Genomic DNA, 286622 nt, shown 5'->3' on the forward strand with positions numbered 1-286622 from the left:
ATGCACAATTGTCTCAGGGTTTAAAGTCCCAATGGCAGTTTATCTGCTGTACTGGCATTTCCCAAGTCTAATTTACTCCCCTTGAACCTCCCATTTTCCATTTCATTTTACTGCCCTCCTGAAACCTCTGAGCTGGTGTTTTACAGCACAGCCCCAGTTTAAAGCAGGAGCCACTGCCAACCTTCAGAGCACTGTGTGATAAATACCAGTCAGTGCCATCTAAGTGCACCCATCTTGCACCTGCAGCCAAGGGATGAGTGCAGCAGAGGGTTGGTTTGGGGTGGGCACACACAGAGCAGGCACTCACAGCAGCTTTCCAGGCTGCTCTCTCCTGCCACAGCCAGGCCTTTCATGGCCTCACTCTTCTGGTCTTGTGGCAGTTCAGCAAGAGATTCTGTTGGGAAGAACTTTGTAGGACATATTTCAGGACTCCAAACAGACTGGGTCAGCTGGATCTTCCATGTGCACTTCCTCAATAACAGCTCACAGGTTTTTGCCAACTCTCCCTTTCTTTTGTACTCATCTCCCTGCCCATTAGTTCTACCTATTGGCCAATATGGACACCAGACTTAATAAATTCTGCTTCTTAGACACCTTTAGAATCTCACAGATTGAGTGACAATAACCACTATTAATCATCTTCTCTCACTTTTTCAACAAAAAGTAACATGGACTCAGTAGCTCAGCTCTCCCACTCCTAATCCCTTTTCATATTTAGGGATTAATACCATTGTATCACCATAATGTAGCCAGATGAATTTATATTTATATTTATATTGCAAGGAACTTAATAGTCAGAAAAGAGTGAGACCTTGGTTTCACCTGAGTCAATAAGATCTGATAAAGAGCATAAATAACAAGGCAATAAAGGAATGATTCATCTCTGGTACATTCTCTGTGTGTATTGATTGTGCAGCAATTCCTGAGTGGAAATGCATTCAGACCATGATTTTATAGCCACAGGTGAATTTGCCTTTTATGAATTTGCCTAAGGACTCAGACTTTTTAATTTTTTACTGACGTATTGATCATTCAAAAAAAAAATAAATCTGATTTTATACCTTAGAATAGAGCTCCAATGAGACCTCTACAAAGAAATACATAAATAAGAGTCACTATAGAAAAATGTAAGGTAATAACCCTGAAAGGGAAATAATTTTCAGTGTTTATATTCAGTAAAAGCAGATATATTGCAAGATGAAAGTCTACAATAGTGGCAGATAGCAAATTTAGCATCTGTTTGCCATGTAATATGTCTCAAAACAAGCAAAAAGATTATTTCCAACTGCCTCTCACAAATCAAAGAGCACTCTCTTAAATAACTCTAGAAGACATTTCAATTACTTTTGGCAGTGTACAATAAGAAAGACATGGAAAAACTAGAGGGAGTTTGAAGGAAAGAGAAAATGAAGTAAGCTGGAAAATAAAGAACAACTTTTTTTTGAAAGGATTAAAGGAGGGTTAAAAAATAAAAATAGAAACCACCACAAGCTACTTGTTTGGGTAAGTGATGACTAAGAATGAATAATATATCAGGCATAACATATCTTTAGGCTATTAACTTCCAAGTGGGAATGGATTACTTAGTGTGGTGCCCAATGCAGAACCAGAAGCAGCAGCATTAGATGATGTCAAAGAAAAGGCAGGTTATTTATAGAGCAAAACTCACTGATAGGAAAATATGTTACTTCCCAAGAGAAGCAAAAGGAACTCAATATCAAGAAACTGCAAGACTAGTGCATCAAAAATCACATCACGTAAGGGACTGACCCGTGGACAAACACTGAAATCCCACTGACTCTGGCCAAAGTCCAAACAGCTCCCACAGAAAGGGATCCTGTTCCCAGTTCTGCTGGTTCAGGTGCCTGCAGAGGAGCACCCTGAGGGTTGGCACTTTACAGGCAGGAGGTTTCCCCAGCACACACAGTGGTTTGTTACTGCCCTGGGATCATAATTAATAACCTCAGCTCCCAAAATTCCAGCCAGGCAGCAAAGCTGGGCTGATGTCCCATGTGGGCTCAGCACCAGCCCCCAAAGGGAGGTTTGGAATTTATTTGTTTTGTTGTAGCAATTGTTCTGTCCATTATTTGAAAGAAGTGTTATATCTTTTTATCTGGCAAGAAAAAAATGACTGCCAGCTAACCATCACATTAATTTAATTAGTAGGAAATTCACTTAAGAAAAGGAAGAAAAAATATCAACTGAGTCTCAGAAAAATCATCCTACTGTCTTCAAAGCACATAAAATCACCTAACAACACCATTTTTGAAATTACATCAACATTGCAGATACTTAGGACTTCTTATGAGATACAGTTTAACTGGTTTTGAGAAGTCTCCATATTCACTCTCAGTGTATCTTGTCAGTATTTACTGATTACCCTTTACCAACCAACCAAGGAAAAGGCAGATAATTCATCCAGTGGAATGACTAACTGGTTTCTGCCTTGAGTTTTCCAGAGGTGCCACTGTAACCCAAGACAATCCCATTGCCTTTTACTCCCCTTCCCAAACTCGCTTTTCTCCACACCCACAGGAGACACTGAAAGTATTTAAAATGCCAAACTTCAGCACAGGTTTTGAATGACAGCCTCATTTCCAGACCTCCACAGATCAACTGGTGAGACCCTTTACCCTGCCCTGAGTCTCAATAACCTCCCATTCCAGCAGACACTCATCCCATAAAACTTGGTCTGGGTTCACAGCTCTGGATGCCCACAAGGCTCTGCTTTGGTACTAAGTGCTATTATAAAACACACCTGTGTGTGTAGATATATATAAATATAAACTCACTTTGAACAATGCTATGATGAATAGAGGTTAGAAAAGGTCTGGTGCAATAGAATAGAAATGGACTGGTTGTCATGGTGAATAAAGTGGTGTAGAATCAGCCAAACATGTTTCATTTTATTTCAGCTGCTATTCAGATACCCATGAAAGCGTTTTCTTGTTTAGAAGAAAAACACCAGTGGCCTCCAAAGAATTGATTTCATTGGCATGAATACATGTGATACAATGAAAATATCTTTTAAAGTAAAATATTTATCATTTTAATATGCAAACAAACTCATGTAGAAAACCAGCAAGAAAACTGCTGGATCAGTAATTTACCTAAAGGTAAATCCAGCATGCAGGGGTCTCCCACAGCCCAGGGATGGGGTTACAGGGAAGAGTTTTAAAGGTTAATTCTTAACATTTGGTTCAGGGGAGCCAAATTTGACCTCTAATATTCAGCTTGCTTCTGGTTTACTGAAATAACACAAATACCTGGGTTTGTTTTTTATTTTTGTTTTTTTAAATATCCTGAGAAAATAAAACAGTCCAAAGGGACTACTATCTGCACATGCCTGTACTATAGCTCCCATTTAAACACATTCATAATATAAACTGTACTTTAGAAGTTTGCAAATAATAAGCAGTCTTTAAGCTAATAAGCTACAAGTGAGGAAAGAGTTATATTCTCCAAATATAAGACAACAACAGCATTTCTGGACTACTACTCTGGACTCTAAGTTCATACAAAGCCAAAAAAACCCATCAAAGAGTCTACAAACCAAATCAAGCCTAATTCCCACAGATCAAATATCCATTAAAGAAAATATTTATGTTCTGCATGTGTCACAAAATATCACATACATGTAAAAAAATATGAAAAGCAGGACAAGTCAGCACAGCCACTGCTCGTACAGATACAGTGTTATTACATTTGTTGAGAACTTCTGAAAGGTAAATTCTGGGCTCTGCAATCTATAAGCAGTACAACTGAATTATAACCATAGTCCTATCTTTTCATGCTTTTTTTTCTGAACACAGTGAGCAAAATGCTCAGTTTGTTGTACATTAAAAGTGCAGGTAAGAGTTGCAAGTGCACAGACTCAGAAACCCACCACCACTCAACCTCCACCACTAACTTGCAGCTTGAGCCAAACACTTCAGGTAACCTCTAAATTATTTTCCTATCCAAAAATCAAGAGATCCTCCCTAGAACACAACCATTCCAACAACTTCAGCCCTACATTTCCAGCTGACACCAACCTACAGCTCGGGGTAACGGAGCTGCTCTGAACTCTGCTTCCAAACAGAAACCAGCAAAGTCATTCTGAACAGTCTGGACCACAATTCCCCAAAAAACTGTTAGAGCAGCCTTACCTGTCCAGCAGATGAAGCATCTTCCAGGAAGACAAACATTAGACCACACACAGCTCCTGTTAATCAATTCTTCCACCCTGTGATATTAATATTTCTTGCAGTGCCTTACTGACATATTTTTTTCTCTTTAATGCAAAAAAAAAAAACCACCTTCGCTTTTTTTTTTTTTGGTTTCCCTCTCTGTTCCTCCTGAACTTTCCAAACTCAGTGGAAGCTTTTCACTTGGTTTGCTTGCTTTTTAAGGAGCCCACCACCCTCCCACTCCTTACTCAGGTGGCCTTAATGGTTCATTGGAACCACCTGTTTGAATTCTCCCTTTCTGATTTCCCCTGTTACAATTCAGGTGTGTGAAACTCGATGCAAAAGACTTTCAAACTGCAATAGCCACTGTTATTCCAATAGTAAATATCCTTTTTTTTTTTTTTTAATAAAATAAGTGACTCATAAGGTAGGAAAAAAAGAAAGTTTTTTCCATTTTCTGAATGAACCAAAAGATCAAGGAAAGACTTGCATTTGAGTCCTGTCCTTCCCAGGTGTTCTCTATATCCTGCCCAACAACCTTCCTGAATGACCCCTTCAGATATGACAATGAAAGGTTAAAGCCAAGTACATCTTTCTTTCATGATAAATAAAGATACACATTTTCACTTCCTCAGCAGAAACAGCCAGTCAATTGTGTATATGCCCAATAAATATCAAGTTACAAAATTCCCTTGAACTGTGAATATTATTTGGCCCCAACCTTTTTAATCATCAAGAATATCAAAGAAAAGAAAGAGCCCAGAATAATTTCTATATACTTTTTGCCTAATCAAGCAATCAGAATTCATTTTCGTTTTTTCTTTACAAAGACTTGCACAATCTGGCAAAACTCAGGCTGAGATCAGTGAAAAATTCTGCCCTTATTTACAGCCAAATAAGTAACTAAGAGCAGTGTACTCTGCCCTGTCCCCTGAGCCAGGCAGCTCCTCAGCTCAAGGCAGCCCATGTTTTGGGAGTTCTGTGGCTCACACTCCCCAAAATGCTTGGCATGGAACACTGGAAGCAAATTTTCCCTGGAAGTGAACATGCTGTGGGTAGAGTTGTAAAGCTGCTCCTACACGCTGCCCAGCTGGGAGATGCTGGATCTCAATTAATGTTCCATGTTTGATATCTGCATGGAAACTTAGCTGGGATGCTGAGATGCTGAAAACAAAATGCAGAGTTGTCTGGAAAATCTGGTCTAACTTTTTCCTTTTGAGGAACTTTCACTTCTTTTGTGTGTTTTAAATAAAAGACACCAAGTAACATTTTCAGCATTTGCTTGTGGGAGAAAAACAGCAATTTTTACAAGGATGAGTTTCCTGCAGTGAAAACCCCAGTGTTCATGTAAGAGCTACATTGGTTTAAGTTCTTTCTTAAGAAAGACATTGGTATTTTGGCTGTTGACAACAACCCCAAAAGGTCCTGAGAGATTTACTGTCCTCGGTAAATCACCTGAGACTGCAAGAACCTGAGACATTCTTGTCCCCACCCTTGATGATAAAACAGGAATTAAAGCAGCAGAAGGCAGAGCAGGCACTGGTTTGACATGCTCTTACCAGCATCACATCAGTCACTGTGCCTGCAAAACAACCTCCTCCAGACTGGATTCTGACACTGGATCTCAGGTCCTCAGACCCCTCATCTACCCCAGATTCCACATCACAGACCTCCTGAGTTCTCACTCCCAAATACTCTTGACCTTTCTCTAAGCCTCATTCTAATTTAAGAATGAGCTCTTAGTTCATTAAGCAAATGTGCTGAGAAGATGCTGAGAGCACAATAAAAAATAAATCAGTGGCTTTTCATAAGCACCAAGATTTCAAAACCAGTTGATGCAGTTGAAGCCAGTACATGTATGTACCTACAAGGACCTACAGTACTATGAGTGCCTGCACCTACAGGTACTACAAGTACCTACAAGTACCTGGAGTAACAGTTTTTTGTGTTGGATAGACCTAGAATCTGATGGAGTATCTGTGCAGGTGCTCATATGCCACAGGGCTCCAAGGATCAGGAACAGTAATGTTGGATTTCCACCTTACCCTGGGAAGGCCCCCCAGCATCAGCCCTGCACAGAGCCTGCTGCCCTGACCTGGGGCTGGAACCTGGGGCTGGTCAGAACTGTCCAAGGAATTCAGACTCCTGCAGCTCCTGGGTCTGATCAGAACTGTCCAAGGAATTCAGACTCCTGCAGCTCCTGGGTCTGATCAGAACTGTCCAAGGGATGCAGACTCCTGCAGTCCCTGTGAACCTCTTGGGGACTCAGTGCTGGCTCCAGGGCTGGGCCGTGCAGGGACACCTGGGACAGGAACATCCACTGTCCCAAAGGTTTGGAGTCCCTGCCAGCCCAGCTCTGACCTGTGCTGTGCCCAGCTCTGCAGACAGGCAGTTCCTGGGCAGCCTTCAGGAAACACCATTTATTAAATACCAAATCCTGGAGGTGTCAGTCAGCAGGACTGCCAAACCCATCAGGAACACCAGTTTAGGAGATAAGAATTTACCCCAAATGCAGAGGGTGATGAATCAGATCTAATGATATTGTCCAGCTAAGATGACAATTTGTCACATTATCAGTGAAATTTTCAGTTTAGAAGGTAAGAACATCTGTTTAAATTACAATAATTTCAGAAGGGAAGGTTTTTTGCTTGGTCAGTCTATATGCCATTAATCTAAAACTTATAAACATCAAGTATCATATAAAAAAAATAAATTCAATAAAATAATGAGTATGGGCATCTGTTCTAATTGGGTTTTCCATTTTAAATAGACACTACTTCAGTCATATCTTTCAATCTACATAAATGTATTAATAATGGTTTTATTAATGCATTGATATTTCATATCAGAAATTATGTATTTTTTCCATTCCTCAAACACCATTTTTAAACCATAATCTATAATAGAAGATCCAACAGAAACGAAGCACAAATTTTTCCAACACTAAGAATAATAACTTAATTAACTCAGCAGGGTTTAATGGTATGTTGAAGCTACAGATGAGTTAGTTCTTAAGTAATAATGTTATTAATAATAATTATGCCTGTATTAAAATTATTTATTTTTATCATTAGCTTGACTTTCAGAGACATTGAGCAGCACAGCAGTTTAATACTGAAGCTGAAGTAACCAGGGAGTTCTAGAATGAGATTGTTGAAGTCCCAACCACAGCTGAGGAGCATCCTCTGCCACCTCTGACAGGGGAATGGCTACAGCCCTGGGCAAGGTCCAGATTCATTTCAGTAACCAGTCTCTGTAAAAGTCATCTGATTTTGACACTTCTTGTGGAAACATGTTTTTTTAATAGGAAGATTTTTTAAAAGAAATCAGCAGCCCAAAATTTACCTCATTCTACCTCTGCACAGTTATTACTAAAAACTTCAATATTTCATTTAAACTCGTTATCCAGGGAAAGCAGAATCACAGATTTTAGGCAAATCATTGCAGCAGAAGCTGGCTCTTTGTAGGCATTAACACACTTAAAACAGAACCTGCAATACTACAAAAGCTTTGTATTGATTCAGAATAGCAAGTTAATATTTGATCCTTTCCTCTCAATATCTGACTCTTAAAGAACTCCCAAAAAGTCAAGCACTAACAATGTGAATGGGAGCCTGTTTGGATTTTTTCCTGAGCTGTCCTCACATGAGTTGGTTACTGGCAAAATCTCCAGTGTCTGGCAGTCCTAGAACAAATTATCAGGGGGAATCATGCAGAACATCCACCAAAGTAATTGAGGACAGAGGCAGTGGCTGGAAATTCCATCTTTGGTGTTTGCTCAGTCTTAATCTCTGGAAATGAAAACTTGGAGAGAAGACCAGTGAGGGAACTGTTCAGCCCATTATTAATCTATTCATAACCTTATTTCAAAGACACAATGAAATCTTAAATTAAGGATCTACTGGAAGAGATACAAATAAAAATATGCCACACACTGCCTTCCATTCAGCCATTCAGAATCTGGTCTATTTGCTTTTTTTGACAGATGGAAAATTTCAGTGCAGTTTGGACTCATGAAGCCGATTCAGCTCCAGTGAGGGAAATGGGATTTTGTTGCCCAGTCCCCAAACATGTTGTCTGTTATACAAGGCAGTTTTATTCAACTTAGAAAAAACAGCTGGCAGGAATCAGATAATCAGATATTCTGTGAGGTTTGTCCTCCAGTAAAATAAAAAATAGGATGAATCCATTTGAATTTCAAATAATGAATATACCAATTTTTATCTGATGCAATGCTGCAGGAAAGGGTTTTGGTATAAATTTAGAGCTCCTTGCAGTACTGCACTTAGTGGGGACAGTGTTTGCCCCATTGCAGCTCTGAATGCCTGTTTCCCAAACCAGTGTTCATGTATCATTTGCAAACACAGCACAGCTCCATCCATGGCACATTCAAAAACAGCCTCCAGAATATATGTTATACTTGATATTCTAGTGGTCTTTAAATCTTTGTCCAAAGGCTTCTGTCTATTCTTTTTATTTTGCAATTTAATTTAGTCATGGAGGGTTAATTAGGCCTTAGATTTATAATTAGAGTAGTGAGTCAGCTCTTCCCATCCTGTGGTATGGCCAGTTTTATACCAGTCTCCAAAGAAGAGAATATAATTCGTTATTTTATGCAAATATCCCATCAGCTCTAAATGAAATAGAGATGGAAATCTTTCCAACCCCTGTCTGTGCAGGAATCCTATGCCAAAGATTTCATTAGAAGCACTAGAAAGAATACAAAGGAGGAAGAAGGTCTTATATCTCATATATGGGGAACTCTTTACATTGTGGGCACTTCATTCCTGAAGACATGGGGAGGCTGCAGGTTCTCTCACCAAACTGCTATGCACTGTTTTTAGACAGACCCTAAGTGTTTCATAAAAACACAATAAATTCATCAGCTTTTAACAGAGGATTATGTCAGAGCTTTCCTTCAACTTAAATATTTTGTATGCAACTGTTTCAATAAGCTTATTTTGAAGGAAGTCTTTCTGTAATTTAAGCATGAAGGAAATTCTGGAATTGAAATCCAATATCCAACCAGATCTTGACACGTATCTATTAAATCTAAAAGAGCAAAATCCTCAGTTACACTTCTATCTACTGTTTACTTCAGGTCACATTAAGAGGGAAATAAGAAATCCTCTGCTTCTTAAACTTGAAAAGAATGAGGCCCTGAAGCGAAGAATTTGCTAAAAAGTAGAAGTTGTCTGATAACAAGAAACTGCCAGCTGGCTTTCACACATCCTGTAACATTTCTTCAGATAACTCCATAAGAAATGTCAAAAAATCATTAAAGGAAAGTTTTCAGAACGGAAGTACACTGATAAAATTTTTTCTGAGCCTACTTGAGTAAATGTAGCCGAGAGGAAAGGCATCATGGCCTCAGTGCACAAGAAGTACCTGTTTATGTGTCTGCTTTCCTGCACAGTTTTGAAAGAAAGGAGTGACCATCTCCACCTGCTGAACAAGCACAGAGATCTCTTTCAGAAGTGTTACTACAGAGGAAGTAGAAAGTGGATGGAGGATCTAATGATCTAACAGAATTATCCTGAAAGTTTTGCAGAACCACTCTGCAGATAAGGGCTCTGAAAATGGAGCAGAACCGTGGCTCCTGAGGGCCCTGCAGGCCCTGCTGCTGCCCGGGGTGCCCGCTGTGCCCTCAGACTGCAGCAGAGCAGGGAAAATGCCCTTTGTGTTCCACACTCAGTGGAGCAGTGACAGGAACACTGGACCTTCCAACAACCCTCTCAGTGCTCACTGACAGCACTGTGCTTCCAGACACCAAAGTTTGGAGTTCCCAAACTCCAGCCAGGCGTTTTCTCTCCATGGGATGCTGAGCTGCAGCACCTGAGGAACACAAGGGAAGCTCTGGACACTCAGAACCAAAATGAACCAGTCTGGTCACCCAGCTCACCTTAGCTATGGTGACACCAACTATCTCAGCCTCTAATGTCAGCACTGAAGCGGGAGACAGAAACTGGGCAAGGAAAACTCTGCGTTCCTGAGGAGCAATGTATAAAATCAGTGGCACAGAGAGAAAGAAGGGGGAACACCAGACCTTGCTGTGGATGAACTCCTAACTCTAGAGGAACTCCAAAACTACCCGGATTTTAGACCAAGAGTTTAAAGGCAGTATTCCTACACATCCTAACTCTGAACCTGGCAAGTGCTAAAGACTGTGAATATTGGCTAATGAGTATAAAATATATTAGGAGTCCAAAGAAGTTCCTCATCCTGCCACAGTATCGGTCATGCTTCCAGCCTGGTTTTTCTGTACATAAACCTGAGATTGCCACAGTAATTTCCATGCTAGCTGGATTTCACCCCAAATTTACTGGAGAAAAAGTGTGTAATTGTGTGGCACTGTGGCTGCCTTACATCAGCCTGGCTAACAGCACTTGAAAAGCAGCCTCAGGTAGGATGGGCTGTGTGCTCTGCCCGGTGCAGGAGCAGGAACAGACATCACTCACAGCAGCCTTGCAGGCTCAGCCTTGTGGGAATGGCTGCTGGGAACAAGGCAAATCTCTAGGATATCAATCAATCTGGACCATTCTTTCTATTTCCCTTTCATTCAGCTTAATTTATTCCAGTCTCATACTCTGCAGACTTATGTGACTAGAATCACATCTTGGAATCTTTTATAACTTAAAAAGCATTACATTTACTTTTTGAATCATTTAGAAATTTCCACATAAGAATCTTTGATGTAAGTTACAGTCCAATAAAGCTGGCTTTTCTTAGGTTTCTAGAATATTCCAAGATGAGATCTGGAATGCAGCTGGAATTTTGGGGCCTGAATCTGACCCAACACAGTCCCACTGACTTTAACTGATTTCATTTCACTACTATAGCATTGTTTATACTTGGCACACACTGTAATTATCAGCTGATATTTCTCATATACTACTCTACATCTAGCAAGAAATCCAATTTTTTCTTTCAGCCCTCCTGTGCATTTCAAACAGTGTTCTCATGGAAATATAACGGTCAGTTTTAGAGGCTCTGGCAATAGGATTTCTACAACATCATTTCAGGTTTTATATCCATGTCATTAACCCTTGTACAGTCTTCAGGCTTTTCTTCTTCATGGACTATTCAAAATTCAGCAGTTGTCATCTGTCTCCAGCCTCCTAACAACTGCATTTTCCCCTAATGCTCCTCACTTACTTTAACACCCTCTTACTGGCATTTTCTGTCCATCTGTCTCTGATACTCTAACTGCTCTCCTTTGGAACACTTTCTCCATCAGACATCAAAACTGTCAGTGTCTTCTTTGCTTAATCCCTGAGTAATTCAAAAGCACGTCTCGAGCCTCTTCTCCCCTGACCAAATAACTCCTGATTCTCTCTCAGTCCTCTGGAATTGAGTTGAGTGGCAGGTTCAGGTTGTTGAACAGTTTGCTCGTGCTGTCACCACTGTGTGACTGCAGCAGAGAGTTCACTGCTCTCTTTCCAACAGGAGGATTTGAGACAAGGGGATCCAGTTGTAAGTTTGAAGGGCTCTGGTTTATCCAGCCCACCGTGCTGCTCCCCTTGCCCAGAGCCATCAGTGTCCAAAGACCTGGCTGTGGCTGTACATATCCCAGGGCATCCCTGGGGCCCAGCTAAACAGAATTATTTTTGTATTCTTTTATTTGGTTCAACTGGCTAAACTTTTGAGGGTTCCACATTGTAGCCTGTAAAGGTATTTGTTTAGGGTGGCTCTTTGGGGCAGGAGAACTCGGGGCAGGGGGAGCCCAAGTGCCACGAGCAGTGTGTTCAGCCTTGCTGGGACAACCCTGGAGCCTTGGGGACAACTGTGTCCTGCCCCCCATGGACAGATTTGGGGTTCAGGAGGACACCCAGGGGCAAATTAGGCTCTATAACAGTAGGTGGGTAGATCTTAGGAGAAAGCAAAGAGCCAGGCTGACAGTGCAGGTGTCCCCTGAGGAATCACATTCCAGTTTCACACTGACCACACCTTAATGGCACCAACTGGGACACACATTGGACTCTTTGGGACATGAGCCAAGAGCCTAAACCAGCACGATAGAGACTCCAGCCAGGCTTTACAGGGAGTCAGGATAGAACACACTTCATCCAGGACCTGAAATGTTATTGGGAACTTTTGTCAGTCCATTCATTTTCAGCTCCAGGAAAATTATTCACTTAATGTATAAAAAAACCCCAAAACTACATGAAGTTCCCGTACAAAACTTTTCAACTTTTCAACTAGAATAGGGCTGGAACACATTTCATATTCATATGGTGTTAAGGTGAGTTTGCTATCACTGCAGCTTATACTGCAATGAAGGGATGAAATAATTGCTTTGTGTACCCAGTACCCTGAAATTTAAAGCAAATCTTCCTTATTATTCATGAAGTTCTGCCATGTTTGTAGATATGCCATGGGTAGAAACTTGTTGCAAGGATAAAATGCCTCTATCTCTAGTTTAATGCAGTGCAATTCCTTTTTTAAGTAAGGATACTAGTTGATGTAATTCAAGGAGCCAAACTGACATTTCATGGTTTTGACTCTGTCAAGAGCAATGTTTTAAAATAGGAATTCTTTTTATGTCTGTTTCAATTTTCAATTAATCTCTTACCAAATCAGCCACATAGTCCAAATGAGAGTATTGTCAGAGTTTTAAAAGCATTGTCTTTGTGTATTTGATATATACAGGAGCAACTGGCTGCTCATGCAGAATGTAAAAGCCCAGTTAGTTATTATGTGAGAATACTCAGTACTCCAACAGGAATTAGATATATAATTCCAGAGACTCTTCAGCACATCATTAAATTTAAACCATTATCTCGCTTAGAAAAACTCAGCCAAGTCCCACTGACTGATGCTGAAAAATGACCACTTCAAGGAAATGCTTGAATTATCTGCTATTGAAAGCACATCTCCCCTTCAGAAGGCAGAGAACAGCAGATCATCACAGGGTGCTGTAATCTGCATATAAGGTGGAATGAAATATCTTTGCAAAGGTGGTCATTGCTATTGTTACTTAGTGACATTTGCTCCCATGGTTTTTGAAATCTAAATTACTGATATTAATTGATAGTAATGTGGTTTAAACATTAGATATCATTTGAATTTCATAGTACAGAAGCATTATTTAAAGTTTTTAATAAATGGCATGTTATTTGCTATAAATACTCTCCAACAAGCAACGAGCCTGTATTAACTTCAAATCTTTTTAGATTAATATCACTCCGATTTATTGCACAACACAATAGACAATAAATCCTCCCAGTGGAAACACTTTTATTTGCAGATTAATAGCCTACCTCATAAATCATGTAAACAACCCTTTTATTATTGTTTAACCTCTAGCATTCATTGGATTTGACATATGAATAAGTTTTAAGTAGTTTTTATAATTCTGTTGTTTGTTCAGAGTTATCAAAATGATAGATAACAATTTCCTAACTAATTCAAATGTAGTACTTGGGCAACCCCCTCATGCACATCAACAGATACTCATGAATACCCAGTAAAATGCATCCTAAATACAGCTCAGCAGTAAAACCAGTCCAGGAAACAGAAAATCTCTACGAGGGTGAATATTCTAATGTGCTGTGCTTTTAGTCACATGAGCCACCCAGCCTGTGACTAAGACAGATCTGCCCTCTGCCTCTCTAAGAACTGACAAATGGAGCATCCTTCTCTAATCAGTTTATGGCACTGCCAACATCAATAGAGCTCCTGCTTTCATCTCTGGGTAAACAAGAGCTAAACTTGTCCACTTTTTTTCTGCACTGCTGTAAAAAGGACTTAAACAACACCACTGATACGAGCCCTGATCTTCAGAAATGGCTGAGTTCAAAAATCCCAGGAGTCAAACCCCCTGAGCACCCTTGGCCTGCTCCAGCCTGAACAGCCCTTGGAAGCTGTGCCTTGGTACCACACTTGGGGGCTTTGCTTTGCCCTTCCTACAGAATGGCCTGGGACAGAGAAAACTCTCCCTCCTCCATCCCTGCAGATTCCACAGACATGAGCACAGGTTCAGGTCTTCACTTACAAGGACAGCACTCTGAGGTTCTCATTGACTCCTTTCAGCTGCCAAAAGGAAGTCTCAAAGCTTCAGTTTGGAGATTTTGGAGTCTGGTGACCTCAGCCTCCAGTCCAGGTCAGTAATAACTCTCTAAACCAACAGGACAGGCCACAGCTGTAACTCTCAGTGACCCAACACAACAAAATGTGCATTCCCTTCCAGCATCACCTGTTCTTGTGCCTTCTAGGACACAGCAGCTGGTTTTTACTCTGTACAGTCATGGGCAAAATTAGCTCAGAGCCTACAAACAGCTAACATGTGGTTGTACAACCAAACAGTGCCTTTTGCATTGCACAGGATGTTCAATGGCTTCATTAAGATTCAAACTCTTTTTAATTGGTGTAAAGGCCATGAACCTCTTCCTTCACAGCTAAGTTGATTGAGCACACATTCTGTAACTGCTATCTTGAATTTAATCTTCTCTCATTTTATTCTCTTTCTTCCACTAAGACAAGCATTTGCAACATCTCTAGTTTAATTTGGAAAAAAATCATAGCCTCTCCTTCACCTTAAACTTTCCTTTGTATGATCTTATGTATGATGCCATTTTCAAAACATGAGTTTATATTGTAAGAAAAAAGACAGAATTTAAATCAAAAGACAGCAGCCTTGCATTTCAGGGGGCACAGTTCTCCTGCAGCACAAGGCCTGTTCCTTTCTGTAACCTACAGGGGAAGTTCCTTTCCCCATATTCACATCAAGGCTTTCTCCACCTCTCTATTTAGCAGCAGGGATCAGGAAAGATAGATGGATGTTTGATCAAAATCTTAATTAGAACACAAAGCCAAACTGATTTGCAGTTCTCATCTTCTCTGCACTTCCTTCTCTGCAAATGATAATTGCTGAAGTGGCATTTCATAAGAGGATCCTACCTGTGACATTCAGACATAGTGGCATTTGAAAGAGGACTAAAGAGACACAAAGGCAACACAGAATCTCCCTGCTACAGCACAAGCTGCTCATTTCATTATTTACCCTTCAGCAGAAGCAGTGGAATAAAAATAACCCTAATCTGAGGGGAAAAAATTGTTTATGAAAATCTGATTGTCTCCTCTTGAACTCCCCCTTCCTGCCAAGCACTCAGTGCATCCCAACGATCCCATTAATCACAGGGTTTTAATTCTGGGTGCCACACAACAGAGCTGCTGGGACAGAACAGGGAGGGGAAAGTGGGGGACACAGTGCAACAGGCCACGGCACCTTCAGGAGCCTAAATGTGCCATTATACCCCAAGTTTGAAGAAAGGTGACTGGACAAGCTCCTCAGGAATGTGGTGACTGGGGGAACAGCAGCACAGATGCTTGAACCAAAGACCCTTCACTTTCTAAAGCTCCTTAGGATCTTATTTTCCAATCAATGCACACAGAGTATGATGAATTAGTGCTCCAATATCCCAGGAAGCCCAGGGCTTTCAGTTTAAAATACTGAGTACAAAAAGTGTGCATTGCAATGGTGTGGTGGCAGTAAGTGTAGCTCCATAAAACAGCTCCTCATTAAGCTCAGGAAGGTGAAAACCAACAAACAAAAAAGCAAGGCAGTTTTACTTAACACATCTATCTCCACTTGAGTTCAGAAATAAAGAAAGACAGACAGCAGTTCATTTGCATTTGTGCTTTATCCTAATCTTCCATAACAATAAGTGAATTTAATCATATCTGACCATAACAAAATGAGATCATTTGAGGCTGTGGGATTCAAAAAAACCAAAGCATCAAAAAAGCCTTCACAGTACATCCTACAAAGATCTGCAGGAGCTTTTAAATTCTGCTCAAGTGCACCATTCTCAGCAAGGCCAGGTTTCAGAATCCCGTGCTGTCATTTTAAAAAGGAATAAAATATATTCTTAGTCCCCACTATGAATCATCAGACTGCATTAAAAAAAAAAAAAGAGAGGGAAAAAAAAGGCAAAAAAAGCAGAGAGTTTAAAGCATAGAGAGAAAGGGGGACATGGGGACAGGGAGAGGTTGCTTGAAACATCTAAAAGAATCTTTGATTCTTATTGTGAATTGATCCTGTGATTTTTGAATTGCATATGAACATTAAAGTATCTTCTTTATTCAATTCAATGTGCTTGGATCAGACCCTTAAAGCCTTGTCAGAGAATTAAAGCTTTGCAATGCACCCAGCAAAACTTTTGAGCAATATTACTATTCTGACTTTTGTTCCTCTTTCTTGGCTGAAACAAAAGCAGATCACTGTCTATATTGTTAAATCTTATAAATACAAACAGAAAGACATATATTTATGGTAGGGCTTCCTTTTTAAAGCAACCTTTGTTCTCCAGCCAAATTTCTGTGGCTTGGCACTCAGCACATTCTGCACAAAGTTAGATCCTCCCCCAGTGAAAAGGTTCCAGGCAACATTGATTGCCTGTCATTTTTAGCATCCTGCTTCTCAATACTGGAAATATGCACAGTCTGCTGGGTAACTTGTCTCTGAAAATTAGGTGAAATTCAGGCTGATAAAACTATTTTCTCTTTAACATGGAAATGATTAGAAAGAGGTACTTACAAATTAGAAAAACTCTTTTCTTCATTGTACATTCCTAAAAGCAACTTAATTGTAAAGAAGCAAGAGGCTTACTACAGGCTTTTAGTGAAAATTTAAACTAAGCAGCTCATTTGAAACATTGGTGTTGTATCATGATAAAAAGAAATGGAAAGTGTACACTTCCAACTCCCCACAGTTTCTATATTTCTAACTGTTGCATGCTCAGCTAACTTTGTTACAGCTCTCTAGATAATACTGCAGTTCTGTTCCTTGGCTCTTTTCTTCTGAATGATCAGAAGAGTCAAATTTTAATACTTTTTAAAAATTAACACTTCCTATGCCTTCATTCATTGTGCCCAATTTTAGCAGCATTCTGTATGTTACTGTACATTAATACCAGGACACATTTCCTGGCTGCAGAGGTGGATTCTGCACCAGTTCAGGGCTGAACACAACATCCACAAGGGGAAAAGGAAAAGGCAAAACATATGGAAAGGATTCTTGCAGAGTTCTGCAAACTTCCACCAAAGCCTCAAAGATTTGATGAGAAGGAAGAATCTGTTTTGAACCAGGAGAGGATTGGAATATGGAAAATAATGAAATCTGAAGATGCAGGGAAAGAGTAGTGAGTGTTACAGATTTCTAAAAGTTAAATTTTTCATTATTTTTAAAAGTCTGAAATATTAAAAATTTACTAAAACATCTGAAGAATCTAAGAAGTAGATCCCAAATGACTGTGGGAATACTGAAGCTGAGAAAGATCCACAGGCAAGTTCAGAGCTTCAGCCAAAGGGAAGAAGCAAACAAACACTGGGAGAGTTTGATGAAGAATGAAAATCACTGAGAAATTGGTGCAGGACAGAAAAATACTTCAACAGGCTTTGACAAAAATATTCATTACATAAGTAGATATAGTCCTCTATTCTATGAGTCAAAAATACTCCTTTTTTTAATTCTTTACCCATATGCTCACAGACATGAGGGCACACAGCTGGTGAATGGTGTCCTGCAGAGTGTACCTGACATGGACAGGTGGACTATATCTGCTATTTCTGTATGCAAATCTAACATGGATTTAAGTGGATTTAAATCTAATATATATAAATTTAAAAAAAAAGAGAGAGTAGAGCATATCTATATAAAGTAATACTATTAGAACTGTAACTCTGTAACATTTTTTTTGTGATTAATAATGGAGTGAAGAGCGATAGAACTGGAAGTTAATAATAGTGGTATGTTTATCATGAGTTTATTAGTAAATAATTGGTTTATTAGTAATATAATGACTAGATAGTAAACTTAAAAGCTTCTTCTATTAGTTACATCTCTGCATTCAAACAGGAGAGAGCCAGAACTGGGGGCAGCACCTTCTTCAGTTAATTACTCTTATCAATATTGTGCAGAAATAATGAAAATCAGTGGAAGTGTCTCCATATAGAGCAGAGTAGCAAAATCCAAATTTTATGGAAAACACCTAGTGGCCCAGTCTCAGTTCTATGTTATCTGAATTCAGGGATCTCTGAATGAATGATTGAAGCCATGTGGCACAAGCAAAATGGGAAATGATGTAACTGTGTCTGTCCCTCACTGTGTCAGAATGTACAAAGGTGTTCGATGGGGTCTAAGGAAATATGAGATTACAGAATCAAGAGTAACTTTTAAGTCAAAAAACAAATCAAATAGCCCCTGCAAATCCAGGTCAGTTGTAGGTGATGTGCAGGAACGCTGAAGTATAACACAACAGCTCTTTATCCACCAAAATGGCCCAAGGAAGAAAAGTAACATTAAATATCTTGGGTTCCAGCATTCCCAGAACTTGGGACCCCGGCCTAAGTTTTCATCCAGGTGGGATCTTGAACCTGTTTTTCAAGATGATAACAAAAAATTGTCCTAATTTTAAAAACATCAGCTCCAGCAGCTCTGGGGTTGTTAAAAAACAACCCATTTGCACTGAGGAGACAAAATAGCAATGCATTTACAGCCTCCCAATCACTGGAATTGAAGGCATCTCCAGCTGCTCTGGACAATTTTAGCTCAATACTTGCCCAAATATATCAGGGTTATGCTTCTATCCCTTCAAGGAGATAATGTTCTGTAATATTATGGCAGTGGTGGCTGTCGTCTCCTCTGTCAGGAGAGCTGATGAGACTGGCACTGCCCAGCCTGGGAGCTGATAAAACTGGCACTGCCCAGCCTGGGAGCTGCTGCCAGGGACAGTCTCCACATCTCGTGCTTTTGCCTCTTTTCTTGGGCCTGCCCTGACAAAATACTTCAGTTGAGGTTCTGTGTGTGTTTAAAGTGCTGGGTTTGACCTTGGCTTGGGAAAAATGCAGCAATTCACGAGTCAGTCGTGTTTGTTCTCACTGCTGGTTTCCAGAACTCTCTGATGGAGCTGTGCAGGCACCTGCAGACCTGAGCTGGCTCCTGGGTGTGCCACTGCATACACAGACACCAGTGTGCACATACCTGTACACAGACACCAGTGTGCACATACCTGTACACAGACACCAGGGTGCACATACCTGTACACAGACACCAGGGTGCACATACCTGTACACAGACACCAGTGTGCACACACCTGTACACAGACACCAGGGTGTGCACACCTGTACACAGACACCAGTGTGCACATACCTGTACACAGACACCAGTGTGCACACACCTGTACACAGACACCAGGGTGTGCACACACCTGTACACAGACACCAGGGTGTGCACACCTGTACACAGACACCAGTGTGCACATACCTGTACACAGACACCAGGGTGCACATACCTGTACACAGACACCAGTGTGCACATACCTGTACACAGACACCAGGGTGCACATACCTGTACACAGACACCAGGGTGCACATACCTGTACACAGACACCAGTGTGCACATACCTGTACACAGACACCAGGGTGTGCACACCTGTACACAGACACCAGTGTGCACACACCTGTACACAGACACCAGGGTGTGCACACACCTGTACACAGACACCAGGGTGTGCACACCTGTACACAGACACCAGTGTGCACATACCTGTACACAGACACCAGTGTGCACATACCTGTACACAGACACCAGGGTGTGCACACACCTGTACACAGACACCAGCCCAGCTCCTGGGAACTGAGCTCAGGTGAGACACAGGCATCAGGGTCACCTCTAAGTTACTTGTTTTAACTTAAATTTCAGAAACCTGGCTCGAATGATTCATGAATGTCTTGTGATTCTGAACATTTTCATATCATTGCCATGGCAACCTGATGTGATAGAGGCAGGGGATAGAAAAGTCACAGAGATCTGACTAAAAAGATGTTGAGGCAGTTTTTAAGAGAAGTAAAAAAGGTGAAAACACAATCTAAAATACATTAAATGCAAAACATACCCCTGCAATGTCATATACATTCTGAAATGCAACAAACTGAGCCTGTGAAAGCACTAAGGGCAGATTCCTCTGCTACTGAAAACAGATGGAGATTTGAGTTCTCAGCATTAACACTGATGCCAGTCCAGCAATAACTGGCTGAAGCCAACAAAGAAAAGCATCTTTGCAAAGCAGGATGGCTGCTGGCTTCTGATCACCTTTACCATAGAAGTCTTCACCCATCCTTCACCCCGAGTTATAACCATTTTTCTTACTACTCAGCCCATTTTAGGATGTCTTGCTTGCTTAAGGATTAATATTTGATTTAACCTCTCAATTTCCTCAAGATGACTCTTTCTTTAAGCTTCAGTATTTATAAAAAAATTGCTTTAGCTTTTTTTTCTTCTTCTTCCCCTTTCTTTTGCATCATTACTCATTTTGGAAGCAGATGCTGCAGTAAGACGTGAGATTGAGCACACTTCAGAATATTAATGGTGGAACATTTCCTTTTAATGTCTTAATCACTGTCTTCTGAGGCTCTGGCTGCTTCATTTTGGATTTAAGAACTGAATTCCAGTTAGCCAGTTTGTGCAAGAGGTACCAAAAGTACTACTGAGTTTCAATTTTTCTAATCCATTATTTTATTTTAATTTGAAATACAAAAAATAGGCAGAGTTTATTTCCAAATGTACCTTTTGACCTTGGCCTGATCAGTCTAATTATTTCATAGCTCCGTGCCCTTCCATTCTCACCAACGCTGAAGTGCTTTTGTGTCTGGGCACTTAAATTCAGTTTTGTGTCTGGGCACTCAACTTCAGTTGTAGAACAGCTTTGAGTTGGGTCAGAAGGTGAAGTCAGTCCAGGCAGGGAGGGAAGACCTTCCACTGCCCTGGACTTCATGTCCCATTTGTCTGTGAGAGGAGTGGTGGTCAAAGATGGGAAGGAAAGGCACAGGACTGGTGTTGTTTGGCCTCCCAGATCTTCAGTTCTGCCCCCAGGGACAGAGGGACAGAAGCTGGTCCTGCTCCTGCACTGCTGACATGGCAGGAGGTGGAGCTGAGTTCCCTTTCAGTGCTCAGTCCCTCAGAAATCAGCAGTGCCCAAAGGTGCTCAATGGTGGGATCACACGGGGCTGACAAGCCTCTTATCCACCAGCCACTGATCCTGGGCAGGATGGAATTCCCTCAGGAGATAACTCCCCCCTCACCCCTTTCCCAGATGGCTCCATCCCCTCTCTGCTGTGCCTTGGGGCTGCAGTGAATTAAACACCAACATGTTATGCATGAATTTGCTCAAGGAATTCTTTGTCTGTTCATCAGTGATGGTTAATTGACCAAGAAATTTCATCTCTATATCAAAAAAGCTCAAATTAAAAATATTTTTTCTGGAAAAGTTTTATATTATAAAATACTAATTCCAGGATAACTTTTTATTTTGACTTATAAGGTTAGTTCACTTTTGCTGTGGAACAATCCCAACTGCTTTAAAAATAAAATCTGAGTTTGCAAAAATTCTTCAATAATGTCATGAAAAGCACTCAGGCTGTACAGACTGTTTTCTAAGAGATGTTTTTGGTAACAATCTATTTTTAATGAGCACAATATTATCATATTATTACATAAACTGACGTGAATCTTTTGCTTTGGCAGGAGAAGGATGTGATGAATCCCACTGAGCTTCCGGAAGCTTTCAGGATCACTCAGAGGAAGCAAGAAGCTCCTTGAAGATCTGCCTACTGCTTTTGTGCTTTTGGAGGGCATTATGTTATTTCACATATTTCCTTTACTGACTTCAGAGCAGAGGTACATCCATACTGCTGCATTTCCTGTTCCCACCTTTCCTGACACACAAGACACAAAAACACTCTTTCTGGCCTTCTGTGTCCCAAACCCAACCTGATTAACTGGAATTCCCATTTTAGGAGCCCTTCAGGATTATGCTGAAGAAATGGACAGGAATACTCCATTCACCAGCTCTACTACAGGAGCAAACAAATCCCCAGATGCCCACACAAATCTCTCCTGCAGCTAAGAAAAGCACCAACAAATCCAGAACACTTCCTACATAACATAGGCTTGGAATTATTACAAAGGTTTCAATTCTGCCTTAATTTAACAACAGTTTATCTCGTTAACCATAACCCCATGTCTAGAGCATTCTCTTTTCTAATATGTCAGAGCAGGCATCTTTTCTGTGGCTCCAAATGGGAACAGGGAGGAAAGCAGCTCTCAGTGGAAGGGTACAAAGCCAAGTGTGCCCAGTCAGGAGCAGCATTTTCACCCTGACCTGCCCCTGGTCAGGAAACATTTCCAGAAGTTACCACAGTACTGCAACCAGCACATTTCACAGACCAATTCCTACTCCATCTTCATGGCAGAAAGAAAAGAAGGAGAGGTTTTCTATACACAACATATAAAAACCTAAGTGTTTAAGAACATTGTAAAATGATACTAAATTTAGAACATTCTGTGCCATCCACACAGAGAGTTAGGAGAGAAGGTTAAATGTAATCCATGAGCACCAAGAATCAAAGTGATAAACAGGTAGATGTTGGAACTCTTGACTGGAGCACACAATCAAGAACACCTTGGAGTCTGACTGGTCTTTCCCTTCCTGAAGTAGCTGTAATGCCCTTGAAACAGGTCCCCAGAAATGAGAGGACAAGCTGCAAGAACCCTGAGGAATATCACACTGAAAACCTGTGATCACTAGATTACAGGGGAATTAAACAGTTCAGGATAGGATGAGGAATAAATCCCTGTTGGAATGTTTAGATGGCCACTGCACAGATCTGTGCCATGGATCACAACATTAAAGGAAACTAGAAATCAATCTCTAAAGCAGCACATCTATTAGAAATTCCCACCACAGACCATGTCATGCACTAAGTCTTTTAGTCTTTAAAAATTAACCTTAATTTTTGCCCCAGTGCAGCAACTTTTCAGGGCTTTTCTGACTATTTGTATCATGACCTGTCTCCTCTTCCAGTTCAACATTGCATTGAAAAAACAAGCAAGGTATTTTCCATTGGAGCTAGGGATTATCTTTAATTTTACTGCATGAATCTTCCATTATTTGCTTTTATTTTACCAGGTTTAATTGTTTTAATTTTGCCAGAGTACTTTCTTTTGGCCAGTTCTTACCTTTTTCCATAAGCTTTCTGACTCCTGATTCGGATTTGTTTGCTGATCAATCTGTCTCTCCGCTCCCTACAGGCTCTCTGTAACGTGCTTGGCTTGAGCAGTCATCCACCCAGTAGGTTTAAAAGCATTTCCTGGAAGGAATTCAGAAGTTTGTAAAGACAACTCTGGGAAGGTCTGCAGTTTTGATTAACCACAGCAACCTCAAAACCATCAAGCCTCGTTGACACCCAAGGGTTGGAGCTCTTCAGCACAGTTGAATTCTCTGACAAGCTCCCTTAATTTCTCAAAGCTTGCCCTTTTGAAATAATTAAAAAAAGGTAATTAGTAACCCATTTGGTTTCTTTTTCTATTAATTTTAAACTGAATTAAATCAGGGTCACTCAATCCAGAGTTATTTCCCAGGCTCAGCTCTCCTCAGTAAGTCATCTCCTGCCATCCAGGCTGCACATTCTCCAGCCTGCTCTTGGTTCAGTGGTCAGTGACAAGTGTGTCACCTGTCAGAAATCCCTGGGCCTACCCAAGGCTGGCAGCATCCTGTCTCCAAGCTGTAGGGAGGCAAATGAAGTTTTTCTTAGTGAAACAGCTGCACGAGTGAAATGGTCATAATTATTCCTCATCACAAATCACACCAAGTAAAATGTACCTGCAGCATTTCTTTTATTCTTATTGATGCTCTGGCTCATTTATAGTTAAATTGATAAAACACATTCTGATGTTGTGGTCTGGTGTGTACCAGTTGTGACTCCCGAATCATAAAATGGAGGTAAAATCTGCAGCAATAATTAGAAATAGACTCTCACCAGAGCAAAAACGTGGAATCTCCCATTCACATCAATATCTTTTCACTCTCACAAGTCCCTTAACCTTAGCACAAATTTGTGAGCACAGAGCAGGAAAATCATTGCAAAAACTACGTCTCAGAACTAATTTCACTCTATTTCATACAGGAAATGAACCAAATTACTCTCCTGGTGGATCAGACACATTTTCCCTTTCACATTCAGAGAAAACATTCAGACAGACTAACACACAATAGCAAATTGTATTTGATTCCTCTGCACCAAAATGGTCTCTTGATACTCAGAAAATCTCCCAAAGCTTTGGTAGCAACCAAGTGCCATCACTGACAGCCACTCCCAGCACTGCTGAGAATGGACACAAAATTGGGCTGGAAACCCTGAGGTGCCCCTAAAGAACTGCTTAAGATAACACTTCTCCATGTGACTGAATTGCTAATGCAAGGCTTTCATATGATTAATTTAATGAATATTAAAACTGTGCTTTATTTTCATCTAGTTCTCATTACTTTCATAATGAGAAATTTGCATGTGTATGCATTTGTGTGTAGGATAATGTGCTGGTATCGTGACTCAGGACAGATACAAAGGCAGAATGTGTATTCAGACTGCACTTGCCCAGGATCAGGTCAAAAATGATGGTCTGGATGTATAAGCAGGTCCAACATGCAGTGAAAAACAAACCCAGAATTGCTTAAGAAAAAATGAACTAAAGGAAATGTTCAAACCCACCAGAATCGGTGAAAACGTCAAAAAAAAAAAAGACCTGTGGCAACAGGAACAGTTATCTGTTCATATGGCCAGGAGGAGAGTTGATTGAGACAGAAAACTATTTAGCATCTATTATTTTGAAGGAGATTTAAAGTTACTTATTAATCACCACTTCACTCCCTATAAACCAACACAAACCAGCCTGTTGTGTAGCTTGTCACCTCTGCCTTGTTTTGGAGTTAAGCTGCCTTTTTATACATATTGTTTTTATTGGATTGTCAGTATTATTCAGCTTTGCATACCTAAGCAGGTTCTTTTAAACCTATTTGCATTTAATTGTAAGAACACAAGTAAGTAAAGCTTAACTTTTTTCTTAATTAAACTCCAAACAACAAATCATCATTAGCACGAAGCCCTGCAGGGACAGAGATTAGAGATACATGGCCAACCCTGAAAATCTGGTTTTGTGCCTGCAATGCAATATTTACAAAACTATCAGGACAGTTTGTTTGTTAAAGAGGCAAGAATATGTTAACAAATTATGTCAGAGTAAATGCTTTATGCAGTTCCATGTTCTCTTCCCCAGGGAAAAACCTGCCTGTCAGGAAGCAGCAGAAAGAAGCAGCAGTTCCATTGCCAGCGTTCCTAATGAGAGCTGACCTTGAGCTCATCCTTCCCTGACTCACAGCTCAGCACAGTCTGCTCCGTGCTGGGGATCCTCCTCAGCCTGCCCCATCCATGCCCACATTCCAGGAACACACAGAACATACTTTGCCAGCTCCAGGCACGTTGTCCTGTCTTGCTGATAGGCAGGTTTGGCCATCTGTGACTACAAACAAATTCAGGGCAGGAACAAAAGGCTTTCAGATTTATTTTTGCACTGTCTTTGCTTGGAATGGTTCAAAGGGATGTATTCTACTTTTCAGTATCAGAGAGGATAAATGTGACCCATGATCCGAACGTTTCAGACCATGTTTCAACGTAATGAAGAGAGAAGAACAGAATTTCATGGCTCCTGGTGGTGAGGACACTGCCAGGCTGGGCCACAGCATCAGGGACTTCACTAGACCTCATCTCTTTGGCCATGGGCTTGAGAGTGCCCAGCATGAGGTGCCCTGCTCCATGATTAGTTTCTGGGAATTAAAATAAAATAAATACTAATGAATTGGCATAGCAGTATCACCAATGTTCACACTGAATAACCATGAGTCACACCCTAAGGATTTCTGAGTATTTATTAAAGACTACAGTTCCTTTGTTTGTAATTGTCTTTTAAACCTGAGTCACAGAGCTATGGGTCACGTTTTCTAAGGTTCATTAGCAACTGTGATGTCTATGACCTTAATTATTTTTCATTTGTATTTATTTTTTTGAAAGTTGATATTTTTAAACAGCTAACAGTACCCATACTTGAGCTTCAAGGCAAAAAAGACATGTTATGAGTCATAACTCAGAATTCACAGAATTATAATCAATCACATTCTCTAAAGTAAAGGACTTGGCCTGCAAATAAAATCTCTGCCTACTTTTGTTAGAGGGAGGAAGGGAAGGGGAGAGAGACAGACAGATGGACAGAGATAGACCCTGTCTTGAGCCCACTGCAGAAAGTCAGGGAGCTCAGAAAAGCATCTCAGGATTTCCCTGTGAGTGTTACAGTTGTGAACTGTCAGCTAATTGAGTCTGCTCCCCAAATTAGCCTCAACGTTGAACTGAGATTAACAGTTCATGAAACAGCAATCTCTGCTGGTGACAATCACACATTCACTTTAAAGCAGACTTTTTCTTTCACTTTTCTGATACTCTAGAAATGCTTCTGGGTATGTAATTAAATGCTAATTAAAGAATATGAAGACCATGCCTGTCCCAGTGGATCAGCTTTTCCTTTGAGAGATTTTTGCCATTATTGTTAAGTTGATTGAGCTGAGCTATCAAGGTTTTCTCTTACTTTTTTTCCCCCTGAATCCCACCTCCTGCATTCTGGAGTTGAGAAGTTTCATCTCTTTAGTGCTGCATTATTCAGTGCTGGTAGCTGTAATCTTAGTTTTCACTATGACCTCCTTTGCTTTATTGCTGCAGCTGACTCGTACAATTCATCATATTCTGTGTTTGCTGTTTCCTCCACTCTAATATTTTCATTTTGCTGCCTTCAGCTCCCTTCCCAGCTGCCCTGCACAGTGACCTGCAGGTACCCACTGCAGTTGTGCTCCAGTGTTTGATTGCCTGCAGCCTGTGAGCAGCACCATTTGAATTAAAAGTGTATTCTGGATTACCCAGAACAAGAAGAGTTTCGGTCTGGGGAGATCAGACATTAGGTGACACATTGCCCATCTGATTTTACTTGTACTTCAGTCAAGCCAGGAAACCATTTATCATCTCTCCATTCTGTATTGATTTATGGCACTGGTAGCCATAACTCTTTTTCAGGCCTTGTGACTGATGCCTTTACATCAAATAAAACTTCTGAAGTCTTTGGCATTTGCCAATTTTTCCATGGAAAATTACAGAAATTATATTACAAAGATGAATGTGTTAATAAGATTTTCTTTTTATGTCACCCATTAACTAAACAAAAGGAATGATTAATTCATTCACAATCAATTAAGAAGGGTTTTTAGAATTTTTTTAATTAATTTGAAAAATAAGAGAAAGTTAAACATTTTTGTTAGCAAGCAGATTCCATGTTAATAATAGATTAACATACTGATATTATGGTTCACTGATGAAAGAACTCCTGTAAACTGAACATGTGGCAGGAAAACTGTCACTGTCCCAGGGTTTGCTCCTCAGGATAAAGGTGCTGGAGATGATCAGGCCCTGACTGAACTGCTGCAGCCCTGACTGCTCTCCCCCTTGAATAGTGCCTGGGATGATGCACAAACCTGTTCAGTCAATCTTGTGATTGCTGGAGTACCACCAATGCTCTGCTGCTTTGGGTCTGTCTGCTCTGACTCTTACAAACACGTCAGTGGTGAACTCACCAAGTATGTAAAGGAATGTATCATTCATCAAAAAGCTGTTATTGTCATTCTATCATCAGCCCTTATGAATCTTATCCTACAGATACCTAATCATGCAAGAACTGTTATTAAATTCCATTAATGATTTTAATTTCTGTTGCACTCAAGCATTTGTAAAATTGGACTTACTTGCAAAGATGGGGTGACTTCGAGCCAGAGTTGTTTTCCTCACCCCATGAAGGTGTGATGAGAACGCACATATTTATAAAGTTTCCAAACAACACCACTCTTTAAAGTCTGAAAAACATATCAGAAGGCAAGATTATAAGAAGTTATTGGAAGGAATCCCATAAATGCAAGTTCTCTGTCAATAGGCAACTTCTTCAAAACAGGTGTTCGATCACTACTAAAGGAAAGTCAGGAATATTGCACTTCTGACAGAAAAGCAAATGTTGTGGGATGTAGGAAAACCAGAGTAATCAATTCCCTGCATGTGGTGCTTGTAAGATCTCAGCTGCAGACTGTGTCCAACTTAAGCAATAGGTGGAATGACTGGAGAAAAATCCAAGGAACACAAGAGCAATAAACAACCTGCAAACATAAGATATAAGTCTGGTTTGAAGGAACTGAATTTGTTTATTTTAGGGAGAAAAAGTGTAGCATAAAACTTCATGTACACAGCACGTGCATAGTGCCTGAAAAGAAGAAAATAAGCTGTTCTTCCTGTCAACATGGGATAAGATTAAAAAACCCAAAAGGCCTCTGGCTGGACAGGGCACACAGCAGGCCTCGTAAGTACTGAGACAGATGGCCCACATAGGCCAGGAAATCATCCCCCAAATAACCTGCTTGGGTTTTAAAGGAGAACTCCTGAACTAAAGGACAGCTCTGCCTCATGTCAAGCAAAGCAGAACTAACCCTCTGACTGACCTGGGTGGTGTGTTCTGGCAGGGGAACACGATGCCAGGGGTGTGGGGGTGCTGGGAATGTGGGGCAGCAGCTTCCCCAGGTGCCCACTGGGACTCCAGAGCTTTGGAGTCTCCACCCAGTCATTCTGAAAAGATCACATACATCTGGGACCAGAAAACAACATCCAGCTGTTTTGATGTTGGTGTTTATTGGGAATGGATAAATATGAACAGTGACTGCTTTGCTGTGTCCTCCAGGCCCCTCAGCCCTGCTCAGCTCAGTCCCTCAGCCCTCCCCGGCCAGAGGACAAGCCAAGCCTTTTAAGAAAACACATTAAGAACTTGATTTAGTAGGAACTGTTATTCCTGCAAAAAAGCCCCAAATGTTTTCCAGCTCCTAGCTAATTCTCAGCAACAAACACCTTGTTCTGACCTGTGTCATACAGGGAGTTGGGCAAAGCCTTATTTGTTCAGTGTCACTGCTGGGGTGGGATTTGTCACTCCTGATCTCCCTCCAGAATAGGTCAAGCCAGTAGAGAATACCCTGGCACTTTGCTTTGGGCTTCTTGTGAGCCTTTATTACTTTGAACTGAAAAAGGAGACAACAACCTTTTTTCCTCTGTTATCTGGATAAAATGAGCCCAGTAAGAGAAACAAAAATTAAGTTCACCTTAAAAAATGCTTTTGGGGAATGGAAACCTTGATTTGATGTGACAATCCTAATAATATTTTCCTATTTTATTTGGAGTTTTCTTCAGGCTGTGGGAAAACAAATTAAAAAAGAAAATAAAATTATTTAGGCGGAGAGAAGATAGAGAAACTGATAAAAAAAAGGGCACAAACCAGAGATTGAAATCAAACAAAAATATGAAATTAAGTATACTTTAGGTATATTTAGTATTGAATAACAGTAATTAAACCTGGTAAACTTTTCATGATGTATGTTTTTAAGCAGTTACAAAGCAGGTTATAGTTGTTGCTAACTGCTTTTATAAGACCAGCATTTTCAGAGACAAGGATCAGAGCAGATTTTAAAGTTTGCCCTTACAGTACCAAATAACGCTTTTATTTCAATGGTATATTATCCAATATTTATATAATGCACATCAGAAGAACAGAGTCAGAGGATTAAACACGTTCTGAAAACTGTGTTTCATCCTTCTTTAGGAATTTGAATGTTCCCTTTCCTGTAGCACAGCTCAGACAGGGCCACCACCTTTCCTTGGACAGGCACCTGCTCTGGAGCCATCCAGTCACACACTGGCTGGGTTGTGGCTCAGGAAATCACTGGGAACAAAAGGATTTTTGTCATGAGATCTGAGGCCACTCTGCTCTGACATCCTTCCACAATTCCAGGTGAGTGCTGAAGGTCCAAAGGCAGGCAGGCACATCCCTCAATGGACAGATGGATTTTCACAGGGAGACACGATGTTTGCAGCTTTGTGTGTCCAGCAGAAGGAAGAAATGAGCCCTCAAGGAGCAGGAAATTCAAGGCTCCATTAGTCCAAGTCCTTCCTTTTTAGCTTCTGTATGTTTATTAGTTTCAAACCTGATTGAAATGACGTGCTATCCAATCCCCATATTTTATTATTTGGCCTTACATATCTTTCACTCAGGTGACTGACCCTAGTTCCCTGCAGTCATTCTAATAATAAAAGAAGTCTGTTAATATGATTTCTTCCATAGATCATTTAGTATTCATCACACCTGGATAACATAAATGATTTATGTTGTGAAAGTGGAAGAAGCCTACAGCTCTGTTCAGAACTGCAATTTTCAGGCACCTTTAACAGTGCCTTATTATATCTTTATTATGCCAACTGACCCATTTTCACTCCAGATCATCTGATGGAAAATGAGGTTTTGGTGAAACTACAGAGTAGGAATTCAATAATATGTTATAATATTGGCTGGTCATAAGGCCCTTTCTTTATGTAGGTCTGATTTCATGATAGTAACTTGATTAATATATGAATGGGAAAGAAATAGGGTTCAATAGGGTTGAAACAGCAGAATTAAATCCTGCTTCCATGGAATTTAATGAGGTGAGGATTTCATCTCTGTCCTTACACTTTCAAAATCAAACTCCTAAAAATATTTAAAATATTTAGTCCTGATGGAATGTTGGTTCAGTTATAAGGACATAAAAGCTTCCTTAATACCTTGGAAAGATGCAGCTATGTTAAATTCAGGCTATGAACACATTTTATAGGAAAGAAAACATTTACTGATGGGAAAAGTTCTGTACTTAATATTCTACTTAGATTTAACAACATACAGCAAGATAATAAAACTTATGAAAGTAAAAGAGACAACAGTGCAGTGAAAAAAAATCTAAAAAGGACAATTTTATCAGCTCCTAAGGAAGAATAGGAATAATCCTGGCAGGTCTTGCTTATGAGCTGCACTTCAAGTGTAATTTTCATTTCATGTTAACCAGGAATGAAGGTAGCACCACGTGTTCTTATCTTTCACTGAATGTTGGGAATATTTGAAAGATTTTCAGGCCGTTAGGGAGGATGAAAAAGAAGATTAACAATCTCACTTTTTGTTCAGTACCATGTTCAGTATTTTCACTGGATGCAACAACAGACTTCTCCACGAGAAGAGCTCTAGCTATCTCACAGCTGCAGAAATACTCCCTTTGCCCAAGTGGATCCTTTCTTTTGCCGTGGTTGCTGAACCAGCCTGAGCTCAGGTCATGGTTGGAGTTTGCTGGCAGCAAATTCCCTTTTCCCTGTCACACCACAGCTCTCCAAGGCTCTGTCCCAGCTCACCACATTTGTGCTCTACAGAAACTACCTAGAGATGGTGGAAAGCACTGAGAGGAAGTCAATGGCAACACCTTATAATGAACTTTTGCTTATACCTTACTTTTCCTAACTTGTAAAATACCATAAGCACCAGCAGTACAGTATTCTTCTCAATATTTGAGAGCTCTAAGAAATTAGGTTATAACACATGGCTTTGTGAGCAGTAGCAGATTTAGCCTCAGGTCCAAGTTATGTGCACATAAACTGGGAGGACAGCAGAGTGAAAAAACCTCAAACACACAGCCTTGGATGTATTTTCAGGTGCCAGCACTTCAGCTGCTACTCAGCACCTGAGTGTCCAGGATCACACACAGGCAGACCCTGCACTTGAGGGAGAAGAAAACTCTGCAGAAACAAGTCAAGGAATTAAATTATTCCTTGCACTAATTCAGTCTATTTTTGGGGAAGTCATATGGGGTGTAATGTAGTCATCACTAACCCTGAATAACCAAGCACCACAACAGCAGGACCTGCATTCTGTCACTTCTGACTTGCCAGGACACCATATTCCTTAATTTCAGTGTTCACTGGGGAGATCTGTGCTCACCTGGATTATGAGTCAGTTGTACAGGTGTATTTTGTCATTTATTATTTGGAAGGATACACCTCAAACAGAAATAACAATTTCTGTGCAGTCTCACAGTTCACTTTATTAATCTTTGGCTCTCACTATACTATTTTTCTGCACCCTGCATTGCATCCTTTATACTGGAATGTTTACAGCTTCCTTCCAATTAGGGCCAGCAAGATTTCTTTTCTCTTTTATTAAGAGGATCTAGTTGCTTTTTCACTTTGCTAGGATAGCTGCTTTAAGGGCCTCATCTTTGAACTGCTGAGACATGTCTAGGTTAGATCCTGTAGCTGCAGCAGAGACAGATCACAAACTCATGATTACTGACACCCCCAGCAAATTCTGAGTCTGGTGACCTTCAAGTGTGTTGGAAGCCCATCTGTTTGGACAGGCTTTGCCTGCCAGGGGGCCTTTTTGTCTAATTTCAGTGTTATCCCTTTTGTCTTAACTAAAGGAAAATTAACTAAAGTTAATGGAACTGAAGGAAAGTTAACTAAAGGAAGTTCCATGTGCAGGCACACAGTGCTGTTCAGTGGGTAACAGTTTTCCTCGAGTCCTTGCCCCAGAAACCTCCTGCAACACTGAATGCAGTGTGTGACTGCCTCTGCTGCTGACTTGAGACCCGTGTAGCTAAAACTGTCTTCCTAAATTCAAGCCAAGGGAGAAATTTTGACAATTCCACCATCATTTCATTCTTTTAATAGCTTTACTATTGGCTGTCCCAATGCATTAATTTAGAATGAAGCTACACTGAATTAGTCATATCTATAAAAGCTCTTCACGGTTGTACTTGTTATACTAAACTGAAGCATTTCCAGCTGGTATGGCAGCTTGGGAGGCTTTTTTGGTAGAAATGTCATGTAATTTACCAATGGGTACAAAATAAGAGTTACTTCCAATTTGTTTTACAGGTCTTACTACATCAATGGTGTGTGCACTTCCTCAGGGAGGCTGGGAAAGCTGCTGTTAATCCCATTCCCACAGAACATGTCCAGCACCTTGCTGGACCCACTGGATGGGAAAGTGGAATGTTCCTCAGGCAATCTTTCATGGAATGGGGTCCAGTAACTGTTCAGGCAAAGAAAACTTTGAATTTGGAGAAATAAATAGGAGAACTGATGCTAAACAGAATAAATGTTTATAACTTCCGTTTATAACTTCCAGTCACCCAAACTACAAAGTTATGTAGACAAAATAACAGTGCAAAGACCAGGCTGACAAGGAGCTGTACAAGAGACCACACAGCTGAACAGGAAAGGAGCTGGAAACTCCTGTGCTTGGGAAAGAATCTGGATAAAAACAATAGCAATAAATTGACTCAGTTCCACCATCAGATGCACCATATGGTCATACCAGCCCTCGTCCAAAACAAGTGAGAAGGCACAGGGAACAGGGATTAAATGAATGGGAGGATCTTGGGATCCCACCTCTCAGGGACAATGCTGCCTTTAAATGTCTGCAGAACAGCAGAGTAACCAGACATTTCACCTCAGGAAAAAAGCAACCAAGGAGGGAGATAAAGGTGGCAAAAAAAAAATTTCCTAACTGAGCTCCTTCACAAGATTTTGTAAAAATCATGAACTGAAGGTAACAAACTTACGCTTCACTTTATTCTTCAGAAAGGGGTGTGGACCAGTTTACAATCACCTGACAATCCCTGGACAACTCAGGGAATTCTTCAGACATTGTCTTCTATTAATTCAAACGTATCAATTTCTGCTACCAAATACAGAAAGTTTTTATATATTCAGTCACAAAACTACTTCAAAGGAGTTGACTTTTTTTGTTAATTTGATCACCTCTGTGACTGAGAAAGAAAAAATGGTTTCAGTTTTTCTCTATAAAATTTGCTACCTTTGGTGAATATTTGCATCTTTTGATCCACATCTTGCACTTTCAATACTTTTCTCTCTTGTAAGATTATAGTGAATGAAATAACAAACTGGAATGGATAACCTGAAATGTGTAACAGATACTATCTGCTAAATTCTTTCAAGTTCAAATATCGTCAACTTTCTTTTATCCTTCCTCTGCAGAGAGGTAGTTTACATTTAGAGTTCCATCCATAACAAACTCCACAGAATACACAGAGGTGTTTTAAGCCTGAACATATTTCTGATGTCTATTAAAATCTGAAGCTTACTTGTTCCTTCTTTCATTTGTTACAGTGCTTTGTTTAGTTACAGATGGTATTAGCAGCAGTTTTTAATATCATCCTCATCCTAGAACAGGGCAAAGATAACGGTTCAGTTTTCCCAAGATCATTATGTCTCCAAAAGCTCAAAAGAGTCACGTCTTCAAAGCAGAAACATAAGTTAGAGAGAATTCATGATGAGCAATGATTAAAAAACACTGATTCTCACAGAAGTCAACAATTAATGACAATTCTAAATCTAGAACTGAGTTTTGAAACCCATTTTCCTTGTAGTGTTCCAGGGACATTTTTCTTCTTGGGGGAAAATAAACTCTCAGCCCATTTACAAGCCAGCACATAATCCTGTGGCTCTCAAAGAATATAAAATAAACAGCACTAAATCTCCTTCAGTTTTTTATCTTTCCCACTTAATTAAAAAATTTACTTCAAGCAAAAGATGTTAATAACTGAGGTTCTTCGGCCTGTGAGAAGTTACATAACTCAGGGAAACCCAGATGGAGAAAATTTGAGTTGAACCACGGTTAAATTTGAATCACCAGAGATATCTTCAAATAAAACTAGTGAGAGGAAGATTAAGCACTGCAAAGGGCTATTTCTGCTTGGTATGATTCACTCTGGAAAACGAGCCATTTTGAGATGAAATGAGGCCCAAAGGCAGCTGAACAGGCACCACCTGCTGAAGGAAGGGCTTGGGGCACCTGGGAACTGCTCTGAAAGGAAAAGGTGACTCTGTGCCACTGCATGGCACAGCCACAACACACCCATTGCACTGAAAGGCTCCATCAGCAGGAAGGATTTTTCCTGTAATTGCAGAGTGGCTCAGTGCAAACAATTTTTTCTTTTAGATTTGCCTGACAAGCCTTTAAAGCCTCCTTTACTCAGAGATCCAGGGGCAAGTGTTGCCTAACAGAGAAAAATGCTACACCCAGCATCCAGGAGATCCAGCTGCAGAATAGGCTGTGCAAAACTATAACAAAGGAATTGGCTGACAGCAGGAATGGAATTGTTTATCGACGAGTAAGAAGATTTAAACCCCATCTTATCTCGGTGTATCAGCTCAGTCCTGGGTAGAACATCCCAAAGCACTGGTACAGAAATGCTGGAGTGGTTTACATGGAGCAGACACACCTACCTGGAGAGTTCCAGAGGGAAGAGGAAGCATGATCCAGAATTTACTCCCTTAGGGCAGGATCACACCTTTACCTGAGTTAGAGTCAGTCTCCTGCTCTGTGGATCTTAGTCCTAAACAAGCTGCAGACCTGAGCTGAATAAATAAATGCAAGAAAAGCAAAATGTTATAGAGTAACACTTTGTTTCTTATGAAATCCCCAACATCACATTCCAAGCTTCAATGTGTGTACAGTGAAAACAACTAACTAAAATAAATCAAAGTGTATTTTCTTTCCAGAGAAAACTGGACCCATTCCAGGGTCACTTACAAAAAGTGAAAACAGAAAAGAAGAGAAAGAAAAAAAAGGAAGAAAAAAAAGAAAAAATAAGAAAGAAGAGAGGAGGACTGTTCCAGAGAATTGAGAAACAGGATCATGTTCTCTTGCCATTCTATGTGAACAATTTTCAGCCTCTGCAAGCTTTTATAAATGAACAATTTTTACTCTCCCTTGACCCGTTTAGGGAGTTCATTTCACTCTCTGTTGAAAGGATAATTTGTATTAAAACATACAAACATTTCGTGCAAGACTAAGGCCTCCCCAGCTCTTAGTTGAGGTTTCACACACCTGCTCCCACTGTCCCTCTCCACTGTCCTCTTTGGAACGAACACCCAGATCCTGAAACCTCTCTCACCAATGTGTGCAAGAACATTCCTTGGCAACATGACTCACTCCCGTGTCTTGGCCTCATTAGTAAGCCAGGCAGATGCCCAGATATCAGTGCTGTCTGTAGCACAGACATTTTTATGTAACAGCTCATTATTTATATATAAATGGATAATGCCTTGCCTTGGGAATACAGCATCAATTTTCAGTAGAACATTAGTAAGATTCACTCATACTTGGAAGTGTCTTGTTTACTTTAGTCCACTTCATGGTTTTCTTCTTTAAATTCTGCCATGAATTATGCTTACTTAGAAGAAAATAACCCCCCTGTGGGATATTTTCCCCTGAATGCATTGAATATTCTAAAATGTCAGTGGCAGAATCTCTTAGGGTGTAGCAGTTGACAGTCTGCATACTTTAATCAAGCCAAAAAGTTTTAATTATACTGCTAGAGGCACCTCATTTACATTTATTTTCTTTAATAAAGACACTATGAGAAATTAGGGAGGAAAAAAAAGAGAAAAGGTAGAGGCTGCAGTTCTCTGGAAAGAAAGAGGAGGGCACTCCTCTGTTTCTTAAACACAGCCAAGTGTGAACAACACCATGAAACAGTCACAGTCTTTCAGCTTGGCAAAGATGAAGCCCAACCTGTAACCCAGCACTGGCAGCTCCACATGAACCATGTCCCTCAGCACCACATCCTCACATCTTCTGAACACCTCCAGGGATGGGAGTCAACAACTTCCCTGGGTATCCTCTTCCAGGGCTTGACAAGCCTTTTGGTGAAGACATTTTTCTTAATATCCCAGAATCATAGAATATCTTGAGTTGTAAAGGACCCACAAGATCAAGTCCAGCTCCTGGCCTTGCACAGGCCCATCCCCAAGAGTCACCCCCTGTGCCCCAGAGGATCATCCAAACCCTCCTGGAGCTCTGGCAGCCTTGGGGCTGTGCCCACTGACCTGGGGAGCCTGGGCAGTGCCCAAACAGCCTCTGGGGGAAGAACCCTTATTATCCCATTATTATTATCCCACCTCTGGCAGAGTAAGGCCATTTCCTCTTATTTTCTTGTGCTATCACTTGTTACTCATGAGAAGAGACCCACCCCACATCAATACAAGCTCCTTCCAGAGCTTGTACTGAGAGAGTGAGAAGGTCACCAGAGTTCAGGGGGACAATCCCTGCCCTGGTCCTGCTGGTGCAGTGGTGTGACAGTGGTGTGACAGATGCCATTGGCCCTGTTGGCCACAGGGGCACAGAGCCAGCTCAGGTTCAGCCCAGCACTCCCAGGGGCTTTCCCTGCAGGAGCTTTCCAGCCCCAGACACTGCAGAGGTTATCCTGACCCAGTGCAGGACCCGGCACTCGGCCCTGCTGACCCTCACACCATGGTGTCTGTCAGCCCCTGGCTCCAGCCTGCCCAGCCCCTCTGCAGAGCCTCCTGCCCTCAGCACACAGCACTCCTGCCCAGCCTGGTGTCCTCTGCAAAGTGCCTGTGGGTGCTCTCAGATCCTCCCCCAGAAGGGTGTCAAACAGTTCTGGCCTCAGCACCGAGCCCTGGGGGCACCACAGTGACCAACCAGCCCCTGGATGAACCCACTGCCCGGGCCATCCAGCCCGTGTCTGTCCCACCGGACAGTGACCCCATGGAACAGCCAGTGAGATCATTTGTTTTCTTCTACAGCAAGGAAAATGGTATGTTTGATGCTATTAATTATAATGCTTTTGGATACTGTAACTGCTCTAACAATAGCAGGACCTTTAAATAAAATTCTCCTCCCTCCCCTTTTCCCTTTCCCTGTCTCCTGGCAGTCAGCACTGGGAATGGGCAGCCCTGTGCAGTTGGAACTGTGCACCTGAACAAATACAGCTGTAAGAACAGCGTGTGTCCTGCCCTATTTAAGCTCACCTTGAACAATGTCAAGGCAGGGGATTTTAGCTTGGGAAATGGAGCATCAAGCATAAGGCCTTATCAGATGCCTGCTCTGGGAAAGAAAGGCACCATTATAAAATATCTGTTGGCCTTTTAAATTGATTAAAGAGATAAAAAGCAGAAGGACTCTGCTGTCATCTACTGAAACAGTTTTCTCCTCATCTTAGAAGGACAGCATAATTTCTCACCAAAATTTATTTTAGATTTAAATGTTATCCTATCATCATTTGAGTCACTATGTCACCTACTGTTGAATAATATTTTTATATCTATTTTATGAAATATACGGAATTAATGATTTACTTTTGATGGCCTGTACTTTTGGGGCTGAGTTCATAATTTGCCTTATGGTGGGGTTTTTTTTGAGGATGAGCTCATCAGCCACAGGGTTCCTGACTTCATTCCAAATCAGGCAGCTCTTTCTCTACAAATTCTCTTTAATCTTCATTTGGATTCCCTGTATTTCTCCCCCTAGTCTGAAAGCACTATTTATGTAGCATTACTGTTACAAGTTTTCCTCATTCTTTCTACACCATAGGTGGCAGCACTCTGAGTGAGAAAAAAAATCTCTGTGCCATGAGTAATGGCTGGAAGTTACAGATGGAAGCTACAGGATAACAGGAGCATTACTGTACAGCCCAGCAGCAGAACACACATCATGGTTAACATTGACTGAAACACCAGATCAGGTCTCTTTGCAGTTGTCTGGTTTGACTGAGCAAATAAATACAGCACATATAAAATGCTTTAATCACCCCAAAACAGATATACCAGCTTGAGGAGGGATTTAATGTCTAATACATAAATTACATGGGGTTTAAACTCCCAGATGCAAAGACACAACACTGGATTACATGGACTGTAGGTAGCACATAAACTGAAGGGGGAGTTCAGTAAAAAGTTATTCAGATAAAAAATCTCAGCTTCTCTAAATTATGACAAAGGATGAATTCCTGAAAGAGTTACATGTCACATCCCTCACTGCAGGTGACCAACCTAAGCATTTCTCTGCCCACCCTCCTGCAGGTCCTGCAGGTTTCAAAGCACACTGCAAACTCATTTCCTCTTAAAAAATCAACCAACCAACCAAGCAAAGCTCTCCCCACCAAAACAAACAAACAAACAAAACCCAACCCAACCAACCAAACAAAAACAAATCCAGAAACTGGTTTCTTTCTCGAAATGACCAGGAAAAGAGTGAGAGTTTCCTTCCCCTTGCTTTTAGACAAACTCCCCCCATTGGAGCAGCGGCCCAGGCTCCATTTTCTCTCTGTCTTTAAAGTGGTGTTGAAACCTATGGAAGTGCCCCCTAAGAAAAAGGATCAGGGGCAAAGACAGAGGTGCTTCCAGCTTCCTCTGGAGGCTGTGGCACCGTCCATATGAGAATCCAGGCACTGCTTGCTGGGGGGAGAAGAAAGGTCGAGTGCTTCTCCCTGACCCAGGACCAGCAGCAGGCACTGGGGAAGGTGGATTCCTGGCTCACCCACAGAATGAAAGGACAAATGAAATCCAAATCAGGAAGGAAGACAACGAAAGGAAAAGGGATCCCTGAGGAAAAGTTATCCATGCCTCTCCTTTTCCCTTCTGTTCAATGGAGCCCATTGTGCAGAGCAGGGACAGCCCTGACCCTGCAGTGCCTGCCATGGAACAACAGCCTTACAACTGTTCCCACTGGAACACAGGTGTCCCCCTTGGATATTTTTCTGGTCAGACAGACAGCATAATAATTTTTTGGAGATAATCCACAACCATTTTATAAAGAGAATTGTACATCTTCTCTGCCACTAATTATAGTAATCATCTTCCTTAATAACAAGCCAAGGGCTTGTGCCAGAGCAACTAATTTTGCTTTTACTCCCAACTCCAAATTGCTGCTACATTGTCCAACCTTCTATCAATTAAAATTGTCTAAATATTTAGTTAGACTTTAAGGCAAAGGAAGTAATCATATTTTCTTCAAGATGTAGATTGGTTTCTCACTGTAGATTGTTAAACAACACTGGATTAAAGTGTGAAGCAGAAGAATGAACCACATCTTGGGGTCCTTCTCAGGAGAGTGGGTGACAGTTATTTTGTAATGCCATGTTTACAAGAAAATAATTCTTTTGGTTATAAAGTACCTTAAAAACACTGGTTACATCAGTGACAACATTTTTAAAGCAGCCCTTAATATTATTTCAGTTTTGAGATAAGGATTAAACAAGTCAGCTATGCCAGCAGTGTAATCCAGTAAGTGTCAAAAATTGTATGAATCTGTTTGAAATTAATGCTCACTAGTCTGAGAGCCAAAGAAATGAAACAATGGGAGTAAAGTGATGGTGGATATACTTGGTACAAACAGTGAAATAATGGCATTTTAACATCAGTGACATTCAGAATATTCTCACAGAGATGTCATGACCGATCTGAAAATTAGTTATGATATTGAAAACTACAGCATATGTAGGAATATGTCAAAAGTTCAATATATTTAGAGAAATTTAAATAAAGATAATATAAAATATTGCATAAGTATTGTCTCCTGCAAATTCCTCATGTGATTTCCTGTATTCTTAAGAATAAATAATCTGTCCTTCAGGCATCATGTAAGTAATGTTAGTTTAATTCTGTTCCATACTTTACCAATTATAATGGTTTTTTGGGTTTAAAATTATTTATATCTATGCAAACAAGACATTTTCAAGTGGGATTGAATTTATTGCCTCTGCATAGACTATGGCAAAAGGCTGAATTCTCTGTAACTGGCTTGAGCTACATTTCTCTGTTATCTGGGCTGGGAATTTAAGTTTTGCACTCAGAAATTCTTAGCTAGACACACAGTGTGGGACAAGTAAATGCTGGTCATGCCCAATCCCTTTGCCAGCTGGAGGACAGGCACCTGCACACGTTCACAGTCTGACCAGATAAACTGCACACCCACCTCTCTCTCTCCCCACACCCCAACACTTTATAAATAAAAGAATTATTCTTGAACACTAGCCATGTGATTGCCTTGAAATGATTTAGATTTTGCATGTCACCAGTGTCTTGGTTTGTTCCCATGCAAGTCAAGAGGGCAACAAGACCCAGGGGTTCTCCAGGACAGGGCAACATCCCCCCAGCATTTCTGTGCTCTCCACTGCAGGTACCAAATGTCAAAATGTTCAACTTACTGGGTCGTAATGGAACTTCAGTTCTCTGTTTCTTCACAGCCTTACTGTCCTTAAGTGTTCTTGGGAGATTAGGATAACCTTGAGAACAAAAGGAAAAGCAGAAGTAACCTATTGTAAGCAGTACAACCACAGAGGGTATTATGTTGATAAGGGAATAGCCCTGGAACATGACAAATGCAAATAAGGCAGGCAGTAATGCACTGCATGTTTAAGAACTGCTTATATAACAGGGAAGTTCTGGGGAAATGATTTCACATCTAGCATGGCAGCTTCTGATATATTCTGTGAGCTCCAAAATGCTGTTCTTGGAGATGAATCACTGCTTACCAATCCTCTCTCCCTTAACACAGAAATACATTCATACATGCACATTGGGAAAAATTATTAATAAGAACAAGCAGAATCAATTGAAAAAAACCTATATATTTTAAAAACTGTATGCTTATGGGATGAATTTGAAGTCAGACTGCCAGCTCAAAGCATGGCTCAAATCACTGCAGCCAAGGTTTAAACGAGACAAGATATCTATGAGGTCATTAGAAGGGTAATCATTAGAACAATATAATTAGAGGTAAGTAACTTCAAAAACACTCAGAAAACAATGCCCCACAAATTATATGAAGACATAAAATTAAAAGGGGGAAACATGATTGTTAGTAGCTCCGGGTTTTTCTCAGAGAATACAACTTTTTTCACTCCTGCTCCACTGAAAGCATTTCAGATCTTCCAAGATTTTAGCGTGGCATCTCTAGATGTTCATGTAGCTAATGGACAAAGGGGTTCTAGTCCATCCAAAGTGCTGTTAAGCAAGTGGGAATTAACACAGCAAACTGAATTCAATATTGATTTTCCATCTCTTCACCCCGAGGTGTCCCTGTGCCCCCAGCTGACACTGCACTAGGATTTGCTGCTCTCTACCCTGCACAAGGTTTTGAGATGCAAGGAAGCAATTCTCTCTAAACACACTTTGAGCTTCCATTGGTTTCCCTGTTACAAAAATCTGCAGACTGTCAAATAACTCCCCTGGGGTGCCTCCTTCTTTCAAAGCTTGAGATCTAGAAGGTTATTTTTCCCCCTGCTCAGCTGCAGAGGGATGTCACTGCAGAGCACTGACATGGTGAGGTACCACAGTGCTTTGGCACTTCCTCAAGTGAGCTGGCTACCAGAAACAAGAGACATTTAAAAGGAACAAAATGCAGCAAAATGCCTTTCAGTAGGTTATGAACAAAGATTGAGAGTCATTAAAGCCAAACATACAAACTCTATCAGAAGTCAAATGTTTCACTCACTTGATAAAAGTGTCACAGAAGAAACAAGTATTTGAATTTCTGTGTCTGTCAGTGACAGTTTCCACAGTGACACGTGAACATCTCCTCCACATCAGTCAGAAAATCATGACACTCTCCCTGCAAACTCAGGAAGGAATTGAAAGTGAACATTTAATAAACAGAAGCTGAGGAAAACAAAGCAATTACGGATCTGCTCTTCCAATACACTAACGATTAGCTGCTCCAGAATTTTACTTGAACTGGTGAGAGAAGTATTTGTCAAAGCAAGAAACCAGTTTTTCAGCATCTGGTACAGAAGAAGTTATATTTCTGCAGCTGTCCCACATGCTTCTCTTTGGAAGTCAGCCTGGTTTATCCTATATTATCCCTAGAGCTGCTATGCTCAAATCCATGGTTAAGTTACTGGCATTTCTCAGAAAGTAAGAATGAAATCTTTGATCTTATCTTTGCTCTACTGGCCAAAGATTTTATTTCTACTTCCTTAGGAGTAACAACCTTAAAACATTTTCATAACCCTGTCTTTTTTATTCAAATAACGCCAGATTTTCTGAATATTTTTTTAATTAAAATTGCCTTTTGAAACTGAGTTCAGCTTTTCAAAGAGAATAAAATCACATTTTCTTTAGCTTTCCACGTTGTATTTAACAGAGACTTTTTTCTCTTCAGTTACTTTAATTATTTCTCCCTAGTGAAGCTAATGCAGATTTTACAGTATATAAAGATATTGCTCTCTGTTTTACAGACTTTTAGCTCAACTATGAGGATGTTTTCTATCAATACATCAATCAGCAATATAGAGACTTCATGGCCAAAGTGTTGCTACAAGGTGTTAACATACAAAGCATTCCAATGCAGTGGATATTAAATGAGGAAAAATTTGTTGTTTCTCTCTCCTATTCCCAAATATCATCTGGGATGTAAATCTTTTCCATGTGTGAAGAACACAATTCTTTCTTTCTCCTTTTCTTAAAAGAAAAAGTATTTTTATACCCTTTCTGGCCATTTTTGTCTGCAATCCCTTCACGTGGACGTGGTGAGACCCCAGAAAACTTTTATGCTTCTGGCTGAGGAGTGAAGCATTCATTGAGACCAAAGACCATTAAAATTCACCACCCTTCACTTATTCTCTCTTTGCTTCTCCCCTGTGTGATGCTGTTGGGTTTAGCTGTAGCTCTGCTTGTTTTCCAGGGGGGTTGCAGGGAGGATGTGTGTGGGTGCTGGTTTGGAGGCTGGAGGGACTGGCAGAAAGGGACACAGAGCCTGGAAGTGAGCACTGAAAATGCAGGAACCCAACTGAGCTGTTGAATTCCTCTTTGTGCCGAGGTAAAAACACTGGCACTCTTTGCCAATGATTTCTGGGCAGGTGTGCAGCCTATTCAGTATTTTTCTCCGTTCCAGTCAAACACATTTCTGTGCTCTGATCTCTGGGTAAGAAAGCTCCTGTGGAACAAAGTGTGGCCACTGATATTTGTATTCCCCACACAGTCAGAGTACCCCCACCATCCAGCTCATTACTGACACTGCTTTAGAATGCCTTCAGTCTGAAAGGTGTTATTATAGTACCAAATTCTGCTCTAGTCTGCATTCCAAATTCTTGATTAAAACAGCAGTTTGGGCTAACGGGTTCTCTATTAACATCTCACCTATATACTTTACCCTGAATAATTCTAAATGATTTGTTGCAGCTAAGGAAGATTAAGGTTGGTTAGAATAATAGTCTGCTATTACTGCTTCAAATGAGATGTTTATTGCAACAGGGGATTCAATATTATCAAATATTGTATTCTATCAGCTACTGTCTGTGATAGAAGCTCCTAAACTTCTGTGGAGAGTGGGAGCTCTGAGGCTGGGCTTGGCATCATACACTGCTATCACATGTTCTTTGGATATATAAGGGAACAGAAGACTGAGAATTAATTTTGTCATTCATAGCAGAATGAAATTAAGTTTTGCTTAATAAACTAAACATGCAAACATGCACAGACTGTCTTTGAAGTAATTATTTTACATAGCTAAATTTTCAAAATATCCTGGCCCAATCCATACTTTTCTTGGGGGGAGGGCAAGGGGACGAATCAGAATCACAGCCTTAATATATGTAGGTCTATAAAGGCAACCACAAAGATGAAACTAAAGGAAATTAAAACAAGTTCTGCACATAGCAAACCATGGCCTGTTTGTGTTTTGGCTTCCATGGTTCAGCATCACTTGCTGTGGACAGAAGCAGTTTGGTACTGAAGGAAACAGTGTCAGGGACTGTGTTTGTTGTGTTCCCAAAAAGCAAAGTGTAAAAGCACTCAAACAATATCGAGGGGTTGTGGTGAAGGGGCAGAGGCCCAGTTTAACTCCTGAGGCTCTGAAACCATGAGCAGTTCTGTGTCCATCAGGGGATGGCAATCCCTCCAGTGACTCAAACATGCAGTAAACTGATGAATCTAAATGCCTTTCTGACATCCCTACACACAGGAAAAATACTGTTGATTTCCAAATAAAATCAAAGGTTGATTTGTAAAATCAAATATGTGAATTTTAAAGGGGATTCCCTTCCTTCTTAAATAACACAGGTCCCCAGAGGAAAGAATTCCCAAAGCTGCAGGAACATGTGCAGGGATGGCTAGGCCAGGGAACTGCAGCCCCAGGGATGCCCGGGGTGTGAAGGTGGAATTGCATCTGCACAGGTGAATGTCAGAGACCTCGAGGGCAGATCTGGAGAAAGGAAAAATTACACAAGAATCAGTCTCTTGGCTGAAGAGAAATTACCTTCAGAACAGGAAAAGGGATCTTTGCAAAAAGTAAAAAAAGGTGGACCCCAGTAGAATGTTCCAGTTTTTATAAAACTGTTTTTCTTAATGAAGAAATGTATCATCAGAACTCACTTCTAGGAAAAAAATCTTTCATTGTACTTTTGTTTCAGTTGCAAGCTTTGTCACCATAATTATATTACTTGTTTCATAAGATAAAGCTCTTCTAGAAACTAGCACTGTGTTTGCATTTCTACTAATTATTCTGTTTGCACGTTATCTTGAAAACACAGTGCTTGTATTACATTTCCTTTTGTCTACTGTTTATTTTGAAGGCATAAAATTCAGCCTGTACAGCTACCTACAGAACTCTTAATAAGTAATTCAAATGTTTGGTTATTAAATGAAACTCAGATTCTCAATTCAATTTAGGGTTCAGCATTTGCTCATATCTCTGATTCAGTGTTCAGAATCAATTTGCTCTCAGCTGACACTGTTTGTTGTAATGCTCATCCTGAAAAAAGAGGCTTCTGCAACTGTATCTTTCAAATACACAAAATTTTTATAAATGTAACCTATGTTTTAATGTTTGCCTTCCTCTGACCACGAATTCCAAATTCACACTGCTCAGGATCAGACCCAAGCAATCCAGGTCTGATGTGACATCTGACAGCACCCACCTCGAGCTGAGTGAGCAGCAGATGGGAGACCAGGGACGGGGGGGCACAGTTCTGTACAGCTCTGAATGAGTTCTACACAGCTCTGAGCAAGTTCTGTACAGCTCTGAATGAGTTCTACACAGCTCTGAGCAAGTTCTGTACAGCTCTGAATGAGTTCTGTACAGCTCTGAGCAAGTTCTGTACAGCTCTGAATGAGTTCTACACAGCTCTGAGCAAGTTCTGTACAGCTCTGAATGAGTTCTATACAGCTCTGAGCAAGTTCTGTACAGCTCTGAATGAGTTCTACACAGCTCTGAGCAAGTTCTGTACAGCTCTGAATGAGTTCTATACAGCTCTGAGCAAGTTCTGTACAGCTCTGAGCAAGTTCTGTACAGCTCTGAATGAGTTCTACACAGCTCTGAGCAAGTTCTGTACAGCTCTGAGCAAGTTCTGTACAGCTCTGAGCAAGTTCTATACATCTTTGAGCAAGTTCTATACCTCTCTGAACAATTTTCTACACAGAATTCAGCATGACAGAAAGTTGAAGCACATGGGAGGAGAGGAGGGGACATCCCCACTTTAATTTTGGCAAAGTAAATTGATACTTCTTGGCATCATCATTCACTATTTCCTGAGGAAAATAAACAGCTATGTGGTTTTTTCTTTCCAAGTTTACCAAAATTATGAAAATCCCTAAATGGTTATGAAAAAAACCCAATTTACCCTGGTTGAAATATTAGTGAGGTGAGATTGCCCAGACATAACAGCAGAGATAATGTTTTTCAGGTACATTTCTACATTTATCTTTACAAGGTAAGCACAGTTTCAGATTTTCAAACTGCTGTCTGATGGTGATATATGAGGTTTACACTATTTTTCTAGACTTTATTCTTTAGCCATTCAGCCATTTGCAACTTACTCTCCACTTAAACAAAACCTTAATTTTTTTTTGTTGATTTTCAGGCATTGTGGTCTTTCTTGAGAATACTCAGTTATCTGCTAAATACTAAATGTGGCAGAGTTTTTTCTCCACTACACTAATAAAGATTAGAGGGAAATAGAGCTCCTGTGATTAAATTTGCTTGTAAGAGGATAATAGATAATAAATCAGCAGCAATAATGGTCTGTCACAATTAAAATACAAGAATTAAATGACCACTTTATGACAAAACATTTCATAAACCACGAAAAGTAATCTCATTAAGAAGTATAAATTTAAAAAAAATAAAAGAGTACAGCTGCCTATGCCAAAGGTTTCACATGATTTTGAAGTTAATATATCAAAGCAGTTACAAAAATGGAATTTCATGCCAAGTCATACAAACACAAATTTAAAGGGATGGGCTGTCATGTGTTAACATAATTTGTATTAGTTCCTGTTGTCAAATATAAATTAAATGTCAATAATCATTTAAGTCTCATGTTAATATTTGAACTCAAACCCTGTGCCTTAAAAAACTCTTTATAAAAACACCCAAATCATAATGAAGTCACTCTGTCCTAAGTTACAAATAATAAGAAGAGCAGATAAGACATGAGTGAGCGTAAATTGGTGTAATCTGCCTGCAGGATGTGAGATCCCACTGTCACACATCTGAAGATGTGGCCTTTGCTGATTTTTCTTTAGGAACTGTGTGTGATACAACTATTTATTACAAATAGCTCACAGCTCTTGGGTTTTCTGCTAGCCAGAATTCTAGAACTAAGTCAGAGAGAGCTCTCTGTGGGAAAACAAAAAGCAGTGAGCCAATGACAGAGATAAATTCTTCACACTGAAAAATTACCTTTGTGGACAGGCCCGTGCAGCTCCTCCCTGGTCCTGTCACAGCAGCAGGGCTGACAGAGCCTTCTCTTCTTACAGCCAGAACTGCCCAGGAGAGCCAAGCCCTCAGTGTGCAGGGGGGTGTGGGGAGGGTAGCAGGGCTGGGGGGTTCCCGGGGCTGTCAGAGGGTGCTCCTGCTCCCACCCTCTGCACTTCAGGCCGGGCACAGCAGCTCCATTCCTGCAGACAAAAAATCCTGTTTGTGATTTGAAAAGGCTTTCAATGTTTTTGATCATGTCCAGTTATGGGGTCCTCCAAGGGAACATTCAGAATCCCCAAATTCACTTTGTCATGCTCTGTTCAGCTCAGTCTGGATACACAGGACAAGTTCCATGCTGTATTTAAACATAAGGCTACTCAACTTCAGAAAATAAGGTATGTTTATATATTATCTACCAGGATTTATAAATTATCTACCAGGATAATTGCTCTTCCTTGCACCAATGCTATGCTACTGGTGTCATACAATAGCTCAGTGTAAAATAAATCTCTCAATTCAATGTACAATCATAAATAGGGTAACTGTTAATCCCTGTAAATAAACTGCTCCTCTCCAGCTTCCTGGCTTATGGAAAATGAGAGGAAAATCAGCAAACAAAAAGTATTTGCATCTTATGAAACTGTCAGAATGGTGTCCTTCCCAAAAGACTTGCCCAGTCCTTTGGAAGACCAGAATCCTGCACTGGGTAAGGCCCATTCCCTCTGTCAGGTAATAGTGAATCCTGAAAAAAATTACCAGATTTGAGGGTTTATTTGTTGCTGGGGTTTTTCTTCTTTACTTTTTTTTTTTTTTTAATTCCCTTCTTTTTTTAATAAAAGAATCTTCTAGAAGGAAATCAAGCAGATTAAACTATGGGCTAATTATATAAGTAAAGTTGCATTAGATAACTAAAGGAAAAAAGAAAACATGAATTACTTCAAATCAAATCTGTCAGTCTTTCACTGCAGGGGACCACTTGAATGTGTGGCAATTTAGCACCACATTTGAATCTGTATTTATGTTTACATTTTTTGCTTCCAGGAGACAGCAGTTTCCCTATTCTAAGCAAAACAGTACTAAATCAATATTCCTGTAGCATATCACATACAAAAGGTGCCAATCTTTAAGGGGAAGGGAAGACTCTGAAAAAGAAGGGGGGTAAAAATGAATTGTGTCTTTCTGTTTGGGTTTTGTCCTCCAGCCAATGTCCATTTTTTAATACCCAGTTAAAGGCTTCCCACTGCTGCTTATGCCTGGACCACCTGTTCCCATAATGCCCTCAAATCAGCAGGTTTTGGCACTGCTTTATATAGTTCATAAAAATACTAGTTCAACATCAGGCATTTGGGGGGAGCAGTCTCAACCTTGTGATCCAAATGCTTTTTCATTCCCATAAAACCCCAAATGGTTTTAAGTAGGAGGGAAAGAAGGAAAAATATCAAATAAAGTTCAAGTTGGTGAAGTGAAGGAAAAGGGATTGGGAAGAAAAGCCTAAAGTGTATTTGTAGCATGAATGTTCCAGGGAGGGAGAAAGAGACAATGAGGAGGAGGGAATGTAAACCATAATTTGTGGAGTTAAAGGAGTGCAAACGATGAATAAAGAGGCAACTTCTCTACTGATGGATTACAACAGGAAGAACAGGTGATAAATCATCTGACACAAAGAGGTAAATGAGTGAGGTATAAAGGACCAGAGTCAAGGGGAGAGGAGAAGGTGCAGTGATAGATGGCTCACAGATTAAACAGGCTATGTAAATAATTATTGAGTGCCAGTTTTAAAAGCTCTCTGAATTTTAAATTTTAAATTAACCTTCACATCTGGCCTATCACAAAACTTCATTATGCATAGGTGTATATTTACATCTGGAAGAAAATATCCTAAACACAATTACAAGCCTTTTATGTTCAGCTCATAAGAAACTTTTCTGGCTGCAAAGCTGGAGCTTTCCAGTCCCTTTTCTTTAAGTTCTTCTCGTTGCTCCAGACATCAGAGTTTCTGAGCTCTCACCTCAGGCACTGAGATGCCATTGCAGGAGCTGAGGAGGAGGAGGAGCTCCTCCTCTTTCTGGGATGAAGAGCTTTCCAATCCCTCCCATGACAGGAACAGGCTCAAGCCTTGGCACTGTCCTGTCCTTTGCCACCCAGTCCCCAGGGGGTTATCCCAACATCCCACACTGCAGTGAAGCCCAACTTTTTAAGCAAACAATATTAGATCTCAAATATTTTATCCACTAACACTGAAATGATTTTTGCTATACTTTCATGGGTCAGAACTGAATGTAGGACCTGCTCAGGTCTGTGCCCTGCGTGTTCCTGGAGAAGGGAGAGGCTGGCTCAGCTTTCCCTGGGAACAACACCATCCTCAGCTGGGAGGAATGTTAGTTCTGCAACTTGAACAGGGGTTGAGAGACAGGTTAAAAAGGCAGTTCTTTGAATGAAATAGTTCAGGAAGGTAGGAAAAAAATTAATGATGGAAGTGAATATGGGTTTTTCTGAGCCATCTTGTACCTGGCAGAGCTGATACAGACCCAGAGCCAATAAAGTCTAATAATCTTCTTGCTCATTCACTCCAATGTCTCTGCTTGGACACTTACAATTCTGGGTAAATAGTAGGTCCATTAGAGCTGGGTATGCAAAGAGTTGGCTCAGATCCTTTGGCCTCAACACTTTCATAATGTACTTAATGGTTTCTTCATACACTTTAAAAGCTTCTGTATCTCAAATGTTTCACCATCCATAGAGATCTGCAATCCAGAAGATGAGAGAGTAAAAAAAATAGTCTTTTCAGACAGTTAAACCCAATCTTTTTATCCCAGACAAAGCAGAAACCCAATTTTTTTGAAAATATTTGAGGAAATTACCACAACATGAATGCAAACAAGTACTACAGTAATGTAACTCCTGCTCCAAATACACATCTTCCTGTGGGATTCTGCTCATGTAAATACCATCCCTTTTTATTTTTTTAGATTTCACCAAGCATGTGAAGTGAATACTAAGAGACATTGTTGAATTGAAGACAAATTATTGAAATAAATTTAGATTTTCTTAGTTCCTAAAGCTGAATTGAAAAATGAGTGCTCTGTTTCTCTGTCATGCAGGACTGAACCCTAGTTAACATGGCCTTTGCAGTGTCTTCCCACATCAAGACATGGAAGTAGACAGAATTTATTAATATTTTCTGGTGACAAAATATACTAAATTGCACTTCTTGTTAAGATTTTTAGCCTGTTCTTTTCTACTTCCTTCCAGGAGCATTAAGTAAATTTGTCTTCAGAGAGCCACATTTATTGTGTTATTGTAATTTCTTTTTGAGAATAAAAGACCTATAATTCTACCTTCTTTGACTGAGGCCACAGTCATTTTGTTTGCCCCCACAAAGGACTTGGGACTCCTGCCCTGGATTTCCCTCAGTTCCCATCCTCCCACTGACTCTGACCACGTGCATCTTCCTCCCCTTTTGACATCCTCAAGCTGGGAACTGTCAGCTGGGGTTTGCTGGAGCAGCCCCAGGTGCTGCCGTGGCCATCAGAGAAGAACATCAGCCCTGAGACCATCAGAGCAGAGAACATCAGCCCTGAGAACATCAGCCTTGAGACCATCAGAGCAGAGAACATCAGCCCTGAGAACATCAGCCTTGAGACCATCAGAGTAGAGAACATCAGCCCTGAGAACATCAGCCTTGAGACCATCAGAGTAGAGAACATCAGCCCTGAGAACATCAGCCCTGAGAACATCAGCCCTGAGAACATCAGCCCTGAGAACATCAGAGTAGAGAACATCAGCTCTGAGAACATCACCCTGAGAACATCAGCCCTGAGAACATCAGCCTTGCTGGAACAGCTCAGTGCTGCCTCCAGCATCTGCCCACGTGCTGCAGGACTCTCTGGCACATCCACACTGTCTGCTGGCAGGAAAATTAAAAAAAAGAAACAAACCAGCCCTCAACACACGCCCAAACATCCAGCTCCAGCTGAAGTTAACTCTTGCTCTAATGAACACAGAAATCTGACTATATCTGCTTCAAACAGCAAGGCTGACAATGAGAACATCACTTATGCAACCCACACTCAGTCTCCTGCAAAGCTGCAAACATGATACAGCCATAGAGGAAGAAATTCTGTCAAAATTCATGTGGTTACTGTTGCTTGGGAAACCACTTCCTTGGTAACTCCAATGCATTCTCAGCACGTCTCAATATCAATTTCTCAGCAGCTCTCAGACACACAAACCTGCAGTGTGGTGTGAGGAGAGAGCAAGGGAAACAAAAAACCAATAACAACAAAGCCAACCTAAAGAAAAAAGGAGAGAGTGAGCAAAAGATTTGTTATTGCTGTTGTTTCCAATATGTCTAAATGAAAAATAACGTAATCGAAAATATATCTGGAAGTTGTTTTTAACATTGTTTGGAGGAGAAATTGTTGAAATATGTCAGTAAGTGTGTCTTGAATCCTAAGTGTGAGGCTGGAGAGAGGTGCCTGTGAGGCTCTGGAGACCTGGCACTGAGCCTGATACGGGGAGTTGGCTGCCACTGGGATTTTCTCTGTTCCAGTTTATCAGGACATTTGTTGCTGAATCCACACCACACTTCAGAATTCAGCTTCAGCAAATATCTGTTACAAACCACTCATTAGTATTTTAACCATAATTCCTAAAAAGCCATTCCAAGCCCCAAGCCCTTCCAGAGGCTGCTCAGGGGGTGCCCTGGGCAGGGGATGCAGGTGCCAGCAGGGGATGCTGCTGCTGAAGCAGAGCCCGTGTTTGTGCTCCTCCCAAACAAGGAGCTCTCTGCTCACAGGGACTGACTCCAGCTCTTGGCACAGAATGCAAAACTTGGGTTATTCACCTTTTCATACCAAAATCTCTTCTGCTTACCTGATCCTCCAATTTCTCTCTAACAGGTCCATGCAGGCAGCTCAGCACAGGTTTTGTTCAGGGGCGACATAAGGGAAATCTAATTTTTATATCAAACAAATGGAAGAAATATTCTAGTTGTAGCACCAGCCATTGTTTTTTCAGTTTTGCTTTTTCTGGGTCTTCCATCAGAACCATTACTGTATCATTCCAATAGCCCAAATTAAGTAATAGGGAGAAAGAGAGAAGAGGAAGCACTGAGAATTAATGTCCGTTGAGTGTCCTGTGCCCTGTTCTTACAGGGCAGAGCAGACTCCACAGCCTGTGCAGTGCACAAATGGGCACTGGAGGTCTCTTTTTCCACAGCTGGAAGTGATTGGGGTGGCAAATAGGAGGCAGCAGGACCTCTCCCCTGCTTCATTTGTATTAACTGGCTTAGGACAGAATGCCTCTAAAAAAGCATGAAAAATAAAGAAATAAGGATACTACAGAAATGCTTTAAATCAGCTGATTCTCACTGTAATCAACTGCTCTTTGGATGTGTGTCTGTTTAAATATATGGACTTGTGTCTGTACATAGACACACAGACACTCCTGCCTTTTCAAGGACAGTAATATCTTCTTTTTATACTTTTTCGCAGACAAAAAATTAACTGTCTGAAGTTATTTTGTTCTCACAGGAGGAGCATCAGCAAAAAGTATGAATAGCGTCATTTTAACACCTTTAGTTCAAGCCTGCCTTCCTCCCACACTCCAAATGGCAGAGGATGTACGTAAAACACAGCTCTTCCAGGAACTCAGGAACTGCTGGAGTCAATGGAAACACTGGTGCCAAACTGCAGTAACAACCTCATCCCTCTCCTGGTGCTGCTCCCTGCATTAGACACAGGGACAAATGAGGAAATGTGAAAATGGCACACAGAGCTTCTGGTTGTTTCTCTGGGAATCCAGCAGGTTGGATACCTGCAGGGTAAAGTGGGGCTGGGGGAGAGGGCAGGGATGAATTCCTGAATCCTGGGAAAGGGATGAGGGAGGGATGTGACAGGTCTGGGCAGCAGCAATGGAAAGGGCAGGACCTCTTTTGGTCATGAATACCTGGGTCAGAAGTAGTTTCTCATCAAGTATAATGTCTTAATTTATAAAAATAAATGAGAATGCCCAGAGCAGTTGGACTGATGGTGTGTTGTGCTGCTGTTCTCAGGCAGCTGAAATCCTTCTTCAGCATTTGGAGCATGACAAAGGACTGTGGGAATGCCAAGTGTCCCCATGGCTGAGCCAGCACCCCAAGTGTCCTGGCAGAGCTCCTGCCCCTCCCTGCACAGCTCAGTCCCTCCAGCCAAAAGCCCCAAGTAGCCACTGGGATCAACGTTATTTCAATACTGAGGCCATGAAGGCTCTAGATGTGAATGTGAACTTGTCAGTCTCCTGGTGCATAATTATTGTTTCCAAACTATTCTTTGATGAAAAGCAGGAAGTTCTGTAAAGAAAACCAAAACAAAACAACCGAACAAAAACAAAAGCCAAAAACGAACGGGAAAAAAAGACAAAAGGGAATGGGAATGACTCCGGTTTTCTGCTGTGTTTTTTTAAGAAGTTTTTAAGGGTTATATATTCCAGAAATGCACATGTAATAGAGTCTCCATTCCTCTCCTGTCAGCACTACTGTAGTTTGAATTTAAACACTGCAGTGAGACTCTTTCCCTGGCTTGGATGAAAGAAAAATGCTTGAGTATATCAAGTTTATGTGTAAAAGTCTATCACTGTGATCTCACCTATAAATTTGCATCTTGTAGAATAGTTATATATTATTAATACAATAATTCATAAATATATCAATTAAACATGGCATAGGCTTTCATAAGCATAAAACTTGCTTCTGTGTCTAGAGTTTGTTGAGAAAATATTTCACCAGGCCCAAGAAGAACTGAGGCCAATATCAAACACATGTGAAAAGCAGCCTCTGGTGCCAGAGGATGTCAGGCTTCCCCTTGCATGTGGCCTTTTTCAGGAAGCACCATGGAAAACACCACAGTGCCAGGAGACTTTAGGATTTCACTCCATCATTTCCTAACTCACTTAAATATTTGAGGGCTACTAAACACCAGGGCTCCAGGTTTTGCTGAGCCATTGTCCCCCAGGGTGGTTGTGTGAGAAACACTATTACAGCCCATTCTGTGGGTTATGAAATGTAGAGACAACAGATATACATCCTTGTCATCGTGGTGCCCTGTGCTGACTGCACTGAAGTGATTGCATCTGTCAACTTGCAGTGATTCAAAAATCTATGTTTAGAGAGGTATTTCATCATACCTTCTGTGTGTAGTTCCTAATGTCTTTCATTCTGCTACTTGAATGAAAAAATGTTCTCTAGACTGCAAAAATTCATATAAGATGAACCAAATCAAGCCAGTATCTTTGAAGTCTCTATACATTGACATTTAACTTTCTGTCTCCAAACACCAGCTAAATGAGAAACTGCCACTCTCACTTGGACTACATTTTGATTTCCCCCAGCACACCAAGTAACATTTCCCTTCAAGAGGACCCCACCTAGTCAGGGTGGGATGACTTCCAAGAGATGCTTCAGACAAAGAAAACTTTGGGAAAAATAGCAGCTTGATTTTAAAAAATAGTCTTTCACTATCTCATAAATCAGAGGCTCTCTCTGTCACTCTGCCTTTAAATGGATAAATATTCCTGCTTCTTGCATATTGCTGGCTTGATTCAAGGAAAACCATCCTGCTTTTTCAAAGCCAGGGTGTGTATATTTGATTTCTCAGAGGATTCAGTTAAGTCTACAGTCCATGGGACTGAACTGAGATCATTATTCTTGCCTTTCAAGAATTCATTTGCAGGTACATCAGGTTTTCTGTCCATTTTTTAAAGTATGTTTGCCATACATCTGAGGGAGGAGTTCTTTTAACATGGAATGAATAATAAACCACCATTTATCTTTTACCATGGTGCAGATCAAGGTACTAATTTACGTTGCCTCAGTGTGCAAGAGATACTGGATTTTTGGAGATGAAGCACAATGTGATTAAACCTGCTTCCAATGTGGTTTCATTACAGAATTTTGTCAGTGTCTGTGAATTATTCCAAAGCATTCACAGAAAGCTTTATTGCTCTTCAATGTTAGAATACATGGATAAATTTTCAAAAGAAATGCTTTTAATATAAGAGGTTCCTCTGAAGCATTTTTGCACAGACACAGTAATTAAGAAGTGTTACTCAGAGAACAACTGGGCTGGAATGTGGGGACTTGTAGTCAGAGCAGGGATTTACACAGACCAGGGACAAACATCCATGGCTCTTGCACCTTTGGCTGCAGTCCCAATCCCTGGGATATTGGGATTCTGTGCCATTCCCACACTCCTTGAAATATTCCTCACACTAACAAAGGGTGATCTGGAACATTGCCCGTGATGTTTCTGAATCAGGACCAGCAACATCCCAAACTTGGGCTCCCACAGCAGCCCACTGTTGCTCTCTGATGTTTTCACAAACTTAATTTGCACAGTTTTCATTTGTTTCAGTTCAGAATAAAGAACAAATGTCAAAGCCCTGCAATTTTAAAAGAGCTTCCATTTCTCAGGCAGCTTCCCTACCATTTCTACAGAGCTTTCCTGTGGCCCAGAGGAGTCACATTATCATAGACAAAATCCAAACACACTCCCATGGAGTGCAGGTCTCCTCCAAAATAGGATAAACAAGCAATTTGTGTAAACACGAGTTCCACCTTCCCCTGGAGCTGCAGGGAGCTCCAGCACAGTCAGGCCCAGACAAGGCAGGATTTGCAGAGGAGCACCCAAATCAAGACCCTGTATTTCCAACATCCTTCTAAACCCCAGGCAAGGAGCACAGGTGGCACCTTTAGGACACCAGGGCAAGTCCAGAGAACAGCACTGGGCAGTGGGAGCAGCTGTGACAGAGGGAAAGCAGGGATCTCCAAGGAAAGGTTCACAGAGCCTTAATAAGACACTATTTTCAGTCCATGGCCTCACCTCTTCCAACACCTGCCCTTCAGCCCCACACCACAGCTTCTTCTCTCCCATTTCCCCGTGAAATCCATTGTTGGTTTGTACCCACTCTCTCCCTCTGATTTGCTTTGGGTTTTTCCCCACTGACAGTCTCTGTGTTCTGTCCCTCACTGGTAAGTTTAAGGGGGAAATGCAGCTGCTCTCACATTGCCCAGGTGGCTCCAAGCCCCAGGAGATGTGATGGATGTCCCTGAGCTCAGTCAGGTCTGAGGGCAGTGCCCACTCTGGCCCTGCAGGACCAGTCCCTGTGCCCTGGGCTGCCTCTGCTCCCCACCCAGCAAGGTTTGCACTTCAGCTACTCTGTTCCTTGGGTACTAAAGCCCCACCTGGAGACTCCACCTCAGAGGATCCTGGGTTAGGGGAGCCCACAGCAAATGAAGACCCCAATTGTACCGGTGGTTTTTAGGACTGAGTACAGAGCTAAGCCAGTGACTCCCTTTCTCTCTTTCTCCCTGTTCTTCCCCACCCACACCCAGCTCCACCATCTCACTCCACCTTGTCTGTATCTATGGTGACCAGACAGCACAACTCTGTTCTGTTCTTGGATAACATCATTTATCAACACATTTACTGACACATGCATGAAAGTCCTAAGCAAGCCAGGTAAACCACAAATGAGACAACAGGCCACTATTACACAAATAAACCTTTTCCTTCCATCCTAAAATCACAGGGTTTAGAATGAAAATTGGCAAGAGTACAGGTTTTCCTTTACTATCCTTAGAAGGTGACAGCTGTGTGACATTATTGATCACCAGGGGCCCTGAGAGGTTCAGGCAGCAGCTCCTGAGCTGTGGGGCAGCAGCTCCTGACAAAACAAGTCCAATTGATTCTCGCATTCAGCCTCTGCTAAAACAGTGGCAAATCATATGCCAAGGTGGTGCTTGTAGGAAAACAGCTGGCTTGGAATTCCAAACCTAAATCCCAGAACATGCACAGGGCTTAAGAATCTGATTCACACTTTTGCAGACAAGTAGGCTCCAGTGTCATTAATGGAACTAAATGCTTGAACTCAAGCAGATTTTTTCCTTAAATCTAGCTTATTTCTTTGAATAATATTAATTGTTCCAGATACTTCATTTTCTTAACATTGAGTTTATATCCATTTCACATTTCCACAAAATTGAGTAAAGAGAGAGTCTGGTCAAAAATAAAAGTTTTTTCTTTTAGTTACTCCTCTTGTTACACCACAGTAATGTGACACTGTAAATACAAAACATACCCATAATTGTGGGAAGGACTTGTATGAACAATGAACTTGATGTTGCTCATGTTGCACTCGAAGTTATCTCAGTTACACTGAATTTTCTATATTGTTACCAATGAAATGGAAAAGAAAAATGAGGCAAAATGAACAATTTTACTTGGGAGCAATAGTCTATGAAAAGATCACTTCATTTTTTTAAAGAGGACAAGGATCTTAATTAAAGTGATGAACTATTTTCCTATGCAGGAGTAGCCCAAACAAGGAAGAAAACTAGTACTGGATTTCCAGTTGTCTTCCCAGAGCAGTAATTACAGTCTACATTAACCTTTACCATTCAAAAGCTAACCTATGAACACTCTGGTTCTTCACTAAAATCAGCTTTAAAAAAACTTCTTTCATTATTTATGAACCTTCAGGTTATGCATGAACTTCCTGAGGTCCAGAGAAGGTTATTGGCTCCCAGGCTTCACCCAGCCTACAAGGTTCAAATTTTACATCCTCAAAACTTTTTGCCCCAGCCCCTTGACATTCTCCCTAAGCTCATTTGCAATGGTGATGTGTATACTGTGCATTTCTTTGGCCCTCCTTTGGGTACATCTCTCACTCAACACTGAAGTCAAAGAAAGTTGCCAATACCACTGCAGGAACGGGGGTTTTATGCAAACACAAAAAGACAAGTTTAGCAAATTGCCTAAGTAAGGAAAGCAATTGTTATAGACTGTGGTTTAGGATGTATTTGAGTAACCTTTCAGGCCTTCAGATGAACAAACCTTAATTAAACTTACATTTTGAAAAATGTGGTTTTAATTCAACTGAATTAAACTCTTTCTGTGCATTGCTGGTTACAGACATGACTGACTGAAGCCTACTTAGAAAATCAGGGGACAGGACACAGTGTTGGACAAAGTTCAGGAGAACCACTCTGAATCTGGTCCTTTAAACCAAGACATTGAGACATTTGAGATCCTCTGACTATTTTTGATCATTTTATGGTGATTTAGAGAAAAATCAAACCAGAAATCCTTTCAATTTTTCTTGCCTCTCTTCTTCCCCACATTCACTTAGAAATGTCCACTCAGTGGAATATATTATGGGCTATTTAACCCTGTCAAGAAGCCATATCGATTAATAGCATAATAGTCTTACCATATATTTTTCTTATTATACACTAAAGCTTTATGGCAGAATTCCTGTGGATGTACTTCATGTAGATAATGATTTATAGTATATAGTATCCTGAAGGCATTTTAAATCTGTCTGCTCCCTTTCTGCCTTCTTAGAAGGAGAAATTTTAACAGGGAACCAGACTTTTATGCCCTTTTTTTTTTTAAATTTTGTTAAAACCAGGCTGATATTTGAAGGATTCTTACAAAAAAACGGCAAAAAGCTTTTAAAACTCAAAGGGCAAATTTGGGAACTACACAAGTAAACTGCCATTATCTGTATGTTAGGGCAACTTGTGCTTCACAGTCCTTGCTGTCCACTTGCTGTGCAAACTGCTCAGGAGCAGAAGAAACCACGAGCTCCAGGAGCCAATCTGCCACTGCTGTCTGTTTATGCAGCCTGATAGAATTTACATGGGCTGGCAGACAAAATTGCCCTTTGCATGCTTTGTCTCCAGGGGAATTTGGAAGTATGTCCAAGTTTTATAAAATAATGATAATCACACAATACACCAAGCACAAACAGTAGATTTTCCAGGGGCCTTTTCTGAGTAAGTTAAATCTGTGGCCAAACAGAAGATAACAGATAATACTTAAAAGAAAAGGAACAGCAACCCATTTATGCATCAAAGTTAAAGTGGGTCACTCTGCAACATAAAGCACATTTTTAGTGGATATAAATTTAGCAGCTCTCTGCAGCATTATGCATGACAGCAGTCTTGTGATATTTCAAGTACAGAACAGGTCCCTGGAGACACCATGTAATTTATAGTGGACTAATCATAATAAACTGTAGCAGGCAAAAAGGAGCTGAGTCCAATGAAATAAGGAATGTTGGTCTGTTTGTCCTGTAGGAATGTTGTGTTGAAGATCCAACTCACCTGAGATCACACAGGAACAACAGGGAGGTTCGTCTGTTGGGTGAGGAAAAAAAAGCCAAACCAGAAGATCTCTTGGTGTTTCAGAGTGAGAACCTGAGAAAGCAAGCAGAAAGGAGCACAACACACTTCTTGAGCAGAGTAATAATGAACAACCCTCTCCTGCCAGTGCCCAGTGCTGTTTGTGCTGGCAGAGCTTTACAACAGAACCCAGTGGTACCTGCAGGGCCCAGGCTCTGCCTCCCTCAGCTGGGCTGCACCTTCGTCGGGCCCCAGCTGCCTGCAAAGGCATCTTTATTTGTGCCATCCCTGGTCCTTCATTGTTTCCTGCAGCCCTTGCAGGGACACTGAGGGGTCTCTCTGCTCCGTCCAGACCCAGTGACCTGCATGGAGGAGGAGAAGTGAGCAGGTTAAAGGTGCTCTTTGCCAACACAAGGGCATGTCCAGCATGTCCATTCAGGGATCCACACACCTTACAGTTACTAAAGTTTAGGTTAACCCATTGCTTTTGAAGGTCTGTATCGTGTTGTTACACCTGGAGAAAATGTATGGGTTTGGATGTTGGACTTCATTCCATCAGCACCAGGAGCTGTTACCTCCTACTGCTTTCCTGTAAGCAATCTGAAATAGGGAAAACCAGCTGATGGATGGCTGGGCTGCAGTTAAAGGACAGGGAAACATGCCATGCCAGAGGAGCACGGGTGTTTACCTTGAAATCTTACAGCATGAGGGAGAAAACAACCTTTGCTTTTCATCTGCCTGTCCCTTCCATTTTTTTTGTTTCCTCCTTTTGTATATTTTTGTCTGGATCTCATATAAAGGGTTTGTTCCCCTCTCTTTCTCTCATCCTTAACTAGTTTGAATGTCAAACCTGTTCAGTAATCACATTGCTTTGGGTAGTAATGAAGGCAAATAAATAACACTTAATCTTTCTTAGAGAGATCTAGAGACCCTTCCAAAACCCATTAAGGCTTGTATTATTCACTGGAATTAGCCAAGGTCTTCATGTTATATTTCCAAACTTGTGTAAGAAAGAAAATGCTAAAATTAACGGTGAGGGAGGAGGAAGAAAAAATTTGTCCTTCCTACAGTCTTAAACCCTTCTAATTTTAAAGTACGTTGTGAGTGGGAGAAAAAAGAAGAAAATAAATTAGGCAATGCAGTTTGCACTTCTTTGCTGCTTGGGAGGATGGGAGGGAATTAGCTGGATTTCCCCTCACTGAGGTTCTTTTTCTTTTTTCCCCTTTTTCTTTCCAGTGATTTTTTTCTGTCTGTTTGACACATATCTCTCCCTCAGATATCTTTTGAATGATGACTAACAACAACAACAATAAAAAAGCCTCAATCTTTCATAACCTAAAACACTGAAGCACATCAAACCCAATTCAATTTGTCTGCAAATCTTGCAGATAAATCTTGCTGCCCTGACACGGAGGTTTCGATCTGTTTATTATCCACATTCCTTCTCTTGCCAACAGCTTCCCACCTGAGGAAACAATTTCCTTGCATGACATGGAAGTGGAGATCTGACCCTCACCAAAGGGACTGCACCATGACCAAACCAGCTTTTGTGCTGGGGGTTTATCCCTGCACATCTTGCCCTTTGTGCTGCTGTCACAGAGCATCTGACAGGACTTCACTCCCTGTCACCTGCAGGACATTGCCCCCCTGGGCTTGCCTGGCATGTCTCTCCACATACCTTCATCAGCATCAGTGCCAGAAGATTTCAACAAAGGGTTGCAGATTAAAGTCTGACATGATCAGTCAGACTCTTCAGAAAAGATCTTTGGAAATGTTTAACAAGGTCACAGTCCAGTTTCACGTGGGCTTACAAAGCAGCAGAGCACAGATGTACCAACCCAGCTGAGACCTGTGAGCCCCTGTGAGCACACATTCCATGGACACACAGGGATCTCCACTCAAGGACCACTGGGGAACTTTGGAGCACCACAGCTGGAAAGTGCACAGTCTGCAGGACTCAGTTTTTAAAGCATTTGTAAGGGAGCCCAAGCAGCCTCTGTTCCCTTGGCTGCCTCCTTTCCAAAGCAGAGCAGGTTCAGGGCAGTGCTCTCAGCTGGAAGCTGCCCTGAGCCATCCCAGTGCCCAGATCAATGCACTCTGTCAGCTCTGACAACCTGTCACAAAGGGGGAAAATACTTTTGTTCCAAGAATAAGATGTATTCAAAAGTTTTGCCCTGACACTGAAGTAAACACTCCTTCTCCCCCCAAAAACCTGCCTGGGCCAGTCTCAGCCAAGGCAAAGGTGTCTCCTGTATAAGCAATTCTCATCACCTGAATACCCAACCCCCATTTCTCCACAGAACCAGCTTTTTTTTTCTTAAATTTCTCACTTGCCTGGACTCATCTGAACACCATAATAAATCAGTCACTCCAAATATCCCTCAAGAATAACAAGCATTACAAATTAATAATGTCATGCTGGTCATTAATTTTGATAACCAAAGCATGTGGGTTACTGAGCATACTTGCTATGTAGTTGTAATGTTACATTCCCTTAATATGCAGCAGTTACAATGTGCTCCATGCCAGGGCCCATTATTTCACTGATTCACAGCTGTTCAATATTTGACAGATGCATAATTTCATTCTTTAACATGCTGATTTTCCTTTTATTAGTTAAGAACTGAGATGTTAGATAATTTTTGTCATGTTTTGTTAATTTTAGATTATAAAGATACATTCAACAGTACAATTTCCCAATAAGAAGTTGCTATTAAGGTTTCTAATTTGCAATCAAGTAAATTGATTGAGGGAGAGGTCACGTTACACAAGTCATGACGTGTTAAAGCTCAGAATAAAGGAAATAAATTATTCAAATACTCTATAATACTAGTCTTATTTTTGTGCCAGTGAATTTGATATGACACCTGTTAGGATGTGATAACATTAAATGCATTTATAGATACAGACAGATGAAATGGCAGATAGACAATTTTGTTTTGGAAATTATACTCACCAATTAATATAAATATTTTTAGACTCCAAAATCATAAACAGTCTTAAAATTGAAATATTTGCTTCCTACCTCGTAATAATCTCTGAAAATAAGGGTCAACAGTAAATCACAGAGTTGTGACAGAGCAGCTGTGCTGAAATTTGAGTCTTTTTTCAGAACCAGGATCTCCTGTTCAGAAGCTTCAGAAGAAGATGTGGTATCTTAAAGAGGGAAGGCAGGAAGTCAGACTAGAGCTTTCTTTAACAGTCTGGAATATTTTCCATCTCATGTTCCATGTCTCCTGCACCCAGCACTCCTCACTCAGCACAGCTGTGAGACTCAGCTCTGTTCTCTCTCTGCAGAACTGGATCTTCATCCCAGAAAAGTGGGACAGAACTGATCCCCCAGGAGAGCAGAGCTCTTTGGGGCTGCTACAGAGAGCAGCCAGGGGGGGAAATTCAAAAGGAATCACCAACTGCTGCCTGCATTCCCAAACCAAAGCCAGGATTTGGCAGTTTTAGCCCTTGGCAGCCTTTGGTCTGATGGCCATTTGTTCCCTTTGCTGGTCTCCATCTGCTCCCCTGGTTGGATCAACCACAGCATCAACTGTGGGTGTGTAGAGCTAAAGCTGCCAATAACTGCAGTTGTATCACCCAAGGAATGATCCCTGGGGTTTGGGAACACAGGAGGGGTTCCCTTTCATTAGAGCTGGGATGGCAGAGAACAAGAACTGGAGGACATGAACTGCCCTCTCAGCACAGCAAACAGGTGTAAGTCTGAAGTCTGTTTAGGGCTCAAGGTCCACGAGGATAGAAAGCAGCAAGAACAGACCTGTGTCAGTGACCATGTTCCCTTTGGGGAGCACAAGAAGACCCCAGTTTCTGATCCCTGTGAGTGCTGGCACAAAGCTCTGAGCAGAAGGAGCCCAGCAGTGCAGACCCCTCTCATAACCACCCTCAGCTGCTCTGTCCCCTGGTCTGCTCACCTGGAATGGGGTTTTTATGCAACAGAACCACTCCAACAGGAAAATCTGCTCAATCCACCAGCCCCAAAGGAGCAAAAATTTGCTCATCCGGGATCTCTCCTGTTTGATGGTAAGTAAGAAGAGGAAGGAAAGGAACTTGGGACTTCCATATCTGAAGTGCACACAGTCAGATGTTAAGACTTTTTCTGTAGCAGGAAATACCCTCCCAGCAGGAACAGACCCCCCCCATTTCTGGGAGGAGGACACCAGACCTGCCCAGCAGTGACAGGCTCACAGGAGCTCACTCTGACCAGGCCTCACCGAGCACACTGCCAGCCGCTCCCCCTGATCTCGGCCTTGTCTGAGGGAGCAGCCCCAGATCCCCCTGGGTGGAGCAGCCCCAGATCCCCCTGGGTGGAGCAGCCCCAGATCCCCCTGGATCCCAGACACTGCCCTGCCCCGAGGGCAGCCCGGGCCCAGGAGCTCCGTGTTCAGCTGCCCCCTCCCGTGGGATCCCTGCCCTGAGGGGCCTCAGAGCCCCCCTGCCCGACCCCTCCTGCCCCAAACTCACCCACACTCACCTCAGGTGAGATCCCTCAGCTCCTGCAGCTCTGGGAAAGGTCCTGCCCAACAAACACAACCACATACACAGATTTTAGATTTTCTTTATTTATATTTTTTAATTCAAGAATTACACACTAGCCAACATTATTATATATTTACATGCTGAAACTGGCTGCAATAATTTTAAATTCAAGAAAATATCTCTTATGTGCTACTCATTTACAATCATCATTTTACTACCTCATATATCCCAGAGGTTAGCAGTCCTTTTGAGAAAGACATGAAGATCTGATGCAATGATATCCACTAGTATTTTGCATTTTCTAGCCATTGGAAAATGTGCATTATGTGCATATAAGAAAGGCTACAAGGTCATTAGTAAGGCTGATGATTACTACATTATGAAATAAATAGTACTAAGTAAAAAAAGATAAATCAGAACTGTGCAAAGACAGTACTAACAGAACCATTTAAACACCCATGCAAATAAAAACGTGACAGAAGTCAAATCATAAGCAGTTTGTCAGAATTAATCATGTTTCAAATGTTCTTTTTGTCTTCAACTGAAAGTAACAGGACAGACCATGAACAATACAGCCTGGTGAGGATCTGCCAAATGACAGCAACAGTGAAAACATACAAAATGCTATCAAATTGGTATAGATGACCTCATGTCTGAAAAACATTAAAAAAATACAACCCTTAGTATGAAAGTAGAGGTGAGATTTTTCATCATTTAAGTTTCATTTTTTGTCAAAGCACTTACAAAGAAAATAACTTTATACTTATGAAATGTTAGTGTTGCATATTCTTGTAGAGATGATCTATTTCAATTTTATATAATGGATATTTAAATTATTACTATTTTTACAAAGTAGAATAGGGCAGTCTTTTTGATCATCAACATTCCATTTGCTTCTTAAAAATTTAGACAAAGTTCCTAGTGCATTTTATTAAGCTTTACCTTTGGTGTTAAGCAGTGACTTATTAGATTTCCCTTTTAAAGAATTTCTGGAGTGAAGGTTCTTTGGCTTTGGGGGACTATGCTATCTAACGACAGTCAAACCTTTTTTTTTTTTTTAAAGAAAAATAGAAGTCTACTATTAGATACCATAGGAGAGAGAGATTTCAGAGACAGACAGAGCAATATGCAGCTTCTGCAAGGAAATCACCAGCTCAGTTCTCACTTACCCTGATGTTCACCTGTCCATCCCTGCAGCAACACCAAAGTGCCTCATGGCAAGTGAAACCCAGGCCCTTTGTTCCTGCTGCTCCAGCTCTGAGCCCGAGCTATTGGGGTGCCTGAACACTGTAACCACACAGAAGAGTCACTTGTGCCAGCAGGAACGTTGCCACCACGGCCACTCTACACCACAGCACCTTCTGTACTATTTGATATCTGGAGTCCAAATCTGTTTATGCAAAAGGGTGTTTAAATTACTCTGCTAGAGCACTGCAATTCTTGTACTTAGTAAAAAAAAGTCACTAAACAAATACTGTATCTATGGCCTGCTCATTTACAGCTTATTTAATTATTTACATAATTTTAGGACACATTAACCTAAACCATAAGTAGAATTAGCTTTTTGCCTTACCATAAAGTACAAATTAGAAGTTAAAAATGTTTAAGAAATCTGATAATATTTACACACGTTCAGCTTAAGTCATGGTTGCTCACATTGGATGTTCTATGTACACAGAGCAAAATGTTATGATCACTACTGATATAGTATTGTACCCTGGCCAGCCCACCCTAGATTATTTTCTAGAAATAGTTACTATTTTTGCCTTTTTTTTTGTTGGTTCCCTAAGGAATTGGTTGGTTTTGAAAACTTACTAGTGGACAATGCTGTTATAAAAAGAGAGAAGAAATAGGCAAGCAATGTAGGACTGGTGTGGTTCCAGCTGCAGGAGGTACAGGACTGTCACCAACACTCCAGACAGACCCAGCCTTGAGCTGCTCACCCAGGAATGCCCAGTTACCCTGTAGAGGAAGTTGTTTGGTTTGCTGAAATACATTAATCTCCTTTTGTCAAAGATATATTCACACACTGGTTGATGGTAGAAACAAAACTAGTATTGGCTTATTCCTTTAACACACCAAGAGATGAAAGGGTGTGCATATCCACACTGCCCTGGGTATACACACACACACATGTCTATACAGACAGGCAGGGCTGTGTCCAAATGCACATACAGCTGGAGAATGTTTCACATCCCTTCACTTGTGGTTACTACTGTGCTACAGAATTGGAACACAGTCTAATAATTATAGTGAAAATTAACTGAGGTTTCATTTTAATGCATATTTTTCTGAAATAAATAGGATCTTTTCCCCAGGTGTGAGACCACCACTCATCTTCTCTATGCATTGTGCTTTTGTACCTTACAGATTTTATGTCCTTTTTGTCAGGATGTCAGAACTCTCTGAAGAACTCTGTGCCATGCTGTGATCTAACACTGTTTTCCTCCCCTGGGAATGAGAAAAGAAATGGTCAGGATGTCATTGCTTGAGTCTTTCTTCCCAGTCATTGAACTGCGATAGGATAGAAACGTAACATTCCTTATGCAAACACAGAAACATGTTGCATGAATTGTCAGTTCTGAAAATGTGTATCACTTACTAGCAGTCATGTACAGAATGTATTTACAGATTGATCTCAAATATTTCATTAAAACTGTGCCATGTTATAGTCATAATTCATCCATGAATTTCACAAAGATGAAAAACACCTTAATTGCTGGCTATTATGTCTAATAGAACAATAAAATGTGCAACTATAATTATATTACAAGTTTTATCTAAATTATTCACTTTGATATTTTGTTTATTGAAACTAACAACAATCAACACGATTAAAAAGATCTAGAACATTAATTTTCGGTCAATTCTAAAGTAAAAGTGAATTTATTCTAGTTTACCTGGAGGGGAGCACACGTAGCAAACCCCATATCTCATGTATGTTGGCAGAATTCCTCCCTTTCACTCGAGCACCTCAGGAGAGCAGTGAGGGCTCACCTTGGGCTCGAGTTCCTTCTCCCTGGCAGTGCCTCACCAGCCTTCCTCACCCCCACCCCTTTAGATCACAGTGTTAAGCCTCGGTACAAAATGATAGAATCCTTCTCTTTCACTACTTTTATACATCACATTAATAGCCAGAAGGACATAGGAAAAGCAAAAGTGCTCCTTCCCCCCAGATAATTTGTCTTTCCTAGAGACACCTGAGCAGAAACCAAACATTTCTTTCCCTCTCTGAGCAGCAGCATCAGAGAGTGTTATGGCTTGTTCTGGAGCTTCAGTGAGAGAATGTGCAGGTCCAGGGTTCATCTCTGTGGGTTTGGGAACAGCTGGAGCAGGGAACCAGTGCAGAGTCAGCAATTCCCTGTAAGCTCTTGGGTTTGCTGGTCCCAACCCAGGCAGGTGGGAGCTCCCTGCAGTCCCACTCTGCTCTGGGCAGGAAAACAGGAGGCAGCAGCGATTTCGGGAGCAAAAGAAAAGCCTTTGCAGGATACTATGACACTGCTTTTATTTAGGGTAATTAGGACCGCTTTTAAAGAACAGACCTCCAAGAGAAATACTGAATTTTGCTGTGGCTCCATTTCTTAGAACTGGGAAAAGATTCCAGAGTGATTCCCAGCTCCCAGCAGAAATCCCAAGTGCATCTACAAAGGTTATTGCGTCGAGCATGAAATGCAGCAGAGACTGAGCGTGGGAACAAACTGGGAACCTCAGACCTGGAGAGTGAACCCCAGGGTGAAAGTCTGTCCCTAGTGCAGATCTGAACCTGGAGGCAGCACCTGAACGTCCACACAACCTCCTGCCACGGAGGGGGGATGGCAAATCCCAGCTCAGGCTCAGAAACCAGCCCCTCCCATGGGAAGCAGAAATAAGCACATGAGATGCTCAAAACAAAGTCAGAAAATTGGCCTATTAGTTCCCAGAACTATTCTCCTCCTATCACTGTCATTCACTGACAATCAGGGAAAAAAATCCACAGAAACTTGTAAGAAAATTATTCTTTTAAAGAACAAAAAATTAAAAGAAAATATTTTATGAAAAATATTCTCAAGATATATTTCTCTCCTGAAAAAACCCTTCACTATCTAGTTTCTTTCAAAGATTTGTACACAGATAAGAGGTAGTATGGATGCAAAAGATGTGGCTTTTGCTTCTTGAAACATTGTGTGTTGAACAATATTGGGGGATCTGATTTAGTAAAAGCCATCAAGAATTTATACTTTTTCTACAGTTCTCGTGATTGCTTTTTTCATTACAGAAATGTCCCACAGTGGAAAAAATGACAAAATTATTTTTGTCTACATTATTTTTTGTTTATTCTATTTTCTCTGTAAAAGTAAAGCTCTATGGAATGAAAAAAACCCCAACCTTTTATTTCAAAAGGTTTCCTAAAGAAAAACTGAAATTTGCCAGTTTTTCAATAGAAATCACCCTAAATAGGAAACACTCAAGAGTGAATTAAACTCTTAAAGTCATTGCTACCAATTTCTTTCCCTTAAAACAGTGCATTAAGGAAAACCAAAAGTGAAATGGTATTGCCTAATCCAGACTGAGAAAATACCCTGTATGGAAATACATCTGCTGGGATCTCCACTGCTGGAAGAACTACACCACCTTTATCCAAGAGCAGCAGGAATAATGCTGGAAAGAGGCAAACCTGGAAGAAATCACACAACTCCACACGACTGTTTGAGACTGAGGTACAACTGACAACACAGTGTACAGATATTTATGTGTACAGATATTTACGTGTACAGATATATATGTGTGTACAGATATATATGTGTACACACACACACTTCTCCATAGTGCAGCCTTTCCTCTCCTTGCCCCTGGACTCTGTGATTGCTCTCCAGCTCTCCCTGCCCTAGAGGAAGGCAGGGCATCCCTGCTTTCCTTCAGCCATCTACAGAATTACTATTTGGGCAACCAAGTTTGGCACTTTGGACAGATGATTCCCTTTCCCCAACCCAGCCCAGCAGAATATTTACCCCTTCATCACGGATGCATTTTTACTCCGTTGCTACATTCCTCTACTGATCCCAACTGTGGCCACTGTGGCTGTGAGCATTTGTTCTCCCTTTAAAGACAAACAAAACTAGTGCTTCTTGCTTCAGCTTCTGTGCAAACACCCAACCCTAAAATTATCAGTCAAAGGTTTAATTCTTTCAATAAATAAAAGGAAATACCTGAATATGGTTGGGAAACCTCTGACCATCATCATCTTGGAAAGATGATAGGCACTATTTGTTTTCAAGTTTACACATTTGAAAGGTAAAGTGTATGTTTCCTAAGCATGACAACAACTCAGTACACCCTTTGCAGTGTCGGTGCATGCCTCAGATATGCAGTTTCCCTGGGAATGGCATGTACTGCTGTTGAAAGTCAAACTTGTTTCTCAAATGCTGCTCTATAATTTGTAGCACTAAAATCAAATGACCATCAAAAAAAAGGACCAAAAAAATAAAAAGGGAGTGAAGGACGAGACAGAAACTATTTTCAAAATCCAATTTGCCTTCACACTCAAAATGCACTTATATTTTGATAGGGGGATATGTCCATACCGCAACTTAACATATATGTTAGCAGAGACAACCAAAACATTATAAAAACAGACCATAGAGTGGGCCAGCAACTAAGGTGTTTTAAAGTAACTTTTTGTCCTGAATAGAATTTTTCTAAGTCCCACTTTTGGCTGTACAACCGGTTTGAAGAGAAATCCAGTTCTTGCTTCCTGCATGGCTTTGTCTCTTAGTTCACATAGTAAAGCCAATAGACAATATTGAAGAAGGAAAAAACCACGGGGAAGAAGATGCGGGACCACCGATCGATGGCGTTGACGTCAGTCAAGTCCGGGATGGTGATTTTGAGCTGCGAGGCCCTTCTCCGTAGCCGGCTCTTCTTCTGGGCCACGTGTCTCTCGAGCGCGTTGCGGCCGAAGCTGTGCCGGGGCAGCCCGGCCTTGCGGTACTGGATGCTGGAGGTGTCGTAGGCCAGCATGGTGCTGCGGGGGTCTCCCAGCCCCATCACGGCCTCCGAGGCTGCCATCTCGTTCTTGATCTCCAGGGTGCTCAACAAAATGTTCTCGTGGGGGTCCATCTGCAAAACACGGAGAGCGGGGTGAGCGGGGCAGAGGGAACCCCGCGGCTGCCAACCAAGCCATGCTGGGAGGGGGAGACCTAACCCTGCTCCCCGGGGGTGGCAGCCTCTCTGAGGGACCTCAGGCATTCACTGTCATCTCTTGGGAACTCAACAGCAACAGGGCCAGTACAGGACAGGGCAACAAAGGGCATTGCCCCAGACCCACGTTCAGCAAGCACGGGCTGGAAATGAAGTCCACGCTCAGCTCCTGAAGGTGGGATTCTGGGAAGGGTATCTGGGGAAAAAATTGAAATTTCCAGGGGTTTTGAAGGGAAGTCAAATGGAAAAGGGTCTGCTTTACTTCGGTCTTTCTTCCTTCAAATGAAAGCTTCTCTCTGTCTCTCTAAACAAGGCACAGGGCACTGCACAAGTGAATGCACATTTTCTGTCCCTATATTCCAACCAGCACTGGTGTTTACCTGGGAAAAGGCACCAGCTATGTGGAAACTCTAATCCCCAGTGCTAATGAGTTGCATAAATACAGTGCATGCTGTGGAGACCTCAGTGCTGAAGCAGCAGAGATCTCCAATTTCAAGCAAGGAAAAAGAGATGCAGAATGTAATCACATCAAATGTACACTGAACAATTGTTTCAATGGGTAGATTTAGCTACTATGCATTTTTTTAAAGGCAGCTCAGTGAAAAAAATATTAATGCAATGTTGTAAAGAAACCCCTTAGACAATCAGGAGGATTTCAAAGATAAGGAACTAAATTCTGCTCTTAGGCAATCTGGAGTAGATCTGAAGTACGGTAGGAGAAATTAAAAATAATCCATTTATAGAAAACAAATATGAAGTCATTTAGGAAGTTCTAATTCTCCTCAGCCTTCCCTCTAAATATACATTTTGAATTGTGTGATTAAAGAGTATAATTAACTAAAAATACTTTAAAAAGAAATAACAGCTAATGAGAAGCTAATTAATTACACTGCCTTAGTGATGGTAGTGCAGATATACTCCAGGCCAAATAAGAGACAGACTTGTCCCAGAGCTCCTTTAAGAACAGCTCAGCCACATGACTCGTGCACACATTCCTGTGTACAGAATATATTCCATGGTTATCGCTCAAAGTGCACAAACTGCCACTTCTGGGGATTTCTGAACAATAATATGGAATTCTTCCATCTGTAATGTTTAGAACCCAGCCCTCAGCAGCAGGTATCTCCTGCACTACCCAACACACTGTATTTGCCACGATTAATCCTCTCTGGAATACTTGCCATGGCACTGGGAAGTCAGGTGCTCACAGGAGTACTTTGGACCTACTGAAACACTGTCATTTGAGTGATTACATCTGTTCCAGTGATGCACAAAAACTGCCATTGCTGAGATGTCACATTTCCCTCTCTCTCACTTTTTTCCCCACCCAATCAGTGTGAGTTTGCACCCCTCTAGTTTCAGTATATTTGAGTTTTAAATTAGATGTAGTGACTTAATGTGAAGCAGCCAAAATCTTCCATTTTTGTTTGCTTTCCATCAAAGCCAGATGAAATCTTTGAAGTTTCTAGTGTGTTAGGGAAATCCATCTTTTTTTTCAAAAGCACTGGAAAAATGGGAAAGTTGAGCTGAAACTCAAGAAAAATTAATTTAAGCACAATGCTGAGCATGGTGAGGAAACAGTGTGTTCTAGCCAGGAAGGCCATCAAACTGGTTCTCACCTGCATCAGACAAAACTAAGGTAAAAACAGTATTCTGCCATTAAAACAGACAAAAGCATCCATGTGGAAATGGTGTCAAACAGATCTATGAAACTCTGAAAGGAGCTTTCAAACATTTTCTTATAATGTGCAGTTATTTAGAAATTCTTATGTGATTTTTTGGTGTAAGACAAAATGGGCTGTCCTTTTTGTTACAAGATCTCAGACCAATCACAAGACTTTCAGGATCCTAAAAATAAAAGCCATTAATTACAGGCACTTGGCATTCACTGATCCCAAGAATGTCTAAAACCAAAAGAGGTAAGTATCTTACAAGAGGGGTGCAAAGTCATTTGGAAACTACATTTTCCATAGTTTCATGTGACCTTAAGAGAAGGAGTTTCAGTTCCAGTGACATCAGGGGAAGTTTGACACAACATCCACTAACATGGTGATTTTACCCCTTAGCCCAGAGCCTGCTTATTTTCACCTCAATGTTGTGCATTCTAAAATACTATTTTTGGAAAGATTTTAGTGCCAACAAATGTGTTCACATCTTAAATCTTCTTAGGGTGAATCTACTTTAAGCATTTTATCCTTTTGATCTGCAATGATATTAGAAATCTGAGTTCTCTTTACATACTTGCATACATTCTGTGCAACACATGCAAGGAAGTTATTTTAGTTACTAGAGTTAGATACAGACACGTTTTAGTGACATAGCATTCCTTCAGTTAACTTGTTTTCTTAATACAGCAAACTGCTGCAGATATCTGCTAACCCTGAAGCAGTTAGTAAGATTAGTGATGCTGGGCAGAAAAAAAACATTTAGTAATATTCTAAACTGTCTTCTGGGGCAAAGTGTCTTCTCCTACCATGTATCACACTGATATCAGAGCTGAAGGACAGCATTTTTCAATATTCCAAGAATTTTTCAGAAGAAATAATGAAAAATACAGTAAATATTAGTGATGGGCGAACCTTCAAGTGTTACAATAACCAGGCAAACACCACAAAGTTCAGGTGCTTCTTGAGCATTAAGCTGACCCTCCTGCACCTGAAACAGTGAACTGACCATAAGAGCAACCGCATTTTTTCATGGTACTTTGAATTCCCAATGTAAAGGAACTCCCAAAGTTCCAATCCAGAAGTACAAATGAAGAAAGAAAGAAACAAAGAATCCAGAATAAATTAACCCAACTCTCCAACCTTGGACAAAAGGCTCCCTGTTAGCTCAGAGAAAGCTGGGAATGAAATTTCCACCAAGTAGGTTCGCCCAACCCTAAATAAAACATGCTCCTGGAACTAAGTGACCCTGGGCCAGAATGCCAGGGAATCCCAGCTCTTGCCAACAGCAGCCCCCGTTCAAAGGATCCCAAAGCGCTTTAGGAGCATCACAAAGAGGAACCACTTGAGTTCCCAGTGAAGCACCATCACCCCAGAGGTGAAATGTGGTGACTGACAGTGCAGAACAACAACCAGATTTTACTGAGGAATGGAGAATGTTGTAGCCAATTGGAACTATGGGTGGGTGAGGGGTGGTGGGAATGCTGGGCAAGCAGAACAGTCACAGAAATCGAGATCTGGGGCTGAGATGACCACGCCATAAAAAAGTGCCATGGGATCTTTAATGACCAGAAACGGCCAAGACCTGAATTTTAAGTGTCTGAGGATAAAAACATTAGAAAACAATGAAAGATACCTTTGTTGAATACATTTCTGGACAATGATATGTGCCAATTATTCTTCTGTCCTGTAAGTTAATAAAATCAAGACCAGTTTCCTTAGAGATAAGGCAGCTATTATGTTTCATTTAAAATTAAAGCACTCTAGGGTAATAATAGGACAACTAATTAAAATATATAGGGACCTCTAAGCCAACAATTAGGTATATTCAGGTATATTTTGGCTTCAGAGGTGCTATTACTGCCTTGCTCTGCTCCTCAAGGTAACATAACATTGTGATGTAAATGTAATTTTTCCAACTGGTCACTTGACCAAGGAAGGTATGATGATATGAAAACAATTATTAAAATTATTCTGGGGAAAAAGTAAGTGTAAAAGTGGTTTCAAAAGGAGGTGGAAGAAGGTTAAAAAGGTCTCTTGGTGTTGAAGGATTGTTCAGCCATAGAACACAGACTCTTTATGGTGAACAGGAGGGTTCAAACTGAATGGAGAAATTCCCAGGGATGAGAAAGGAAGGGAGGATGAAGATGAAAAAGCAGCAGCAAGTACCGTGGAAATAAAAGGTGAAAGCAGAAGTGGAGCAGAAATGACCAGAGCTCAGCAACCAAGTGAGAGGGTGAGGTTTGGATAACTCAATCTTAAAACTGGATGACAAAATATATGGTGCAAATGATATTCATTTATAGGTCCAGGTCAAGTGGAAGAAAAGCTGACTCTGGAGCCCTGGAAGAGGCCACGACCTTTTTAGTGGTCTCAAACAAAGGGAATACAGAGAAAAGTGCAGAAATGTTACCATTATATATTCTCCCTGATACCTAGAAACTCCAAAATGATGGCTTTCTCGAGGAATTCCTCTCACTTACACATTAGCAAATGTAAAATACAACAAAATTACAACTCCCACACACATACATCAGGAATCCTCCAAGGATGACCAGATCTCTGAAACAACTGACTTTCAGTAAAGCAGCACATTGGTGATTATGCTTTACTGTTCTACCAAACACAGCTTGATAACACTGATGGACTGAAAGGATATAATACTGACATTCCTGCTTTCTCATATACTGTCCATTTTCACCTACAACCTTCAGTTACAGGCAGGCACTGATGGCTCCTTTCGTGGCAGAATGGCTCAGAAGCTGTGCACACAACAGGCAGCAGGGATGAAATTTCCCATGGAAAAACCTTCTGAAACAAAACAGTTGTAAAGTGAAAAGAAATATCCTTTTGTTAAGTAGGGCTGCCATTAGCCAAAGAAAAATCTGGAGAGCTAAACCATGAAGTTTAAAATGGAAGTACCCAGTCTATCCCAAAGATTAACGCCTGAAATGTGGCATTTGGGTCCTGTGAACAGACATTCTGAAGAACTGAAGACAGAAATAAAGTTCCCTTTCTCAGTGAAGACCTACATGACATGCCTAGATATCTAATTTAACTTGTTCTAGATAAAGACCTTGGTGTTATCTATAGCACAGTGTCCCATCTCTGGACATCTGAGCTTTGCTTGGAAAATCAGTAACATCCCATTCCTGGCTCCTGTCAGCACCTCTGGCAGGATCAGGTGGAGTCTGCAGTAAAGTCTGAAGCACTTCTGGTGTCATGGGGATGTTCCCCCTCCCCAGCAGGTCTGAGTGACTGCCTGGCAACCCCTGACCTCTGGGGCTGCCCTGCCCACACCAGGCAATGGGGGCAGGTACATTAGCTCTGCATGAGCTGCTCTCAGGTTCACTCTGGGAGAAAAAAGAATTAATTATTTCTAAATGGCACCTGCCTAAAGCTATACAGACATTTTTGACAAGATAAGCCAGTCTGCTGAGATAAAGCTACAGAAATTTATAGCACACAAACACCTAATATTTCAAAATATTGCCATATTCAACAATGGCTTTAGCAGTGCAACAAACACCTCATTTCCACTGTCTGTACAAAACTGAATGTCCTGCCAGCATTGGAGTTACTGTTTATGAAACTAGGCTAGAATGCACTGGCTCAGGTTGTGTTATACCCCTGAGATTTGGGTCAGGCTGTACAGCACGTGGTTATAGGGCAGTAAAATTGGGATGACTCATAATTTCAGGTTACTTTGCTTGGTGTCAGGTCAGAAAATTCAGAAAAACTCTGAAAATTAAATAAGGAATTTCATTTAGGTTCTTGGACTTTTTAAAGCCTAGAAATCTAAGCAAAAAAATCCCCTAAGAAACCTGCAAGAGTTAAAAACAAAAGAAAGTGAGAAAAAAACTCAAGATCTGAACACGGAGTTTTAACATTGCTCTAGATACTTGTAAATCAACTTCTAGACATCCAGTTTTACCTTCTGATATACATGACTTTGATCATGGTCTTCAGTAACACATCACTAACTTAGCTGCAAGTATTGTGGGATTACAGAGAAATGGTTGAAAACACACTTCCTTCGGCATCCAGGGCTTAAGCACAGGATTTCATAGTTGAGACACTGAAGAACTATTCCCACATAAAATGACAGAGGCTGAAGCATCTTTGGTTTGGTGGCATTTGAATAAAAACCACAAAATATGGACTTGTCCAAACTGCTGCCCAGAATCCAACGTTCTAAACCAAAACCAAGCAGAGAACCAGGCGAGGTCAGGACTGTTGCTGGAAACACGGCCCCGAACAGGAGACCAGTCCCAATCAATGGGACACTGGTGTCCTGTCCCAGCTGAGGCATCAGCACCTTCCCAAATACCACAGAAACAGCCCTGGGGTTCTGGAGCAGAGGGGATAAATCACCTCAGCCAACCAAGAAAGAGAAATAGGGAGTGCTGTGATTCTGGAGAAAAACACCTTCCTCCCCTTCCCTTCGGGCCAGTTCAACCCAAACTGATCTCTGGGAAAGGGGAGGAATGAACTCTGCAAGTGAGGCCTCCATGGTGTCATCTCCAGCCTGGCACCAACACACTGCCCAGAACCAGCCAACAGTGCCTGAGTCAGGAGATGAGTTTGCAGCTTTGCTGAAGTAGAGCCATTAATTTAACAGGACAAACAAATATTGAGGTTAGTCATGTTTTCAGCTGATTTCCTGAGACATTTGCTCTCAATCCAAACTCAGAAACAATGCCCATACACACATGGAGGAGACAATTTACTTCTTTTTCAACCTGCAAGAACATATCACAATGGTGGGCTTAAATATTAGTTAAGAATTCTAACTGGAAAGTTTTCAAATCTGAATAACCTTCATATTGATGTTATGACAGTAAAAATAAGGTCTATCAGCTGCTCCTCTAAAACAGCTTCTGTAAGACACTGAAGATGTTATTTTTCTTGTTTGAAGTCAAATATAAATTGCAAGAACTCTGCAGCACATCCCTGATGTGAGAGTGGGTGGCCTGGATGACAGTCTACCAGTGTTCCATCCACCTGACCACGACACACTCACTTGTCAACAGATTCAGGCTTGTGATTTTGGGGAAGACATAATTCTTGGGCCCAGCCCAAAATAAAACATAGCCAGAGGCATCATGAGGTCCAAGGATAAAACTCTGGAGAGAAACTGCAACTAATTCAACAAAAAAATGAATTAGAAGTCCTGAGATTCTTCTATGGAAAATCACTGAGAAGGTTTTGTTATAGGAAAAAGAAAGATGAATTTCTAAGTTTTACAACAAATCTCCAAATTAAAAAAGATCTAGAAAAGTAGTTCTTATGATCATGTTCAGTGCTGATTTAGAAGCCTGAAACAGAGCCAGCTGCACAACTACAGACACTGCAAGGCTCAGAGAACCAGTCCTGACAATATTAAAATGGAAAGTCTTCTGCTTTCAAATTATGAAAAAAAACCAGTCTGAATTTGTTGACTGAATTAGAACATTCCTGTAGGATTGACTTGTACACTGATAGTCTGCTTTTCTGGAGAGTCTAACATTTTGTCACTCATTTCAAAATGAGTGACAAGAATGAAGGAACTTTGATGCCAAGACGTGGTTAGTCATTTCAAATTTGTTTCTAAGTAAATTTCTGTGTATGCAAAATATATATCAATGTTATGTACCACTGCAAACTTTGTATTACACTTGTTTTTGTGTATGCATTAATTTTAGAGAAAATAAAAATCACATTATAGTTTTCTCCATGACATTGTGGTGGCCTTTTGAGCCTGTAAACTTCAACTAAATTTGAGTTTGATCAGTTAAACATATTACAGTTCTATAGCAATATATATACATACTGATACACCTGCAAAATATAAATTGATGGACAGTCAGAGAATTTCAGAACACATTTAAAATTAGAGAAAAATGACTTGAATTTTTGGCAATAGTGTGCAGTTTGTTCTTCACACACATAATTCTATGGAAATAAGAGAAAAGAACAGTTACCAACATGCAAATACGGCAGGTGTTTGTATAAAACAGGATTATATTCAATGTTACCCAAGTTTCATCAGGTGCATTTCAGGAAGGGTGATCTACTTGGAAAGTGAAAGTTATTGATGAGTTAATATGACCACATATGGGCTTCTCTTTAATTGAAAATGATTATATATTGCATCTGCCTCCTGCTACAAAAAGGAATGACACAAAAGCTGAGGAATCATCCCCCACAGCAGTTCTCTCTCTTCAAACAATCCCTACGTGCAACTGGGTGTTTGACCTTCTCCTCCAGCTTTATTATCATTCACTTCAATAAACAAAAAAACTTCCATGCTACCACTGAAACTTATGTGAAGGTGCTTCTCCCACCCAAAACTGCAGTAGCTTGAAAGGAAACAACCTCAGAATTTCATCAGGTAAAACATGTGCTAAACCCCTGGATTTCTGGAGCCCTTCCTTGGCAGTCACCTGCAGGAACCTTTGAATACTTACAGAACACAGGGACAGCAAATGGTCCAAACAAAATATTACATGAAAATAATCATATTGATTTAGGCTGTGTGACCTTCACTGCTGCATCCTTCAGGCCAGCTCACAAGTGTTAAGTTTCTGAGACCTATATTACCAGAAAGCTGGGTTTGTTTGGAGGACATGAACAAGGACAGGCAAGAAGTGGTTTTTGCACATGGCTTTAACATGCAAGAAGTTTAGGAAGAAGTCTCAACAAGTTTTTGCACGGGGAAGAAAGTTAAATTGAAGTTTCTCATATTCCTAAAAGGAGGAATAGAGACATAAGAATTAAAAAAAGCTTTAGATTTCCATGGTTTATTATAACTTTTTATCATTACAGAGGTATTGTTAAAACTAGTTTCTAAGGAGTAAAAAAGATATATTCATATATAGGCATGACCATTCAATTAAACTTTGACAAACTCTTTGGAGCTGATGTGTTTCAGGAAATCAATTCCCCAAATTCCCCAGCCAGACCCACCTTCTGGCCTGCAGCTACACACATTGCTTCTACTTCACTGGACATCATTTGTCTTTTCTGTGTCTTATTTCTTCACAGTTTGATATAATGACCTGAACTGCACTAAAGGATTCCTTCCTGAGCCAGGAGTGTGTTCAGTGCAGGGTCACAGGCACATCTCAGGCTGCAGATGCAGCACAAAAGCAAAAGGGATAATGTGCTTTAACAAACAGAGTGTGCACACACTGGTCCTACACTGATGAAACGTGGCATTCACAGGAGCACGGCTGCAGAAAAAACCCTCCCACAGCTGACCTGACCTTTATTCAGATGTCATGTGGAATCGTGGGATTCCACTACAGAGCATGGAAACAAATCACCTCCTGACTCTGCTGCTGCTGCAAAGTGCTGGGAGCTAAATCTGCAACTTCTTCCATCTCACTGCAGCCCAGTCTCTGGGTTCATAAAAGCACTGAGAGGCTGCTCCAGCCCCTGTGCACTGCTGGCTGCTCCATGGGCAACTGCTCCTTGGTACTGCAGGAATGCAAACTGAGGAGAAAGACTTAACTTTTATAATCCATGCCTACTTTACCACATGTCCTTCAATAAACTTCTGTGTAAGGAACACCTTCTGACCCTGGGTCAAGAATCAGTCCTTGTGCAGCTTTACCTGCACTGCAAACAAAAGGAAAACTCTGCTCAGAGGAGAGGGAAAAAGGATGAATGCTTTCACTGACAGCTGGACAGAGGCAGCATTAGCTACAGCAATATAGAGCAGTGGGGATTTGAGATTTCAGACTGAAATTTTAAGAGCTTCCTGTTGCCTTAGAGTTTTAATATCCTGTTCAGTTTATCAAGGGAGTCTGTGCATATAGCCAGTTTAAAAATCCTCTTCTTACCAGAAGCTTTTACAGCTTATTGCAAACATGCTTTCTATGCTTATTCATGTTTTACACTACAAGTACCTCCACTCCATAGGGTATGAGGTCTATGTAATAGGCCCTGACTGGTTTTAGGTACCTTTGTGACAGTTTCTCCTCCCTGGAGATGCATTATATGATTTCTTCAGACTGAAATGAACAAATACTGCTGTGAACTGCAAAGACCAGAGACAAGTCAGCAGTGTATCAGAGGGGAAATAAAGGCACTACCCAGGCCTAATTGTTCTGGAGCACTGCTTTGGAGCAAGGCCCATTATCTGCAGCCCTGCTAATGCACCTTCACACCAGGGTGACAGCTGAGCAGAGTGACCCTGGCTGTCTGCAGGGCACTGAAAGCACCACATGTCTGCCTGCAAAGGGCCACAGCTACACAGCAGTGCACCCACTCTGGCTCAGGATAACACACTCCTTCACCCAACTCCAGCCCTCTCTGCCAAAAGAGATATGACAGTGAAAAATCCACCCACGCTCTTGCAGTTATTCCCTGGTACAGTGGCCCAAAGCAGTCTGGTAGCTGTGCTGGGCCATGTCACAGGACAGGCACAGCAGGCCCTGAGCTGAGGGGGCCATGCCAGGAGTGCTGGAATGCAGGGCAGGGCTGGGCAGGACACAGAGTGCCCATGTCCTGCTCCAGCAGTGACTCTGAACACGGGCACCTGGGCAAGGAGGATGCCCTGGGAGCCCCTTCCCTGCTGTACAATGGGCAGACACTGCCCACCCTCAGCCTGCCCAGCTCACACTGAAATAACTGCTGTGATCCCTTGTGGAACAGGTCATTGCATGGCCCTGTTTGCCTCAAAGCTCTGGTAATGCAGGGCAGTCCCCTAAAAATAAGAGATGGGAGGAGAACTATTCAACTTTTCCAGCTAAATTGGTCAGACTCTTTTCCTTGGTCAAAAAGCTGCAGGGAAATAAAATTCAGCAGCTGAGACAACCTGAAGGAGAAGAAAGGTGCCAAGTGAAGAGCAGCTAAGGGCAGGTTAAGCTCCTGTTTGCTATCTCCTTGCCATCTCAAGTCCTTCAGCAACTCTGTGCTAATCCAGATATAACAACAGTTGGCCAGAAGGGCAATGAACTGCAAAGATACCTGTGTTTGTTTAAACATTCTTAGCTCCCTAAGCCCTACATTAATTTTTCAAGTACAATTCTATTGTATTCAAATCTATTAATATGCTGTTTAATCTAATTATCATGTTCTTTACTTGGCTTTCAAATTTTGGATAGGAAAATGTCATTAGTCTGACAAGTTCCCATGTTTGTGACTTGCGCTGTGCAGCAGCAATGCCCTGTCACTGCCTCCTGCCTGAACACCTCACCTAATACAAAGACTACTGAGTAAAGAATTACTCATTGTTTTAAAAATACATTCAGTATATTTTAAAAAAGGGTTTGTGTTCAGAAAAGAAACCTTATCTAAACATGCAGAGGTTAGCAATGTCACTTCACATTTCTTAAAAAAAAGTGACTGAATAAATCTGTATAAACAGTTTTATGAATTGCTGCATAACACATTGACATTTTCCCCCTCTTTTCCAGAGGGAAGTTGCTTTATTACTGCTCACAATAACAGCAGCACGATTGCAAAATTAGAGGTAGTTTTATCTGTAACTTATGTTATCAGGTACTGCAGGTACAGCCCTGTGCACTTGCAGCACTCCCTGTGCTCTGAGCCAGGCTGGAAACATGTAGGATTCAATGGTTACTGCAACTGCATCCAACTCAAATCACATTCCAGAGGTATTTACACATGAAAAACACAATGCTGCTTCTGGGAAGTGCAGTCACCCACAGGAGGACAGTCAGTTGAAGGATATTGGGAAGCCAGAGGCTGGAATTTGGCCCTATATTTTACATATCTGTTAATCATCTTGAAGAAGCACAGACAATCTATTAGATTAGTGTCCTGAGCCTAAAGAAAAGATAGAATGAAATGTGCCTACAAAGGATTAAAAGGTTGCTGATGACCATCAACATTCTTACTTAAAACACAGAAGTCCAGGGAATAAAAAGGGGATAACAATGGCTCAGAATGTATACTCAGAGTACACACACCCTCCTTTATGGCACACTAGGCCTTCAAGCAGAAACACAACCCTCCCAGTTTGCCTACCCTTATTCACTCCTGCAGAACTCTGCCACTCAGAACAGAAGAGATTAAGAAACTTGAAACTATCAAGGCAATAAAGGCATTTGAAGACATAACATAAGATGATAAACTTGAAAAGAGAGGTGAGGAAATGGTGTGAATGGTTTCTCCAGTGAAGGAAGGCTGTCTAGAGAGAGCAGAAAGCCAGTGATTTATCTGTAAACAGCAATACCACTGTTTACAGAGAGAAAAATTAGCCTTGACAAAGGCAAAAGATGGTGAGTTCAGACTAAAGGAACAAACTGCTGGATGCAGCTTGAGCGGTTCCATGGGTGGAATGATGATATTCAAGCCATTTTATTCTGAACTCCCTGCAAAGAAAATTAAGCAAGTCCAATATGATTTAACAAGTCTGTGGTAACATATCTGCTGGTAATTGAGCCTGAATCTTCCTGGAGTTTTATGTTCTTTAAATTTCTCCATGATTTTATTACTCAGGTTTCAGTATCCAAGAAGCAAATGAAGATAGAAGCCCAATTCCTTCTCTTCCTTTTCCTTACCCCAAACAGGTCCAACAATCTTTAAAAATCAGGGAGTACATGAAGTTACAAGCTGCTGTAATGACTCAGACTAGATATAGGAATAATTTTTTTACAATGAGTGATGAAACACTGGCACAGGTTGCCCAGAGAGGTGGTGGATGCCCCATCCCTGGAAAACATTCGAGGTCAGGTTGGACCTCTGAGCAACCTGATCTACCTGAAGATGTCCCTGCTCATTGCAGGGGGTTGGAGTGGGTGACCTTTAAAGGTCCCTTCCAACGTAAACTCGTCTATCATTTAAAAAAAACCCAAAACAGAACAAACCCCAAACTCCAGTATTTGGCATTTGATATGAGTATGATATGAAATCTGAAGAAGGATTTGGCCACAGTTTCCCACTGGACAGCCATGGGGAAGCTCTGCAGCCACCCTGATGGAAAACCAGGACATTCCTCCCGAGTCACCAAATCTCCAAGGGATTCCAATGGATTCAGCAGATACCACAGTCCTGGAAAACCAGCTTCTCTTGTGCTTCTGTTCCATAGTCTCTCCAGCACCTTCTGATACCACCAAGCAAAACCAGAGACACCACCAATACCCTGGAACCTCTCCATGGCAGAGAATCCAACACCACAAAGGGAACATGGATTTACTTCTCCCTTGATTTTGCAAGTTGTTGTGGATGAAAGGACCGAACAGCACTTCTCCTCTCACCACCTTTTGTGGATTGAGAAGTTGTAAGAGGCTGTTACCAAGCAAGGGTGCTGGAATTTGAAGAAATCTCTTACAGATTTTCTGCTCTATAATGAATAAACAAAGATGCTGCACCAGGAGCAGCACTTCCAGTAACTATTTATGCCCCTGTTCTACAATGCCTGTGCTGAATGCAGGGACAGAACCGTGCACAAGTTTTCATCCTCACGTTTTGAAATTTATTACTCATGGCATTAATCTTTTCTCACAGAGTATCTGATTCTAATGAATTTATAATGAATTTATAATATTGCATACAGTGATTCAAGTGGAACCACAAAAGAACACTTATATCTTGCAAAATTAGTCTTTCACTATTGGATCCTAATTACAGATGGAGTGTTCACTTGGTCCCACTTCTAAAAGACTTTGGCTTTTATGGACAACTGCATCTGAACTAAATTCAGCAGTTCAAGCCCATTTCTAATTCTTATACATGAAAATAATTATATAATATTTGGCTCCCCTTAATAGATAAAATATTCAGGTCCATTAGATATGAATCTGATTTCTTGCTGCTGGTCAGACACAGGAGCAGCTGTTGGCTCCTCTCCTCTCCCAGAGCAGCAGCACGTGGCCTCTGATCTCTCCTGCTTTGTTCCCTGTCGCTGCTCAAAGGGCTCCAAACCTGATTCTCAGGTCAGAGGGGATCTGGGTACCAGGGCAGAACTGCCAGACCCTGTGAACCAGGCTGGCCTAGGATATTAAGTAAAAGGTTCAGCACAAAGAAAATCTAAATAAAGTTGTTCCCAGAGTACTTTGTGTCAATCCTGTAGGCAAATTCCCACAACAGTTACTGGAATTAATTCCTCTGCTCACTGCACTGAGTTCCCACACTGGTTAGTGCTTTCATATTCTACTCCATGGTCAGCCATTTGTCACTAGGCTTGGACTATTACAGCAGAAAGATCTATTGTATAAATAAGAATATCAAAAGTGAAAGTGTGGTGGCACTGACAGCCATGGACCTTCACTTTTCACTGATACTGGAGGAAAGACTTCAGCTAAATGCAGATCTAGTCTTATGAAATTACTTACAGGGTAGTTCACAGCACTGATTGTTTAACTGAAATTAAAGGGAAATTGAATTAAAAAAAACCAACACAACTTGACAAATTAAATAAAAACTCACAGCTTTTTCTCTTTTTCATTGCTGAAAAATCACCAATAGAAAGAAAAAGATGAACTTTACAGACGTAAAAGATGATCTATGTTAACATAACATCAAAATTAATCTCATCATTATCCATTTACCTCCATTCATTAAAACATGTTTCTTTTGAATTAAAAATTAAAAAAAACCCTAATGAATGGGTGAGAATCTGAGCCACGGCAACATAACTCTCCATCTTAAAAGGTTACAACTATAACCTACAAAACTGTTTTGTTCTATCGACACGTGATGGGTTTTTGTTATTGCAGCAAACACAGAACAAAACGTTCTGTCTGCAGGCACATGATGTGTGTAGAAGTGTAGAAGTTCTGAACAAACATGAGAAATTCCACCACTAGAGCTGTATGAAACTTATGTTTCCAATTCACAAATAATCCCTTGGGGTTTTTTCTAATTTGGTTTTGTTTTCTAATTCTTTGATTTTTTTCTCCTTGGAGTATCATGCTGAATCACAAATTCAAAAAGCTTCCCTTGACAAAAAACCCCCAACAAAACAAAAAACCAAAAAAACCCCCAAACTAACAAAAACTCCCTCAAAGATAATTTAACTTTATTTAATTTTCCAATTTTGCATGTGTGTGAAAGGTTCTACATTTCACACTGAGTACATTTTTGCATTCAGCCCAGATTTGCCACTGTGTGAAACTCATCCAAAATGGTCAGAGTGACAAATTACAAATGCTTTATGATAAGTGCCCAATTTTCATTAAGCATAATGGATTCTTTTCCCAAAGTGTGTATCTTGGCAAATGTCTTTTCTGCCTCAATTCTCCCTCCCTGGGGGACCATTTTTAGATTCAAAATTAAGTACACAGCACGTTGATGCTTTATTTCTGAGCAGTTCCTCATTTAGTCAATAGTATCCTGGGCCATTATATGTTGAAAAAAAGCAAAGTCGTCAAGCTTTAAACACTTCTGCAGCAAATATTTCTTATCCAGTTCCTCTGAAAGATTTATGAAAGCAGGTTAAATTTACGTTTTAGTTCCAACATTCCATACAGCTCTTACTAGAATATCAGCTACAGCCATCATTTTGGATTTTTTTCCTTTGGAAACAGATTATAGGTATTTAACTCTCCATCCTGACTAAGAAACCACCTCTCAGTAAAGCTTTCAAACCAAGTCCCTCACCCTTCCAGGCCAGAGGGCAGCGGTCACTGCGAGGTGGCTGCACCCACTGCTCTGCAGAGCCAGGACAAGGTCACACAATTGCACTGGTTTTCTACAGAAAGGACACTTTAACCTGCCTGGAGCAGTGGGACCTGCCCTGCTGGGAGATGCTCCCAGCCCTCCCAGCTCAGTTACCTTGTTGACGTCCATCCGCAGCTTCTCGTTGTTGGCACTGGCGGCTTTTTCCGCCGCCTTCTTCTGCCTCTGGGGGCCTCTGCCAAAGAAGATGTAGTTCACCAGGGCATACTCCAGCAGGGCCATGAACACAAACACAAAACAGCCCATGAGGTACATGTCGATGGCTTTCACATAGGGAATTTTGGGAAGAGTCTCTCGGAGATGGGTGTTAATGGTTGTCATTGTGAGCACGGTTGTGATTCCTGGAAAAAAGAAGTGACAAGTCTAGTGAGTGAAATAATTTTAATTTCCTAGCATAGTTCATAATATTCAAACGCTAGAGTTGAAAAATATTACTTTTTTTTTTCCCTGGTGGAAAAAAGACATCTCCAAACTCTGTCCTTATTCACAGAATCCTAGAAAGGTTTGGGTTGGAAGGGACCTTAAAAACCATCTCATTCCAGCCCCCTTGCCATGGGCAGGGAGCCTTCCACTAGATCAGGTTGCTCATAACTCCATCCACCCTGGCTTGAACAGTTCCAGGGATGGGGCAGCCAGAACTCCAGGCAACGTGTTCCAGTGTCTCACCACCCTCACAGGGAAGAAGAGTTTCTTCCTAAGATCTGATCTAACCCTGCCCTCTGTCAGTTTAAAGCCATTCTCCCTTGTCCTGTCACTCCATGCCCTTGAAAAAGTCTCTCTCCAGCTCTCTTGCAGCCCCCTGAGGCACTGGAAGGTGCTCTAAGATCTCCCTGGAACCTTCCCTGCTGCAGGCTGAACAATTCCAACAGGGCTTCACTAAGGGCCAGTTGTGCCTGACAAATCTGGTGGCCTCTGCAACAGGGTTCCAGCAACCTTCTGGAACGAGTCTCAGCTATAAATTACCAGGCTACAGTCACTGTTATCTTGCTTTACTCAGGCATTTTCAGGATATCTGCAGTCTCAAACTCTTAAAGGAAAATGCCACATAGAAAGGCTGGTAAAGCTCAGACTATTCTCTGAGGTTAAAATGTCAGATTCTCTATAGTATGCTTTATGGGGGTTTACTTGTTTTAGCTATACAAGATCTGTACTGGCAGGAATCAGTCTGATTTCTACTGATTTATCTGTATCTATTTGGCAACAGATACAGATATTTATTTTTGCAACATGCTTGGATCCTCTGATGAGGGGCTCAGTACAAACATGGGAGTAGTGATGAGATAAGAGAGTACTCCAGAGATTAATTAGGGGAACAAATTTGGAATGTAAGGTAACAGTAAGGAAAAAAACCCCATAGAATCATTTAGGTTGGAAAAGACCTTTAAGATCATCGAGTCCAACCTTTAGCCCAGCTCTGTTCCCTCCTCTGGACCTGCTCCAGCCCCTCACTGTCCTTCCTGAAGTCAATTCTGAGGGGCCCAGAACTGGACACAGTATTTGAGGTGCAGCTTCATCCCTCAAGGACAAGTGAGCCACAGAAGCCTAGTAAAACCTTATTTAATTCATACCTGAAAGGAAAAGCAATTTATAATCCGTAACACAGAGCTGAATGTGTGTTCTGGCCTGCCATGGGCAAAAGCAAACTCGGTGCAGTCTCTTTGGAGACAAACAAGCAATAAAAGAACAGAAAATGTCCAGACACTCAGGCTAATTCTGGTTACAATGATTACACAGTTAGCTCATTCAGACACTAAATCCCTTTCATTTTTATTTAAATTGTGATGATTTAAATGCTGATTCAAACAATACAAAGTTTAACAAGCTAGACATAAAATATCTAACAGAATTTTTTTTCAGCTCATGCACTATCCACTAAGCCAGAAGCCAGAAAAACACTCAGCTAATGCACACTGCAGGAGAGGTGTAAACAGGCCTACCTAAAGCAACTCTTGCAGCTGAAGCATCATAATTAATCCAGAAGGAAACCCAGGACAGGATAGTGATCAGAATAGAAGGCATGTAGGTCTGCAGAATGAAGTAGCCAATGTTTCTCTTAAGTTTAAAGCTGAGAGACAGCCTTGGGTAGGCACCTAAAAGAGAATATTTGGCACAGCCGTAATTTACTTGTATAAAGCCTGAAATCATTTTTCTATCATTCTGGTTTTATTATTTCATGCAACACAGAGTACACTCAGAGCTGAAAGATCCAGGATAATCAGCTGTAGAATTTCTAGCAAGAACTAGGATTAAAGCATCTTTTATTCTAAGGGTACAAGGATGCTCTGGGTGCATCTCTGCTGTATCATAATGTCCAACAATCAACAGCCAAAACACATGTCAGAGCAAGAGAGCACAGAAATGCCTCTTCCCTGGCAGGCTGTGGTGTGCCCACTTCGGGGGAACCCTCATTCTCTCCCAGAAATTCAACACCTGTCCTTTGTCTCTGGATACCAGAAGTAATTTACTGGATGAAACACTTGTTGAAATTGGTGCCTAGAAATCATTATTCATGTCCCATTTCTGCTTGGTTTGGAAGAATTTGGGATGCACCATCTTTCTACAGTCCCTTCAAAGATGATTTCTACCCATATCTGAGTTTTGAAGATAATTTTTCAAACACACTTACACGTTTCCCAAGTGGGTAGAGAACATCACAAAGTAACAGCCCAACCCAACTCCTGCCTTTCTTGAACAATTTAAGGTCCAATTTGATTTTCTCCTTCTCCTCAGACAGCATCTTTTCAGCCCTCAAAAACTCATACACTTTGCTAGAATAGGCTAAACTGAAAATCCTGTGGAACAAGGACTTTAGAGGTTTTACACTGATGACAAAATAATTATCTCAATACATCCACAGCTTGGTAAAAGGAACATCCAGAAACAGGGAGGAAAAGGTTCCTAATTTCCTGCAGGCTGGGTTGTTACTGGTTGGGTTTATGATCACGCTGATACACTGAGGTGTGTAAGTGGCTTAATCAGATGTCACAGGAAAACAGAAAATACAGCTCATCTGATGAGCCTCAACATGACAGATGACTGTCCCTCTGCAGAGGGGAGTGGACACCAGAGAGCTGTAAAAACCTTCCCCTTCCAAAATTCACAGCTGCTGCTCTCATTTACTCGTGTTTCTAAAATTATTGCTCAGATCCTGCACATTGGGAATTAATCCATTTCTAAAAGTCTTCCCAGCCAATTCCCCTTTTAGCTTCCCCTCCACAAACCTGTAGAGAAAACAACATTCTTGGTGATAAGCTTGTAGTCTACAATGGAGAACTGAGGCAGCTCGATCTTGGTCACTCCTGTGACAGCATTATCACCCCCACGCCAGTAAAACTCAATGTCATCTGTGGTGTAGCCATCTACAAAAACAGGAGCAGGCAATTAACATCCACAGCTCTTCTGACACCACAGAGAACAGTCCAGACAATTCACTCAAAGCATAACTTCAAATATATTTCAAAAATTAAACCATTTATAACACAGTATGTAAAAAACATACAGACACAGGTCATTGTAAATATAATTTCAAAAGGTAATCTTAGTGTATTATAATATTTGTTGGGTTTTTATTTCTTTTTAAGATATATTACATGAATATATCAATAAAACAAACCTTTAAAACCAAATTAAGACTATACATATCCCATCTCTAGATAGCAACTGTACATTCAGTTTAAAGTAACTTCTGATCTCAAGGCTGGATAAAATAGCAGGAGTTTGCTGCAATTTCTGTCCCTGGGCACTGGCAGCAGAATCATTTCCTCCTGGTGCCCTGAAAGAGATGTTTTTCTGCCTGGTGGACCATGGTCAGTACAGGACAGAGGACAGTGACAGTAACACAGGTGATAATTCAACATACAGCTGGCTCTGTGTGCTCTGTGTTTGTAACCAGACTGTGAATGAAGAGGACAAACTCCAGTTCAACCCCATTTAGTTTTTACTTGTAAAAACAGCATAATCCTTTTCCTAAAATGGCCTGAATGCAATAAAAGACATCCACGTTCAGGGAGGCTTGGAAGAGGCCTTGGAAGAAGCAACTGGAGCAGATGCAGCAACATCCATCACTGGTAAAAAAACACCCACAAGAAACCACCAACCAAAAAAATCCCCCCACCCAGAGAACACCCCAGAACACATGTTCACACAGTCACAAACACGTGCATGAAACAGCAATCTGGGTTTGCCACACCAGCTGAGGCAACGTGCACACTCCAGAGCTGGTGGACAGACATCAGAAATAAATCTATTGCAAAACCAGGAAATAAGATATTCATTAATGTTTGTAGCCTTCTAAAGACTTTTGTCATTGAAAACTGCAAATAAAAATAATTCAAACATCAAATAATGACTGTGACTTTTTTGGAAACAGAGATAATAAAATTATATATACATGTATATATATATATAAAATCATGATTTTAAGTTCTCATCCACAAAGGACAAAATTATACACTAAACACCATTTTAGAGTGCTCAAATACCACTTAGTTTCAAGGAATAATGCACTACGCACAGAATCTATAAAACTGTTTCTGCACATCATTCTATTTCCCTCCAACACAAAGACAGCAAAAGGCACACAATAAAAGAGCACCACACTTAAAAAGTTTGTTTCCTTGAAAATGACCTGAAATACCAAGAAAATATTGAACATTTAAAGAAAAGAGGAATACTTGTACCTGCCACTGAAATTAGTGTCGTTTCTGAACTAACAGACTTGAGTTATGAAACACAGCTTGAAAATCTTTGACAAGAAATTCTAATCTTTAATTTAACTTTTTTAGGCCAACTGCTTCTCGTAGTGAAGATTTCTGGAAGTTGTGACTCTGACCCTGTTAAGGTCCCACCCTGGCAACTCCCCCACCCTCCCTGGGCTGCAGGGGTGAGGTCTCCTCCTGCCTGGCCCCCCTGGTTCTCAGGGGACTCCTGGAAAAGCTGCATCCCAGTAAATACACTTTGGTTTTGCACCTGAACCTGTCGATAACAAAAGCTTCTGTCACCTTCCCAAATCCTGCAGGGAAAGAAGGCTCCTGCCCTTCTGGAACAGGAATATTTCCCCTCCTGTGCCCCTTCTCCCAGGGGAGCAGCAGTTGGACAGGAAGGGAAATTCCTGTCAGTACTGGGGCACTGGCTGTCGACAGGCAGTTCCTGCAGGATACTGGATTTTAAGCACTGCAAGATCTGCTTCATTTGCTGTAAAAGGCCCTTTTCCAGGCAGATCCCTGGCACAGGGATGGAGCTCACTAATGACTGTGCTGGTGGCAGCACAGGCCCACTTCACAGGCTGGCTGAGGGGAGAACGTTTGTGCCCTGACTGAAGCACAAAGGCTGCACTCAGTGCAGTCAGTTCTGGGCTCGTTTTTCCAGGTGTTGTGCTGGGAGGGACGTGCAGACTCTGCAGACCTGACATCCCTCAGCTTGTCGTGGCACCTTTCACCTGCCTGCCCACAGGTCTGCCTTCAGAGAACAGGCAGACAGCTCACTCCTGTTTCCTTGTCAATCAATACTTTATATTTGTCAAGTCTCGCTCTGGGCTCTCAGAGAGAAAAATAAAATAAAATCGAAAATAAAGGAGAATGATTAAATTGGTTGATCTTGAGTTGTAAAAGCAACTTACTGCACTGAATGTTATGAAAAGTATAAAAGAAGATCCTTAGAGAGTTTAGGGAGAATAATATTACCTTGTTGTAAGGGTTTGTTCCTTGTGATATGGTCAAGTTTTGCTGATATTCTATCTGAAATCTACCCTGCCCTCCAACAGCAAGTTCCAAATTCTAATACCATTTACTGAACTTGGTGGGATTAATAAAGGTAATTTATTTATTTTTGAGGTAATCTAACTGATAGACTTCCCAACTAATAAATCAATCTTTTTTTTTTTCGTTTCTGAAAAAAAAAAAAGCTAAAATAAATTTCAGAAAGGAAAAAGTCATTTCTCTATGTAAGAGAAAATATGTTTATAAAAAGCCCAAATGGTTCTTTATTTTACTGTATTATTTAGAACATCTGCTCGTAGAACTATTTTGTCCAACTGCCTGGGAAGGTTTGGCCTTGGACTGTCTGATCATCCCAGGGTTCACAGGGAGAACTCCAGGACTGCCAAGGGCTGCAGCACCAACCTCGACCAGGCAGACGTGGTTCAGCTCCTCCCTGCACTCCCACAGCCTGAATACCAAGCACGTGTCCCCAACCACCTCCTGAGCAGAAATGAACTCCCTTGAAACTCCAGCCAAAGATCCCAAACTGCAGCTCTGGGGGCTTTGGGAGGAGCTGTGCAGAATTCCCGTGCAGAATTCCCGTACAGAATTCCCGTGCAGAATTCCCGTGCAGAATTCCCGTGCAGAATTCCCGTACAGAATTCCCGTGCAGAATTCCCGTGCAGAATTCCCGTGCAGAATTCCTGCTGCTCAGGGGCTTCCACGGGGCAAAGGCTGAGCTGAGACCACCCTGAGTGACAGGACTTGGGAGCAGGGATCAATCCAGGAATTTCAGGAAGTCCTTTTAAGCTTTCACTAAAACACTTCTCTCTCTTTCCAAAAAGGATAAATTATCCCATTCATTTCATAAGGTGGAGAAGGAGAGAAAAGAACATTACAGTCATCTACACATGAATGCTATTGTGTACTGTTAAAGTACCCAAAGATAACTGCATATAAATCTAATACCTGCAAAACATCTGCCAAAAGAGAGAATGGGCCTGTTCATGTCTCTAGTAGATGTTTTACAGATATTAAAGTCCAATTACCTGTGGCTATGATGAACTCCTTCTGCAGATATTTGAGACTAAAACCAACTCTATTTACAAGTTAAAATTATTTAAAGACCAATCAATTTAAAATAGTAATAAGCAATCTAGAAAAAGTAATCTGTGGCTTTTTGACAAGAAAAAAGAAGAATTAATGACTGTCAGCTGAATATTTCTAAATTATCAGATCACATGTTGATAAGATACAAAGCAAAGCATACTAAACCCAAAAATTCTCCAAGTCATTTTTGTAAGAATCTGAGTTAAGCACAGGACACTCTTTGATTTAAACTCTGAAACAACTGTTGGTTTCCTATATATTAAATTGAAGGTAGCACTGGTACCAGCAGAGAGAATCTGATTGATTGCTTTTGCCTCAATCAGTTCTCTATCAGCAGCAGCACCATTTACTCCATGTTCACAAAGTTCCATTTCTCTTTCTGTCATGCATCACACACCAGCAGTCAAGCAAATCAATACCCTGTCCTGTGATATGGCACCAGCATTACCAGGAAAGCAAAGCATTCCCCATTCCCATTAACAGGGACAGGGAGTTGATCATCCCCTCTCCCTCCACGAATGACAGACGATGAAGCACTGCAGAGCAGAACCAACAACTAGCAGAACAGAAAATAAAACCCCTTTCTCACAGAAACTACAGAAATGCCAATTTTTCCCAGTCTATTTAAGAGAAGTAAAAAACCAGAAATTCTTTAAATACAATGAAAGCTGGAGTGGCTGAGCATGAAAACATTTAGACACAAGGCAGTTATCAGAAACATCCCACCATGGAAGGAAAGAAGCAGACTTTTCTGAAAAACTCAGGATTTATCAGGAGGATTCACTGTCTCACAAGGCTTTGGTTTGTACAGCTGGGCAAGATTTTACACCTACACATCTCCATGTGCACACTGGGTAGGAATCCAAGTGCTCCACAGCACCAACACTGTGGCAGCACCTGGAGACAATCCAAGACACTGAAACCAGGGGGGTGATACAAAGGTGATCAGGAAAGACAGAATTTATGTGCCACATTTGCCATCAGAGCAATTGCAAAAAGCACATCATACTTGTTTTTCTCTCTCCTTTCTCATCCCCTCCAAATTCTGTCTTTCTGCATAAACCATTAACATTCTTTTTACATTTCACTTCAATGGCTTTTTCCCCTAAGGCTCTGAGGATTTGGATACAAAAGAGGATGCACAACTTTCTGACTGCAGTGAAACTCAATGGATTTTTAGATTATATTGGCAACATTCTCAAAAAACAATCATCTTCAAATTGTACAAATGGTTCCTTATTGGAGAGAGTGGGGAGGGGAGAAGGAAGAGACAGAAATGTGACTCTGTAATTACTGCAGCCACGAAACATAAAAAAGAAAAGGGATTTTGATGGCCAAGTGAAAGACCAAAACTGATTCCAGGACTCAGAGTAGATTTTCATGGTGTTAGCAGAAGCAAGTTCAATTTTCATGTAGGCACTGCAAGCTGATTCTCACTCCCAGTGAGCTGTTAACTCAGAATAGGTGTCCTGGTGCAACCCATGGAACACCTGCCTTTTGTCCTACTGATTTCAATGAAATCATTCATACTTTAGGGAATCTCCTGCTAAATGCTTCCATAAATAAAATGCTTCTGTTACAATTGTTCTAGAAAAAGAAAGAGAGACCAGAAACAGATGGGGAGAACTGTACCCATGCAATGATATCCAAAAACCTTTCAGCTCCCAGAACTCGGTGATTTCTTGCAACCTTTCTGCTTCCACGAGCTCAGTTACTCCCACCAGCAGGAATGATTTCAGAAGTTATTGGATTCAACACTCTGGAGATCCTGCAGGCCCAAGAGCTCCTCACACAGCAGAGTCTGTGGTGCCTGGTGGCAGGAGGGTAACGAGGCCCCGCTGGCACAAAGCTGGTGCCACCTCATCAGAACTCAGTTCTTCCTGAGACTCCAACAAACCCTGCACAGCACTGCCAGTGCTGCCTCTGCAGGGCTCTGCAGCAGCTCTGCCTGGGCAGGCTGCAGTGCACATCTTTTCCTTCCCACGTCCATCCAGGAATGCTCTTCATCTTCTTCTTCTTATCTCCCTCAGTCTTCTGTCCCTGGTGTCTCCTGCAGACCAAGTGCTGTGTTTATGGATTAAGTACATCCAGGACACAAGACAGTGAACCACCTCTGGCTCAGTTTTATTATTCAAATGGCCAAAGTCCAGGGATTTCCATCACTATTGAAAGGACAGATCTGGTTCCTGCAGGCACAAACAATGTTAGATAACGGTGCAGATTTTATACAGCACCCAAAACATCCCATCCCCTGCTTCTGCCCCAGTTTGTATTACCTGACCCACTCCACTCAGCACAGGACATCTGAGGAGGAGGGGGTTGACAACATCATGTCAGTCTTGCACACTGAGTCTGGATCTTTCAGTCTGGATCACCTTTGAAGGTTATTTCAGTGTAACATGGGTGACATTAAGCAAATATGTGAAGAAAACATAGGGGGCAACTGTTGACAATATAGAGTTAAACAGACTTATTTCTCATTTCCACTACTACTAAAATTATGACGGAAAAAAACCTTAATCTGCAAATTTCAAAAATCAGGTTAGTATCCATCACAGTTCTGCAGAAAAGTTTATTATTTCCCTATTAAACTTATCACTCAAAAAAAGGATTTCCTGAACACACAAGTAACTAAGTCAAACATGGCAAATCTTTCCTATACAGAAAGGACAGGGGGATGCTTAGTTTCATTTGCAATTAAATTAGACTAGGGTAGAATACTGGGGAACTGAATATTAAGAAGCCCCAGAAGAAGAACTGTTTTCTTAAAGCTCAGTGTTCTTATCAGCTATAAGAAGAACCAAGAAATTTATTTTCACTTCTCCTAAGAGTAGATGTTCAGAGACACACTGGGAAACTGTGATATAGAACCATGAGGGCAACACCATCCTTGCTGAGGAAAGCAACATCCAGGCAGGAATAACAATTTCTATTTAAATAGGAACTGTGGCTGATGTAAATGTGATAAAAACAAATACATCAATTCTTGAGTGATCTATTTAAATCACAAAATGAACAGAACTCAAGTGAAAACAACCATTTTGAAAAGACAAGTGCAATCAGGTGTAAGCAGGCAATGGTCTTTTTTCCCCCACAGAAACCAACAAATATAAATTATTTACTAAGTCTCAAGACTTAAAATTTTACTACATCATTCACAGCTGTTTTCTTCCACGTTGAAGTCAATGAAAGCAAGTCAAAGGTAAATAAAAAGGATAAAAATCTTCAATATCACGCTTTGGCATCAAAAACTGGTTACAGCAACACAAAGGTTGTTTACCCCAGTTCAGAGTTAACCTTAATAAGAAACTAAGCACTTCTGCCAGGAAGCTGAACTGTGGTACCACAGGAAGGACCGACTCAGAGACTTCTCAAGGTCTGCTGGAACCTTCTACCACACCCAAACTCTCCAGTTGGGAAAGGATGATAGAGGAGGGCACACGAGATACAGGGCTGAACATTTCCCAGTGCACAATTCAGGAAATGAATGATGCCTCTCATATATTAACCAGACCATTTTAGAAAATCTATAAATCTGCAGGGGTGGTCTCATCAGCCCAAGAATCAAACGTGAAATCTCTCTTGTGTTTTTAAATGAGGCATTTGTGTAAGTGATGATTCAAACAGAAAGTACTGTGTTCTTCTGGTACAATATTAAAGGTCCAACTTGGGTGCAGAGGGAACAATTTTTTTGTACTTTGATGCATATATACACTGAATTTTTCAACTGTAGTCTGAAAAGATATTTTTGAAGGTTAATGGCAATGCCTTAACCCCCAACTTCTTGTGTAAAACTGAAGGTTGATTCTGATGTTTGAAAATAATTATTAGCAACTGCCTTCTACTCTCGAGTAGACAGAACTTTTATAGCAAAACGTACATCCACACTGAGGGGGTGTAAATGACAAACTGCTTTCTCCTCCCACCCTCCATTAAGGACAAGGATCATGTGGGGAAAACAAATACTCCCATTTGCACCCTACCATGGATTGCATCATTGCCTGCACTCATCTTCCTGCTTTGAGCTGATTCCTACACTTTTATCTCATCTGACTACATTAACTAATTTCTGCAGAGGAAAACTGGTGTCCAAAACAATTATATATGCTCTGGAAATTCTGAAGGAGTTCAGACATTGAATATTGTTTACTAATAGGTAAATAAATCCCACAATTTACTTACTTCAGAGAAGACTTCATGGAAAGACTATATATGTTGGATTTTTGCTCTTTTATCTGATTTAAGAGTTGGTCTTTTCAAAACTGGAAATAGAAGTGAGGGGTATATCCAAACAAATGAATCAGCAAAACATCATCTCCATAAGCTCAATTTTTAATACCTTAGATATGTAAGACCAAATGTTCCAAGTTACAACCCACTATCAGCCTACATTTTGAATACTGATGTACATTACAAAAAAGAGAGGAAAAATGAACAACATCTGGCAACCTTAACATTATTTATAAAATTGCATTAATACTCCACTCTGCTTAATTATTCCACAGCTGTATTAAAAATCCAAGGCCACAAGGAGAAAAATGTAATTTGTAGAAGAAAGCCCTTCTGTCTGTGCCTGTGCCACGTGCTCAATTTAGAAAAATATTTATTCATTAGGATATGTTAGTTTGCAACATGGTATTAGGCAAAGTTCTGGAATATTATTCCATTTTTACCTGCAGTATTCAGGACATCATAATATCTGAAACACTTCTACTTTTAGGTAAAAATCTGGTTATGGAAGAATAGGAGCCTTGCTCTCATTGACTGTCCAACAGCAACATGCTAAAACCTGGTACTGCCAGAGAGAGACACCAGTAAAACATTAAAACCCCCAGGATTTTACACCTGCAAAATAAAGGCTGGGTTTGGACACTTACCTGAACCTGCAAAAATTAATTTTCATTTCATAATGAGTAACCTATAATGAATATTCTTTCTCAAGTCATCCACAGGTATAGATTTGGGAACTTTTTTTCTTAATAGAGTTTCCTATCTGCAGAAGTCCTCTGTCTTCTGCAAGTTTTTCAAGGATAATTACATGCACCTTTGCTGGGGAGAACTATTTATACAGTATCACGTGACTGAAGTTTATAGGAATGTTAATTATAGACTCTGATATTGCTAGAACTACATCATTATTTCCTAAAAATTGCAATAGTCCTCTAACATTCCCAGATGTCCTTCACACAGCCTGGCTGGTATCACAAACCACACTGCTGCCTCCTCACACTATTTTAGTGGGAGCTTTTGCCTCAGGACTCAGAGGACTTTCCTGCAGGAAACTCTGTTGTGACACCTCTACCAGAAAAGACAGCCCAGGTTCGTTGGCAGGATCCCAACTCCTTTCCTGGGATGCTGAAAGAGGGGAGAAGAAATTCTTTTGGCACCCAACCCTCCAGCTTTTAGCAATGGAATACAAAGAGAAGTTCTTTGGTGGGTAAGGACTTTAATGCTGTGGATGGGTGCGCACAGGGCAGCAGGAGATGGGACAAGGCCAAAGGAGGAGAGGGAAGTCTCCTGCAGCTTTCTGCTTTAACTGGCACAGAGGACTGGAGCCCTGAGAGCCCCCAGCATGCTGAGAAGCAGCTACTGCTGTGGAATCTCTGGCAGAAACAACCTCCTGCCACATGGTTCCACTAGAAAAGTTCACTTGCCCTAGTCCAGTTCAAAGTTTTGCCTTTTATGCACCACAAAGCCAGTGAGATCCTGTTCTATAGGTAATACCCTGTTCCACATTAGATCCTGTTCTACAGGTAATACCCTGTTCCACTCTGGTTCCTGTGTTCCCCTCTGATTAGCACTGATATTCCCAGGTACCAAACCAGGAAGGTCTCATCACCACATTTCACATTTCAGAAATTTTTAAGTCAATGAAATTGTCTGTAACTTTTGGACCCTTCCCTTCTCTGGAGCAGCAGCTCCAGGCACTGCTCCAGGCTGTGCCTGTCTCATGAAGGAGATGTGGCTGAGACAAGATAATGCCAACCCTTAAAGGAACTTTTCCCCTCAAGCAGATTTTAACACACTGTTGACTTTTATTCTGTTTTCCCCCAGCTCTAGTATGGTAACTGTGTCAATATGCAAATATGTATTACATAAGGTTGCCTCTTGGGCTGGAAAAGCAGGATATCTGCATGTAAATGTTCATTAAAAAGAAGCCAGTACAGTATTTTAACATACATAAAAGGGAATCAGTCTCAAATACAAAAGTTAAAGCCCTACAAGTTTATGCTGAGAGCCCCATGTGGACTGTACCTCTCTCATGCCTTTGAAATAAATACCCTTCTTCAAAAAAAAACTGAAGAGAAAAACGCATGAATAATACACTAATGTATAACACACAGTGCAGATACACAATGCAGCAATGGAAAAGGTTATAATTAGTATTCATAATCACTGCATTTTCCTGACATGACTGCACAGAATCATTCTTGAAGGAGTTATGACTCAAACTCTCTTCCAAACTACAAAAAAATGTATAATCAAGCAATTTGACTATTTTCACCTAAGCCTACAACATTCCATACCTGTGCCTGTGTGTTCCTTATCTAACCTGCCCCTTGCCTTGCACAGTGACATTCTGAGCCTACCCTCACAACCCGAGGCTTATTTGCATCACATGTGTCATTATCTGCATTTAAATTCCTACTTTCTGCCTTGTCCCTCCTCTGGGAAGTGTTACCCTGTGTGTCTGTGGGCTTCATGAATCACAGAGCTGTTCTTTGCAGGGAACACACTGATTCTGTGCAGAAGCAAGGAGCTGAAAGTACAGCTCTACATAACTTGAATATCAGAAAGATTTCACATGAATAACAATGAATATCAGGAAAAAGGAAAACCAGGAAATCACCAAACCTTCCTATTTGTTGCACATGATAATGGCAACATTCCCAGGATTTCTATCAGAACTGCATGTTCAGCAATGAGACGTGCTTTGAACAAGAGTTTTCCCTGAATTTACTGAGAATAATCTTTCCAGAGAGCAGACATACCAGAAGTTGCACTTACATCATCTGTGTTCTGCAGTTACCATATGTCAATATTTCAGAATCATTTTAACTCAGAAACCACAGGAAGCATTTTGTTCTGACCAAAGGTACCAGCACAGGGCCTGATGCTCAGATGGTGCTGATTGTCTACAGACTCTCCACTGAAAGCACAGATTTAAGGCATGTGCAAATTAATTATAGTGTCCTATGAAGTGCTAACTTGTGAATGGTCTTAAGCACAGGCAGTATCAATTTCTGGTAGCATACTTCCAAAATACAGTCTCATGAGAACAGAGAACAATGTTCCAGCTCAGTTCTGGTAACAGTCTGCCTTTGTACTCTCTTTTTAAATCAGTTCCCAGCATGGAAAAAGTTGGGTGTTGGGTTTTTTTGAAGAAGGAAACACTTTACAATTCTACCTGTACATTCCTTAGAGACAATTCTCCTAACGTAGTTTTTAACCAAAGAACTAACTTCATTTAGAAGACTAAATGAAGAATGAGTTTTGTCTGATAAGGATTTCATGGATTGTAGTGACCAGCATTAATAAATTTTAAATCACTTCACAAATCATAAGACCCTGTATTAGGGCATAAGGAGTATGTCACCTATCAACTAAGTGCAGCCCATTTAATAGCACAAAACAGCTTCACCCACCAGTTTATGGCATACAGTGAGGAATGCAAAATCCAATTAAAATTGCAGGGGGAATTTAGCCGGGTAGAATTTAATTAGCAAAGACACAATTTTGCCAGGAGACCGTGGCTAACACCTGTTCTGAAGTGTAAAGTGACAAGGAATATGTAGTAACAAACATTTGGGTCATAATTTACGTTCTGTTTGCCAGACAGTTCCTCTGTCCCTGGATCCCTGTTTCCACTGCTTGCTCAGCTCCCAGTGCTGCCACAGAAATCTCTGACTCATCCCCAAATCCTAATCCAATCCAAGCAATACTGTTGGAACACTGAAATATGTGGATTTTCATCTTTCTGCACAGTTTAAATCGCACTTCTGAACACCTTTTACCTGCTGGTGAAGAGCTGCAGCGCTCCTGTAAGAGCTGGGAGTGGCCCAGGGACACAGAGGTTGTGCCCCAGCAGGTGGCAATGGCCAGGGGGGCTGGGAGCCCTCCTGGGGTCAGAGAACCAGGTCACACAGGCAGGGAGGATGAGCAGAGAAGGAAAGGGGCTTTCTCACTGGGATACAGCTGGAATGTCCCATTGGAGGGGATGGGCAGGAGCACCTTCCCAGCCCCAAAGGCAGAACCAAGAAGACTCAGTTCTATTGTACTTTTAAAGTTGACTCAATCTGAGCTTTTCTTAAATCCCACTATTTATCTTTTGCATGCCCAAAGTAACAATGAAACATCAATTTGCAGGTATTAGAACACCTCCTGAAATACAGATTGCTAACTTTTTCAGTGCTCCCAACAGCAGAAGTCTTAAAAATGAGCTAAAACAAGTTATGAACTGATTCTTCACCATTTTCTGTTATGTTCTTCTGGTATTTTTCACTTGCTTAGGAGAAAGTTTGATATCCATGCAAAACATCCATGGAAACACATCCTTCATTCACAACTCTACAAGCGATAACTTTCAAAGCCTAATAAACACATTTTCTACATCTGGCAAGTTGTTACATTCACTAACGTCGTGAATTAAAATCCAAATTCAATTCTGGTATCTGTAATGACTGCAGTTAATGTTTTCTCTCTAAATTCCCCAGCAGCTTCATTAGCATTAACAGCAAGTCACTGGGCTACCTCCCTGATGAGAGATGAGGCCACTGATTAAGGCATTCATTATATCCATCAGCATTATACTTATGAGTTAAAATCCTCCCCTATTAGTGATGAAAGGAAAGGAATACATACCAGAAACCCAGCACTAATGAACCCACTGTCAGTAAATCCACACGTAGCTGCAGTGCAGGACAAATAAAGCATCAAGATTAAAGCTCTGAGCTTTGACAATTACATAAATAATGAGAGAAAATAATTTTTAAAACCTCACTTAGAAATTCTGGCAATGTCTTTCTAAGTGAAAAAGCAAAGAGTGTTCCAAAACTGTCCATTTTTGCCTTGAGGCTGCCCTTTGACTAAGAGAAACATGGAACACCATTACTGTAATTCTCACGTAACAATTTTAGTTCAATATTGAAAATATAACTTTTCATCACAAAATGTAGGTGTATGCTCTGTATTTCTTTCAATTACTTTTATTGACAGGAAAATAAAACCTTGTGATGTGAGAAACTGTGAATTAAGTCTCTATATTACTGGTTCTCCAAATCAAGTGCCACAACCTAAGGGTGGATGGAATACAAACAATCACTGGTAATTTTGAATGAAAATAAGAATGTTTTAGAAGTCCATCTCATCAAACCATCAAAGCAACAGAAATTACTATATAGTAATTCTGCAGTAGCTTTATTAAATATATACAGCTCTAACAAATTCAGTTTATTTTGTAAACACATTTGGTTTTGTAAAGTTGCTTTTATACCAGCAAGAAAGTCTCCAGGGTGTGATGTGTGCTGTGTGATTGCTGTTTGTTTGTGCACTGTGGATTTTCTTCCAACCCACTTCTCACCTCGAGCATTTGGTTACCCTCACTCGGCTCTCAGGCAGCCAGAGCCATTAATTATCCACTCTGGAGTGGCTGTGGGCTGTTGATTAAAGCAGTGCCTCAGTTCCTGTGTGTGCACCTACCATCAATTACAACCTGCACCTCTAAAACCAGGTATTCTAATTCTGCACACAACAGTTCTGCTTTAAAATATCTGCAATATAGGGAATCAACAGGTTTAAGAGACCAACTCACCACTTTAGGTACCTTAGAGTGAGGTTCAGTTCTAAAAGCTCAGTTGCTGAGGAACTCCTGAAAAGCAGGTGCTGTCTGAGATGGGATCTGCAAAGCTCTGTGGGGTGTGTAAAGCAAAATCCTCAGGCCAATGATCCCATGCTAAAACTTTGGCCCTTCTCAGCAGTCACATGTGGGGTATCTTCCCCCTAAACCCCCAGCCCTGAAGGCAGAGGAGGGAAGTGCTGCCAGGCTGTGATGGGCACAGGGACTGGCACTGGCACTCCTGAGCCAGAGCAGCTCCTCTCTGCACTGACTCTCCATTTGTCTCCTGCAGCTGCCCTCTCCTGCAAGGTGCAGGTCTGAGACCAAATCTGTCTGACAAAAGACACATCAAACAAAGAACTGCAGAATAGGCTTGAACCTCCACCTTCCATTCCTGCCTCGTGTCCCCCAGGAGAAGGTATCAGGGATGTTCTGCTGTCACTGCTGCTCTCCTCTGCTCTGTGCTCCCCCTCTGCAGCCACCCGGGCCACAAGGGTACACACTCACACAGGCAGAACCACAGACAGGCTTTTGAAGTGAAAAGCAACTTCAAGGGGAAAGGAATACACTTACCCTTAACTTTCCTTTCATCTAAGTAAGTTCAACGAATACGAAATGAAAATTCCTGGAAAATTCTCTCTCATCTAGTTCATCTTTCTTATTAAAATAAGTTGTGTATTCCTTACATGCTCTCTGTCTTTGTTGAAGATGGTTGGTGTTGATACACCTGACAGTGAACTTTTAATGCTTTTAACTGCACGTAGCAACAATAGCAAAACAATCAAACAATCTGTCAGCGGTTCACTTTGGCTGCTCAATAGTTTAAACAGCAAATTAGTGTTTCTGTGGGAACACAAAACATTTGGAGTCACTTACATGCAGAGATCACTCGATGTGATTTAGATACAAGGCTCTACTTTACAACTGAGCCTTTGAAGACAGGCATTCCACCTCTTCCATTGATTTTCTGTTCATTAACTTGAATAACTAAACCCAAGATTTCTGCATTAGCACACACATCATCCACCTAATACTTTAAACAGGCAACTGATGTTTCAGAAGAAACAAAATGCTACCTCATGTTAGTTTATACACAGATATGTAGACATGTATACGCTACATATCTTTAACATTGACCAATTTAAAGGATTTCAACTTATATATACAGTTTTTCCCACTGAGTATTTACAAATTCCTCTCATTTACTTAAGAATATAGTGAACTATAAGAACATACAGAAGAATTTGCAATCACTGAGAAATCAAGTCCCCCAACCTCACACCTCTTCCTCCCATCTACTGATGTGCTTGAAAAAAATCACAAATTCAGTTCAAAGAAAAGAGTACTAATTCCAACTGTTTCTTTTCTGTCTAGGAATAACCACCACCAAGCTGGATCAGCTGTTACTGGTGACTGGAGAAGTCCCACCTTATTGGCATTTAGACAGCTCTGAGCAATATGCAATGCTGAGAAGCCACTTTAACACGTTATTTTTTCACATAATATTGTTCCTTCTTCCTCCTAATAATGAATTGTCTTAATAAGAAAAGGCTTATCACTGAAATGGGGCAGAACAGCTGTAAGAAAATCAAAAACTGTGCAATGAATATGCCTGAACACGTGACTTTGCCTTTATTCATCACACACTTCTCCAATCCATCAGATGTAATCAATAAGAGGCTGGACTGACCCATGATGTAACTGTGCTGATCAGGACTCTGTCACTTGAGCTTTACCTTGGAGACTTCTCATCTGTGGCTCTCCCACAGTGAAGGCACTTATATCAAATTTAGCCTCTTTTTGAAGTGTCAGTGATGTCAAGCAAATATGCTCTCCACAGTCCCCACTGATTTGAGGTTTTACTCTGTATAAAGTCTGTAACAGCACAATCTCCTCATTTCCATCTGTACCCCTGGGTGGAACAGAAAGCCTCCCCCAGGATCACAGCTCTCTGTATCTTCAGTCCTGCACTGTTCTGACCTCTCACCTGTGCTCTCTGGATTTACATTACAGAAGAAGGAAAAACCCAGCACCCTCAAACCCATCCTACAAACCAGCTGAGAGCCCTGGCTGGTTGCAAAGACAAGAAAATAACTGCAGCATCCAAAGCAGCGTGACCTTGCTGCTCAAGCTTTGCTGAAAAACTCTGACCTGAGGGTTTCTCACTGAAATATTCCAGATCTTCACATCTCCTTGAGCTCTGCTGCTATAAATAACATGTGCACAGGGCTTATTCTCATCTCTGGTGGGGGTTTTTTGTGGCTCTTTTAAAGTTCTTCAAAGGAGAGTCTGTTTCCTGCAACAAACATTTATTCTCATACTTGATACTCTACAGCCTCATAAGAAAAGACAAAAAATTCCATGTCCTTGTTGAAGATTGGCAGTGACACAAAAGTAAGAACTTTTTTCTCCACTGCACTCACATTCTTATGTGCTAATGCCCTCAATATTCAAAGTTTTAGTCAATGCCAACTTCCTATACATTAAAAAATAAAATGCACCAATTGAAGGTTTCAGATAAAAGACAACTGTCTGGAGTGTTTCTCAAAATTATACACTTAACTAGTTAAATTCCAGTTATTTCTCTGCTTTGTAAGAGAAAAAAAAAAGTATAAAGTCAAAGAAATAGAGAAAGGGGACCAAATCAGGAATTCATGCATATGTTACATAAATGCAATCAGGTGAAGTGCATGTAATCCCCTGGATTTCAAGATACCTGCTCTATTTTTCGAATCTTGTTGATACTGAAAATCTCTTGATTACCTGAAATAATTTACTTCCCTTGGAAAAAAAAATAGATAAATAATACTGGATTCCTTTTTTTAACTAATGTTATATGTGAATACTGTAAGGATAAAAAAATAATTTTAAAGTGAATGGAGCCAAACTATAGCATAATCTGTTAATTGTGTGCAAGCAGGCCAGACGGCACAGAGCTGGTAATCTTCAGGGAGAGACAAATCAGATTAGTGGACTCTCATACACTGCCTAATGCTATCGGTTTCTGCTTGGAATCTCTAAGAAAGGCAAAAATAATAATTGGGGAATGAATGGGTAACAGTCCAGCCTTATCCTGGTACACAGTCTGCACGGATGGGGCCAAGCTGTGCACTCCCTTCTCTGGGGGAGTCACGAGATGCCTCAATCCTAAAACACGGGGAAGAGAAACAGCTTTGCAAAACCAGCTTTTATTTAAAGAGGTAATTAGATGTAAAGGGCATAATGCTGATAGCAATTATTGCTGGTAACCTGCAAACACACTCGACCCAAGCAGTGACTCCACAGTAGCACCTTCTCTGCCAGGACCTACCCTGCATTTCATGTTCCTACTGTGAGCAGCTTCTCCTAATACTCTGTACTACCAACAACAAACTGTTCTAGGTACAACAGCTTCAGCTCATTCCCTGGGTTTGTTAGCCAGAGAAACATTAATATAGTATAAAAAGAAACAAACTATAGCCCAGCTAATGTCACTGCAGGTCACAGGTGACCGAATCAGCAGTAAATGTAGGACCAGAAACCTGTTTCCCAGTCCAGTTTCCCACCCCAGCTGCTCACCCTTCCTGAGACACAGCTCTTAGAAATGAGCTTTCTTTAGGAGATACAAGGTTTTGTCATCCTACTAACAACCATTAGTGACCTGAATCATAAAAAGAAATGTATCTTCTCCTACCCCCTAGAGCAGAACCCATTAAATGGACACTTTCCCCAGGCAGTCTCCAGGTGCCAGTGTGAGCCATTATGAGGTGGGTTACACACCTGGGATATCTGACTTTTCCTGCTCCTTTTCCTCCTAACAACTGTACTCACATATCAATCAGCATTTAGTCACCACTTTTCTCTGCAAAACACAAATGGAGCCAAAGCAATACCACCCCAGGAGTGTGGATGGTGTCACCTGCTTGGCTTTCAGTCCCTGAACCACAGAGGAATGAGCAGCACAGGCCCTGCTCACACCAGGAAACAGTGCTGGGTGATGGGCTGTGCTCAGACAGCCTGGAAATGAAAAATAAACCCGAGAAAAATCAAGGGGAAAGTGCACCCAATGTCAGACACTAAGCCTGGCTCCCGATGCTGTGGTATTAGCTCCTCTAACCCAGATGACTGATCATTCCAAAGATTACTTTGGAATTAAGACATTTTCTCGGAGAGAATCTAGAGATATAAATACTTATAACATATAAGAGGGTTTTTTTCCTGTGATAAAAGAAGATGAATGAAGACACACAGTCCTTCAAATCATGATTATGCCTAACCTGAAACCATTCTCATTTTGAATGAACTACCATGATTAAAGCCTCTTAGGATTCAAATATATTTATATAAAGACAGGTATTCATGGGCAGCATTAAGACCCATGATCAATTGTCCAGATTATAGATTTACTGCTGGGATATAAAATGCACATTCTATAGACACAGAATAGGAGGATTTGAGGAAATTTCCCGTTTCACCAGCAGAATAAACAAGACAGAATATACATTAAATGTTGATACTGCAAAAGGACAAAATTAACATGCTGTGAATTCTGGGGATGTTATCAGTGCAATTTGGGCTAGAGAGAGATTTAGCATCCCTAACTTCACAATCCTAACCTTGTGACTCAGATTAGACACCTGAACTCCACCTGCAGAAACTGGAAAAATTATCAGCCTCCAGAAGAGGATCCATCTCCTCATACGAGAGGTGTGATGACCTGATTTCAGGGGATATACAACTTTCCCCAGCAATACAGGCAGAGCCAAGGGTTTCTTTAGCTAGATGCCTGACTTAGATCACTATCCTTAGGTGAGCTAAGCACTAACTCATCAGACAAATGTTACTCTGAGGCTGCTTTGTTATTTCTCTCAGCATCTAGAGAACCTCAGCAGAATCACAAAACACAATGACATTTTCCTGAACCAAAGGATATAGTTGCTTTTAATACTGGTCTCCCACTACAAGGGGGGAAAAAATGACAAAAAAACATTATGCAGACACAGTTAAGCCACAGCCATGAATCAGTATCTTCAATTTGCCATTTTTATATGTACTAGAAGCTGTGGACACAAACAGTCTCAAGAAATGCAAAGTTTCACAGCTACACAGGGCATGCTGCTGGCACATACCTGAACAACATTAAAAGGACCAACATCCTCAAACATCTTTTTTCTCCAAAGCACATGAAGAATAAAATATGGAGGCTCTTAAACCCAACATTAGATCCCTCCAGTCAAACTGTTACCGTAGTTCCCTGCACTGCAGACTTGCACTATGACTCAGTCCACAGTAAGGCACTCGCAGGGTGTTTTACCCACCCAGCTCTCTCTCCCACACGGAGCAAGCCAACAGGGCCTTACTGTTCTCTCAGATACAGAAACCACTTCAACAATTAAAAGTAATTGTGTACATGGATATCTTTTGCTGCAACCCCATCCTTTCCTCCTACAGAATCTACAGCTGTGTATCAGATAGGACCTCCTCAGTCCTCCTGTAATGGATCTAAAATAATTATGAAATGAAAAGCCTAACTTTAAAAGGAGGCTGGAATCTGTCTGTTTAGGCAGGGGCAGGAGTACCAGGCTCAAGGGTGGCTGATGGTCTGGGAAGAGCTGAGCTCTTCCAACCCCTCACCCTCAGAGCTGGAACTGAGGACACCCCTCCTGGGCACTGGGCTCTGCTGTGGGGAGCACGGGGTGGGGATGGACCCTGTCCTGTCTCCCAGAGAGCCCTGGGGATGGACTCTGCCCTCCCAGCACTGGGTGTGTGGGACACCCCTGCTGTGTCTGCAGGGGGACACCAGGGCAGGGCAGGAGGTGTCTGGCCCCTGCCCTCCCAGCACGGGGTGTGTGGGACACCAGGGGACACCAGGGCAGGGCAGGAGGTGCCTCCCAGCAGCACAAACCCTGCCCTGTGCAGCAGCAGCTGCACCAGAGCTCCTCTGTCCCAGCAGCAGCACAGCTTTAGCTCTGGAAAAAACATGGCAGAGAGATTTCTGCTCTGTCCCAGCGTGGGAATAATGAGTGTAATTAGTGCCATTGACATAAAGTACAGGAGAAAGTATTTTAACTGCATCACTGCATTTTAACAAAATCAGATACCCTTTAAGAGTCATCAGTGACACACTGCAGCCTGGCACATTACCAATCATGGCCATCAAAAAATATTTTAATTAAAAACCCCTCCATAACACAGAAAAATATTTACACTTAGGGCCAATATGAATTCTGGAAACTTGCTGTGACCCCGAATTTTTTTCCACATAACAGCATTTCTATAAAACCAACAGCACAGAAATTGAAGCCCTGGTTTATAAACTGCAGCACACTGCAATTATTCAGGGTTTTTCTTCAGCATTATAGAGGGAGCTTTTTCAATTCCAGTTCCACTGGAAAATAGTTTCACTTGATTATTCCATATGAAATTATTTCTATCAGAGCCTTCTCCAAATGAAGTTTCTTCTTGCACTTGGGCAAGTCAGTGCCACGTTTATGTTGTATTTCTGTCAGTCCCTTGCCTGGGTACACGTGCTGATGGCCAGAGCACAGCAGCAACAGCAGAACAGAGATTTCCAGAGCCCAGGCTGCCAGTCCTCAGCACTAACACACTGCTGCACAAGAACTTCAAACCAGAAGCACCATTTCTCTTTTCATAAATATACTGAGAAAAAAAAAAGGAAAACTTTGGTTTCAACACTAAGAATTTTGTGAGTAAAACTTGTTCTTTTCATTGTTCTATAAACATGGCAACTTTCATTATCTTAATAAATTAACAAGAAAAGGCATCTCTGTTGCAATCACGTTACATAAACATCTCACCAATAGAGATATATCATTAGATTATATTTTAAGCTCCCATATGTCACTAGAATTCATGTTGAAACCACCTTACAATGCAATCTTTATGACAGATTTCTGTGGATTAACCAGTTTCCAGTTTTCTCTGACATTTTGTTAAAACTTTAATACTCTAAGCACTGTTGGTTGACATCCTTTCTGCCACTACTTTTGCCAAGCACGAGCATATGCTCCAACACAGCAAAGGCTGCTCTTTGATTTCTGTGTTTTAGCAAGAAAAATATTTTGCATTGATACTGCATATTGTTTTAAAAGTACTAAGCTGAATAATACTTTATTTTATACATGTGGGACTTTGCTTCCATGTGTTCTGTTACTTTTATCTCAATCTGTTCCGATAAAACATGTTAATGAAGCTCCCTGACTGTTCCAATCTGCCACCACTGCCCTTCCCTGTCCCAGCAGAACCTGCTACGATCAATCCCAGCCAGGAGAGCTCCTCCTAACTCAGGAGCAGGACAGAGGACAGCACCCAGGAAATGATGGGGTCTGAACACAGAAAATGGGCAGCCTCCTTACCCTCTCTGGGCACAGATCCCACATTTCCCAAGTGCTCTGGCAGGGGAGAGCCCTGCCATGCCCAGATTGGCATAAACTCTGTTGTTCTGCTGTCTTACTGAAGGTTCTTGAAAACTCTTAGGTTCAGAAAGATGACTCCCAGATTTGAAACTACAGATCATGAGAAACCACAGGGCATGAGGAACCTAAAACTGGATTTCAGTTTCATTCCCACATGTTCATCTGAACAATCCTGGAAAGCCTTGCTGTGATCTGTGGGCTCTGAATGCAGCAGCGTGACAGCCCCTGCCCTGCTGAGTCAGCTCTGGACAGAAAAGGGGAACCATATCCCCACCATTCTTCATCCTGCTTTCCTTTGGGATATCAGGACCAGCCTGAACTAACACCCTCTTGCTTGAGGCATAGTCCTTGGAAGGACACACCCTTGGAAGGACACCCTGACTACCAAGTATTGCCACTGTGACTAAACCAGAACCTCTGGTTGTTTTACAAACAGCAGAGCAGTCACAGACCCTGATGTCAGCATCACCACTGCTGCCAGGGAACCAGTGTCACATCCTAATCCATGATACCTCCCCAAGGCTGGGGTTTTATTTTGTTTGGATTCCCACACTCCCACCCTGAGTTGCCATTTACCTCATCATTTCTCAGTTCTGAGACGCCATTTTAGGTGTAAAATTTGGAATTTCATTTTTTCAGACCACCTCTCCAATGAGATGAAACTGCTAAAATATGACTCTATCCTTTCAAGATACACAAATGTTTTGAAAGTTTCAGAATTTTCAGATCATGAAATGAAAACACTGAAGATGGACTTCATAAAAAATTGTTTCCTTCCCATACACTCAATAAACATGTTCATGTTATTTTCCAAATGTGGTTTTCTCTAATCTGCGTTTCCTCACCTTCTTTATAAGAATGTCATTCAATACAACATAAGGAACCTTATTAATGTCAAAATGTAGGACATCTACTGCCTCCAGCAACTAGTTCTGCTGTTCAGAAATGGTCCAGGCTCCACCACATGGGATCCACTCAGGAACAGGAGTTTAGGTTCCAAATGGAAAAACAGTCCCACAAAGAGGAGATATTTGCCTTGGCAGAGGGGAGATGCACACAGCTGACCAGCTTGGCAGACTAGAGGTTTAAAAATACTTATTGGGCAAATAATTCTGTTGTTCATTTAAAACCACAACCATTTCCAACTCCTGCTGTGAGTGCCCAGAGGTGGTTTTTCTCTGCAGACTGTGCCCCTGGCAGTGGCTCTGAGCTGGTAGCAGCCCCCAGGGCTCCTCCCTTGGCAGCAGAGGGTGTGAGGTCCCACCGTGCTGCCAGCCCTGCAAACACTCCAGGGCAGGCTTATTAAAGAAGCTTTACAATAATAAGGAGAGCAATCCCTTATTGACAACTCCAACACAAGAACTTAGAAAGCAAACAATAGCTTCAGATGGACCATGAGCAGTGAGAGGGATGGCACTGCCCAGGATGGGGCAGGGCAGACACTCACACTGTTTAACTCCTAACATCTGCACCACTGAGCAGGACAGACCACTAAAGGCAGCCAGGAAAAACCCAGAAATATCTTTTCTGAGCAAAGCACACATTACTACTCCACTTAACAGTGCACAGAGGGAAGTACTTGTATGTGCATTTACTCCTACAAAGGAAAAGGGTGACAGAAAACAAGGTAGAAAAAGGCAGTGACAGTCAAAAATCCAAACAGCCCAGAACTGCTTTCATGGCCATAAAGTAAATTTGCCAATTTTCTGTGGGCTGACACCCTTTTGGGAAAACACTCAAGTTTCTGATTTGGTCAAATGTATGGATGCACTTCACAGGACATGTAACAGGTCTGGAGTCAGCACAGACCACGAGGAACGTGAGGAATCAGCATGCCTGGGAATAACATGGGAACATGAAAGTAGAGAACTGGGTTTACAGTGTATGGACAACAACTGCTGGGGTGGGGCCTGGCTCCCATCCTGACCCTGGGGGTTTATCACCAAATTGTGAGGCTGTGAGTTCACCAGAGTGTGGATTTTGGGGAGCTTTGAAAAAATCCAGACATTTTGAGAATAGATGGAATTTTACAGATATGTGCAAAACTTCTTTTCCTTGCTCAAGAGCCCTGTGATAATCCCACCCTTGTTTTATACATGAAAAAAACAGCTCTCAAGTCAGTGTTCCCCCTCTTTTGTGCACTGAACATTCATAAGCAAGAACTGATTCTCACAAAATCTGAGGTTCTAAGGCTGGCACTTTAGAAATACTTTAATGGAAGAGATGGAAGAATTAAGACTGACCATGTAAAAAGAATGAGAATGAAAACTGAATTTAAAAAGCAAATTTGAGACCATGGGAAAAAACTAAGAGCTACAGTAGAAAGGAAACTCAGAAACTCCATAATCCACAGTAAGATCCTAAACAGCATCCCCTGTGTGTACAGAGCACAGCAATGGAGTATTCAGGGTATGACAAAAGCTGAGAGAGTGAAATTCCTACTTATGGCACTTCTGACAGTGCTGTTGACACCTCTCCTCTTGTTCACACAACCTGCCTCATTACCCTTTTTTACCCCCAAATAATTCAAGGTGGAAACAGAAAACTTGTAGTTTCAATCCAGGTTGAAAAACCCCTCCACTTCTAAATATTTTATTTTATATATAAATTACCTTCTTATATTTCACTCTAAAAACCTGAAAGCTCACATAATTAACATCAACCATACATAATGTGAACCGGGGGTTACTTTTTAGGAAGATGGGAGCCTTTCCTCCTGTTCAGAAAAGGGAATATTGTCTAAGGCATCAACCCCAATACGTCACCTTTTCTCTCTAAAATACCCTCGAAGTTACAGAACTTTTTTTTCATTCTTTACTATCATCAATTTTCAGAGAAGTCATACAGAGCATACAGATAGGTAAAAAATGGACGTGGAATGAATAACCCTGTCCCCTACATGAAATATTCAACCATTAGCAAGATTTATGGAAGCACAATCATGCTTCCATAAACCAGCGTATCTGTTCTTACAAAACAGAAAGTTCTGGGATATCTATCTGATCATACTCATCCCCAAGGTCTTTTTGCACCAGCTTGAGCAACTTAAAATGCAACAAGATGTAACTCAGCTGCAGACACTCAGTAAATAACACCCAATAATTTCCTCATCAAAAACTGTTGCAAATAAAGAGAACTTCAATTATATTTAAACATGTTCAACTAAACTGTTACATTTATTCTGAAAAACAGATTGAAATATAATAAAACCAGTTTTAAAAATTAGTATTTATTTTTGCATTTCTTCCCTCAGTTGTAATGCTGTATTGTTGAACTGGGCTGTGTTGAGGGATTTAGAACTGTCAGGAGGGATTTCCTGCTCTGAACATCGAGGCACTGGTGCCAAACTGGGGGGAGTGCTCAGACAGTGACAGGAGAAGGATCCCCATGAGGAAACACAAAGCCCCACAGCCCTTGTCCAGATGGTCACTGGAGCAGACCAGTCACACACTCTGCCATCCAAGAGCAGCCATCAGGAAGGGAGTGCCCAAGTGTCCCTGTGGGCAGGAAGGGTCACTGAGCCCCCCTGCCACAGGGGTGACAGCAGCTCTGTGGGAACAGCCCTTACACTGATGGCACGTTCCCATTCCCATCCAAGGCTCTGGAATACAAATCCAGCCAGCTCTGGATCACCACACCTCAGCCATGCCAGGCACTGGGAGAGCAGCAACCCCGAGCCCCAAAGAGGGGACACCCCCTCTGAGCATGTGTCCCGTGCAACAAGGACGTCTTCAGGTGAGAACATCCTTGAGCCTGTGACGGCTCTCACTCAATGTTTATTTGCTCAGATTTTCAAAGATGAGGACTCTGCACCTCTCTCAGCCCCATCAACCAGGAAACCACACTGACTTCAGCTGTTCCCAACAGGCCAAGTCAGAACTGTGAAGTTCTACATGCACTGTAGGAAACAACAGCAACTTCCCGACAGATCCATCCTGCTGCAGACAGCTGCAATGCAGGGACAGATCCTGAGACAGCCAAGGGGCTCAAAATAGTCCAGGTTAAAGCACACAGAGCTCCACATCAGCTCATCTGCCCTTCTTTGAGTTTGTAAGAACAGATGTACACTATCTGCTAATTATCTTCCTCTGTGCAACTGATTCTGATATTTTGCTCAGATATTTTTACAGCACACTTTGATATTTTTATCATGATTGGAAAAACAATTTAGATAAGGAACGATCTAACTAAAAGGCTTGCCTAGTCATCATTCTCATAATTATTTAGGGCTTACATTCATCCTTCCTTTGGAAGCAGTTTGTAATCTATTCTGAACAGCTCACTAGGGATGACAGTGCTCGAGCTGAGAGCTGAGCTTACTCCTTCGAAGGTCACACGCTCTCGGAATAGCCAATATTCACAAGCAAATTTGGAGATATATTTATAACAACAGAATGAGAGGCCTTCGATACAAGGTATTACCTCCTTCTTAACAGACTGAGTTCATTTTTGGCTGGTCAAGTGGCCTCATGTGTTGGCTCATGAACATGTGGAACCAACAATGGCATATTTTCAGTCCCAGCTGGAGCATCCCTAGTGAGCTTTGTTCTACCTTCTGGCTAAAATACTTGCCACAATCATCCAAATCCCTGAAGGAAAAAAGGATTTAGAAACAAAACAAATTCAAAAACAAAAGCACACAGAACAAGCAGCTGCTCTAGGTTGTCTAAATCCCTGTGTTTAAGGAAAACATGCTGCATTCCAAACCACGGGATTTCTCTAGTAACAGCAAGTGATACCAAAAAATGTCTTTGTTCCTGTAGAACCCGACACCTTCCTCATCTCCAGAGCCACGGTAACACCACAGGATCACTCACAAGAACACTTCCCTGTGCCAAGAACCAAAGGTACAGCAGTGGCCAGAGGAGCCTGGCTCAGGGCAGGTGCTGGCTGATGCTCCAGCAGGGAACCTGCACCAGCCCTGGCAGAAAAGCTCATCTTCCAACTGCACATTTTATACCCAGAAAAAAAAGGGCTGCACTCCTCATGAAGCAGAAAACCCAGAAAAGCTGCTTAGAATACAGCATTGCTTTATGGAGTAGTATTCACAGGTACAGCAATACAAGAAAGCACTTGTTTAAAAAATCAGCTAAGGAACATTTTACTGTATTTAACTGACTACTTTTCTGCATCATCTTCATTACTATTCTATCTGTAAACCAGTGAGTTTATCCAGTGAAGAATGATCAAAAGCAAGACCATGGTTGATTCTGTCTGACCACCAACACCACACTGGGCAGGAGTTGTTCACAAGACCCAAACTCAAGTTTTAATTGTCCTGGAGAGCTCCCTGTGAAAGCAAACCAATTTAAAAAGCAGGAAAACATGTGAAGATGCCTGTCCACATACGGCCATTAACACTACAAAAATCATCCTTAAATGATAATTACATCACTGCTTTTACAATTTGATTTCTGCAAAACTACAGCCATACCATTTGTAACAGGTATATCGACCTCATTTATCAAATATCTTTTATTAAATTCCTTAAAATCAAAAGCAAGTTGGCATCCAGCCACAGAACAAAGTCTCCCTGAGTACAGTTTCAAGGCCAAGTAAGAGCTAGTACATATGTAAATATGTGCAAATAGGAGCTCACTGTTCACTTACAAAAAGACTTATCTTCAAAAAAACGTGACTGGAAGTCTGTTCATGCCTCACTCAGCAGCACAAATCAACAGAAACAGGCACAGTACAAATGCTACTTACATTTGTATCACTTTCAAGATCCCCATTCAAAATAAAGGGCTTTTTTAAAAGTATGATATTTTTAAATATATAATTTTGTATGTGAAAATAGAAAAATTAAAACACTGACAGGCATTTTGATCTCCCAGTCATCTTCTCTCAGATTTCTAAAATTTCCCATGTTTTGCTGTGTTCAGAATTCCTTTACACTCATAATGAAACACACAGATACAACATTAATAGCACCATTTTATTTTTTTAAGAATGCTACCATATTTAGCAGACACCTTGTAATTTTACAATGAAAGCAAGTTTCCCAATGCTATACAATAAATTCCACAGTAGTATCACCAGTACATGAGGAGTCATTGAAAGGGAAAAAAAAAGGAAAAAGGGGTGAAAAGAGGGAAATAGGGGGAAAAGGGGGAAAATAAGGAAGGGGAAAATAAGGATGGGAAAAGGGAAAATCTGAGAAGGCTCTGATGTACACAGCACCCCATAGGGTAAAATGTATATTTTAGACATAGTGAGATAGAAGTTTTTCTGCCATCATGGAAAAATGTTAAACCCACTTCTTTAACACCATCTTCCCATAAATGAATAAAAATAGAGATAGTGAAAAGATAATTCTTCTTGGAGAGCAAGAGAACAGACTCTGATGTTGGTTTTATCAGAGAAAAATATCGTGCATTTACCTCTAACACTGTTGATCCTTCAAGACTTGCAGAAAGTTGTTGTTGAAACCTGAAAGGAAAATAATCCTCTAGTTACTACACGTGTGCAGTGCCACCACCACCTGCTACAGCAACAAATGTGACTTACAGCATAAACACAGTGCACTTGCAGCACTTTGATGCTCCCCTGCACATTCCTGTTAACTGCATGTGGAGAATGAAAAGGTCCTTGCCATGGATCCCATCCCTGGCACAGTAATTCTGACACAACAGAAGTCACCAATGTCACTGTTTACATCACTCATTTTTGCTCTGCAAAGAAAAGAAGATAGAGAGGGACCACAGTAAAAAGAAAAAGAAGAATCCCCCCAAAACAGTGATACATTGTGTTTAGGAACAGGTTACAAAGGTCCAGACACAAAAAAAAAATCCAAAGGAATAAAACATAATTCACAAGCAAAACTGTTCCTTACCAGCACTTCAGGATGGCTCAGGCTGCCAGTGCCACATCCTGGTCCTGTGTAACACCAGCCCTCCAGAAGCACGTGCTGAGGAGCCCCAAGTGCTGCAGGATCTGGGCACCAACAGACTCCTGTTCCCTTGGAGAGTGTGCTGAGTTCACAGCTGAGCTCCCTCAGGACATTCAGGTGCCTGATTTGCTTCTATGAAACTGGTTCCCACAGCAGCCCACAAGAGGTGTCTGCCTTGACTAAAGCTGTGTCTGCTGTTGAACAAAAACTCACTTCTCATTAACTGTCAATTAACTGTTCAGGAAAACCAGCTGAAAGTGGGGATTTTACCAGGAAATTGTTGTGTGAGGTTATGCAGAACCCACCAAATACTCAAATAGTCATCTCTGACACATCAGTGAAGTGCCTGGATTCATTCAGTACTTGATTCCATCCCAGACCAGAATTGTTCCAAGGTGTTATTTCAAGGCTGCCCAGTCCTCTGGAGCACAGCACCAACACAGTGTCAGAGTGGAAAGGCTTGTTCCAGACACAGAGCTGAGCACTGACTGCCATCAGCTCCTTGTTTGCTGTGTTCTGTTCCCCTGTCTCCATGTGAGATTCTTGCCTGGGCTCAGGGAACAAATGGAACTCTGGCTGCAGGAACACATCAGTCCCAGGATGGTACAACCTGAACGATGGCAAATGCAAGCAGTGGTTGCTCTGCAGCTGGAGAGCAGGAATATGACATAGCACAAGTTCCAAAGCTGTTGCCTAAACAAATGTATTTCCAATATATTCCTGTAAACATGATATTCATATCTGTGTTCCATACACAAGAAAGACAACTGGTACGTTGTGCAGTCACAGAATAGAAGGAATTGCCTTTAAAATGTGTATAATAAGAAACATGTTACTGAGACAAACATCATAATGAAAATTCTGAAATCATTACCCAGGGGGAAAGAACCCTTATTTTGAGACTTTTAAAACCTTAATAAGTGACTGAGAATGACAAAGTATTCAGAGACACTTCAGTGGGTGTGGTGGGAACAGGACCTGTGTATGAACGAGGAGAGATGGAACAGAGCACACACACGAGACCACACCTGCAAGGAAAACCAGAGAGCTTAACTCCAGCCCAAAATTGCCTCTGTCAAACAGCACTGCTTGCACAATGTAGTGATTTATTCACAGCATTCTCAGGATATTGTCATTCGCTTCCAGGACTCATAACTTACATTTTACAGCCCAGGTTGCACAGCACTTGGACTCTTTCAGATTAGTACCAGCACATACCTCTTCTGGGGCAGAGGCAGCAGGTCAGGACAGTGGAAACCACACACACAACGTGGCCCTTTCCACAAGTGCAATTCCACTTCTTCACCCTCAGGAGGGTCAGGCACTGGAGCCTCCAGATGTTTCACACCCTCCATCCCTGGAGGTTTTCTAGACCAGAGTGGCCAAAGCTCTGAGTGACTTGGTGTGACCCCAGAGCTGGCCACGTTCTGAGCTGATTAGAGACCTCCTGAGGTCCCTTCCATCCTGAATCATTCCTGAATATACCTTGAAATGTAAGCACATATTCATCTACTGAGTGACTTCTCTTTCCCCACATAAAAAGCAACACTGAAAACAACACACCTAAATTATTATATAAGAAAAAAAGGGGCAAAACCAACCCCCAACTCTTTTATAAATACAACATAAATGATAAAGACTATAATCTTTATGATTTCTCTCAACCACTTAGACATCCCTTCCTTTGTTAATCCACAAAGTATATTTTGGAGGCTACTTAAGAGTAGTAACAGTATTATTGGTGTTTCATTTTTACTCAGAACAAATGTATATCATGAGAAAGTTTATCTGAGAGTGACAATTTTTCATACATAAAAGATCTCTTGGATTTCCATCCAAATAATTTTGGACAGTGTGTCAGATCCATACTGAATACTCTGAGTGGCATATGTATCAGAAATATTTCTAAAACTAGAACAGTTTTCTTGTGTAAACTGGCCCACCAATGCCATGTCCCAGCCAATTTGCAATGGCACTTTCTCACATCAATTATAGTGGTGTTAGACGTACACAAGAATTAGCCAGGGGATAATTCCCCAGCACTACCAGAAGTTTGATAATACTAAGGCTGAACTCTTTAAAAATTACTTACTATTGTCATAAGCAACACTAACTCTGAAATCAACATATAGACATAACAAAATGGGAGGTATCCAATAACAGAAAGTAGCTTGTATTTTCTAAACACAGGTGGAATTTGATCAGTGTGAACTGCCAGTACCAAATATCACTGAGCAACTGAACCAAAGCTCTCATCATTAGAAATGCACAATATATTGATCAAAGCAATGAAAAGATTATAATTTTTAACTTTGCCAATGCTTCCACTAATTCAATTTCTATTGTGTTATTCCACCAAAGTAAAATGTTTTCCAGGCTTGTCTACTTGAAAAGTCAACCCTTCTTTAACCCATATCTAATGTCATAATCAAAGCAAAAGATTATTTTATTATTCCCTCTGGCTTCTACTTGCTGAAACAAAACCAATGAAACTGTTTTCCTGTTCATGACTGAAAATACAGTATGTTGTATTTGAGCACCAGTAGGAAGAAGAAAACTTGCAGTTTGGGAAAAACAAAACTAGATCACTCAAACAAAAAACTCCACCCCAATGGAGAACAAAGATTCCTCTCTGGAACAGAGGCCCCTGAGGAGGGTTCAGCTCACGTTTCAGAGATGAAGCTCCAATTCTTATTCTGGAAACTTGGACCAAATGGAGCAGTATCAGGGACAGCAACCCGAGTCCAGAGCACCCTGCAAGTCTGCAAACTGAGCTCCCTTCAGAGCAGAGCCCCCCGAGCACTGTGACTCCTCCCTGTACCTGCTGGGAGGGATGTGCCAGAGGCTCATCCTGAGCCCAGTCTGGGCACTGCTGGTTTGTGAACAGGCCACAGCTGCTGGTCAAACTCAGCTGAATCCACAGTTTTACGACAACTCAAATGTTCGTTTTCTTGTCCTTCCCCCCGAATGAATTCAGCATTAGCAGAACTGTTGGAGCTGCTGGTTTCAGTGGCCAAGTGCAAATCACAGACTGACAACAGACTCAAAACTGCCTTCCTGTTCCTACAGGTTTTGCACACTCATCATAAAAAAAAGTCATTTCTTAATGTATGTACTCTAATTTGATGAACAATTATAGTTATCCAAGAAATCTACTTCTCCTTGCTGAAACATCCTGATGAGTAAAAGAGCATCTGAAGCCATATATAGGAGTGCTTAATTTTTAAATTCTAAAATCTAATGTTTCCAGACAGATGCTTGTCTTGGGCTTTAAAATTATGGGTAAATAGTTAATAAACTATTTTTTAAGATAAAAAGCTCAACATTTTGAAACTATTTCCTTGGGGAAGAGCCATAACATAAAGGGGGTTTGGCCATTAGCTACATCTTCATGGGTTTCTCAACTGAGTACTTTTTGCTTCTTTATACCCAAAAGACATCAGGAACAGACTATAATCTGATCAGCGAGCAAAATGTAAATCAACTATGTTTTGCATTCTCAAAAGGAAAACTAATTTATTTCCTTTAAAACAGTGAGACAGATGCTGGGGGGAAAAAAGCATCTTAAAAAACCATTTCCTATCTTAGGAAATAAAATGACTGTAGGAACATATTTGAATTCTCTTCACAGGTGTGTGATCACTACAAGATAATCACAGTTTACATTGTCTTCTGAAGCAAAAGACCTGAGGTCAAGTGATTCCAGCACCTGATCAATATTCCTATTTCATAAGAGCTGGAGCATGTTGAAGAAATTATTTCATTTTGAGAAAGGCAATAGAGTGCTTAAGGAACACGATACCATGGAGAAGAAGGCATTGTGAGCTCTCAGTGCCACTTCCATCACTCACAGTGGCGTAAAAAAATATTTTTAAAAGAAGAACCAAACCATATGTGCACTGCAAGGAACATAACAAAAATAAACTACAGTCTCCCATCGCACACTACACAGACCTAAGATATGTAACAATATCTCAGATGTCTCTTCCAACAGCACTTACAAATATTTCTTTTTCTTAAAGAAGTCACCAGTTACAAAGTATTCAAAAGGATACCAGACCTACAGAAAAACATTTGCCTAAAGTATGAGATGTTATAACACAGTTCCTAAATAAAAAGTGAATTTACTTTCTAAAATTCATACCTTTTCAAAACAGTCTGTAAAGTGCCAACCCATCAGCCTTCAACACATCCACATGATTTCTTGCATATAAGATTATCAGAGTTTCTGCTACAAATATATTCTTTTTCTTTTGGAAGACACCTTTCTGCAGCATCAGAAACACCTTCCTGGACATGTCATTTTTTCCTCAAACCTTAGCAAATGAATTTGGTTCTTTCTGAATATGGACTCTTTGAACTGGGCCCTTTTTGTTTCCAATAATCTTTTGATAAAAGGCAGGGTCATCCATAATAAGAACAAATGTACTCTAGTTCAGACTGGCTATAATAGGCAAAATGCATTAGAAGTTTTAAAACCATGTGTTTTGTTTCTGTATCTTTATGATTCCATATATTCTCCATATTCAACTGTGGAATGATAAAAAAGGAAAAAAAAGGCACTTCAGCCTATATTGCTTAAATGGTCCAGGGCTGGTAAGCAGAGCTTAGATATTCCTATATTGGACTCCCTTTTAAATTTAACTCCAGGTTGCTTCAAAGGCTGAGTGTGTTGCAGAGCTCCTGTGGAATTCTCTCCTCATTTGCAAACAGTGCATCACCTTGTTTGTGCTCTGAGAGCTCCCAGGGATGTACTGAGACAGAATGAAAATCAGCAAACACTTCCCTCTTGCCTGCCTGCAGGGTGATATATTCTGGATTTCTTGATTTCCAGCCTGAAAGCCTGACCAAAGCCCCCAGCTGGGGCTGTGTGTGTGTTCCCAAAACCTTCCCAACACTGGTTCACTTGTACACAACCCACCTTGGTTCTGTGCACTGATGGGCTGAATTTCCTTCCTCTCTTCAACTACCGAGCAGAGTCACCTACCACTGGGGATTATTTTAGCTCTTACTGAATCATCCTATCTGCACACTGAAGAGGAGTCAAGGATTTCCTGTTCACTGCCACTGTGCATTATGCCTCTTCTCAACATACTTGAGATGAAATTACTGGGGACAAATAAAGAACAAAGGATCTGTCCCAAGGAAGCCACACTAAAAGCTCACGTTGCCAAAATGGACAATGTGGCTACAGAGCCAGAATTCACCACTGTTTGCTAAACAATCTATGCCCCTTCCCACCCTCAGTGCTGAATTGTCACAGAACTCCCATTAGGACATCCAAACACTGATGATGAACAAGACAGAAAAGGGGCACTTGGATAACAGCAGCTCCTACTGACAGAGGAACATCCTTCCCACAAGGGCCATGATGCCAAACACACTCAGCTGAAGAGACACAGGATACAGCCCAGGTTTGATAAAAAGAAAGAAAAAAATAAAAAAAAGGAACCATCAGTAGCCCAAAAGTCACGTGTTTCCCTTCCCACTTCTGTGGAAGTGCCATGTTCCCATGGCATCTCCTTCGCTGAACACCCAGCCCTGGGATCAGCACAGTTTCTTGCCTGGTATCGAGTACATTTGCCAGGAAGCCTTGCCCAGTCAGCTCCTGGAGTTGTCCCATGTGCCCCTCAGTTCCAGCTCTGATCCATGGTCAGAGCTGCCACCTCCAAAGCTCTCCAGGCTCCAGCCAAAGGCTGCTGTCATTTCCTTGCAGCACCTTAAATGTAGTTGTGAAGTCTCCCTGAGCACACAGAGATGACTCGTGTTCCTCCTGCTGATGAGCTTCCAAATGATCTGATTGGAAGGTGTCTGATACTGGGCTGCACTGCTGCTGGGAGCAAAGATACTCCTCCAGCTCTGCTCTTCCTGCTTTTTCCAGACAATCCTATTAAACACCAGGTTTTCCCTTGGATTGCTTCTTGAAAGATAACTGATCTGGCTTCAAACTGATCTGGCTACTCCAAATCAGATGAAAGGAAAATTTCAACCTACAAGTCCCACGTTCTAAGTCTGAATCAGAACAAGTGCTCTCATTGAAAAGCAGAGACAATTTCATTTTCAGTTTTGCATAAGAACAGACCCAGCAGATATTTCCTGGGAATATTTCCCAGGGTGGGTCCTGGAAGGGTGAGAGGCAGGGGATATCTAGATTGTGAATCTCACAAAGATTCAGTCATCTCAGCAGTGCAGGGAGATGGCAACACCTTGCTGACCATTTCAACAGTGCTGGAAAGAGAGAGAAAGGATGTCCTCTGACTCTCCATCCTCCTACCTTACACACTTAACTGGAAAAGAGAAAAACTCCAGGTCTTTGCTACAACAACAATTAAAGGACACTGTCACAGCAAAAACATTCTCAATAAAAATCTCTGTAAACCTGAATACCATTATGCCAGTAGTTCCTTGCACATTATAATCAGCCTAACAGACTGGTAGTGTAGTGATTCGCTGTAGGTATGAAATTCGGAATCAATTACCAATGCAAATTCTATAATGAACTACAAAAACCCCCCAAACAACTAAGATTTGATCTAATCTTAAAAGAGCAAACTCCATCATCCCATTTGCTGTTGTGAATGTCACCACACACAAGGGGTGAGCTTTACTGACAGTCTCACTCCCTTCACTTCACTGTGTAAAGTATTTCACACAACAGTGTCACAAGGGTTTTAACTTACCTGGAAATTACAGTGAATTGCAATGAATGGAACCTGGACACAAATGTAAAGCATGTTCTTAAATGCTCTCTGGAATAGGAGAAAGAAGTTCAGCTGTACCAAGTCTTACCCACTGCAGCACAAATTATTATTATTTTGTACTTCAGTGCACACAGAAAACCCACATAATAGTTCATAACACAGAAGTTACTTTAAAAAATACACATACTTGCCTACTGTATCTTAGAGTGTGACATTAATCTTCAGAGTGCTGATAATGATCTTAGAGTGTCAAGAAACACACTTGCAATACTGTCTTTATAAAAGGGATCATGAATTGGGTTTGCTCTGATAGATTTCCCTAAAGGTTTTTGGAGAAAAGAGAGGTTTTAATTCACAAATTTTATCTACACAGAAAGCTCAATAAAATGCCAGCCATTAAGTCAGTGTATATAAACAAACTGTCTTACATGTGTTCAAAGTTTAACTACAGCACAGTGGTTAGGGGAAAAAAAAAACCATAAACCCCCTATTTCAAGGACAGTTGTAACCTCTCGCCTTCATTTATAAATGGAAACAAGCTGCCACACAGTTCAGCAGTAAAGGAGGATAAAGAACTGATAATAATCCTTGTGCTCCTCACATGAACTCCAACAAGGCACTTGAATGAGACTTTTAAAGCTGTAAATTGTCCATCAAAACACAGAATAACTTTTGCTAATCCCGGTGCCACAAATTACTAATCCATCTGGAAAGCTATTTTTTTCTCATGTGTTTACAAGGATCTAAATGTCATCAGACAGGAAGACAACTGGGTCAGTAGCATGTTAAAAAAACCCCGACAAACCCTCCAAAATCCCAACCCGACAGAACTAAAGCCTGCGAAGCAGCGGCCCCGCCTAAGGAGGATTTGCAGAAGTACTCACAGCTCTCGATCTCCAGCGTGCAGTTCTGCTCGTCCAGGGGGTATCTGCGCAGGTCCATCATGCAGGCAGCTGTCGTGGTGATTCTGGGGAGGAACACAGGGGCCTGTTAACGGGTCCTGCTCCAATCTGCCCTCGAGCCCCCTCACTGACAGCACAAACTGTGTTTCTCCACAACTGAACCCGTGCCTGGCTCTGCTGGAACACCACACTGCTGCTCACCTGAACCAGGGCTGTCCCAGCAGGGTCAGGCCAGGCTGGGCTCAGAGCTGGCCCTGGCACAGGGATCTTCTCTGTGAGCCCAGCACAGCCTGGCCAGAGCAGGGCACAAAGGAGGGCACTGCACAGCCCAATTTACAGGCTGGCTCTGAGCTGAAGGCTGACCAAATAAATTAGCTCCAACCAGAAATTCCAAAATGAGGAGGGCACACACCCCCAAAATGGGACCCAAGCTGGAGTGGATGAAGTGCCCACAGCAAACATCCCAAGGCAGGATCAGCAGCTGTGTCTTTGTCAGGTTGACATGACTTTGTCAGGTGGACATGAGAGACTGAGGGACTCAGCTGCCTTCTCAAAATCCCGTCCCCCCATATAAGGGTTACTGGTCTTTCATAGTAAGCATTTAGAATATTCAGTAACTGATTAAAAAACTTCTTGTACATTCTTTGTTCTCACAAAACAACTTCAGAGAACTCTTTCATTTGAAGGACGTCATACTTTCTCCTTAAATACCTAAGAAATGTTCATTAGAGGCAGAAAACTACAGCTGCCTACTAAAATTGACTCCAAATTTACTCCAGCAATTGTTTTTGTGAGGCACTTAAAAATCTTCATTAGTGCCCTTACTGTCCTATCCAACAATGCTTTACTGTCATCTCCAGAAAAAAAAATCCCTGTATATTCCTTCAAATAAGAGAACAAAAGCAGGGGCAAGTTATTCCTACAAACACTGTCCTGCCTCTTGTCAATCTGGACAAGATCTCTTAATGTTACATTTTGACCATTCCCAGGAACTGGGCTCTCCAAGAGAAGGGAACCTTTTGGCACTGAGTTCTTTCTTCATTCAGTGTAGGGACACTCACAGAACTGCTTTGGAAAATACAATGTTTTCCATCAGTGTGGGTCCCCACACATGCTTCAAAAGAAAGCTTCCTGGGCTGGACAAAAGCAAGGGAAAAAGAACTTCGGCTCCACTCAGTGAAAGCCTCCCAACTTTTACCAAAACCAGCCTGCAGAGGAATATGTTTGTTGACAGCAAAGGGAGCAAACAGCAGCATATATTGCATGTAAAGACAACCTCTGGCAGTTCATACTTGGTTCCTTATTTTTAAGAGGAAAATCTAAGGAATTGCCCAGTTCCAGTATCAGTGTAAGACTGATTATTTTTGGGAAAATTTCAAGAAAGGCCCAGCGAGACCAGAAAAAAATTACAGCTCATGTTTTTTGTTTGACTATGGGGGTTTGGGAGGAGGTTTGTTATTTTGTTTTCCTCAGTATTTCTATATCTATGTGTATGTTACAGTCAGGAATTTCAGAAGAATTTCAGTAGTTCACAGAGGAAAAGGCAGGAGCCCAGATTTACACGAGACATTTAAACACACACAAGAATCGTGGTCAATACAAACCTGGTTCACTACTAATTTTTCTAACAGGTTCCTCTGCACTAAACACTTCCCACCAGAGTGTACCAGATGTGGGGCTCCCCCCCAGAGCCAAGGCCCTGTCCTGTGCCACCCCCAGCACAGTGTGTGTGTGACTGATGGGAGCAGAGCACCCACAACTCTCCCACACCTGCTGAAGCATCTTGGGGGCAGCAAATACCACAAAGGGGGCTGAAGGCTGCAGACAGGGAGGATAAGAGCTCTGGAGGGAACATTATCAAACCATTAAAAGAAACAGTGCCTCACCTCGCCAGAAAGCAGAGAAAAGAGGGGCATGGTAATGGAAATGGTTGGTAAAGCAGAGTTTGAATCAAGCCAAAATGATATATTTAATTCAACTTGTTTGTTCATTCTTATCCATAATACAAATCCATTGAAATAAAATATCTGTCATTTCCTCTCCTTGTACATCTCTCATATTTTTTTACCCTGACTTCACAGTTATGGTAAAGTAGAAAAAGTTCTCTTTCATCTTTATAATTACTTAAACAACAAAACTACCTTTTGATAATTCTTAGTGGTTTGCAATTCATGGTGAAGAGATAAATCGAATTACTAAAGCAAGAGCAGGCAAGAATTGCCACCTCAGAACACTTTTAAAGGCAGGACACCTGACCCAAACCTTTTCAGACAGAGTTCATTACAGCAGTTGGGAGTGCTTGAGACAGGACTAAAGCCTATTCCCCAGAGCAGAGATACTTCAATTTTCATAAAAGGTCTGAAAATACTTGTTATACAGCCTGGACTAGTGTAAAAAAATATAATGTTGTACTTTGCATAATGTAACCTTGAGAAGAAACACTGGAAAAGTGAAAGCTTCTAAAAAACAACGCTGTGAGTGGAGGCACTGCAGGCACTGGGGATGAACAGAACAGCACCCAGAGAAACCCTGGATGGAACAAACACCCCAGCACTGCCTCACACTCATCTCCACCTGCTGTTAGAGGAAGAGATATTTATGATATTTGTGATATTTATGATTCCTACAGTGAAAACAAGTCTTCACCTTCCTCTTCTGTGCTCTGTATTTTGAATGGAGACTGATTACAAAGCACAAAAAAAGCAAACCCTGAAGCACCACTAAACTGACTAAATGAAGGATTATGGAGACCTAAAGAAAACTTCATGTGTCCAAACAAGCAAAGAAACCTGCACCACAACTGACTTGCTGTCAGAAAAGTCTGCTGTCAATAACTCAAAATTATTCATATAAACTATTATTTCTGAGAAAGTTGAAAATCTGCTCATCTCCAAACCTTGGGGAGGTTCTACAATTCAAATAAGAACTGGAAATTGCACCTGCTCCTTTCACAGGCCGAATGTGAAGGCCATAAAGAACTTTTTTAAACACTTCCAAACTTAAGAGTGATGCAGAAATTAATACCCATATTATAATACCATCCCAGAGGTGTTAGAAGTTCTTATTTTTTAGTGCTATGGAGGGACAGTTTTTCAAAATCCTACACATTTTGATTTTCTGATGAGTTCAAGCGGGATTTGAAATTCAAAATAGCAACTTAAACAGTTCTGACATCACTAGTGAAGAAAAAACAGCACTGGAGGACAGGAGAGCAATGCCAATGACATGTGGAGATGGACAGGATCCAACTCCCTCTTGGAGCTGCAGAGGCTCTGCAGCTGTGGAGAATAAGCAGAACAGAAACTTCTCTGTGCCCTGGAAGGCAGCAGCCCTGCCCTGTCATTACAGGATTACAGACACTGCAGAAATGCTGAGCAAGAAGGTGACAACTTGAGGGCTCTTCTGAGGGACTGTGAGATCCTTCCAACAGCTCTTTTGCTCCAGCCCTGACAGATCAGGGGCCTGTGGAGTCAGAGACTGAGCTGAGGCCCAGGAAAATAAACAGACTGATTCTTTCTTTAAATGTTTGCAGGTACATCCTGCTGAAAGCAGCCTGAGGTTCTGCCTCAGCTTTGGGTACCTGAGGGCAGAGACTCCCCACGAGCAACACCAGGAGCAACCCAAAGAGCTCCCAAGATAACCACAGACTGGATCTCCTTATCAAGACTTTATAAGAATCCTCTGCTCACAATGACTGGGAGTCAGAACTCTCTGCATTATTCACTGAAATCATGTACTGCAGCTCAACCCACTGTTCACCTCTGCTTCTTGGAAAAAGTCCTTCTGCAGGCAGCTGGAAACCATCTGTGACAGCAGCAGAACCAGCTGCAAATACAGGGAAATTCTGAGAACAAAACTTCAGTGTGATAAGTCTCTCTCCTGGGCAATACTGGATTTAGACACATGTCAAGGGTGTTAGACATACTAACAAATCTACTTTTAAATTCAAATAGATTTCTTGCTAATTAGAGAGTTCACAGAATTTTTCCTCCTCCTGCTTATTCACAGAAAAGCTTCCCTTGTGTGATCATAGTTTGAGAGTTAGCTATAACAAATGATAAAAAATAGTGACATTTCTACAAGTTCAACATCAAGTCTAAACATTCAGCTATTGACTACTATTATCTTTCAACTGTAAACAGCATAGAGAGTTTCTCAAAGTAGCTTTACAGGACAAGAAGAACAGTTTTATTGAGGCTGATGTCTCTATTTGAGATGAAATGATATGCACATGCTACCCAGAATCTGTAACATGCTCTCTCCTACCACCACTTCTCAACATTTCTGGAGTATTCCAACCCAAGTGCCAGGAGCTCATTTTCCTGACTCCATTAGGAGCTCGTTATCTAATGACAGGCAGATATCTCCCCTTGTCTCTGTGCTGTGCAATCCTTGACCAGTCAGGGGCTCTCTGCAAGCACTCAGTGCATTTGTTAAAGCCAGAAGGTACAGCCAGAACACAAGGTAAGAACGTGAAGGATGTAATGCTAAAGCATTTGCCAGTTGTAACACAAGAAAGGAAAAGCCAGCAGCTGCTAAAGCCAGCGAGCCCCCCCCAGAACTGCAGCCTCAGTGAGCTGTGCTGGGGTTGGTACTGCTGGTAAAAGCAGCACAGCAGATTTTTAAGAGGAAACTAAAACCCACGTGCCTCTGATTTTCCTGGGAAGAAGCTCTGCATTTCCCTGCTGCTGGACAGCCTGTTTTGCCATGTGCATCCCCACAGGGAAGAGTCATGGAAAAATGGAGAATTTGGCTATTATTTCTTGGTAAAAGAATTCTGACTCAAAAGAACCACAACTTTCTGCACATTTCCATGCAATGTGCCCAATTTCCTGCTGTACTGCCATATAAGTACCTTTCTTTAAGTGAGACAGCATTTCCTACTATCCTGTCCCTGTGTCTAAAACTCAGTCATAACATCATGTTCATAATTTAAACCCCTGCAAAAAGCACACATCACTCTGCAGTAAAATCTTCTGCTACAATAAACTCTGCTTTAGACTGAATTTATTCAAAACCTTTCTCTGAAGTAATACGTTCTCCTCTAGAAAATAACACCCACATAACATGGCAGAAGAGCTCAGAGGAGCACTTCACAATTTTAATATTTTATTGCTGCGAAATGTATCCTTGTCTTTCAGCATTCACTTCTCCCTTTCTACAGAAATAAATAAAAGGCAGAATGCTAAAACACTGCAGGACTTACAGAAAATGAAACCATATGAGCATGATGAGTAGTACGAAACAAGCATCCTTGGTATGAAGACCTAGTACATCTCCTCCACTTACACAGAGTTCACAGTCCTTTGCTTTATTAACCATCACTGGAAACGCAACAGTTTTATTTTCAAATATTTTGCAAAACACATTTCTTATTCTAGTTGTGAAAACTGCATGTCTACTTTACTCAGATAATATCAGCACTGAAATAAAAAGTGAATTATTTCCCCTTCTTTCTTTTAAAATTTTATAATGTTACCACCCAGATCATATTGCATAAAATAAATCATATATAGAAAACATCTTTAATTCAGTTGTTCTGATATTACATCACATTAAATACAGACTCTCTCTAACTATCGAAGAGAGAACTTTCTAAGGAGACACATAAATTTGGTGGCTTTTTAATCAATTCTCAGTGCCAAAAATAATCAGTGCTGAGTTCTAATGAGTACCTGGACTGTAAACATACCCTACATGAACAGTTTTTATTCCAGGATCATAAAGATACAATGCTTAAATAATTAACTGAAAAGCCAGGGGAAAAAAGGAATCTCTTCTCCAAGGAATACACAGTGCTTCAGTGCACAGACTGTGCAGGTGGTACTGCCTCTGAAAACACACCCAGAAGTGCAAATCATCCCAGTTAAAACAGTGTGAACTTTTACAGCCTTAACAGAGCCACAGCTCCAGCAGCCCCCAGCCCACAGTGCACCCCTGGCTCTGCAGAACAGGCTCCTTCGCCCCCAGGTCTGTCTGATGTTCCATCAGGTCTCAGAGGGCAGTGACCCCCCAGTGACCCCCAAACCCCGCAGTGCTCGACCCCAGCAGGGCCAGACACTGTTCCTGGGGAGCCCCTTCCAGGGGGTTCGGTGCTGACACAGCCTGAGCTCCTGCACCTCCCTCAGTCCCTGGGGAGCCCCAGCTCTGCAGGATGAGCTCCCACAGAGACCACAGTCACTGCTCCAGGATGTGCTTCACCTGCACTTTCTGTGCATTTGATTTCTGCCAAGTCCTGCCCTCTCACAAAATGCCCCCAGGAACGTCACCAGTGACCTGCCTATTCCGGGAAACGGAGTGCAAAGTATTTTCACTGCTCTGGAGAAAGGAAGTTCTACTCGAGTTAAAAATTAATGTGGAAGTCAAAACAATCTTCAGTAAAAAAGGCACATTCAGTTTTATGATTGCAGCTTATTTAGTAATTCTTACAGAAGTAGTAAGATTAGAGCCCAAAGCTCCCTTTCCTCTTCTGGCTTTTGTGAGTCAGACAGCTCATTTCCCAGAGGAAAATGTCAATAGAAATAATAAATTTAAGTGGATTCTTCGTAAGCAGAATCACTCTCAGATCCAAAAAGGTAGAAGAAGTCAGTAAAAGACCCTCTAGCACAGACCTCAAATTATTACATTTCTTTCAAGAAACTTTACAGCAAAGCAGTAACCCATAAAATTCTAACCCTTGCAAAACTCTGAGACAAAAGTAAAATGAACTCTCCCTGTCCTAAAGCAAGAGTCACACTTTAAAAGCAATTAAACGGGGAGACAGCATGAAGGCAACCTGTGCAAAGCACAGCACAATAACAGACACAGGTTATTACTTAATAATTCAATTCTTATTCGACACGTATCTGCACAGCCTGGCATGCAAGGAGAGCTGGGTTGTCTCTGTGCAGGATTTCAATTAGACCACTTACTCTCTATGCCTTTTTTCCCCATTAGACCATCTATTAAAAACCTTTGTAATTCTAGTAAAAGAAAAAAAAGCTCACAAACATGTAACCTCTTTTCTCTTCACTCTCTCTAACAGAACTTCACCAGGCTGGGAACGAAGTATTTACTCAGCTTCTCTTAATTTCTTCTTCTACCTTCTGTCCATAGACAATCCGACCTTCCTCAAAATGCCTCAGTAATGGTTTCAGCAGGTGTCAAAGTGGGTGGTACAAACACCCCAGGGGGTTTCCTCACCATGAAGGAGGATGAGGGAGGGGAACATCCTCCTCCAGGAGATGAGCAGCTCCATCCCCATGTGCTGACACTGGTGCCCTGGAGCTCCTGCCTTTGGCCAGGCTGTGCCCAGTGCCCATCTGTGACCCTTCCAGAGGGCACTGCACTGGGCACCTCACCAGGAGCCAATGTGGGACCAACGGAGAGCGGGCTTTGCTCTGGTTTTCCTCATGTCAGAGGATACTCTCCCTTTCCCTATTCCCTGAATAGGTCTAAAACCAAACTGTCCTTCACTAGATATTCAGACTGAGAAAACAGGCTGAGCAACCCCCCAAATTAAGAGCCCCGGATTTCCTGTGTCACGTGGAGGCAAATCCTGAGTTCCCCCACAGCAGCACAGCTTTCTCTCCCCTGGAATGTGCTCTTTAGGGCCTCACAGTGCTCTGGCAAAATACTTTGACCTCTGCTACCTCTTTCATTCTCTACCTGAGAGATGAGCCACTATCAAACAACTGTAGAAAATAATTTTATTTTTTAAAAATGTCCAGTAAGAGCTGGAAGCACGGGTGTCACTGAGCACATCAGAAAGAGAATGATGTAGCTCAAACCTCTGCTGTCCCCACCCTCCTCTTCCCTCCTGCATCCTGTAGGCTCAACACTGAGCCACAAGTAAAAAAGAGAAAGTGCCCCCTTTGGTACTACTGTTGAACAAGCTGATTAAATCTGCTGTAATCAGTCCCTACAATAACCCAAATATCCGTGTCACTGCCTACTGTCAGAGGATCAATATCTCTTGCTTTGCAAATAAATATTTCAGCTTCACTCCGATATTTAGGGCACAGCAAGAGATGTATCCAAATGTGTCATTTTGCCCTACTGACATCCTTTCAAATATCACTGTAATACCAACTGTCAATAAGGAGAGAATACAAACAAATACCACAGATGATCCTAGAGATCCAAAGCATCTGGAGTTCATATACATCACAAATATGTTCACACACTCATATTTACATAACAACATAAATGATATTTGTTCCTTAATCATCTGTCCTCGAAACAAGCTGGTTCTGACTTGGAGGGCTTAGCCCTGTAGCTCTGTTCTCCTTTGTTTTTTGTGGCCAAATCCCATTCTCAATCCTGGCCAGACAGGCCAGTGAGAATTGGGTTTCAGTGACTGAGAAGTATTACTTATCACCTAGGCTGTTAGCTTTGATTTTACACAAATCTTTATTATTGATCATTCCTCAACTGTACTTCACTGCTGCATCACCCAAGTCAATTTTTAGATTTAACAGAGAACAAACTCTGACCACAATATTATTGTCATGATACCCCAATGAATACTTAGCACTGATCTATACAGTTTCATTCCTAAGAATCTAATTTTTTACCAATGTTTTTCTCTAATTTCTTTATATTATTTGATCTACTAATTCCTGTAACCAATACAATGAATAATAAAACTGTTAACAACAAATCTAACACCTCAAGTGGTTTTAGGTTTTAGTTTTTATTGCAAAAAGTTACCATTATGTGACTACAAAAAAGTAATAAATGAGATTAGACATCAAATCCTACACTGAGTAAATAAGATGATTTCTGATCATACTCCCTCTTTTCTTTCCCCTGACAAATAGTTCTACTGACATGATACCTGAGCCAGTGAATTCCTTTTTATTTTCACAATGAAAAAATAAATTACTTGGAACTGCCTCCCATCACATGCCAGGTGTCACACCTGGCCTCAGTGCTCTTCTCATTTTGTTGGGCTTATACATCCCATTTCTTATCTGATCTGTTTTAGACACCAAATAGACTTATTGCTTTAATATATATTAAAGCAGCAGCAATATTATTTTGAAAATGGGAAGCCATGTTCTCCTTGAATGTTTCCAAATCAGATCATTTCAGATCAACCAGAACATTTCAGATCACTTCGACTTTAGCTAAGAGTTCATTGGATGAGTGAGAGAAGCACAACGAGTCAAACCTAATGACTAAAATTACCAGGCATCCAAGGGAACTCCAGCTTTCCTCTTGAAATCCATTTCCAAAGGGAAATCTTTCTGTGCCCAAGTTCAGATGTTCAGTTACAACCTTTCTCTTCCTCATTTTCATTTCAGAATGTTCATAACTCTGTTCTGAACAGAAACAGGAAAACCACCCCAAAGATTTCTGGCATACCAGCTGCACCATACTGGCAAGAGGCACTGAAGGCTTGATCAGAGCTGTAACCCTCTGAACGCTGGAAATCTAAACAGAAAAGCTGCACAGGGGCTGCTTTGGGATATCCAGTCAGTCCTTCCCTGTTCATGAAATAAAACCTTTGAAACTTCTCAGTTAACTGGATCTCAGTGGCCAGAACTCTAATGCATACACTGAAATAAAAAAAAAAAAAAGAGGAACCTCATCCTAATTACCATATTTTGCTGCAAAATATGCTTTTTAATAAATAGAATCTGTATTCCCTTAAGCCAAGCTTCAGTAACCTTACCCAGGTCCCTTCTCCATTCTAGTGCCAGTAGGATCCATGGCTTTGTGCAGTCAGCTGTTTGCATGGGGGATCAATAAAGCCATTAGATTGGGAAGATACTGGATCTGACCTGCCAAAGAGCCTGAGCTGACTCTCTACACAACACCATTAGCAAACAGTGTACGACCTGAGTATCAAAGAGAACCCGAGTTCAACTGATCCTAATCAGAGTTTAATCAGGTCTCTGCTTTCCAGACTGATGCAGACAGGGGGTATCACTCCTGGCATTCTGTAGCACTTCACACTGCAGGGGAAGTTCAATCAATACATAAGCTACACAGGAAGGATTTCTTTGTACTGTGTATTTTTACAATTTAATTTAGAAAATGTATCCCCCACTGCTTTCCATGTTACATTGGCTTTCCATGAACCTTCACTTCTCCAAGAAACATGAGTAGTTCACATCTGAGGCAGGTGAAGAGTCAGCTGAAAACTATTAGTCCTATCCAACACAGCACATGTACATCTGATGAGAAATTAAATGCTTCTCTCAGATATGTCAGACCTGTCCTGGATCCATTCCCTCAATTCAGGGAATTTTTAATGTGATCATTTTGCTGTAAAAAGTGTGTATTTTTCCTTTCTTTTTTTCCAACCAATCTCTAAAATTACTCCTATGCTTTACCTAAAAGTCTTTCATACATTAACAATCAGACAACACATGCTGAAACTCAGTAAATCAAATGCAGGGCACTGGGAAGCATTTCCCTGATTAAATGCACAGGTGCTCTGAGGTGACTGCAAACAAATCCTGGCACGAACCCACACGGTGGGAGCAGCACTGGCACAGCAGCACTGGCACAGCAGGGCTTTGGAGCTCTGTGTCCTCTCCTGCACATCCCCATCCACCCTGAGCCAGGCATGGAGCAATGGCCATCCAGCCACAGCCCTTCTCCAAAGCCCTGGAATGCCAGCACAGTGGGCACATCCACCCAGAGGGTGGGGAGAGCTGAGCTCAGTGCCCATGAACCAGCTGGCACAACACCTCTGAATGTGTTCAGTGTACAGGGATAACAACCCCACAGTAACATCACCCTCACTCCCTCTCTGAGCCCCAGTACTTGTGGGAAATATGCTGGAAGAGCTTCTTAAAGATCAGTCCTCAAGAGAAAAGCCTGAGCAGGGATGGGCACTGCAGGTGAGCACTGCCTGCACCGTGAGGGCAGGAGGAGAAAACACTGTCATGACACAGCCACACTGCCACGGGCAAGCAGGGTTCCCAAGACAGAAATATGGAACAATTAATGAAAATTATCTCTGTCATGTCTTGAATGGGTAAGATAATTCTGAGTGAGCCAGTCCAGCATTCTCATCTCACAATATGTGTTTTCAAGTATCTGGTTAAATGCTGCGTAAGAAGAAATATCCATCTGTTGGGGGGGGGTTCTGTTTGTTTGGGTTTTTTTAATTGTCACAACATTTCAGTATTTCAGATAAAAATTTACTTTCAGATATTTCAAGCACTGACCAGAATTCATCACTACTGTCATGTGTTACATATGTTGATTTAACCTAAAGCTAGAGCCAGTGCCTCTGCAAAATCTCTCTTATAGGTGGCAAATCTCATTTCTAACCGTAGACCAGAAATTTAGCAAACAATGTCAGCAGTTTAATAACCCTCTTGTTAAGGTTAAATGTTTTTCCCCGATGCCCCTCCAAGCTGACAAATGAGAAGACAAATCATATGAGTGTCAGCACTGCACCACAGAAGCCGTTCTTTGGAGTTAAGTGGAGTCTGCTTTTACTGTAACCCACATCTCCCAGAGACACAAACATGAGGTAATAACCAGATCGCTCAACATGGCTGTACTTGCCAGCATTTTCAACAGTCAGAATCTCAAATTTTGGATGCTGAAAGCATGCAAGGAGGGTTGTGGTGCAGCAGATCTGCCTCAGCTTTCCATTTCCTCAGTCACCTTCTAATCAACTGATTCCAACAGAACTTCAAAAAGGTATTAATAACTTCTCTCTTCTTGGAATAGCAGAGACACTCCTAAATTCAGAATACCAGCACCTTACTCAGAGGGCAAACTCCACATCCTGCAAAGCCTTTGTATTTTCTGTGTTAGGTGACGAGAACCACGTTCTGGGGCAGCCCAACTCTGGACGGAGGAAATCCAAGTTTCCCTTCAGGTCCTTTCCATGTCTTTTTAGGTCACTTCTCCATTCACACTTCTCCCTGTTTATATCTCATGGACCTTGACATGTGCCAGAACAGCCCTCAAAGTCTCTCTCCTCTCTCTCAGCATCACTTCTCTGGAACCCAAAGGCTCATCACCCCCTCGCCCCCTCCCCTTGCAAGCTTCAAATAGAGAGATTTTCATCCCTGTATGGCCAGAAACCACATATATGTAATTGGTAAGGAGACACCAGGGGCAGAATGCACTGACAGGAAAAGAACCATCCTCTCAGTTTGCAAAAATAACAATGAACTTCCTTTGACTGCACCTGCAACACAGGTTCTTTCCTAAGCAAGCAAAAGCTCAATAGACCAAACCAAATTGCCCCAGTATTTGCAACAAATGATCAGGAACCCAGCAGTGATACTTAAAAGTAAATAAGCCCTTAAATTATGAGCAAAATACAAAAACTCTGTGACTTCTCTGAAGAACAAACCCCGAAAATGTTTGAAGACAGAATTATCAATATTACTGTGTGAAAGAAGCAGTAATAGAACATCTGGGGAGTAGATTGGCCATGACAGACAAAATAACAGAAGAAACAAAATTTTAAGGAATTGTCTCTATTAGTTGTGCCTAAATTATCCCTCTGTTTCTTGCAGGCCATAAGAATGGAGAAATGTATGAGTAGGAAAGAAAGGCAAAACAGCAAAGAAAGCAGTAGAAGTATTTACTTTCCACATGTCACATACAAATTACACTCAAGCTCTAGTGATTGGAAAGAATGGTTTCAGTGAACCCTCAGTACCCCTGAATGGTTTCAGTGAACCCTCAGCACCTGTGAATCTTGGCTGAAGTTCTGGTCAGGTCCCAGACTAACACTGTGAATCTTCTGAAGGCATAAAGGAGGACTTACACTTCCACACACAAACCAGGCCCTGAAGGTTCCACATGTTGTCAGCAGGAATGAACACTCGGTGCTCCTGGCTGGGATTTCCCTGAAGGTTTCAGGCAAAGCTTGGCACAGGTGTGTTTAAAAGCAGAAAGTGCCCGTCCAAGCTCTGCCTCAGCAATGAGATACAATCACAGTGTTGGATTTAAAAGGCAGGTGATGAATCACAAACCTCCACAACTCAGGAGATGGCAAGACACCCTCTCTGCATGGTGTAAATGTCACGAGAGGAGGAGATGGAAAGCCAACTATCACACAGCTCAGCCACTGCCATCTGCACCATTAATATATGCTCTAAGCAACAAGGGAGTAGGAGGAAAAGCATCATCACTTATGACTGTGTAGTCATTAGCCAAGATCCTAATCTTCATTAGACAAACCAAGTAAAATTCCCCAGTTCCTGAAGCTGTCACAGTGGCTCCAAAACAGTGCTCTAAAAATGGGCCCACTGGGTTGGGATGAGAACCCTGCACCGGAAGGAACAGTCAGGAAGCAGCAGCATGACATCAAGATACACTGACAGTTCAGCGCTATTAATCCAAGGAAACCCTTCTCCCTTCCCCCTCCCCTACAATACAGAGAAAAAGAAAACAGAGCACATGCCAAATTTTAGAGAAAAACAATAACTCAGGGGATAAAAAAGTATAATTCAATGAAAAACTGACCACAAAAACACACTGGCTTTCCAAAAGTTTGAGAGATTGTACAAACTTTGCATTAGAAAACTGCTGATCAGGAGGCCTGGATGAGCACACAGGGATGAGGCAGAGCAGTAAACCTAAACAAAGCCAGAAGGGGAGAAGAAAACACATTTTCACAGCAAAGTGGTCAGTGCTAAGAATATATTTGATCAATTAAAAATTGGGGGAGGGTATTTTCATTACTACTCCACATTGAAAATAATACAGAGTTATGCTCCAATAGGGAAGGGGAATGTTTTTGCTACCATTGACCCTGTGTGCCAACATTGAGAGGGACTTGTTTACCCAAGTGGAAACTCTCCCATGTTCCTGGGTATAGAGTGTCCTCACTAAAGCTTTTTTAGTAGATAAATCCTCTGATGCAGAGCTGAAACCCTGTTCTCTTCACTGATATCCCACTTTCAGAATGGAAGACAATAGATTATTTGTCACACTAGGTCAGAACTATCAGGATCTTTTAAAAAGCACTCAGAACATTTTATTTTCCAGGGCTGGTAGGAGCTGTTGAACAACAAATAACTGCAAGGAATAAAATTTTTCACTTGCTCATCCCTGTCAAAACTAATGAACATGAAAAAACCCTCACATCCAACTCCATTTCTCTCAACTAAAATGGAATTCTAGAAGTCTCAAAGTATAAGAATACTTTATTTCTAGAAATACCCTTTGGAATGTGCCATGGGCACACTACTAAATTTGCCATATTCCCACCCCCATTGCCACATCCAGGATTACAGGAGTGGTATTCAGAGCTATTCCCAGCAAACCCTTTGGGATTATCAGCTTGGCCACAAGTAACATACGTAAGACAAACCCCAATATACAGATCCAAACAACAGCCATTTTTGTTACCTATTGCAGTGACAAACAACTTAAAAAAAAGTTATCAATGTGAAAAACCTGCTTTATCAATGTTTTCTTTCTTTCATAAGATTCATTCATAATTATCTTGCCTATCTGAAGCTATACAGCTCAGGTACTGCATCTATTAGTGATGTATTTCCTAACTGCCTTCTATTGATCTAATATCCATAATAAGGTTCTGTAATATCTATAATGAATAGCAGAGGCAACACTTAATATTTACCTTCATTCTTGACATTAAACAATATTATTCTCCATGCCCTTTTACTTGTCCTCAGTTCTGTGGGCAGTGTCCCCACTGCTCACAATGTCAGTGCTTTGTTCAATCTTACCACTACTTCTAGAACCAGGACACAGCCTATTTTCCCAGCAATCCTATAAATCACAGATATAATTGTATTGAAATAAAATGGAAAGATTAACCTTAAAGAAAATTAAAGGAGGTGAAGCAGACAAGCTGTGACCAGATAAGACAGCTGGAATAGGAGGCAATCCTTCAATACATGAAAAATACCTGCAGTACTCATGGAAAAAAAAAATAACACAGAAAAAAAACCCAAAACAAAATAAAACAACAAAAAAGAAAAAGCCACCAGAACACCAACCGTACCAGCACAGGACTGGACTCTGAGACATCTCCACAGGTCAGACTTCAGATGGTTTTGGAAATAATGTGAAGTGTTCAGTATAAGAAAAGAAAGGGTGCCATCAGGTAAGTTCTGGGTCTGTACTGAAGCAGGAGCAGAAAAGAGGTGGAAGGAGGCCTGAGATGGGAACTGCAGGTGCTGCTGATTTCCTGCACTGGGGCCCCACCTGCAGCATCAGGGGGTTCCTACAGAACCACCTGGGCAGGGGAAAGGGTTCCTCCTAATCCTTGGGTACAAAGATCTTCATACTCTCAAACAGCTGGATTTTCATCTCAACTGGAACTTGCCTCCTCAGATTTTTCAGTTGTTTTTCTGATTTTTTTAAGCTAAAGAAACACTTTAAAAACATCTTAACTCTGAATCCTGCATTATATGTATCTGGAAATTACCTCGGGACCCTTCAAAACAAGGCTGAGTATTTTGTATTTGTATTATAAAAGATATATAACTGCAAATTAGGAACACCTTTCTGAACACCAGCCTTCAACATTTTATCCATATCCTACAGTTTTAGCAATGTACAAATAATTTTCCTGAAATTATACTGAGTCTTCTCTATGACATAAAACCACCTTGCCTCAGAAGCTGAAGACAAAAGGCTATGAAAAAGTAATTAATCTTCAGTATCTCTTCCTTCAAAAGGCAATAAACTATTCCATTTGGTTGGGAAAAGGGGTGGATGTTTCTTTAACACACAGCAGTGTCCTTACACAGTTCTTTTGCAAATAAATATTGCAGCTCTCGAAGGTATTTCTGGAAGGCATAGCAAAGTTGTAGGAAAATCACTCATGGCATCTCTTTCTTATGGCTACTCTATCACCTCTTTAAAAATCCAACAGCAACAAAAGTCATCTCCTCTCTGTCCTACTTGCCATTTCTGCAGCAGCACTGACACTATGAGAGAACATCCAAAGGCACTTCAGGATAACCACAATGGAATATTGGGTGTGCTTTGAGACCCCTGTGCAGAACAGCCACAGCCCAAGGCTGAAGGATGCACAGAGCTGGACTCTCAGGTGCTTGCCAAGAATAAAAGGTAGTCTGGGACAGAACTGTGAAATAAGCTCCTAATGTGTACAATTAAAAATAGAACGGGGAGATGAATATTCAGTATTTGCCTCCTTGCCTTTGTCTTGTTTTCCATCTCGTGCCCTGATGGCCATCTCTGCTTTGTACACAGAGAACCAAATGGAGCAGACAGGACCATCTTCTAGAGAGGACTGATAAGATGAAAACACAGGTGATGATATCTCCCCGAAAGGATAGAGCTTATCAGCAAGGGCTAAAAATAATTTCCCTCCTCAGCTGACCACATACAAACACCCTGCAGTTCAGGGGATTTCCACGCAGTTTTCATTGCCTGAAATTTGGAATATTTCGGTAAAAATATCTATGAGGCAGACTGTAGCAAGCTTTATGATCACAGTAAATTCATGTTTTCTCACTTTCCCACACAAGCAGAAGCATTCTGAACTGTGTTCCTGTGCAGTATCAGCTACACTGCCTTCTTAAGGTACATGGCTATTATTCTAAAACTCACTTCTTACAAAGACCTACTGTTACCTAATTTTTGCTAGCATTTCTACCAGTAACAACTGCTGTAAAAACTGGCACAACAATGAAGTCACAATTGCAAATTACAAGAAAAAAAAAGGGACAGAATTTGTGGATGTCAATGTTGTAATAAAGAACTTTTTCCTTCTAGCTCCAACATTTCTGATGTTTATCCACGTATTTCCAAATGGGAACAGGTTTGGGATGGACAGAAATAACACACTGAAGTGGGTTAGAAAAGTTATGATCCATGAGGGAAGCCTGCAAAATAAGTGCTAGACCACTTGGTCCTAATCATACTGTACCAGTTTTAGTTAATGCCAGTGAACCTGAGGTTTCCAAGAGTTTCCCCAACAGCCACACGTTCCTTGCTTCTCTCCATTCTGACACTGAAGAGAATGCACCATAACACTGTTCAATATATACTGAGTAAATTTTCTATTACCACTTTAAACAGGAAAAAAGCTGACATGCAACACCTACAGCAAAGCCACCTTAGCCTCGCAGTGATTGGTAAGGTCTGTCACAACATTTTCTAAGTGGAAACAAATGTTAGCTTTATAATCCCCAATGGCTTTACAATCCTGCAAAGGGCTTTGGGAAAAGGAGATTTTTTTTTCCCATAAAAAGGTCATATGCTTTTCTGTGCCTTTCACTTTTCAAGATAAATTTTTGGAACAAGTATTTCAAACTGTCAGAGTCTTAAAAAACAGGCCTGAGAGAGACCCCTGTCAGTAAGTGCAAACATGCCTATAAGCTGTAAGTGTTTGTTTGGGCAACAAACAGGAGGAGCTGGGAGCCATCAGGCAGCAGGAAAACTGGGATGGAATTGCTGTGGACACACAGTGGGGTGACTGGCACAGCTGCAGGAGCCACAGAAAGTGTAATTGCTGAAAGATGTCGGGAGTATTTGATACCTGTGTTTACTGCAATGTTTTTAAAAACTGTTCTCAAGAATGATGCAAGATGGAAAAAACATAATGACTTCTCCATTCAGAAGCTGAGGAGGAGAAGGCACTGTGGCAAACCCTCCTTGGGAAATGCTGACTGTGGATTTACAGTTCAGACATGAGAACAATTCAGGGACCCCAAGATTTGTTCTTTTCTGGCAGCTGCTCAGAAACAATCGAGTGCTCAGAGCCCACCCAGGGGGACCTGGGTTGTGTTGGTGACACCCCCTGAGACACCTCCTGCTCTGGAACAGCCACTGCTGAGGAACAGCCTGGGGTCACCCAGGGGGTCACTGCTGGGTCCCCTCTGGCCTGACATGAGCTCCTGCCTGGGGTTTGCTCTCTCGGGCTCCTCCTGGCCCTGAGACACCTCTCCCATCTGCTCCTACAGATGGCACATTCGAGTGGATTGAAAAGAAGGGTTTCCAAACCTTTTCTGTTCTCTCTGTTCTCCATTTCGATGGTTCTAGACCAGCAGAAGCAGGGAGTGTTCTAAGGATGAATATTCAGAAACAAAAATGCAGCAGAAAAAGAACCACTGCTGCCTTCTACAGGGGATTTGGGGGACAGAAAAGCCTCTGGTGAAGGGCCAGTGCCAGTGGCTGCATTCCAGCCTAAAGATCAGGGACAAGAACAGCTCAAAGTGCTCTCCTGTGGTGACTCACCCACATTCCCAGAGACTGGAGAACTCACCTGGAACCACAAAGCTGCAGAGTTTCTTATACCTTATTCTAGCTTCTCTTCTAAGCAGGACTGACCACTGTTCCAGGAAAGCTCTCCTCAGTTGATTTGCACATTGAGGACCATGAGAAATTTCAATTTTCAGAGAATTAAAAAAACACAAAATAGATCCAAGGAGATGAGGAAAACAAATATATATAAAACCCCTCTAGACTTTAGGAGTTTAGGCAATTCTTATTTCTCAGAAACCATTTTACTATTTTGTAAAGTTCAACAACAAGTATGATAAAACAGTGGGAGAACAAATCAGCTATTCTCTTCCCAGAAGGTGCATTAAAACATAAAGGAAATGTTTTGGCGGGGGGATGTCACCAAAATAAGGTATTTAACGGGAATGAAAAATAAGCCCAAATACTTGCACCTTCAGATATAACACTTGGTAAGGACAAAAAAAGACCCCTTCATTTAATAAACAGTATTCTACAATGTCTTACATTAAATATGTCAAAGAAAAGCTTCCTCTGTACAATCATAAGAACAATCAGAAATTGTGTTGTGTGACCCACAAGAAGTATTTTTACTTATAAAGACACTTATAAAGTGTCATAACTTAGATTTTCTTACCCATGCCCCTACTTATGGCCTCCATCTCAGATTTTACCAGTTTTAGTCAAAAAAATATGTGCAAGTAGAATGTACTTGCATATGAACTGTATTTATATATCAAATATACAGCATGTATTTAAGCTCATGTGTATATACATACATTTAGTATCCATCCTATTTAGCTAAGCCTTGGGCAGAGCATCCTGAGACTTTTCAATGTGAAAATTTCCATTCTCAGCATCACCAACTACCAGCTCAAATGTGATATGATTAAAAACATTACAGCAGGAAAATGACAGATTGCTGTAATTCTAAACTATATAAATTATTAAATTTTAATTTAAGATTAAATGTTTGATGACCTCTATTTGTTTTTGGAATATGCAGTGCCCTCAGAGAAATTAAACTATTACATGGTTCTACAGCTGATAGAGTTTTTCTTGCTAATATAGAGCAAATGCCACAGTCTGCCTGTTAGGCAATAAAACTCAGATTTTTTTTCACTTCAATGTAATGTAATAATCTTGGATAATAGGGCTTTTAATGGAAACGATTCCTGTGACTTAAAGCTTTTTTCTTATTACGCTTAATTGAATTAATTATTCACATACTAATGATTTAACAGCCACTTCATAAAAAATAAAAGCAAAAGACCTTTCTGAATACTTATCCCATACTTAAAATCTGTTAAAGGAACTGAAATAGAAAGATATCATTGTTTTCCTCCAGATAGTGGAGATATTCAAACTACAAATACCCTCCCTGCTGCTGAGGATGGATGGTGAAATGATGCCATTCCAAATCCTACAGCAAAATGCATATTTAATCTATAAGCCCTTAATTGAAAAAGATATTTATGACAGCCGGTGATCTCCTTTTTATTCCAAAAATTGCATCTTTCCTAAAATTGGCTCGTTTTGTGAATGGGTTGCTGGGTGGGAGGAGTGAACAATGTGATCCTGCAGAGGATGCAGCACATTTGTATCTCCAAACCAGCCTTCCCAAGGTGCACGTTGGGCTGGCATTTTATAATTCTTCATAATAATGCCTGGCACTTATGGAGTGTTTTATGGGATCAAAGCACTTTACAAACTAATTAATTAATCTTCACAACACCCCTGTGAGAAGGCACGTTTTAGCTTTGCAATTTAACAAATGCAAGAACCGAGCAGAGAAGCTGCAGGACTTGTTTCATGTCCAGGTCTTCAGTTTATACACTGTTAGAAAGAACAGTTCTAATTCTGTGCTTTATTCCTTGGGACCTTCAACAGAACTATCTGCATGAGAAGGAAAAGCAGACTCTGGCCCACCCCTTGGGCTGGAGCTGAGCCCTGGTTTGTTTAAAACAACAACTGATTCACTTCAGCACCACTGGGGGTTCCCAGTTCCTCTCCCGAGCCTGGATCTGTGCTGACTCACAGGACAAGAGCTGCTCTCACTCCTCCTGCCCCAGGATTTCCAAAGGATGACACTGGGCTGGTGTCACATCTGCTTTCTTGTTAAGGCAGATGATGCTTTGTACTCAAAATCCTACGGAATTGTACTGTATTCCAATTTTTTCAAGTGTTCACAACAGTTACATGACTTCTATTTGAAATTAAGTTTTACTAAATTGGCAGTTATTTCTACAAGTTTTGAAAAAGTTCCTGCTTTGAATGTGTGCACCCAAGATTTAAGGGTTCTTACACATGTGTATGTATGCTAACAACCTTGAAAACCTGGACACAGAAATCCAGTTCACCTCATTTCTTGCGCCAAAGGAAACAACAGCATGTCTGACTGTGAATTACCTTGGGCAAGTGCTGGCAAAGTCAGTAATTGCATCTATAAATGTGAGCACTGGCATACAAAAATTACTCAGTTAACACAACAGAAACACTTGTTCACAGGCTGAGATTCTCATGTTCAAACAAGTCTTAAACGAATTACTTTTTGCAATGCCTGTATGTGCCTTATTGTCATTTAAGAAATTTAGTTTTATATGTTCACAGGAGGTAAAAAGAGAGGCAAGAAGTGATATCCAACATTAAAAAAAATTGTATATTTAACTGGGGCAACAGAAAGCTGCTGACACTTTCTCCACCCTCATAAAAATATGCATAATATTTATTTAGTTATGTTAACGAATGGCAACACTACTTTGAGGTGCTACCTCTGCTTTCTGTGCTACAGGGCACCTCACTGGAGGGTTTATTGCCTTTTCTCCCCTGAGGCTACACGAGCCCCACCTGGAGTGGAGGCTGCAAAGCCAAGAGAAACATCCATGTGCTGGAACACCCACCCCCCTGACAGGAGCAGGGTCAAGAACAGAGCACCCAAAGTTACATCCTCCCCTCAGAAAAGAAGGCCAGGTCCTTTGTATCCTTTCTGAAATCCCCACTTAGAAAGATCTTGAGAAAATTTTTTGCTTGGCATGATTAGCATTAAAAGCCTTTAAACAACCTCTGTCCAGCTTCTGGAAATATAATTTTGTAGCAAAAAGGTAGGAGAGATCTCTCACTTTCTTGCAGAGGAAATTTTGTAATAACATGGATATCTGAAATATTATAGGCAGTGCAAAGACATAACTTTAATTCACAGAATCACAGAATGTTTAGGCATTGGAATGGACCTTAAAGACCATCTGCTCCCAAATCCCCCCTGCCGTGGGCAGGGACATCTCCCACCACACCAGGCTGCTCCAGCCTGGCTTTGAACACTGCCAGGGCTCCAGCCAGCACAAAGGATTTCAAACTGGGCAATGGAAGTTTACCTCCAAATTATCCTGAAGAATTTAATTAAAAAATAAGACTTATCAGGAGGAAAAGAAAAAAAAAAGAAAATAAGATAAAAAAGCAAAAAGTAGCAAAAATAAAGATCAGAAGATTTACTGAAGGATAGATGGTATGACCAATTCACCTGTCCAAGAGCATGGTCTGAGAACTAAAGACATTTGGAAAGGGCAATTCCTTTTCAAACTGTCCATCAGATTTTGTAGCTAATAAGCTGAATATGAGAAGTTAAACTGCTCAACGAGTCTATTAATACAACACAAATGCCCAAGGCTATTTTAATAGAACAAAGTGTGGGCGAATCTATTTTACTTGCAACAGTGAAAATTTCTAAGCAGCTGAAACTGAGTGAGCAGACAGCAGAAGGCACAGATGAGACAACACAAAATCCAAGCATCCAGGACTATTTTGGATTCATGTGACTCAATGCTGGTAGCAGGAAATAGAGAGAAGACAAAGCAAGCCCATCATACACATAATTCTCTCATTTATGGGAGATTACTGTGTTCCATCAGTCAACTAGGAATTATTGCTGGCTGGCTTGGAAACTTAGAGTTGGCAATGTATTAAATGGATCTTGGCAAGTAAAACTGTTGGGCTTTCAAATGAGACAAATCTTTTCTTTCTGACAGAACTGCTCTGTTCCACTTCCTTTGGTTTTCCTGCTGGCTGAAAGGATGGGAACGTCACCCCCACCCAGGAGGCAGCCCCTCAGCACAAGTTCTGTATATATTCTGTTTTTCAGTGAAAAACACCCACAAACACCAGTTACAAAAAGCATAAACCCATCCCACTGCAGAGATACAGCAGCACCCAGTGCCCCTGGGCATGCAGTGTCAGCTCATCCCCCAGCACAGGGCTCTGGGGAGGGACAGGACCAGTGTGGGAGAGGCAGAGCCAGCACTGCTGATGCTGCAGAGCCACCTGAACAGCCCTGGCTGCAGCCACTTCTCCAGCCAGACTGACACCCAGCACTCTAAACTGGCAAACAGGAGGCTCTTGCTTGTCACCCTTCTCAAATCTTGTATTCCATCCCTGGAAAAACCTCAGAGAACTTCCAGTACTTTCAGAGGATGAAGAAATCAGAAAAGAGGTTCTTCCCCAGAATTATACAGAATAAAGCGGAAGAGAGCTGAACTTTCCATCTGCATTTTAGAACAGATTTGATGTCAAAAGTCAGAGGAAATTTTTTACATATATATATATAAATAAATTTTAAAAATAACAAAACTTCTCTACTGTAGCACCTATCTCTGCTTAGCGTATTATATAAACCAGATATTTTAACATACAGACATTTAATTAAACCCACTTTTTTTCTTGAGTTCTGACTGCATATCTTATTCAAGCTTTGCTCACCCTACTGTAAAATGTTATCCTAGATTCAAATCTCTAAATTTACTGTTTTATATATGTTGTCAGATCACTAATATCCTCTTGCAAGTCAGCTTAACTACCAACATAGCAATTTTCCCTGTAATGACTCTTCATTTAAGACTATATGTTTACAATTTTCTACCATTTAGGTGATTTAAGTATATCATCTATTGAATGTCCTGATCTTGGCAGCAAAGAATTTTCTTGCCAGATGGAATATGAAAATAACATGAAAGAAAACATTTTCCCAAGGCACAGATAGCTGGCAGATATCCCTCAGAAACAAAAATCCTTCTTAACCTAAAAGTAGCCAGTCTGTCATGTTCTCTGTAAAAAAATGGTCAAGAATTCAGCTCTGCCTTTCCCCAGTGCCTGCAGCGTGCCCAGGGCAGCTGTGAGGACAAGATGCCAACCACAGAGATGTCCACAGCCATTAGCAGCCACTGCTCTCTTCCCTCCCCTCTTTCAGTGACAGCACAATCCAGGTGCTTCCCAAAGTGCCTCCTGGTCCTTCCTGGAATTTACCTTCACAATGTCAGGTCTGATCAGATGTGACATGAATACCATGTATGGGCTCACAAAACCAAAAAGAACAATGTTCAGGGATCACTGCTTGTGTATGAAATAGAGATTAAACCATAGGGACATAAAAGAATGGGCTGGTTACATTTACATTGATAAGATCCCCTGCAGTTCAGTGCATTTGGTCACAGCAATCAGGGTAAATGCAGCCAGATTCACAGTAACACACGTGTGTGTGTGCATGTGAGGTATGTACACACTTGGTTATCAACAGAGGCACAGGGAGGTAAAAAAATTTAAGACTGATACTTAAAGGAACCTCACTTTAGTAGAACACATCTCAAAGTAAGAATATGTGACTGCAAGTGTAAGCAAAGGTAAATAACAAAGCAAGAGTAGTGGTGATTTTCAGAACAACAGTAATGTCTGGAATTCTCTAGCTGATATGTGGAAAACACAATTAAGCAGGCATTTTTAAGATATGTGGAAATTATTACTAAGCAGGCATTAAATGTATCAGTACTGTGGACACTTGAAATGACATTAACTCTCAATTGGATTTAGATGAAATAGATAGAAAAAGCTATTTAATGCTATAAAACTGAAACCTTACCATTAGATCACTGATTGCTACAGGTCCAGTGAAGGCAAAGGCAGAATATGATCCCTCACACAATCCTGTCGTGGTACCACCAGTGCATCTGCCCCAGCCAGCCCAGGGTTTGTAAGATATTTCAGCCTCTCTCACCTACTCAGCTGACGAGGAGGAAGAGAAGGGATCCTCTACATTCCATCACAAAAGGATGACCGTGGATCATCCATGGATCATTAATGATTAGGACACAAAAGAAGGGGGTTTCTTGCCATGTCCTCATCTCTGAGGTGTCTGTCCATGTGCCACAGTCTGCACCACAACACTCTGACTGTCTGAGAAACAAGAGGGGTCGTTCCCTCTTGGCTCTGCAGTTCCAGGGGATGGGCAGGGGGGCCCAGGGGATGCTCATCCTGCCACTGCCCTCAGAGCACAGCTCATTTCAGCACAGCAAAGGAACAGTGGCAGAGTTCCCATCCCTCTCAGGGCAAAGACAACACTTGAGATGTACCCAGCAGAGTCTTACAGGGATAATCCCAAATCTGACATTGCTAGATATACCAGAGGACTAGAAAATTATTTCCTGATCAGAAAAAAAATATGTCTAAAGATCTTTAACTTTGGGCTGTGCAAAAGTTCTACAACAGAAAAAAAAAAAACCAACCAAACACATGGAATTACTATAAAACCATTTTAGATACCATATTGTGATTGAAAGTACTGAAGAAAATAACCCTGGGTAATAAAGGATCCAAGCAGTAATAATGTTTCCTCTAATTACATTAAACAGCTTTAAGTAAAAAATAGACACCATTTCACTTTATCACATCTCATAAAAGATATTAAAACTGATTTGCTATTTATGTTTCATGAAAAGGAGGAAATGTTTCATCTATTTCTAATTTATTCTGAAAAATAAAGATTATGATTTCAGAGTCTTAAATTGAAAGTTAGGCTGAATCCACTGTTGTTCTTGCTCTCACTGCAGTAACACAGATGTGTAGTAAGAAGGTGGTTTATATTTCACTTTAAACTACAACTCTGCTTCAAGGCTCCACTGAACAACAACCAACTCCAGACTTGCTCCAAGCCATAGTGCCAAAGCCTCCTGCTCCCACAGGAACCACACCTGGACACAACACAAATGGCAAATCCAAGCAGCAGCTCTGCATTTGCCACTGTTAACCCAAACCATGCCTGCCCTCTGTTTTGTCACCTCCCAGCCAGGTTCTCAGTAACTGTTTTTCCTACAAACATTGCTAACCAGACATCTGCCCCAGTTTTCAGATCTCCTCAAGAGTGAAGCCCTCTTGCTGCTTTCTCCAGTCCCCACTCTCCAAACACGCACACACAAGAAGAACATTTCAAGTCACACCTCTTAGGGAAAATCAGAAGCTGGTTCATACAAACCAATACAATATTTACACAAAAATGCTTATAAAATATATCAGTTAAACTACCAATTCATCTAGCATATACATTTTCCATTTTTTCCTCTAATCCTCATTTTGTATTTTCTATTTCAATTCCTTTGAGGAAGCAATTCCAAACCAGGCTTTTAATCCTGAATTAGTATTTCAAATGATATTTACAGTCTTATCTGTTCTTAATGCAAGTGTCTGAACTGTACTAAAAATGGCATTTTATCTCCATAATTGTACTGAAAAAAAAAAAAAAAGAAAAATTTATCTGTCCTTAGAATACTTAATTTAATTTTTTTTTCTGGAATATCATCAGTTATACTGAATACAGCAATAAAAAGAATAGCATTAAGAAAGGCAAGGAATGGGGTTTATTTTTAGGCTTTTAATCATGGTTTTAAATTAAGAGCCAGAAGAGTTAGAAATGGTTCACACTGACCTGAGTCCATAAAGGACTGTTCCATCTGGATGCAAACGAATCATTCTGTTCTTCACAGTGACCCCATGGACAAAGGACTTCTTGTCATTCAGGAAATAGGTGTCTGGCACCCACAGCTGGTCAGCTACTCTGTTGTCCAGAGTCAGGTTCAGAGGGATCACATTGTAGGACAGCCTCTTATCCCTCCACGCTTGCTGAAAGTACATTGTCAAGGTATAGTCCTGGGATTACAAAAACAAACAAAAATGGCATTGAAACAGATGGCACACGTATGCAAACCTGACAATGCAAACACACATGTACTCACTGGAACTGTTCTTAAAGGCAAACACTTCTGCTCACAATTTCCATAAGCAGATTTATTTATTTTTACAATACTGAACATCTTGTACATACTTAATAACAGCAAGGAGAACACAGACAATGAGGCATTCACATTTTATGAATGACTTGGAAGTCTCACTTCAATATTTAAAAATAAAACGGAAAAAAATGTAGAATTTAACAGTCTGCAAATCTCTGCAGCACTTTACAAGCCTGGGAGTTCTAGGAAACAGGAACATTCACAGATCCAAATTTCACCTCAAGGTCTCTGTATTCAGGAGCTTTGAGCAGGCCTTCTGTCCCTGAAGCTGCAGTTACCACCCAAACACTTCTCTCAATTAAAAGCTCTTCAAAGTCTGTTAACTTTCCCCTGGGCACTGAAACCAAGGGAAGCCTCTGAGGTTCCTGTGCTAAAGACTCTCAGTCTTCCACTCAATTTTACAGATGAAGTAACTCTGCTTACTTGGCTGAAGAATTCCGAGAGCACAGTTAGTGTGTTGGTGAATATTCACAGTATCAGAAGACTGGCATGGTGTTGCTGCAGGCCAGGGAGAAATCCATGTTCTGCTGGGATAGTTGTGGCATTTTTGTCCTTATCAACACAAAGCATGGGTGGCAATGCTGCCCCTTCAGTCCTCCTGGCTGCAATGGTTAAAGGGCAGTCCCCTCCATGTGCTGATGGAGCCTGTACCCCCTGGGCACAGCCCCTGCTCCTCCTGCCAGGGGCACAGACAGGGACAAAGCTGGGCTGTCACCAGGAGCTAAACACCAAATAACTCTTCCCAACTGTTGTACTACCAAATACATTCACCTGGTAACTACTCTATAATCTGGTCAGTTTTAACAATCTGAAATCTCTTCCCCTTCCCATCTCCCCAGGATCAGGATGAGATTCTGCTTGCAAGAACATTCCACCTACATCCGAAGGGTTTTGCTGTTCTGCTTCATCACTGTTCTGCAGGATTTGATTCATATCCAGATATCAGAAAAGCTTCAGTAATATACTGGCACTAAGAAAACATATTAGTCTTTATTATGTTAATATATCACGACATAAAGTAGATGAGCTGTAGCAATTGTTCCCCTATTATGCTTGGAATGCTGTACTTTATTCCTGTGCTAAGGAATAACCCACATGTATTAATATATAGCATATATATAGAACATGCTTCCCTCTTTACACCTCAGTAAAAGGAAGAGAAGAGGAGGAAGCAAACTAAACATGCATGGTTCAGTGCATAGAAAGGAATTACATAAAAGTGTAAATCTGGAGCACTGGCATAGCTCAAAGGAAAGCCAAGTCACCAGGCTGGAGTTCAAAATCAAACACACTGTGTTCCAGAAAGAGCTGGTGTTCCAACTAAAAATTATCTGTCATCTGTTGGCCCTAGTTTTCAGATGACTGGAGTTTCTGATGGTCAAAACAGAACACCTTAAATAAATTTTTATAAAACCCTCACAACCACAAAAGAAGCAGAGGAATAGAAATAAAGGATGATTTTAATTTGTTAAGGCTTTAGCATCCTATTGAATTCACAGGATGGGATTGTTAGACACTTAGTATAAGTCTGAAGATGAAACAGGAGCAAATTCATCTTCAAAGCCTAACACAAGGGAGTAATTCCAATGAGCTGAAAGGAATACAAACCCAAACCTCCTGCTGATGTGTCTGTGTACACCATTGCACACATCAGCTGCAAAGGTACAGCCTGTTTCCAGTACAGCAGAGTCACACTGTACCCACAGAAATAAAGAGGTCCCTCAGCTGCCCTGGCCACATGAAGCTTGAAATGCTGTCACAACTGTATTAATATTGACAAAGCTGAAAGCAAACCTAGAATTTAAATCAGCAAACACTATATTTTCTGTAAATACACAAATAATATCAATTTTATCTCTTTCATTATTACTCCATTGTTCACCTAGATTTAAATTTAATAAACTTTTTTTATTCTGTCCAGAGTAAATTTTAGGTAGCAGAAAACTTAAATTTAGATAAACAGAATTGTTGCAGATAGCCAAGGCATCAGTGAATGACCATTGATTTCAATGACCTAAGGGAAGATACTGTGCAGAAAAGCATCAAATCTGAACACTGGCATTCTTATTTAGACTCACATTGCACTGATGCTCTCAAATAAGTTTTCTTAAGCAAAAAAAAGAACAAAACAAAAAAACAACCAGCTTGGGCCTAAAAAATAAGCAGGATGAATATATAATATACATTTTGTATTTTATAAATACAATATATTACAGCATGGAGTTGAAGAAGCTATTTATCTTTGCTCATCAGCAATAAATGGAGAACTCATCTGTGGTTTGATTTAAGTCTCCTGGTTATTCCCAACTTGTAAAAGTATTTTACTACATTTCCAAGTACAGCAATTTTGAAGTGGAATAATTTCCTTCTGAAGACACTCAAAGCTGAAGCTTTTGCCTGAACACTACATTTATTTAATATGTACATTTAAAAAGCAGTTTGTTGCTGACATATTTAGAAGTGCCATTTCGTAAAATATTAAGAGCATACATCTACACTGCAAAATGTATTTTAATACAATAAAAGCTAGTATATACTTGAGAAGAAAGGAGCAAATGTTAACTGCATTTGAGGCTGGGCAGGAAGAGAATTATCAGTGACATATGCCGTTCCTACAAGGAAAGCACACAGGGTGTTTCACTGTCAGTGGCCTATAAAACAATACAAAACAAAGCACTTCAAGCTAAAGGACCTTCAGTGTATTTATTTCAAAAGCAGTGTCTTTCCCTGAGTGCTGATTCACAATCCTTTCAATCCTCATTTTGTTTAAAACCAAACACTACAACAAGTTCGATCCCTAATTCTCAGTCCTCTCAAGAATAATGTAACAGCTCCACTCTGTTAACACTGGACACACCACAAGGTGACTCACACAGAAGCAGAAAGAACTCTTCAAAGAATGGGTGATACCAAAGAAGTGTCAAAATAAATTGTCATGTGCCCTTTCAAAAAATGTACATCAGGAACCTTACACAGAGTTCAAGCTGAACTCCCTCAATCTGTCGAGTCCCCGTTCCCAGCCTGGCTTCAAATCCATGGAACACTTGTAGTTAACTCTGTCCCCTAAAACTTACAAGGGGGGGTTTCTTGATGGGAATTGTATCTTCCAAAGTCTATGATCTTCCCAAAAAGAAAAGATCCCAACAAGCAAAGTTACCATTTATTCTGCTGCAACTACCCCACAATCAGGCACCAGCAATTCTCATTTGCCAGCTGAACAACAGAGCAAAGCTGGGCTGTGTATGTCCCACATCAGCTCTCAGACCAACCCAGTACTACTGACTCAAGCCAGAGACCTGGGCACCAAAGCCAAGGGACTGCCAGCAGAGCTGGACTGCAGCAGAAACCTTCTCACTGCTGGTTCTGGGAGGGCTGCAGGAAGGACCTGTCCGATCCCAGAGACAGGATGGTGAATTCGTGTCTCCTCAGCACTCCTGCCAGCAGCCAATACCCACTGTTTGTGCACTGATTCAGACAATGCCACGGTTTCAACACATTCCTTGCACTGAAGGGAAATAAAGCACTTCCAGTTGATGTTTCCTGGAACCTCAGCCGGTTTACAAGACACTGACACTTGATTTTCCTTCTGCCAAGTCACCCACACTGAGCCACGGCACTTTCAGCAGCCCCCAACTGCTCATCATCCCCCCAGGCACTGCCCTGTCCTTCAGCCCTCTCTGCTGTGCTGTCCCTTGGCAATCAGGGGCAGACTGATTGAAGGGACCTTGCACTGCAAACTGTTACCTCCCTGCTACTGCCCAAGAGTCACATCCCTTGGGATCTCAGCTCGTTCTCTTTTGGAAGGATCAGGCTTTCCATACAGCACTGCAGGAGACTCAGATGACCAAAGAAATGCAGAGTAAGATGAATAAATGCAGCTATGCTCACTTGAAAGAAGTTTTGGAAACAGTAGTTTTCTGCCTCAGACAAAATTATGTGCTATTATCATTTAGTCATGTCTTTGAAGTAGAATAAAATATTTCGAGCCACAAGAAGTATCAAAACCATTTATTTATACTTGAATTTCAAAGACTTCTTTACTCATGTATCTCAAGCCATTTCCCAGAGTTCAAAGATCATTTCCTATGCAATTGTACAATTCTACAGCTCTTCAGAAAAGTAAACATCTAAAATAGAAATCATATTTATATTGCTTTTATTACTAGGCTTCCCTTATTATATAATATTATATAATAGCATTGCAAAAGAGTAAAAATTACTGAAAACACTAAAGAACAAAAAAAATCATAATCTTAAATAGAGGGGAAATAAACCAGTGATTATGCAGAACTGGAGATTCAACTGAAAAGTCTGAGGAGAGCAGACAGTGGCCTAAGGTATTATTTTGCAGAAGAGACTCAGAAGCAAAAAACCAGAAACAGCTCCCAGAATCCTGCATGTCCAACACGTTCAATGGCGAGGGGAGGGAGGTGGGAATTCCAGGATAAGAATAAAGTAAAGGAGTTTTCTTCTAAAGGACCTTGGAGTCCTTTTCCTTTGTCTCTGTGTAAGCATTTGCTCTCACATCACGACCAACCACACTGCATTTCTGGGCTGGCTTTCTTGGCATTTTTGCTGCTTGTTTATGTTTTTTTTCCTTTTCCTTTCTTAAATAGAAAAAAAAAAAGAAAAAATAAACAAAGGTAGGTGGAAAGCCCAAATCTCTCCCTTGTCCTCCTCCAGTGCAGACAATGTGATCACAAAGGGAAGGGGCTCCAGGCCAGGCTGCTGTGCCAGTTGTTTCCCAGGCCATTCTCCAGTGCCTCAGGAAGCACCAGCAGTGGTTCCCCCTGTTAAACAGTCACCACAGATTCCACAACACTTCATCTCTGCCCTGCCAGCTCCAAGCAGCTCTAAAATGGTTCATTAATCCAGTGTTAGTAACAACCTGATGCCTTGGAAGCAGCAATGTACTCTGGAGAGCACAAATCTCCCCAGACACGTCCCCAGCTCAGGGGGTGATCCCCGAGGCTGCAGCTGAGCTCAGACTGGTTACACGCAGATCCTGTGGGGACAGACAGAACCCCTGATTTACCCCAGCCAATAATCTCTTGAATACTGGAACCTTATGGACAGAGTTCACAAAGCTCAAGCAGTGCAGAGTGTGAGGGTACAGAAAAGCCACAGTGTCGTGGCACACAGGCCGGTCCTGCATTTTAAATGGTCTCCCTGGAACCCAAGATGTGACAGGCTGTTTCCTCTCAAAAATGTCAGGCACTGTGGAGAACTGTCAGCACTGAAGTAAAGGACAATTTAAAATAAATACATATCATTTCTTTCATAGTGATGACAAGCCTGTGGAAAATGGTAAGAATGTCTGATTTGCATGACAGCCAAACACTTCAGCAAAGAGTTGAAGTTACTTAGTTGAGACACTTACAAGTGTATGTGTAATACTTAGTTGAGATACTTGAATACTTAGTTGAGACACTTACAAGTGTATGTGTAATACTTAGTTGAGATACTTGAATACTTAGTTGAGACACTTACAAGAGAATAAGTGATGTACTCAGATGAAAGAAAAATTAATATTATTATGTTCCAGGAAAAGAAAAAACCTCAAAAAATAATAAAAAAAAAAAGGTGGAAAAATATTGCATGTTTCATAGTCATTGCACCTTCATTACTTATACTTTAAACTGTTCATAGTTCAGCTAAGTCAGAGCCTAGTGGAATATCTCACAGGGAGGATTTCCATTACAAGTGCCTCTATTACAAAGGTGTATTTTCCTTGACAGATACAGAAAACTTGATAGCAAAGAACAGATGCAATATCCTCAACAACAAAATATCTCTCCTCCTCCACAATGAACCTGCATATTTCATCTACAAGAAATCAATAGGAGGTTAATATGGGAGAGATTTGCAGGGACAATGTTGTATCAGTATTTCCCCAGAAAAACTCAGGTTAGAAAAAGCCTTAGAAGATCTGTGGTCCAACCTCACACTCAAAGCAAGAGTGAGGTCAGACCGAGTTGCTCGGCCTTTATCCAACCTGCTCTTGAAGACCTTGAACAGTGAGGATTTCCCTTTCTTTCTCTATGCTTTAGAACAACACTTTATTAGCAATGCAATTGCTACTTGCATTTAGAAAGAAGCTCCCTATGCTTAAGAAAGGAAAAATCAGGATGGTCACCCTGACCTAGCACTGACTGCAACTTAATTCCAGTTTGATATAAAATCACCATTGTCTGATTTTTAGAGCCATCACACACATCACCAACCTTCAGGAGTAACTGAGAACAGGGGTTTGCTTTTTCCTCACGCCCGACGGAAGATTAAAAGAGCAGCAGTCCCCTTGCACAGGTAACAGAATGCAAGGCATTTGCTGCTTTTTTTGACATGTGGAACTGCATTATTATTCTCATATCTTTATATTTTTGGAAATAATCAAAATTAACCAAGTCAATATGCTCTGTTAGAAAGAAGTCTCAAGAATACATTTCCACTTTATCCCTCCCAATTCTTAGATTAAGAACTCTTTCAGAAATTTGATCAAGATGTGGAAAACAAACCAGTCCATGGATCAGAAATCAACACTAAAGTTGCAGGAGAGAGAATTGTCAAACATTTTTCAAAACTTACACAAAACATGTTTTCATTCATAAGATGACTTGGCAAAAGGGTTTCAAGCCCTAAGTTTATGAAAGAGCTGCTATTTCCCTTTCCCTGCTGTAGTCAGAGATGTCAAACGTATCTGCAGTCCTACTGCTGGAATACTGGACATAAATGAAAATTGGTGATTTGAAACTAATTCTTAAGAAGTTCAAGTTTGGGTTGGACAGCACCAAGAATCAGCCCCCACAGAGCCAGTTTTATAAAATCATCGCAGACTTGTCCATAAGATACTTTGCAATTAAAACCATATCAAATCACCTCTTTTCTTGATTGTGTTTTTTCCCCAAAATTTAAAAAAAGGTGCATTTTTTCAGCAAAATGTTTTTATTTCTACAATAAAACCAGTTCCTTCTTTAACTTGTGTTTGTGTCCTGTCCTTTTTCAAAACCTAAAACCAGACTGGAAGAACTCACAGTTCTTGGGCACTGCTGCTCACAGGGATGTTCACTGCTCCCCCCCAGCTGAACTGCCACTGCACTGAACAAATCCAGCCCCATCACTCAGCCTGAATTCCACCCACTTATCCAGTCCTCAGGCAGTTACACAGCTCCATCACTCACACAGTGTATATACATGTATGTTTGAATGCACACACATTAGTAACCAGCTCCATTCTGAACCATTCAAGCACACACACAAAGACACAAAAATAATCAAAATGCTCTGTGATGACTCCACTGAGATTGTCCTGAAAATAATGACCCATCTCCTGGCAGCTTCACTGGTCTGGATGAACTTGTAACACTGGATTTCTGAACTCATTTTGTACCTTCACTGTGCAGATTTTGTTAAATATTTTAGTAATAACAGGTTCAAAAAGACATTAGCTGCAGGGGTTTGGTTTTTCTCTCACATTATTAGACCATAGCAAATAAGTGCAAAGCCACAGCAATAAGTGCATGGCTTTAGCAGGTGTTAGACAAGCAGAATCTCCAGGAGCTCTAGTCCTGAGTTCCTGTGCTTGCTGCAGTGTTTCTGCCTGAGCACACTCCCTGTCAGCTGGCCAGCACAGCCCAGCCATGGGAAACCTCCTGGCCAGGAGCTGGTTAATTCATGCATGAAACACACTCATGGATCAGTTCACTGGGCTGATTGATGACACATCTATTCTTTAAAAATAACAGCACAGTTCCTCTCTCAAGAGTCACAAAACTGCTTTAGAATATATTCTTGTGTTGCTACACACTAGTTAAAATTTAGCATATTTTTTTAAAGAAACTCATCTTGGACATGATTCTCCACCATGACCAAATGAAGTAGAAGTTCTCTAAAATCTTTCTTGTAAGAATGATTTTGTCCAATTTGAAAAAGTGTAATCTTAAGTAATGCACTTATCACCAGAGTATCAGTGATCTCACTCTCTTCCTCATTTTCCTCCCACCCGTTACATGAACAAGAAAGCAAGACCCAAACCCTCAGCATTACACACCACAGATTTGTTCCTCCAGGGCTTTGCTTTTCAACACTATTCTTGAATTCTGATCATCATCTTTCCCAGAAAGTCACAGTAAAAATATTTAAACTTCAGGTATAAATTTATCTCAAAGTTTGACTGGCAAATGAGACTGGTACATGGGGATTCTACCCACAGTTCTCTCTCGTTTATGGTGCTTTCCAGGATAACAGTTATAAATAACAGATGCAGTTCATTAGTTAAAGTTTGAGGATCTTAAAAAGGGCATTATGCCAGTGAAAAGTACTGATATTATATCCTCATAACAATAGTCCTTCTTTCCAAATGTCTAGAAATCTATTTAAGTACAGACAGGATACACAGATGTGTCTCACATCACCATGATGGCTACTGTTTTAGAAAATGTTTTTTTGTTTTGACTTAAAATATAAAAATCATTATGAGAATATACCTTGTTTAAAGACCAATTTAGAATAATAAACATGCAGAGGATTTTGAAAATCCTATTTAGGAGATCTTGCTGTTAAAAACAGACATTGATATTTTCTCATGGCATTACTATCCAAGTATCTAAGCTAATCCACTAACATGCTGACCAAAAACCTTCCTAACAGCATTTCAGAACCATCACTCACACACTCCTCCCGAAAATGTCTTCCCTGATTCTACTCAAAGTAGCTTCTTTATCGTCCTTTACCACTTTGCATTCAATTGGAAGTTTTGATTTATAATGCTAATGCAAATTCTTTATTGTTTGCTTTTTGCTTTGTTACTTGCTATGACATTTCTTCCTTAGCTGCACCAAAGCTCTGCTCTTTCCTTCAGAACGTGCTGGATGTCTGGGGGTGCTGCAGCAGCACTGGCAATGCAAACCCTGCCTGCTGACCCAGGCACACAGACTCACACTGCAACCTGTGCTTTTGTCTAGAAAACTGGGGCAACAACTGGAGGGTTTTTTTCCTCAGTGAGGATGGAGGGAGAAGAACAGGGGACATAAGCAAGTACATGGGATCTTTTAAGGTCCCTTCCAACCTGGGCTTTTCTGTGAACATTGAGACAAGAACGCCCTAAATTAATTATTTCATCTCTTGTATCAGACAACTTGCTATTAATGTCACCAAATATTACAATTAAGTACTTCCTCTTAAATTATCTCCTCATCTCAGCATTCAAAAAGTGGAGCCAGACCTCAAGTGCCCTGCAGCACAACATGATTCACTGCAGCAGCTCCCAATTAACGGGTCACACTCGCAGAGCCTGCGCTCTCACGCTGATTTAGGAACTTCTGAAACACCCCTGTCTGCTTGGCTGAGCTATTCAGCAAGGAATATTTACAACTGGAGATGTTCTCAGAGCCTGTGAGAATTAAATAGGAGAAAATATCGAAAATTAATTAAGCAAAGTTTGCACAAACAGAAAGCAAATCCACAGTCAATGCTTCCTGACAGACCTCTCCTGAGGAGAATATTAACTGCTTAAAACTGAGCATATCCTTCAGGGCTTTACAAAAGAGCACTTGACCAAATCAGTTCTGAGAAGGGCCTTAAAAATAAACCAACCAATCAACCAACCCTGGGAAGTTCCCATGTAAACCAAGATAATTTTTGCATTTTCATGAAGGCCCAGAGATTTTGGGCACAAACCTTCACCTGAGCCTGCTAATCCTGCCCCCAGTGAAATCATGGCTATACTTCAGTATCAGGCTTTGAAAAATAATTATTTCTATGAACTATGAATCCAGGCAGTGACAATTCTGAGCTTCCTTCAACTGGAGATGTATATGAACCATTTACACACAGATTCTTCTTAAGATTCTATTTGATTCCTAGATTTTATTTAGACCCATATTTCTCTAGATCTGGGTGCAAAAAAGTCCTTTATGTACCCTATTCCATTTCTAGTAACTTATTCACTCACTTTTTATTTTTATTGCTGTCATACTTTGTAAGAAAAATAACTATTAAACAGTTAATTAAACAGTAAATATCTTTTTTATTCCCTAGTAGAGGTTTGTTGTAAATCCTTACATGAGTGTGATTCCTTTAATATGAGTCAAAGAAACACGAGGGTAATAAAAAGAAAAAAAACCCACTGCCATAAACTTCTTGATATATCTTTCTTAACAAGAAAAACATTTCTCTCTGCACTCTGCTATATCACGAGGCTTCAATGTAAAAAACTCCAGGCATGACTTAATCGGAAACATACAACTCCATACCACAGACCTCAACTTCTATGATCACATCACACTGATTTAAATAGGATTTAACCTCCTCTTCCTACCCAAATGAAGTTCCAATAAACCAGGCAGAAATACTAAATTACTAACTATCTTTCTTAGGGACATCATGACACTTTAGCACCCAATAAATGGATTTTCATGGCTTTGGAACATGACAGTTCATCAACTGCCAACTCAATGAGCTGGATATCTGTTACTCAGAATGAATTTTGAATCTGTTATGCAGTCTTACAAGAGCTTTATATATTCTGTAGATTGTCCATCAACAGTGATTTTAAGATCAGGACATAACTCCTCCCTCATCAGGGAGTGCTTATTTGTAGCCCAACAGCAACGTTCAGCATTCACCTCAGTTCAGTACAATTGGCCATTCTGCTCAGAATTGAACAGGAAAAAAAAGGGGTTAAAAGGGGATTCAGATTCAACCACTGGATAATTTACACAATCCCCATACATATTTATCTATTACTAACACCACAAGTCACACTTTTAAAAACTGAATGTTGAAATCTAATATTCCTGGCTGCCAGCCAGGCATAGAAAACAGACAGGCCAATGCTAAAGAAAACAAATTTTTATTCATTTACCTTCTGTGGGAAATGAACTGTGTAGTGAATTATTTAGAAGAGGAAAATTGTAATTGCATGTGTAATAAAGCTGAAAATTAAGGAGAAGCAGATGGAAGACTAAAAGTTCTTCTTTGTAAGTGATAAGAGGATGATTCATAAGTATTTGACATTAGTTAAAATTACTTATGAAACAAATGTTTATGGAAAAATGTTCTGCTTAGGACAATGTGCCATCACACAATCAGCAGTCAATTATCCAAATTGTGATCCCTAATCAAAAAAAGAAAAGGAAATAAACTAAGAAGGAAGAAAAAGGGCAAAACTTGCTCATGTCTCCTGAACTTCAGTGACTTGTGTCTTAAATTTCTACCTCAGGAATTGAGGGCACTATCAGAAATGTCACAGATCACAATAATTTCGTTAATTTGTCATTTTAAGGGCACTTTATACTGTCATTAGAGGATAATTCCTGTTAGATTATACTTTGGTATGAGATTGGTTATCCTAAGGATTGAACTTCAGCACCTCTTGATCCTACCATGATGTAGAACTGTGGCAGATGACACTCAAAATGTCACATTTAGAAACAGTAACAGAAGAGAGTTCTCTTGTTTCTTTAAAGACTAACAAATTTTTTGCATCTTTTTACACCAAACAGTGTTAAGTCTAGAAAAATATACTTACTTAAATCCCCCAGTACTGGTAATACATTCACTGATAGATAAAAACTGAGCACTGAAATAACTGACAGCTTCACACCAATGCTTCACATAAAATGCTGACAAAAAGAGGTGACCTTTTTTACTTTTGATTTCTTATTAGATCATTTTTTTTCCATCTTCATGTAATTTTTTGAAACACTGATATGGTTCCTTCGTGTCCACCTGGTCAATCTGAGCACAGCAGACCTGGGATCTAGCAATAATCTGAAGCAACTTAAAGAGCAAGTTTCAAAATTGCAGTTAAAAAACCTAAAAAATCCCATCCTGTTACGAGTCTGATGAAGAAGAACCACACACCACCCCTAAAAGCAAGAGGTGCCTTTGGTGCACGTGACCAAGCAGCTCAAACACAGACACAGCTCACTGAGCACTCACTGGTGCCTCCAAGGGACAGAGGTCCAGCCCTTCCACATGGATTCAGTGCCCACTGCTGACCTGCCTCATGGCCTGCACTGCTGTCCTTCCAAGATCTCACTGTCTTACTCCAAGAGAAGTTCCCTGCAGCTGCCTCAGGACACCCCACATTGGGCAGAACGTGGCAGGGACAGGACATGAACCAGGTTTGTTCCACAAAGTAAACAACATATTTGCAAATTCCAGGAAGAAACATTGCGACGAGGCAGTACAGGAACAGATCAACACAAACTGGGGGGCTGAGAACACAGGTCATGCTACAGCCATCTCCAGGTACAAATACAATTTCAGCCATGGAACAGGCTGAGCAGTTTATTCTCAGACTTCTTTTTTAGTAGATGATTTTACACTGATTACTTGGGAGTTTGGTGAAAGACAGAAACAAACAGGTAAGAAAACGTCTGCAGAAAGTGGCAGGTTGGTATCATATAACACGTGGCATAATTCAGGACCTGCTGCAGTGAGGAATGACATTTCTGCCAAATCCTGGCTCTTACCAAGTCTGAAGTCCAAAAAACCCCAAAACGCTACCAAACAAAAAAGCACCAACAAACCCAGACAACCACATATCAGAATCCATCTTCCAAAAACCCAGATTAGTTGTGTGGTTTTCTAATTAAAGCTCCAAAGTTCCCCCGACCACCACCTCTCTAAAAGCATCATAAAAATAAAACCAAAATGTTCCCTTCTTCATTTGTTCATACCACAAGCAGGTCTGAAATGTTTCCTGTCTATGAAACACCAAAACTGTCCTTGCTCCCAAACCTGTCTCAGTGAAGGGAAAAAGCAGATTAACTGAAATGAGCTGCAGGAACCACCATAAATTCTGTATTTACATTTTGCTTTCTGTATAGGAGGAAACACACCTAGACAGTTTCCTTCTGCAATACTGTGTTACTGAAGAGATAATGTCAATGAAATAGTGCATTGTTAGAGGATAATGGTCCCCTGCTGCTATTAAATGCCAAGGCACAGCTAAGCCATTTATTTGCAAAGCAAGGGACATAAATCCAAAGACAAAATTCTACTACAACTGACATTTCTATTATACTGAATAGGGTCTGCTGGTTCAATCATTTGATCTGATACCTGCTATTGCAACAGAGCAACAGTCGCTCCAGCGTGCTGCCCTGAGCTTGTGGTGTTTGAACTGACTCCCTACAGAACCCTGCAGCATTTGCAACCTTTAACCCAGCACAGAAACCTCAGCCAAGTCTTAAATAACATTAGATACATATTTTTATGGCCATTTGGTAAATAGAGAAAGTAAGACTTGCCCTACCCTACAGTACAGCTTGGCAGAATGACCAGAAGCAGAAATGGAGCAGTATTTCCCTTAAAGGAGGGTACATGTTCTACTGGCCTTTGCAACCATTCACTAGCTGTGTTTTACCCCAGCAGCATGAAGGGCTGGTGAACTATCAACCTTTAGGATGAGATATGCTGTATGCCAAGAAAGAGGGCATGGAGGGCACGTGGGCATCACACTTCAAAGATTTCCAGTAGTCAAAGAAAGGAGACTGCTTTTGCATCACTCCTGCACAGGAGGGGCCTCAAAGCAGTAATAATTCAGATTTGTTCAGCCTCAGAAGCATGACATGATTACCACTTTAAACATATTTGGTTTTCACATTTCTACACCGAGAGGAACAAGCAACTCCTGGAAAAAATCTTGTAATTCTCCCTCGTCTAAGGGCAAAGCAGATGATTTGAGGGACACTCCACATGTCCAGGAACTGGCTGCATCTACAGAAATGTTCTCCACTTTCCTTAGGCAGATGGTAATTTTGGGATGGCCTGTGGGGCAGTCTAGTGTAAAAGAAGAGAGAACTGTGGTGGCAGAGCTGGTCGGTGCCTTGGTGCCTGCCCACAGACCTTCCTGAGCCCATAAACCAGCAGTGACAGAAGCACTGCAGCCCAAGGGCAGCCACAGCCACCCAAAACCACAGAGAAACGGGGGCAAACAGGGCACTGCTGAAGAAAGAAGTGTTTGATGACAGTGCAAAAGACTCTTCATCTGGAAATGGGACCCCCCAGGGAGTCCAGAGGCACCTGGGACGAGGTCCCAGTGACAGCAGTGCTCTCCTGGCTCTCGCTGCACAAACAAGTGCTGCTGAAGAAGGTCTGCCCAGTGCTTCTGGATGGTCCCTCAGGGCTTCTGGATGGTCCCTCAGGGCTACCACACAAGTGAGGGGGCAGCAGCATCTCCTGTGCCTCCCCCAGTGACCTGCAGCTGGCAGTGCTGATGTGGCCAACAGGCTTGTCAGGGTCCCACAGATCAGGAGCTCTGAGCTGACCAATCTGAACTGTCTGTGCACCAGCTCATAGCCTGGTACTTCAGTGCTGGATAAGCAGCTCCACATTTCAGGAGGTACTGCCAACTGGCTGGTTTTCTTCCTTCACAGCTGGAGAGCTGGTTTCCCAACGCAAACTTGACAGAGGGTAAGCACTGCAGTGCAATGCAAACTCACCCATGATTAGTTTATGGAAAAACATAACTGAAAAGCAATTCACTAATTAAAGCGAGGATTCCCCTGTGGTCCAGCTGAACAGAGTAAAACATTACACTTGCCTGTAACTCAGACACCAGGCACTCGAGAACAAAGGCACAACAAAAGATCTGTTTCACATTTTACCGACTAAAGATATCTTGAAACTTGGGAACTTGAAACACATGCATATTTACAGCAAAACACATATACAGACCATCACTGGGAGGAGAGATGACTTTGCTAATGATAATCATGTTCATTTCAGCAACTGATAGGGGAGTTATACATGAAAAACTTCATGAAAGTGTTGATTTTTATACACTTGCTTCCAATAATTTGTTTTGTTTAGTACAATTGTCATCCAACTACTTCTAATTAACTGCCATAATGTTTAAAATTAGATGCTACTGGATAGCTTACATCGTTCTTTTCAGAAACTTCAAGCTCTATTTTATCTTACAAAACTCTATTTATTGCATTATTTTTTTCCTTCAATTTATTGCTGAATTATGAGTAATTTCCCAGGGAGCTTACACAATAAGTGAAAGCACTGGATCTATCAAGTAAAATCATCAAATGGCATCTGCACCCACCCAGTTCAGACCAGGAAATAAATGTAAAGCCAACGTGACATAAAAGCTTAAAATGGTCCTCTCAAGGACCTCCAAAACATACGGCCTTGATCATTTCTAATTTTTCTTTAATTTTTAATCTGAGAGAGCAGGCCAGGCCCAGGGCATTTTTATCCTCCTCTCTCTTTATGCAGTCTCCCTTCCTGGTCTAGGGATCTGGGCATTAAACCTCAGTTAAGTTCCTCTGCCTTCTACAAACTTCTTTTGTACTCAGGAACAAAGCAGATAGGACATTCTGTAAGTTCAGCTATACCTTCCTGCTGGGGGAAGTGTCTAAGGATATTATTAGAAGACCTGGACATGCCCAAATTTACTAGAATTTGACCAGAAATCTGTAGATACTTAAAATTTATCCCAGAAGACACTATGAGCCCACTAATGCTCTGCAGATAAACTCAAATTTCACGTGCTGCATGTTTGGGTTTTGCACGTTTCAATAAAGGATTGGTATTTCCCTCCTTATACTCCCTTAAGGTAACGTGGCAGCCAAAGCAAACAGCACCAGACAGACTTAAAAATGGAGCCTACAGGTCTGTCTGTGTTTCCCTAAAGGGCCTTCCAGTAGTAGAACCCAAAGAGTGAAGGCATAATTTACCTTATGCAAGGTAAAGTTAATTAGCTCACATTAAAGCCCCAGCGACCAATCTATAAAACAGCTGGTAGCATCTCTTTTTAATTGCAAACCCATTGTCTAGATACCTTTTTTGTTTCCAGAATGTTATGTACAATTTTTCCTGGTAGTTTTTGCCTGCCTCATAAAAAGCTGACCTGATTACCTTCAGATAAATACTGCATTACAGTGGCAGAGCTTAATAGATGCTAAAGAAGTGCAGAGCACCCTCCTGGGGTTCTCACCAAACCATCTCAGATGGCTCAGGTCATAATCAATCCATAAAATACAACTTTCCCTTTCAGGCCTTTTTTAAAAACAATTCCTTGTGCATGTAACACCAAACCAGTCAGAAACCTTTGCTAACATGAAATACATGAATAATATGAGAGGAAAAGAAAATCCTTTTGTTCAGAGCCCCATAACAATGTTACTACTTGCATGACTACAATTAAGGCAAAGCTTACCACAATTATTTTCTTACATCTCTATTGATGAGAAGAGAGTACTGATGAGAACACAACCAGCTCATTTTCCTAAAAATGGAACACAACACCTTTTTTGCATTTTTCCACCTCTTAGAAGGTCCAAAGCACTTACACAAAGAACAACTTAAAACCTGTCATTGCTGCAGAAATGTTGAAGTGATATTGCTGGTATCCTACAGAAAGAAATCCCAGCATATTAGCAGTGTGCAGTAGGCAAGAAAGGTGTACAGACAATGTCAAGTGTTTAATTTTAAAACATGGTAATATATATTAATGAGGGATTATCAAAAACTCCAAATGTATAAACCTGTGCATTATTACATACCAAAGGGAAAAAAGTCAGAAAAGGACATATGAAAACACATCGTGACCACATTTGGTTCATTTAATCTTAAACTCAACACCAATGAATTTACAAGTGTAAAATTGAGCAGGATAATGAACCAGAATAGACTCTTAACAGAGAGATGTTGCAGTAGCACCAGTCCAAATGTCTTCCCTCAGCTAAAATTGCTCTTAAATCACAGACACTTGCCTCCTTTGTTCTCATCATTCCCCCATGATACAGATGTGTTTTTCAGAGTGCATAAAACTGTTCAGATTCCTTCTGCTTCAAATTAGGTGTGAAATTAATGTACAGCCTATACATGATAATTTGGCCACTGAGAATCTGTGCAGGTGAGTAGAGAAGTGCTCTGTTGTATTCCCAGTAATTCATAAAACGTGAGTTATTTCTGTAACATCTCTAAACGCTGTTTTGAAAGACAATTATCTCTAGAGCAAAGCAAAAACCAAACCAAATTCTGAGACAAGTGTGCTCTCCAAGTATTTACAGAAAAACAGCAGTCAAAAAATCCAGTCCTTCAGTTGCTGTCTCCTTCTAATGGAAGCCTTGCAGGAAGATGCAAATCTCTGAATTACAGGCTCTTGTTCTTTCCAAAACCAGATGCTCACACAAAGCCTGGAAGCTGAAAGACTCGCCAGTCACCTCATTTTTGTCCTTGTTAACGTAACTGCAACTGCACTCAGGAATGAGTCAAAGTGCCCACCATATGAACCACTGAAAAACAAAACACTCCCAAAAACCGAAACCCAAACCCTTTCAAAATGGTGCTCAAGCAGCTCTTGAGGTCCAAACATCCCTGTCTTGGCCATTCTTGTGTGGCCAGTGGGTGCTGCTTTGGCTTGACAAGACATTTGTCTTCCTGAATCTTTTCCTGCCCTATAAGCAAGACCTCCCACAAGCCATCTCATGGCATTTATTACATAAGCTACTCTGCTTTAAAAAACAGCAAACAAAACCCTGAATGGAATGGATTTTCCCAATTGCAGTTATTTTCTAGAACATTCTCAGGGATGCAGGTAGAAGCAATTACGAGATTCTCACCTTGCTGAATGAATAAGGAAGAGAAGGTGATGCAGAAGGGAGGGAAGGAAAAATATCTGTATTGCTACTGAGGTGAAAAATTGGTTTACTTTTATCTGAGGCTTTGTATTTGTAACTACTGCTATTCAGTGCATTCTAATACCCCTGAAAGCACGGAAGAAGCATAGTGATTCCTCTCAGTTTTGTAATCTAAATGTTCCTCCAGACAAGCAGCAACTTTGGCTGCCTAAAGATTTGACATAAGAGAGGAAAAAATATTACAGTGAGAAGAATGTAATTAGTTGCCCAAATGCATCCCTTTCTCAGCAAATAGGGACAGGCCAGAGCTAACACTGTTGAACTACTCAGCTTCAGGCTTGGCAAAAATAATTACTTCCACACATCCCAAGGAAAAAAAAAAAAGGTAGAAAAAAGGCAGAAAAAAAGCAGGAAAAAAAAAAAAGCAAACAAACCACCCAAAAAATTACTGTGACATAGTTGTTTTCTTCCTCTACTTCAGGTACTCTGGAAAAATTGCTATTACTATTCTCTTCCTCCATAATAATTTTTCATCCCTTTACCAGAAGACTCCATTAAATACCTTCTTTTTTCCTGTTAAAAGCTCTCTTTTGTTTCACACCTGCTGAAGGGGCTCGCTGCACAGGTCCATACAGGGAATTTTACAGCAAGGTGACTTGCATTCATTACCCCCAACCTTCTAGTAATGTAATGCCTCTTTGCATCCCTGCTGCTTTTACTAATGACTGCACCTAAATGTTTCAGTGTCAATTTAAATACCTCAATATTACAGGTTAAATTGGGATACATAATAGCTCTGAAAATAAATCTGCCTCTAATTACCTGCTTTATCCATACAGTTACACGGTCATGCCTTTCCCCAAAGTGCACTTGCCTCAGTCTGACAGCAGTAACTGCCCAAACCTTCTTGCCTGTGCTCAGCACCCAAAAGCTCTCCCAACAAATTAAAGCCCCAACAGAGCTGCAACTGGCCAAACACGTAACAAAAGAATGGTCTACGCCGCAAAAATTTCAGCTGAATATTACACCATGCAACTGCATCTTCACACAGACTCTGACTCCAAAACCCACAAATTCTGCACTTTTCCCTCACAGTTGCCTTTCTGCACCCACCAGTCACCAGCTCTGGCTGACCCCTCAAATGCCACCTGTCAGATCCTCAGTTAAGTATCCATCTGTACCTTATAAAATAGGTTCCACTTCTCCATTCAAATCACTTTTGAAACCAACGTCCTCGATGCAAACTCGCTGACAGGAACACGTGCAATTAAGTCACAACAGAACACTCCAGAAATGACTGTTCCCCTCAGCAGAAAGTAGAGATATTGCACATTGTAAAATCAACCTTTTGTCTTTTGTCTCAACATGCAGTTTATTTAACCAGGCTCAGAGCATGGCAGGTAGACAAGAGAATAACACACTTCCAAAGAAGGAACCCCAGCCCCCAAGCTCTGCAGACAGCGGTGTCAGAACTCACCTGCCCCAAGAACACTGCAGATGTGAGAACACATGTGCTCATGCAATCACAATTCTCATTTCCCAGCAGAAAAGCCTTAACAACCTCTCTAGGCAAAGGTAATAAATCAGGAATAAGAAACAAGGAATATCCAGGAAAGATAAAATGAAGAACAAGAGCCTTGCTGTAGAGTACACCCAAATGACACATTCTTGTTACTCTACCAAGTAAGACTTCATTCCTCCCATATATTTCCCAATTTATAAACAAAACATATGGCCAGAGATGAAAAGGTGAAATTTCCCAATCAGGGAAGAGCTCCACATTCAACACTGAAAAAAATCCTGATCTCCAAATTGTCCAGGTAAAATCAGATATGAGGACAGAAGGGTAACAGAGCTGATGTTACATCTAGAGATTGCAAACAGAACTGCCATCTCTCTCCTCACTCTCCCCACATCAAGAATCACTTATACTTTGCTCACAGTAAGAGAACAATGGCACTAAGTTTAGTTTATTTTATTCAAGTTCATTCACTTCTTTAGCTCTTAGTTCACTTGACTTGCTGTCATAAAAAGTAAAAGCAGAATTAAGAAACAAAGCACTTTTCTGACTACTAAACATCAGATAAAAAACACTGATTGACATAAAAGATAACAGCTGCTGCTCTAAAATTAGTATTTCATAGTTTTTGGACTCCAATGTTTTCATTCTTATTCCAATGGAAAACATTTCCATCGAGATATTATGAAAATGAAGTGGAAATAAAACCAAGCCCTTCTCCCATGAGGACTGCCTATGAACTGAACCAGCCACCAGCGATGCTGAGGAGGGGATCAGGGCAGGCAGCTGTGGTTGGAGGAACCGTCCATCACCACCAGTCTGCTGTTCTTATGTGAGTCACTTCAATTAGACAGATATTTATCTTTGAAAACTTTAAATCCAAAAGCAATTATTGAGATACTGAAGCTTTCTTGAACCACTCTTTCATATAATTAAGGTTCTCTGAAGTGACAGTGATTTTTAATTGCATTGCAAATCCTGGTTTGGATTGTGTGCCCCAAAGAGGAGTTTGTAGGTGAAGCATTCTGACATCCTACATTTGCCTTTGCTCACTGCTCTCAGTCTGCAGTTCAGACCTGAGAGGTACGAAGGAATTCCTGGAAAGCCCAGGAAGCCCAGTTCCCATCAGCCCCAGTGTTTGCCACAAGGATGCCAACACAGCTCTCGGTCCCTGAAAACAGCACAGATTGACAAAACCAAGTCTGTTCCCAGTAAAAATGACAAAATCATCAGGAGTACAAATCTGGAATTATCTGACAACTTCAAAGTGCCAGAAGACATTTGGAGTGCAAGAACTTTTCTGGATGCTCTACTGCAGGTAACTACATTCATTTTACACACATTCATTTCAATTTTTAAAAGTACATTAACTTAAGACAATCTGCTAAAAGTAACTCAGCATTTGCCTAAACTGTGCAACTGCATAATACTGATATCAAAAAACATTCTATTGGTCCAAGTACTTTTACATGTCCATTAACACTCGCCTGAACTCCTCATTCCCTTCCCCATTTCTCACACAACCTGATACACTCCCACACATAATAAAGGGCTCCCAGCAGACACACACATGCCTTCAGGCCCCTCTCACTTGCCCTCTACTCACATGAGATCAACCCCAGACTGCACTAAAGGAAAAGTCTATGTTACAGGATTTAAATGTATTTGGAGCTTTATGGAAATGTAAATACAAACTCTTTTTGAGAAATAGCTCTCAGACATCAAAGGCACGTTATCCTTTATTGCAAATGTCTCTCCAGACATGTTGCTCCCCTGAGACAAAGTTGGTTGTGATCACACTGTCTGATCCACATTAATAATAAGATCAATAAAATTACCTTGGCCATAGGATAATGGCATGTGGGAAGGTGCTGAAGCTGAAAATTATGTTCTTCCAGCAACTTGAAAGAGAAATGAAATCACTGAACAACAAAAAAAAGTACAACATTAAGATAATCCTGCAGAACTAAGGCTCAGCCACTATCCTTCACTTGTACCATTTGTAAGCAATAACTTAACTATCATTTGCTGACCTACATACTTGGCTTGCACTCCAGATGTTCTCACATTCCCTGATGCTGGATTTGCTTTCTTACAGGTAGCATGAATGGGGACTCCATTAACATTCTCAAAGCACTGGGCAGTCACAGGAACACCAAACTGTTTTTCATGGTCTTTCATAATGCTCTTATCTTACTTTTCCCCCCACTGTTTCCATTCAGCAACAGAGGTGTGGAAAGTGTAAGGGAAAAATTAAAACAAGGTGTTAGAAAACTGGGCTAACAGGACCTGGGGAAACTGGTACCAACCAGTTCTGTACTGGTGGTACTGAGTCCATCCCTTCTCCTGGGAGCACTGCCAGGGAACGCTCAGCAGCCTCTCACTTCAGTCACTGCCACTTCTGAGTTAACAAAACATGGGTTACACTACTGATTCCCCCTGTGCTACAGACAGCCTAGAGACAGGACAGATCATCATTAGACATTTAATGCACCCATGTAATTTGCCATTGAAACTCCACAGGATGGAAAGCAGGAACATAGCTAAAGGGAACTTGGGTTCAGCTTCTATAACCTGAGGAGGGCTTTTTTGCAGAACTGAGAGGAACCCCATAACAGTGGCCAGATGCTCCAGCAGACAAGGCACTAAAACCACAGATTATTTTGCCAGCCCAGAGGATTGCATGCTGTATTCTAGCCATATTTTCTTCTCTAGGCCACACACTGGCATCCTTCTAACGGAAAGTTTATGAAGATGCAAGAGGAAAAGTGATTGCATAAACAGTACCTGGTTGATAAAAATGCAGTGAAACTTTATATCCACTGAGGAGACAGAAATGTGTGCATTAGAAGGGTCATAAATGGAGAAGGCAGCATTCACCTGGAGCTGCCACTCAACCATGTTATAGAGTGATTACTTTCATATATCCAGAAGTTCCGGCTCAACCATCTCTGTTTGGATGGCACCAGTCAGCGACGGCTTTAAATGCAGCCACTGCAGTCAAGTCAAGGTTTATGGATAACACACAAAGCTAAAGGTCTTATATTCTATCTGAAGACTGTTATAGCTGTCAAATTGATATCTCAATAAGTTTTAATGAATAAAGGGTGCAGCAAGACTGAACAGCCCCCAGAGAAAGCTGCGAAGTGCCAGCAGATGCCTAAAGAGGAAGGGATTTTGTAAGTAAAACTGCCTCTACTGCAGCATTCTTGACTTTAAAGAACACACACGTTCATAAGGAAATGTTTCCTACCATTATAAACACTATCATAACCTATAGAAAAATATTTGGGTTAAAACAATACCAAACCAACAACCAGTAACAAAAAAAAAAAAAAAAAGCCCAAACCAAACAACCTAAACAACCCAGACAAAGCCCCACAAAAATTTTAAAAACACCTGGGCAAAACAAAACCAAAACTTCCTCTCAATGTTTAACAATGAATCATGTGAAGGCACCTGCTGCTATTGCCAAACCTTAATTCAGAAAAGAAACAATACAGGTAAGATGGAGCAGAAAATCAAACAGGAAAAAACATCACACAGAACTAAAGGAATGCACAGTAATAACAACAATCGTGGAACACCAGGCTAAGATGAGGATTTCTTGTGTCACTGTCAGGCAGACAAATTCCTGGGAGAACCGCAGCCCACAGTCTGGGTTTGCAAAACCAGACAACAGCAGAACCTTCTCAGTAGAAGAGAGGAATCCTGAATAGTATATCTGTAAAATCTTAGTGATGGTAACCAAAATAATGCTCCTTTCAAATGCTTGCCCTTCTGTGAATTCCTTTGCGGGTCTGAACAATAAGAAAAGTCTGATTATGATTTATCATTACAAGCTGAAATACTGATTAATTTATTTTGCCTGTGTCCAGTTAAAAGACTGTTTTCATGAAAGCAGTAATTATGGAAAACTGATAGTGCTGATATGGTGGAACAATTGGCTTACCTGAGTTCCACCTGCTCACTTTAAACCTCCTCCCTTCTGCTACACTGGGTCACCTTTAGACAGAACATTACCCTTTTCCTATTAGCCAGTGCTTTAGGCTGAAAACAGAGGAAGTGAATAATTGCTACTCTCTCTCAAAACCAGGTCTTAAAAACACATTTTGGAAGTGCTTCCACAGCTGGGTGCTACAAACAGGAGACAGGCACAATCACTGCTGTTACAAAAAGCTCTTTGCTGTAGCACATTGATAACTCTGCCTTTGCTTCGAAGAATATTTCCTTATGAAATTACTTTCATTTTTTGCTAAGTTATGCTCACTTAAAAAATTAAGTGACTAATACGATATTTTATTTTCTCCAGCCACGTTAATGCAGATGGCTTCAGGAACCAGACTGCTGTTGAGTTATATTTAGAAAACATGAGGGCAAACAGCCCAGTGTAGCAATTCTTTTCTGCTGGTGAAGACTTTGTTTGAGACAGAAGCAATATGGCAACTGTTCTTACCTTCATGAATAAAGATCTATGCAAATTCCAACTGTCAATTAACAATCAATAACTTTAGAAGGAAAATATTTGTTACATTTAATTCTTGTAACTCAGATGTTGAAGGAAAATCTTTTAAAGTCAGTAATAAACCACATTTGTTACCTTATAGGCTTGCAACCACGAATTGGAGTCTCATTGATAATGTAGCCATTTGTGCAAAACATATAAGTAGGGTCTTGGAAGCCCAAGATACCAATCATATATTCAAAAGTGTACAGAGTCTGATTACTATAACCAAAGCACTTAAATTTGCAACTCAAGAATTGTGAATTTTAAATACATTAATTACTTCATATTTGCTACTCATGAGTCAGCTTTGATGTGCTAAAATAACATACAAAAGGCATTCTCTCCCCTCTCAAGATTTTTCTTTCTGCATTATAAACAAAATGCTTTTGTTAGTATTTAAAAATGACATTAAGATGACACAGCAAAGCAGAGTGGGTGAGAACGTGTGGGAAGCTGATCAGAAGCACAAGGAACTTCTTGGATGTTCAGAGAACAGCGGATCCCTCAAGGGAAATTTAGAAAAAATATTTTGCATAGAAACAATTCTGCCTATATATCACATTTTAGCTTTTTCTCCTAAGGTTCTTTATCACTCATATGATTGGACTAATTGGTTTTTAAATATCCCTAAATCAAAACTGCCATCAAGGTCTTATGACTTTCTGCCCGATTAAAACCACCAGGAACATCCACTCCCTTCAAAAGAGCACCTATTGCACAGCAACAATTCCAGAGGCTACTGCCCTGTCCTGCTCCCAGGAGCCATCCTGCACTGCATTCCAAGGCAGTTAAGTACCCCACAAATCTTGTGAAAACTGCAGAAATAGCCTCAGTGGAAAAATCAGCATCACATTTACACATTTTAAGACTTGACAACAAGGCTCACGTGGGACCTGAGCTCACAAAAGCATTCTGCAGAGCCTGTGCACAGAGGTGGGTACTTTGAACTGCATTTTTGAATGCAGCCAGTTAACCAGAATTATTATGGCTTTCTCTGTAAGTGGTCACTTGTGTCACATAATAGTAGATTAATGAAAATCGTATTCATTTGCAGGCATTTACACTAAAAAGAATGATTATAGTTAGGGGTCTCCTGGCATTTCCATTACAAATCTATTTGTAGGGACTTACATATCAGCTATAACAATATATTTTTAGCTGAAACTTGATACGAAAGGTCTCGGCTTAACTCAGTAAACCTTCCCACACCTTTGGAAAGGCTTCTTTCAAAAGTGAAAAAAGACAGTAATTGTACCTCATTTCCCTGCCTCCTGAGGTCGTGAAGCATTTGTTCCAAGGCAGCACAAACAGCAAGAGGTGAACATGACATTGGTAATTCTGCCACGGAGGGACTTCCTAAAGCATCTCCCACGGGCAAAGGTCAGTGAAACACAGCAACGGGACAGTGACACAGACTGAACAGGCACAGACATTTTAGGAAGATTTCAGGCTGATTAAAAGGCTTCTTTGGTCATTTCTGGACTTACATGATTAGAGAAACAATGATGGAATTAGTTGCAAAACACTTCTTTTCATTTGTAAATTATGTGCATAATTGTTTAATCCTATTTCCTTCTTCCCTGTATGTTATCTAAAAAAATAAATCATTTCATAATAAGGAGAAATGAAATAGTAACAATCCTAAATTATTTAGTTTATAATCACTACTGGATCTTCAAACTATTCTTTTTTCACTTAAATGTTCTGGCTCCTTCGGTGCACATCCTGTCAAACATGGATTAACACAGTGACTCTGAGAGCCCTGAGGGAGCAGCAGAGTCTGCTTGACCAGCAGCCCCTGAGAGAGAAAAATCCACAATGTACTACAAGTCCTTTGGAGGTGCAGGGTCTATTAACTCAAAAATACGCTTATCAAAGAAACAAATAAGGATTATACAATGGACCATAAAGACTTCTGGACTATTGGGTAATAACTCTTATACAAATGACAACTCATTCACCCTTACAGACCAGAAGGAATTAATATTTTTTTAAATATACCTTTTTAAAGGTCTATATGGAGAATAAAAAAGTCTAAGCATTAATTTTACTCAGTCATGCAGAAAGAATCTCTGTTCCAAGTATTAAAAAACAATTCGAACTTCCATAAAAAAAATTAATCTACAACAGAAATTAGGATCAGATTTTCCAAAGGCCTCTGCATCCATAGCAGTGAATAGTTTTTAAAAAGACTTTGGTATCTTATCCAGACACTTAATTGTCATATTTTAATAGGTAGTTCTCACTGAGAAACAGATGCCTCCAGTTCCTTGAAAGCAATAGGAACTTCCAGCTACTTCAGTCACACACAATGCAAAAGTTGAAGGAGAAACACTTCCAAAAATCTAAATCACATGAGTCACAGTTCTCAGACATCCCAAATATACATGAAGACATACAACTATTTCTGGAGGACCTTCTTCTCATCTCAAATGCATTTATTATGACCTTTACCTAACTCTACACCTTCTACCAATTTTTCTCTAAGGGTTATATCTAAAACCAAAAATTAGAGTATTTTGCACATTAGGGCCTTTTGCCCTGTGTTGATCTAAAACAACTTTGCAAGGAAACTGTTATAACTAATCTCTGCAAAAGATTACATTCACAAATTTCCACCATTTTGAGTCTCCCAATTCACCAAGATCCTTCCTGCACATCTCTCCAGGAAGGACCTGTTCCAGGTGAGCAGGCATTTTGTTCCTACTTAAGCCCATTTAGACAATATTTAAACCTCATGCAAAGGCAGGTAGAGCTGCTGTGCTCAGGCCATGCCTGACATCCCAGCCAGGCAAGGCTGTGTCATTCCAAACATTCCCAGAGACAGAGGAGGGGAAGGATGTGTGGGCAGCCTTTCAGAGGTTCATTCCTGACACACAAGGCCCCTGTTCCTCTGCAATCCAATCTCCCACTCACAACTCCACCCAGAGCAGAGGTTCCCCCAGGGCTGCTCTGCAGCAAAGGATGCAAATCTCATCCCCAGGCATGGAGACACTGCAGAGCAGCAGGGCACTCCACTGCAAAGGAAAATTCAGGGGGTTAACCCCTGTCACTGACTTGCTTGGTTAACAGAAATAACTATTCATTAAAGAAGAAAAGAAAGAAGACATAGTCCAGGGAGCTGGAACTGGAATAAGGACTTTCCATGTCAAATAGCTGGATTTTTTGAATAACGCATTCATTAGTGTAATTCAATATACTGCTCCTGTCCAAGGCCAAATTCCCTGTAAATTTCTTCTTCTACTTGTTCAAAATTTATAAAGCTGAGTTTGTCTTTTGGCACAATCCCAAAGAATCAGTGGTTTATCTCCAGGAAAATCAGCAGAAGTACTCGGAAGTGCCACATCTACTACAACAGCACACACTTGAAATGCAAAAACATGTCTCAGAAGGACTGCTTTTTTCCCCACATAGTTAAATCCTTATTACTTGAAAACTAACAAATTAATCCCTCTGTCAGTATTTACAGAATAAAAATTAATAGGCTTTAGCTTTGATGAAGCTATGCGAAGAGAAGCTCAAGACAGACAAAAATAGCAATTCCCTTATTCTTTAAGTCTGGGGACAAGGAAGAGCTCACACCAAATACTTTATCTGGCCTGTGATAACCTACATTATCATGTATAAATACAATCTACAAATTCTATATTCTGTTGCATACGTGCTCCTGAATGTCAAATGTCTTCTGAATTAGAACAGAAATTTTAGTTTTGACTGGGAAGTAATTACACCCTTATTTGCAAAACTCATACAAAAATGTGATGTGCAGTTGGTGGGATGCCAAGTCCGGGATGCTCTAACTCCTGGATCTAACTGGGAGGGTCTAACTTGTTAACTAAGTTGAAAATAATTAGTCAGACAATTTGCACCCAAAGATTTTTGTAGGGAAAACTTATGAAGTCAGGTTTCTGCTACTTCACAGCCTGGCCTTCAGACACCAAGACTATGTAAATATGTCCACTATGTCAGTGCCTCCCAGGCTTGTTCTGTCCCAGCTGCCAGCCCTCCACTGCACATGGCATCGCTGCCAGGGAATGGGAGCAGGGTGGGAATCCCTGCAGAAGCACAGTTACAGTCATTCCAATAAACTACAAAGGCTGGTTCTGTCCTGGTTTTCCTTTTGTCCACCCACAATTGACAACGTCTGTCAGTGCCCAGAATTTATATGTAATTATGCTCGTGTAATGTATTTTTGAATTACAGATTGCATCCACTCATAGGAGCCAATAACTCCAGATATTTGACTATTTCTAAAGTTAACTCTAAAGAGAAGTAAGATGCTTTCTTCCATGGCTTAAAAGAGGCATTACAAAAATTACCTCATGGATGATCACCTTCCTTTGAAATGAAGGGACTGAGTCTTGCTTACCTAATTCATAGGAGCACTAGCACAGACCTACAGCATAAACCACTAAAAGCCTACCAGGAATCTGGATTATTCTAGAAAAAAAAAAAAAGAATTATTACTATACAACACTGTACTTCAACATGATTGAATACCAAAGGTTCTACTATAAACCTTGCAGAGAGCTGCATGATGTATGAGGATAAAAAAGGGAGGGAGGAATAATAAGGATTTAGTCATGATGCACTGACAGACTTCAGAGTCACTAAAGAGCACAAATACAACCACTGGAACAGTTTAAATTTGTAACAAGTTTGTAGAGCACAAAATAAGAATCTTTTATTCTAACATGGCTCATCTATAAAGATTTTACATGGTTTTGAATAGTGAAGTTATGAAATAAAGCAGCCTATAGCAGGAGCCAACAAACCACACTTCCATGTTCATTCCCAGCCATTAACACCAAGACACTGCCTATAATGATATCTTTTCTTCTGTGGTAGGAGCCAAAATACTTCAATATTTATAGAACAAGGCCTTCTTAAAAAAAAAAAAAAGAAAAAAGGCACAAATTATTCAGTTGTACAAATCAGCTCCAAAGCAACCTCTTCAAATTACTACCAACCATCCCCTGCTCTGCCAATCAAGTGATCACTTTGAAAAATCACCACCACCAACAAACAAGATTTCCTACTGATTAGTCTTGCAACACTGTAGCACACTGAAAGTGCACTCCAATTAACAAACCATTATATTGACCTTAAAAGAAACAACAAGAATTATGTCATTCTTCTAGATATGTATAACATAGATACACATAATATCTATAAATATACATAATAATTTATTACTTCTGAACTAGCTTATGAAAGTAGTTACAAACTCACTATACTCCTGCATATATGTGTTCTAGATAAGTCAGTGCCTACTTTGGCTACACATGTTCTAGCAGAACCAGCACGAAAACTTCAATCCATATGTAGAGTAGCAATAGGAAGACTCACTTTTGTCCTCAAAAACAAATATTTTACTTGAACGTAGGAGTTCTTATTTATTTTTACATACCTTTAGGCTAAGAAAGGAAAATGTTTGAATTAGAGACATGCAATAACAAGAAATAGAAAACCATACTAGTGGAATTTACTCCAGTTCAAAAAGGTCTTGTGATGTTATCCCAGACAGCACCTGAAGGAAAAGGTGAAACGGGGCTTTCACTAAAACCAAGTTCTCACTTCCAAGACACACATCACCTGCTCTGCACTCACAGAAGTCTCTGCAGACACTTCAGGATGAGTCAGTAGTGTACAAGCACCATAATCTGGCAAGAGCCAAATCAAACTGTGCTGAGAAATGCAGATTTGTGTGAAGCAGCATATGCATTTCTGACATAGGGAAAATAGTGAAGCCAACAGTCTCTAGCAGCAGGAAGTATTTAGGATTAGGGAAGCAGCACCTTCTCAATAGTTCTAATAGTTCATTTTCGATGCATTTTCAGTCCTGTTCTCCCCTTATTCTCTCTGTAGACCATGTGCAGTGACACACAATTAGAATGGATCAACCTAAGAAGATGTTGCTGACAGAAACCATTTTCCTCACCTCTTTCTGCACCAGTGTATACAGGACACTTTCCTGTTTTACAAATGTCTTCATTTTTCTCTGCCAGGATTTTTCCCTGGAGGTTTCTGGTTTGGAACAGCTCCACACTATTTCCTTACTACTTACCCTCCTTTCTTTTTGTATCATAAGCCATCTTTTCCATTTTCACACATAAAGATAACTGGTGCCACTTGAGAGGCAGCCACACAGCTCCTGATGTTTTCATAATCTAAATCTATTTCATAATCTAAATCTTGAGCTTTGTTAGTGTCCCCTACTAAAAATACCTCAAGATAACATAAGAGATTTTAAGAAACCCAGTAGTGGGTCTCCATTATCAAGAGGAACTCAAAGTCAGACATCTATCAGGAAATTACAGCCAGGCCTGTACATTTTTAGACTGAGACTATTCTGATCTACGAGTATTAGATTTACTATTTTGGGCAACTTTGGCATATCTCAAATATAGAAGTGAAATATAACATAAAAAAAGCTTTTCTTTTTCGAGCTTTGAAGTTCTTAGGCTCTGCAGTGTAAAACTTGGCATACACTAAGTAGTAAACCTTTCCCTGATAGATGGTAACAGCTCCTCGGTGTCTCCAGCTCCCACTTGATGAGGGATTGTGCACTCAATCAACCCTAATGGCTCCACTAAGACAAACCATCCACGGTGTCTGACTCCACACACACCCAGCCAGGTGCCAAAGCCAATAAGCAAATACTTGGAATAAACACTTCAGATTCCTCTCTGCAGACCCCAATGACCCACGGGATGAATATATATTTAGCTAAATATACAACCCATTACCACAAAAACCGTATATTTCCTGTGTAAAATCTATAGCCACAGAATATTTCTCTGTCTTCTCAAGACATCCTGTACTAGAATCCCAGAATAGCTACAGACCAAGGAAAAAAAAAAAAAAAAGGAAATGTTGACCTATTTAATAGGGAATAAGCCAAGACATTGAAAACCACCACATGACCAACATTATCCATAGAAATCCTCATGTCTTATCTAGATACATCAAATGCACAACACGTTATGCAGAATCTTCAGGGGTGTCTAGGGAAGAAAATTTATTTCTGTGCTGCTTAATGAACCTGCACCAATTTTTTTTAAACAGTTTACAAGGGAACTGTTGGGATAAGGGATAAAGGGAAGAAAAATAGAACGGAGAACAGTCTTCATTGCTGTATATTGTCAGGGGGTCTACTCCAAAAATTAACTGAGATGAAAAAGTGAAATGTGACATCCCAGCTACCACTGCTTACTAAAAAAAAGAAAAAAATAAAAAAGCTATTATTAAGCTATTATTATTTGAAAATAATATTCTGACAATGAATGTTTAGCATTAAGGAAAAGAAAGCTCAGAAGAAAATGGAAGTACAGTAAGAAACACCTGAAAACTACCTTGAGAACATTGCATTAGGCTCACTGCAATACAGCTAATCTTACATAACATCAAATTCATTAGCTCAGAAGAACCACCTTAGTAGCCTTCACACCTCTCCACCTTTGCTCTCCATTGTTACCTGAATAAGAAAACCTTCAGAAAATCTGTAGTATAACCAGGATAAAGGATACACTCAACAATGTTGCCTGGTCCAGAGACACGAGTGGAATTAGCCATAATCATCACTGTACTGCACAAAATCATTACCTGATTTAGATTTTCTTTGCAAAATACTAAGAAATTAGTCCAATTAGATACTTGTTGACAATCACACACTCCTGAAGTTCTCCCTTTTCTCATGTGCATTCAGTGCATTCCCCAGAGCTGGAACCAATTATGCTCACAAGTACCAGTGCTTAGAAACCATTTCTATAAACTAAGATATGAGCTAGTCCAAGTTCCCGACTGCAAAAGTAACCAGTTTGCAGTTTCACACAAGAAACCTTTCTAAGGCACCTGTAATGCCTGATTCACTAAGGTTTTTATGATGCCAAGTACTTATCAACTCTTTAAGAATTCAAAGTCAACAATAATGTTCTTGAACATCCTTAACACACTTTCTATAACAGCAACTCTAAATTCTCCTGTTCAACAAAGTGAAAACTTGAGGATTTATTTTGTGACACTGGAGACAAGACTTCAGCCTGCAAAATGGCACAAATGTACACGGAAAATGGAATATATCAAGACTGAACAAGAAATGTAATTCTAAAGTTAACATTAAAATTAGCAGAAATTAGGTCAAGCTAAATAACTGTGATTATTCAGCCTTCCTCCCAGGCAGAAGTTTGGTCCCATCAACGTTAGTACATGACTCCAGGCAATGATCTGCCTTTGTGTAAAGTCAGTAGTGTTTGCCATGGCCACAAACAAAGTTACAGCAAGTCCATGCTCAGAAAAAAGAGGTTCATAAATCAAAAAGATTCTTTCTGTGTCTCTCATTATCTCAGAAGGCTTTGCACGAGCCAGTATTCCATAGTACTCCTCCTGGTTTCTACTCCAAATTCTGGTGACTTTGCAAGAGAAAAGCCAAGGCCTTACATAGGTCTGTAAGTATTTTATTGCTTGCTTGTGTGCCTCTCCCCTCAGTCGGGTCAGGTCTCGCAGGGCATGTTAGTACCTGTTACGTTATACAGATCATCATAAAATCAAGTGTTACACGTTACATTTTACAATTAAGTAGATTAAGACTATAATCTTGATCTGGAATCTCTTCTGACACTGCAAGTGAAAAAAAAATATGTAACATGATTGCCTGGTTTTAAGAAATAGGTGGCTTCTTAGAGTAAAATAAGCTCAGAGCTTAAATGTTTTAGGCAAATTAGTAGGACAAAATTGTCTATACACTTCCCCACACCCACCCCCCGAGTTCTGTAGATGGCCTGAAAACACTTTTCTCAGAAAGGTCAAATATTTCTTTATAGAACCACAATAAACTGACCACAGAATACTAAAAATAATACTCCATTTTATAGTTAGTCTGTAAGTGTCAGATCACAGTATTCTGATATGCTATTACCTTTAATTGGAGGCCAAATCTCTAGAAATCATTTAAAGAAACAAAGAAAAGGCTTCCAAGTACCTTTACAATCTTTTCACGAGAACCTTCCAGTTCTAAAGGGATGTGAGGATAAAACATTGATCACAATTCCATCAAGGAAACCCTTATCATTCCCTCACAGCTCATGGCTGTCTAATATATAACTCTGTACATCCCTCTCTCTCCTACCCACAGTTCTTTCAATGAGAAGCAGTGGTTTAAAATACAATGCAATTTTCTTCCTCTGCACTTAAAGCTCCCGAAGGTAGAATACTAGATTACAAAGTCTAGAAGCTCCTTTTAGCCACTTAGAAACAGCTCACAAGTTGCATGAGGTAAAGTTACTCAGTTTTCCTGGTATGTTGAAGAAAAGCACTCTGGAGCTCTGTCACCAGCACCTCCCTGTCTCCTGTACAGTAAAACCACCTGTAATGTCATCCTCAAATCAGGCTGAGGGCTGTATTTTACCTTACTAAAAACTCCTGCACATCACACAAGGCATCCAGCTTGAGAACAAATGTTTGCCAATTCCTTCAGTGCAACATGGCTGAGAACCCAAACATGACACTGAGAAATTAAATATTTCAGGAGTAGAATGATATTAAAGTAACTGATAAGTTTCCAAATATTATTTTCAAATCCATGCTTACAACTACAGCAATAAGCCTAAAATCATATTTTTATTTAGAAAGATGTTTCCTTGAAATCTCTTAAAATGCAGTGGAAATTTTGCTTCAAACAAACTTACATTCACTAACATTTCACAAAAGCATTTATTTTGGGTCACTTGCTGCTACCTTGTTTCAGTGTCTTTATTTTGGTCTTCTTTAATATGTTCCCTAGGAGTATTAGGTCAAATTATGTATCCTTAACCAAATAAAATGCAAATTAAGATCAAAACTTCAAAACTTGACCCCAAACATTTCCAAATAAGAACAGTCAATGTTAGAAAAGTTTCATCTAAGCCAAGAACAGCTTCTCCTGAAGTATGAATCTGAGATTTCTCCAATTTTTTCCACACCTCATGAGTGTCCCAGGTGATGAAAGTGAAACACAGAAAGTGTCAAGTTATGTTCTGAACAAGTTCAGTATTCGAGCAAGTCAGTTGCAATTATTTAGATAAGAAAAACAAACATCCTGGGAAAATTAAACCTGTAAAGTCATCAACTCAGTCATCACCGTCCAAAATAATGTCAGGCTACAAAAAAAACTGGTAAGTTTTGAACACACACACAGAAGTCAAAGCCTCTTTTTTTGTTTTTAATAGGCAGGGCACTGCTAAGACAAAAAGCACCTTCTTTTTTTTTTTTTTAATATGGCACAAGCAAAATTGAACCCTGATGGGCACAGAGCCAGGGTAAAGCCCAGACTTGGGCTAAAGCCCCAGAGCTGAGTTAAGCCCCAGACCCGGGTTGAAACCCCAGACCCAGGTTCTTAAAGCCCCAGACCTGGGTTGAAACCTCACGCCCGGGTTCTTAAAGCCCCACGCCCGGGTTCTTAAAGCCCCACGCCCGGGTTCTTAAAGCCCCAGGCCCGGGTTCTTAAAGCCCCACGCCCGGGTTCTTAAAGCCCCACGCCCGGGTTCTTAAAGCCCCACGCCCGGGTTCTTAAAGCCCCACGCCCGGGTTCTTAAAGCCCCACGCCCGGGTTCGGCCCCAGGCCCGGGTTCGGCCCCAGGGCGCTTCAGGCGCTGTCTCGGCCCCGAGGGTGCGGTGAGCGCGCGCGGCCGGCAGGGGGCGCCATTGCTTGCGGGAAGGCGGCGCGGCCCGAGCGGGCCCGGAGCTGCCGCAGGAGCGGCCTCGGGATCCACCGGGATACAGCGGGATCCACCGGGATACAGCGGGATCCACCGGGATACAGCGGGATCCACCGGGATACAGCGGGATCCAGCGGCATACAGCGGGATCCAGCGGCATACAGCGGGATCCAGCGGCATACACCGCTCCCGATTCACCGGCATACAGCGGGATACACCACTCCCGATCCACCGACATACACCGGCATACAGCGGGATCCACCGCTCCCGATCCACCGGCATACAGTGGGATACAGCGGGATACACCGCTCCCGATCCACCGGGATCCACCGGGATCCACCGCTCCCGATCCACCGGGATCCATCGCTCCCGCGGACCCCGCTTGTTCCCCCCGCCCCGCACCCCCCGCCGGCGGCGGGGCCGCCCCCCCACCCCCGACCCCCGGGACCGGCCGCATGCGGGGCACGGGGCCCACCCCCACCCCAAATACTCACCATATTGACCTCCGAGACCATATCTATACTGGCAATGTCTATGTTCATGCCCACAGCCACTGGGGGACCTGCAAACCGACAAGATGGTCCGCAATGTGATCTCTATGAACTTAACTCGTTCTTACCAGAGTTCGCTGGCGAAGGCAGCGTACACATGAAACGTTGTTTAAGCATAACCAGAAACTCAGGAGGACTGCAAGAAGGGCTCCCCACTCCTGCCCGCCCCCCCCGGCGAGCCGCTGGTCCCGCGGGACCGAGCCGTGCCCACCCAGCCGTGCCCACCCAGCCGTGCCCACCCAGCCGTGCCCACCCAGCCGTGCCCACCCAGCCGTGCCCACCCAGCCGTGCCCGGGCTCACCCCCGCGCCCCCACAGCCCGGCCGTGCTTTATGTAACCGGCACACACGTGCTGGCACCGGCGCCCCGCTCCGCTCCCTCCCCGGCCGCCCGACACCCCCAGCCCCGCGCCCGGGAACGGCGACCACCGAGCCCCGAGGGAGGGATGGGGGACCACCCCTAGCGAACACGTCCGAAATAAACAAACTAGTTCGAAGCAGGAGCACGCAGGGGGTTAAATGGCATTTTTGTATCAGTTAACAGCACATCTTGTACTCAAATATAGTAACTGTGATCACAGGCATATTATGCTGAAAGGAACAAAGGTTGGGTAAACTTAAGAGAGATTTGCATCTCGATAAAACCAGTTAAACGAGGGTTTAATTACGGCTTAATAAAGTATCAGCACACACAAAAAATGAGGGACCGATTACGAATATGCAAGCGATTTAAGTGATCGCATTAAGAGCATCCTGTGCTAAGAAAATTAACAATGGGCTTAACTTTGGATCAGCTTGAGAAAATGGCAACACACCCACCCCCCCTCAAAGCAACAGCACCCACAACACGTTTGAAACCCCCCACATCAAAGGTACACAGCCCGGATATGCAACCTCTCTTATTCAAAAACAGTCAAATTACCTCCAAAATCTGGCCTCAAGCGAATATCATAGCCCTTCAGCAGTCTATCCACGGTCTCTTTTACCAGTGACATATTACTAGGGTCATTGACACTAAAGAAAAAAAAAAGAACAATACCATATTATTCCTGATTTCTCAGCCCCCAGCTGTACATTCCTCTCAGCAGCAGCATGCACTGCAATTCAAAGTAAAGGAAAAGAGATACCTTCATCGCTTACCTCTGTGCACACACCGCGGCTATTATTAAAGGGAATGACCAAATCCCAAAGTAACCCTTTCTCCGGACTCTCAGCATCCCTTTAGCTTTTGATATGATTTAGGGTTTCAGTGAAGAGAAGAAGAGATCCAACTTATTCTGGCCAGTGCAGTAATTCTAATGTGAAGCGCATGCGCACGGCGTACCACAACATCAAAAGGAGCAGTGGTTGCTGCTGGAGATGGAGCAAATTTCCTTGCCAGAAAAAAAAAAAAAATTAAAGGGGAAGAAGGAAATGCATTATTTTAAAAAAAAAAACCAAACAAACAAAACTCATCCACAGGAGGATCCAGTATATTTTTGTTGTCCTTTTTGTTAGTACAGAATATAAATCACAGCAAGAAGAGAAGTTTCAGGAGTTGCAGGGTACGGCGGCTTTGCAACCTAGTTTAGGGGAGGTGGGGGCTGGACGGACTCGGCTTAGGCAGAGGGAGAATAGGTTAAAAAGGGGAATGCACAGCGTACGTATGGGGGCAGGTGCGGGAGAGAGGGGGCAGCTTAACTTTTTGGTCCCTGGAAAGAACCTCCTGAAGCGAGAAGAGGTGCGGGTGAAGGAGCCGGTGCTGGCAACGGGGGCGGGCGGGGGGGAGGAGGGGAGATGGGCGCCTACAGTATTTCTCACGGAGAAAAAAAAATGATGACGAATAGTTTCTTGTAAGAGAGGATTAGGCTGTTTCTTCCCTTCCTGCGATGCCAGGCGCTATTCCAGGAGCAGAGGCGCTGGGGACCGAGGGGGTCACTGGCTGGTGCCCGAGGGGAGGGCGCGGAGCCCCCCCGGCCCCGCTCCCCCGGCGCCTTTGCCACATCCCGACCGATATTTAACCCGGGGATGCAAGTTCTTCAGGGAGAGCGAAACCTGGCCACGGAGCTGGGGGAGGGAGGGGAGCCGAGGGGAAGAAAAACACCACCCTGCAAGGCTTTCAGTGACCATCCAGACCCGGTGTAGGTGCATAAGCCCACTTACCTTAGCGGGTAAAACACCCAAGCTCTTCAAATGCAGCGTGTGATCCAGTTAATGCCTCGGAAGAAACAGGCGACGAGCGAGAAGCCGATCTGGAGATGCTTTGAGTGACATTTAAATCCTGAGCACAAAAAAAGATTGAAAGGAGAAGGGAAAAAACAGACTCCCGAAAAACAACAAACAGAGGAGCCAAATTATTCTTCTCAAATGTGCTTTGTGTTCGTCGCTCTTCGCGCCACCTCCTCCTCCTCCCGCACACAGCCCCGGCCCCGCGGTCTGTGCTGCTCCACCGAGCCCAGCTGGGCGGGCACCGGCCGCGGCCGGCCCGGGTGCGCGGGCAAGGGATTGGGAACACTTGGGGCGGCAATTAACAAAAGAAACATTTAACTCGCTGCAGGAGGGTGGAGGAGCGGGGGGGGGGGGGGGGGGGGGGGGGGGGGGAAAGGAAGGAGAGAAACGAGAGAAAACGTTTCTCTCGGGAGAGGGGGGAGGGACAAGGGTGAGAGTGTTGCACAGCGGGCGAGGTGCGCTGGGGAGCCCGGCAGAGCTCGGGGCTGGCGCGGGGCTGAGGCGCTCCAGAGCTCCCTGCCCTGCCCTGCGCCTCCCGCACCCCCGAAGAGCGGCGGGGCCGCCCTTGAGCGGAGGGGTGTCCAGCCCGGCCCCAGCCCGCACCCCGCGCACCCGGCCCGGCTGAGGGAGCGCCGGGGGCCCAGGGCCGGGGGGCTGCGCGGGCGGACGGGGCGGCGGCACCCGGGGAAGGGCTGAGGGAGGCGGGGGGTGAAGCCTCACCTGGGGGGCGGGGAGGGGGGAGCGCTGCCCCCGAGACACGGCGGAGCCGCTAAAGGAGCGAACAGGCAGAGCCTGGCGCAGCCGGCAGCCCGCGGAGCTGGCAGCCATTGAACGCGGCCCGGCGGAGCCGCGGCTGGAGCGCTCGGCAGCGCGGGAGCCCCAGGGCTGCCCCTCTGCCCCCTCAGCTCCCTCAGCTCCGCTGCCCCCTCTGCCCCCGGAGCTGCCCCTCTGCCCCGGCAGCGCTCGCCCCGCCCCGCTGTCCTTCGAGCTCCAGGGAGCGCCTGCTTGGGCTTTTCTTACAGCACCGAGCATCCAAACACATCTTCTGGGGGGCTGGGGGCAATTCCTCAGACGTATTTTTACAGCCTTCTCCTGTTTGTCACATTGGAATTACACAAAGTGAGAAAATACACTTTTCCAGCTGAAATTGCCAAGCGTGTATGTGTGATAAATGTGTCTCATTCGTGTATTGACAAGGAAAAAAACCTAAACACGTTAAAGAAACGTTTAAGGATTTTTAAAACCGCAACCCCCCAAGCCCCACCTCTGTTCCAGCTCTGTTCCGTGGCCGATGCTCCAGAGCCGCTCTCCTGCTCACCAGCGGAGGTTTCTGTTCTCACACAGCCAGGCTGCCTCACTGCCAAACCTCTTGAAATTTAGCCCTGAAAGGAAGATGGTGGATACGCTGTGCAATGAATCATTTTACTTTAGATCTATAATAGGCACTTTTTTTCTCCTGCAATCATATGATAAGAGCAGGAGGTCTCAAGATAAAACACTAATCCTGCCCTGTGAAATTCACCTGCAAATGCTAACTTGGGACTACAGCTGACACTCCTGATTTCTGAGCCGTTTCCGAGCCTCTGCTATTAATTGCCGTTAAAGCACAGAAATGTGTCATTCACCACGCCTGATTATGAACGAGATACCAACATGAACCTGCTGCTGAAGGCTGGTAATATTCAGTGCTGCACTGATAGGAGGTTTTGATTTACATATCAACTCTAACTCAGGGGCAGAAAAGTAACACATTTTCACTGAATGTTAGAATAGTACACAAAAAGAATGCAAGCTATGCCAAAATATCTGGCATTTGTTCTTTGCTCTGGTATATGCAGGGAACACTTGTTCTGGGCCCAGAGCACCACTGTGCCATGTGCAGTGAAACCTACTCTCAGTCTGGCTCTTCCAGCAAAAAGGAACTGAACACATCTCCAATGAATTCCATACATGTGGATATTACTGTGTACTGTTGTGGAAAATTAAAGTATATCCTTGGGTTTGGGAAGTGTAAAGGCACTACTGAACCATGTTTGGGATGATCTGCATAACTCAATGTGGCTGTAAATGCACCACTGTCTAAAGAGGTCTATGGCAGTAACACTCTCAGCACCATTGCAGGCTCTGTGTGCCCAGACCAGCCTGTGACACAACATCATTATGTACTGACAGAGTACAAAGTCATACAATACTTTGCCTTTTGCAAAGGTTCTCATACTTTGCTATGCACTTTGACATTACTACTCTTTCTCTGACCACAGGGTTCTGGTCTGTCTCTGCCGTTTAAAATTTCTTATCGCCTTCAAAATCTCTCATTTATTTTAAGCAACTTGCCAAAGAAATCATTCCCCTCTTTTTCTCACTTGTGTCTGTGTGTTTGATTGAAAACTAGAGGAAGTAACAGGTGTGAACACCAGTATTGGCAAGGTGCAGAGCCGTTCATGTGACGTGTTTAAGGATTGCTGAGACTTTGGGTGTCTTACAATGGGCAAATAACCTGGTTCCCAGCTGGATATGGTACTTGTAGCTCTAAAAATATCTCAATTAGACTACAAGTACTGTAATCTCACAGAGAAGCCAGCAAAGATGGTCATATTTTAAACAGCGATTGTAGATTATTTCGATTCTTAGCTTTCAAGATTGAGGAGTGCAAAAAACCAGCCCCCAAGCTGAAATCCTCTATGCTTGCCCTTGCTGGGCAGCGTGTGACACTGAGAAAGAAATGGGCTGGAAAGGAACATCGTACCTCACTCGTCAGCCCTTGACTGTGGCAGTATTTTCCTGTCACAAGTAATATCCCAGGCCATGTACTAAGAATTCCAAAGGATTTTCAAATGGCTTTTTGTAAATGTATAGATTATGCAAAAATAAGCTTTCAGGTAGAGTAAGAATTTCAAGATAGATTCTCAAGTGATCCAATCACTCCAGTCAGTAGAGACAGAAGAGATGCTGATTGATGGCAGCCCAAGAACAGTAGCCCTGTATCACAAGTAGTGTGACTAACAAGTGCAAAATCCCACGTAAAAAAAGATTCTTTTCACTGCACTTGAACAGGCTGGTATGAATACAGTTCTATGGAAGTGATGTTTCCAGAACAGAAACACTCAAGTGAAAGTTGATTCTAGGTATCAGATAAGACATAATTCTCTAATTTACAGAAGAATGTTAATAATAAAATATTTTGATATGTGATTTCAATTTCCAACTCCTGTAAAGCCATAAATTCATGTAAAAGAAAACAAAATATAGTCAACCCTTGTAGAAATTTTCTGAACAAGGTTTCAATATACCTTATCTTGTTTCACTTGTCATTTTAGATCTTCAGATCTAGGGTGTCCCAGTCCATGCATCACACAGCATCCCATTAGCAATCAGTCTGTCAGCATAAAGATCCCTGTTACATCACATACACAGAAAAATTACTCATGCAGGTGTGCCTTGATGCTGCTTTTCATGGGCAGTGGAATTCACTTCTGCATAGTGACAATCTTCTGGGATTTACAGGTTGACATCAACTTCAGCTTCCGTGTATCTGAGAGAATCCAAATTGGCAAATTTATTGACAAAAGCAATAGAGGATGACCTGCCAGTTATACTGCTCTTGGCCCTTAAAAAACTATGAAATTATTAGTATTGTGCAGAAACTGAGTCTGATAAGTTGCTTAGGAATCAAGTACCACTTGATACAAGCATGAGCTTCACTTAATTGTAAGAGAAGAGCAAATGGGAGGGGCAATTAATAATCACTTACTGGTTTGCATAATTATATAGGATTTGATTTGCTGGAGCTGCTGTTTCTGTCACTCACTGTGTGCAGCTCCACAGGGTTACAGGCACTGGACAGGAGAACTTCCCAGTTCATGACTGAGGCTTTGCTTTAGGAGTCAAAAACCTGCTATATCTTTTAACAGAAATCTTTTGTGTAGTTTGAGATCAGCAGATCTTAAATGTATATTGAAGAAAGTCTTTTAATGTGAAGTTGAATTACAGGTTAAAAAAAAAAATACAAGGTTGTGTGAGGCATTCCCAAGTGCTTTGATTGCAGCCAATTGTCAGTAACTCAGTGGGGAAACACAAAATGCCTGGCACCTGGATTGAGATCTACAGTCCTCTTAGCAAATCATGAAAGCTCCACAAAAAGCCCTGTTTCCTTCAAAGTTGCAGAATAAATTAGTTTAAGAGCTATATAGACAGCAATTTTTTAATTCCTCAGTTTTAGCTACGTGGGCACTTAGATAGCTGGAAATACCTGCAGTGTACACACCCTTTGATAGGAAGGCAGGGCACAGTGAGGAATTGCATAGGGTAAGGGTACTAAAACACTTAAAAGACAGCAAAAAATGTCCACCAAGATTATGTCACTCTGTGTCTAAATCTCCTTCATGCTGTTTGGGTAAGATTCAGCCCTGAAAGAGACTGCAGAAACCTGTTATTAAATTAATGGAGTGGCATTTGTCTGCATCAGCTGATTGCAGGATTTGATCTTCATTTCTAAGCTCTCTTGGACAGAGAGTTAGTTTCCTAAATTTTTTATATTGGGTAATACATTCCAAAATAGTGCTGTAAAAAATATCTGAGGGTTCTAAAACTGTTAGGTTAGAAGCTTTTGATAAAAACAATATTTTCTTTTTAAAGCCATGTAGCTTCAAACATCAGTCCTGGGACTGGTATAACTGCCTGCAAGTTTTAAGATGAAAATGGAAATCTATCTAGTTTGAGCTGGATTTTTCTTTAGCTGGAAGGACTTCACTTCTTCAGAGAACTCTTCTTTATCATTACCATCACCTTGAACAGGTGAGGGGACAACAGGGGGGCAATTCAATAGAAAGAATCTAAGGAGAAGTACTATCAGTGGATATAAGCAATACTCAAACTGCTCTCCAGGCAGAGGTTTTCAGCAAGAGCTGGAGCACACACGTCTGTATCTCACTGTAAAACAGATTCCAGTTGTCCTTTTGTTGGTGTTCTAGAATACAAGATGAAACTCTCTTTTACTTCAAGCCTTCTTCCAGCCCAGAGAAAACACAGTGCTCTTCACTTTCTTTCATGCCCATCCCAAAAGTGCTTGTGTCAATAAAGTGCTTGCTGTCCTAAAACCTCAACTAGTCCTGGTGAGGAGGAGATGTTCCCCAGTGCTGCAGTAAGCAGAAATACATGTTTTGTAGCACATTTTGCCCCTGACTGATCCTTTGGTCTGCAGGCCAAATGTTTAATGGAATTGATCCTTGTTTTACATGTGATCTGCCTCCGTTTATAGTGCTAGAAGGTAGAAATCTCACTGACAGATGTTTCTGTTCAGCAGCAATTACCAAGTCTGAATGGAGCAGTTTTGCTGAGTTGAGAATGTTTTCAAAGAGCTGCATCACCCTCCACAGAAAGAGGAAAAACACTCAAACCAACAACAAAACTAGCTATGGAATAATCCCTCTCAAGAAACTATATACAGGACACAAACTCGTAATACTGTCAGTATTTACCATTGCATCCAAGGATCTCTCTAAAATACTTCAGTGTTGCTGTGGATCTTTCATCCAACTATGACCTGGAAGAGACTCACTGCTGCAAAGCAGTCAGTTTGTGCAGTATTGCTGTGCCAGGTTCCCAGGTGAGGTGGGTGAAGCACATCCTGGCTGAGCACCCAGGTCCTGCTGAAATTAATGGCAAAATCCACATTCAGCTCAGGAACAGCAACTCCAAGGCCCATCATACAAAGCACTAAATGTTAGAAAACTGGAAGAGGCCCAAGAGTCATGATTATTCAATAACTTCTTAGCAATCTGGTCTCTACCATATTTCCAGGGAAATGAAAAAGAAATACTTTGAAATTTTTATCTAATGATGGAAATAAAAACATCCTCACATTCTTATATTTTTGAAGCTACAGCTTTCAAAATAGAGGATGTGTCTTATTGTGGAGAGGTCAGAGATGTTACAGGTACGTTCCATCCTCAAGCAGTGGTCGGGGAGCTCAGAGAGGGTTTAAAGCCATTCTGAATTTGTTCTGAGTGACCTTCTCCCTAATGCCTGGGGACAAACCATGTCTGTTCCCCACAGGCCAGCATAACGTCACTGTAATGACTACCACTGATCACTTTTCCAGACATAGACAGTACAGTGAAATCTTAAACGAGGCAATAAAATTGTCTTCAGAGCCACTTTGAAGAGCTGTTTTGAGTTTGGCCAGCATCTTCCCAGCATTAGTCCCTATTCTGACATCTTACACTTAGTCAAAAATACAGTTATTTTTGAGGCTATGGGTAAGAGTTTTCTTTTCAGGACAAGGCTGATGGATGTTGCTGTCATTCATTCATTCATTCATTCGCAATTTTTTTCTTTTCTGAACCAGCACTTTTCTGATGCTGCTGTATGAACCCATATCCCACAGGGGAACATGCCATATGCACAGGAGATTTGTCCATTACTGCCAGGTATAATTCTGCAAGAATGACCTCTTTTTTCCTTAAGATTATTACAATGTAAAAGTTTATGATGATCTAATTTATACCATCAACATGGTTCTTTCACCATTTCTACACTTCAGACTGGGTTTTAAGGAAAAAAGCCCAAACAACTACCTTCCATTTCCTTCTTCTACTTCCTCACTTTCAGACATTCTCATAATAAATTTATTTGCCACAACAAACTTCTCTTTTGCATGGAATGAAAGCACTCACGTGTCATTCTTTGAATCTCCTCACTAGTAACCCTGTCTTTCTTTTAAGAAAAGGATTTTCAAATTCTCATTCCTACAGCCAGTAACTGAGCAGATAAATGGTGAACAGTATAATAAATCCTTTTGAAATAGATGCATTAGTACAAGAAATAAAAAACAACATCTGCAAACAGGAGAAGATTTAAGGTAAGCTTCACAGGGAATAGGGAAAAGTTTACACTTCTGAAACATGACAAGATAAATATTTTCAGCCAATAACGAAAGACACAAATATATAAACAGAAATTGGGGTCTGTGTAAACATTTGGGAACACAGAGTGTTTTTATGGTATATACAAAGTTAGAGGGGCAGGTGCCCTGAATCCTGAAAAGAACCACTGGAATTTCAAGTCCAAGGTTGTTTATGAATGTGACCTGCAGCCCTTCTTTGCATCACCTCGATGGCAGTGACTCTCTTAATGCCCTCGTGTGTCCAGTCCAGCAGCAAAGGTTTGGAAGGTCCCAGCAGGTGACGTTGTCTTTTCCCAGCACACTGAGTTTGTGGCTCAGTGTGACATGAGAAGGGCATCGTGTCTCTCCCCACCCCAACACTGCTGCCTTTCCTTCACTAGATGGGCACTGGGACATTGGATTTCTGTTCCTGGGCACCTGAGAGATAACTCTTAGAATAAGATGGTCTTCTGGGGCCAATTTAGGGTGATTTCCAAGAAAACAATGTTGTATCTGTGGTCCTATGTCAGAGTCTAGACAGGCCCACACTGCACAACAGCGTGACCCAGGGGGAGAACACCCACACAGCTGAGTGTTTGCTGGTCTTTGGAGAGATTAGAACAATCTTTAACAAAGGTTGTTAGGACAACTATCAAACCAAGTATAAATGAGCTCTATGTCACATCACAACAGAAATTAGAAAGACAAGAGAAAAGGGTATTCCTGACTTTGTCTTAAGTAATTTTCTGAAATCATTCATGTAAATATGATTGACCTGGTAAAGGAAAAAGCCCTTAATATAATTAAATTTGACATGTTTTATAAGATCAAACTAAGCAGTAGTTTGCAACAGTGAAATTCAGGAGCCAGATTCTGTTCAAATGAGTGGGCTATAGCAGTTTGAAAGACAATGAAGTAAAAGGAATAGAGAACTAAAATCCATAGGAAGCAGCCTGGAAACCATGCTGTTAGACAGTCAGGGGAGAGCTCTGAAAACTCTTCTTAATCAAATGGCAAAAGTGCAGTGGACAGAGCAGGTACTGAAGGGGTTTAAATGTAAAGTTTGTAGGCCTTCAAGCCACTTTTTCTGAATGGAACTCAAATTATGGCAGTAAGTAAAATTCTAAAGCATGGCTGCCTAAGAGGCTACAATTCCAATATGACTGCCAAAAATAAGAACAAAATGCAGTACAAAACAAACTTTGGAAGCTTAGTAGAATACATGTGGGATGTCAGTACCCCCAGAGACCTTTCAGTGAGACAATCTTTTCTACTTAGCTCTTCAGACACAGTGAATACAAGAAACTCACACAGAGCAGTGAAGGAGAACAGCTTTTGAGGCATTCCCGAAGATACAGGTATCAAAAAGGCTGAGCAGCAGATATATTAAGAAGACTGAAGGAGTGCACTGCCTCTGAATTTGTACCTTTCAAAACCACATCGACTCTCCTGTACCCTTGGCAGGGCTTCCTGTGGAATGATACTCAGCCCAGGTGTCGGGAGCTCAGCCCCAGCAGCACGAGCTCAGCAGGCACTGACGAGTCAGGCTGAGCCCAGAGAGCCCTGCAGGCCTTGCCAGGCTCAGCCCTGGCTGCTGGGGCTCAGCCCTGGCATCTGCAGCTCCCCCCGGCCTAAAGGGTTTCCTTCCTCTTGTCCCTGCACTGCAGAGCCCCCAAAGAGCTGCATTTTGCCCCTGTGTGCAGGTGTCAGTGTGCTGGGACACCAGCCAGCATTGACCAGATACACAGAGCCGGTGCTGGGTCATCTCCTAATTACACCTCTCTTTGTGTATATACACAGAAAATATACCTGTATCATCTCCTCTGGCTTTTTCCTTGCTTTGCTTCTGCTGAAGTTGTATGTTATGCAAAAACAACTGAATCATGAATAACAAAGGCATGTTATTTAATTCCTTTAGTGGAGACCAGCAATTACTGTATACTGACTGTTCAAGGCTGTTATTTTTGTAAACAAGAAAGAAACTAAATGAGCATAGAATTTATCATTAGGAAATGGTCTCGTGTTCAATTAATACACATTCAAGAGAGCCCCATGTGCATGTGCTCCAGTCAGTGAAGTGCTGCAGGAAAATAGGAAGAGCTCTCCCAGGGTGCAGCACACCCTGCTTTCCCTGCCATATGCCTTCTAAATATGTTCCTCTGTGTCACTGCACTCACAAACCAACTTGCTGATTCCTGGCAAATTGATTCTGATACACTCCAAACATACAATTCCTAAAGAATAGGTTTGCTCATTAAAAAGAGAAACAAACCTCCAAACCAAACAAACAAAGAGAAACACCCTTATAAAAGTGATAAGTAAATTCTGGCAGCAGATATATACTTTCAAAATCTGGAATAATTTCATCTTTCCAAACTATGGCCTCAACAAGGTACTGAAATACAAAGCTCAAAAAACTCTATGGGGTATGAAACAGTAGCATTGATTTGGTTGAGGTAGTACAGACAAGAGTTATTATAAATGTAAAGAAAGCATGACATAAATTCAGGGAAACCATAAACTGTTTTGAGGTTAGCCTAAATGTGGATTAAAAAAAAATGTGAATTTTCAAGAGAAAACTGTAATATATCACCTTTTCTTTTTTTTTTTCTTTGTTTTTTTTGGGGGGTAAGGCTAGAGGAAGCTTAAGGAGTTCAAATAATTAATAACCTGCTGGTAAATCACAGATTTTAAATAATATACTAAAATTTATATTTATGGTGTTTTTTTTAACATTGTGCCATGAAGTTGTACAACAAATGGGATAGGAAGCTTTGCTCCTAAAAAGAGACTTTCAAAGGCCCTCTAAATAGTCACAGAACAAGGAACCACTAATAAAGAGGAGATGGGGATATAAAAGATAGGGAAAGAAGAATTAAGTGATTTATATAAAATTCAAAGCAGATTAACACATTTTAAGGGGGGGAAAGAATGTTATAAGAAATAATAAAGATGAACAGAGGTGAAGTAAGGTTGGATGAAGGCAAAACAGTAATAAATTAGCATCTACAGGTGATAACTAGGATTAGAAATTCAGGAGTTGAAACATTAACAATTACTATTAGAAATTCTTTCCTAACTGAAGAGGTATCAGTTGATTGGAAACCAGTGATTTGTTTCAGCTTTCTTAAAATTATTTAAAATAGCTACACATCTGCAAGTTCTGCAGATCTTTACTGTGGGCTTTAGAAACACAATTTTCAGCTTATGTGTTGTTTATTTGCTTCCTAGAGCTAAAATGAGTCAGAACCCTTTTCCCAGCAAGTGGGGAACCTGAATTTCCAACTCCCCAGCCCCTGGATCCTGAGAGCTGCCTGGGTTTGGAGAAGTTAAAGTGTCCTGGGGCTTGGCTTTGCCCAGCCATGAACCCCAGAATCATTTGGTTTGTTTTATCTGAACTTTTGCAGTCACATTCTCATTCCTAACTGTCCTGGAAGGTGCTCTTAGAACCAATTCTATGAACTGCCAAATGTCATTGAGTCCAGTGGGCAGAAAGAAAGGAAAAAAATGAAAGGGTGTGTACAAATGTTTGCTGTTATTTAAGAAGCAGGCTTGGAATAGACACACTCCTATGACTGCACATTATGTGATGTAATAAACATTTCTTTTACAACATGAAACAATTCATTTTTAATACAGAACCCTTTTACAAATGGCTGTTTCAAAATATGAGCAGAAAAGTCCATCTGCAAATCAGATGGATAAATGAGGGAAGTGGTGAATATTCGTGGGGTGGATGTGATTGATTTCCACTGTGCTCCAGAGAAATCAAAATCTATCACATACAACACTGAAAAGATGTGATCTATGTTAAGAAGATTTTAGTGCTTAGAAGGCTCAATATAAATCTTTTTGCAAAGTAAAGCAAAAGCTAAACATTGCATGTTATGGTAAAGGCACTCTGAGGAGGATTTCACCTAAAACTTGACAGTGACTCCTGCAAAACATCACAACTCTTAGAAATGAATCATGTCCATGTTAAGAAATTCAACCATGTCACAAATCACAGAGAAATGGAACCTAGTGTATGTTCATAACACCTCACATATGGTGCAACACATTTATCTTGACTTAAATTCTAAACAAACAAGGCCCTAGTTATAAAATAATATGTAATAATGAAATATCCAGTGACCACTGATGGCATCAACAATATAGGGGGTTGCTGGAGAATTACTTTTTCCATCTTTGAAGAGTAGTTTTCTGTTCCTCAGAAAAATACACAGTTAGACAATCTGAGGCTCTTATTGTGCATATATAGATAGATCTGCTGAATACTACACTGCCTTCAGTAAGTGTCCACCTATACTCATTGGGTTTTACCTTGATGTCTTTGGCATCAGTGGGTCCCTGGCCTTAGGACTGCTCTGTTCTTCATACTCAAGATTTCCAAAGTAACAAAAATTATCATTCAAACCTTTTCAAGAACGTTGTCACCTTCAACAGCAGAAAATAATGTAAAATATTTCTCACTAAACTGTTCAAAGAGATTGGTATTTAAAGATTTTTTTTTTAGATAAAAAAGCTGTATTATGTGCAAGCTGTTTGCACACTCAGAATTGTATTCCAGTTATTCCACAAGAACACTAACCCTTTGTGTCTAATTTTTTCTTCCTCAAAATTCGGTTTAATTTTATCTATGCAGATCTCTCCCTGGCTATTCACACTGAAAGATCTTTTTGAGACCATTTTGAAAATGCAGCCACTAATGAGAGAGATGATTAGGAGGCCTAGTAGTTTGCTATTAGCATATGGAAAAGTGAAACACTTTCCATGTGCATACCTATTTTTATCTGTTTCTTCTCCTGCCCTTAAAGCAGAACTGTTCCGTTGGATCACCTGCCTTCTGCAGGCACTGGAAAAGCAATCCAAGGTGGGAGCATCCTGGGATTGCTGAGGGAGCTGCCCAGGGAAGGGGTGGCTCATCTGCACATTATCTTTGTGCTACTGTCTCTCATAGAATGAGCAGCACAGTTGTGTTAACTGACACCTTTGAATTTAAATTAAGATCCTTTTTGTCAAATTCTTTGATGATATTTCAACGCTTCATGTAAATAAAGATGTGTACAAAGATGCCATACATTGGTAAGTACAGTAAGTACATTTACTGCTAAGTGTTGTATGTTAAGAATCTCCTCCAAGTTCATCCATTTAGCTTTTGGCTCTGAGCCTATCACAAATAAAGTGCATTTGACAATTGCTTTTGAATATTCAATGCAGTACATCAGGCTTAATCTCCAGCCTCCAAGGTTAAATCTGCTAACAATTTCTTATTAAGCACAAGACAAAAAAAAGTAAACAAATCCATCTTCCATTGGGCTTCTGCACTTTAATTTTTTCTTTTTTTTTTTACTGACAGAGACTGTCCACTGCTTAGGAGAATGAACAGATTCAATAGTAGTGACAATCTAAAATTTCAAACAAGGTTAATGTTGGGTCCAACTTAGAGAAGACATTAATTATTCTTCAACACAGCAAAATTACAACCATTTCCAAAACAACAGGCAGACCAAAAACCCCAAATTCGGAAGTACTGGCTTTGAATTTCTTGTCTTTAGGTCGACCCCAGCAAAAAGTCACCATTGTTGCCCTTCTTATCTGCTGTCTCCTGATTAAAAGGGAAGAAAGGGACCGAGCTCTGACAGATTATCTGCAGAAGCCTCTTCCAGGGGCTCCAGGAATCTCCCTCAGTGGCTGAAGGACCTGCTGGATTCCCTCCCTGGTTCCAGCCTGGCCGTGCCTGAGCCAGGCAGAGACATCCCCACACTCAGCCCAGCACCCCCTCACACCAACTGCAGCCACAAGAGCTGCAAGAACTTTGGGAAGTTTGACCTGTGGAGCTTTCCTGCATCCTCCAAAACAATGCCTGCTTGTTACTGGAAGTTATGAATTTCAAATTAAAATATCTAATGAGGCTACTAAGCACAAGTAGTTTTATCAGTTTTAAGCCACTGTAGACTGTTACTATAGTATAGCTTTTGAAAGAAAAGCAGAAGGCAGGTATCCTTTTTTTCATTCTCATAACAAATAATAATAAAATAAATGCAAGTTTCTGCATTTATTTTAATAGATTTTAATAATATATTCAAGAAGTACTTGCACAAGTTGAATCAAATATTTTCTGAACATCAATCTAGCAATCAAGTGTGTGTGTTTTCAGGGACATAAAAACCCACAAAACAACAACAACAACAACAAACCTCCCCAGCCAGCAGCCTGACCAACACTGCTTGCCTGGAAGCATGGAGGAGTAATTAGACCAAAGAGTAACAAAGAGAGAAAACTACTTCTAGAAAGTCTGGAGGGCTCAATTTTTCTTATATTGCAAATACAATACTCTTGTCCAGAAAAATATGTATAATGCAGATATACTAAACTGAAAGCAGGCTTCAGAGGGGCTTACAGAGAAAGCTCCAAGCACCGTTCCAGGTCCTTGGGGTACCATCAGGGAATTCTCCATGAGCATCAGGACTTTAGGGAATTAGAAATATAGAAAAGACAGGTTATAAAGGCAATACTACAAACCAGGCAAAGTTAAATATTCGTTCAATTTGCTAAATTTAACATATAGGAAGACTAGATTTTAAGGGGGCAGGGGGAGTGTGCAAGCAATATTTTATAGCTCTTACAAAGGAGGAAACTTTGGTAGATGGTTGCTATGAAGCTAATGATGTAAATTTATATAATATTGAATAAAGTTTCCATGAGAAAGAAAGACTGAGTGGAGCAGCCTGGACCTCTACATGTAAGAGGCAAACTTTCTGGATAGAGAACTAAAAAATCAACAGTAAAATATTATGTAACATAACAGTAACTGAGACACCAAGGTATTAAATATAAATGAAGAACAAGTGGAATAATGTTACATTTGGTGATATATCCTTGATAAAGACTGGGTAACATGAAAGATATACTGGAAATTCTCCTGGACAAATAACAAACATGTATAAGTGGTATTATTGACACTGGGGGTTACTGGAATTGAAATCCTTGATTAGAATCCATCTAAATTAGGAAGCAGGTGGAAATTCAGCACCTGTTTCAGAGGTCCAAGGACCTCGAAGTCATAGTTATAAATCCATATTTCATCCTCTAAGAAGCCCAGGAAGGTTCATCCCTGGATTGGCCATGGAATAGTCCTTCAACCCCATCTGGGCTGGACGGGCCCAGCAACATCAGGAGAACTTGGTGATGGAAGACTGGGAAGCACCTTGTGCAGCCAGAGTGACAAAAGGTGCTTTCAAAACCCAGGAAACTGCTATTCTGGACTTTGCTGCTCTTTGAAAGACCAACTGTCCTGCCCATTTCTGTCACCAGGAACAAACAGGCAGCACTCCCCATCTCCAGGGCCTGGGAAGGGTCTCCTGCCCTCAAGATAAGGAATCCATTGGCTGGCAAGAAAAGCTTAAGAAAAAGAAGATTGCAGAATCAAGGGTTTCTAAAGAGCAGAATATTAGAAGTTCCAAATTTATGACAGTACTAGAAAGAGACAACTTCATTTCAGTGATCAGGTGAAGGTGGAAATTGAATTAATAAAAAAAGTGAAGGAGATAGTAAGTAATATAAATTAAAAGTTATGAAAGTAATATAAATTAAAAGTTATGAGGCATGGAAAATTGATCAGATAAAGTAGAGATAGTGTCTTTAGCCCAGCAAATCTCAAGATATTTAAGCATAGTCTTAATTTTCAGGTTTGATATTAGGATTAGTAGCACAAAGGACTTTTAATAAGCTCTATTTTTCATGTTGAAATAAGAAATATCATAATCTCAATACACTGTCTCAGTTTAAGTTTCAAATGCTCTCTCAGAAAGTTGGACTGCTAAGATTAAATCAATTATGTAATTTTTAATTCGTAATAAATTTTTGAGGGTTTTTTTTCATGAAAAGTTTAAACTTCATAGAAAGGAGAAAAAAATAGAATAGCATATATAATACCAAACCATACAATTCATAGCATAGTAATTAGAGATACAATTTTAAAAAGTGCAAACAGTAATGCTTTATATGGAAAACAAACAAACAAACCCCCCAGGATAAGTTGTTGCTCAGGAAGATGAGAAAATAATCTGTTGCCAGTGAATTATTAGGAAGGATGTTAAGGGAAAACTTACCAAGGATAAACATTATAAAAATCAGAAAACCTTGGGGGAAAAAAAAGAAAGAGAAAAAAACCCCAAAACCACAAACAAAAAACCCACAAAGAGTAGTAAAGGAGAGGAGGCAGAGGAAATCTCCTCTCTCCTAATGCTCATTTTCTAATAAATCATGGAAAACTGGAGTAACTCCAGAAGATTAAAAGAGAGGCAATGTTGTGCCCATACAAAAAAGGCCAAGAGGGATGAATCAGGTAACCACAGGCCAGATGCCCAACTTCAGTTCTTGGCAACAGAACACAAAGCTGCTGCAACAGCCTGACAAATAAAAGTGTAGAAGAACACTTGATTCCCAGCTAAATGATTTTAGAGACTATTGGTCTGGACTAAAATCTTGATTCTATTCTTTCAAAAGATTATAAATTTTTTGATGAAGGTAATCACCTATATGTAATAAATGTAATTTTTTGTGAGACATAAGTACAATTAGTGTTGTACTCCATCCATGCAGAAAAAGGCAGCTGATTACTCTGGAGGCCAACCCTTCAATTCCTGGGGTTTCCTGCTTTAAAAGAATTAAAGAGGGCTCTGGCTCCAACCAAGCTGTGAGGATGGAGCAGCCCTGCAGGTATCAGTGTCTGGGGTCTGTGCTTCACCTCTGACTGCTCAGCTGAGGAGAAAACTTGTAAGAAATAAGAGAGAAGTTTGCATTCATTTTTCACACAATAAATAATTATTTAAAAAGTTGCAAAGAAAATTCTTTGATGAGTATATTTCTCATTCAGAGCTTTGCTCAGAATATTTTTTACCGCCTTGAAACAGGAAGCAAGAGGAGATTTCTGTGGGCAACACCAATGCACAGGGGAACTACATTATCTCCATGACTTTCTAAAGATTTTTTTGAGATTTTTGCTTTATGCCATATAATTTGCTTTTTTCAAAAGTAACTGAGACAATTTGACATAAGGAGGCCTTAGTCACCAACAGATTTTTGGTTGAAAACAAAAGATGTCTTCCTACACTGTTGAAAAAAACGTAGGCAAAGCACAGTGAAGGATATTGAGGCCCCACTCTGCAGCCCATCAGTGTTCCTGAAGTCATCAATGGCAGCAGGACAGGCTATTAAGTCATTTTGATACAAACTCTTAAGACAGAAAAAAGGTGAAAAATATAAACAGCTCAAAGGATGTGAATTCCTTCTATTCCTCTGACAATATAGAAGATTATATTCCATAACAATAAATAGTTTCTTAAATAGATCTCTTCTGTTTTCAGTATGGGGTTTGGATTTTTGGGGGGCTTTTTTTAGTTTAGGGTTTTGTGGGTTTTTTTTGCTCCTTCCTCTCAGAAACAAGTCCTAGAATAGATATCTCCAGAAAAAAAAAAAAAAAAAAACCAAACAAAAATCAAGGAATAGCTCCAGACATGAAATGAAGGCTTAAAAGTGTCCGTAGGGAGGAAAAAAAATACCCTCCAAAAAAACCAACAGAAAAGAAAAGAAACCCCCCCCAAACACTATGGTTTCTGCAGAGATGAAATTTTCAATCCGTTCCTCGTTCCAGCCAAACTTCCAAGGCACTGCAGATGTGCCTCTTCACGGGGCTTCCCTCAAAATAAAGGCACCTAAACTGACTCGTTCCCTGCTCGTTCCTTTGTGCAGCCCAGGAGGTGTCTGGCTCTCGAACCTGCCCCGACTCTCCCGATCCATCGGAGGCTGCACCGATCCCATTCCCGCTGCCCGGCAGTTTCCAAGGAAACCGGCGGAGATGCCGACACGGGCTGAACGGGGGAAATCACAGAACCTGCGCTGCCACTTTGTCAGTGCTTTGGGTGGTGTATTGTAAACTGCTAAAAATCTACATTAGGATGGACAGAACCTGTAGCAGAGAAGCAAAGCCGAATGGAAAGGCGGTGGTGAAGCCCTGCTGGCTGCAGGGACTGGGGACTGTGAGCGGTGTGGGGAGCCCTCCCTGCCCCGGCAAATGAGAGCTGCAGCTCATTAGCACAGCCAGGACACCTCCTCTGCTTCATCCCTGCAAACACTCTAGTCAATTTATATTGCTTTGTGGACTGCCCTTATCATGAGGCAATATGACACACTGATTTTTACAATAGATTTATGCTAGAACTTTTAGTTGTCAGCCAAAAAAAACCCCTCCAGACAAAAAAAGATCAATAGTACTACAGAATAAAGGAGGAGTCATCAAATTACTCATTAGAAAAACTCTCCCTCCCCTCTCTTTTCTCATCCCAGCCTGTCATTCAAAGCAGAATCATCATCATCATCATCAATACGCACAGGAAAGAATGCTGGGATTTTTGTTTGGTTTTTTCCCCTTCATGCTGATACCAGAATTTCAGGTCTTAGGTTTTTTTAATTAAAATAGCTCAGAAAATCATGATCTTAGCAAACTGAATCTGAGAGACAAACTGAGCTTCTGTTACTCAAAGGTTTAAAATTGGGCTGTAGGAGCACAGGGGTTCTGGGACAATAGCACTGGGCATCATACATACATATATTGGGACTTTTTCAATGGCTTTTATTAACAATAAAGCACTTATACTTGATAATGGGCTCTGGTACAGGAATGTTTTCCTCAGAGGCATCTTGTCACAGCTTCTCTAACTCTGAAGTTCTCCTAATCAGATTGTCAGAGACATTTCTTAGTGCAAAGAGTGGACAGACATCACTTTCCCCAGAATCTACGATCACCAGGCTCGATTTCTCTTGTGAATTCATCAAAACCCAAATCTTTGATCTCCAGAAAAGAGGAACGTTTTCTGCATCAGTAAAAAGGTGCTTTATCTACAAGGCTGCCTTCTCCCAAAAACCCCCAACCAACCCCACACTCAAAGCCAGCAAACCCCAATCCAAGACCCCCAGCAGACCCACCCCTGGCAGGGTTTCTCTCTGGGCTCGGACTGCCTGGTTTTGAGGGCAGTTCCTCAGTGCATCTCCCTGCTCACCAAGACAAGGCCTCCTGAAGGCCTTTAATTGGCTCTTCTCAGTGTGGAATGACACGAGCTGTCCATGGTGCTGCAGGACTGACTGCAGGCTCACTGACTGCTCTGAGGATTTCGAAATGTGTTACAGACTCAAATGATTTGAATCATTTTAGCCAAACTGGTTAGGTTATTAAATGTAACAACTGTGCAGCAATTGCTAAATATTTTTAAATGCAATAATACTTTTCAGCTATTGAAAAATGTAACGCTAGCACTCTAAGATAACCGAATATGTGAGCATTAGAGTAGATCAGAAGTTGGCAATCAAGTCTTAATTTTAATTACATGTACTTCCTATTAAATCTTGCTGTAAGATAAAATGGTTTCAGAACATAACCCTAATTCATTTATATTCTACAACCCTTGTGAAAAAAGAGGCACAGTGAAATCAACTTCCTACACTATTTAATAGTAAATAAAGTGAAGGTTTTGTAAATAAAGTGAAGGCCCAAGTTTGAAAGCAAGGTGCAGGCAATGAGACTGCAATAATCTTTGTTTGCACATGCAGACAGGAGAACTACATGCTTAGCCATCTGTCTGCAGAAATAGCAGGTTTTATTCTTTGACACAGAAAATACAGTTTGGAAATTGTACCCTGAAACTTCATAGACTACAATAAAAAGTAAGATTTGTTTTTATAGTCCTCCTACCGTATAGTGGTAAACAATAACAACATTTCTTGGAAATATAAGGATGCAATGCTTCTAGCCTGCCCATTTGCCTTCCATCTTCCCATCTATTCAGATTGCATGGGGCGGGAGAAAGAATGTGTTTATTAAGAATTTGTATGAGAACAGATTGACCCAAATGTCTGTTACCAAAATAGATTATATTAGCTGGAATGGAGCGTGGTGCTTCCATGCAATCAGCAGCAGCCTTATGAAAATGTCAACTCTTATATACACATTCTGATGCAGGATAAGTCAAATTCTTTTTCAACTCTGTAAAATAAGTACATTAGAAACACTGAGCTTTGTCCTAAGAGCACAGAATAGAACTCTCCTAGAAATCCTGTCCTTGCAATCGGTTTCTTTCAATGCTGAGTCTTATTTATCACTCTTGTAGAGCACCAAAATAAACTGAGCAGTTCCAGACAGTCCTTTTGAGTCATGACTCACTCAGATTAGCAGACAGGCTCTGACAGACCAGAGCAGAGCTCCTCGTGTCTGGTCAGATCCCCCCAGACGGGACAGCCCAGCAGCTCATTCTGAACCTTCAGGACAATGTACAGTTGCCCTGTAGATTGCAAAGGGTAGGACAAGTCTTTTGCCCTGCACACCACTGCAGTGCTCCCATTGCATCTCCCATGTCAGAAGGAAACCCTGGGCACCAAAGACCCCAGAACACTGCAGTGTGAAGATGTTGAACCTGCAATGTGCTGCAACCTGCTCAAACAAAGATGTGCAACTTGCTGTATTCCACCTGAATATTTGTCTTAACCATTTGCCATCTAGGTTTTTGTTTCAATGCATCCCCGTAAGGGCACGTAGGAGGGAGAAAGGCCTATTTTAGTCTCAATAAGTTACAGCTATTTCTCTTATCCAGAGTCTTCTAAACAAGAGCTGCAAGATCTGGATTAGATAAAAAGTTACTGCAGAGTTGAGTGTCATCTTATTAATAATGATCTCCAGAATGTTTCACAGTGCCACAGAATCAGTTGGTGAACCAGTAAATGGCCAATTAATTCATGTAAAAAAAATATAGCAGCGGAAGAAACCAAACAACTAAGAAGAGAATCTCTCTACTCCTAGTTTGCAATTGGTAAACCATTTACAACTTTTATGTGCAAGTGATCAATGTATTATTATTTCTTCTAATAAAGGATTTTGCAAGTCATGAGTCTATAATCAGCTTCTAGTTTGTATATTTGTATGCAGGAAAAAACCCTACTGGCTCACTTATGAACTAGTCAGTGCTGTTGCTTTGTGTGTTCACCCTTTACACCTTTCAGTTAATTTAGCAACATCACTGAAGTTACTTGTTAGTACTTTCTTTTTCTGAATAGATTATCCCAAAACCTACTGGGAAGAATCCAAGTACATATTGGGTGTACTCACCTGCTTGCAAATTTATGTACTGCTTTTTCATTAATCATCTTGCAAACAGGATTTCCTTGCTGAAATGCAAGTACCAACAAGCCATGGATAATGATCTGTGTTTTATATGAAATTATATCTTAAACACCCTTAAAGATTAATAATAAAGAGACCTCTCTAGCCTGAAACTCAATGTTAAAGTGTTCACGCTAAGGCTACGAATTTGTTGTTTATAGGAATTGATTCATTATAAGAACAGGTGCCTAAAAAATGAATCAGTAGCATTGGCCTGAGACCATCCCAGCACTCCCACTGATCTCATCCTCCAGTCCCACGTCCCTTCCTCAGAGTGCAGGTTTGTATTTGTGATGAAGCCAGGCATACATTGCACACAGATTTAACATATTCCATGATGCATTTGGAACCCTGTTCCACGCATTCAGTTGAATAATATCAAGCAAAACTAATGGTAACATCCACTGGGACTAGAAAAGAAAACCCCTGTCCAGTGTGCTGGCTCATCAGGGGAACAGACTGGACAGGAAGGGGGTTCCCACTCTGTTGGTTTTATGAGTAATCTGTTAAATAAACCCACTCAAGTGTTTGGATACTTGTTTTAGAGTAGAAACATTGCAGTGGGGGCTTTACTCCTCCCTAGTCCATACTGCTGTGGAAGCTTAAAAAAGTAGAAAAGCTTAATATACATATTGTAAAAACAAACAAACAAAACCAAACAAACAAAAACACAAACAAAAAAGCACTAATTTATGTCTTCCACTCCGCAGGAGTTTGTTACTGAAAAAATACTGTTTCTACAAGGAAATAGCTATACTTCCTTTGATTTATGACTTTTTAATTTTACAAAATATTAGAATTGGTCTTCAGCCAAGAACGTTTAATAGTTTAATTTCTGAAAGAGAGAAAAAGAAATGAGAAAAAGGAAAGCTGATGAAAGTGCTACGGTTGTGGTTACATTTCTCACAAAATTAATTATGTTAGTGAAAAGTAATATGCACAGATGTTTCTAACAGGTCACACTAACTAAATGTCACAAACAATTTTAATATCCCCATTGAACAACAGTGTCCAAGGTTGAAATTCCTACTAATTTGAGGACTAGCCTTAAAAATGTGGCTCTCTTTCAGTAGCAGAAAGCAGAAGTCTGCCTATAGCTTTAACAGGATTTTCAACTGCCTTTGGGCCAGATATTTAAAGTGCCTAAAGATGAAGAAGATACATATGGGATTTACAGAAGTGACTAAGTGAAATTCAGTGGGAAGTAGATACTGCTGTCTAAACTGCCTTTAAATAATTCTGTTAAACATCTGACTGTACTGTCAAAGCACCTAAATAGAGCCTTCCTTGGGAGATGCAGCTCTTGTCTTCAGCACTGCTGGACAATGTGCCCAGGGGTTACAGATCTTTTTTTTTGTTGTTTGGAAATCACACCAACTTTGAGATGTTAAGAAGCAGTGGGTTATTTGGAAATAGTATTTGAAGTGACTAAAAAGTCTTGCAACCCAGGAGCCATATTCCATTGCAGCCTCTCGAAATCAAACCCAGAATGTTCTCAAATTTTACTATAGAGCCTTCACTGCACAAAATGAATTTTTCATTTAGCTTCACTACTTTTAAAATAAAATGCCTTTTGCAATAATTTGATTACATTCATTTCATCATCACTTTCCTGTGATCATGTTATACCAAATGATGTCCCCAGGGGGAAAAATAGAAGAAAAAAGGAAGAGGTGACACTATCACAACACACATATCTGAGAGCAATTTACTTCTGGATTTCTTAATTCAGATTCAGTTTAAAAACTAACAAGTTATTTTGTTATCATTGGACTTGGGGTTTTTTGAAAGAAGAATATGTCTTAGGGCATCTTTCTCACGGGCTCTGCCCTGGCAGCTGTGACTGGCTGATGGGACACGTGCAAGGATGGCTTTACATCCCTCCCTCCCTGCATGCAAGGATGGCTTCTCCATCCTTCCCTCCCTCCCTCCCTGCTGCCAGGGCCACGGAACCATCACTGCCCTCTTTCCTTCCCACAGCAAAGGCTCTTTCAGGCCATAAACTGAGACTGTAAATTGGAACAAAGTACAGGCATGTGCTCCTGTCAGACAGATTTGATGCAGCAGAACCTTGATTTTCCAGCAGTCCCTCCACCTTGTGCTGTCACTGACCTGGGAGCAATTCCACTGGGACTTTCTGTCTCCAGCCAGAGATCTTGTTTTAGAGCCCAAGAACTAAAGCTGGGACAAAGCTGCCCAACAGCCTCTGCCTGGACATGGTCACTCAGTCACCACTTCAGGCTAAAACGGTGCCAAAAAAATACCCACGTGTGTCACCCAGCAGAACATACAGGAGGTGAATCCCTGAGCAGTGAGGGGTGATTAACACACTAATTCTGCATCAGCAATCCAGGTGATGGATACAAGAACCAGAACTGTAGTTCTGGAAATCTGGAACTTCAGTTTTCTTTTTCTTTACATTCCAAGTCCTAAATATAATGGCAGGAAAACTATGTGCACGAAACACCTGTAGCTTAACCTTTCTGCATTATGAAAGTAAGAAAACAGACCAGTAGGGGAAACTTTACCTTATTTTTTCTAAGCAACAAATTTGGAGATTTTGTAATGATCAGAAGAATCAAATTGAAATCTTGAACAAAATTTTTATAAGACGATGGAGTTGAGAATTCTAATTTAATTATTTTAGGGGTAGTTTTTCCTTGAGTTATGATTTATGAAACTTATCCCATGGTAACAAATGTATAGTTATTTTAATTGAAGTAAAAAGTCTTCAATGAGAAAAAAAAAACCTTTTTCTCTTAGGCCAATGTTTTTGGTAGATTTTAATGTGAATAAATGGTTAACTGGCATCTAAGAGATAAGTGATATTTAATTTTGCCTTCCACATACAAATAACTGTAAATGTTTAGAAAAATGTATTAATAATTTTTGAAACCTGAAGGCACTCAAAATATTGCTGTTAGTCCTCAGGATGTATGAAGACACAACAGCTTTCTGGGTTTAAAAGTGAAAGTCTCCTGTGTTCAGGACTGTGTATCTTGTACACAAAATAACCCAATTACTTTCAGTTCCTTTAATGTAGTAGCATTATGTGTGTAATTTGGAGGGCAAATTCATGAATTATCAAACAATAGATGTTGATTACATAGATAAATAAATTTATGTACAATATTTACTTGAATGCCCACAACTATGCTGTAACTCAGGGGCTTAAGTTCAAGAAAGCTGTTTTGTCTGGGAACAAAGCAGAAGGTTTTAAGTTTGTTTGCACTAAAAGGAAATAGGAATTTTTGGAATTGACTTCTAAATGATATATTAAGAGTTAATCCATATTCTAAAAAGAGAAATACTTCAATGGCCTTCAAATCAGGCCATACCCTACTGAACTTTCTAACAACCTTATTTCCTGGAAAATTATTTGTACTACTGTGCTAATAAGTTTGCAAATGAGCTCTTCTACTACATTCTGTTGGAGATGAGAACACTGAGAAAAGGAGGAATTTTTTTAAATAGGTCTAAACAATTATTAATTTTCCAATTATTAATTTCATTGTGATTCAATATGGAAATGTTTCCTTTATTTTCAGGCTAAGTTGTTAGTCTGAATATACATGGCATTAAAAAAAAAAAGCTAAAGATAATCTACAGGTACATATCTGGATTTCCACTTTTCTCGCTCCCTCCCCTTAAGAATTTGGGATTAGACAAAAAGGATTAACCTTATCACCTCGTGCATTACCTCTAAAAGAAAAGTAAGAATCAAATCACATATCAGATTCTACATAAATTCTTATTTATTAGGCAGAATTGTAGTCTCTCACTGGAATTTTGGTTTGCCAATTACCCTTTCTGAAATGCAAAAGCCCAAACCTCTAAAAGCTTTTTAAAACCCTTTTCCCTGCTTTCTCTTAAATAATCTCTATTAAAGGGTTCATTACTTGAGAAATGTTTCATAGTAGTTTATATGTTTGCTTATAAAAACATATAGTTTATAGGTTTTCTTATAAAACCCCAGAAAAGCTGTAGATGGATTTACAAAAAGTTCCCCATCCCCTCTATATGGAACAACTGAGCAATGCTGCCCCTGTGCCACCACTCCCGAAGCACTTTGCTTCACCAGCTTCAGCACTGACTTTCCAAAGACGTTGGGTCTAGACCCCTTTAGCTTTTCGTGTGGACATTTCACAGCAGAAGACAATTTTGTTAATTCTGCTGCTTATATTTTTGGGTTCCAAAATAAAAGCAGTGCAAACATCCAAAGCTTGCTCACTTAGCCCAAGGAATTCCCTTCTGGTTGCATAGCCATTGCTTCAGGAATGAGGAAGAGGGAGATTTGTCAGGAGAGTTTGCCTATGTTGCAAAGACTTCTGCATTCTAAGCCTTCTCACATAGTGGAGGTCTTCTTTAAATAAAGAAAAGTTAATCTGAATTGTCAAGTCTCTTTCTGCCCCATTAATGCATTTTTAGAATTTAAAATCCTTATTTCCCTCAAGAATAAAATTTCAGTGCCTAGACTGTATTTTCTGACAAAATGGACAAATTTATCACTTGCAAGAACTCAGAAGAGACCGTGAGCTCGAGGTCCTGAAGCTGAGAACCATCAGCGTGTCCCGTGTCCTGCCGGGGCAGCCCTGGGGACACTGTCCCTGCAGGGCAGTGCCACCTCCTTCCTCCCAGCAGATGGAGACAGGAAAACAAGGGAAAACAAGGCAGAGGGAGGCGGCACAACCCCTGCCCCGCTCCCAGACCTGCACTGTGTCCCGGGGATCTGCATCTACAGCCGCGGCCACACCCGGCACAGAGGGGCTGCAGTACCGGGTCCCTGAGAACACCTCCTGTCCCTCGGGCCCGCAGAGCACAGTCCACAGGGATGCTCTGGAACTGCACCGGGAGGGAGCACTGGCACCCAAACAGGGCTCGTGGCTCCTGTCATTGCTACAGCCCATTGCTCTCCCATTCCTCTGCAATTCCACAGTCTCTGCTCTGGGACACACTGTGATTGTTTGCCCGTGGTCAGAAACAGTGTCCAACACTGAGCACAGGGATGTTCTGTGTGGCACTGCAGCCACCTCCTGCAGACTGGCAGCATCCAGATGTGCCAGGGACAGCACAGGGGAGGAAGGTTGAGTTTCACACACAGAGTTTCACTGATGTCAGGATGAACTTTTGATGCAGTACTTGAAGACTAAACCCAAATCACACTCTTCCTCCCATTTCTACGTGGGTTTTTTTGTTACTCATTGAGAATATTTGGATTTCTTTCTTTACTTTCTGGCAAACAGTATTAATGCACTACTTTAAACATGAAGAAAACAGAACAAATACAAAACTGCAAGAACAGAAATCTGAGCTAGATAAATAAAAATAAAACTTCACTGGAAGATTGGTCAAACATTGGAACAGGCTATCCAAAAAGGCTGTAAAAGTCCATCCTTGGAAACACTCAAAACTGAGGTAGATTTGAGCTTAGAGCAAATTGATTTGATGTTGAAGCTGAATCCAACCTTTGAGTAGGGGACTAAAACAGATTTCCACCAGAGGTTCCTTCTAAGTAGAATTATTTTATGATTCTGTGAAAGCATGTTGTTTCTTTTCTCATCTCAGATATACCAAAAGACAAGGTAAAAATATCATATTAGCAAAAGGAATAAGTACAGCAATTATGTATTTTTTAAAGTTTTTTAGGACATAATAGAAAATAATCAGAACAAAGAGGACCAAGGCCCGAAGACATTTTATTAGGGAAGAAATGTTAGTATTTTTGTCTGCTGATCAAAAGCTGCTTGTCAGCCAGTGATAACTGGAATTATTTGATAGTCTTTGGCTGCTGGAACTGACAGACATTCAACAATACTCCCACGGAAAGAATTTTTGACTAAAATTTAGCTGGTAAATCTGCCACTGATTTAAAAAAAAAATCCATCCTCGAGGAAGGCTGGCAATTCCTGTGAGGTATTTGATTAATAATTTTCAAAGCTTCATTAGATGAACGTTACCCTGCCAGTGAAGGCTGTCATGCAGAAGCACCACAAGAGCCACTTGTATTAGGCACTGTAGAAACTAAGATTATCAACAGACATCTGCAAGCTAAATAACCGAAATCAGTAAGGCAAGGACATAAGAGAAAAGAAGGACAAGGAAGGCAGTATCATAACTACCCCTGAAGAAAAGAAAAAGGTTTTTTTGCAATGGATTTTGATATCTGAGTTTATGAAAGACAACAAAATCCAGAACCACAGACATTCTCTACAGCTTCCAAGAGAGTTTTCCTGCTCTGTGGTGAATGGGAGCCCAGACAGTAAGACATGGCAAGTGGCCACTCTGTTCAGAGCTGCTGTTGGAAGGACTGGAGCCTTAGATCAGGTTTAGATCCTGCCCCTCTATTCAGGGGACAGTGGGCCTGCTGAGCACCTGGCTCAAAAAAGCTTCCAAAGCTTCCAGATGTTCCTCATGGGAAGAAGCCTGAGGTTCTCTGCAACTGAGACAAAACTTAAAAATTCTGTCAAAGTATTTATTTTAATAAAAAGATAGGAAAAAGGAAGTTTTTTATAAGCAGAAATTTTCCATCTGGCTATTGCTGTAATTTGTCCTTCATAACAAGTGTGGACTTTTATAGAAAGTTGTACACAAAACCAAATTTTAGTAAGACCTGGGCCTTTAAGAGACTCCCATTTTCTCATGAGGCAAGATTCATATATGCTGGTTCTTTCTCATGAATCAATATTTTTGCATTTATGTGAACTTAAACATATGTATTTGTAGGTTCATATTTAATAATATTAAAATTAGAATAGTACATGCACCCAAGGACGCCACTGATAATTTCAGATTTTGGCATAGCTAAGCTAAAACAGAAGGCTTCCAAGATGTAAAAGATGAGTGTGCAGAGCAACACTACATTTACTGGCATATAAAGGTGGATGGAACTCACTGGACACAACAAAAGGTGGCAAAATTCAACAGCATCAGGTCATCTAAAATTACTGCTGCAGCATTTCTCAAACACTGCTGTTAAAGCAAATGCTACCTGGGAACAAGTTTAGAGTTTGGTGACAGACAATTCTATTCACATAAACTTTGGGTGAAAATTACTCAAAAGATAAGCACAGTACTAATATAATGTCCAGGCAGTGGAATTGCAGTCTCTGATGAAAACTTCCTGAGCAGAAGGTGTTCTTGGTCCAGCCCTGCTCCCACACCTGTCCCAGAGCAAAGAGTGGCACTGCCAGCTCAGAAATGATGCACAGCAGATCCAACAGTGACCATCGTGGGTCCCAAGGCATCTCAAAGGGAACCAGGATCCTTCCCCATGGACTCAAGCACTTTAGGAGGCTCAATTTATGGGAGAGACTTAAGGCCACTGTGACCCAACACACTGATTAAACTGGGAGAAACAGCATCTGTATCTTATTATCTACAACTGCAATGTTTGCATGTGTGAGATTCAACCAGAAATACCAGTACTGTCAGGAAGAAAGGGCTGACATGTATAAATGAAAATAATGTGCTTACAAAAGAATATAAGCATTAAGCATTTTCAAATGCTATGAATGCTTTTGTGAGAAATGGAGAAAAGGTAGCTATACAAATTGGAGGAAACAAATTAAAAGGATACATTAGAGCAAAGGGAAAAAAAAAATCAGCATATTCACAGAAGCCTGCATGCAAAAAGGAGGACACTGATCTAGAAATAATTATACTGGGAAATAGGATAAAGAGGATAAAAATAGCTGCCATTAAACTGTTATTTTTCTTCCAGTTGTCCTGTAACATAATGGTTTTTGTCCACTGCCTAAACTATTTTGTCTCTTATGTTTTACATGTATTGGCATATATATGGAAAGATGGCACAGCTGATTAAGATTATATGTTTACATGGATCCATATAAATATATTACCTACTACATACAAGAACTAATAAACACAAGAAATAGTGAAGGAAATAGAAACTGTTTCAGTGAACCAATCATATACTTTCAGATGGCTTTAATTTGATGGGTTATTTCACTGTTATCAAGTTTGAATGAGGCTATGGAAAGTAAAATTACCAATGGTGAAGCAGGAGGAGATGAACGTGCTGGGAAGAGACAGGCACCATCCCATGAAACCATAGGTTTGATAGCAGGCATTCAGATAAACCTGCTAAACTGTGGCTTTGCTTGATGGGAAAATACACTCCCATGCTCCTGCTTACAACCCTGCCAGGGCCAGGTAACCCTGCCAGGGCCAGGTAACCCTGCCCAGCCTGTGCCCAGGAGCACAGCTGGGTTTCTGGGGGTTGGTATCAGATACACCCATTGCATTGGTGTTGCTGTCAGAGGCACAGTGCAAGTGCTGCCTTGGACTCTGCAGGTCCTGAGTCCCCCCAGCTCTCCCAGGCCCTGGGTGAGCTCTGGAGCTTCCTGCACACAGGACTCACTGCCACCCTTTGTGCTGCTCAGAGAACCAAGGACTCGGGGTTACAGCTCTCCTTCCACAAGCCTGTACATAAGAACCCATGTTCTGGATCAGATTTCATAATCTTGCTCTGTGTTTCTTTATTTGCAAGCTTTCAAATACATATGTCCATTTTTATGCCTGAGATGGCAAGCTCCTGTTTATGGCAAGGCGTTTAAGAACAGCCTTTACAAATGTAAAAACAGCAAAGTCACTGAAAGTTTTATGTTCTCTGAGAGGCTCAACAACTCTTGCTAGAAAAGAAATAAAAGCAGCACCTTGGATGTAAATATATAGTGATTTGTTTGCAACATAAGAAAGGGATTTTTTGCAGCAGGAGAAATTAATAGTTTAGTCCATGTATTTGATAGTCTGAAATACTTGCAAACAGGTAAGAAAAATTTTGAGTATAAAGTACCTCAGAAGGAGATTTACAAAGACAGGCTACGTTTTCCAAGATGTTTGGAAAGTTAATCTTTTACAGCACCGTGCCTTTGGTGGTGTTCCAAGTGATGTAAAATAACAAGCATAGTTCAATATTATTATGACTAATATGCAGGTTAGGTGAATATGAAGGTTGAGAGAGATAAAAAGCTGCTAACTCCACAGGTAAAATCTGTGATAAATGTAATTTGTATTGCTTTCAGTATGTCAGAAAAGTTGAGACTAAAACATTTTTCTAAATCTTTTTACAAATACAGAGCACTAAACGTGCATCTTGCTGGTTTCTATAATGCAAACATCTAATCTTTCCTATTAACAGCAAGCCACTGTTGAGAATGAACCTAATTAAGGAACACTTAACTGGCTTATCTCTATCTAAGCAGAGGGAAAGATTCAGGTGTCAGAAGGGGTGTTTTATGCAAGTGTGCCAAATACTCTCCAACATGGGAGGTTAAAGAAATTTCAGTATCGTGAAATGAATTACCAAATAATCCACAAGAAATACTTGGAGAAATCTTATTCATTTACTCCTTTTTTTTTCCCCTGAGATGGCAAAGAAGCAGGGGAAACACTGATGGTTATAATTACATGAAAATTATTTGCCACAATGAAAGAGACAATCAAAAATTTTCATTTCAAATATTTATCTTAACAGACTTTGTATAAATGGTGCTCGACAGTGTTCAATATTTAAAAGATGGTTTAACTTGTGCCTGCCAAGCACTTCCACGAGGCCCCTGCTCACTATTCAAGTACCAGCTAATAGCACATTCCTCAATGTATCAAAATACAAGCACAACCTTGGAACTCCTGCTTTTAAATTATGGATTTCTATTACACAACCATTTCTGAGAGAATATATAAAACAGAGACAAATATAGATGAATTAATTTTACTAAAGTGCTTAGGTGAGTATCTGCAGGGAAGTGACATAAATCCAACCTCTGATCAGAGTCAAGGAGTGGGAGCTAGAGGGGATAACAGTGGTTATCAATGTATTCCTCAGTTACTCCAGAGTGAAATAGTAATATGTTTAGTAGAATAAATCATATATTTGAGGCATTCAGGACCTAACATAGATTAATCTTATTCGGAGCTACTGCAATAAATTAACACTTCTACCTTAGTTTGTTAGGTAACATACAACCCAAAAACCAGGGAACCATAGGATTCCAAGAGAAAAATATGGATTCTCTGGTCACGCAAGAAATCACCCAGGTAATAAAGTGGTTTAAGTGACTCTGAGTAAGAGGCAAACAAGCTACTCCCACTTTTGTTGTATTTCAGCCTTGTGTAAAAGTACCCAAACAAAACCCACTGAATACTAAATGAGTTCTTTTTTTTCACCTTCCCTCAGCTCTAAAATCAGTTGAAGGTTTTTAATCTTACTTTTGGAAGAAAAATCAAGTGGAGAAATATCCATATGTCAGAAGTAAGTTTATAAGAAAATTACTTTTATTCCAAAATTATGTGAAAACAATTAAATTTAACCTTAAGTGTCTACAATAAAACAAACCTCATTAGGTAATAGTTGGCAAAGTCTCATTAAACACACATCTGAAAGTGGGTTTGTTCCTTTAGGCTGATTTCTAAATGTGGACTCCTAAAGACATTTGCTCAAGGAAAGACTATTAACCAGCATATTACAATCTCTTAAATAATTTGTCTAATTTATGTATCTTGTGCAGTCTTGTGTATTTTCATCCAGGCAGCTTTATCCTTCTATCAGAGACACAGCTATTGGATGTGTCTGTGCCCTGTCTGCACATCCTTGCTGCCTCCCAGCCACGTGACTGAATAGAACCCCCTGAGCCCCCACCACCCAACTGACAGAGAGCCAGCAGGGACCTGCAGGGCTTTGCCACTGGGCATTTGGACTCACCATTCTCTCTAAGCAATGGAGAAAAGGACTGACCTCCAAAACAAGCAGAACTCTTGAGACTTAAGAATCCGTGTTCGCTGATTCTTCAAATCTGAAGAAGGATGCCAGGCTAGAAACCATCTCTCTCTCATCCAACAGTTCCTGTTCACTGAAAAGAAAGAATCACCCCCATTATTGCAATTATATAATCCCAGGCATTATCATTGTTATCATTAGTGAACACCTGAACTCCCTGAGCTCCACACCTGTTCAGGTGCAGTGAGTCTGCAGTTGCCAGGACCTCCTACCCCAGGTGCTGCTGCTGAAGGAGGGTTTCCTTCTCATTTGGAGCTTGTGCCTTCACCTGTGCTAGAAACACATCCAAACAATCACAGGACCAGCGTGTCCTGGGCTGACAGTCACACATGGAGAACTTGCTTCTGCTGGGTTAGGACTTGGACACTTGCCAGTGCAGTCAAGATAGCAAAGTTTATGTAAGATTCAGAAAGAGAATATGCAGTAGAACCTGCTACTCCCCTACTGTAACTGTCTGTCCTGAGATAAATATTATTCCTGATAAATTAACATCAAGCCTCGTTCTTTAGTTGTGAATGGCTCTGTAAAGATTACTTAAATTGAAATAATAATGGATGATTTACACCAAGTAGAGTTAACATAACCTAGTGAATTAGATTTTTGTTTTCTGTATTTTAACTCCTGAGATATGAGAGAACATCCTCTTTTAGAACAGGTCTGTCTTTGAAACATACTTCTGAAACATCATAAGAAAATTGGGAACCTGACTACATAGGTGAGATCATCTGGAGAGCCAGCAAGGTTTCAAAAAGTAAAGCATCCCTTCTCTTATTCACTTACAGAATGACTTGCTGTTGCTGAGGGTGCTTATAAAAAGGTGACAAACATGTAGAAGGACATGATGACACAGCCTGTTAAATAGCATTGCTGTCACTCCCTGATTCCTTCCCTCTGCAGTTCAGAAGAGGAAAACTGCTGCTTCCCTCTGTCTGTCAGTCACTATTGAAAGGTGGTTGGAATGGCAGGGGGCAAAAATGCCAGCAAAATAAAAGGTCTTTGCAGTGCTGGGGTAAGGGGCAGTTACACAGCTTACTCCTCTGTGGTTCCCACCAGCTTTGGTTGGTGCTGTTTCCCCCCTGCACAGCCAGGAAGGAGCCTTTTGGCTTCAGTTTGGTTTAGATTATTTGTAGATGCCTCAACAAGCATCTAGAGAGAGCCCTCAGCTTTCACAGAAAGATTCACAGATGATTTCCCAGAAAGCTTTAATCCTTATGACACACGTAGAAAGCACTGAGAAAAACAACAAACCACCCAATACTTGTATGGATCTGTACACGTGAGCTCAGCCACTTCCATCTGTACTTTGGAATGGTATTTATATGCCTGCAGGTAGGTAGGAACAAGTACTAACAACTGAACAGCAGTCTGTCCCATATCCTTCAAAAATGTTTAATATAGAATTTGTTTCATTTTCTGCCCAGTAGATCTGCCAAAATCAAGCTTCTTTCCATTACTGATGTGTTTATGCTAGACTGCACACTGAATAATGTCTAAGAATCAACCTGAGATTTGAAATGTTATGGTCTCTGTCTCTTTGGACCTTTGATTTTCTTGGACACAAAAGCAAACTCAGGCTCAATCTCCTGTGCATACAGGCTTAAATGTTTAGGCCTTTAATATGAAAGATCAGAATGTATGTTTGTATATGTGTTTGCAGGTGCATAACTCCAACTTGTACGTATCCATTAGAAAACACTCCTTCCCTGTGCCCAGCTCCGTTCAGGAATGAATGAGCAGCACAAAAGCATCTTTGCAGAGTGTGTTCCCTCAGTCTGAGCTGCCCTGTGCCAGCTGCCTGTGCTGCCAGGTACCAACAGGACAATCTGGGAGCAGATGACTCATCCCCACTCGGAATTCTCAGTGGCAGGGGGGAGCAGCATAGGCAGCAATATGTGCATCCATTCCCCCTGAAGATTTTGGAAGGCAGAGGAAATACACTGAAAGGGTAAACAGGGTAACCACTGTCCTTTGACAGAAAGATGAGCATGAAGGAATAGCAATCTGGCATGCATTTCTCTTAGACAGAATTGTACAATGATAAAACTATTTTACTTATATCTTTGCCATATATCACCTACAAAATGAATTAATTCATTGGGAAATAAAGCAATTTAAAATAAAAAGCAAACAAACCCTTGAAATCCAATTTTTTCCACACAAATTAAAGGCAGCTTTAAAAGTCAGTTTCTTTGTGATCCTTCAATTAATTTAGTAATCACATCCACATCGTAAGAGCTTATTTCTTCTTTTCTAGTAGGTAGATGCTGAAGAAAAAGAAAGGGGGGACACATTCTCTGTCAGGGGCTGAACAGACAGGTATCATTAACTTCAAGTATCAGAGACTCAATTGCAGTCTTGTAGCGTTTGTACCAAATTTGTCATATTTCAACTGTAGCAAGTTGCCACAGAAACTTCAGACTATTTTAATTTCAAAACTCTAGAAGAAAACAAACACATTTTTCAAGATGTTTTCAGCAGTTGCAAAACATCTAATTTTCAGCAGTGGTATTCCTAAGTGAGTGAGAAATATCATCTTTCATCCCAGTGCTAATGACATCCTACAAGGTGATGACATTAACAGCTGGAAAGTGTAATCTTGCCACCACACTTCTCAACTTGCCATTCACTTATTTCAAGCCTGTTGTCCAGTTCATGCCACTTTCTCAGCAAATTTCCAAACTGTTTGTTTGCTTAAATGCCCAAAGCATATGTTGCTGACAAGCCTTTTATAAGGTAAACATGTTCATTATTCTCATGGGAGCTTTGTCTCCCAAGAAACTTCTCTTCTTGTCTTCGTGATCACTATCCCTTTTTAAAGTTTGCTCAGATCACTTATAAAATTATGTTTTCCAGCTAATTTTCTCAGCTGTGTTTATTTTCAAACTGTCTTGGTAACCACGGACTCATTAGAATTTGATGGTTTGATCTTGATAGACAAATTTGTGCATTTGATAGTGTGAGCATTTCACTTCATAAATAGAAAACAAATACAAGAGTACACAACTCCTTGGTGCAAAGAATTTCAAAACTGCTGAGAAAGGGAGTATCTCTGTTTCACTCTTGAAGGTTTCAAATCCACAGAAAGAAAACATTTACTGAAATTTCAAGATAAATTAGATTTAACAATCTGTCCAAAGTCTATTTCAGCTCATGAAACCATCTAGCTCTGTGACAGACAGCAAAGCCCCTTCTTTACCACGCAAAGGCTACTTTGAGCATTTTGGAAGGCAGGCTCCAATCATTTGAATGGCTTAGAGATTTATTTTTTTTTACCTGTCTCTGACTCTTCCCGCAAATTCTTTAAAAAGAATTTGATCATGTCCTTTTCCTGCAGGGAAATCCCAGGCTGAAATCATGGGACTGGTTGAAAGCCTGCAGTCCTGCCCAGGTTTCCTGCTCTGCCATCACAGGTCTGTGCTGCTGTGCCAGGATTGCTGGGCTGGGCTCAGAGGTGAGATCATAAGGGACAGCCAAGGGGGTGCAGAGATCACCCCAGAACAGCTACTGCTGTTCACATCCAACAGGCTCCAAAAGGCAAATTATTCATCTCCCCCAATTTCCAAAGGAGGGAGGGAGGCAAATTCTATTTCTCTGCCTCATCCCAGTCTCTTAGTTGAACAAGACAGATTGTCTTGTTCATCTTTTTACACAACAGGAGTCTAACTTGGAACAGGGTGCTGTTGGACAAAAGGCAGTTGTCAATTATATGATCAACAACAGAAAATGTGACTTCTCTAATTCACAACAAAGAGAAGTGAAGTAAAAGAAATGACTGGGTGGCTCCCTGTAGCACTGGCCTTTTAATACTCAGGAGATGCTTACTAAAAGAAGCTGCTAAAATAAACCTTTTAAAAGAAGACAAATTGGATGTGTGCTATTCAGCTGCGGGATGCTGATGGGACACAGAATATGCTTAATTTTATAAAAGCTCCTCTTGCACATTTTGTGAAGGAAATTCAAATAGTCTTCCTAATATTTCGCCAAGACTTCTTTTTCCTTTCATTCAAAAAGGAAAAGGACGTTATTCCAGGAGGCCATATAAAGTAAGACACAGAACACAGAACTCATAGAAATAATTAGTGATCCAGTGGGAAAAAATCCCTAAACTTTGAAATGGATTTACATATTTAACAATAATGGAAGCATATTTACAAAAATGGGTCTTACTGGTGTTTACACAGTAAGTACAGTTTTAATATTCTGAGAAGAGTGATGCACAGAAAAGACTCAAACAATGTCAGTAAGATCAAACATATTTGAAAAATGGGGTAAAGTTTCAAACTGGTAGATTTTAATCAGTATCAGAGCAGGAACATAACCCTCAGAAGGTTCTGATTTGTTGAATTCCCTTTTCTTCTTTTCCCCGTTCCACCTAGTAGTTCATAGAAGCCTTTGATTTTTCACAGATGTACTGGTATTGTCTGTGAATAAATGAATGCAGATAAATGGTTCTGAGTAGCAGCAAAAAGCCTGAGCTACACTAGCCCATGATGGATTCACAGAGACCTGTGGTGCATTCACACAGCATTTCCAGGGCTTCTCAGGAATTCTGGTTCTCAATGTCCAGAGGCAGAGCTGGAGCTCTGGCGTGTGCAGCCAGTCATAAGTGGATTATATGACACTACTGCCCATGACAGCAGGGAAAGGGACTCAATCACAGAGGCTATCTTGTACTTTTAATTACATTCTTGTATTCTCTTGCTTTTGGAGCATCACAGTCTCTCTTAAACACAAAACTTGAGCACCAAACCCCAGTGTTGCTCTTAATCTATAGTCTTACTGCTGAATAAATACATGGTTCTCTCAGTTTCATGCAAATCCTTGCATTCCATTTCCTGAAAATTAAATATATTTACTTAGAAGCTGCTAATGCAAATGCAGTTTATGCAACAAAATTTTATGAAAACAGTTAACTTTTTTTGGTGTGTTTATTTGTTCATCTGTATTACCATGAGGAAAGAAAACTGACCCAATTTGTTTAGAGTGTATCTAGATGACCCGGGTGCTATGTCAGTCACTGGCTCTGTGAGAAGTAATAAGGCCCCAGAAAAAGCTGGAGCTGACTGAACTTTTTTTCCTTTAGGGCTGAATATGTTAACACACTTACTGAAGGAGGGGACAGTAATGATCCAGTCACTACTTATCAGGACAAAATTAGTAATGATATATAATCCCAGTGGTTTAAAAGTAAGGAGCTCCAGTTCCAACAAAAGTCCTAGTAATGCCTTGGTTTAAAGTCTGAGTGAAATCTGCATCTATAACCCTTCAAAACAGCTTAGTATTAAAAAAAAAAAAAATCCAAAAACAATCCAGAAACCTGAACCAGGACCAACTTTTACTGTTCAATCTTCAAAGATTAATGTTTAGATACTCAAGACCTTTGTACAGAAGAGATCTGAAGAGGAAGAACTGAAGAGGAAAAGTGTTGAGAAAGGTTAAAAACCCCAGTTTATTGTAGGCCCTCCCCCCCAAGTTTTAATGATGCAGAAGCTGCATAATAATCTCCCTGTGAACCATAAACATAATAAAAGCTGAAGCCATTTCTAACATAATCTCTATCAGCAAGATGCCAGTGCTTTTCCAGATTTCCTAACGGGTCCCTGCTAATTCCATGCCAAAACTAGCAGTGGATTTCTTCCTTTTAATCTCCCCTAATGCCTTATTCGATTATTGTCACTGCTCTCCGACCGCGCACCGTCCCTCCAAACCCTAATTCCCGCCCCGGAGCAGTGAGCGGAGCCCGCCCGGCGGGACACGCACGGACAGCCCAGCCCAGCCCGGACAGCCCAGCCCAGCCCGGACAGCCCAGCCCGCACTGCCCGCACCGGGCACAGCCGGGCCGGCCGGGGCTGAGCCGCAGCCCGCCCGCTCCCGCAGGGACCATGAGCTCCAGCTGACGGGCCTGGGGTACCGGGGCGGCCCCGCACAGCCCTGCGGGATGGCCTGGCCTGGCATGGCTCTGCTCATCGCCTGGGCCTGTGTCGCCGTCAGGTGAGTGACACCGGCCCCGACGGCTCCCTCCGGCCCCGGGGAGCGGGACGGGGCCGAGCCCCCTGCCCTGCCCCGGGGCCCACAGCGGGAGGGTGATGCGGGACTCACCTCTCCCCGCAGCCTGGGGAAAGCGCTGGGGGACCAGGGCGACGGAGCGGACCTGTACTCGGAAAACATCACCCGGATCCTCGACAAGTTGTTGGACGGCTACGACAACAGGCTCCGGCCGGGATTCGGAGGTGGCGGGGCCGTGCCCTGGGGGCGGCTGTGGGGAAGGGCGGGCGGGAGCTCTGGGGCCCTCAGGAGGGGTCGGGGGGGGGGGGGCGCTGGAACCCACAGAGCGGGCGGCGAAGGGCCCGTGCCCGGCCCCGGCTCTCGCGGGGCGGCTCCGGTGCTGCCCTCGCACCAAGGGGGCCCTGCCGGCCTCGGGCCCTCCGCCCCCGGTCCCGTTCCGTGTCCCGGCCCCGCTCCGTGTCCCAGCCCCGCTCCGTGTCCCAGCCCCGCTCCGTGTCCCAGCCCCGCTCCGTGTCCCATCCCCGCTCTGTGTCCCACAGGCGCCGTGACCGAAGTGAAAACGGACATCTACGTGACCAGCTTCGGGCCGGTGTCCGACGTGGAGATGGTAAGGGCCCCCTCGCCGCCCCTGCTCTCTTTTCTCGGGATTCATTAGGGTGGCATCTGCGTTGACCGTCATTAAAGCAGATTACGAGGCTTAATCTCCTTGACAATCTCTAGGGCCCAGCAGAGCAGTTTGGCTGGAGCCGCATCCAGCTATTTCCCGGCAGCGACAGCCTGAGGGACACAGCCTCGGGTGAGGGCACGGGCCAGGGGTTAAAGACGCCTCGTTAGCCCCGTTAAGAAGATTGTGAGCACCTGTGGCCCGGTACAGTTTTGCAGGAATGCTGCCTGGAAGGAGACGACCTTAGGAGCAGCTGCAGGGGAGTGGTGCCGCTTCAGAGACAGCTGCCCCTTGCCATGCTGGGTGCCCCCAAATTCAGGGAGCTGCAGACTTGGGTGAACTCTGTCATTCCAGCAGCAGCCCAGGAAAGTGTCCTGGGAGTGAGGATGGCATTGCTGTTCTCATTCTGGACTTGGGTTGCTGTTTTGCCCTTGTACACCCTCTCCAACAGCTGCTGCCTAAGCCTGCAGTCCGGCTTGCAGGCAAGGAGCTGTGGGCTCCACGTACAACCAAAAGTTTTCCCGCAGCTCTTCATCAGTCAATCCAAGAGAAGGCACAACCTTGCATTCTCACAAAACTTGACCCCAGCAAAGGTTTAGCTCCATTTCCTAAGCAACTTTTGCAGGGAGCTCCTTTCTGAAGGCTTGTGAAAATATTACTAAGAATTCTTGAAAAAAAATAACATAGACTAATATTAACTTGACACCATAATCCTACTGTGAAGTGATTCAGTCAGATCAGTCTTTTCTTTGTGAATATCCAAAGGAAGCTGCAGAAGATTGACTGAGCAAGTCTTTTTGTTTCTGGCAATTAAACGTTGATAGTTAGGTTTTGCACTTTGAAAGGATACTAAATTAGACATTTAAACCTCAGTCACTTGGAATTAAATCATTATCTCTGAGAGGACAGTGAGGTTTTTTTCCTTACTCATATCGAATTACCTGCTCACTGATTCACTTCTACCTATTCTTCAAATAATAAGAAAATAGGATATGTTTTCATGGACGACTTTTTTTTAATAACTATTTAATGGTAATAGGATTGGGTGTTTAAGCAGTAAATGAAGTGCCATTGGCATGTGTGTTAGGTTGTGTCATGGAGTTCCTGTTCATACAGGCACTCAGGACTGCTGACCCCCACACAGGAGTCAACCACCTCTTTATTCTCCACAGGAATACACAATGGACGTCTTCTTTCGGCAGACATGGACTGATGAGAGGTTGAAGTTTAGTGGGCCAACTGAAATTTTGAGATTGAACAATTTAATGGTCAGTAAAATTTGGACACCAGACACATTTTTTAGAAATGGAAAAAAATCAATTGCTCATAATATGACAACTCCTAACAAACTTTTTAGAATTATGCAGAATGGAACTATTCTTTACACAATGAGGTGAGAGCCTATTTTTCTGATTTTGGTTGACCTTTATTTTTGATTCTATCAGCAGTTCCTGCATACCATTTTTTTCATTGTCACCTACTCTGATGTGTTCCAGACTAACCATTAATGCTGATTGTCCCATGCGGTTGGTGAACTTCCCTATGGATGGACATGCTTGTCCACTGAAGTTTGGGAGCTGTAAGTTTGTCTGCATCTCTCAGTTCATTATAGTAACACGTTGGTCTACATGTATGTGAGAAGATCAGAAGTGAGATCCTAAGACATTACTTAATGACATAGCTGAAATTTTTTATTATATTTTTATACTGGAATTCTTTTTCCTCTGAGGCTCAGACCATTCATAAGGACATGGACTGATTCACCGAAGGGTGACTGTTGAAGCATATTTTATTGTTGATTATTTTATACATCTAGTAGTCAAAGTTGGTCCCTCAAGAAGGAACTATATTACTTATAGTTTTGAAAATATTTAGTAGATCTGTGTTAATCAATTCTGAAAATATTTAGTTGAGCCGTGGTACTCAGTGTATGTGTTTTAAAGCAAATTAAGAAACCAAAGCTAGTGCATATCAGGTCCCACCTCAGCCATTCTCTTATTGTTGAGGAGGTTTCATTTTGTCATTAATAAGGGTAAGAGCAGCATCCATGTTTTTACAGTCACTTGGGCCACAAAAGGGATTATTCTACTTATTTTTTCCATTGCTTAGAAAATACATAATTAGTAATGGTAATTTTTCCCTCTGTAACTCAGATGCTTATCCAAAAAGTGAAATAATTTATACTTGGAAAAAAGGACCCCTGCATTCTGTAGAAGTACCACAGGAGTCTTCCAGTCTTCTCCAGTATGACCTCATAGGACAAACTGTATCTAGTGAAACAATTAAATCTAACACAGGTAAGATGGAGCCATGTGGGAACTACTGACATTATAAAACACATCTTGAAAATAAATTACAGGGTTTTTCTCATATTGAACCAAATTAGTTTAACTATCTTTTGTTATTCTAAAAACTAAAGTCCTTGGATAGACTAACCATTGTCTCTTAAAAGATAGCTTTTCAATACAGCCTCTTTAAACATAGAACTTTTCATGAGATTTGGAAGAATTCCACCTGCCTCCCTGCCCCAGTGAAAAAAAAAAGAATATTATTCTCCTTTGTTTCCATAAGGTCACTTTACCTTTTTTTAAGCAGCTTATTTTTATTATCCACTAGGAGGCCTGTAAGTGATTTCCTCAGAACATATTACGTTGGGTTTAAGCCAATAATGTTTACTCATATGTTGCCAAAATAATGCTGACATATTTGTCTCTTAACAGGTGAATATGTAATCATGACAGTTTATTTCCACTTGCAAAGGAAGATGGGCTACTTCATGATACAGATTTACACTCCATGCATTATGACAGTCATTCTTTCTCAGGTGTCTTTCTGGATTAACAAGGAGTCTGTTCCAGCCAGAACAGTTTTTGGTATGCTGCACTGAGGTCTTTGAACAGCTCAGCATCACATGTATCATTCATTCATTCCTTTCATTGCTTGTTTGTTTTAGGCGAATATTCCCTTCAGCTGCTCTATTTCCATCTTCAAAGGAAAATAGGCTACTATCTCATTCAGACATACATTCCATGCATCATGACTGTAGTCCTGTCTCAAGTTGTGTTTTGGATCAACAAAGAATCTGTTCCAGCAAGAACTGTGGCTGGTATTTGTGTTTTGTTCCTTTATCATTCATTTCATTCACTGTATTGAATCCTTTGTGTCAGATACTGTAATCCAGTGAGGATTGGGAAACACAGCTGGGACGTTTCAGTGAACAAAAGTAAATACTAAAATGAAACTAAATAATATTCAATCTGTCCATGAGGGTCAAAATTCTTTGGTCAAAATGTTTGATCAGCCAGACTTATTTGTGATATTTTTCAATATATTTTTTTATGCGGGAAGGGACAATTTCAGAGTAAACGTCAACCTCTCCATTTTCTAAAGAGGAATTTTTGTCCTGTGGATCTGTCATTTTGTGAAACCAGTATGTGCTAAAACTTTAAAAGAAAAAGTAAAATCCCATGGCATGGAATGCTTCTCTCTGCCATAAGGTACCTCCTGGAGCAGTCATTCTGCAGTGCTCCCTGCCCTTGGCTGCTCAGGTATCTGAACAGCTGGAAGGGCTTTCCATGGACACAGCTCAGTGGCACCAACAGCGGGCTTGTAACGTGCCCATGGCAGGGCTCGAGTCTTTCCAGTGCTTTGAATTAAAGTTGGGAGTCTCCTTATTTTTTAGTGCTATTAAATTTGACAGCCTCCCCCCCCTTCAATGCTGAGCTGCTCTGAAACTACATTTGTTGATAAGGGGCAGACTTTCACTCACAGCTGTTATTTCTATAAAAACAAAAATAAAAATACTAAATCTTGTCAGAAACTTCATGAATCCACTACCCACATGTACATATTTTGCAACCCTATTTTCTATTAACCCAGTATTTCTATGCAAAAAGTCTCTTTGTGAGACTTGTCTTCAGTGACAAAAAGCATCAATAAGTTCTCTAAGCATAAATGATGCAAGTCTCATAATTCATAATGAGCCTAGAATTGTACTTAGCAGGTTACAGGATTTGTATAAATTGATTTCAGTCAACTGGTATTTCCTACCTGCATGAAATGATATTCATAAAAGCATTGCAAACTGTTTGGAAAGCTAAGTGAACACAACTTCTTCAGGTGCCTCTGAAGGAAGATCAACACTTTTGTTCTTGAAATTCCTGTTGGGCATTGGGATGCAGTTTGGCATCATTAGGCACTTACAAGTATTATTTTCTGCCAGTTGGGGGATTTTTTTAAGTGTTTACAATGATAAAATATCGGGCAATAGATTTCCAAGGATGTTTATTGCAACTGAAGCACAAAATACATATATAGGAGGTTTATGCACTGAGCATGGTGCTACCTGATTTGGCTTTGTTGTGCATCTCCGGACTCTACAGTTGCATTCTCTACATTTTGAGTAAAATATATTTGCCAGGTGGTGGGCAGTGGAAGTCAGTTCTATATGCTTGAACTAATGTGCAAATAAGTCTGTAGCTGATTTGGTAATTACTCCATAAAGACTCCAAACCCTGGAATAACAGTTTTTACATTTCATACTGAAGAGTAAATAAGTAAATATGGACTTAGAAAATATTTTATGAAAATAGTAAAATAGATACTTTCTCAGTATTGTGGAAAGTAGTCATGTTGGCATTTTAAGAGTCGTTGAATCCTTATTCCATTTGCAGTTCTCCCAGGCACACTGTGAATTTATAGTCCTTACTCATTCAGAATCCCATGGATTCTGAATACATTCATCTAAGGAAAAGAGGGCAAATTCCTTTTGACAAAAAAGACTTTCAATCTTTTTCAGGAAAAAAGGAAAAGTTTAAAATAGAGAAGGTTTAAAATGCATCATATTGCAAACAGTTTTCATTTTTACTTGTAAGTTCCAAAACTGAAAGAAGAGAAATTAATAGTAGAATAACAGTGATGTGTCCAAACCAGTTTCTCAGAACAAAATAATTTAGTGACTCTATTTACCTCTAAAATGGATGGCAGTTATCAGGTTTCAGTGTTTGCATTATGTAACAGATTCTTCAAAACTTACCAAGAAGTGTTCAGAGTGTGAAGGCAAGGGTAAACAATCATCAGTTGCAGAGTTTACCAACTGTAATTTGGTATTCAGTTTGATAAAGTAGTTTTCCACAGTGCAGAGCCTGTCATCAATATTCAGTCCACAGTGAGCGAATTCTTATCTAGATCTGTAATAGAATAGGAGACCTATTCCTAAGTTAAATTCCTGCTGCAGTAAGTTTTTATTCAGACACAGAGTATATAAATTTTATTGCTAACTAGCACATGGACAGATTCTAATCTAATCACACATCATATTGAAAAGTTCCCTCTGGACTTCTGAAATTGAAATACAGCTCAACACGCCTGTATTGATATTACAGAACGAGTCTGGCAGATTTGGGAGAAGTAGAAATCCTACTTGTTTTTATATCTCCTCTTTGTGTGTCATTAAAACATATTAAGTAATGGCACTGGGACATAGCTCACCTCAGACAGCTGACAAGCTGGATCATGTGAAAGAGTTGCAGAAAAACTCTGAAAATAGTAAGTGAGGATGCTGCAATATGCTATGACACTGCATCCCTTCCACTGAGCATCATCCATAGCATATTGATTCATCAGCACAACATGACATTGTAACATCTTTTACTTTCCCACCTCCCCTTTCCCAACTGCAGAAAACAGCAGAAGGGGATATTCTCCACCTTACAGTCTTTAAATACCCACCGTTTTCACATCCTAGCAGGCATAATTATAAGTAAATATGAGTCACAGAGGCTTATATGTTAATGAATGAGTTTGTTCTTGCATTTTTGCCTGTATCAGGCAGCAGTGGGAAGTAAGCATATTTCCTACATTATTAATGCTGTACACTCCAAAGCAGAAGGAATAAATTCATGAATTCCTGTGAAGAACTCCATGGGGCCCATGAGCTACATGACCAGATTTGTTGTGTGAAAATAGATAAGCAGCTCTAGAGAAGTAGCTTTTCTGTCCTTCCATATCTGTAACAACAGGGATTTCAAATCCTGATACTGTTACTGAATCTTAAAAAACATATCCAATGATTAAAGACAACAGCTCGGGGGACCAAACTCCTATTACTTGAAATATTTGGATCAGAGGCTCCAACTGTTTTTAATGCAGAATTTGATTGATTCAGTGAGGGTTCTGTAAGCCATGATCTGTCTTGTACAACAACAGGAGAAGAGAGGATCGCTGCTGGGGAATGGCAGTGTGTGAATCTGCATTTCTGTGAAACATTCACTTACCCACCCCTCAAGGACAGCATCCTCCATATTTTGAGCCTGAATTTTGTTATAACCACGTTTACCACAATTCAAAGAAGCTGCACAGTGTAGAATGTCATTATCCTAACTTTCAGTCTGCTTGATGTTTTAAGGAAGTTTGTCCAGAGCTTTCAGATGCTGAAACCAGTATGGATGAGTTATTTAGGAATACAAAATACTAATACTTGTTAGTTTGTTAGTACGTAGGATGACAGCTAAAACAAAAAAGGTATTGGGGTTTTTTTGCATATATATGAATTTAAGAGTAGCAGGGCTGAAGCAAAGTTCTAATGCCCCCATTTTTTCTCTCTTGTTTTCAAGGAATCACTACAGTTCTAACAATGACCACTCTCAGCATCAGCGCACGCCATTCTTTGCCCAAGGTGTCCTATGCCACCGCCATGGATTGGTTCATAGCTGTGTGTTTTGCCTTTGTTTTCTCTGCACTTATTGAGTTTGCAGCTGTCAACTACTTTACCAACCTTCAGGCTCAGAGAGCACTGAGGAAGGCAGCCAGGGCAGCAGCACTGGCAGCAGCACTATCGGCAGCGACTGTACCGGCAGAGGACGAGATTGTCTCGGTAATTGCTTGCTTTTCTGATAATAAGCATCATACAGGAAGAGGCAGCTGAAGTAGTGAATGCAAAACAATATTAAAGTGATCTTAACCTGAAACAGATTATGTAACCAGATCGTGTCTGATTATCACAGACATTGTTCGTATTCAAGAAAATGAAAAGTCTTAAGTTATTCATGCTGTTTATTTAAATCTGAGACATGATTTACTAGAGATGTTTATTTGGTAAGATATTTAAGGAAAGTCATTAGACTGTTATCCATAATACTTCTCTTGAGCAATGCTGTAGGCAGTGTGTGTGGTCAGGCAAGTGTGGTTCTCAGAAAGTCTGCAGAATTTGTAGGAGAGTGTACAATGGAAGGAGCATGTGCCTTGGCCAGATGATTATGGGATCACTGTCAGACACAGTACATACCATAAGTGGGTCATCTGGAAGATGGGTAATTAGCTTTTACATAAACTTGGCATCTGTTACTTCTCTAAAAATCTGTGTTGGTGGAAGTTCGGGGAAAAAAGCATAAATTAAGGATAGATTTTAGAACATGCGAAAGACAGGAAGCCTTTCTAGTATCAAAAAAAGTATGTCAGAATTGCCTGTAAATATTATTCCTTACATCTCAGGCTAAGTAATGAATGCTGCTTCTCAACATATGTTAATATATTTATAACTATAGCCCTCCTGTTTCAAAATCAGTTTTACTACCACAACAATTTCCATTTTTAGAGGAATAACAGAATTGGAATGACCTTTTGCAAAACCTCTGAGTCTGTAAGGAATAAGGAAGTCAATCTAAGAGGTGCCTGTGTCAGGACAACACCTTATTCACCATGTAGTAATGTTTCCACATTTTCTTATAAACAGCAGTTAAAGTACATTTAGGTACATTCAGACCACTAAACTCATAATGGATAAGTTCCATATAATAGCAAAACCAAAGCTCCACAGCATCTTGCTGCTGGTGCTCATTAGAACAAATGCTCTTCAACTGGGAAGCATTATGCTTGTGAGCCATGTTGTATTTTGCTTATAATGGTATTAATATTGAAAAGAAATTAAGACATTATAAGCCATAAGAAAGAAATCAATTTTATTTTCATTAAATATATAAATGCAAAAAGGAAAAAAGAAAATCTTTATATATTTTAATTAAAAATATTTCAAAATACTATGAAGCACCCGCCTTCCCCCTTCAGTCTAGTTAATTTTATTTAAAATATTGCTTTATTTGAATATACAGAATTTTTCACACAGTAGTCAAAAAGTCTGTACACTCAGGAAAGAAAGATGTCAGAAGCCCAAATTCTGCTCTCCTGTACTAGTGGAAGCAGGAGCAGCTCTGGTGCAGTGGCTGACCTGTGCTGGTTTGGAGGAGGGACAGGGGTCTGGCTGAGATCATCCAAGTGCTCCCAGCCCAGCAGGCCTGGGCTGGCTCCAGGAAAGCCTCTCTGTTGACCTCAGTTAACTGAGCCAGGCCTTGGCTTGCTCTGCTGTCAGCTGCAGGCCAGGCCTGTGTGAAACACAAACCTAGGGGTGTTCCACTGCAAAACCCGATGGCAACAAGCTGAGGAGTCATCTGGCCCCTGACACAACCCTGTGTTTATTCATGTGGTGGCCAAGCTTGTGCCAAACCCAAAGGTGTTACATATACACAGGTATAAAAACCACAATGACAGTTAGCTTTTTAATCCATTGCAAATGTAAATTTTCTGTATCAATTTTATTGTTTCATCACTATGGCTTTCTTTATGCAGGAAGATCCCAATACTGGAAGTTGCAGGAGAAGGGAATTGGTGACACTTTCTGGAGTGCACCATTTGGAGTAATGCTTTGTGAGGTGGTCAGGGAATACACCCCATGGATCGAAAGACATCCTTTCCACGTGAGAGACTACATTTAAAAGACAAAAGATTACCACCCTGTAACAGCTTGATTCCCAGTTATTTTCTGAAAGACCTCTTGTTTCAACAGAAAACAGCACAGAGCAGGGAAATCCCTCTGGGAGAGCTTCCTTCTCCCCACAGCCTTGTCCCTGTGCTTCAAAATAACATGGCTTGGGCAGAAGAGGATTCTCATTTTCTTTGAGAACCTTGGCCAACTGCAGAGCAGCCATATGTCACTGGTGTAGAGGATTTAGAATTCCTTAATTACATCAGAATATATTGAATATGTTTAATGGGTGTTCTAGTATAACTAAGGGAGAGAGCTTCTCTTTGGATTATCAAGCACCCTTTATGAGACCATCCTAGAAACAGCTACATGCATTAAAGTCTTGGCTGAGAACATGGCATTTTCCATCAAATTAGGGAGACCTTCCTGCTCCTTCACAATTATCAGATCATCAGGTAGACTGTTAAAAACAAACAGCAACTTTCAATTATATTGACTTTTTGTCATCCCAACAAAAAAAGTAGATGCTGATTATTTGTTTCTGCCTGAGATAAATATTTGTCTGATTGACAAAGCCAGTGCAGAGCAGTAAGGAAGATTTAGAAGTAGCTGATATCACACTCCAAAACAAGAAAAAAAAAAGATTAACTTGATTTCAACATTTTTTTTGTTCAACACTGAAGTCTAATCCCAGTACTTTTTTCCGGGGAAGCAGTGAGAACAAAATTAAGTAAGTTAAATTATGGAAAAAACCTCAAACAAACCTCTCTAGTGTTGTTTGTGTAATTCTGTCTCATTTAGACACTTGAAGCAGTTTCTCTATGCTGCAGAAATTTTGCAAAGTAAAGGTAGAGACAGGGATTGTTTTGGACAGACACTGATAGATTTAAGAGCCAAATGTGACTCTGAACGTTTAAATCTGTTTCACAGAAAAATATATTTTGACAGCAGAGGGGCTCTGTAGCAGTGATATGATTTTTCCAGTATGCTACAAATGAATGTCAGGAAGAGACTCTGCCACAGCACATCCCACTGCAAAGAGGGTGACGATGGCTCCAGTCTCTGCTGTCCTTCATGTGGCAGCAATTTTAGTCCAATGGGCAGGGGATATTTTTCAAAGTCATGTTTTCTGCCTCTGCTTTGCATGGAAAACCCCTAGATTTTCCATGCAAAGTAAAATAGCTTTGAAATAATAAGGTAACAGCCTCTCCCCCTAATCACCTTTACCTGGTGGTTAGGCTAGATTTTGAGAAAGATGAATTTCAGGCCCTGAAGGTTAAGAAAGAATTTGAACATGGCTTTCCCATGCTCCAAGTGAGTTATTTAACCTAAGTAATTTAACCCTTTTACTAAGGTAAAATATGATGAAAACCAATCTGCTTGTTATTCCTCATAATATTTCCAGCAAAGGGAACCTAAATTTCCTAAAGAGATGCCTAAAGGTAGGGCTGTTAATGACTTCTAAACTATAGTCAGCTTTTAATTGTGCAGGACACTGTTTATAGCTGTTTGCAATAGACATCTTTTGAATCAGATCCCACAGATGGGATATGCAAAGAAATGTCTAAATTAGGGGTTATAATGATTGTCTGTCAGGAGATGGATGCTGAAACCGCACAGGGCTGTAAAGAATGAGGTACCTTTGGGCATGGCCAAAAGAAGATGTTACATAATGTGATGAACTTTCCTGCTGCAAGATGCTGCATGTGGATTGTTCAATAGCTGAGCAGTTTTTACAGATCCCACTGTTGGATGGAGGGGCTAATCCATGTTATCTCCCTCTTTGGGATCTGAGTCATTAGCATGTGCTGTCATGTGTGTCATACAAATGTTTGAAACTGCTCAAACTGTATCTACTGATGAGCAGAGACAAAGGATGTTATGTGTTTAATTTAGCATTCTGCCCTTTACAGGCATTGAGTTTTGGTTCTGGGTTGGGTTTTTTGTGTGTATGTTTTGTGACATTAGCAAAGGTCAATATCTTTAATCCAATAAATTATAAAGAAAAGGAAAATAACCCATTATTTTTATCTAAACGTTTAGAGTATATTTTGCTGCATTGCTGCCAGGAAAAAGAGATGTGAGTGAGTAAAAGAGAGACAAGTAAAGACATAGAGATATTAATTTGTTTAAAGTCAGCCAGTATCTGAGTTGCATATTTAAGATACTGTTACTGTTAGATCATAAACTAAACTGATAGTGAGAATATGTATTTGCAGTACAAAGCAACAGAGAAGAGCCGAGAATTCTACAAATATGAATTATAGAAATCTCTTGAGGGAAAGAAACATAAGAACAAAGTGCATTCATAAATCACAGTTACCATCCACATCAAAATCAGAGAAGGCAGACAAAGAATTCTGTTTACTCCTCAGTTATATATGCTGTATTTTTTGAAATCTGGAAGCCAAGAAATTTGCTGAAAGCCTCCTGAGATATTCTGAGAATAAGCAAGTTCTAGTGATATTGAGGAGAGTTGTGAGGGAGCAGCACCTTTATGGACAAGATGAGACTGCTCTGTGGGCTTTCCAGGGGATGGGATTGCTTGGCTGCAAAAGCTTAATAGAAGGCAGACTGTGCCTTACAGAGCACAGACACACCAGGCTTTGTCCAGCCCAGTGTTCTGGGATCACACTAAACAAGGCCCTGGCAATCTGTTCTGTGTCACTGGGTGGGCAGAGACAGTGGCAAGTTTAATTGCCCGATGGGACCAACATTCCACAGGAGTGCCAAAGCACTGCTCTGCCTCAGGGTTCAGTGACTTCAGCAAAGCCAATATTTCATTATGACACTGTGCCACTCTTCAGGCTCCCTGGAACACACTCCTTACTTTCTGAGGGATTGGCTCTGGGAACTATGCAAAATAAGCTGTTCACTGCATTTTCTCTGTGTTCTGTTAATGTTTCATGATGTTATTGTGGGTAACCTTTGTCAAAAGGAGAAGTTAAATCTAAATATAGTAGACAAATTACTGTAGTTGGTGTTCAGAACTCAACTGTAGTGAATTCCAATGAAATATATGAGTTGTGGTTCTGGGGCAGCAAGTCTGGTCTACAGTCAGCTACCATAATGAGAAACATCTTCATTGCATGTGGGAGAGAAATTTGGACTTAGAATTCCATATCCTTCATAGTGGTACACAAGAAAATACACTTGACCCTGAGTTTACACTTTTCCAAGTGCCTATTCAAATGATCACAAAGATTTTACTACCTCCACATTCTAAATATGCTCAGTACTGAACATCATCCACAGACCATATGTTACATCTGTTCTACTTACTATTAACTCCATCACTGGAGCACAACAATTACTGATTCATGCTTGAATGATCCAGAGCAGAATTTGACCCACCTTATACCACAATATTGTAGGACTAAAAGGGCTAAAATTCATCTTAACACTTACATTTTTTGGAACCACTTATTCTCCACAAAGGTGAAGTTATTCCCCAGTACAGTGAAAGCCAAGATACCTTCCAGCCTGTCCAGTTCAGCTCAAAGCAGGGCAGGCAGACAGGGCAGCAACTTGACTGGGAGCAGCCAGGCAGCTCAGTGTGTCTGTGTGAGAGAGGGATTATTGTTCTGATTAGTGCAAGTGGACATGGATAACCCTCTTTCTGTTCCTGTGACACATCTGGAGATCATCCCCCATTTAAATCGCTCTGTTTCTTGCTGTGTTACTGGAAAATACAACCCCAAACATCTGTGTTCCAGATAGGCACAGCCCCAGAGCAGGAATGCTGTTTAACACCATTCCAAACATGGCAACAACCATATAATGTATAGAGGGCATGTTGGAAGTGGTGATGGGTTGTAGGGGAAGAAGAAGGGCAATAGGTAAGAGAGAGAAATACAGAAAAAGTACCTTTTTTTTTTTTTTTCAAATAAAATGTTGTTCTCTTTTTATTCAGACTAAAATCATCTCTCCCTAATTTTAGTTGGATACCAGTCCATTCATCCATGAGCAGAGCTCATGTTGTAGCAACGTCCCTTGTTCTGATTCTCTGACAGTAACACTGACTGCTGAAAGGATAATTCCTGTTATAACTATATTTTAAATCATCCAGGGGACACCAGGTGTGTTAGGCTAGTCTGTTATCTAGAAATTGCGGCCCAAGTACAAGAATAGGCAATGTATTTCAGAAAATGCTGCTTTTCCCTTTAGTGACCCAGTCATTTATCTGATTGCCCAAAATCTGTTCCCATGCTTAGAAATCCTGCAAGATAAATCCCAGAAATGCTGACAGTGGAGTACATTTAAGTGAATGGTTGTCATTAAATCACTCCCAAAGAATGCCTTTGGACATTGCATATCTAACAGCACTTTTCTACCTTAAAACCATTCAAATGTTACCCTTCCATTTTACTATAGATGTCTATGCTGTTATATTGCCAGTTATTTACGTTGTCTAAGACTTCCCTCACCTGCTTCAGTCATTTGGCCATCAAGTTCTGCTGACCAAAAAAGCTACTTATCTAACCCAAGAATATCTGTATGTTGTGCAATTTTTCAGCAATAATCCAGGAAGTGATTTTTTTCAGTTCTTTATTGACAAAGATTTAGGCTCAAGCTCAACTAAACTGTTGTATGTTAGCTTTGTGTTTGAGAGCCTGAGCCATTTCTGTCGCTCTGGGTTAGAACAGCAGAGCACCCCATCAAAACCATACCTGTTAGAACAGCACTGCACCCCATCAAAACCATACCTGTTAGAACAGCACTGCACCTCATCAAAACCATACCTGTTAGAACAGCACTGCACCCCATCAAAACCATACCTGTTAGAACAGCAGAGCACCCCATCAAAACCATACCTGTTAGAACAGCACTGCACCCCATCAAAACCATACCTGTTAGAACAGCACTGCACCCCATCAAAACAATACCTGTTAGAACAGCACTGCACCCCATCAAAACCATACCTGTTAGAACAGCACTGCACCCCATCAAAACAATACCTGTTAGAACAGCACTGCACCTCATCAAAACCATACCTGTTAGAACAGCACTGCACCTCATCAAAACCATACCTGTTAGAACAGCACTGCACCTCATCAAAACCATAACTGTTAGAACAGCAATGCACCTCATCAAAACAATACCTGTTAGAACCCCACAGCACCCCATCAATACCTGTTAGAACAGCACTGCACCTCATCAAAACAGTAATTGTTAGAACAGCACAGCACCTCATCAATAACTGTTAGAACCCCACAGCACCTCATTGAAACAATAAAAACCAACTCAACACTCTTGGCATTCTTCTGTATTTTCTCAACCATCAGATGAATCTTTTGGCTGCTTCCCCACATCCACTAATGGCAGTCCTGGGATATGGCAGTGGGAACAAGGTTTTTGAAATTTTTCTCCTATTTGACACTCCTGTGAAAGTGGGTAACTGATATCCATTAGGCTTGGAGCCTGTGGCAGACCCTGTTCCTAAACCATTTCTGCAAGGAAGAAACCTATTACTTCTACTCTTGTGAAAGTAAAATAATGGCAACTTGGCCACAAATAAAACAGATGTACATAATGAATATACTTGTGAGCCTAGTAACTAAAAGGTAAGCTCTAAACGTTCCTGAGCTCTGGCTGGATTTTCATAGGAGTTTTCTTACAGCTTTCTGAGAATAATTGGACCTGGCTATGAATATTGCACAAAATATGGGAGTCATTTGGTTTCATTTTACCATAAATGAAAATAAAAATTGCCCCATTACAGTTAAGTACATTTGTCTTCAGTCAAATGCATGGAAACGCTGTGGGAATCATGAGATATATTTGAAAAGGAAATTTCATCCTAGAAAAAACAACACAATTTAACATTCATGTCTTCAGCACCTGTAAAGTTACTCCATTGCCTTTTGTGCAGCAATTTTGTAGCTCTTGTGTGACAGCTCGACTTCATTCAGGGAGTGTTTACTGAGCTTATCCCTGGGTTCATGCAGGGAAGACTGTGCTTGAACCAGCCATGTGTGTTATCTTGTTTAAACTTCATCCATATCTGCATAAACTTGAGTCATACCAATATATTGCAACTTAGATGCATCATTACCTTCCTCTCCATTTAGCTCCATCTTTTCTTTTTCTCTCTTGTAGCTTCCATGTATTACTACATTAAAAATATGAAAAGCACATATTCTGTCCTGTTTTTCCAGCAAAGCCTTAGGCCACAAACATACCTCTGTATATTTGCAGTATTTCTGTGATTTCCTTAGGTTGCACTATAGCAGAGAAGCAATGATAAAATCAGAAAGGTGGAGAGAAGCCTAATGATCACAAAACCTAAGACTCGGTATCCAAAAATCACCCTCTTTTTTCCTCTCCCCTCCTCCTTCTTTTCTTCCACAGCACTCTGACTCCAACTCTAACCTGAAGAAGCGAGTAAACTCTGTAACATCTCAGGCAGAGCAGTCTCCTGAACCCAGCATAATATCAAACACTGTATCCCAGTGTCAGGCAGTGTCTGTGCCTCCACCAGCCCCACCACAACCACCAGCTATTGGAGGTGCCAGTAAAATAGACCAGTATTCCAGGATCCTCTTTCCAGTGGCATTTGCAGGATTCAACCTGGTGTACTGGGTGGTTTATCTTTCAAAAGACACCATGGAAGTGAGTAGTTAATTTTCTGAATACTTGTTTATAATATATGTTTACTTGGCCAATATGATTTCAACTGTTCATGTACTCCTGTGACTCCAGGCAATCAATGAGTCCTGTCTGAGGAATCCCAGAAGGTTTGCTCTGACAAACCAGCCTGGCCTGCAGTGCCCTGGAGCAGCTGTGGCATCAGCACAGCACAGGGGCTGTTTGAGGAGGGCAAATGCAAACCCTCAGCTCTCAGCCACGTTGCACTGAGCACAACATGCTGTGTAAGACAATCTGTGATGTCATTCTCGGCAAACAAATTCACCTTAACTCTTCTATTTCTTTACCTGTGTGCAGTAAGGAATGGTAGAACTATCTTTTGAAGCAATGCAGTGAAGGAGATAAGAACTTTAATATCCTAAAGTTTTCTCAGTGAGGTAGTACAGTAAGTCTCCCCAAAAAAGTTTCTTATGCATAGTATGAAAGATTAATAACTGCAGTATAAAGTTTGTGAGTCAAGAATCCCTGGTTTTATACATCTTAATGTTGATTTTCCCTATTTTTTTCATAAAACTGCACTGTTTTATGCAGATAAAGCTGTTAAATTCTTTGCTTAAGTTTGTTTGAATCAGGTAGAGAGAGATATCCATGAGGTCCAGAAGAGATGTGTGCCCTGAAAATTGGGCATGTCTAGAATAATCAGTCAGTGATTAGCCATTAAGTCTTTAATGCTTTAAATCTCTAATTTTTCCCTTTTTGCCTAAACACAGTTAATGGTTTCCCATTTCCTTAGTAAAAAATACATTCATTTGCCTCGTTGCCATAGAGTTTTTGGATCTCCCTGTACATTGCAGTCAATATGATTGGTACATTTAGCTTTATTTAGGACAGCTAGAGAGATAATGAGGGTATTTAGATAGCACTGAATGCACAAAGTCCCCACATCAATCCAAACAGGGGCTGGAGAGCTGTGGGTGAGTGCTGGTGGGGCTGGACCTTCTTCTCCTGGCTCCAAAGGAAAGCTGAGGGAATGTCTGAGACAGCCCAGAGGTGCTGCAGGTCAAGGGGCCCAGGACAGTGCTGAGCAGGTGCCTGGGGCACGTTGGCTCTGCCTGAGGCAGAGGCTCCCAGCCTCTAATTTGGCCGATTGTTGCCCCAGTGTGCCGTGGGAAATGCTCTCTCAGAGCTGGAGATGCTGCCAAGCAGCTCTGTGGAATCGGGAGGGCAGGAAGGTGGGAGGCACTGCCTCTGCCAAACCTTCCTGCAGATGTCTCTCTCGAGAGGCCACAGCTGCCAACTCCTGGCCACTCCAAACGTGGCCAGTGATAAATTCAGCATTTGTGCCAGAGTTACTGATCCTGCTGTTAAAATGCTGCCTGTGTGTGCAAAGTCCTGCCCTCAGGCAGAGCAGGGGAGGAGCGAGCAGCTTCTGGACACCGTGCAGCTCCTGGGGAGGGGTTGGTTCCTCAGCTTGCCCAGCTGCTCTCCAGGGATTCCATTCAGCCTTCACACTTTGCAGCTAGAAATATTTGGAACACAGTTGCCATTTCCCCTGGTACTGAGGAAATATTTACACTAAACCTCGTATATTAATAGTTACATTAGAACTAGCCTTTTAAAATACTTAAAAAGTCTATGACAAAGTGCTGACTATAAATATTTTTAAATGCTACTTTGCAAGCTCCCAAATATGCTCAGAAGCTCAGAAATTATGTTCTGTAGTAGCATCATAGACAGACAGAAATCCAACAGCAACATTTAGAAAAGAGAGAAGTATTGACAGCTGGGGTGTTTGGAATTATGAAGAATATAAACAATTATGTAAAATGTTGATCAAGCTCTTCTTCATAAATTACATTTTCCTGTTTATGTACTCATTTGTAACTAATAATGATTGTGATATACACTGCTAGGTTTCTAAATCAATATGTTGTATCACTTTACCAGTTGTTACTTTCAAGGAAAACTAGGATTTTTTTGCTTTAAAACATTAAAAATAAGTAAGCCTTTCTAGTCAAGCAGAGGAGATACAAAAGTTAGGTGAGCAAAGCACGGCATGTTCAAGGGCAGTTCAACTTAATTTCTGGCTCCCTCAGGCCCAATAGATTAAATATTGTTACAGTATTATTTAGCTTATTCAATTTAAAAAGCACATTTTGTGTGGTATTTCAAGTAAATTGAATATATATCTGTATATCTATATAGATCTATATATCTTTGCTTTTTTTTCACTGAGCTGCTGTGGCTTTTGTTTAAAACAAAATGGGGAAAAATTCATTGAAATAACCAGTTCTTGTAGTGCAGCTTTCCAGGATTTTGATTAGTTTAGTTTGGAGAGCAGAACATTATTCACCAAAGTCTGTCGTTGTGGAGATTCCCAAACCCAACAGCTATACAGTAGCAAACAAGACACATTTGTCTAAATTGGCCAAATGAAAAGTTCTTGAAAGGAGAACAAACCTTTCTGAGAAATGAGAAGTTGTTCTAGATTTTTATTTTGTCATACAGTATATTTTGGCTTTGCTTTTTTGTTTTAAACCTTGCTAAATCCTTCAGCTGAATACTAATTTATGATGGTGACCTTGGTAGGTGAATTGCACACTTAGTTTGTTTTAAAATTTGCTTGCTTTAGGATGCAAAGAGTCCCCTTTTAAAGAGAAGACTACAAGTACTTCTCTGCCATGTAGTTCACAATGCATATGACGTTTTCACATCATCTTACACATCTTATTTCTAAATCTATCTATTTTAATTTTTATATGTAACATTATATTACAGTTTTTCATGTAATAAAACTTGGAATGATGGAGTGAATGACACTAAAGAGGGAGATGATCTTAAACCTTTGATGATAAACCACGGAGAAACAAGCAGAGGCCACCTTTTTGTTTGGGAGCAGAGAAAGATACACCCTCACTAACTGGGCTAAATGTGCTGAGTCCTGGGTATTGTGTGGACACAGAGAGCTCAGTACGATGGCAGGAGGGGAGTTAGGGGAGGAGCTGAGGAAGATGAGATGCTGATGATGGCAAGTGGGGAGAAAACAACAGAGAAAGAAACAAGAACTGGAACAGTATTTGACTCTGGTATGTTGTTATCCACAAAGCTGGCAGGATATGTTGTTATATCATGTTTCAATTTAAACACTTGCAAAATAAAGTTCAGGGAAACAGCCATTTCCACACACACTTAACTGAGCTTTGATGAGCCAGGCAACGAGCATCAGATTCTAAGAGGGTTCTCCCCTGTCATGCAGTTCTCTTTTAAGTCTGCTGTGAGTCAGAAATCACATGGTTTGTTGGTTTGCCCAGTTTTTGTTAACAGTTGGTAACAACCCATAATTAACCTTCTCTCTAAACTTGCCTTGCAGTTTTTTGAACCTTCTGCAATGCATTTCCGAAATGACCCTCAGTCCAACTGAGGAACAACTCCAGATTTCAAGGAAATCGCTCGAGGTCTCAGAGGGCTGAAGAGACTTCAAAAGATTTGTCTGCCTGTCCACAGGTGCTCTCCATTTTCAAACAGGGAATATTTATATTGGACATCACCTGCATGCAAACTCTGGACAAATCAAGAGCTGCACACGTCTTGGAGTTCTAACAATACTTTCTTAAGATTTCTTACAGTGATTCTACTACAGAAGTTCTTCTTAAATTGTTTTGTTTGATTGTCAAAGGAAAGAACGTGCATTTGTTCTAAAACTGTTGCAAACAGTTGAACATTTACATCGATATAAAATATCAATAAAAGGATTTGTTGGGTTGGGTTTTTTTATATAGAATAAGGATTGCTAAAAGGAGCCTGATTCTGAAATGGTTGGGAGTTGCACTGATTTCCATCACTTGACATTGACCCAAAATACTGTTGGAAAGAAATCCTATGAAAAGGAGCTGCAGTTCCATAATGTTTTAATCCTTTTATGTAAAATATTAGTGATTATTTATTTTTATTTCATTTTAATCTTTAATTTGAGATCATATTTATAAAGAATGAGATCTAAGAAAAAAAGGAAACATAGGCTATTTTTTGTGTGCTTCAGCTGCTCAGCTGCCATGGGGTGACTGTTCCTGTTGGGAGTGACCACGGCAGCACAACCAGACTAAGAACAAGCAATTGCTCAGCAGGATCTGGAAATGCAGGACTGAGATGTCAGGGAGCTTTCAAGGTCTAAAGCTGAATAGACAGAAAGATGCAGCTCCCCATCAAGCTGAATGCAAGGCTCCAGCTCCAGGGAACTGCCTGGAAGCAGCTCTGGATAGCTGGTTAAGGAACAAGCTGCATTTCTCAGCTGATTCTACTAAATTGCCTGTAGCAAGCTCCCTAGAAATTTTTTCCAGAGCCAAAGTAGTGTCAGCATATTCAGAGTTTGAAGGTAACAATATTTTGTCATTATCAACACAAACAGCCACAGAATTTCTTCGTTCACCCTTCATCTCCAGAATCCCTCTTTAAATGTGATGAGGAAACATATGCCTAATTCAATCAATCCCAAACCAGTTTTATTGCAGGTGTAATGGTCATTGGTAGGAGTCAGAAGCACACAAAGAAGTTTTAGATGCAGCCAAATAAAAATTAAGGATTCCATCCTATTTTGAAATTAATTTTAGTAAAATAAAATAATAAGATGACACATGGATTCAGGATACTCAGGGTCTTTTGCTTTGTCTAAAAAAGCATCTTAATCCCTGTGAAAAAATCTTTACAGGATGACCAGTGAAGTCCAGTAAGTCATGGACTGTTATTGGCACTGTCCCAGTGGTAGCTGTGTGATGTCCCAGCTCCAGTTGTTTTCCCTCTCCTGTTTCCAGAGGAGTTGGGAGCTTTTCCCAGTGTGGGAGCTGCACTGAACAGGGGCCATCACTCTTTGTGCCCCCTGTTCTCCAACGCTGAGGGGCTCAGATGGGACAATTTAGGGATTCAAGTCAACAATAACCATTGTTTGCACAGATGTGCCACCTTTGCAGTTTGCTGTTCCTGGCACACTTGGATGGATTTGTAAGTGTGCTGAAGTCTTTCTTCATTTTGCTTTGAAACTAAAATTGTAACAATTTTTCCTATTTTCAGCCTTTATATACTATTTTAAGAAAAAATGAAACTATGGATATTGGACAAGTATTTTATAATTTGTAGATACATCTTATTTGAAAAAAAAGCAAATTGTGCTGTATGGACCCAGAAGTAATTTTTTTGGGTAACTAGACTCATTCTTGCTTCACAGATTAACTTTTATTTTGAGTACATTAATTTCTGTAAGAGTTCTCTGAGTATTTTAAAGCTGGTTTATGCACAAAATGAAAATGTTTAAAAGCTGTAGTAAAACAAGTGACACTAAGGAGCTAAATTTTGTATCTGCTCTTTGCCTAAAAGAAAATTAAATATGAATTTTACAGGAGATGCAGAGAGTTACTAAATAGTCACTATTTCCTTGGAGTGTAGTATTTCAATGTGTAAAATGTTGTAATGTCCTGATTAGGAAGCTGTATCAGCACCTTAAAAATGTACTGGTAGCACTTGGTTTTTAACAACATATGTCAACATGAGCACAAAGGCTACTTATCTTACTTATCTTTTTTTTCCAAAGAGCTTCTCATGTGGATAAGAGAGACAAGGGTTGGTTCTCCACAGCTGTTTGAATGGGAGGAAGGGAATGTATATTTTTCTGTTCCATGCTTTGTAGAGACAGGGATGTGAACAATACTGTTAATAATGTTAAGTTCTATCTTTGAATAAATGTAATTACTTACAATTAATGTCAGTTCTTAAAAATCCTGGTTGTGGTCAAACACCAACCAACCAAGCATGACTGTAAAAGAGCAGATAAATAGAAAAAGGTCTTATGTATAGGTTTATATATATATGTGTGTATATATTTTATGTATGCATATATACATATGTATTTCTGTAGAAAATATAAATAAATAATAATAATAATAATTATATTTCTTTATTTAGTACAAATTTAAAGGGGATATGGGTTTCTTCCAATATTTTTGACTGTACTGAAATAGGAAGAGCAGGAGCTAAAGTTGATATAAGATGGGAATTTCTATATGGAAAACAGACTCCGTGGGAAGATGGGCCATTCCTTTGAGCTATTGCACTCTGGGAATACATTATTCAACACTGACCTAACTTTAGATGTATCCTGGTAGAAAGGATTTTCTGGTTTTAGCACACCCACCCCACAAAGTGTAGCTTAAATTCATTTTTAGCATGTTTTGCTTGTTCAGAAGTGCAAGAAACAGAATAACTAAGAACACAACTACAGAATTATGCAACAGTACAATAGAATCTGTTCTCCACCCCTTATTGTTTCATAATTTCTAAACCAAATAAAAATCCAGGCTGAGGAAATGCTAAAGGGGTTGGCACCATTACAGGGAAAATATGGACCAAAGAGCCGTTTTTTGGTGGTGTGGAAGGACAGTGAGCCTTCTAATTCCTTCACATCAGTGGAACTGCAGAAATGGAATAATACTGGAGTGCAATCCAAGCACATGCTGCTAAAAGTACTTTCACTGACATGTCATTGCTCATGAAAGCCAAAATGTCACATGAAAATGAGCACCAACAAGGTCGGTGAGCAGACAGCACCAAGTCAGCACAACTCTGCTTGACATTGTTTTCAAGGAAAAAACATTTCATTCTAGAGACAGTAAAAAGTTTTCTCAGAAATTGTCAGGGAACAGTTTTCCTCTGTCAGTTCTCATATTATTCTGCATACGTTTCTGGGCAGCTTAATGAAAACTTGATAGGTTAGGTCAATCTGTGGCCACCAGGAGTGACACCACAGATGTGTCACTCCCACTCAGGCTATTATTAATACAAATGCCTTCCTTAGAGGGAATGCAGGTCCTTCTGTCTAGGAGGAATTTACTCCTGTGAAGTGCAGCCTGTCCCATGCCAAGGCTCAGTTTCTATCTGTATGAAAGGACTGCTCAAAGGCTGCTGGATGAATTCTCCAGTAGGGAAAAGAAAAAAAAAAGGGGGGGGGCTGTGGATCAGACCCAGCAAAAGTGGTTCTTGTGCTAGAAATTTTAAATGTAGAACTGGACAACAGTTCCTGCTGGAAATTTGAAGACGAAACAAAGCAAATCGACAGCACTTGACATCCAACCCCATCCCTGGTTTACAGAGCCAGTGACCAACTGCCAGGCAAAAATGCTCGTGGCCTCCAAAGGGCCAGCCCAGACACTGCCCTGGTGCAGGTACAACACACAGCCAAGGCTGGTAAGAGACTTTTGAAAAGGGCACAAACTGAACAAACCAAGTGCTGTGCATGTGCCAGCAGAGTAGTCTGGTCAATCCATGGGTAAAAGGAGGCTGTGCAGATGATCAGGCACAACAGTAGGGAATTATGACCTAATTTCAGAGAATGGTTATAGCCTGACTTAAACAGCCAAAGGTCTTCTGTTCCAGACTCCTGGAAGGGAGTAAATGCCTCCTTGTTGGTGAGGAGCTGCTGCTGGCTGGGACCAGTTTTGACTGCAACCTCTCAGAACTGAAATCCAGCAGCCTCAGCTATTCCAGTCATCAAATTACCTCAAGAGTCTGCCTAAAAGTTTCTTTTTGTCTTAGAAGGTGTCCAGGAATGTTCCAGTCCTGTGAAACCACCTGGTTCACAGATTCTTTGGTTACTGAAGTTCACAGCACTTGGTTTTGGTTTGTTTTCTAATTCATTTCAATAAAAGTGATGAAAAGAACAGCAAACCCCACTGGTAAGTCCTGGAGCTCTGTGGGGCACAGTGCTGGGGCTCTGTGACAAGGCTGAGCCATCACCTGCTCTCTCCAGCCCAGGCCATGGCAGTGTCTCAGCATTCCTGCCATTTCTCTTTGCTCTGGTTCCCACAATCTCATTCTCCTCATTTCAAACAGCACTCAAGAATTTCCTTCCAAAATATGAAGATATATTCTTTCCTAATGCCAACCCCCCAAACTTGTTCTTACAATCACTTCATCTATTTTTTCACATTATAAGTCTTTCTCCACATGGCTGAGTAATACAAATCGCTGCTTTCTGACATTTTTGTCAACTGCTGAATACATTATTCATGAATACTTATTTATCACTGCTGAACCAGCTCTAGAAATAGTGAAACAATGTGCACTAAGTAGTTTTAGTGTGCCTTTTATTTTTATAAACCAAAATAATTGGGGAGTGTATTACTTTTTCACTCCAATATGCTCTGTTCATTTTAGGGACAGAGCATATTTATGAAAATCTTGTTAGATTTTCATAAATGCATTCTCACAGGGAGGCTGCTGGAAGACTGGCACATCTCCTGATGGTTCTTTGAAAGACAGAAAGAAAGTATTCCAGAATATGATGCCCTGTAGCTAAGGGCAGGCAAGTGATCCCCCTGTGCCTAAATCCCATGGTCCTTTTTGGGCACACAGATCAGGTAAACCATTATTTTACTGAGTGCTGTAGACATAGTTTTGCAAAACCATGATAGTACATAATACTAAGCCAAGTTAACAACAATTACTCTGAGATCTTAAACAGGCCCTTCGTTACCTTACTACTAATTTAATACCAATTCACATCCAAGGCTATTAATGTGGTTTAAATAGTATGTATTTGTCACATAAACAGTGCTTTAGGCCCACCTTAGAATGCAAGGTTTGAGAAAAGACAGCTTATCTCTTTGGTATTATTTAAATATAGCACTATTTTTCTTGGCCAAAGTGACTTAACTTTCTATGGCACATAGAATGTGGAAAATATTAGCATCATCTATTTAATCTCTATCACAATCTCAACTGCTAAAACATGCATTATCTGCTCTACAAACTGTATAATAGAGCACCTCTGATACTGCCAAGGAACTTTTCTTCCTTAGCACCATCCATCCTCAGTTTTCATATTCTTACAGTCCTTACCTTTCCCTCATAGCAAATTCTAAACAGGAGAGGGGCTACTTAAAAGCGGATAATAAGCAGAGATATTTCAAGTTTTCATAAAATAGGACGAGGCCATTATGGATCCCAAAATTCTAAACAGGTGCCAACCCAGTGCATGTCTATTCACAGGAAAAAAGTCTGTGAAAGTCACTTCATGACCAGGTCCAAATACAGACGTTTATAGTAAATCAATATTAATTCACTATTACATAACCTTGTACGAGTCTCTGATCAAGTTGGTGTCACTTTGTCTACAAATATTGTACAAATGGCTCAAAGGTACTTCTCCATAACAGCTTCTTCAAGAGTTCCTTTCTACCTTTTCACTTTTAAATGTTTTGATTAAAATGCTTATGATGTTGAACCTTTATTTCCCTCACAGACACAGGTATGTTCAGCTGGTGTTTCAGTGGATGCAGTGAAGCCCCTGGAATATGTGGTTTATTGACTGCAATGCCAGTTGTTTGCTGGAACCCAGACAGTCTTTCTGCAACAAGAGTTGCTGCACTTAAATAACAGCCTGATGCCAGAGCTGTTTGCTGTACTGGATGTGCCAGGTGAATGCACAGATTAATTAGTCTGTGACAAAGTAATTATGCAGAAAATGTGGTATTTAAAGGAGATGCTTCCAGTCAGAACAGTAGCACAGGCAAATATGCTGAGAAGCCTCTAAAACATCTCATCACACAACAGATGGATTAACAATTGCAATTAAACTCTCCAGTACTACTTATCTAAATATTATCTATGTGAAAAGTGTAGACTAATCTGTGGTAAGCAGGCAGAGAAGAGAGCTGGGAGGTGCTTTTCAAAAAAGAGCAAACATTTGAATGTCAAATCTTTTACTGAAAAAACCAGCTACCCAATTGCTTACAAGATTGTCAGAAACATATTTGTAAATTTTGAATATACCAGGGCTATCCAGTTTTATTCCTGTGATGGTAATTTATATAAAGCAGGATATAAAAGCATATTCAAGTGCATCACGGAGCACTGAGGAGTCAAAAGTTCAGCGCTAAGGTACCATCTGATCTTCAGTCTAGTTCAGCTCCCAGTCTATCATCAAATCAATTGAGATAAACTGGGTCTAAATAACACCCATTAACTTCACTCGGTCTCTTTATGGGCAGTATTTCTCAGTGGAAATATTTAGAGTAACTTCAAACTGGAGCTGTCATTTTGTATTGCTCAGAGCAAAGTGTCTCACTGCAGAAAGAGCCTTGGGTAACTGTCTGGCTGCAAATGTCACTTTGAGGAAGGTCTGAGGAAACATTTCTTTAAACGTCTCTTTTATATTTTGTTTTGATCTACATGACATCCATTTTCCAGATTTGTTAACCCAACTGCTTGATATTTTAGGTGTATTTTTTATCAACAGTTGATCAGCACTTTTTAAGTTGGACAACTTAACCCAGTTACAGAATCAGCAGCATGACAATTTAGACTTGTAGTTCATTACAAGCAAAAACAGTTCTAGCAAGGAAACCTGCCTAATTTAACAATAAGGAAGTTTCTTTTCCTTCTAAACTTGTTAAATTGCTATATAGCCTTTGTGATGGGACCCTTTTTAAATGTAAGGATAATTATAGTCAAGTCACTTGAATTGCAAAACCTAACATAAACACATTTGGTTTTCCTGCTTCTGTTTAGGTGCACCTAAAACATCTCTCCAGTGCTAACAAACTGGCAGCAAATGCATTTTCTGCAGCCATCATCTTCTACCTTCTACTTCTATACCTTTAAGCACAAGAGACATTTCATTCCCAGTTTGGGAACACGAGGACAGTGAAAATAGAGTATCTTCACATTAATTCATGAAGTCACACTTGAGTATAACGAGGGAGAAAGAAGGGGAGGAGGAGGGTAACAAGATACACCAAAAAATCAAAACAAAACCAAACCAACAAAACCCCCAAACCCAGCAAAACTAAACAGGCCAAGTTCCTATAAGTCTGATCAACAGCACTGAAGAATAACCTCTTATTTTAGCACCTCCCACAATGTTCTGGGTGGTGATGTTCCCAGCACGGCAGGGGTACAGCAGGCCAGGATAATCCCACACTAATGTGGAGATCCCCTTGGCAGGATTGTTCTGCTACTTGGAATGAGACACAAAAAGAGGGTGCAAAATCCAGTATTTTTATACAATCAGCCTGTATTCAAAATTTCCAAGCCAAACTAACACCATATGGGAAAATAATTCTCAAGGAATTCCCAAGCATTTCAAGGAATTCAGGTTACTAAACTTTCCACTGAGTTTGGTGAAGAGAACAGTGTTCCTGCTTTAGGTTGTTGCTCTTACATTTCCATCTCATTACTTCCTTGCAAGTTGTGCCAAATCTGCAGTTGCCTACTAGCAGCTAAAAGCTGGTATCAAAGGCCTGCTTTAATTAACAGAACTCTGTACTCAGAGCTCAGGGGGCCTCACTCATTTTGCTAAATAGACAAATTGTCAGAGGTACTTGTTCATATGAGAAGATAATTATGGAAACTCATATATACCTTTCAGACAAATTTCCACTTTGTGGCCTTGTTGAAAGAGTGTTAGGTACTGCTGCTGAGAGCAAAGAGGAGCAGAGACTGAGGTTGGGTGGAGAGCACCCTCTCCTACTTCCATGCAGCAGTTCTGTCAAATTCTTCAAGGGTTAGAAGAAGCAAATTTATTTTGCATATTGACCAATAAATTCTAATGTAACATAGTCCACTTTCACTATATCCTTAAAACAGGGGATTTTCGAAAGGCTTCAGCAATGTCAAATCTCATTCACCATTTCCATAGAGGATGAGAACTCCATGTGGAGTTGGAATGCATCAGATGTATAATTCACCATCTTGTTTCCAAAAGCACAAGTGAAAGTTTTCAAACCTGATATCTGCATGCTGTTGAATTGCTCTTAATTAGTTATAATCTCTCATAATTGGCTCCAGTCTTTCTGTTTCTTCCTTCCTCTGATGTAGCTTTTACTGTCATTCTAAAACCTTGCATTTCTATTAAACCTTTCTTAAGATGATACTACTAATGAGAATTCAATGTTCCATGCAAGATTATACATGTATGAAATATAATTGTAATTTCAACATATTGTAATGACAGGTAGCACCAGATGGTGCAGTTACAGGTAATATTAATTCCTCATTTTCAGTTATGAATGATCTATTTACTGTAACAAAACAAAATGGAATTATTTGTTTTGCAGTCCAGATTCTCCTGGCTGCTCATTTCAAAGGAAAATGGAAGTGTTCTCTGATTTTTGGCCTCTACCTTTTTATTTGGCGTAGTCTTGGTACAGATTTACACACCCCCTGCTTCCTCCCAAGCCAATAAACTAATGTTTGTTCTATACTTCTTGATTAAAATAAGAAAAAAGCTATGTCTGCATTCTGTTGATGAACATCTGTTCCAGATAGTTAAATGCAAATTCATGTTTATTGTTTAATTTGCTGGGTGGGCTCAACATCACTGAATCCTCTCCCCATGGGAATTCTGTACCTATTTATATTCAAATAGGCCTGCATTGTTCACCCCTCACCCAGTCAGCACATCCAAATATTGACAACTTTCTTCCACCACTGCCACACCTGTAGCTGCAAAGAATGAGAATAAGCAATATCCTTTGGAAAAAAGGCATTGATTATGTCTATAAATAAGATGCAGAAATGCAAATTAGTATCCATTTTGGAAACAAGGGGTTTTACAAACATAAAACTTGAAAGACTTGTGTTCAAAGTGCCTGACACTTTTCCCAATATATATCTTTAAAGAATGCTTAAAATTAGAGCAATCACTTTAAACCATTCAAATTTTTTGGTCTTGTCCTGTTTTACAACAGTAATTATTTTTAGTAAAAGATTCTTTCAGAAGACTTTTCAAGATAAACTACTTAATTTTACATAATTCCTGTGAGGTGAATGCAGATGTGGTGGGGAGTTTGTTTGGGGTTTTTGTTTGTTTGTTTGTTTAGTGTTTTTAACTAATGAGAAAACTAAGATGGCAGGGTCACCAGCTCAGTGTGACACTCAGTGCCCAATGCACTGGGAAATTCTAACTCTTACTAATTGCAGTTAAGGTTGTATGGACAACTCAGCTGACATAAGATATTCAGAATTACAGATCTCAATGCAATATCCCAAGGTCAGATGAGTCAAGACTGAAAAAAAAAAAAAAAAAAGAATTCCTGAGGTCCCTGCTCTGTGGCATCTCACAATTACCCACAGACTCACAAAACCATCCAAAAAACTCCAAGTGCTGTGCCATTGCAAAATAAAACAGTCTGCAGAAAAGCAAAGTCCACCTGCTTTTCTTTTAGCTGGAATTTTCCAGCCCACTTTTGTGTGTTCAGCAGAAGCTGAGTTCCTGTTTTAAAGAGGCAAAGGGTAGCACTCCTCTACCTCCCAGGTGGGTTTGCTCCAACAGTCAAAGTAGTGAAGAACACACAGTTTTCTCAGCCACAACCTGGACACAGGTACAGCAACATGGACCCAATTTTCTGTTACCAAAATCACACCAGTTAGATACAGGAGTGTCAAGTAAATGCACTAAACAGGTATTCAGGGCATTTATATTTCTTTCCTGATGCAGTCAAAAGACTCCCATATGACCTTGAGAAGTTCATGATCTCTCTGGAATTTACATCTGGGAACTCCACAAAACAATGATTTCTGTCTTTTCTACATATATTGTAAACTCTTCAAATTGGGGTCTGCCTTATTACGTGTTTATTTCACTAGAAACCCCCAATTAAGTACCAAAGCCATCATTGTTCTCTGAGTTTCCACGATACACTAAGAATAATTTGAGTATTCTAAATCATGCAAGTCAATGTCAGAAGACATTTTATCTTGTTAAAGAGAATGTCAGCAGCCTCTTCATCCCACTTATTCTGCAACTGGTGAACATTCATCCACCTCACTGTGGGTAGAAACACCTCTCACTTTCAGAAGATATGATATTTTTATGCACACACTTATATGCAGCTGTTATTAAGAATGCAGTCACATCATTTTTTATTCTAATAGTGGGAGTACATAATCAGTTCAAGTGCTACACTAGTAAGGAGAATTCAAGACAAATTATAAGTCATAGATAATTACTATTAATAGAAAATATGCCTCAAGGAGAATGGAGTTATTAGATAAACATCATTGCAGTGCTTAGTAGCTCAGGAGTGGATAAAAGAAAGGAGAATGAGTTGCTCTGGGATTCCTCCACCCTGTAGCAGTTGAAAGGATTTTTTTTTTAGAATCATTTCTGTTCCTAGGCTCATAAATGAAGATTTCATTTAAGAAGAAGCATGAGAAACTCCAGAGCAGTTCCACCTTGAAGCACTGGTGTTGTTCAGACGTCCCAGCCCCTCGGCCAAAGGCTCCCTCACACCTTTGTGCCTCAGCTGAGCACAGCTGAGCTGCTGAACAGAACTCAGTGAAAGCTGGAATTGGCTCTCAGGAGCAGGATTTTGTGTACCTGACCTGGCTGCTTTAGGGATGATCTGACTGACCCACTCTGCCTCCAAAGGCTTGGGGCTGGTTCCCTGCAGCAGCACTCTGGGAAGGACTGTGTTTGAAGGTCCAAGAAGCAAAGTTATACCAAGCCAGCTCTGACATGGTTGGCTACTGTAGGACTGGGAGCTTGCCTAAGGTGGGAGAGGAGACCAGAATGGCAATGCCCCAGACAACTTGAAAAGAATAAATCAACAGCTTTCTAACACACAGCCTGAAGTGCTCAGTGCTAGCAAGGAACAGATTATTAACCTGACACATCAAAAGATTTAAAAATTATTGTCTATTATATTGTCCAAACTACTGAAAAAAATTGTTTGTTTAAAACTGCTTTTACAGACAGAAAGAGGAAAGAGATCACTGCAATATTTTTTTTTTTCTGCATTAAACATATCTGGCTTTATTTTGTGTCTGTCCCCCTTCTGCAACTGAAAGAAACCCAAACTTTCCTCAGCTATTTTTAAAAATGATCTGCAGTTCTTTCAGACTAATCCCTTTCGATTTGAAATCAGCATGTTTGCTGGAAACAGGAAAGGTTTTCTTCATCATGGCCTCTGCACAACAAGTGGACAAAGGCCAGGCAGAAAGGACTGAAGGAGCCAGGTTGGACCTCCCCAGCAGACACAGAGGGGCTGCAGGATGGGCAGCAAGAAGGTGTCTGTAGTAAGCAACACTCCTCCTGAACTGCTCTTTGCTTGGGCACTTGGAGTAAACAGTGCAGGTAAATATATAAAACTTCTGTTCTTAAACAGAGCTCTTCTCAAGTTCTGTTCTTAACTTACAGCATTTCTGGCAATCAATGACCTCATGTTTTATGATAATCCTTGACAAATTAGTGTTCACAGTACTTTGCAGGCAAGGACTGCAGAAGAGAAATATTGTCTGGCATTTTCTAGTCCATATGCCCATAGGCAAGGTAAGTATATAGAATATTTTCCATGGAAAATTTCCTTGGCTGACAACTATTCACCATTTCACAGAAGGCTGATGGGTTATCAATTAACAAACCCCAGTCAGTATGATTTTTGTAAAAGCAGGACACTAGGTAACTATAGGAAGCTGAGTATTCTATAGGGCATTTAGGAAAAGTAGCATTACAGGTGTTCATGCTTGGAAAAATTAAAGCATTGCTGCTTACAACACTGCTGATCTGCAGCTTAGTGTGATGCAACAAATGGCTGAGAACGGCCACTCCACTTCCAAATATTGCTGCTTCTGAAAAAATATATGGGGGACAATGCACAGCCTTCTTGAATCACAAGTACATACAAATTGTCTTTTTTACCCCTGAAATGTCTCATAAATCTTTTGTCCACCTCAAGAGCTGGGCAGAGTGTGCAGCTGAGGGGGTTTGATGGCAGGAGCAGATCCCTGTGGGACCTTGGCCTGCACGAGGCTGCTGGAAGCCAATCTGGAGCACTGAGGCTGCAGAGAGCTGGCATTAACACTGCATTCTCTGTGTTTTGTGAGGGGAAAACAGTCTCCATGGGAGTTACACCACAAATCACAATCCATGTAGCTGCCTGTTTGAGCCTCTGTCACATCATACGGGACTGCCCAGACACAGTTCCGTGGCTTTTGGATCAGCACAAGCTCACAGCGACTCCCCCTCGTACTGGCACAGTTTGCTCCCCCTCTGTGTAAAGACATGTCTCAGAAGGGACATCTGTGGGCTCAAGTGAGAGGCAATGATGGCCCTCTCCTGCCAGCTGGCTGAGGGGCACATGGATGGAGCTGTGAAACATCTGCTTTCCCACCTGCAAGAGTCAAACGGTGGCAAACTGCTTCCAGAGCAGAGGGGGGAGTCACAAATGTGTATTTTCTAATTATGCAATTGCACTCCCCTGCTTATTTTCCATTTGGGAAAACAGAGCAAACTGGCACAACTAGAAGTTTTGCTTACTAATGCACACATGGATCAAACTGGAGTCAGCATTACAGACCAGAAACAATAGTCAAAACAATTCTCAACCTCTACTCAAAGTAATGACAAGAGTTATGATGCCTAGTAATTTGATGCAAACAAACTCAATAGTGCTGTAATAGAAAAGAAATGACATGAGAAAATATGTGAAGCCAAAGGCTAGATTCCATTGTACATATACATTTTTCCTTTATAAGTCACAGCAATCAGAAGTGACATGATTTGTCTTTGAGACACTTCCCAGAAGAGCTAGTTCATGAACTCAGGAACCAGTGGTAGCTTTATTTATTCACTGGAGGTATGCCAGAGCAGCCCTGGGATGAACACCCCTGTTTGTTGCCATCACTGGCCATGAACACACCTGGATGGACATTTCAAAGTGTTCTGCACAGTTCCACTCAAATCCTTGCCAGCTTGACTCGTGCCTGATGACATTGCTCGGTACCCAAACACGTACTCCAAGCAGAACCTGTAACAGCTGGTTTTGCTCTGCACAACATGGGTATTCTCCATGAAAATACAGGACATTGAGAACCCCTTATTTCAGTTTTGGACTCTGAAATACTTCTCTGTGCAAATATAAAGTAGAAAGGTGCGACGACAAAGACAGAGGCAACTTCCACAAGCCTTCTGTGTTGTAACACTGCACTCAGACTCACTGTCTGAACAGCAGCCTGAAACTCTTAGTTGCTCATTCCTAAAAGGCCTTTCTATAAATAAAACGCTGTATCACACAGTAATAAGTTACCTAAATTTATCCTTTTTTAATAAATATTAAAAAAAAAACCCCAAACAGGTTCTCAAGGAAAGCAAAACCTTTGAGTTAGAAACTAGGGCAAATAAAGCACAAAAGGAAAGCACATAACTCTTCCTGCCAGTGTCCTGGTCACAGGAGCAGGTCAGAAACCTGAACAATGTGCAAGTGTGAAGAAAGTGGAAGGATCCACATTAAGACAAGTAAGGTGGAAACCATTAGATAAAGACTTAGTATTTCAGAATGACCCCTCCTTTGAATCAGGAGGGATTTACAGGCAAATCCATCTTCAGAGCTGTGCTTGACAAAAGCTCTCAGGAGCAGATTTTCAGGCTCTCACCGTTAATATTTGGAGCTGTGTTGATATTTGACATGTGTTGCCAAGGGGGGAGAGCTGACAGTGAAGTGTTGTCATTAAGACCATACAACTAAACTCTTCTTCCAGGAAACAAGCAGCAATACAAAATATAAAAATAGTCACAGATATTCAGGATTGTTTTGTGGTTGCTTTACGTATATTTTGTTGACTTTCTTAAAGATGGGAATATCTCTTCCAAATCTGATGTTTGGAAAGTACCCTCACAAGGCTGGCTAAAATTAGAATGAATAGAACTAGAATAAACACAATTTCATATTAGTTTTCATCTGACACTATTTTCAGCTCTCCATTTAACTGTGAATGATCATGAACAAAATTTGTTTCTCTCACTAATGATACAGTCCTTTTCCTCTTTCATGTGGTATCACTCAGATCCAAACACACTGATGAGGCTTTCAGGGCAGAGCTCCCATTTCTCACTTTCTCTGAGCAGTGCTCAGAAAGCAGATTTGCTGTTCGTGGAAGCACAGAAGAAGAAGAAGCTTTAGAAATGAACCCAGGCTGGGTCCAAGGGCTGATCCTCAGGATATGCTGCTGCCTTGTAAAGCAAGGACATTGGAGTGGGATGAGAGAGGCAGCAGTTTGAGCTCCCTACAACATTCCAGCAGTCCCTCATGTCTAGTGTCCCAAAGGTGGACAGCATTCCTGAGTGGATGAAGAATCAGGGAGGTGATGAGCAATACAGGTCTGTGCTACACCTGAATAATTCAGCTGTGAACCAGCACTTCCAACAGGCTGACAAGCACAGACACACGAGGAATGGCCAGGGAAGGGTCTGCAGGTGTTCATTTGTACATGACAATAACAAAACACTCTTGCTCAAACACAAAATAAAACCAAAACCCAGAATGCTCAGGCAGACAAGTTATTACTCCATAATTGGTTTTGGTCAAGAAAAAATAAAAGAAATATGCCATCTTGTTTTCAGTAGTTTCTTAAGACAGTAAAAGTAGATGCATTAACAACAAGAGGCTAATCAAGCTATAACTGAATGTTTTAAGCTGGGAAGCTTTTTCTACTCCTATTTATATACTGGAAATATATTTAAAAATCTAGAATAGAGTGGTTAGAAACCAAGAAACCTACAGGAACAGAAAAAAATTAAGAGAAAATCAGAAACACAGAAAAAAACATTAGAAGAGTGCAGTTCTAAAAAAAGGACAAAAATAAAAACCTGTGAATGTTAACAGGAAGGCAGGAAGAAAAAAATGAATACCAAACATCATTCCAAATCCTTGAGAAGGTGATTTCAAAGGAAACACGGAGATAAATGGATGACAACATGCATATTAATGAGCCCAAAGCAATTCTCAATTACAGTTCATTATCATTAACCATTTGAAAAGTAAAAAGCAGATAAACAACTCGGTCTGCTCTAGCAGGAGTTGAAAATTGCCTAGCAAGAGATGCTTCTCTGTCAGGAGAAGTAAAGGCAAAGAGCCACTGAATGTAACACTTAGGATTCAATTCAGATAATAAAAAAAGACTTGGGGAAAGGAGACTCGAGTTGCATTATCCACAAGACAACACAATATTCCCAATATCCCAAGCCCTCTGTGTCACAGACACCCTCCCCTGCATTCAGCATCCAGGCTGAGCACCAGGCTGCAGTGCAGCTCCCCTGACCTCTCCAGCCTCATTGAACCTTCTCTCTCCCCCAGCCCTGCTCATGCTGAAGCAATGCCCTGTCAGCAGGTTCCAGGGGCTGCTGATTGTTGTCCTGGTGCTCTCTGCTGGGCCCTCCTGCCCTGGAGACTGCTGGCTAAATACTGCCCATGTCCCTGCATGTGTGCTGGGGATCTGTTCCCAGCACACCCAGTACAGCTCCAATGGCAAGAACTTCTTGCCTTGTAAGTATAAAATGAGTCCCCAGATCCTGAATTAAGTTTTGGAAGGAACAAGGATATCAGAACAGGACAGGGTTTAGAAACTAAAAGAGCAAACTGAGACTGGCAAAGGAACTTTGGGAGGCAGAGGCTCAGCATACAGCTGTCAGGAGCACAGTGTCCTCTGTCTGTCCCACTGAAGAAGTTTTAGAAACTCCTCCTCCTCTCGGAGCCTGTGGCTGGCTGTGGTAAACCTAAGGCATCACTCAGCCTCCCTGGGATGAGTGTCCAGAATTTTCATTCAATAGTGGAACACTATGGGATACTTTCCCATAAGAATAATTACTTTCCAAAGCAATTGAAATGTAGGCAGTCACTACAGAGTTTGGGAAAACAGAGCGGAAATAATTAATCTGGATGAAGAACTCCAAACTAAGGCTTGTTCATTTGTGCAGACATCCTTCAAACACTTAAACCAGAGTTAACCTGTCATAAGCTCTTCGATGAGAAGGGCTCTAATGACATTTTTTAGCAATTAATGGTATCCCTCTTCTGAATTCAAATGTGTTTCAGCAGACAGAGCTGGGGCAGAAATCAAAGAACAGAGAAGCACACAGTTATGAGACCCAGTCAAATAACTTACTCATCTTTCAAAGTACCTCCCTACACAGAGTCCACAGTGCTCACATAAGAGCTCGGAAGAATGTTCAAAAATTACTTTCTGGAGCAGAAATTTCTACATAGAACTATCACCATTTTGCATTTGTTCATTAAGCAATTTTCCCTTCCCTTAGAGGAGACCTACACAGATTCACACAACTCACTGGCATCTCACACATTTAGGCAGTTTTACTCTTCATAACAGGTGTGATTTGTTTGACTTCTGGCAAACAGGTGATACAGAGAAGTCACAAAACTCTTTACCAAAGCCTCTGAAGGACCCTCACCAACAGCTGCTATTCTGTTCCTGAAGTTACTGTCATACACAGCATTAGGAAAATAAAAAAGGTGAAAAAACCTCACCCATAATTGTTCTGGTATTCAATTGTTTTCTCTGTAGCTTTGATTAACAAACTTCGTTATTAAAGACATTTTCTGCTTTATTGGTCAACATTACAACAATACTGCATTGTTTCATTTCAGAAGACATTTCAATGTAACATCTACTATGGAAAATGTCTTATAGACTATCAAGCCAATGAAAGTCTCACCATTAATGTCAATAAAATAAGCCTTCAAATTCATATTAAGAAACATATTTTGGTGATGTGGCACTAAGCAATGTGATTAGGAGGGTGTATTACCCATCCATCATTTCACTGCAGTGCTATTGCAAGAAAACTCTGGCTTTAATTAAATGCTTTGATGCCATCAGCATCCATGAAAATGGGGCATAACGAATGTGTGAATGGGAGACCTCTACAATCTGGAAGTTAATTTGCATGACATTATGACCTTGTTTGCATTGCAGAATATTACAATATTTCTTTTAGCAAACACTGGCATTTTGAACATCCAGGAAATGCCGTGCTGAGATCTTAATAGGTTATTAGTTATATTTCATCTTCCCCAAATTTTTCCAGATGGGTGTAATAAAAGAAATTCTTATTATGGGAGAAAGGGCAGGATTTTTTCCTTAGAATATCCAGAACAATGTTAACTTGTATTAAGATACTGCCAGTCCTCCCTGGAAATATTGCACTGTATTTTAGAGTAATACACACACTATCATTTTGTCTAAGAATGTATATTGTTCCAGATAAAATTATTACCTTTAGAGAAAGCTGAATATTGTTGTTATTATTATGTTCACTAACGAATGAACACAAGGAAATAACTCCGGAATACACTTCATCCAACAGCACAAAATCTTCAGGACTTACAGCTTTAAGCAAGCAATAATGGCTTAATACCCTCAAAGCCAACTAAAAGTTAAAAATAAAACAGGAGCAAAGCTCCAGCCCTTAGTTACGACTTGCTTTGGCTTGGGGTCAGAGCAGAGCCCGCTCTGTCCTGCTCCCTCCCCTTCCCAGCTCCAGAGTGAAGGTGCTGCCCTGAGAGCAGGGCCAGGGAGCCCATGGCCAGGAAGGGCTGAGCTGCTCCCCAGGATGGCAGAGCTGCCAACACTCCCAAGGGGTCAGTCCAGCACGTGCCCCATCTGGCATCAGGTGCTGATGAACTTGATTGGTCTACCAGCAAAGCAGAGACAGCAGATGTACACTTACATTTAGTGCTTAGGGTAAATGGTGCTTTCATGCACTAAAGTCTTTGTTACTAATGGAAACTAAGCTCCAGGAGCATTTTCAGAAAGTACCATAAATCCTGCAGCCCTATACATCATGTCATCCCACATGCATATGTAACTTGCATTTGGGAATTCATCAGGAGGTTCAGGATGCAGCACATTTGCCCTAAATGCCCAGCTTCCAGCCCAGCTCTCTGGAAAACATTCATTCACTACACACTGAGAAAAAAAATTAGACTTTTGCACTTAGGTTAAGCATTCCAAACTCTACTTCAAAAAGGGACATAAATATCCTTAAGGCAGGGAAAAGATTGTCTAACAGCAGTCCACAGCTAGACTCCTATTTTCATACAGAGCTCCTGCAAAATGAACCCAGGAGCAAGTCTTGTTTGCTGGAAAATGGTACTTAAATAAGAATCTGATCTTTTCAAGAACTTAGAGGTGCAGAATCTTCCAACTGATGCTCATAATGTTCTTCTTTTTCTACTTACTCTTTTTCTTGTATTCTCTCCAACGTGTTACCGTGCTGCTTTTAATGAAAATATTACAAACCACTGTATGATCCTGTTGTTACCAGAAGTACAAGTGTGAGATCAGAGACAAGAGGAGTAAAAAACCAGGTGTCACTCCCAGTCCTTGGGTTGGAGGGGAATGCAGGCCCTGGCAGCCCCAGGAGCACACCCAGCCCAGGCCCAGGGACAGGTTTAGCTCTACCCCTTTCAAAGAGGATTTGCACGTGGCTAAAGATGTGCAAGGCACCAAGGGAGTCTTGAATCTCTGATGTCAGGCTTAGTTCTGTATCCAACTTGTAGCCCAGGATTCTCCAGAGGCACAGTCATTTCATCTGTAAAACAAATATTAGCTGTCTTCAGGAAAGGGCATGAGCCTTTCATTCAGAAACGCAGAAGACAGAAATGGGAAGAGAAACCTAAAGCTCTTCTCAGAAAGCAGCACTTCTGACAGTGGGGGGACAGGGGTCCTACCCACAGTAAGGCTGCTGACAGACATACAGGACAATGCAGAGATGCACCAGTCTCTGTTTCCCTTGTAGGGATTTTCTCTTTTCTTCTCTGCTATATTGTTCCTTCTCTGTGCTTCTTGCATTTGCTGCTTTCTGGACCGTTTGGACATTGTCCAACTGCCAAGTGTCAGACCTATTTCACAGGGAGATCTCCCCTCCTCTGTGGCAGTACAGAGTCCAGGCTATTTTCTCTGATCTTCACCTCAGAGAGACTACTGGGAGCTAATTGCTGCAAAATATAAAAAACCTCCAATATTCTTAAGTGACTTCATTTTCCTAAGACATCACCAATGCCACAAAACCATGAGTTCCATGTAGACATGGAGCTTTCATTCAAAGGAAAAAATCCTTTTTATTATTTATAGGCACAGAGAGAAGTTCTGAAATTTTTGAAGCAGCGTCTGCACTGGCTGACAGCACGTGCCAGGAGGTCTGGGTTTATGTAACAAGTGTGATAAATCCAAACCACAGCACTTCCCAGCATCCAGGCACTACCTTTGAGGACTGCTGGGTGCATAGCAGGAGGGATGCTGAAGACTCCTGGCTGTGTCTGAACAGAACAGGAGGTGTGATTCACAGCATATTTAAAGGGGCTGGTCTCCCCCCATCATCTCAGGAGAACTTCAGCCCTCATCTGCACTGTGTGCCCTGCTTCCTGCAGCACGAGGGACTGGAGGGTTGCACAGGAGGGACTCGTGTCCATTCTGGCCCTGAGCTGGGGACATCAGCTAATGTTGTCCTGCTGACCAAGGTCACTTGATCCACCCAAGCAAGTGTCACTCAACTGCTGCTGTATTTAAAGTGCTACTGAAAAGGGGACTTGTAACACACACGGTGCTTCTGACTTTTACAGCAACATCTGAAAGATAAGAGTCAGTGAGACCTTTTTTGGAATTTTTAATGGTGGAAAACAGTTCAGCTTGAAAAGTAGCAACTGGAGAGAAATTAGCCAAAAGACAATTTGTCCAGGGACTGCAGAATTTGAAGATAAGCTACAGAAAGGTCGCTGAGTAAATTTTCAAGATTTGGATACTTCATAAAGCCTCTGAGGTCTTGTAAACTATTGACCTGACTACTTTCAGAGAAAAATATATTCTGACTGAATACATGTTGAAAAGATACCTTGAGCAGAGCACAGTGTTGTACTTGTATGAGTGATGTGAAATGGAGTCTTGGCTGCTGCTGCTGGAAACACTGTGCCCCCTTCCCAGGGAATGGGCTGGGAGGGCAGAGCAGACCTGCCCAGGTTGGGTTTGGTGAGCGGGTGTGGCCACAAGGCTTGGCCTGGCAGTGTTCCAGATGGAGCCCAGGAACTTCAGAAATAAAACAGGTAGTTCTTTTCCATTATAAGAAAATATATGAAACCACAACTTCCAAAGACCTACAAAAATATTAGAAAATTTTCAGCCAGCTGACCGTTACTGGCCCGTCACTTGGAGTTCAGTCACACATACATACATATATGTAGATTTAGTTTTATGCTAAAATATCATTTCATGCATTTAGAAGGAGAGTCTTTTAGAAAAATACCTACAGTCCTTTTTTTCTATTCTGCCTGTTTTCTGCAAAGAGCACAGTTGAGCCTGCTAGCAACAAAAAGAGCATGCCTTTCCTTTAGCAGCAGATGAAGGAGTCTGCTTGACAGGAGTTTTAGAGAACAAAATATGAGCATCCTTATTTTTACTTTATTTAGTTCCTTCTGCTGGGCAATGCAGTCACTGACACCTAGTCCTCTCCACAGGTAATCCTATTTGTTACAGCAAAAGGCCAACACTTGAAGAAGGTTTTTGCTGAAACAGATGATAATTTCAGATTTATTTAGTTTGTACTCATTCAATAGAGTTGTTGACAGGTTACACCACTCCAGTGTTTTCTTTGAGTCAGCACATACGATTGTATCAATGCATTGCATGCTATATTAATTTATGGGTTGGGGTTTTTTCCCTTTTCCTAAGGGAAATAGTCCATATATTTTTCTTTAACCTTTCATTATTTAATTTCAGATGGTACAAAGGTGCATTTTCCCAGAAATTCTCCACCAGAGGAATCTTTAGGGAGACCACACAACTGTTCCAAGGACTTGGGAACAAAACTCAGCGAGAAGTGGTGTGTGAGGACCACAGTCCCTGCTCCCTATGGGAGGGGAGCATGAGGTTCTCCACTGCCTCCCACTGTGATTCAAAATCACTTCTTAATGAGGGGAGCTCTATAAATTTGTGATCATTTATGTTTTGATTCAGAGACAGGAATTTTGCCCACGGTCAGATAACACATCTGAAACTTGGAGGCTCTGTTGCCTTTATAAGGCTATTCCCCCCTCCCCCCAAGCTTATACATAGCAAGAATATTTGTGTTCTGAATCATTATTTTTCTTTGAAACATCTAAAAATACCATTGCTGGAGGAAGCCAGCCATTTGAACTATGTATATTTAGTCTTCTCCAGCTGCTGGAACTGCTGATAGGATTTGAATTTATCAGAAATTTGGTTTAGGCTGCAGGTTTTTTTCTTAGCAACAGTTGCTATGCAAATTATTCAGAGAATTTCTGCTGCAATTGATGCTGGATAGAGATTTGGAATATCAGATTCTTAAAAATCTTTGCTATAAGACACCAAGTTCTTAACCTTTTAATGTGCTGAATTTTGACATGACAGCTCTATCAACAGGATCACTGGCCCTTCCCTTCCGCTCTTCAGCTGTAAATCTTAATACTTTCTTAATAAGACAGAGGAAAGTGAGAGTTTTTAATCTTCCCAGTATTACACAAGAGAGCAACCAAGCAGAGATGAAATTGTCCTTTTCTCTACTCTTTCATTGCCACAGAGGGCTCAGTCCTTTGTAAAGGGGAAAACACTATTCCTGTCTGGTGGCAGTGCCAGACTCTTGAGGGGGAAAACAGGGAAAAACCAGAACTCCCATCCAGCATTAAGTCTATTAACATCTTTGTGAAGTTTGTACAATGAATGCAAAATTGAACCAGAGACATAAATCAAGTCATGGCTAGGCTAAATCAACTGTGTTAGGACTGCACTGTAGAACTAGGAATAAAATAATCCCAAACTCCCAAATTTCCAACACTCAATGCAAGTCTGTAATAAAGAAATACATTGTACTGATCATCTCTCTCAGGTCACCACTTGAAGGTGTTGAGTTTCCATTATTTGCTACTATGCATTTATGCAAAAGCATCTTATATAACCCACTTTGTTCTGCCAAGAGTGTCAGTGGGGGAGCCAACCTAATGCTAGCACTGTCATTTTGAGGTAGATATTAGATAAGGGCTGAGTTCTAATCACATTTCAGTCTTGTTTAAGCAAGAATTCAGTGTCTGAGCTTCTCAGTGAGTTAGAGCTGTAGTTCAATACTCAGTCAGGACTTGTCTTCCAAAAACTCCATGAAGTTAATACAAGTGCATTAATTAATTACTGTACTGAGAGATTTTGTGTTTAGTGCACACTGAGAAAATAGGCCACTAATAGTTTGAGTTCATATCCATAAGTATGTTTCTAGAGCTACAAATCTGGACAACCTTCCTTTAACCCCGGAAAAGGATGACTTAGAGCCAAAATTTCAGCTCCCTGAGAAGCTTTGTATGACAAATGTACGTGAATTTATCCATTTGCTCATTTTACTTTAGTGGCAGGGCAGGGCAGATCATCACCACCAACCAACTAGTAATTCCTGAGCTGTGCAACACGTGAGAATACCTCAGCATAGGTCTGTGGTTCCATGTTGCAGGTTGCTACAGCACTGAGAAGCTCAGGGGGAACCTTCAGCATTCAGTTGAACTCAGTGGCAAGTCCAAGCTGCATCCAGAGGAATGACTGAAATGACTAAGGGAAAAAAGCTAACCCTGTCAAAATCTAACTGTGAAGTGAAGAGTCACAGGTTTACAGAGACCTTCAACTGAAGAGACCTTCAAACTTAAGAGAAGCTAGACTACTTGGAAAATTTCCCTGTAAGTTCTAGTTCTATACTTCTGCTGGGTTGATACTGTAAAACAACTGGGAAGTTTGAGCTCAATCTCTACATGCCCTTCTGTAATCAGTGATTACTTTTGCAAATGTCACACTGATTAGTCAGATTCTTATTGTCAGAGACTTGTGCATTCCTGTTTTGTGTAAACAATCAATGAACAGGGAGTCCTCTTCCAAGGGCATCACAGGCAAATGCATTATGTAATATCTTACATTAAAGAAGTAGAAAGCATAACAGTTGGGACCTTCTAAACTCTCCAGCTAAAAATGGTGTATCAGCAAAAAAAAAAAAAAAAAAAAACCACGTACTTTTGAAGAGAATAATCTAATTTCAATTATGTTAAGCAGCATGCGGTTAAGCAAATTCACAGTTTAGATACTCCTGTCCCCAACTGCTCTAAGCCACTGCAGCTCAGCAGATGTACCAGGCACTTACTCAGCCTCCTGTGCCAGGGGGGAAGGTGGCCCTTCTGAAGGCCTGACAGTGAGCACCACAGAGACCTTTTGTACAGGCAGCCTGGGGAGAGGGGAGGGCGTAACAGGCATTGCAGTAACTTCTCTGTGAACCCTTAGCAATGAATTTACTCACTGAACTGAACTGAGGGACAAAATGCTAATAAAAGCTTGCTTTGGGCAACAATTTTTTTTTTTATTTAAGAAATTCTATTTCTACTTCCATCATCTCTGAGCATCACAAAAATCTTCATCTGACTTTATTCACAGGAACATTTGTTCCTATGGCAGAAGAGCTGCAGTAGCACACGTGGGGTGAACACCCTTCCTGGGCACACCTGCTCTTCTGTGCAGGGTTCATCTCACCTTGTGTCAGACAAGCTGTAGCTCCAATTCCCCAGGGACTCTGGACTCCTTTAAAGGCAAGGGGAAGCAGGTTTGTTGCAGGTACAACTGGTCTCACAGGGGGCAGTGTCTGAAAGAGCAGACAAAACTCATCCTAGAGCTGAGTGTGAGGAGTGGAGCTGAGCAGGGCAGATGCAGGCCCCTGCTTGGTAGGGAATTTAAGTCAGAGGAGGAAAAAATCTCAACTGCTCCAGTCTTAGTCTGGTGCATATCTGAAGCCATAGCCTATACAAGAAGTTATCAGAGAGGTCAAGAATGACTTTTGTAGTAACTACTTTTGAACACTGAGTATTACCGGACAGCTTCCTTCATCCTGCTAATTCCTAACATCAGGAAGAAGGCTTCGTCCTCTGCCAAGAAACATCACTTCCATTATAGCTTTAGCCATTAATATATTTCTGATAATTTGTTTCTCCCAGGAATAAGCACAGTTGTCTGAAGCCTTTTTGTGCATTTTAGGTACATCATGCTTCAGAGTCAACCACAAAATAGGGCCTTTCACTGATGGGTCCATTGGATGGGTCACCAAGCAAAAAAAAAAAGGAAGGAGAAATATCCAGTTCTATTATATCCTCTTACACTTTAGGGATTAATAGTTTTCTGAGTGAAGAGTAAAGAAAATTGCTCTCTGTTTCTTGTCTGGGCAACACTGCTCATTTCGGGCAGGTAGAAAGAACTACATTAAATGGAAAGTACTGGCCTCAGGTACAATATTGTGTATTGTACACTATGGGAACCCAATTTTATCTTCAGCATCATTTCTAGAAATACAATGTAAAAATAATGGAAAACATATAAGTCTATGCTTAAAGTTATAAGGGGGTTCCCTGCAACAGTAAGGAAAGGTAACCCTATCTTCACATAAAAGGTTCAGCATGGTAGGCTATATTTAAATTTTTATTAATTTTTCATTTCTTGTAGCAATTGAACTATTACCATAAGTTAGATAAAATACTATATAGATCATTATGATGACATGGCAAATTTAGTATTATTTTTATGACTTTGCTACTAAACTATAGGTTGCTAAGATTCATTGAGAGATTTTAAAACTAAAGTTGATTTTCCATCCTCCTCCCAACCCATTGCTTAGATATGTCTCCTATTTTTTCTTTTTACATAGCCTCAGCAACCCCAGCCTAAGAAAACTAATTGCTTTGCTGTTTTTGAAATTGCTGTGAGCATTCCACTGTAGAGAAGCTGCTTTTCTAAAGCAAACATATATGAGTTTCTGAGATAGAAAGGCTTCAATTGACATCAGAGGGCTTTAGAATTGCTTCTTACTGTTTACATACTTTTTAACAAGGCTGAACTCCCTTTGTAGAAATCATTAGTGCAAAATTCTCTAACAGAGAACTGACTTCAGTCATTTCAGTTGCTGTTTATTCTGAAATGATTTAACATTCAGAGCAAATGAAGGTCTGCTGCAGTAAAAAGACAACTTCTTGCTGTGCCACTCTGTGCCACTAGATGCAATAAAAACAGAGCAGACAGTAGAGCAGAATTATGGTGAGTGATTTGGACCATAGGCATTTGTCTAATATGTTTATTACTGACCACTACTGCTTCTTAGGCTGATACAATTAACAGAGTTGTGGTATTTTTAATGTCTAATTTCCTACCTGTTTTTGCAGAAGTCAGAGCAATTTATCTGACCTTAGTTTCTTAGCTCAATAAAATGCCAAAATCCTACATCCAACAGGTAAAGACATAAATACGTTCCCCAGCTAAAAGTTATTCTTTTCTATTAATCTGTCTCTAGTGAGAATCCTTTCCTTATGATTTCCAGCTCCATGAGGTAGGTTTGGGACAGTGCAATGTCAGACCTTACTCCAGCTTCCACAACGTATTGGGGCAGCTAAAAACCAAGTACCAACCAAACCTCTGAACAGAGCCCCTGTCTGACAATGGCAGGGCCAGCCAGCTGACCATGAAAATCATAGTGGAAAACCCAGTAATGCTACCAGAGAATGTCACAAACTCGAGGCACAGGTGCTGGAGGGGGATCACTCCCAATCTCACCTCTTTTCCCTTGGTATGAGCACACTCCCTTGGCAGCCATCAGCTACTGAATTAACAACAGATCTGAGGAAATCCCACCTCTCATACAAGGATAAAATCATATTATATGTGAAAATTTGGAAAGACATAGAAACAACATCATGTAGATCTTCTGTCATATTAGCTCCTACTGAAAAATTCTAAGAGACCAGTCAAGCACAAGCCCACAGATCAGCACACTTAATATTTTCAGTATTTGACAACCTACTGCTTAAATTATGAGCCAGATTTGGGACACAAAACAGAGAAGTCTGATATACAAAGCAAAGAGAGAGCAGCATTCTCTGGCACAGCTTTATTTACCTGGAGACAGCTGGTCATGCCCAGCCCAGTGTGGTGCTTAGTGCAGCTCTGACAAAATCAGGGGCAGTTTGGGCTGGGAGGGAGGGGACTGCCTGATGGGCAGGACAATACTATCAAATAGAAAAATAAGAGACCCTCAAACAACATGGTATGGAATGTAAAAAATTCTTATCTTTATCTTCAGTTTCTTCAAACAAAACAAGGGGAGCTGAAAAAAAAGAATCTAACTCTACCTGGAAATTTTCAGTCTTCAGTAAAGCTGCATGTGAGACGCCAAGAAAAAATTCCTCTGAACTATGTTTAAACATCTTTAAATGCAACAGTTCCTGTTATTTCTCTGCTCTTTAAACTGCTTTGTCACAAGAGGCTGTCCTACACTTGATAAATTCCACTTTAATCAGCAGGTGCCTCAATTTATGACTCAGAAGAATTAAAAAAAAAATTGGTTAATCAGTCAAAAATGTATATAATCAAATAAAGAAAAACTCATAGAACCTCCGGGAGACAGTATCTGGAGGTGATTAATAATTAACATTCTCATTTTCAAAAGGAAGTTTTCTTCTTAGAGGTGACTACTTTTCCAGTTCAGGATTCCATCTTCCTTATTGCTTTAATATCCTTTCAGAGCAAACAGGAATGTTATTCTCTAAAAATTATAACCTTCAAATAAATCAGCAATGCATTTCAGTAACAACACTTGCTTTCCTGAGGTCAGTGTGGAGATTCTTTGTCATTTCCCCTGCTTTATGTATTTCAAGGGAGATTAAGGTGATACTGTACAGGATGAACACTGTTCAGAAATGGATGACATTAATTATGAACACTGTAGAAACACATTCTTGCTTGTCAAAATGGCTTCCACCTTAAAACAATACCTATAGTAAAACATGTGCCATAATGCCACTCACAGCTTCCTCTATTCTCTCTCATTCCATGTGGAAATGTTTGAAAATTCAGATGGGTGACTGAAGGTTCCCATTCTAACATGAAACAAAAAAAAGAATAGGTGAAGTAGGAAATATTTGATCTGTAGTAAAGAAATCAAGATGCTGCAGCATTTGCTCCTGTCTGCAGAACAGATTAACAGAACTGCTGTAATCTACCCCTACCTAAAAAGAATCCAGCTTACAGTTTCTAGTGGACCATGGTCAGTAGAAATTTCTTGTAGTTTTACTATCCGTAACTCTAATACTTAAAACTCTGTGACTTAATGAAAAGCAGAGCACGACCTTCAGCAGCAAAGCCCTTTCAAAAAGAACTCATGTGCTTAGACTGCCAAGTGCATTTAAATCCCTTCCTAGCAGAGCAGCAGCAATCCCTGGGTGTGTGAGCAGCCCTTGGCTGCCCCGTGTCCTGGCCCAGCCCTCCTCACACAACAGCAGCTCTGCAGAGCTCTGGGGGCTCTGCCCAGCCCTGCTGCAATCCCACCACCAAACCAAAGGATTCATTTCCCTGGCTCCAGTGGAGTACACCCTTTCTGGATACTGCTTAATCATCCCTGCTAGAAATAACTTTTCCCTGGGGCTTATGGAAAGGCTTCTGAAGAGAAAATCTCTCGCGTTCAGAATGTATCAGGCTGCCCAAAATGGTAGGTATTTTCAAAGGAGATGTTCCCCAAGGAGGATAACCTCCCTACAAGGTCTTTACTCTTTCACTGTCCCCAGCTCCACCAGCTGAGCACTGCGCTGGCATATTAACATGCACAGCATCCCTTTGTGAAAAAGCATAAACATTTCCAGCAAGGGCACTCTCTGCAAGTTGGGCTGCTAAGTGGCTTTGCCTTCTCCTTAAGATACACTTAAATAAAGCAGTTCTCAGCAAAACAGATCCACTGTCACTCCTTTCCCTGTGGAATGTATTCAGGGTCAGGACATTGTTCCACCCTCTCCATTAACTCCTGTGAGTTTGCATCCAGCCCCTCCACCTCGTTGTGGAGGGAAGGTCTCACTCCAGGCTGAGTGCCCTGTGCCTGCACTCTGCTGCTGCTCCCAGGCAGCCCTGCAGAACAGGCCCCACTGCAGAGGGGCTCTGTGCTCCACCTGGGTCAGTCCTGCCCTGGGCCTTCACTTCAAAGCCAGTCTGGGAGATACTGGGATCTGATGGTCACACCTGACCCTGGGTTAGGCTTCACTGTTCCTGCTGGGGGCTGTGTCTCACGGGGGGAGAAACAGTCAGAGGAAAACTATTGGCTCTGTCTAGTTTTTATCTGATAATTAACAATCCTCAAGTGCCAAAATATTTTGCAAAATCTTTTCAGATTTCACCATACAAACTACAGTGCCTGGAAGGATACAAAACTGCTGCTCACTTTACTAACATATCAAAGGTTGTTATAGTGGCTCCCCTTTCTTACAACAACAAGAGACTGTCTTTACAATTAGTCCCAAAGGTTGTGCAGTCAAGGTTTCCTTGTGGTTAAAGAGAAATGAAACACTCTGACCTGGAGCTATTAATATTGAATAAAATAAGTTTGTTATATTTTTTTTTTGTTTTCAGCAATCATGGCTACATATGCATATCTATTGCTACATATACATATATATGTGTGTTTTGAATGTCGTCTCTGGAGACATTTGAAACCCACCTGGACAAGTTCCTGCATCCCCTACTCTGGATGGCCCTGCCTTGGCAGGGGGTTGGAGGATCTCCAGAGGTCCCTCCCAGGTCCCACACCCTGCAAGTCCACATCTACTTCAAAGTACAGATACTGACCAAGACTATTCTGAACGTAATTCCTTTCACGCACAGTGGTACCAACAGAATCTACAATTTCATTTTATGATACAATTGGATTTGAGCTACTAAAATTTCACCCTAGCAGAAATAACTACTTCTCACTTTGTCATACAATTTGGATTATATACTGTTAGATCTTAGCTACAATTTGAAATATTTAAAATCCTTTACACAATCCCTATGAATTTACTTCTCACTTTGTCATACAATTTGGATTATATACTGTTAGATCTTAGCTACAATTTGAAATATTTAAAATCCTTTACACAATCCCTATGAATTTTATATTTGCTGTTTATCTTCGACATTTCACAAAGGAATCTACAAATTAAAAATATCTATTATATAAACAGAAACGACACAAGACAAACAAAGACAGAAAATCCAGGCCAATCTTTCAGTTTAGTAAAATACTTTAGTGTCAGCTTCTCTGAATTAACTGGAATTATTTATACATTTTAAATAAGTTACATGCTTCAGGCTGAAGGCCACAGAAGAATATGGCTACACTGGTAATTAGTTTGGAAAGACTTCACTTCTATGGCCACTCCTGGCCCCAGCTCAGCCTTAAGGGGAGCGAGTGGATTCCACAAACCCCCCCGGGATGTGCAGAGCTGGGGCAGCCCAGCCACACCAGAAACAGCAGAGAGAACAGGGCTGTGCCCCAGGATGTGCAGAGCTGGGGCAGCCCAGCCACACCAGAAACAGCAGAGCAGGACAGGGCTGTGCCCCAGGATGTGCAGAGCTGGGGCAGCCCAGCCAGAGCAGCAAACAGCAGAGAGAACAGGGCTGTGCCCCCTCCAGGGCCTGCCTGGCTGGCCCAGCACAGCTGCAGTTCCAGCAGGAGCACACGGAAACCACCGAGACACCGTGGGTGTCTCCTACTTCACCACTCACAGGTGCTTATTCTTGATTTTGCTGAGCACAGAATAGGAATGAGACTAGCAGAGGAAAGAATAGAAGCTTAATGAAAAATACCTTTTAAAATACCACCTGATATCTTTTTTAAATTGTTATAAATATAGACAATACAACCTCTGGCAAAGCCCTCAAACCTTTAAGTCTATAGTTAGCTCAGCAAGCGAACAGGAGTAGAAGCTAAAATGGAAGTGATGGTATGTATTTTAAGAGAACTAATAAATCATTCATCAGTCTTTAATTATCCTACTCTATAATCAGAGAATCAAGCAATAAGTATTTTGTATCCAAATTGAACACTTCTACCTGGCCATTGACTAAAATTGGGAAGCACTTAAAGACCCCTGTTTTGGTTTAATTATAGACAGCCCAATTTCAATCTATTTATTATGTCATTTACATCTCATCCTGAAAAATCCATATGCATTTCAGCATCTTTAATTGTGTGATTAGACCAATGACACTAATACCTGCAACACTTTTATTTTGAATAATATTACTTTAGTACCAGAACAAATCTGTTCTGAAAATACACTTTACTATTTTAAGAATGTTCTTCAGCACTCAAATTTAAGTAAAAATACAGGAAATGTTTTGTTTCCAGACTTTTCCTGATTGTCATTAACACACTTTTAAGTGCATTATTTCTACTACAACCCGTGAACTCTTATCTGGGACCCCAGTGAGTTCATTGTGTCGCCACCCCTGGAGGAAACCTGTGAGAAACCTGCCTGTCTTTGTAAGGGACAGAGGGAGACAGAAATCCCTCTGATGTCACAACACCCACTCCTCATTTCTAACCCGAGGAGTATTACATAAAGAGCTGGGTAGTTAACATACAATTTAACGACATTTTACTAATTCTAAGAAAAGGTTAATAAAGATAATTCAGAGATAATGGAGACTTGTTTTAAACTAAATGCCAAGTTTTCTTTAAACCCCTCAAAAGCCAACAATAACTTGATCAATTTTTCCTACAAAGAGAGTACATTAGCAAATGTATAGGTTTGATTGCCTTAAAGGGTATTTTTCCACTTAATACTGTTATGCTTTTGTGCTGTAAAAAAATGTTTATGTAAAACAACATTCAATTATAAGTTTACAAACAGACCGGGGCCTACACCCTACTGACACATGCAAGATTGCCCTTTTATTACGTTAATAGAACTTTAACAATAATGGAGAACCTCTGTGACATTTAAGGATTTACTCAGTTAAAAACACGCATTCACATTTTGAGTTTACCATGTCTAACGTGATAGAACCTAAATAAAGAAGCAATCTTGATAGTCTGTTTAAAGCATGACCATAAACTACTTTTGATATTCAGTTTACACAATCACCTGCTACAATTTCTGCAGTATATTTAGCCAGTGTATACAAGTATCTCTCATCAGAAGGTCTCACAAGACTTAAAAATGAAAGTTTTAAGTAGATGCCCCTTTGAATATGAAAGAATCTTTTTCCAGCACCTTTGTTATCAATGTCTGCTCCTCAAAATGGATTCAATTACATTACACTGCCTTCATATATGATCTTGGATGACTTCACATTTTAAGCAGGTTAAAAATAAATCAGGCAAATCTTCATGCCTTTGATATCATTGAACATTTTTCCTCTTCATTTCAGTTGTTTTGGTGACACAATTGGTTGGAAAGTTTTTGAGACTTGGAGGCATCACACTATTGCAAGTTCTGCCAGTGGCATCTCTGAGATAAGGCTGGTGTGCCCCAGCATCCTGCTAGAGGCATCTGCTGCCAGAACACTTAGGAGATTTGGACCTTATCTTTAGGCACTGTGCTTTTTGTTTGTTTGGGGTTTCTTTTTTTTTCTTTTAATTTGAGTCTTACCATACGCCCAGAAAACCCAGTTTCCCTGGGAATATGTCTGAGCACATCAGCAAAAGAACAACCCTATAGAAAATGTCACTTCTCACAAAAGCTTGGTATTAATGCATTGCTCAATAGTAGATATAGAAATAAATATTAGAAATATAATATTGACATTAAATTTAGAACTATATTTTCAGCCCAAAGAATCTCAGAGTCTGCCCACCACTGCAACCTTCAAACAGGAAGCACAGCTGCCAGCAACAGCCCCTGTATGTGTGTATAAAGTATGGCAACAGTGAATAGCCAGAGGAGAGACTATTCCTTACCATAATAATGTTCTTGACCAAAAAAATCTTTTATAAGAATTGTTCAGTTTTTCTTTGAAAGCACAGTACGCTTTTAGGATGCTCTGAACCAGAGTAATCTATCAGAAATGTGAACTCCTGAACATAGAATTCCAGATCCCAGAGAGTCCAGCTTTACAGAGTTTTATCAAAGAATAAGATCAAACAGATATCTCATCGAGCTGATGAAATAACCCCTGGAAGAAGCTTGCCAATCCATTCCATTGTATGTCTTAACATACAAATCATGGATATTGACAGTTAATACTCTCATACTGTACATGGAGAGTCCTTCTCCTTGAACTTGGTAAAAATACAGCAGTCATAGGAAAAACCATGGCAAAAAAAAATTGTAAAAAAAAAGTTCGACTGGTCTGTAGATGTGAATGTGCAAGGGAAAGGAACAGAAATGAAGTTTCATATTTTATATCAGTTCCTGTGCTTTGTCCTACCTACTGGCTTTATTAACTGGATCTCACAAAACAGGATGTGAATGTCAGTAGGTCTCCTGGTACTGAGAGGATGAATAAAAGAGAAGGGATTTTTTTTTATTTTACTTTTTTTCTTGTTTTAAAAAGAATGCACATAGATTACAAAAAATCTGCTTTACAAACTCACGTGGGGTTTTTTTAAACATTACGAGTTGTTTGGTCAGAAGCTGTGTTAGTAAAGTGTAGATGCAGTATAATAATTTTGCTGGAAAAAGTAAGGATCAACTTAATACTGATGCTTGTCCTGTTTAGGCCTAGGAGGTATACTTGAAATCCTGGAGACACTGAAATTAGGATATTTTGAGTGCATGAGTTTTTATAGATTTCTTAATAGTGTTACTAAAAAACCCAATTACCAACCCCCCAAATCTGCTCCTGCAAGACATGCCCATTTCTCCTGGGAAGGTTGGTTATCTGTCTGCTCATGCCTGGTGCTAATCTTCTGAAGATCCTTGAAAGAGGCTTTGAAGTGGGAGCACAACAAGGGAGCCAATATCCTGAGCAAGTCAATATATTAATTCCTCTGAATTCCAGCACAAGGCTTTGGAAGCAGGCATAAAAGGCCCAGAGACAGGAATGACACTTATAACTGCATTCATTAAGAGTAAGAGCATCCCCATTCTCTGCCTAATGAGCATCCAAGATAAATCAAACTTACTGAGCTCTCTGAGCTTTGATTTAGAGAGATCCTTAATAACCTAGGGCATCGTATATAAATGCAACTACAGTTATGCCATCAAAACCAGGCCAAGAATAAAATCTCAATCCTTTGTCATAGCTAAACATTGACTGTCATATGCCACGACACTGAATTTCAGAAAACCTTGGGTTACTTGCTGATTTTTGAGTAAAAGCAAACAATTGCAAATTCTGAGTTGCTGAGAAGTGTCACAATATAAATAAATGTTTGGAATATTCAATGGCTTCTGTAACTCATCCATGGCAGAGAGTTACTACATCTCTAGCACTGTATAAGTTATTTAACTAAACATATTAAGAACTGAAGAATGGTGCTAGGAGGTTAAGACTAGGAATTGAGCATAGAATGCATGTATTAAAATTACATAATGTTAATGCTCTTTGAAAGAGCAATTTCTGTAGAGGAATTTAACAAACATTATGGCTTACAAAAATGAGGAATGCAAAGTTCAAGACCAGACCCATTAATAGTGCTGCAAATTTTTTCCAAATTTTACAGTTTCATAGCTTTGACTTTCAATTCTCCACGTTTTGTTACAGCAAGATCCACAAAACATTTTCCTGGTTAGATCTATTCTCAGCTTAACTCAGAAGCACATGTGTAATCCAAAGGTCTAACAACTGTGTATAGGACCAGTGTGTTCTAACTCAGCTCCCCACCAACCATATTTTCAAAGAGCCACAGCTGCAGCCAGACCATGTCTCACACCTTGCTTCTCCTCCTGGGGTCTTACACCTCTGCTCATCCTTCTCTGGGCAAGCCTCGGCTCTCTTTTTCTTGGGATACTTTTTATTACCAAATTTCTTTCACTAAGCAAGTTTGTCTCGTGATTGTACCCTTGGAACATGAACACCAATGCATGGGCCCCTCAGCTGTCCCAGCTGCTCCTGCAGTTGTGCCAAGCTCAGGGGCCAGAGCCCTGCTCCCCTCCTGAAGCACCAGCCCCGAGCACAGGCCATGCTGGGCCCAGCCTGCCTGCTGGTGAGGCAATGGACACTGAAATAAGACATCCTAGCAGAGCTGGGAGGGCAGAAAATTCCCCTGGTTTATGGGGCTGTTGTGTGCTACGATAAAAAGCCTGAGAGAATTATCAAAGAGAAGAAAATACATGTAGATACTATATTTGAAGGTCAGACATGGAAAGCATGACAATTCAGCCCTCAGGATCTTTTAAAGATTACAGTTTTCATTGGTTTAATATTTCTTTCTCCACTGCAGTAAACCTGTGTTCAGACAAGTGGAAGGGGTTTTGCCTTTTGTGTATTCCTATTAATTGCCTCTCCCCTGTCACTTCAGTGGACAAATTCTCTTATGTGGTTATAACAAGGGAAGAGTCCAGTGTATTTTCCAGCAAATTTAAAGAGCTTTGACAAATTTAGTTCTGTGGTAGTTCGTTGTTGTTGGGTTTTTGTTTTAAATGTATATAATTTTTAATGCAGATTAAGTGCAGTTGCCTGAAATACTTGTTTAGTTTTGAATCCTTACTATTGCTTAATAGCTTCACTACCTACTGTAAAGCACAGCTTCCAAATTACTGCATGAAAAAGCCTTCCAAGCTGTTCCTACTGTATCAGTGACATAAGAGCATCTGATGTTGATATTTAATTCTTACCATGATACCATCATTACTGTAAAACAAAAATGCCTTATAGTAAAAAAGTATTTGCTTATTACTCATTACCAGGACAGCTCTATCTCCATCTTTGCTTTTATATGTTACACTCTGTAACAGATAATTCTGTGAGGATTGACCATTTTACAAACATATTTCACATTTCTCTACAGTATCTTCAGACACTTCTCACTTGCATTTCGACTGCAATGGTTGCTGTGTAGTAGGTGAACAGACAAGGACTTCCTTATTACATTGCCTGACTCTTGCCCTCTGAGAGCTTTAGTTTTCAAATTTTTCCTCCTGTAAAAAACTAATGAGGTCCCCTCTGTACTGCTCCATATTGTCAGTCATTCTTCATTGTAGTGGTCCTTTAAATAGCTTTTCTGTCACAGGAGTTGCTCTAAAGGTGTTAACTTAGTATCCTGAAATAAATGCATTCATTCACCTAATCACAAAAAACATTTTTCTTTATAACTCTGTAAAATCTATTTGGGTAAATGATACTCTAAGTTATAATCCAGTTTTAGCACACATTTTTTTCTGTTCATTGTTGGGAACAATATTGTTTGCTGTACAACAGTAATTATATTTAGTTTGCATCCTTTTTCTAATTTTGTATATTTTTAATAACTCAAAACTTACAAAAGAAAGAGGCTAACTTAAGCTGTGAAACCATATAACCTGTGTTTCTTCACTAGAGATGTCTCAAAACTAGGCAAATCCTGAGCTTTTGGCACATGCTATGTCACACTGACTTTGGACTGGTTTAAGTAATTATCAAGGGAGTCCGAGTTTGTAAAACTTGTACTTTTTGATATGTAAAAAATCAAAACCCAAGAAATTAAAGGAGTCTTGCCAAACTGCTCAACTATACTTGCCCAATAAATCTGCATGATTGATATCATTTTTCCTAACAACACAGACAAAAATGCCAGTAAACAGCAGGGAAGGGAAAAGTCAAACTGGTATTAGGACCCTATTGAAAATCCTATGCAGTCAATATGCTTAGGACAATGAGCAGGTCTGCTGACAGGGACAGCAGTGACTATTCTACACAGCCAAGGCTTGTTCTTGCAGGGGAAAGAAGGAAAAAAAAAAAAGAAGAAAAAAGACAGAGTTCCACAGGATTTTGGTAACTCAGGGAAACCACAGCTGGCACAGCCTTACACAGGCAGGTCCACTCCCTAAGAGAATTTTGGGGGTTGGGAACATGGGTATTGGCATGGCTAATATCAATAATATCAGTCTCAAACACACAGCAAAAGACAGTGAATTAATGTAAAATAGAATGTACGATATGTAATTCTCCTAGGCTGGCTTTGCATTCCAGGTACCATAAAGGAGTAGATGGAGCATCCCGGGGGAAGCAGCTGATGCTGTGGATCATCACCCACCCCTGGGGCATTTTGAGAAGTTACTTCTTGTCTGGCCACATAGGTTGAACATCCATTAGCTCCTGGACCATACCAGATGCACACCTGGAGACTATAATCTGATTATGTTTAATTTGCAATGATTTGGGTTTTCATGTTCCAAGACTCCTCCCTGATGTGATCAAACTGCAGCAAATAGGAATAGCCAGGTTTGCTTCAAAAGGCCACAGGATACTCAGTGTGCAAGGAGGGAAGGAGTTCCACTCTCAGATCTGAGACCAACATGGCTGGGGTTTTTGTCCAGAAAAAATGGAGGATATTGCCACAGCATCACACATGGCTCAGTATCAACATACTGTTGCGTTGCTTAATTTTCTCAAACTCTCAATTGATCAAATACAAATTTTAAAAACGTAAAAAGCCCAACCCACCAAAAACCACTGCAAAACAGTAGCAATTTTCTATAGTTCTGACTTTACAATCCTTTATGCAACTAAGTTTTAGCTGATGTTTACTATTATTGTGGGGGAATCTCTCACTTTTCCTTGATTACAGATGGTCCACATGAGACTTGAGGGATCTAATTAGTCACAGCTGAAGATGGGTTGGATGAACCCTGCCTTTAACAACCCAGGGCTACAGGTAGGGTTTTGCTTTGAAAATGAACAATTGTCTCCTTTAGTTCCTACCTCACCACAAAATGAGTCAGATAACTTTTTGTCAGTCCTTGAAATGTGGTTAATAAAAACATTTCATTGTTCAAAGCCTGTGCACTCTCATTCTCTTCACTAAGTGTAGACAGCAGTAATAGAGAAGACGGTACCACAACCATACCAGCAAATTACTCTCAAAAATACAGAGCTCTTTTCCCCACAGCAGAACTAACACCAGTGAAAAAGTAGTTTCCCTCCCAGTCACACCAGTAACTGCTGGCCCAAATGTCCTCAAACTTCAATTGCTTTGCTCTTGGTTGGCAGCAATAAAAAGAGAAAAGACTCAATACCCCTTTTTATGAAACCAGTACTGACCTAAGAGACTCTATTTCTATGCAGACACACATCATAATTTTCATAAGTAACAGTTTAAGCTGTAAAACAAAACCAAATTCTGGCACATGGAATCTCAGTAGAGGTAAAAGGGCATCCCAGTCTCCAAGCTGCAAAGACTGGGTAAACATTCATGTTCTTACAAACACAGTAAAGACTCTGGATGCTGAACGTGCTCCATATGAAGTTAAAAACATTTTCACATTTGACCTGAGCAAGCCTGGCTGCTTTTACCAATTCCTGCTTGCTCTGAGCAGCGTGGTGGGCAGGGACAGGTCCCTCCTGCTGAACTCAGCTCAGCTGGGCCACTTTACACCTGTGAGAAGCCAACCCTTACACCTCCAAAACTGCTGATACTTCTCAACAGGAGAAACTACTGGTTGCATTTAACAGAGACCTTCAACAGTTGTATTGCTATAACTCTCCCTTAGAATAAGAGACAGAATTAGATTACAAAACAGTTTCAATTCTAACTAATATTTGCATTCATTAATAATGTCCAAAAAATACTGATTTTTAATTTTTTGAGGGGGTTGCCTCTATAGTCCAGTGTTTATTTTATCTGCTTCAGAATGAAAACAATAATTTCCTAATATAAGCACACATGTAAACTATTTATTGTACGTGCAAATTTTATGTTGCAAAGCTTGCCATGTAAACATCACAACTGTGAGATATTTTTCTATGAATGAAATAGATGGAACAGGAAATGTAATTGAATCAGTATGGTTCAATAAGCAAGAAAAAAATTAAAAGTTCATCAAGCAGCTCCCTAGGCAACATCAAAATTTCAGTTCTGCCTGACTAACACTGGGGGCTCTGCAAGAAAATTCAAAACATATAAATCATGATTTAATCTGTAACAGTAAAACCAAGTAACATAAACCAGAGAATAAATCAGGAGAAACCCACCTGAGAAGCCAAATGCACAGGAACGAGGAACCCTGGGCAGAAGAGAAGCTTGTCTGTCCCCCACCCTGCTCTTATAGTGCCTCTAAATGTCTCCCACTAACACCTGGAGCTTCAACGTCCCAGCACAGCAGGTCTGGGGAAATCATCCAGGTTTTTTCTATGTAATTTCAAGAGATATAAAACCAAACACAAATTATTTTTAAAGAGAACAAAAATGCAGAAGAGTTGTCAGGATCTTTTGGATAAGAACCTTAAAAGAGAGGTGTGCAAAGGCTAAACTGAAAATCATACCATGCACCCCTTTGTTAATGATTGCCCCAGTGTATTCCCCATCTGTATTTGCTATGCCTGACTGCCTTTGGATTTTTCACACTAAGCACATCACACAAAAGTTAAATTTGAAAATATGAATATCACTTAATGTTTCCTTGGCTGTTTCTACAGCTGATTTCAGCCTTGAGAGGAGGACAGTGTGCACAAGGGTGCTCTGACAGCAAGTGCAGTTGGGCAAGCACAGCTCCAGCAGTGGCATCAGCAGTCAGGAAGCACATGGGGCACCCAGCTGGCAGAGAAAAGGAGCCTCCCTGTCCTCCTCTCTGAGTGAGGGAGGCACCTGAGGAGCCTCCCTGTCCTCCTCTCTGAGCGAGGGAGGCACCGTGGCAGGAGTGGGTGAACCAGACACTGTGTGCTTCTAACTGGGGGTGGGAACCAGCACCTGCCAAGTCAATGTGTGTGGTACCTCTGCTTTACAAAGTTTTCTGGGCCTTCAAAAGGGTATTTGCAGGAAAGCTTCAGCTCAGCACTGCACTCACCAGAACCTCCAGGAATTTGGACGAGTTGAACTTCACAGGTTGCATCTTTCTCATTCCACATAAAGGCACCAAGACACGAAGGGAAGCTAAATGAACCTCAGAGCACCTCAGAAGTCAGCAGGGTATTTGGCTTCCAAAGCAGCAAAGCAGCAAAATTCAGCCTGGTGGGACTCATTTAAGTTTAAGAATATTTATGACCCATGTCATTAAGTGGAGTCTTAAACATTTGGCTGAAAAGGGATGGATTTAAACTTGTTTTAAGCATCTCTCTGAATACAGGCTGGGATAGTTTGACGCTACATATTTTAGTTCAATCAAAGGCAAATATTTACAGGACAGTGCTGAACTGAAGTTTTTCTCACTTATTTTTTTCCTAATTTTTTAAAGTATATTTTATTGTTTCTTACCTCTGTAAATATTTATTTTAGTTTGCTCACATTCTTCTCATAGTCACTCATTTCCTTTATCCACAAATAATTAGTATCAATGCACTAAACATTGCATGGTTTAATAAATTTTTTAAAGAAAAAAAGTACCAACCTTCATGAACTCTGAATAACCTAGAAAAGCTCCTTACACAGATTTTTATCCCATCCAATTTTAGGGAAAATCACCCTTACGGATCAATACTGTTCTTCAAGACAATATGAAATTACAGGTGACTTCGTTGGTCCATAGGAAAATGAACTGTCATTAAGTGTATCAAACCACAAGTCATAACTCTGAGATCTGAGTTCTAAACAAATCTTTCCTTACAATTGCAGTGTGGGAAGGACAGTAAACCCAAAATTATTGCCTCATTTTTGACAGGTAACTGATTGACCTTCTCCCCGCGATGCCAGGAGCACACTCCTCCCTTTTGGGGGGAGATCTTCCTGGTGGGGGGGGTTAACTGAGTCTGTGCCCTGAGAGCTCCAGGAAACTGGAGAGTTCTAATCCAGATGCACCTCAGCAGCAGAGCGTGGGAGAAAACCACATCTGGGGCCTGTATTGCACTGCAGAGAAATGCAGCTGCTGGAGGAAAAGCCTCCTGCAAACGATCCTGTCAATGATCACCACTGGATTTGCAAGTCCTCTGTAATCCCCACAAGCTCCCAGTTGTAACTTTTGTTCTTTTTGGTGGTTTTCATTAATTCCACAGTGGGTTTTTTTTAGAAAACAGATTATTATCCCATTCCTTCTTTCCGACATCATTATTATTATTTAGGAAAGAATTCTCCATTTCTGACTTTACAGATTAAATTTCATGGTGGTTTGGCAACAGCATGGCAAGGCATAATAAATTGTTGTCTGTGGATTAGAAAATCTGAGAAACTTGTCAGTAATTGGGTTTTCTGTTTGAAATACTGTACTTGAAGACTTTAAAACTCAAGAGAAAATCATCATCTCTAAGTTTCTGGGCATCAGCTATTTTACATCTTTATTCCATTTTTAATAGATAATGGGTTCAAAAAAGTGCCACTTCCAATTTGCAACACAGATCTAGAAAGAACATTCATATGTCCTTAATGGGGATTGTAATTTAGATTGACTCTTTGAAAACAGTGCAACTTGTTTTCAGGAAGGTTCTTGTTCGTATTTCCCTGGAAGTTTCTACTTTTTTTTCTCTTTCTACTAGTTGTTTGGAGAGGAAAGAGGCGATAAATAAAACCTTACTGTAAAATGAAAGAGGCATAAAGAGAGTGAACTTTTTTTATATCATCACTTGCCTTTTAAGAAAAAACCCAAAAAAGCACCACTAGCTGATAAGTATATGTCCTATTTTCTTTACTGTCCCTGTAAATTAAAGGGGGGGGAGTTAGGCCATTGCATTTCATTATGTCTCCCAAGAGGTCAACAGCTATGCTTCGATATATTTCGGAAACGCATTAAATTAGAAATCAAATTGGAGTAATATATTTTACAAAATATTTCCAGGACTTGTAAATAACGGAGTTCAAAGCTTTGGAGCAGATGGTCTTTCTGTTTTAATTCTTCATCTGATCTGCTGTGTGCCAGTAAATCTCTGAGTTTCATTTGCTTTATTCAAATCCCTTGGCTATTCAGGACACACTGTGTCAAAGCATTCTGCTGCAGAATTTTAGTTCTCTTATATATGCTCCTAAACTAAAATAAAACAGATGTATATTTTGTACACACAAAGAACAACATGATAAAAACCACAACACTGCGAAAAAGTATTCTTTCCTGGTGACCTATTTAACTACTATATATATATTATACACACACACACACACATACACATAGGATGCAGGCACCAAAGGAATAGGCCAGACTTCAAAAAATGCTTACTAGAAATTCAGAAGCAAAGTACTTCTAACTACTTTAAAAATACTTCTCTATGTCAATTTTAATCCATCATCTAATAAGTATATTTTACCAAATTAGAATTCAATTGGTTTAACTTCACTGCTACTAATCACTTGCACTAACATCAAGGTTCAAAGCATTGCACAGAGGAACTGTGCCAAGTTCATTTTGGCTGACTGTTTAGATTTAACAGTCTTGTTTTTAAAGGATTTAGCTCTACATTCCCATGTAACATGAGCGACACAAACTCTTTCAGAAAACTTCATGGAGTCCTAAAGCTGGCTTGAAAAAACATGGGTCTGCTTGACACCTTCCTTTTTCAAAGGTGACTAAACCTGTGGGAGATGCCCATCCCCCGAGGCTGTTCCCTGCAGCCAGAACAGTTACCTGGGTTCAAACTCCTCCTGCCTTTCCCATTGGAACAACTTGTTCCAGGATGAAATCACACGATCCTCAGACTCACTGGGACTATACACATTCCTATATACAGCTTGGATTTTCAAACATATCCTCTTGAGATAGGTGCCTGCAATCCACAGACGGACTTATTTGATAAAGGCATTACCCTTGGTCGTACACGGATTAGGTCAGTGGAACTTGGATGGGAAAGGGAAAAAGTAAGAATTGAAAGACATTTGTGCTTCAAAACATTTGTGCTTCAAAAGAGCATGTCTGCTGGTAAAAACAAATTCTATTTTCTTTTAGTTTTTTTTCTTAAAAAGCAGTTATTTTGATACCATAAACCATCATAAAACAGCCTATTTGTTTGATTACATCCAAATATTTTTAGCGTTTACTATGGAATGACATGATAACTGTGATAACAGCCTTTGAAAGGAAGAGGGAAAATCTGGGTTATGTGTGAGCACTGATGGACAGGAATCTCAGCCATGGAGGAAAAATAGTTTTGTCCTACTTTCTGAGCAGATGAGAATTAGAGAGAGAATGAGCAACTTCCAATTTTAGGTTAATATTTTCACCCAGTGAGAACTCAGAAAAACATATTATCCTTTGTCACACAGCAATTGTGCCCATGGAGGCAAAGACTATCCTGTGTAACCCTTGACACTTTACTAAACTAAAACCAGTTGCCATTTTTTATATACTAATTAAGATAAGTCATGAAAACTATAGGATGCAAGGCTATGTCTCATGGGCACTGAAACTATTTCAGCTGTCCACTTGCTTGGATTTTAGCGCACAGAGGTACCCAAACCTCTGGCCATTCAATCATTCACTTTTCAGTCCATCTGTCTGTCCAGATACAAAGCACAGACACATACATACAGTGTACTCAGCTGAGGACCTCAGTTTACTTGTTGCTTAAGCAAAACTCTCTTCTGCTTCAGCGGAAGAACAAAAACATAGTAAATTGTGTTAGCTAAGAGCAAATGAAGGTGAAAACTTTGCATAT

The 286622-nt window shown here is 40.8% G+C and overlaps 2 protein-coding genes and 3 long non-coding RNA genes across 11 annotated transcripts; 1 reads left to right on the forward strand and 4 right to left on the reverse strand.

The window, feature by feature from the left end:
- Positions 1-4160: 4160 nt before the first annotated feature.
- On the reverse strand, positions 4161-27906 carry LOC116794460. Its single transcript, XR_004359809.1, has 3 exons — positions 27842-27906; positions 23188-23318; positions 4161-4225 (listed from the first exon to the last, which is right to left on the reverse strand). It is a non-coding gene; the product is annotated as an uncharacterized LOC116794460 (long non-coding RNA).
- Positions 27907-50047: 22141 nt separating this feature from the next.
- LOC116794474 lies at positions 50048-63721 on the reverse strand. The gene is made up of 3 exons (XR_004359810.1): positions 63532-63721; positions 59594-59686; positions 50048-50192 (listed from the first exon to the last, which is right to left on the reverse strand). It is a non-coding gene; the product is annotated as an uncharacterized LOC116794474 (long non-coding RNA).
- A 441-nt stretch (positions 63722-64162) lies between these two features.
- On the reverse strand, positions 64163-190844 carry GABRB2 (gamma-aminobutyric acid type A receptor subunit beta2). 4 transcript variants are annotated; one of them, XM_032702823.1, is made up of 13 exons: positions 190752-190844; positions 188726-188843; positions 187396-187513; positions 186394-186626; positions 186176-186267; positions 185199-185266; positions 150015-150235; positions 124103-124185; positions 88791-88928; positions 87507-87659; positions 85666-85910; positions 73574-73624; positions 69786-70192 (listed from the first exon to the last, which is right to left on the reverse strand). In XM_032702823.1, exons 4-13 carry the CDS (start codon positions 186468-186470, stop codon positions 69845-69847), a joined length of 1476 nt encoding a protein of 491 aa, XP_032558714.1. In that variant the 5' UTR covers positions 186471-186626; positions 187396-187513; positions 188726-188843; positions 190752-190844; the 3' UTR covers positions 69786-69844. The 4 variants fall into 4 exon arrangements, with proteins under 4 accessions (XP_032558716.1, XP_032558717.1, XP_032558714.1 ...); XM_032702824.1 differs by lacking the exons at positions 188726-188843; positions 190752-190844 and adding an exon at positions 188182-188305; XM_032702825.1 differs by lacking the exons at positions 188726-188843; positions 190752-190844 and having other exon boundaries at positions 64163-70192; positions 187396-187426.
- Positions 190845-208316: 17472 nt separating this feature from the next.
- On the reverse strand, positions 208317-246171 carry LOC116794281. The gene is made up of 4 exons (XR_004359743.1): positions 246116-246171; positions 237192-237343; positions 218314-218428; positions 208317-208392 (listed from the first exon to the last, which is right to left on the reverse strand). It is a non-coding gene; the product is annotated as an uncharacterized LOC116794281 (long non-coding RNA).
- On the forward strand, positions 224179-246208 carry GABRA6 (gamma-aminobutyric acid type A receptor subunit alpha6). 4 transcript variants are annotated; one of them, XM_032702829.1, is made up of 10 exons: positions 224179-224346; positions 224467-224585; positions 224901-224968; positions 226198-226418; positions 226522-226604; positions 227179-227322; positions 227746-227898; positions 231640-231899; positions 240135-240395; positions 243742-246208. In XM_032702829.1, the coding sequence occupies exons 1-10, from the start codon at positions 224294-224296 to the stop codon at positions 243790-243792; spliced, it is 1413 nt and encodes a 470-aa protein (XP_032558720.1). In that variant the 5' UTR covers positions 224179-224293; the 3' UTR covers positions 243793-246208. The 4 variants fall into 4 exon arrangements, with proteins under 4 accessions (XP_032558720.1, XP_032558722.1, XP_032558723.1 ...); XM_032702831.1 differs by lacking the exon at positions 227746-227898 and adding an exon at positions 227979-228131; XM_032702832.1 differs by lacking the exon at positions 243742-246208 and having other exon boundaries at positions 240135-240407.
- Positions 246209-286622: the final 40414 nt, after the last annotated feature.

The sequence above is a fragment of the Chiroxiphia lanceolata genome, chromosome 15 (assembly GCF_009829145.1).
Source record: "Chiroxiphia lanceolata isolate bChiLan1 chromosome 15, bChiLan1.pri, whole genome shotgun sequence".
NCBI classification, from domain to species: domain Eukaryota; kingdom Metazoa; phylum Chordata; class Aves; order Passeriformes; family Pipridae; genus Chiroxiphia; species Chiroxiphia lanceolata.

Bases quoted from the DNA above. Each gene is read 5' to 3' on its own strand.
- GABRB2 (XM_032702825.1), bottom strand. From the start codon at position 186,470: ATGCTGAGAGTCCGGAGAAAGGGTTACTTTGGGATTTGGTCATTCCCT. The intron at 150,236-185,198 runs GTGAGTATTTGG...TTGTAATCCCAG, and splicing joins TGGTCTCGGAGGTCAATATG to GACTATACCTTGACAATGTA. The intron at 87,660-88,790 runs GTTTGTGGAGGG...ATTCTCTTTTAG, and splicing joins GAATGTTGTTTTCTCTACAG to GTGCCTACCCAAGGCTGTCT.
- GABRA6 (XM_032702829.1), top strand. From the start codon at position 224,294: ATGGCCTGGCCTGGCATGGCTCTGCTCATCGCCTGGGCCTGTGTCGCC. The intron at 227,323-227,745 runs GTAAGATGGAGC...GTCTCTTAACAG, and splicing joins AACAATTAAATCTAACACAG to GTGAATATGTAATCATGACA. The intron at 227,899-231,639 runs GTATGCTGCACT...CTTGTTTTCAAG, and splicing joins TCCAGCCAGAACAGTTTTTG to GAATCACTACAGTTCTAACA.